At 51.0% G+C, this 286,068-nt stretch overlaps 1 protein-coding gene across 1 annotated transcript; it reads left to right on the top strand.

Moving 5' to 3' along the window:
- Window positions 1-168,026: 168,026 nt before the first annotated feature.
- RTN4R (reticulon 4 receptor) lies at window positions 168,027-284,294 on the top strand (the record flags this gene model as incomplete). The annotated part of the gene is given in 5 exon segments (XM_082007762.1): window positions 168,027-168,092; window positions 168,456-168,561; window positions 201,641-201,688; window positions 201,691-201,720; window positions 282,359-284,294. Coding segments are annotated over 5 exon segments (1,680 nt in total). The 3' UTR covers window positions 283,789-284,294.
- Window positions 284,295-286,068: the final 1,774 nt, after the last annotated feature.

The raw sequence follows: 286,068 nt of genomic DNA, 5'->3' as shown, positions 1-286,068 counted from the left end.
TTAAGGTGCTGAGAGGAAACGATGAGCCATGCATGGCAAGGGAGGGTGAAACTTGGTTGGCCAAAGGACAGGACAAGATTTTCTGTTGCAGAACATGTGAAGTGGAGGAGATTTATTCCCCAGATAACAGTATTTGTTCACTTCTTTATCAAGACAGACTTTATCTGAAGAGTGTACATCCACTACCATTTCCTCTAACGCTCAAAAATTGAACATGCAACTACAAGACCAATTGGGAAATGAGCCAAAGAGCTGAGGTGATTATTTCTCCCCTTCTCTTAACTCCTGTTCCAGCTTCAGCCTTTTTGGGGATCAGCAGCAGTCAATGATGCAATTATTCCTGATGCACAGTGTTAGCTCAGCCTCTGTTTTTCTTTATCTCTTTCTCCCATCAAATCTGACAGTGCAGACATTGGCAGGAGATCCACAGGGTTGTGGATCCCATCACTCACCTGTTCTCTGCTCTGTGGGGATCTCGTGTCTCATCTGGAAATAGAAGTGAAGGGGCACTCTCTAGGGCTTCGATCACACACTAGGTCCGTATCCTCAGCTATTAACACCATGAAAATCTTAGAGGAGTATAGATGGGGGCCTATCCCTTGTGCTGCCTCATGCTCTTGGTCTCTTTTCACCACTGATCTCCCTGGTTGACTGTGGCCATCGAGATGTAATATACTCTCTCTCATAGGGATTGAAATCATTGGGGAGTTATCTAGATGGGAGAAGAAGGAACCAGCCACAGCCCTGAAGATGCAGTGTTGGACACGTATCCACGTGGAGATGTTCAGTTCACAATTTTTGGCAAATTCACAAATTTCAAAAATGAAAGCACCCATTTTCCTCAGCAGGCAGACACATACATGGAAAAACACAGCAGCATTGTTTAGCTTAAAAAGAGACATCCCAAACCTAAGTTTTCTTTAAAGCCCATTTGAATGAAAATGCTTGAATCAGACTTGTGCCACAGTATCAGGGGTTGGAAGGTGCCAATGGGGAACCATATTTTGCCGTATTATGTTTTTACATAACCAAGTATGATGAAGACTTGCTGCTGAGCTGATCTGGAGCTGTGTTCCCACCCTACCTGCTATTTGGTTTCTCCTTGCTAGCACTGGAGAGGAACCAGATCTCCTCAGCTCTGCTGAGGAAGTGCTAATAAGGGTCTAGTCTAAGGGTGCATGTTTGGCAAATCCTGCCTGATACCTTGTTGGCCAGTGACAAGGGTCTTCCCAACGCACAGTGAACAAATCAAACTCCCAACCATGTTGTCTGCAAAGAAAACCGAAATGCCTTGATCATCAATCAGGAAGACCTGCCACATGCCAGGAGCTTGCAAGCAGAAAGCAGAGCCCCCCTGGGCAGCCTTGGGCTCCCGCCAGCAAGGGCTGAGCTCCCCAGCCATGCTCCGGGGGTGTGTGCAGCCACATGAGCCAAGCCACATGAGAGCTCCCTGCTGGGTGATAAAGCACCATCGGGGCACGTCTGGAGTGTGGGATGTCCTCTCAGTCCAGTTCAGCCCAGTGCTCTTTTCCTGTTTCCTGTGCTTTCCCAGCACTTGTATCTGGACAGCAGGGAACTGGAACTGTTGGAATTTGGGTCTCATACTGGCACATCTCACTGGGGGAAAAAAGTAAGTTCTGCATGAACCTGCAATAGTACAGGGAACTGCAGGATGTCTTTTATCGCTGCAACCACATTCTTGCAGTCACCCAGCCGTGAGCTTTCTCACAATCATATGTGCTCAAAAGAGGCGACTCCTGCCTAGCAGCTCCCTACTACACTGTAATCTATTTGGGATCCCACCTCTCCTCATGTGATCAACTACACTTTGAGGTTGCAAGAAGGAAAGAAGCTGGGCTTCTTTTGCTTCTTTTGCTGCAGTGTGTCTAGCTATGGTTGTAACACAAGTAGTTCTCAGATGGCCCCCACAGCCTTGTGTGCACAGAGCCTGCACAGCCACCCACCTTGACATGCCAATAACCACATGTGCAGCCAAGCACAACCATAGGTGTATGGGAAATTGTGCACATAGAATCATAAAATCTTTGGATTAGAAGGGATCTTTTAAGGTCATCTAGTCCAACGCCCCTGCAATGAACAGGGATATCTTCAGCCAGATTAGGGTATTTAGAGCCCTGGCCAGCCTGACCTGGAATGTTTCCAGGGTTGGGGCATCTACCACCTCTCTGGGCAACCTGTGCCAGGGTTTCACCACCCTCACACATGTTTACACAGCCATAAAGAAATCATCAGTCCCTGCCCCTACCAGCCCTTAAAATGGACAGCCTGCACTCAACATGCAGTCCATGATTGAGGGGGACTATGGCCTAATTCATCAGATTGGTAAAGTATTGCCTGTGCCTGGAGGACCAACATCTTCTCTTCAGTTAAGTGAAGCTGTTCCCACCTGCTCTGTCCAGGCTAAACAGCCCAAGCCTCTGCAGCCAAATCGTGTAATGTTGCATGAGTACAATGAATATCTTGGAAAAGAGCACTGAATATATCATACATGGAGATGTCTCAGGAACCATATTCATTGTCTCTCAAGCTGTGATTTGCTTAGCTGGTGATCACAGAATCACAGAATCATTAAGATGGAAAAGACCTTTAAGATCATCAAGTCCAACCATCAACCCAACACCACCATGCCCACTAAACCATATTCTGAAGTGCCTCAGTCTTTACTTGGCCGTGGAACCTGAGCTGTACTGATTCTGCACAACACCATTACCAGCATGCTGATGTCTTCACTGTGTGTCTCCAAGGAGCTTGCAGTCCATTTTCCTTTGGACACTGGTGTTGCTCTGCAGAACAGCAGCTGGACTGGATTAGTACCTTTGTCAGAGCCACTACTTATGGTCTGCACTTTACTAGGATCTGTCTGAATGTTACTAGAATGGTCTGTTCTGACATGCAAATGCTGTCATACCTGAATCACATGTGTTGCCTTGGTCACATTTCCATGTGTTTTTTTCACTGCTGTACAAAGCCATCTTGGATGCATACAGAAGCAGCAGCTTGTGGAAGCCATCTGTTTTCAATCTGTGGAAATAGAAGAAGTCCTTGGCATGTGCCTGACTTCTGCAGGCGTGTGGTGATCCCACCATCCAGCTAAGCAGGCTGAGATGGTCTGCCTGACACTCTCAGTCACCTCAGAAAGTGGTGCTCACTAATTATAATCATGGAATCACAGAATAACTCAGTTTGGAAGGGACCTCAGGAGGTTTGTGCTGCAGCTACCTTCCAAAATCAGTAATGAGATGAGACCAGGCTGCTCAGGACTTTCTCTAGTCAGGTCTTGAAAACCTCCAAGAACAGAGACGCTACAGCCTCTCTGGGCAGCCTGTTTCTTTGCTTGACTGTCCTTAATTGGGAGAAAACTTTCCCTATTATCCATTCTGAACCTCTCCTGTTTCAATTTATGTCCACTGTGTCTTGTTTTTCCACCATGTACTACTGTGAAATGCCTGGCTCCATCTCCCTGATGACCTTCTCAAAGGCACTGACAAACTGCTAGGACACGGCCCCAAAGCCTTCCCTTCTCCAGGCTGAACAAACCCCATTCCATTGGCCCTCTCCTCACCGGGGTAAGTGCTTGAGCCCTGTGACCATCCTGGTGACCCTCTACTGAACTCCCTCCAGTTCATCAATATCCATTACTGGGAGGCCCTAAAACTGCACACAGTATTCTAGATGTGGTCTAATAAGTACCAAGTACAAGGCAATAACCACTTCCCATCATTTGCTGGCCATGCTCCTGTTATTACAGCCCAGGATGCCATTGGTCTTCACTCCTGGGATGCACTGGTGGGATGTCAGTCTGAGGAAGGAACATGGAGAACAAATGCAAGGGCTTACGCAGGACCCACTGCAAATTTTAACATATCAGAGAATCTATCAGTGACTTTTCTGTGGCGTGGACTGGACCCATCATGCAAGATGGTGACAGCCAGTCTATAAATGTTACCAACAGGTAGGGAGATGGAATAGGTCACATTGTACTTTTCTGCAGGAAATTGTATTTTTCAGCCTGAGCCATGTTACTTTGTTCTTACCAACACATAAATCTGCAAGTGCACAGCTTATTGAGGCTCTCTGACAGCCAGGAGATGGGGAATTGTTACTATGACAGATGGACTGACAAGTATACTCCTATAGAAGAAACTTTGTTCAGCTTAGAGTTAAGGCTGTAAATACATAAACCTTACATAAAAGGAATGTGATTAGAACAGTGCAGATTGAGAGGATGAGGCATCCCATGGCAGGCAGTGCTGGGAGGAGGAGCACGACGGGTGCTGGATGGAGGCAGGGCTTGAAATTGGGTTGTTTTCTCCCCCTCTGGTTCCTATATGTCACGTAGAGAGTATTGTCAGATTAGAAAAGGTGCTTAATCATCCCACAATCTTCCAGACCTGACTGTGCAAGAACAGCAGCTTGGCTTTGCTTTCATTTGGCTAAATCACGAAGGCTTGTGGAAAGCAGTCCTCATGCTCCGAGTGGTAGCTCCACCTTGGCCACCTGCAAATGAAAGTGTGCAGGGGCCAGATTGAAAGGTAAAAAGGCAGGGAAGTGCCTCCAGAAGACTAGATGGGTGATGCCCTCCACTTCAGCAAGATCAAGGATTAATTCACCATTTCATTAGTTTTCAGACTTGTTTCATTACCAGCAAGGGGAAGTCAGCACAACTGAGCTCTGCTGAGTGCTGAACGCAGCCTGGACTAAGCTGCAGGGTACGAGCCTGAAGAGCTGGCAGAAAGTAGGCAAAGCAAGATGTCCATGGGGGTGTGCTGGGGTACAGAGCAAACCACCTGAGGAGAGATGCCAGCTGTGGTTCCAGGTCAGTCTCCAACGGCATGGCTACGCTCACCCCAGCCGTGGTGGTGTTGCCACTCTCAGAAAGGAGAGGATCCACCTCAAAAAAGAGCTGTCATCTTGGTGCTCAGGCCAGGCAGAAATCTGTCAAAACATCATTTCAACAGAAAATAAAGCTGGTGACTCTATACACTGTCTGTGGAGGCATCTGTTGGGCTTGGAAACTTTGGACTTTCTGTGAGAGATAAAAATGTAGGCATTTTCAGCCAAAGCATAATAGGAATGTCATGTCCTCAGAGGGACAGCTCTGCAGGGAAGATATCCAGGTTTGTGCAAGGAGTAAGGCAATGATGTGAGCTGTCGGAGATCTCTTGACCTTCTCTAGTTCTTTTCTGCCTGGGGGTGTGTGGTGGCTGTGCCTCCTGGGTGATCCATCATTGCCCTGGCAGCTGCTTATCCAGGTCTGCTGAAACAGTCCTGGTCCTAGCACGTCTTCAGAGATGCCTCACCTCTGTGCCCTGGAAGATCATGGAGCAGATCCTCCCAGAAGCTATGCCAAGGCATAGTGGCCTTCTGTGATGGAGACCACATCAGTGGACCAGGGAAGAGCTACCAATGTCGTCTATCTGGACTTCTGTAAGGCCTTTGACACAATCCCCCACAACATCCTTCTCTCTACATTGGAGGGAGATGGTTTCATGGGTGCATTGCCAGGTGGATGAGGAATTGGTTGGATGGTAGCATCCAGAGGGTAGTGGTCAATGGCTCAATGTCCAGATGGAAATCGGTGACGAATGGTGTCCCTCAGGGGTCTGCATCAGGACAAGGACTCTTTACTATCTTCATCAACGACATAGACAGTGGGATCAAGTGCACCCTCAGCAAGTTTGCAAAGGACACCAAGCTGAGTGGTGCGGTTGATACACCTGAGGGAAGGGATGCCATCCAGAGGGACCTGGACAAGCTCGAGGAATGGGCCCCTGCGAACCTCATGAGGTTCAACAAGGCCAAGTGCAGGGTCCTGCACCTGGATTGAGGCAACCCCCGGTACCAGCACAGGCTGGGGGGTGAAGGGATGGAGAGCAGCCCCATGGAGAAGGACTTGAGGGTCCTGGTGGGTGAAAAGCTGGACATGAGCCAGCAATGTGCGCTCGCAGCCCAGAAGAGCAACCGTGTCCTGGGCTGCCCCCAAAGCAGCGTGGCCAGCAGGGCAAGGGAGGGGATTCTGCCCCCTCTGCCCCGCTCTGGGGAGACCCCCCTGCAGTGCTGCGTCCAGCTCTGGAGCCCTCGGCACAGGACAGACATGGACCTATTGGAGCGGGGCCAGAGGAGGCCCCAGCAATGCTCCGAGGGCCGGAACAGCTCTGCTGGGAGGACAGGCTGGGAGAGCTGGGGAGGTTCAGCCTGGAGCAGAGAAGGCTCCGGGGAGACCTTCCTGCAGCTGTCGGGACTGAAAGGGGCTGATAGGAAAGACGGGGACAGACTTTTTATGATAGTTTGTAGTGATAGGACAGGGGATAATGGTTTTAAACTAAAAGAGGGTAGATTCAGACTAGATATAAGGAAGAAATTTTTCATAATGAGGGTGGTGAGACACTGGCTCAGGTTGCCCAGAGAGGTGGTCGATGCCCCATCCCTGGAAACATCCCAGGTCAGGTTGGAGGGGCTCTGAGCAACCTGCTCTGATTGAAGATGTCCCTGCTTATTGCAGGAGGGTTGGACTAGACAACCTTCCAAAAGATCCCTTCCAACCCAAAGATTTTATGATTCTATGATTCTGTGTAGCTTATTCCAAGGCGCTACCAGCTGCCACTGCAATAGGATTCAAACTAAAACACTGGGAGCAAAAAGCAGTGGCTTGGTGAGATGGATGACCATATGGACCACGTGGCTGTGCCTGGATCTTCCAGGGCATCTTGTCACCCGCTCGGCTCTTCAGGGACAACTGTGTCCACCCTTCTCCATTTGAAGAAAGCCCTTTCCCTGCAGACCCAGGTGGTGGTGGCTGTTGGGCATTACACAGGGGGGCAGTGAGCCAGATCGAGCACCACACGGAGACGGGGTCCTCCAGCACTTGTCCTGCCACCTCACACAACGTGGTAACTCTCTGCAGTTCAGTGAGGCTGGTCTCTTGCTAAACATCTTTGACATTTGATTTGAGGAATAAAGGTCAGGTCTCCTCAGAGAATGATAATGTGGGTTTAATGAACAAAAGCTGTCGGAGTCTGCATTGCTGCAGTCTTTTTGGAGGGGGGAGTCTGGGGAGCTCTGCTGCCTGCTCTGGCGGTGCTGGTCTTGGCTGCCTGCGCCCTGATCTTTGCACATCCCAGTGCAGCGGGCACTGCCATGGCTGGTGGGGACATGCCTGGGGTGTAACAGAGAGACGCGGGGCCTGACCAGCTCCTGATATCATGCTGATAGAGGCGAGCAGGCTCCCCCTGCACCTTCAGTCCCCTCTTAAGGTTTTCTGCTCTTCCCGAGTGATCCAGGAGAGCAGAGAAACCTTCTTCTCCTGGAGGTCATCCTACAGCACGCATCAGCCTGTGGACAGTGGAGCACTGAGTGCACAGGACAACCCAACCCTGGTGTTACCCAATGCGTCATGCCTTGAGCATGGCTCAGCTTCTGTGGCAGCATCACTGGCTGCTCTTGTCTCTCCTGTCAGTGGTACGTCAGTCCTACTCCAGCTATTGTATTCAAATTTCTTGTATAAAATGGGGGGTTTAGCTCTGTAACTTTTTTCTTAGCACCATATGAAGTCACAAAAATCTATATACAGACTAAAGAATAAATAAAGAGGTAAGATGTATCCAAACAAAATACTCAAGTATTTCCAAAATGAGAAACTGAATTAAATTTGGCCACTTTTTGTCAAATTCAGCACAAATTCCAGGCTTGTTCATGTCTTTCCTCTTTTCAGTATTTTTTCCTTGTTTGTTGGGAGTGTTTTGCCGGCTCTGCAGTTCCCCTTACCCCTGTGTACCCACCTCCCTCCCCCATTCCTGGGAGCTGTTCTCCCTTGTCTCCCTCGCTGATGGACATAAGCTTGCTTTTGTGTCTAATAATGTGCATCCCGCTGCAATTTCATGCTTTTACACTCTGAGTGCACATAGAGGATACAACTCTCTTCACATACAAAATTGCAAATACATAGCTAAACCATGACAAATTTCATATTTGCAATGAAATACTCTCATTTATAGATGTGCATGTTTTCTAGCCACAAAATGCTTAAACATTGAACATCTTTCGAAGTTAAACAATTTCTCTCAAACTAATTTAGGAGCCATCAGCAACTCTCAGCTTTCCATAGCTGGAAATCACTGCTGATGTATCTTCCCTCCTCTGCTTTGCTTTCTTAAATAAGGGTAGATGTTAGATACCCTGTTTATGATAGCAGAGTCAGTCAGCTCCCTATGGCTTAAGCATTAAGGTTTTCTTCCTCTTTACTTGTAGAATTACATTTAAAAGTACACTGACATTCAAAGTCAATTGCTTCAAACGTTGGAAGCACCAAAATCAAGGCTGTCCTCAACTCCAGTCTCTTGAGCAGGATCATTACAATGCAGTCGTTATTTACATGATCATATACTAGTTTTTCCACAGAAACCCTGACTCATTCCATGCCTGGGTAGTCATTCAATAGCTCTCAATCCTCCCCATTCAATGTGTGCCGTAGGCTTTATTTGCTGCACACCATCCAAACCCTCTGTTGACTACACAATCGTTCATTTTCTCTTGGGTGTTTCTTTGGTACTTTCATCAGGGTCTATGAATGCTTCTCAAGTGCTAATGAACTTATTTCCACAAAACACCTATGTAATGACCTTGCACTTTCTCCCTTGATAACTGAGACAGAAAGATGAGCACCACTATGAGAGACAGTCTGAGTTTGGATGCTTTCATGCCATCCCACGCAGGAGGCCCTGGGTGCTTGTTTTTCTGTGGACTTAGCATTTCTTTACATTTCATCTATTCAAAGCATAGCTCCTGTTGGCTTCCATTTCAAGTACTCAGCACTTCTGCAAAACTGACCCTGAGGATCTCCCACTGGGAGCCCTGGAAATGAGAAAGGCATAATTAAGCTCAGCTCTAAATTCTGGAGGAAATGCAAGGGTAGGAAGGAACCCCCATGAGAGTGCACTTTCTTCTCCTGCAATCCCTCACTTCATTCAGCAAAGCTTTGCCGGTCTTCCCAGGGAATGAAGGATACTGCTTTGTTGCACAGTCCCCAGAGCAAGCCCAACCCATGAATTGCATAGAGCCTGAATGAGAACATAACATGCCTGTGTAATTAAAACCAGCAAAAAAAGCCATAGCCCTTCTCGACCTATCCCCCACTGTTTCCCTCCCATCCCTGCTCTGCCTTTACATACTTTCTAATACCCCTTGAGAATGACTTTGTCCGTGTGTGGGTGTTCTTATGCACCTCTTCCACCAGACCTCTCAATTCAAAGCAGTCCCCTCTCCCTTCCTCACCCCCAGGAGCACTCCTCTGGCCTGAAGAATCTCCTCCAGCCATGGCCCTTAGGCTGGAGCAGGGTTCTGGCACGATGGACAATTTTCATCTTTACTCATGGAGACAAGGAAAACCATCCTAAGCTGGAGATGTGGGAAGTGGTTTCTCATTGCTCCTCTTCTGCCCTTCCTCTGGGACCAGGGGGTCCAACCTGAGATCAGAGGTTCCATGTCACACCAGAAACCCACAGGACAGCAGCAGCGTCTGTCCCCAAACAGCGTATACCTTGAACGCCCCAGTCACTTGTTGCTGACCAAGCAGAGCTGAGCTGATGCAGAGGCAGGGGGGTCTCTGGGGCCATGGTGCTGCAGAGCGCAGACAGATCAGAAATGAGCTCAAGACCACAAGGCAAGGGCAGAAAGATGTTGCCAGGGTCTGTGGGACAGTGTGCAGGAGCACAGTCCTGGCTGTCCTTGTGACACCTGTGATCCAAAATTTGCCATTACGGAGGCAACTTGCTCCCATCCTCATGTTGTGGGTAAACCCTCCCATCTCTGCCCTGGCTCCTGCTTTTTCCAGGATCATTTACTGTGCTTTTTCTCCACTTAGGGGTATCCAGCCTTGACCATATGTGGGTGTAAGTGCTGGCGGCTCATGCAGGAGCTGGGTTAGCAACCTGGACGTCCAGCACCCGGCCTCCAGCTATGAGTAAGAGTTAAAGCAATGGCTTAAAATACTACAGTTTAACCCAAGTTGCTCCACTTCCATCACATGCTAGAGCTTGGCATGGTGCATTTCCCATTTTTATTTCCCAGACACTAACAGCACTTGGCATCTGTGGCAGTTTGCAATGCCAGGACTCAGGGTTTTAGGAAGAAATCAGAAGGGTATTTGAGAGCAGGTTACCCTTCTGTGCTGACAATCTGCTCTGTGCCCACAGATGGGTGCCCTACAGGGCTGGAGACGCGCTCCGGGAGCCCGACACTGATCCCAGCAGTAGCCTTCCCATCCTGTGCTTTGCACAGACCCTGCTCTTCCCAGTTGATGGGATCTCCAGAGACGGGCAAGCAGCCGTCTGTAGCTTTCCTTGTTGTCCACGCAGCCTGCAACTCTGCTTCTGTTTGTTTAGAAAAGGTTTCATGTTCACCTTCCCAAACTCCCAGACAACTGCTCTGACATATTTTCCCTGTCAATGCAAAGACAACACAGTCTGGTAAAACAGCTGCCTAAGCCTCCCAGGTTACTACGTTCTTGTATTAAAAAGCCATTTTCTGAGGGACTGGCAGGGCAGTCGCGTGTCCCACGCAGTCCAGGCCAGCACTCCAGCTTGCCCCTGCAGAGGCACATGTGCCCGCTTCCAGACTTCCTTTTCTTGAGATGCCTTTCTCCAGACAACATGGGTCAGCAGCAAATACAGCACCGACCCATCTGCTTTTTGACGTGGCTAACCATGCTACATTGCTCTGCTGGCTTTTTTGGACACACCACCAAGTTAATGAAGTGGATCAACTTTGGGTACCAAGATGGCCCACAGCAGGGTCAGCAGGAACTCAGGGCCATGTGCAACGGGGGGCTTTGCAGCAGTTCACAGAGGAAAATGCAGCTCCTGCAGCAACAGTCTGTGGTTGTACTGCGAGAGGGAAGTGTGCTGCCCTGCTGCTGTGCCTGCCCTGTCCATACTTCCAGTATCTGGTCAGGAGTCTTTTAACTGAAGCCTTATGGTGGAAATCATGTCCAGAGACTTCCAGTAAGAGCCACCTTCTCCCTCTCCATATCCAGAGACTTCCAATAAGAGCCAGGCTTCTCTTCAGAGTCCGTGCATCTCAGTAAAGCTCTTCCAGGCCCCCTGAAGCAGAACCTTTGTGTCCTCAGATCTGGCACGATCCTGCATTTCAGCTCATGCTGTTCAGCAAACTCATCTCGCCGGGAGAGCCAGAGTGGTCTGCACTGCTCAGCACACCCTGCTGCTTGTGATGGCTCTGCTGCCCACCTTCACTGCTCCTTCCAGACCTCTGGGAACAGGATGGCCAAACACAGACCCCAGGGAGCCCTATTCATCCACCCTGGATGATGGTAGCTCCGTATTGAATGCTGCCGCATTGCAGGGTGGAGCATGTTTGCTGGCAATAGGGCCAGCTGGACCCTCTGCAGGTCCACAGGTACCCTGTGAAAGACGGGGGGCTCGCAGAGGGTGGAAATGGAGAGCAGCAGCCCTGGAGGCTGCGCAGTGGTGTTGAAGGCAGGCAGCTGGACCAGTCCAAAAAGGCTGAAGAGGAGATACACTGTGGCCTGCTGGCCTGAAATATCGAATTCGTTGAGGCTTTTCTTATGAGGAGCCCTAGGACTCGTGGAGTAGAGTGCCCAAGGGCCTCAAGGTGCATGTCAAGCTCTTTATCTGTAGTGAGCTCAGCCAGGCTGAAAATGGTCCTGTCTGCACATCCTGCATGGCTTCTGGGCTTTCACAGATTTGGCAGGTGCTGGTTGCTATTCACTTCCCCAAAGCCACGCGGACCGTGTCTGTACGGTGCCATTTCTGTGGCCAGACCTCAGCCCAGGCATGCTCGTGTCTGGCTCTGCTCTGTGAGAGCGGTACTCCAAGGGGCTTGGTGCTGGCCGGGGGGCTGGCTGCCCTTGAGAAACGTGCCCCAAACTGCTCAGGCTCTGACTCTTCCCACTTGCACCTCCACAGGCAAAGGGGGGGTGTGTGTGCATGCTAAATCCAGCGATCCAGTTAGGATTGAAAGGATTAAAGTGCCTGGAGAAAACAAACTTCGCTCAATCAGAGGGAACTGGGATGCTTGTACTGAGACACACTGCATTACAGAAAGCTAAAACTGTAACTGAAAAGAAACACGGTATTTTACAGAGTGTCATAGGGGAATAAAGTCTGAAGCTCACTGTGCGGTGTTGTAGCTTGTACCGAAGCTTCAAAAGAAACCATTTGCCAAAATGCAAAGAATCCCTTTTCCTGTGAAGGACTGCAATGCACTTCAGCGTCAAAGACGCCTTGAGCTGAAAAGAAACTGTTGAATTAGAAAATCACTATCATTTTAGAGAGAGTTTAAATGATTCATTAAGGGATTTGTTATTGCAGGTTATGCAGAGCAAGACAAAACGAGAGTTGTTGACTGAGTTGGGCTGACTTCGGAGCATGGACATGAAATTGCTGTATCCGTGACATGCCGCTACAGATGCTGGAGAGCTAAAACCACATTATGTGGTCTGTGCAGCAAATTAAACAAACGGTCAAGCAAAAAGGCACAGCATGGGAAACACTCAAAACTCTGTGCTTCATATATGCAACAGCCCCATGCTGCAAATGATTCTCAGTTCAGGAACAGATCCTACAGCTAGGGCAACAAATTGGAGCAAATGTAGAGCTAATGTGCTCATCAGAGTGAAAGCAAAATATCTTCACAACTGCAGATAAAAAGATGAAGCTCACTGAGAATGCGGTAGCACTTATGAAACTATTTAATTAGGTTAAGGGAAACAAAGGGTGAGTTTTGTGTTTCTTCACAAGGAGTAAGTGAAAGATTTCGTACATTGCCTGCAGGGTCTCTCATTTCACAGCAGGATTACCAGAAGCTACTCACAGATCTTAAAGACTAGCAAGTCTTGACTGTAAAATAAACATGTACGAAAGACATCCTTGCTCCCCTGTGCTTTAAAGTGACAGTAACACAGGTGCTCTGTCGAGGAATCCCTGATCTGTTGACACTCAGAGAGAGAGTCTGTGTTTTTTGCAGAGGATGGATGAGACACCGTTTGCATTTTAGCAAATGGAGGACTCTGGCCCTGCAATGGGTCAGGCTTTTGAGGTGGGATGTGGTTCCCAAATGAAACCCTAAATGTAGGTGTCTCCTTGTCAGAGTCTTCATGTCCACTGGCTGCCCAAGGCCCCATCACATCCCCTGGAGATCTGAGTCTCCATTTGGTGCCAGCTGTAATCTGGGCATCTGCATGGCAGCTGCACATGCAGTCTGCAGATCCTTCTGGGGACACAGCTGGCAGCCCGGTGGGACCCCCAGCGCACTTGATATGATGCTGGACACCTGTCTGTGAACACCAGCCCTCCAGTGATGGTAATGGAAGTTCAAGTAGCCAGCATGCGTGGAGGCAACAAGGTCTTGGTGCTTGAATCTCAAGTGAGTCTTGCCTGGATGTCTTTCAGGAAGGTACCAGAGCCTTCAACACATAAATGAAGCATTGGGTGGGATTAGTTGTTCAAATGTAGCTCTGTCCATCTAGACATCTCCACCTGAGCAGGCTGACCAGGCGCCCTGGAAGCCGTGGGAGAGAGGTGGGCCTGCTGCAGCACACTCCACTTGTTCTGGAAGCACCCATTTCCACGGGAGCCTGAGGGGCTGGCTTAACTTCAAACTTCGACAAACAGGTGTGTGAAGCAAAGTGAGAACAATCTTATCATCTGTGCTTGAAAGGGGAATGGTCCCTTCATTTTGCACAGTTTATGGAGGATGTCCTGTATTGCATGGCAGAGGCAGGGCTGGGATCTTGAAGGACTGCAGCTATATTCAGGGCCAGCTACAAGGTACAGGGAGAAGAAACACAGATTTCCAAATCTGTAATGATTTCCAGGGTAGAATTAAGCAATAATAACAGATAATTGCCCAGGCGGCTTGCCTGGAAGAGAAGATGTATTGACCTTGCTAGCTGAAAGAATCCCTTTGTAAAGCTGGAATTAGTTAAATGTTGCTAATAGATGGGGAATGGAGGCAGACGCAGAAGTGGCTTCAGAATTAGTACACCACGCTCACTCCAGTATCGCAGGCTGGTGTTTGAAAGAGCATCCTCCTGAGACACCAGCCATGGGGCATGGGACATGGGCCAGGTATTGTATCACGGCTGTGGGTGTTCTGGGGAGTCAAAGATGGACACTGACCAAGGCTGCATCTGCCCTTGAGCTGGGATGGCAGCACTGCGACCACACAAAGCAGCTCTCAATGCACTCGGCAAAATGATGTTCAGCATTGCTAGTGCCTCTGCATCACTCACTGTCTAGGGTGTTAGTGGAGAATTACTCCCCAAAGCCCTGGTTACCCTGAAATGCTTTAAATCAACCTGATAGCAACTAAATGTAATGCTCTGTTTCTGAAGATACAAATCTGGGAACCATATGGAGATCATTGATATGTGTATGGTGCTGGACATCAGTGCAGAATAGCAGTGCTCCTTTAATAATCTGGCATGAGAATGCATTGATGCTGCTTGGACTGCTGGACTGGTATTCACAGCCAAGTCCTTCTTCCCTAAGTTGGACAGTCAAGGTGAAGGGATGGGATCTATAGCCAGGCAGCAGTGAGAAGCTGAACATAATGCATGTGGGGAGCCTGGACAACTGTGCTGGTGATGTGAGGGGAAGGAGAAACCTGCTTCACCCTATGCTCAGAGCAACTCTTTCCACTGCCACAGGCATTGTGGAGACACATCTGAGAGCAACTGTACTGAAAACTTGGGAAATACTTTTCAAAAGTTATTGTCTTGCTTGTGAATTGGGAGGGAGATGTGCATAACCTTCGCCTGCCCGTAGTTTTCATTAGGGGGTTGAATGGTGCCTCACATTTGTGTAGGTGAACAGCATCTCTAAGTAGGCTCCGTGTCCCACCCCTGCTGGTGCCCTTCACGTATGCGAGGTGTCAGGTTGAGACAAAGGGTGGCTGGGAAGGGGAGAGCCTGCAGCCCCTGTTCTGGTGAGGGGGACCCCAAAGCCTAGAGCTAAACACTGAACCTTACCTCAGGATGAGAAATTGGAGCAAAAATTGGCTTTTTAAGCTTTCCATCTTTCCCCCCAAATTGCCAGGATCCTGTTTTGGAAATGGCCAGCTGCAGTTGTCAGATGTCTACTGCAGGCAGGGAGTGCTAAATGAAGCATGGAAACCATCTCCACAAGTGTGGGAAGCTATTCAGATTTAACTATTTGCTGCAGAGTGCCCCCAGTACCTGTGAGGACATCACTCGACCATGAGCCATTCGCATGCGGAGTGAATCTTGCCCAGGTAGCTTCCTAGGAAGAGGTCATGAGCTTCTCCTCCACAGATGTCCCCATGCATACCGTGGTACAGACTTACACTTTCTTGTGGGTTGGTTAAGTGTTCCCGTGGTACCTCGTACTTCATTAGAGTGATGAACTGCTGCTGCAAGTGGGCTTGCAGTTTCAGTGGCAAGGTGTTCGAAGCTTGTGCACCCTGGTGTGGTGTGGAGAAGTTGTTCCCTGCTTTAGTGGAACTGCAATCTCTGGCTACATTCAACGGTTACTGAATTTGTGAATAATGGTGTTCGGCGGTTACATCACCTTGGTTTTATGTTCTGTGTTTTTTTTGTTTCTCTTTTTAAACTTTGTGTAACTGAAGGGCTGATGATTCCAAGAGCAGTGCTGGTGGGTGAAAGAGGCATCAGGAATTTAGCAAGGCAATGAGGTGGCATCCGCAGGTGAAATTCACCCACTGCAGAGCCTCCTTGGTGCTGCACGCTCCCACCGAAAGCACAGTGACAAGGTGACACATGTGCCCACTATCACGGCCCACTTGCCATCCCGGCTGTGTTCGTCTGAGCACCACTGACGTACCCATTCCTGCCACCGGAGGTAGACCCTGCCTGAGGACACTCACCAGTGCACTCAGATGGGATTGCCCCGAAATAATCAGCTTTCAAAGATCTCATAAAGATGGCAACAGAATGAAATGCACAGTTGGGAGGCCCTTGTATAGTGATCTTTCAGCTGCAGTGTCAGCCCCCTGCCCACCTCCACACTTCTCACGGGGGGAATGAAATCAAAGCCAGACCGTGAAGAGCAGAAGAGGAAGGCTTGCTGAATCAGTGCGGCTCCGTGGGTGTTTGCTTTGGCCGCCGTGCATATGGCAGCAGGTTTGAGTCCCACCCCATATCGTGGGCCCATGTCCAACACAGAGGCTGAGTTGAGGTGGCTCTCCCATATGTTGGATTTTAATCTAGGGTCTTGCAGTTCATCCCTGAGAGGTGTCTAAGCTGTGGCTACGTGCTGCTCTGTAGCGTTGAGACCACTGAGCGCCAGGGATGCTGCAGGCTTCTCTCAAGGACTTTGCTGTTGGTCCAGGCCACCGACAGGGAGCACTGCGAGGCCAGACTTGGCTCAGAGACCCCGGGCATGTGTGCATTGCCGACAATGACTTTGAGAGCACTTAGAGGTGTGAGTGGGATTTAGGAATAAATCAATTACTGGATTAAAATAATCAAGGAAACCGTTTGAAATGAGCTTTAGAAAACTGAAGTGTTGGCAAATTCCCTGCAGAGAGCTGTGGGGCGGCGATGCATCCTTCCCTGCTTCGCCTCTACCTGCAAAGTAGAGGATGGGCAGAGACTTTGCTGTCCATGCTGCTTTGCTGTCCTGCTGGCCACCTAGCTACTGCAGGGCTTGAAGTGTTCACCTCCTCTCTTGCCATGGTGGACAGGCTGAGTCTGCAGTAAACCAGAAGAACATGAGCTTAAAATGGTCTTAAAAAGCACCTGGATCTCCGACAGCCCTAACAGACCGGGTTTTAGTTACACTGAGCAAAGTGGTACAGAGTGAAATCAACTGCAGAGCCAAAGTCCTGCAGCATTTGGTATCTCCTCAAAGCTTCCCTGAGTCCCAGCTGCATCCCAGGCTGCCTGGGGTGCACTTTGCAGATTGTCCTGCTTTGGGTTGCAAAGAACAACCAGCACAGCCATCCACAGAGACCTGTGGCCATGAGCCAGCTGCTGTCATAAGGCACCAGCCCATATACCCCAAGCTGCCTCTCAGAGAGCTGTGAGTCCACGGGCTCCAGGGAAAGTGGGGGATCCAGCTGGTGCAGGTATGTCCCTGAACAGCCACGTCCCAGGTGAGACCTTTTGGGAGTTGGACTTGTCCCCAGGTACCAAGCCCCAGCAGAGCTTATTTAGATGGGAAGACAAGATCTGAGGGGGATCTCAGGGGACGTCAGGGTTTGTACAGGGGTTGTCGGGTCCCAGGAGGCAGGGCTGCTCCCTGGGACCTTCATTCCACACCCTGGGGACATCCCTGTCACTGAGGGGACTCATCAGCAGGACAGTGCCAATGAGGCACTGGATGTGAGAAATGGCCCTGGGCAAATAGTTGAAATGGCTGGAAAGAGGGCAAAGCAGAAGGTCCCAGTGATGAGCCTTGAGAAGACCATGAGGAGCTGCCAGCAGCACAGAGGAAAGATCAGTGGGGAGAGAAGGGGAGGGAGGGGAAGAAGAGCTGGGTCACTGCAGTAGCTGGTGAGGGACAGGGAGCGAGTCAGGAGGAGACCACACGTGATGCCAGAGTGGTAGGGATGAGAAGGGGGTGGTGGGGAGATGAGTCAAAAGACGTGGGAGGCGGTGGGGCTGAGACAAGTCAGTTTGTGACCCATCTGGCTGGTAGAAAGGGGCACAGATTGATTTCTAGAGGTTCTCACTGAAAGCTTAAATAGCACTGACTGAAGCCCCCACTCGGAAAGCCAGGAAATAAATCTTCCTATCTGAGCTCTTGAGAGTGAGCAAACCCTCCTGTGATGGATGGTGTCTCTTTTGCCTACCTGTTTGCACTTTTCTACACCTGTATGTCTTATTCCTTTCAGAAGCGGTGGCTGGGGTACCAACAAGAAGGGACCTTTTGCTCATGCCAGCTGCTGCACGCAGGCAAGGGTGGAACCTCCAGGGAGCAGAGTCTGGGAGACATGGGGCAGAGACAAAGCAGAGAAAAGGGAGCAAGAGCAGAGAGCTTGTAGCTCCACAAAGCTAGGGAAGCTGCTGGGAAGAGCAACGAGAAGAAAAGGGGGACTGTGTGGCGTTGGCTGCCCTGCAGAGGAGCAACACACTGGGCTGAGAACAGCTTGGTGGCGGGTGGAGGGTCCATCTGCAAGGCACAGGGAGGTCTCACTTCTACATACTCATGCTGAGTTTTCTTGGTTTGCAAATATTTCCTATGATTTCCTGACGCAGGTTAGTGGTGCAGGAATTCCTGCCATCAGCACGGGCAGGCGGGCACTGCTGTGGATCACCAACTCTTTAATCCTCCTGAGGGTCAGTCTGCATTTGGGAGGACAGGCAGGTCTTACCTGGTGGAACCAGACGCGCAGGGAGCGTGCTGCGAAGACAGGACTGTTGGGTGTCCGCCAGTGCAGCAGCATGCGTGACGGGGTGCCCAGGGACCCACGGGGAGCAGACTGCGGGACGTAGCGGGCCATCCTGCGGGAGTCGTGACAATTGTTAAGTGTCCCCGTGAATGCTCACATTCATTTTAATGGCTTTCTTAGCGGCCGGGAATCCCAAGGTGCACAAGCCAGTCAAGAACTTCCTGCCAAAACCAGCTTTCATTAGAAAAATGCTGGCTTGTAACCAACATGTGTCCACAATGGTTTTAACAAATTAATGATAACGATTAAAAAAACCCATAATCATGATGTACCTTGGGTCCAGAGTAGAACTCATCACACAGGCTTACTAGGACAGCTATGTTGGAAAGACACAATTTAACATACGTGAGCTTCTTAGATCTGAATCTCTCCGTTGCTTCAGAGGCAGCTTTTTGAAGAATACCCTCTGGGGTTCCTATTTGTTACCTGACTGTTTTTCAGTTCTATGTTTTTCCATTTTTTTGACTTAAAAAGTTTCCATTAATTCCCTCAGCTTTTTGGAGTGATTTCCAAACTGCAACTTTGAGGTTTGCAGTTTCTCCTGGCCAGCCCTTTTCATGGGGCACCCCTGCGTGCCGTGTGGGTCGTGGGTGGGGCTGTCCAAGGGACCCGGCCCAGCTGTGCTGGTGGGCTGGCACACCCCACGGCATGGACATGCTGGAAATGCAGGCATGTGGAGCAGCTGGGGGACCCCACCGGTGTGAAGGTGTGGAGGGCAGAGCTGAGAAAGTGTACATTTTAAGGTATAGTATGGTTTCCGGAGGGGTGTCAGTCCTTGCAACTTCCTTCAGGAGGACAAGCTTGAGGAATGGGCCCCTGCGAACCTCATGAGGTTCAAGAAGGCCAAGTGCAGGGTCCTGCACCTGGGTCAAGGCAACCCCCAGTACCAGCACAGGCTGGGGGATGAAGGGATGGAGAGCAGCCCCATGGAGAAGGACTTGGGGGTCCTGGTGGGTGAAAAGCTGGACATGAGCCGGCAACGTGCGCTCGCAGCCCAGAAGCCACCCATGTCCTGGGTTGCCCCCAAAGCCGTGTGGCCAGCAGGGCAAGGGAGGGGATTCTGCCCCTCTGCCCCGCTCTGGGGAGACCCCCCTGCAGTGCTGTGTCCAGCTCTGGAGCCCTCGGCACAGGAGAGACATGGACCTGCTGGAGCGGGGCCAGAGGAGGCCCCAGCAATGCTCCGAGGGCCGGAACAGCTCTGCTGGGAGGACAGGCTGGGAGAGCTGGGGGTGTTCAGCCTGGAGCAGAGAAGGCTCCGGGGAGACCTTCCTGCAGCTGCCAGGGCTAAGAGGGGCTGATAGGAAAAATGAGGACAGACTTTTTATGATAGTTTGTAGTGATAGTGCAAGGGGAAATGGCTTTAAACTGGAGGAGGGTAGATGTAGATTGGACATAAGGAAGAAATATTTTACTATGAGGGAGATGAGACACTGGCACAGGTTGCCCAGAGAGGTGGTAGATGCCCCATCCCTGGAAACATCCCAGGTCAGGTTGGACAAGGCTCTGAGCGACCTGATCTGGTTGAAAATGTCCCTGCTCACTGCAGTGGGTTTGGACTAGGTGATCTCTAAATGTTCCTTCCAACCCAACCGGTTCTATGACTCTGTGATATGATTCAGCTTCTGCTCCACTCAGATGGCAGACTGAACTGTGGGTGACAATGATGTCTGTGCTTATGTTATCATCTTGGCCTGGATAAGAACAGAGGGTGCATCATCATTTCCATTTCTTGTGCTGTGTGGAAGGGTCAGTGAGCACTGTGGATGCTGGACTTTGCGACATAGAAAGCAAGCATCGGTATTTGAAAGGGGAAGACTGCTGGGGTGGGATCATGTTTCCACCATGGATCAACTCGGCTTTTGCCTTCAGTCTGTCCACCACCCTGCCTTCTGGGCTGGTCAAAGGGTATGAGAGTTCTTTGTATTTTGCCTCTCTGCTGAACTGTAGCAGGAGATATCCCCCATTTGGGACCCTTGGAGTCAGAGAAGAGAAGGGCCGATTTTGCAAGACCTTTCCCACCTTTCCCTGATGAATGCAGCCTGGGGCTGGGCAGGACGTGCCCCGGGTCACACTAGCATGCCTTTCTGACTACTTCTGCTCATGGGCAAGCCCAGAGAGTGCAGCGGGCTGTCCACTGCTCCATCCTGCAGGTGTCTGCGCCTGCTCTGGATGCCTGCGAATCCTACTGGTCCGTGTTGCAAATGATATCCTCCTGGATGGACACCAACGCCAACTTCTCTGTCCACTGTTAGTCACAGGAACTTGCTGCCAGGGCAGGCAGCACACCTCCCAGTCCCTGCTGGGCACATCTCTGCTGCAAGTTGATAGGGGGTTGATCACCGTGAAGGGTCAGCATTGGCTTCTCATGGGTGCCTTGGGATTCAGCACAAGCCTACGCCTGAGCATAGGTTTACTTGGACAAACTGCACACTTGGGCTAACCTGCAGGTCAGCTTCATCTTTCCATTCCAGTGCCAAGGCCCAATGAACTGGGTAGACACCTCTTTGAGAGGTCCCAACAACCTGCTCAGGCTGCTTTCATAGGGCACAAGTTCAGATATTGATCCATCTACAGTCCTGCAAACGTGCTCAGCCTGCATCACACCGAGATACGGCTGATCAGAAATCTTTGAACAGTTGGAGGGCTGGCATTGTATGTTAGCAGGACACATCTGTTCCTGAGGTTACAGAAGTGCACAAGGGCACAAGTTTAGTTAAACTTGCACTCCTGTGGGGTAGAGCTTCAGCAGTAAATTCTGCTTTGAGCTCTCAGTTCTTCCCTGTACAGTTCAGTCTCTGGAAACTCAATCTCTGCAGAGCATTGCTCCTGCAAGGGTTCAAATTCCTGGGTACTTACCTTTATCCTCCTGCTCTCCTCTTGGGTGCCTGTTTTGCTGTTTTGCTGCTGAGATTTACAGCCCATCTCTCCATCCCAATAATCAGTGTAGGCTTGCAGCTCCTCTCTGCCTGGCTGCTTCACCCCCACGGCTCCTGTGTGCAACTCACGTCCCTCGTTTAAATCTCCCTTTAAGCACACACCTGTTTTCTATTGCTGTTGCGGCATGATTTTAACTGTGTATGTATTACTTGTCTTTAAAATTTATGCAATGCATTTTTTTATGTGCGGAGCTTTGCGATAAGCTATGAAAGGTATGCCATAAAAATGTGTAATTGCACTGTATTTTTTTTTTTCTCGACACATGGCAGAAATGTATTTTTTCAAGGGAAATATGCACTGGGGGAAGGGAGGAAGAAGAGGGGAGAAGCAGCAGCAATCGATTTGGCAGAGACGGAGTGCAGAGCTGTCCTGTTACGCATCCCCCCGGGTGTTGCAGGAGAAGGGTTGGCAGACAGCCGGGTGCAGGACTGCTTGCTCCGCAGAGCGTCTCGGCGGCCGCAAGCCGCGGGCTGACACTTCAGCGACTGACCCTCTGCTTCGCCTCTCGCTCGTGCCCCTGCTCGCTCCCCGGTACCTCGCCCAGCCGCAGGCCGCCTGGGCCCACAGGCGGAGAGAGGAGCTTAGCGCAGGGCCTGATGGGGCTGCCCGGCGGCAGCCTGGCAGGGGCGGTTTCTCTGCCTGGCGGGTGGGTGGTTGGGCAGCGCTGAGCCGGGCCGGGGCTGCGCAACGGCCGGGGCGGCCGGCTGGGCCTTGGGCCGACACGCCGCAAGCCGGCGGGCAGAACCGGAGCGGCTGGCGGAGGAGGGGGAGTTGCTGTGGTCTGCAGGCGCAATGGGAAACTCCCTGTTCGTCTCTCCTGGCCCGTCTATGACGCGCTCACCTCCAGAAACGGGAGCCCGTGGCACGGTGCTGCTGTAAAGGGCCTTCAGACCCGCTCCTGGTGAGGACCCTGTCGCAGGAATCGGCAGGGTCAGCCTGGCCGGCCGCCGTCCCCGGGCTCCGCTGGGCCCGGGGGTCCCCGCGCGGGCGGGCAGCACTCGGCACAGCAGGCGCGGCGGCAGGTCACAGTGATCACACCCTTCTGCCCGCCTCGTGACCGCGCCACCAGGAGCCTCCGTAAACGGGACCGGCACGATGCCTGGAGGTTTAAATTTCCCAGGTGAAGTGCAGGTCCAAGGAGGGCTGAGGTAACCGGCACCTCTTCCTTTCCCGCTTGCCCCAAAGCTGCGGCGTCCCAAGCAGAGGGTTGTCTCCAGGCTGTCAGGTACATGGGTATCTTCCAGCCCGGGGAGGGGGAGGAGAAGATCAATCATTAGCAACGCATTTTGCTGACTGCTACCAGCAGATGGTACCGGCAATTTTCACTTCTCTGCCTGCTTTAACATATTGAATTACAAACCAAACAAAACAAAACATAACCCCCTCTAAACAAACAAACACCAACAGCCAAACAACCTCTGAAGAATAGGTGAAATGTCTCTGCAACGGGCATCTGCCATGGCTTGTCACAGTGAGAAGCAGTGACTTCCCCACTTGCACTCACTCTCCACACAACCACGGGCATGTGCTGTCTGGTCCAGTTTGGGCTCTCACCTCACTGAAAACTCAGCAGATTTCCAGGCAGTAACAGCTTTGGGGAGGGGGACCGTGACTCACAAATGTTGCTATCATGGTAGCTCCTAGAAACTGGGGAGCAAGCCTGTAGATGGCTGAGAAACCTGTTGACCCTCCGTCTTCTCTGCTTCTGCTTCTGCTCTGCTATATGCAGCCGGGGAGCATCCTCGCTGTGAGCTCATCCACCCCACACGGTTCCTACCCATTGCTCCTTCTGTTTAAACTGGGAAAAGACAAGAATCACGGAAGACAAAGAACTGCAGAGCATCCACTCCCCACAACTACCACCTCCCAGGACCTGCCCAGAGGATGCTTCTCTTGTCATCCCTGCCCACCTCCTCACTCCAGAGCCAGGCTGCATTGCTTCCCCGCTGTCACCTGGTGTGCCAGTTCCCAGAGGAGTATACCACGATGGGCAAAAGTGCTCCTGTCTCGGGGACAGGGCAAGCCGCTGTGGGGGGAGATGGAGCAGAGCCTGACGGCAAGGTGGTCCTGGGCACTGCCATGCCACCACGTGGTAAAACATCTTCACTCTTTTCAAGGAGTCGAAACATTTATTTAGCCTTGGAGAGAGGTGGTTGGAAAAAGGGTGAGCTCTAAAAGCCAGGCCTGTGCTGAAATACAAGGAATTAGGGGAAATATTTACAGAGCAGCCAGATGTCTCACTGGGGGAGCAAAGTGCACGCGGAATGCATACAGGAAGGCAAGATTTGGTCAGCTCAGGTTGGATGGGACCCTTGCACAGATTGCTGATGCGCAATCCCTCCTTGCTTCAGAGAGGTTACCTGGGCTCAGCCCACCACACCAGGGTTCGGGGGATGGCAGACTGTGGACTGTGCGAATGCTCAGAGCTGGAGCAGGAACCAGGCTGTACTCTGACCACACGCCCTTGCTTGGTGGTTGTGGGCCTCACACTGCCTTACTTGTGCCTGTTCGCCAGTGCACCTCTCAGAGACCAGCTCTTGCTGCGGGTGTGATAGGGCTGTCAATGGGATGTCCAACCCTTTGGGGCTGGAAGGTGGCATACCCACAGGGAGAGGAGAGATGTTGGAATGCCCCTGACCTGCGCCCTTCATAGACAGCCTCAGGGCACCAGAAACCAGCCGCACACTGGGATAATTTTTTTCATCACTGAAAGCAGCTGCTTATGCTTTTGGTGTTGCTCTAGGAAGCCTTCAAATTTCAGCCTCAGCTTGGCTCCCATCTCCAGTCTGCCCTAGACCAGCTGTACCATCTGGGCTGTGATCTCGTAAAGGTGTGTCTGTCAAAGTTACCTTCCCAGAGCCCTGGGACAGTCTGTACTGTGGCCATACAGGGAGGAGAGGCCAGGTCTTCTGCTTCATGCAGCAGCCTCATCTCTAGTGCCATGCCTCAAACCCTGCCGTGGGCAGAGGCGAGAGCACACCATTGTCTCCTTCACTTGGAGAGGGACTGCTGGAGTGCTGGGGCAAGTGGTGCAAGCCACGCCATGAGGCCTCTTGAGGTCCGTGTGGGTGGGGAGGCAGACCTGGCTGCAGCTCTGGGTGAGTCGTGCGGGTCTGTAGAGGTTGGGAGCTGCTCAGCTTTCCTGCTCGTGCCCCAGCTGGGACAATCTCGGGACACTTCAGGGGGTGTGTGGTGAATTGCACACTGTGGCCACTCTTCGTGCTTGGCCTGAGGGCTCTGCTGGGTGGCTGTAATGAGCCAGAGGACGGGTGCACATGTCCTGTGCTATGACCACATGGCACCCAGAAGTGCAGAGGCAAGCAGACACGCAGCAGCAGGGGACCTGAAATGACTTGCTGTGTGAGAAAGTCTCCCGGGCCACTTCCCACAAAAAGCACTGTGTTTTCCCTGGCATGAAGCCTTCCCCAACACCACTCCTTGCTTGTCCTTGTGCTCTGCAAAGGGACATGGTGAGAGGAGGGAGCATTCCTGTTGCTGCAGCCAAGTGCAAGATCCAGGAAATAAAGCAGCAGGCAGTTCCTGTTCTCATTGCAGAGCTATCCCTTCTCCATGCATAACGCCACAGGCATCACCCCTCTTCTGTCCAAAACAGCTCACAAATTACCAACCCGCAGCTTCCTGCCTGCCCCACTGTTCCCCTGAGCTCTCCTCGCGTTTCACAGCCGGTGTATGGTGAGCAGAAAACCTCTTTGTTCCCTTCCAGGCAGATTTGCTTCACGATGTGCATCCCTCAAGAGAGGTTGTAAAGACTTCTGAAGGGGCAAGGCCAGCCTGGGGACAAGGATGTTTTATTTTCTCTCTGCTGCATTCCCTAGGAGGACCTCACTGCTTTTCACTCCTGCTTCACTCTGTTAGATCTTGCTGAAAACCTTCAACCAGTAAGTTGCAGCTTGATTAATTGTTCATAGGGATGGTCCCTGTATGGTTTGTATCTGCAATATATGAGCTGTGCCGTCTCTATTTGTGGAATAAATGCAACCCAACAACAACTTATAGAAGCAGGAATTTCCCCCAAGTAATAGCAGCAATATGGTGAGCAATAACGTGCATTAGAAAAAAAACTTCAAAGCTATTAGTCAATTTTAGCTGCATCAAATTTTGGTCATACAGCTCTTCACTTCTGGTAATATCTTCTTCTAAGTGCAATAGAGCTGTGATTGCCTTCTACTGTCTACATGTGTAGAAGATTGCTTCTTCAGGAAAAAATGTAATGGGCATTTTAATATCTATTGTGTTGCACAGGCAAATAAGTTGTGAAGGTTTGAACTGTCCTGACAGTTACGATCAACGAGAAAAGGGAAAGCTCCACTCTGACCAAGTATGTGCACTGTTGCTTGTAACATCTTTGTCATGTTAATATTCTTTTGCTGATTTATCTTCTGATCCAGCCTGGGGCCTAGGACCTGCTGGTCACATGCCAACAGACAGCTCCCATTTGTTTCCTCACTGGAAGCTGAACCCTCTAATCCTTAAATAAAATGCAAAGAAAAATTCCTCTGGAAGCTGCCAAAGCCACCGCTGAAGCAAGTCAGCATTGGCTCTGCATGGAAGGGAGGGGTAAAACGCTGCATGGCAAATGGTTCGTGCACTGGCGGTGGGACCCTTGCTCTCTCGGGTCCGGCATGCACCGGTGCGCCTGGGCTGTACGTGCAGCTGAGAGCCCGGTGGCACCCACCTGGGCTGTCCCCGTGTCGGATGCAACGGGAACCTGAGTCGGAGCTCGTCCCTGCGACACCCTGCTGTCAATGGCGCCCGGCCTGCGCACGTTGAACTAGAACCGCCTCCTCCTATCCAGCACTTACCGGCTGGTCTCCTACAGTGTTTTGGAGGAAGCACAGCCCTTGCTCAACTCTCGTAACATGCTCGGTTGAGCCAGCCCTGGGTAATGTGCACACCCATTCCTTGGGAGTGACGTGACCGCTGCGTGACAAATCTCGGTGGAGTTTGTCCTTCTTGCCACTAGACAAGATTAAGGAAAATTATAATAGAGAGCATGCAGCAAAGTGCATGACTGGGCATTTGATTACAAAATTGGAGTGACAAAACCACCATGCACATGAATCCCAACTTGCCTTAGTTGCTAACTCATGCTTCAGGACTGACCACAAAGCAGTGTCCCCCGCTCCAAATGCTATCTCACAAAAGAACCAAGGGTTCAGCTTAGGAGCTATTTGCAACCTTTCTACGCAAAAAGAGCACAGACCCTGCTCTCTGGAATCCCTATTCTTCCTGTCTTGTCTCATTCTTTATTTTAAGAAAATACGGTAGCACTCTTGTTTTCCTCTCTGCTTGGAAGACTGAAGCATTCACTGGACACTTGTCCTCAAGAAATGCCTCATACGTTGTAACTGAGACCTTTCTGGTACAAAACACATCATATCATACGAAGTTTTGTTTATATAAGGTTACTTGAGACCTCATGACAGTGGTGCTGCACTAGTTTTGCATGGGTACCACCTGGGACACGCCATTTACGCAGATGACTGACGTCATAACACAGGGTTTAGGCAACAAACACTCTCCTCCTGCCACGTAAACGGTGCTCATTTGGGAAATGTCACCTCTGCTATTTAAAGCATTTTTTTTGATCACTGCATTATTCTTAAGCCTGTCACCATACTTTATAAATCACATAAGAGGAATTTATTGTACAAACATCTCTGTTTTTTTAACTTTACAGTTTCCAGATCATCCCTGGCGTTATGTACAAATTAGACACGACACATCTCCAGGGATGAGACAGATATGAGAACGGGGGCAGGCGCTCCCTGCAGCCACCCCTTCTCCCCAAGCACACTGTCACTCGGGGTTCCCCGCACAGTGTGTTGCTGAGAAAACTGCCTCCTCTTCGCCCCCGGAGATGCTGAGTCAGGCCCTCTTCGCCCCGCTTGGCCACGCCAGATGGCAGGGCAGCGCAGCCTGAGGAGAGCTGTGCTCAGAGGTGCCGGGGTTGTGCCCTTGACCGGTCCCACGCTGACGTGTGTCCCCACGCTGACGCATCCGCGTCACCATCTGCCCCTGCTCGGGGCCAGTCGTGCTCGCTCGTGGGGGAGAGCTGCGTGAGGGCTCGCGGAGCCCACCCAGGTCCGTGCTCCTGCCTCGGTGCGCGGGTCTGCCTCTTGTTGGAAGGGAGCATTAATGTTTCCTCCCAGGGAGCACAGGCTTCTGCCCAGTCCCCCAGTCCTCACCCACGCCTCGGGGTCTGCCGGCGCAGGCTCTCACGCCCATTTTGCCAGCGCACGGCTGCTGCTGCTGCGGGTGGACACTCGCAGGAGGTGAAGGTGAGAAACCTTGCACTTATAGTTGCTCTCCATCAGCCTTGCACAAAGAGACAATTGCGATCCCCTTAAAGCCAAGTCTGGTCCTCTGATTTTAAGGCAGAGCTTTTCATAGCTGAAAAAATTGCACTGGAAGCTTTTGGGTGATGAGAAATGATCAGTGTAGGATTACTGATTGGTGTAGTGTTAGGTGCCAGTTACACTAGACTAGTCTACACTGTAGACTAGTCGTGTAGACTAGTACTACACTAGTCTACACTGTAGACTGCCGGTGGCAGCCAGTATCCACTGCAGTAGCGCACTGATGCCGACTTTGCATGTTGTCATGGATCTCAGTTCCTGTGCTCCAACAACCTACTGAAAGACTGGTGGGTTCCTCTTCTTGTGTGCGTTACAGAAGAAAAGCAGAGTTATAAATGAACGTTCACAAGTCTTACAGCTGGAAGTTGATAAGAATTATTTTGAACCTTCTGTCTCCGAGGACGACAAACTCAATCCCAGTTGAACTAAATCTGCATATCATGCTGTGCTCCTTGCCATTAAGCAAGGTAAAAAACCACAAAAGCTTATATGGAAATGCAGAACTGGTGAATTAGTATAAAATTTCAGGATTGTGACGAAAATAACACATTTCTAGAAAAGCTAGTTAAGTTTTACATACTTTCCACTGAAATCAGTCTGGCTTATAAATAAAAATTTTAATTAAAACATTGTTTTTACTAAAAGATGAAAAAAAGACATTCTTTGCCATCCCTAAATCGTGCCTTGCTCTCCAAAGAGAGACAGTCATTCTGAAGTGCTCCAAATAGAGATGTGGAGACATCATATCACAGACTCCTTGGACTATGTGGGGCTCTGTAGGGTGTGTTGGCTTTGTTGACCTGAATGGATATGTCCATTCATTTGCAAAGCTTGTGACATAATGCTCTATGCCCTATTCCATCTTAGTCCAAAAGGCACAGTCTCAGGATGAGTCCACTACAAATTCTCCTCTAATTCACCACTAACTCTCAAATGCATTCTTTCTTCATAGAATATAGAGTTGGAAAGAATGCTAAATACTTGTCCACCTCTTGTCACCCGGCAAGATCAGCTCCACTTGGGTCATTCCTAACAGAGGTTTTCCTATTGTGATCTTAACATCCACTAGTGATATGTATTCTCTGACCTTTCTAGACACTCTGTCTCCATGCCTTACCATCCAGACAGCTGGATTTTCCTAACATCTGATCTGAAAAGGTATCACTTAACCCCATGACTTCTTGTCTCATCTGCTGTAGGGAATAAATCTTGCTTTTCCTTTTCCTTCCTTCACAAAGATTTCTATATCTCCTCCTAGTCTTGTCTTCTATCTTGCCTAACCCTTCCAGTCTTGCCTGTTGGGACAGGTTCTCTCTGGCTGATGAGGATTCCTGTTACTCCTTCTTGAACATCCTCTAACTGACCCTTTTCTTTCTCAAAACAGAGAGAAAATTATTCCAGCTGGTACTTTAGCAGTGAAGAACAGGAGGAAGAGTGTATTTTTTTAAAAGTGATACCCCTGTGCATGTGCCCCAGAATGAAACGTGCCTTTTTGTTGTCACTGCTTTGACCTGCTTTGACTCATTTTCTCCCTGGAACACCTCCAAGTCCCTTCGTGCTAGCAGCTGGACCCCCACCCTTCTCCTTGTAGAACTGTGTCCTCCGTTTTTTGTGCCTGTTTCCCTAATTCATGGAGACATTTGGAATTTGAGTCCTGTCCTTCTGCATACACAAGATCTGTCAAAACTTGGTATTGTCTAAGGAATTAAATAAGCCTGCTATTTCTTCCACCACCTGGGTCATTAATGAAAGTACCAAATAGTGCTGGAGTCAAGAGAGACCCCTAAGGAACTTTACCCAGCCCTGAGATTAATGAAAATTTTAATTAGAAATGGTGGGCAAGGTGGTAAGCATCCAACTTTCTGGTGTTTTGAGCACGGTGCCAGAAACAGAAGGTCCATTTTTAGGCTGTTTTTAAATCCAAGGAGTTCACCCTGCAGCACACATCTCCCAGGAGTGCCTGACTTATGGGTTGAGGGTGAGGAGGGAGGACCGGATGTGTTTTCCACAAACGAGGCCCAGGTCAATTAAACAACAAGGGAGCATTATCCCACAAGAGGCCTGGGCCCTGTCTGCTTTTTGGGCACTACTTGCAGATTGTGTATTAAATTGCCATTCTTGAATTCTGGGTATAGGATGTGTCTCCAGAATAGGGTTTTTCTTTAATATCGTATTGTGTAGGCACCCATCTTTTTTTCCTGAATGTATCTGTGGTTTGGACTCGTTCATGTGCTCATGATAAGTGCTGCCTGCTGCTTTTGATGTCAGTTAACAACAGTTTGAAAGTAACCTTATGCGTGAGCCCTGACTGCCAATTTAGTGTCCATTTTATCCTATCCGGTGTCTCAGACTTCCCATGCAAAGTTGCCCTACTGCCTCTCCAACAGCTTCTTCATCTTCCTGTGCGGAGGACATTGCCTTTTGCTCAGGATTTGGAAAGCATCTTCATGCAGCAACTAAGCCCCATGCAGCCACTCGCTCACTCCTCCCTGGTGGGACGGGGGAGAGAATAAAAGAGAGAAAAAAGTGAGAGGAAGAATAAAAATGAGGAAACTCACGGGTTGAGAGACAGACAGTTTAATAGGGAAAGCAAAAGCCACGCACGCAAGCAAAGCAAAACAAGGAATTCATTCACCACTCCCCATGGGCAGGTGGGGATTCAGCCACCCCCAGGACAGCAGGGCTCCATCACGCGTGACAGTGACTTGGGAAGACAAACACCATCACTCCGAACATCTCTCCATCCCTTCCTTCTTCTTCGTCCCAACTTTATATAACAAGCATGACGTCATATGATATGGAATATCTCTTTGGCCAGCCTGGGTCAGCTGTCCTGGCTGTGTCCCCCGCCAGCTTCCCATGCACCCCAGCCTGCTCGCTGGCCGGCCAGCACGAGAAGCTGGACTGTCCTTGACTACTTAGCAACAACTGAAAACATCAGCACGTTGTCAACATTACTTTCATCCCAAACCCAAAACATAGACTCATACCAGCTTCTGTGAAGAAAATTAACTCTATCCCAGCTGAGACCAGGACAGGAGCCAATGGGGCAACAGAGTGGTGCATCAATGCAGACATCACCCCTGCATCCTCCTTCAGGTGTTGTGGGATGTATCCATGGATTAGGGACTTTGCTAATCACGCCGTTGGCTCAGGCCGGGGGCAGAGGATGAAGATGTGCCCCGTGACCGCCCTCACCACCAGGCTCTGGCTGCATGCATGCTGCGTGCATGCTGGAGCCTGCTGGAACGCTTTCCCTGGCAGCTCCAGGAGATTGCTTGCTTGATTTTGTCCCCTCTCTCCAGCATAGACAAGGGCAACAGAGAGCCCGTTTGGCTTGAGCTTGTGTCTCCTAGTAACAAGCTAATTTTCCTCCAATCTTCCTAGGATAAGGCTGCAGGGTTCATTGTAATTAGGTGATTGTGCTCAGCACTAACTCCTGCAGGAGGATGGCACTGTGCAGGGCAAGATACGCTGCGCCTGGACAGACAGAGTGCGGCTGCCGTCTGATGGGAGGAGGTCCGGGTGACGCTGCTGATGAGGCAGCACGTGCAGGACGTGGCTTTCTTGGGCCCTGTCAAGTTCTAATTGTACAAGTGAATTATTGCACGAAGCCTTACTTGAGGTCTTACATATAACCTAACATGAACGACAGACAATTAAGAGTTGTGGGGCTGCGTGCTAGGTCACAGCTATGACATCCTCTCGCGGATGTTTCTGCAAGTGCACAATAATTTGTCAATGCAACGTTACAACAGGCAACGAAATTTCTGAGTCACAAATGTCAGCAGCAGGCACATACTAACAGGCTTATCCATGGAAATAATGCTGTTAGTGTCGGGCAAGTGCCCAGGTCTCCTTAGCAAAACAATTTAAAGGGTCAAAACATTGAATTTTCAGTTAATCTAGCCTGGGTACGTATTCCCAGCAACTAGTTCTTAATAACACTGTGCATAGATGACCTCTGAGACTCCTCAGTTAGTTGGGCACTTTCAAATGTTTTAGCACCCAGTGAACAGCAGACGTGGGATGCCACCATGCAGGGCTTGTCCCTTGGCCCATTACTAGTCCAAGGCTTGCTCTGGAGGATGAAGGTGGTTATGGTTGCCAGCTTTAAAGAACTGAGCAGTGCTCACAAATTTCAGAGCTCCTGAGGAGGAAAAGGTGGCATCAGAGCCACCACATTTGACAGAAGAGCAGCGTGTGTAGGACATTCACCTGGGAGGTAGAAGACCTGAGTTCAGCCTCACCTGAGCCTCTGGCAGCTGAAATCCACACCTCCTGCTCCCAAATCCTGCCTGATGGAATGTGCCAGCTCCAGCCTCCCTTCTCTCCCAGGATGAGAAAGGCATTGAACATGATTTCAGTCCTTTTTGTGTGAAGTCTCAAAATATCAGAAATGATTTTTTAAAATGATACTCGTACCTGGAAGGCACTGATGATGGAAAAGGCCATGACCATGTGTTGGGAAGGTCCAGTCTAGTCAGTATAGACATGCACCCTGGGACAGATCAGCCCTGTCAAGCTGGCAGCTTTCAGTGACGTCTGCCTGAAGCCACCTGAGATACTACAGCATCCAGCCAACCCCAAATGAAGGGAGAAGCAAAGGGAAAGGAGCTGGACTTGGGAGAGGACAACAGACTGCTGCCCAGCTCCTGTACAAATACAAAGGCATTTGTGCCCTGCAACAGGGCCAGGATTTATCAGGCAAGCCCAGACATCTGCACTGGTCCTCCACTCACTCCTGCCTGTTGAAGCAGCTTCCCTCCTCGTCTCTGTCAGAAGGAGCATCCTTCCCCCAGCGCCTGCCCACAGAGAGCCTGTCCCGTCTCCTGGGGGAGCCGTCAGACACCCCAGCGGGACCCACGGGCTGCCCTGGCGAGAGCCGACAGCTCTCGCTGCTCTCCTTGGACCTCGGCCATCAGTGGAGCCTGGGCTGATTTAGGGGGATGGACGCCCACTTCAAGCAGCCTTGCGGCAAACATCGGCTCCGCTTTCATGCAGCGGCGAAAACAAAGGGAGGAAAGGAAGGGTCTCGCCCATCCCTTGTCGCAGCGAGGCTCTTCCCCAGCGCACACAATGTCACACTGGGCATGATCCGTAACCCTCTCCAGGCACCAGCCCGTCTTTGGAGCATCGCTGCCAGTCGCTCTGTTACTCCTCTGCTACCTCTATTAATTGGCTTTTCCCAGCCCTCCTGAACCCCTTTCTTCCTGGTGATCGGCAGGGAACAGAAAGGCAAAGCTGACTGAAGCTGACAAGATTTCTCCTTAAAAAAAAAAAGAGAGAGAAAGCTTGCATTGGCTCCATCAAAGACTTTTATTAAAGCCACATGGGGAAAGAGCTGCCCTGTCAGACAGCTTTCTGTATTGAGAAAACATGAAAGAAGCCAACAGCTATAATCAGCTCAAGAAATTTATTGCATTTTTGACCCTGATGTGGTCGTGTGCTGCTCGAGATTTCTTTGAAGGTGTTGCAGGTTTATTGATTGTGAAAAATGTCAATGTGTCACATGCCCAATTAACTTGGCACTTCTTGCAATCAATACCCTAATTGCCTTCTCTTTAGAGAGGCCTTTAATTTAATTAACCCCCTCCCCCCTCCTTGTTTTCTCAGCTAACATGTTTTAATAAATAAATCTGGGGCCTGTGTTCTGTTTGTAATGGAGGAGATGAAGGAGAGTAACTTTTTCATAGAGATGCAACATCCATTTCCAAGGGCCTCTAAAACTGTCTATCAGCTTACTGGGAACAACAGATGAGCAGGTGCTGAAAGTGCCTTTTTTTCTTGTTCATTGCCTGCCTTGTCCCTATGTCTTCTTGGGCACCAGGAGGCAAATCCTCTTTAGCAGGAAAAAAAAATGTGAGAGGGAGACCTGGCCTCTCTGAGGCTGTGAATGGAGCTGACACCAACACGTTGCCCTGTGAAGGTCATATTGGAAGTGAAATAGTTGGTGCTGCTTTTGTTTTTCTAGCCAAGGAAATGAAGTTTCATAGAGCTGTTGGTGCATTGAGGTTGTCAAGAGTTAATCTGGGCGCTCTTGCTGTGGCTTTGTTTTTATTAGTACTTAACAAATGGACATGGCATGATTAGCCTGGGTTTAAAAACTGGCTAACCGCTAGATCTCAGGATATAATTGTTGGTGCTACACCAGCCTTCAGCACAGTCATTTCTAATTGGGTCCCACAGGTATCTCCCCTGGACTTGGTGTTATTCTGTATCTTTAGCAATGATCTAGAAGAAAACAGAAAATCATTGCTGATAAAGTTTGGAGATGACTCTGAGAGACTGCTGAAGCAGTAAATAATGACAAGAGTGGGGTAATCAGGTGGTGTTGTTTATATCACTTAGTAAATTGGAGGTGATAAAACAGCCCCTGGTTTAATGCAGCTAAATGCCAGGTCATAAATGTGGGGAACCAGAAATATAGGTTATGCTTGCAAGGTAGGGGAGAGGATGTGGTCAGAGCAATGTCTCGGGAAAGATCGGGAGTTTGTGGTGGAAATCCATCAGGATTATGAGCTTCTCATTTGCTGCCTTGATTAAGACTTGGAGGTGCAATATGCAGTGGTAGACCAGCTTGAAGTTTCATTTTAAATAATAATATAAAAAAGAAATATTGAAAAATAACCTGAAGGTAATTGTTCTTGAGGATTTATTCCCCTCCTTTACTCCCCACTTATTTTTGATTAGCCAAGAAAATGGTCAATCTCCCAAAATCTGATACTTTGATAGTATTAGTTGGGAGGAGGGAGAGACTGGAAATCAAATCTTAGCTGGGAAACGTTCCCTTTTCCTTTATGGCCAGCTGTATTTAAATACAAGATCAAAGATATTACGTGGAAGGCAGCAGAGCCGTTTAAGCAGGGGCTGCTGTCCTCAGGGAGCAGAGGCGTAGGCAGAGGCATTCACACTTACCCCTTGATCTCAATCTGCAGAGGGGAAACCCTTAGAAAGGGGATTAAGAGGGAGCAAACAACCCACTACCCTTTCTGTCAGCCATGGACTCCTTGAGAGAGAAACTACAGGGAAACCAGCATCTTCTCTCTGGCCCAACACACAACTACTTAACCAAGTGAATCCAAGCCAGCAGGAGCTGCTGGATTTCAGTTGCTGCTGGAGACCCTCAATCAGTTTCACCCCTTTGCAACCTTTCTGGCTCAGGCCAGAGGTGGGCTCTGCTGTGTCCTTGTCCCAGCTCAGGCTCTCACCTTCCAGGCAACGCCTTGTTTGTGACTCGACCTGCCCAAGGGCTGGACACCAATCTCTCCCTTCCCCTCGCACATCAGTGCTGGGAGCTTTCTGGGCTGCCTGCTTTTTCTGCAGCTTGCGGGTTGCAGACCCACCATTGGAGACATCTGCTATCATGGGCCAGGAGGACCTTGGTGAGGCTGGTCCCGGGAGTGCATTGCTCTGGCTTTGGCCGTCTCCCTCCTGCCGAAGTGCCCGGAGAGCCCAGGGATGCTCTGCGAGCACCAGAACTGACGGTCACCCGCGAACCTGCCTCAGCCCTGGGGACAGGGAACACTTTTCTGCCTTGGGCACTCAAGGACACTTGTGCTTGGGAGCCTGGAACCCCTTCATCCGCCCTCGGAGGGACTCAGCTTGGGAAGCATTTTCTCAGCAAGCGCCCACGTATGCTACAGACACCCACAACACAGCTGCTGGCAGTGGAGGTGCTGCCTGGCTTTCTGCAGGCACCAAGTGATCAGTGTGTGTCCCAGGAACCGGTGAGGCTTCGTGAAGTGCCGTTTGCAGCTCACCAGGACTCACACACCCACCTTGAACAAGACCAGCTTTGCTGCTGGGCTGTGGCTGCTGCAGGGTAGGATGTTCTCCGCACCCTCGGAGCAGTGACACCTCGGCATGCCCCAGGGACAGCATCTCCTCCGTGCTGGGTGACGTGCTCTCACCACCCACTGCCATGTAGAGCGCCACAAGGTTTCTCACAGTGCTTTGCTCTGCACGGCCATGCTATGGAATAGGTACTTTGCTCAGGGCTCGGCCAAGTGTCCGGGCAGGGGCTACACTGGGTGCTGCTGTGCTTGGATGTCACCGTGGGGTTGCACAGTCCTGCTTTGCACTCATGGCTTGCTCTGGACCAGAGCAAAGACAATCTCTTTAATAAAGTGCCCAAGGGCAGCCCTACTATAAACCACTCCCCAGCTGGCACTATCTGCCCAAACAGTGGCTCATCCTCACTGGGTTTGTCACTGTGATGGCAGGACAATCTCATGGCACAGCTAAGCACTGCCAAACACGAAGGAGTGGGCAGTACTGTGACAAGAGCCAAGGCTTCGGGGGTGTTCATGGATTTATCTCCTGGCTGAGGTAGTGCTCATGAGCTGGCTCTCACAGGCACTTCAGTCCAGGGGAGGGGGAGTGGGAGAGGGTGGTGTAGCATCGTCTGGGTAAGGCATAGGTCCAGTGTGGACAAAACTATGGAGATGGCCATGGGAGAAGCAGCTGAAGGAGGCTTCTGAAGCATGTGGCTGAGGATGGCCTCAGTAGCAGATGGAGAGGATGAACACGGATGAAAGACATGAGCAGAGCAGTTGACAAGCGATAAATATTAATGTGTCATTCCTTAGGCTTCCCCTAAACTAATAGAACAAGTGGCACCTGGACTACACCTTTTGTAAGCAACCCACTGCCTGTAGGGACTGTCCCAAAGCACCTCCAAACGACTGCTACCTGCCTGCTCTGTCTCTAACAGAAGCAGTGATTTTGCTGGACCCTTGAGTGGTCTCTTAGGACAGATTTCGCTGGACTGGCAAAGGCCAAACCGTAAAGACTTTACTGCTAGTCCCTGCATTTCAGAGCTGCATCTGCCTGTTAATAAGAAATTTACAGTACATCTAAAGTAGCCTGGTGCTGTCTGGGCTTCTCCTGTTCTGAAAGTCCGTGCTCTGCTATGTGTACAGAGCTCAAAGCCTTGTTTGAGTTCAGGCAGCTTCTAGGGTCCCAGCATGGCTCCTTTCCTAGGGAGGGGTGGTCTCATGGTGCATTCCCTGCACCTGAGAGCCATGACCCATGATGTGCAGTAACCTCCGCTGAGCAGTGCCAAGCAAAGGAGCAAAGCAGGAAAGACACTGGAAGGAGACCTTCAATCATGCTCCCAAACAAATTCTGCGACCCTCTCTACTCCTCCACATTGGTGGTGGCTGTACAAACCCAAAATCCAGGCAAGCTCCAGCTGTGCCTGTAATGCAGACTGAGGCAATGCAAGGAAGAGCTCCTGAGTTTAGTCCAGTGCCAGCAGACCATGGAACCCTGTGTATTGTGCTGCTGGGGGGTCAGAGGGACCAAAGCCATGGAGTGGGGGGATGAGACTGAGAGATGGGAAGCAGTCAGAGGAGACTTTCTATATCCAGTCAGGAGGAAAAGGCCTTTCCAGCGTGCAGGGACCTGATGTGGCTTCTCGGCATGGAGGAGAGCTTCCTGAATATCCAGAGCACGCAAACAAGCGGGGTCGGGGAGGGTTGTAGTGAAGGCGGATGTGACCTTTCTGATCCAGAGAGAATTAATGAGCTGTAGAAATCTCTGCCCTGTGGCGCTTCGTGCAGATTTGGGGATGCCACGTCAGAGCGGCAGTGGGAAATCCTTACTGTTTCTTCTCCAACAAGGAGCTTTGCTCCCCAGGCCTCTCCTTCCCTACTTCCCTCAAGAGCTGGGTTTTCTCAGAAGACACTAGCGCTCTCATTTCTAAGGATGAAAACTCCCCAAGGCTGCTGGAGAGCTAGCATGCATCACATGTTCTTTGCATGGCTGCTCCCAGCAGTGATTCATCACCCCCTGCCCACCTGGGGCTGCTGGAAAAGCTTCGCAGAAAGGTCGTGGGCTGCCTTTCAGGAGCCAAAGTTAGCTCTGCATGTGTGTGTGCATGTGGATAAGCGTTCCTCTGCCCATATGGTGGGATATATCTGCTGAATGGACATACCCACCACATTTGTCTAAGCTTCCTGATAGCAGAGAAAGCGGGTGGTTTCAGGGCTAAATGAGATTGCCAGCCAGCCTGAGGGGCCCCATGGCTTCCTCCAGAAAACAAAAAGATGGAGTGTCTGCTTCATGGATGCCATGTTATCTTCCTTCTCCTGACAGGGGGAAGGTGTTATGCCTATTCATTTCAAGGTGTTGCTGTGACTGCGGTGGCGAAGGGGCTCTGTGCAGAGGGTGCATGGGAGAGCAGGGCTGGCAGAGTGCCTGACTCTTGGAGCATCCAAAACAGTTTCTTCTGCCTGTGTGTTAGGTTGAAAGAAACAGAATATATTCCTGGTGGGACACCCTGGGCCTCCAGGAGGGAGGACGACTGTGTGCCCGCAGCCTGAGCTGCCTTTGCTTTCGGCGTAGCGATGTGCCTGTTGCTGCCCATCCTCTGACGCAGCCTGTTCCTATTCAAACACATCAGAATATCTCCCACCGGGCAGGGATTAAGCATGACTATTTGAAACGGGCCCTGGGTATGAAGAGAGCACTTCAACCTTCTGAATGGGCCCTGAGTACCCACAGAGAAGAGTCGGATGTAAGACGCACTCCAGGTTAACCAGCCAGTGCGGAGGTGGACACCCCCGTTTCGGCAGGTTGCAGCCTGCCTCCGAGTGCAAAGTCACCATTCATAGATGAGCTCTCTAGTCTTATTTCCAGAAAAAAACACAGCCGATCGTTATCCTCGAACAGATTCTTGCTTCAAGCCAGTATCTCTTAGGCTTTAATTTAAAATTTGTAGTGTTGGTGAATCCCCCACAATCCTTGGTAAATTAGTTCCAAATCTCCATGTTAAGACTTCCGTGCCCTCTTGCTAGTTGTCGTGTGGCATCGCTTTGTATCTTGTTAGATCTTTGCTGGTTTGAAGAGCGCTCTGCTATCGGATTTCTGCTCCCTGAGCAGGCAACTGCAGATAATGATCAAGTCACTCTTGACCTTCTCCCTGATAAATGAAGCAGAGTGAGAGTCCGTGACCCGTCCTCCTGATTCCCTCCTCCACCTTCTCCAGTTTATCAGTGCACTTCTGGTGTGGGACTTGTTATTCCAGCAGTGCTAAACTCAGAAGCACAGACCCTGTCCTCATCCTTGATAATTCAGAGTAGTCATTTGCCTCTTTGGCTTGACATATGGAAATCACTCTGAACTAATTGCCTGCCAGCTAGTTACTCTCAGCTTTGTCCTGACATGTGGCTCCCCCAGAATAACAACCCCCCACATACCCAGTCTGAATTATTAAGTCCTAGGTGGATGCTTTCACATTTGTCTATTTTCTGTGTCTCATTAGCAAATTTTCCAGAGTGCTTTAGGGGTTAGCCTATCCTCCGCTGTGTTTGACCAGCCCTTCTGGTCTACATGCTGGCTGTGTACCTTTGTCCTGGTTTCAGCCAGAGTAGATTTAATTTTCTTCACAGAAGCTGGCGTGAGGCTGTGTTTTGGATTTGGGATGAGAAAATGTTGACAACGTGCTGATGTTTTGAGTTGTTGCTAAGTAGTCAAGGACAGTCCAGCTTCTCATGCTGGCCGGCCAGCGAGCAGGCTGGGGTGCACGGGGAGCTGGAGGGGACACAGCCAGGACAGCTGACCCAGGCTGGCCAAAGAGATATTCCCTACCATATGGCATCATGCTTAATATATAAAGCTGGGACGAAGAAGAAGGAAGGGGTGGAGGGACGTTTGGAGTGATGGCGTCTGTCTTCCCAAGTCACCCTTACGCGTGATGGAGCCCTGCTGTCCTGGGGATGGCTGAACCCCTGCCTGCCCATGGGGAGTGGTGAATGGATTCCCTGTTTTGCTTTGCTTGCATGCGCGGCTTTTGCTTTCCCTATTAAACCGTCTTTATCTCAAACCATGAGTTTCCTCACTTTTACCCTTCCGATTCTCTCCCCTGTCCCACCATGGGGGAGTGAGCGAGCAGCTGCCTGGGGCTTAGTTGCCGGCTGGGGCTAAACCACCACAACCTTGGAAAGGATGATGTTACTCTCTTTTCCAGGTCGTTGTTAAAAACATTAATTGTATGACCCAAGAGCCAGTCTCCTTTACAGCCCTCAAAAACCATTCCTGCTGTGTGATGCTTTTTGTGTACGTTTTGAGGCCTTGCTCAGGAGGCAGGCTTATCCGTTCAGAATACGCTATGTTCATTCTCTGTTCCTTTCAGAAATGTGGGGCAATTGTGGCTCCAAGGCATCTTCTGATAGTGCTTTGGGATGTGATAGAATGGCCTGAGCCCCATCCTGCTCTGGCAAGCCTCTTCTGCTCTGTGCCCAAACTGTTGTCCCATGTGTCCTCCAAGGGGAAAATGTCATTTGGGAGCACGAAGCGATGGGAAGCAGGGGCGTTTGATCATCCAGTCACCAGTCTCTGTCTGAACATGTGGTTCTGCCTCCAGACAAACAAGTGGGAGAAAATCTCTTAATGAAAGATTCAAATACCTTCTGGGCTGAGAGTGGGGAGGGCTCCTGCTCCAGTTCTCTGCTCCTCTCAGGAGCTTGCCATCAAAAGCAGAGCAGGCTTATACATCATCAGGCAACGATGAAGGTCACCAGTGCAATCTCTCCTTCTCTGAGTGATGAATGCTGCTGGTTTTGTTTCGATTCAAAGGATGCCATTGGGAATCTGTGGGGTTTGCCTTTGGCTTCAAGCCTACTAGCCAATTTTACAAGAAGATTAAGGAATTGTAATAGAAACGATCCAAACACCCCTGCTGCTCCCAGAGGCAGCCTCCCTTCTGAAAACAGCAGGAAATCCCTGCTCTTTCTTGCTAGCACTAACCCAGCCATTTCTGCTGGGTGCATGTGCAAGGTGAATGCCATCATGGTTGACTCACTCTTGGCCTTGATCACAGTCTGGATTGCCAGTCACACTGCTTGCAAGTTGTCAAATCTGATGTACAAAGTTTCTTGGAGCCTGACACTCCTCTTACACCCACTAGTGCAAGCTGGAGAGACATGTACCGAGGCCAGGAGAACAACAGCACCTGCAACAAGGAGCTGCTAGGAGCTCCATGCTTAGCCAATCTGGGCAGTCATGTATGTCATGGAGTCATGTATGACCCTGGAGAGTCATGTTTGGCACATTGCACATCCCTGGACCATGATATCGCAGTGGAGACAGTGCTGAACTGAGTAGTCCACAGAGAGGCATTCTAGGACATGGACACACCTCAGGGCCCAGCCAGCTCCTCTCTCACGGAAAGAACTGGTTTTCTGCAAAAAGCAGGGCAGCTAGCTGAGGTTGCAGTACTTCCCCCCAAAACGGTTTTCTTGTGAACGTCTTCCTACAGGTGATCTGCATGAAGCCAGCCAGGATGCCAAAGATTTTTCGAGGATGGACTGTCAGGCCTGTGTGCAAGTGATGAGATTGCAAGGATCCACCTCCTTTGCCATCACCTGGCATTGCCTTGATTTGATCTGGTTTGAGGACATGTCCTGTTCTTTGATGCGAAATGTGAGTTATCTTGCAACCGAGATGCAAGCTGCTGCTTCTGCAACTCTTCCCGGGGTGCCTGTTAACCTGGCTGGTGCCTGTGGCTCGCTACAGAGCTGTTACAGGGTAATTGCCTCACATTTTTTCTTCATTTTGACCATTCCCGAGTCTGAATTGCACGTGGTTCCCTGCATCATGTTTTGATCCTGAGGCTGTTTGGACTTCTCTTTCTTCGGGAAATGCAGGAAGACGGGGTCCCTGATGACCAGGACTCAGAGCTCTGACCCTGAAGCCCCCAAAACATGTGCATATTTGCCCAAAAGAGTTGGAGAGAACTCTGTCAGAGAGGCACTGAAGTGAACTTCCTTGGCCAGCCTGGAGACTGGCAGAACTTTCTCAGCAAATATCAGAGATCAGCCATTTTCCAGTGACTGAGTTTGACAGTGAAGGTCAGCCTGGATTTGAGGGAAAACCCAACCCTGACCAGGTCTGACCACTTGTGCAGGTGTGTGGAGTAGGAGGAGATGGTGTTGTATGAGATCAGCCTTCAACTCAGGAAGTTCCTGAGAAGTTTGAAGCTTTTTGAGGGAGGAGGAGGGTTTCAGGAAAGTGTCAAGAGAACATGAGATCATATCATTGCGTTTATTTATATACCAAACCCAGCATCTGCTGCGCCCAAGCTCGCTGCAGTCCTCAGCATTAAACATTTCATTAGCCCACAGCCCCTCTGGCAGTGCTCACACCCGCACACAGGCTGTTTAGCAGCCAATCCATCCATTTAATTTCTCATTAAACTTTAGATGTAATGAATTTTTTAGTGGTCAGATGAATAAAGCAGTTAAAATAAAAAATGGCTGGATAACAAAGGTTTGGCCTTCACTATTTTCAGCCTTTAATGATGTTGTGGTGAAGCCAAGAAGTGCTTGTGCTCGTTTGCTGGGTGAGCAGGTCTCTCCTGGGGGAGGTTCTTTGGAAATACCATTCTTCCAGCATGCGCTGGAGGCTTTGATCTGAGGAGGGGAAGCCAGGGAATAGTCAGTCCCATCAACAAACATTCTGTAGGAGAAAACGTTTGGAACCTTTAAAGGGCCATCTTTCCTTTTTTTCAGGTGAGTGTTTGCAGGTTTTTTAAGACAATTACGTTGAAAATAAATAGCCACCACCTACCTTTAGTAGAGCTGACAGATCTTCAGACGGTTAATGGCTGATACCATTTTAATTAGCTGAAAAACAGTGTTTAGGAGAGTCCTAGACAGAAGAGTGGTTTACGTCTGTGCCCAAAAACTAGCGGGTGCCCGCTGGCGTTCATGGTGTTGCTCTGTACACCTGGGGTCATCGTGCATTGGGACAGAGGCCTCAGCATCACGAGTGGGCTGCATCACTGCTGGCTTTCCGCTCACAAAGGCCACAGCACGGATGAGGGACTTTGCTGCGTGACCTCTGTCACAGCCGTGCCTTTGCTTTCGGCAGAGAACCCTCTACGGGAGTCAAGTCTCACGTGCTCTCCAAGCAATCTGTGGGTCTGGAGTTGAGCCTGGTAGTGGCTCTGCCCTTCTTAGAGCCGGACACCAGAGGTGGTGGCTTTGCATACCGCACTGCTCCACTGCGGCGATGAGCCGTCATCCTCCTGTGATGCACGGTGTGCCCCAGTCTTGAAGCTCTGCCAGGAAAGTGGCAGTGAGTTTGGGGTCCAGGTCCCCAACAGCTACGTGTAGGTGTCTCCATGTGGGTGGCTCCATGTGAGGTGAGGGTCTGAGTCCCACCGTGCTCAGTGGGGTCTGGAGGGCAACTCAGAGCACGTTGTTCTGCTCTCACTGAATCCAGCTCTCCAGTGCCTGGAATTCCTTCTCCAGGCCCTTCCTACCAGCCCTGTGGTACTAATTGCTGACCTGACTCTCATCCCTGCCTAGCACTGGAGGTCACAATCTACAGCTGAGCTTGGGAGGGCATCATAAGATCAAGCATATCCCAAAGCAGCCAAAAGCAAAGAAGCAGCAGAAGGAATGAGAGACCTGGAGACTTGGCCAGGAGAAGGTATGGACACATGGGAGCAGAGGCAGTGGATCAAAGCGCATAAAGGTGTGCCAGGAGCCTGGGCAGGTGCTAGAGGAGAGAAACACCACAGAGAGGACGTCAGTGGACTGTTAGAGCCTGGAAGGGCTGAAGAGGAAGATGAAGTGGCAGCAGGAAGAGTGGAAAACACACCTCCCTTGGGAAAGACCCAGACACTTGTATATTGAGGGGTGCAGCCTCACAGAGAAGGCAAACAAACGTTGAGGGTGGGCCGGGAAGGCCGAGAGATGGGGACGATGAGAATGCTGGTGCACACGGGGAGGCGGGAGGTGGACTCTGCGGCAGGAGTCAGGGTGAAGCAGGAATATCCCTGCAAAAGTGAGGCGGGAGCGTGAGTGTTTACGAGCGCAGATGAGGTACAGAGAAGACCTCTGAGTGTCTCTCCCTTTTGTTGTACTCTGTCAGCTTCTCTTTATATGTGCCTTTGATGAGGCTTTTTTTTATGAATAAGAACAGGGCCTGAAGTTGTACTACTAAGGAAGACAAAAAATAAGTGTATTAACAGTTCTCCAGCTTCAGGGCACAAGCTCATGCCTAGTCAGCTGGGACAGGAAGAAATCAGGCTGTTCCGATGATCTAGATTTGCAGAGTGCAATGTATGTTGGTCTTCAGGTCTTCCTGTGTAATAACTGATATGACTCACTTCTAGGAGCTGGACCATTGGTTTCTTAGAAATCCCTGACTTACGGTATTTATTATAATTTCTCACATGGTTTGCCTTCAGGAGCCAGGCTATATACGGGCATAAGCAGCAACATTCACCTCCCAGCAGGCGACTTGGTACCTGGGTGCGTGCGATGCCTCGAAGGCAAGTCTCCGAGCATCTCTGCAGGTGGCTGCGTGCCCGGATCGTGGCTGCTTTCCAGCATTGCCAGTCTGATAATTTACAGAAGCACAGATCTTCATTCCTTTGAGTGAAGAGTCTAATAAATAAATCAATAGAGATGTGCGAGGAATGAATTATCCAGCAGCTCCAGACACGCCGTGGTTGCTGGAGTGGAGGATCTCACCTGCCCAGGCTCCGCCAGCCCAGGGCTGCCTCCACGGGAGTCCTTCGCAGCGGGATGCACAAAGGGACTCTCCCGCATCAATCGCTGAGCTCAAGCCCAGGAAGCCCTGGTGTGTAGAAGAGAGAAAACATCAAAAGGACACTTTGACGCATACTTAACATTTTGTATATTTTGTGTAAAATAGCAAAAAGGAGGATTTTAAAATATTCATCTCCTGGGAAGGCAACCGGGTGGATAAAATGCTCCCAATCTGCAGGGAAAGGGGGAGGAGGTGGGGGCTGATGTATGTCGCCTTTGAGCGGTGGAGGAGACAGCAGGCAATTCCTGAGAGCACCTGGGGTGTCCGGCAGGTGCTGAGGGTGAGGGGAGCTGGGAAAGATCCCCCAGGCTCTCCCTACCAAAGCCAGGCATATCTGGTAACCAGCCAGCACTGCCTAAGAGGCGGCAATGCCACCTCCCAGGATTAAATCACAAGTCTTATCGTGGGTGATATTCTTGTGAAGGTGCCAGCACCTGGAGTCCTGCTATGAAGTGTAGTTCTCAGGTTTTATTTTGCAGTGGAATGTTTTAAGCCTTTGGCCACAGAGAGGTTTGAAATCACTATCACAGCACAACTCAAAGGTTTGGAAAGCAGGGGATAAACCACTGGGTTTTTTTTTTTTGGGGGGGTTTTTTGTTTGTTTGTTTGATTGTTTGTTTTTAGTATTCTGTTGCTAAACCAGGCCCAAGACTGAAGGCAGGGGGAAGGATTGAATGTCTGAGTTTCAGACAAAAATATTTGGGCCAGTGATGCAGATACCCAGATGTTGGAGGGACTGCACGGTAGCTCCTCACAGAAAGAGCAGAATCAGTAGCGGGTGCATGCATGCCTGCTCATCCTCCACTCAAGAGCCTAGATATCACTATTTGTTCTCCTCCCCTTCAGTAACACCAGGCATACAGGAAAGCAGGACAAAACCCATTCAGAAACCCCAAATTCATCCTTTGATACCACCCTTCAGCATCACCCTTCAACACCACAGGTGAGCCAGCCCCTTGCTGGGTTACTTCAGCAGAGCTCACTGTACTCCCTGCTCCAGAGCAGGCTGGAGGGTTTTACTGCTACTTCCCCCTCTTGAAGGGCTGAAAAGCACCCTGGGCTGTGAGAGGTGTCAAGCTGTGAAAGTCCAGATTAGTTTTTTCTTCTCCCTGTTCTTCCAGTAAACCAGACATTTAGTCGTAGGTGGGTCCATGAGTAGTAAAGACCCCTCTTGCTCTGGGCACAGTGATGCAGGACGGGCAGGGGTTAACGGAAGTGTGACCCCACTCCTGTCCACAGAGACACGGTGTCCACGGGGTGACAGGTCTCCCCCCTCCTTTGCTGACTGGGGCCCCCCAAACTCCCTTGCTGGCTCAGCTGACAACCCCCTTTTTCCACTCCCCTTGCCCTGTCATGATGAGACGCTGCCTCACTGCCCAGCTCCATCTGCCGCGCGTGGTGCCACGAGCTGCTGGCTGTCCCAGCACGCTGGTGCCAGACCTTCCCCTGCCAGCACTGCTGCAGGACGGCCGACTCCCTCCGCACGGGGAGACCTACCTGGGAGGTGCGGTCACATCCACCAGCGGTGCAGACCTGCAGCTGGCGTCTGGTATGGGGTATTCACCCCCCAGGCACTGCCGGGTGAAGGGCGCGACCTCAGGGTCGGGCTGTGGGTTGCAGGGTGCTCTCGCTCTAGGAGGAATGCTTTCAGGATTTAACTTAATCCACTTCCTCAATTAAGCTACTGCAAACTGAAGTCAGTCGACTTTGCGAGTGCCCGTTCAAAGCACAGCGTGCATCGCCGAATCCCTTCCCTTCAAGGCTATTCTTAATTTTCCCTTTATTTTCTGGGGTATGTCTGCGTGAGCCTGCTGTAAGGGAGGGGTCTGTGCGAAGCACACCCCTCCCCACGCCCAGCCTGCAATGGTGTGGTGAAGAGACACTAGGTCTCTGCGTGGAGGGGGAGCGGAGCCGGGGGCTTCACATCCCACAGTGCTCTCCCACCTCTCCGTGCCAAGTCAGCTGCCAGCAGCTTCTTGTGGAGGTAGGCTAGCCTTAGCCAGGAGACGGACGAGCCTCCGGCTCCTTTCACAGGAAAAATGTCCTTTTGGGCAAAAATGGCAGTGAAAATGGGGGAAAAAAAGAAGGGGGAAAAAAGAAGGAGGAAAAAAAGAGAGAAAAAAAAGTTTTTATTTGAAGATTTCACAGAATCACAGAATCACAGAATCACAGAATCACTAGGTTGGAAAGGACCTTTAAGATCATCAAGTCCAACCATTAATCCAGAACCACCATGTCCCCTAAACCATGTCCTGAAGCGCCACATCCACACGTTTTTTGAACACTTCCAGGGATGGCGACTCCACCACCTCCCTGGGCAGCCTGTTCCAATGCCTGACCACCCTCTCAGTGAAGAAATTTTTCCTAATATCCAATCTAAACCTCCCCTGGCGCAACTTGAGGCCATTTCCTCTTGTCCTATCACTAGTTACTTGGGAGAAGAGACCAACACCCTCGTCGCCACAACCCCCTTTCAGGTAGTTGTAGAGAGCGATAAGGTCTCCCCTCAGCCTCCTCTTCTCCAGACTAAACAACCCCAGTTCCCTCAGCCGCTCCTCATAAGACTTGTGCTCCAGACCCCTCACCAGCTTCGTTGCCCTTCTCTGGACACGCTCCAGCACCTCAACATCCTTCTTGTAGTGAGGGGCCCAAAACTGAACACAGGATTCAAGGTGCGGCCTCACCAGTGCCGAGTACAGGGGCACAATCACTTCCCTACTCCTGCTGGCCACACTATTCCTGATACAGGCCAGGACGCTGTTGGCCTTCTTGGCCACCTGGGCACACTGCCGGCTCATATTCAGCCGGCTGTCAACCAGCACCCCCAGGTCCCTTTCCGCCGGGCTGCTCTCCAGCCACTCCTCCCCAAGCCTGTAGCATTGCATGGGGTTGTTGTGGCCAAAGTGCAGGACCCTGCACTTGGCCTTATTAAACCTCATACAGTTGGCCTCTGCCCATCGATCCAGCCTGTCCAGATCCCTCTGCAGAGCCCTCCTACTCTCCAGCAGAACAACACTCCCACTCAGCTTGGTGTCATCTGCAAACTTACTGAGGGAGCACTCAATTCCCTCATCCAGATCATCAATAAAGATGTTGAACAAGACTGGTCCCAGAACCGAGCCCTGGGGAACACCACTCGTGACCGGGCGCCAGCCGGATTTAACGCCATTCACCACGACTCTCTGGGCTCGGCCATCCAGCCAGTTCCTCACCCAGCGAAGAGTAAACCCGTCTAAGCCACGAGCCGCCAGTTTCTCCAGGAGAATGCTGTGGGAGACGCTGTCAAAGGCTTTACTAAAGTCCAGGTAGACAACGTCCACTGCCTTTCCCTCATCCACTAGGCGGGTCACCTGGTCATAGAAGGAGATCAGGTTGGTTAAGCAGGACCTGCCTTTCATGAACCCATGCTGGCTGGGCCTGATCCTTTGGCTGTTCTGCAGATGCCCTGTGAGCACTCTCAAAACCAACCGCTCCATAATCTTCCCTGGAACAGAGGTCAGGCTGACAGGCCTGTAGTTCCCAGGATCCTCCTTCCGGCCTTTCTTGTAGACGGGTGTCACATTGGCAAGCCTCCAGTCTTCTGGGACCTCCTCTGTTAACCAGGACTGCTGATAAACGATGGAGAGTGGCTTGGCAAGCTCCTCCGCCAGCTCTCTCAGTAGTCTTGGGTGGATCCCATCAGGCCCCATAGACTTGTGGGTGTCCAGGTGGCTTAGCATGTCCTTGACTGCTTCCTCCTGGATTATGAGGAGTACATTGTGCTCTCCATCCCCGTCTTCCAGCTCAGGGGGCTGAATATCCTGTGGATACCTGGAGTGGCTATTAAAGACTGAGGCGAAGAAGGCATTAAGTACCTCAGCCTTGTCCTCGTCCTTGGAGACAATGTTCCCCGCCATATCCAGTAGGGGATGGAGATTCTCCTTGCCTCTCTCTTTGTTGTTAATATATTTGTAAAAACATTTTTTATTATCCTTTACGACTGTGGCCAGACTGAGCTCTAGCTGGGCTTTTGCCTTTCTAATTTTGTCCCTGCTTGACCTAACGAGATCCTTGTACTCTTCATGAGTTGCCTTCCCCTTCTTCCAGAGGTGATAAACTCTCCTCTTTTCCCTGAGTCCCAGCAAAATCTCCCTGTTCAGCCAGGCCGGTCGCCTTCCCCGCCAGCTCTTCTTACGGCACATGGGGACCGCCTGCTCCTGTGCCTTTAAGATTTCCTTCTTGAAGACTGTCCAGCCTTCCTGGACCCCTTTGTCCTTCAGGACTGTCTCCCAAGGGACTCTCTCAACCAGTGACCTGAACAGGCCAAAGTCTGCCCTCCGGAAGTCCATGGTAGCAGTTTTGCTGAGTCCTCTCCTTACTTCACTCACAACTGAGAATTCTATCATGTCGTGGTCGCTAAGCCCAAGACAGCCTCCGACCACCACATCTCTCACCAGTCCTTCTCTGTTTGTAAACAGCAGGTCCAGCAAGGCACCTCCCCTGGTGGGCTCACTCACCAGCTGCATCAGGAAGTTATCCTCCACACACTCCAGGAACCTCCTAGACTGTTTCCTCTCTGCCGTGTTATACTTCCAGCAGATGTCCGGTAAGTTGAAGTCCCCCACAAGAACAAGGGCCAGCGAATGCGAGACCTCCGCCAGTCGCTTATAGAATGTCTCATCCGTCTCTTCATCCTGGTTGGGTGGCCTGTAACAGACTCCCAGCAGGATGTCTGCCTCATTGGCCTTCCCCCTCATCCTTACCCACAAGCACTCTACTTGGTCTTCACAATCTTCGATTTCTATGCAATCAAAACACTCCCTAACATTTCCTTGCCTGGGTTAAGTTTTGCCCTAAACTTTGCAAAGCTACACTCCCCTCGCAAACCATAACAACCCCTTCCCTGCCAAACAAAACAAAGATGAACCCTCAGCCAGGGGATAGGTGCGATCTGGTGCTCAGGGCAGTTGTGCTTCACCACACAGTCTGTGCTTGCCATTCGTCTCCCCCAGACTCTGTGCTCCCCCAGACGCACAATGAGAGCCCATACACATAACAAAGCAACTTTCCTCTGCAATATCCAACCGGGCATATGCACAAAGCACACGCATCCCTCTCTGCACTTCTCTGCACCTTCTTGTCCCTTCACAAAAGCAGCTGCTATGTTCTTCTGCAAAAAGGCTGGGGAAACCAGCACTCTTCTGCTAGGGAGACCTCAATGAAGAGCAAACCCAAAGGCCTCTCTGGGCAGAGAGGAGGTGCTCCTACAAGGCTGTGCTGAAAGCACATCCAACGCTTTCTAGCTTAAAGGCGGCCCATGGAGGGGCACCATGTGCAGCACACTTCTGCAGCAGCTGCCCTTTTCCGGGCAAAGCACCGGACTGAAGAGACCGCATGGACTGCAGCAGCAGATAATTTGGCCCACACTCACAGTCGGCGCAGCAAGTCATGGTCTCTCCTGCAAGGCTTATGCTCTCCTGCATAAGGGGCTTGTCCAGAGAAGCAGGACTCAAGATGCCAACAGAGCACCAGCTTGCACCAGCCAGGGAAGCAGTGGCGTTGGCAGCACGTGGTGGCTGGGCTTGTCCGAGAGGAGGGCGGCTCTGGAGGCAGGGGTATGTGCTGGGAGCCCCGGGTGAGGAGAAAGTGAGCAGAAGGTCCCAGAGAAGGGCACTCTGGCCACCTCCTGGCTTCCTCCAGCTGCTATCAGATCTTTTTACACCCCCACTGGCCTTATCCATGCCCCATCATAGCTTCTACCGTTTTCCCTGGACCCTAGTGGCAGCTCCTCTGCCTTCTCTGACTATCCTGGCTGGAGAGCTTCACTCTCAGCTTGGAGGCCTCCTCCTGCTTCTCTGCTATAGCAGATCCCTGACTGGTCCAGACACAGTGGGAGAGCAGTGAGGATGCCTGGCAGCAAGAGATGAGGAGTGCTGGGAGCGGGATTTCGCAGGGGTGTGCTCTGCGCACGCACGAGGGCGGGAGCGTGGACACTTCCCTAGGGTGGATGTCTGAATGTTGGAGTCTCTCTGGTGAAGATTGTGTGGTGGGGCTGCTCACTGGAGGTGGAGGACCAGGCATTGAGAAGTGGGGTGGGGGGGATGGGCGCAGCAGCTGGGCAGGGTGGGTGCCAGGCACTAGGACAGCTAAAACAGCACCTCTGTTTAGTCAGAAGAATATCATCTCATTTTCCAAAACATTTCCCATTCTCTATTTTGTTTTCAGTGAAAAATGTGAAAACTCTAATACAAAATTTCCCATGGAGGTTTTCTGTTTTGACAAAAAATCAATTTCCATTGAGCAGATATTTTAAACAAATATTTTTCCCTGGTGTATGAGGAATGAAGAGCATCAGTCACACTTAGGGGAGGGAGGAGTGCATCATGGTAAGCAGTGACTCTCAGAGATGCTTGGGCTTGTGACAGAAAACATTTGCTTTGAGCTCCCTGGGCAGCATGGTGGCTAAGAGAGCTGGTGTGGTGTGGGATGTGTCACCCCACTTCTGTGTCCGGTCCTTTTCCTAAATGGTGGAGAAGGTTGAGGGTGGTTGATTCACCCAAGAGAAGTTCCCTGAACAGGGCAGATGTGCTGGGACACCTGTGTCTCCTCTGATGTCTGGGCGAGCCAGAGCCACCTCACGAGGTTTCAGTGTCTAGTGTCAGGATAGTGAAAGTCAAATAAGATGAATCCCTCCCCATGGCGCCTGCATGTATAAGTGGTATTATAGAGTGGCAAGAGGGCTGTGGCATTCCGTCTTTGAGCAACAGCGTTTGCTTGGCTGGTTTGTTCCTTATATGTTTTGCTTCTCTGGAAGAAGAAGGAAACGGTCAAGCAGACCCCCTAGGAGAGAGGAAATTGCTCCCGTCCTGAAAGCAGCCCAGCCTGCCCGGGGAGTGACGTTTCTGAGCTGCAAGGCAGGAGGAAGAGCATATAGATGCTGCAGCAGGGAGCTGGGCTGTTGAGATAAACAGCTGGGCCTCCAGAGAGACAGAGAGAAAACTGCCTAGGGATAAAACTTCCAGGGACGAAACTTCTCAGGACTGTGCAGAGTCTGCACAACTGCAACTCAGAAAGCCGCTGAATTGACTGAAAGCAAGCCTGGAAGCAGAGACCCGCTCGCAAGGGCTCTGTAGGCGGGGGAGAGCTGTTAATGAGCCTTTTCATGTCTATTCTATCTGATCTAATTCTATTCTGTCACTTTGATTTTTCTTTCTGTGTAAAAGTTAATGCACGTTATAAATAATACCTGTCTCTCGAACTGATGGATCTTCTTTCGGGAGCTCATTTTGGGGAAAAAGGCTAGGCAGAGACACCTCAAAGCTGTGTCTAAATTGGAGTCCCATCACAACTGCACACATGGCATCGTGCACGAACCAGTGCTCGTTTTCAGTCTGCAAAGAAGAAAGGGTTGAGAAGAGATTTATAAAGGTGTGGGAAACCTTCATAGGATGGGAGGTTAAAGGCCATTTTGCCTGCTTTGTCTTTTAGAGAGGAGCCTGGTGTGCAGCTTAGGCTGTTCTCAGACCCTGTATTGGAGAAGCTGTCTGACACTGTAGAGCTCTTCCAGTCTTTTGGACATAGAATCACAGAATCATTAAGGTTGGAAAAGACGTTTAAGATCATCAAGTCCAACCATCAACCGAACACCACCATGCCCATTAAACCATATCCTGAAGTGCCATGTCTACACATTTTTTGAACACTTCCAGTGATGGTGACTCCACCACGTCCCTGGGCAGCCTGTTCCAATGCTTGACATACATCAGCGTTTTGCTGATGCTGCAAAGTCAGGGAAGGAGAGCGCTGCTCTGCGTATTTGGCTTGACATCAGCAGTGCTGATGTTGAAAAGGAGGCATGCGGTGCGTGCTCACAGAAGTCTCCTTCCACAGGAGTTGGTGCGCACATGGATGGAGCTGTGCATGCATCAGCCGTTGGGGATGGGGTTAGTGGCAATGTAAACTGTTAATCAGTTCTTGGAGGAATAGCTGTTCCCTTTGACTAAAGCAGGCTGCTGGGACCTGGCTCTTGAGGGAAGAGCAGACCTGCAGGGGGTTAGCTGTTCATTTAGACAGGACTATACCCAGTGCTTGTTCAAGGTCTTAATCAGCTGACAAAAAAATAGAACTACAGCTGAGGATGTTCTCACTGAAAGGCTAAAAATTCACTGAGAAGAACATCAGCTACACCCCAAAGGTGTCGCCTGAGCTTCTCAGATCTGAGCTAAATCTGGGGGTGTGAGGAGGAGCCTTCACAGTAAGGTGGCCCCTTGGTGCAGTTGGGTAAAGCAGAGCAGAGGAGCCAGGTGGGGGATCAAATCTGCCTGAGGCCTCTTGGAAAGAAGCAGTGGAGTGTGTGAGCTTTTGGCAGGCTTTAGGCGCATGACTGGATGAGGGTGACATCTTGGCAGCTCTTCCCATTTCAACGGGTCTCTTGTGCTGGTGAGCTGCCTCTGAACAAGCTTCTGGGTTAGACCTGTACTTCAAAAATCTTGAATTGGGAGTCCCAACAAGCTTACCTCTGCCCTCCCAACACTGTTGCTTTCTTGGAGGAGAAGCAACAAGCCACAAGGACCTCTAAGTCTTGGGAAAATCCATTTAATGCCCTCAGTGCTCTGGACCAGCTCTAAGCAGATGAAGGAGCACTGCTGCCTTTGCCGCCTTCTTGCTGTGGTACTGCAAATGGTCCCCGTGTACTTGGTCAGCTGTGTTGCCGCCCTGTCCCTCCACTGTAACTACCAGGAGTTCAGGTGCCTATACCCTGGCAGCACCACACAAGTACCGTCTCTCATCTCCCATTGACTTGGCACTCCTGAGCTTTGGCTTAGGACTCAGGCTCTTTTCCTGCAGTCAGATCAGGCTGTGAAAGTTTAATTTGCTGCCCTGCAGTTCTTGCAGCCTCTCAGCTTCCCTGCTTGGCTGCCTTTCCCCTCTGTTGATTGTCTGCTGGTTTGGATGATTTTTCCCAAACTGTCCTTGCCTTTATTTGTTGGGGCAATTTGCATTTTATTATTTTCTGCACATACTTCAGAGGTTTTGCAAGCATTTCTCTTTCCTCTCTAGGGCTCCTCACTTCCTTCTGTTTAGCATTATCTGCCGGGCTCTATCATGTACAACCCCATTTGAGCTTATTTCCAAGCAGTTTGTTGCCTCTCTTGCCTGTGTAAAAGCTGCTTCCCACGTCTGAAGTTCAGCCCACCTGGAGGCTCTTTAAGCAGGTGACCTGATTTACTACCTCAGATTATTTCGCTATTTAAATCACCTCCACAGACATCAGCTGCTTCTGTTCTTAGCTCTAACTTGAACTCCTTCTCCCATTCCTGCCCCAAGTGTTCGTGTGTTTTTGGGGGGAGGAGGATGGGGGATGACACCCCCCCTTTGTTTGCTTGGTGTTTTTTATTTTTTAAAATTTATTATTTTTATTTTTCCTTGTGAGTGGAAGAGGAACAGATGTTTCCTATTGGGTTTGCATTCTAGCTATTAAAGGCATCCCATACAGCGAGAGGAGTACCTCAACATTTCTAGCTTTTTGGAGTTAAAACTCTTGACAGCATCTCCTTTCCACTTTTTCCTTCAATCTGTGGAGCAAAAGGCTCTGGTCTGCTGCACCCTGAGCATGTGGAAAGCTTATCTTCCTTAGCTCCTCTCTGTCAAAATTCCTGTTTTGTTCCCTGACCCTTCACTGAAGGGCAGCTCCTGGCTTCCCAGCTGGCTCTTCAGACTGTCAAGAAAAAAAAAAAAAAGAATAAGCTATCCGGATGCCAAAATTGTCTGCTGGGATCAGCAAATGTTTGGGATACCACTGAAACTCCTGATATTCTGTGCCGCTGCTCGTTTGCTAATGGTGGATTTATAATGCAGAAACCAGCTTTTAAAGCAAATCTCCCATCATCTGTATTTACCTTGCTTGGAGTGACACCGTGCAGTGCTCCAGGAACATATGAACTCAATTCCTTCTGGACAGCATTAAAATGTCAGAAGTGTTTTGGGAGCACATCTGAAGTGGTCCAACTGGCAGTGGAGATTCAACACAAATGACTGGGGTAAAGCTGCACTAAAGTTAACCCCACGTGGTTCGTGTCGATGCTGTGTCTCCAGCACCATTGGCTTCACTCATTGCAGGTGAGGGAACAGAGCTCAGACTCTTCCAGATCTTCTCTAGAGCTGAGATATGTAGTAGTAATAATAATTCAATAATATTAATTCAATTATAATTATTCAATAATAAGGGATAAGTATATTGGTGACTTCCTAGTATCCCACTGAGATCAAAGTGACCCAGGTCCAGACTGGTCTATATTCTGTAATTCAGACAGAAAGGTCACATTTTTATGTCTGTAAACTCTCCCTATTAGAAAAATAACTTTTCTCAGCACCATACTTTTCCCACTCCCCCCAATATACTGCTTTTTATTATATCAGCTACTGTTTCAGCAGTGGTTTTAAATCTGAAATTTTGGTATAGATTCAAGCATGTATTTTTAATCCTTTTATATTCTTTGTTTGATTCCGTTTCTTTTAAAACACAAGTATTACATTTTTAAACTTGTGGGTTTTATTTTTCTTTCCCCCACCCTCCATTTCCAGCCTGTTTCCTAATGACATGATATTTATTTGAGCAGACTTTTCCCAGCCTGTTCATCTGCCTATTTTTCTGCATGTCTGCGTATCACTCCCTCCCACTTTGACACCCCCCTCTTAAAACCTTTTTAACTGTTTTACTGATTTCAAATGAATTTGGTAGACAGGACAGCACCTGAAAGACAGTTAAGTTCTTGCTTAAATGTCTGCAGCATGCGCTCAGCTATTGCTTCTCTCCGTGCCCTCTACCACAATTAGGTCGCGTTGCTGTGCGTGCGTGGGTCTGGGGACGGTTACGGCCGCAGCGGGATTCGGAGGCACGGTCAGAGCAGAAATGTGCGGGGGGACATGAGGAAGATGCAGTGATATGAGCTAAAGAGGCATTAGAAACTATCTATTAAAAAATGAGTTGTAGTTTTGACGTTTACTGAACAACTTTTTACTTCATACCCTTTTATTTGTGCTGAAAAGGGAAGCGAGAGGGAGCTCTTTGTGAAATATTGGTAAACTTTTTTTCCTTTCCTACATGAAAAGACATGGAAATCAGTCCTGAGCAAAATGATGTGGAGAAAATTTTATTCTTACATTTTCAACTGGTCAGTGAAAGACTTTTCATTTGATTACTTTGTCATCTTTAAATTTGTTCACACTGCTAATCCAAATATATGCTGTTTTTAAAACTGATACAATGCAGAACATAAAAAAAGCACAGATCTAACACTTGCCCTAAATTCAATCCAAGTTTTAAACCAATCTATACAGTAGTATTAAAATTACAGATATTAGCAATACATTGATTCATTCACACCATAAACAGCGCTTGTATTATGCATTTTCTCCTTATGCCTTCCATTTTCCATGCAAATAAGTAACTAACCCTCATAACAAAATATTACTATTGCATAACATATACTCCATTTTTCAGTACGGAGGTAAAAGGCTTCTGAGCCAAAACTGGTAACTTTTTAAATGGCAAAAGAAATGAAGGCAGAGACAAAATTTCAAGCTGATTTCCACAGCACAAATGTTTTTATCTCTTGGTCCTAGAAGCCTCTCTTTGAAAGAAGACAAAACAGAGCTGTAGAGACTTGATTTAATCTGTCACTATTCCCAATTCTCATATACTTCTTGGATCCAGGAGGATTTTAAATAAAGATTCACCCATGGACACCTACTGATTTTTTTAAATTCCATCCTATCCAGTCGTTTGTAAATATTTTTGCTTCAATCATGCTTAGAGGGTTTTTTTCCCCCAACTGGAAATTTTGGCCAGCCCAGTTTTTAAAAACACCAAAGTATATAGTAAATTGAGCCAGAAGGAGTTTGAAAACTAAAGCTCCTGCTCCAGACACCTGCTTGGGAGCTGGTGTGTGTGTTCTGTGTTTGTAAGCTGAGGGCACGAGCTCTTCAGTGCAGGGGCATTACTGGTGAGAAAGAGAGCATTCACCCCCTCCTAGTGAAGGCAGGTGAGACAAAATTAACGAGGTGGAACATTTTCCCCTGTAACTGTTATACAAGAAAAAGCATCTGGGCATAGACTTTAATCCTTGTTCCTCTCTGGGTGCAATGAATTGTCCCTGCGTGCATCCAACCCTGCGCTGTTCAGCCTGCCTCTCTGCCCTGCACCCCGTGTTGGGAGCATCAGTGGGCTGAAGGAAAAGGGTCTGGGTGGAAGCTTGGATCCACCCTGGAGCTCAGGAGAGGCTGAAGCAGGGTCAACTCCTTCCTTCCCTCTACACTCCCACAGTCTGGGTCTGCGTTGACCAGCCTCTCGGTTGCTCTGAGCAGGCCAAGGTTGGGTTGTCCCTGCCTTTCCCACAAAGAAGACGCTAAGAGCATCGATTCCTCTTCCTCAGCTGCAGGTTTTCATGACACCTCCTGCCTCTGAGACCCCTCTCCTCTTCCCAACGTGACTGGAGTTCACTTTTCCAAAGGGTCTGGCAGACAGTTGGGCAGACTAGACAGTGTGATCCCGTGAGTCTTTGTTCTTCAAGAAACCAGGCTAAAAATGAGTTTTTCTCAGTGCAAGCAAGTTCACATTCTTTCTAAGAGCTCTTTGATGATCAAACGTTTTCTTATTTTATGATGTTTTATACTCCCTTCCCAAAATAACAAACTTCCTAATGGAATCAGTTAGGCTATTATTTCTAACAGCCTCTGCCATAATCCAACAGTGTTTCTCCTGAGTCGGGCTTCTCAAATTCCACCAGACTTTTTCTTGCACAAGGCAGAAGGCGCTCAGGATACTTAGTAGCCGAATCTATCACAGATCCAGGAAGCCCAAAGGAATCACAGAATCTTTTAGGTTGAAGGCACATCTGGAGGTCATCTGGTCCAAGCTCCTGCTCAAGTAGGGCCACCTGAGCAGGTTGCCCAGGACCGTGTCCAGTCAGGTTTTGAATATCTACAAACTGGGAGACTCTGCAACCTTTCTGGGCAACCTGTGCTTGGCCTCCTTCACAGTAAAAAGGTGTTTCCTTGTGTTCAGATGGAATTTCACATGTTTCAGTTTGTGCCTGTTGCCTCTTGTGCTGTCACTGGGCAGCACTGAGAAAAGTCTGGCTCCCTCTTCTCTGCACCCTCCTATCAGGTATTTATACTTATTGGTAAGATTCCTCCTGAGCCTTCTCTTCTCCAGGCTGAAGAGTCCTGGCTCTTGGAGCCTTCTACACTGTGAGGGTGCATTGCCAGCTCATGGTCAACTGGAGGTCCACCAGAACCCCATGGTCCTCCTCTGCAGACCTGCTTTCCAGTTGCTTGGACCCCAGGGTGTACTGGTGCCTGGGGTCATTCCTTCGCAGATGCAGGATTTTGCATTTTTCCCTTGAGATTCCTTCATGAGATTCTTCTCTGCTCAATTCTCCAGTCTGTTGAGGTCCCTCTGAATGGTGCCACAACCATATGGTGTATCAGCCACTCCTCCCCGTTTGGATCACCTGCAGACTTGCAGAGGGTGTATTTTGTCCCAGGTTGTTAATGAAAATGCTAAACAGTATTGGCCCCAGAATCGACCACTGGGGTACACTCAGTGACTTGCCTCCAACTGGACTTTGTGCTGCTTGATGGCAACCCTCCGTGCCCCTCCTCTCAAGCTGATGAGGCACCAGTACACATTTGTTGTTCGTTCCGAATCATTTAGGAGGTGTTATTTCATCCACTTTCCGATCACGTTTCAAACTGAGGAATTCGTCCATTAGTCTATTTTTCACATTTCAAATGGAGGATTTCCAAGCCATTAGTCTATTTTACCTCCAAAACCATGGAAAACAAAGAAAACTGCACAGTGAGTTTCCTCATCATTATTTGCTTTCAGAAACCACCATCAGTATAAGACAACGAAACCTGCAATACAAGTTGCAGTACTGCTCTTTTGGGCATGCATCACTGATGGAGATCACCACTGGGCTCTGCCTTTCAGCAGCTCCTGCCAAGAGCTATCAAAGTTGGCAGCTCTTTTACACCCTGAGCATTTCCTACCTTGTGCCTGGATGACTGCTGAGAAAACTAAGGCAGCATCCCTTTGAAGAATTTATGGTAATTTGCTGAGTGCAGGATGTAGCCTGGCATTAAATCCTCCCAGAAGAACAAGCTTAGCTAACAATTACTTCTTCATGAGCAAGTCAATGAAAGATTCGTGTTCTGTCCAGAGAGACAAATCATAAAATGAAAACCAAGGGGGCAAACAAGCATTCAGGGTGGATAGAAAGGATTTGTTTGGGAAAAATAACCCACAGTGCCTCAACACATGGGTTTCTTAATGTTGGCTTGATAATTCTGACATTTAATTTGTTGGACACCGAGAGGGACACCTTTCCTGTGGGTCTGACCTTCTTCTTGCTCTTATTTTAAGAGGTTTCAAATACTGGAAGTTAATGTTTCTTGGAGGAACATGGTATCTAATCAAAATCCAGAGATTTGTAGCCACTTGATTCTGTGGGACATGGAAGTGTATAAGTAGTTAGTCATGTGCCTTTTTAATCTGTTGAAAGACTTCATTGTAAAAATCTCTGCTTGAGTTTCTCAGTCCTGCTTCCCCGAGGCTTACAGTATTTCACCTTTTGAATTGGCTAGTACTGCACCAAGCAATAAGGCTTAAATTTGGGTCATTTGATTTCACTAGATAATAATAGGTGGAAGCTGACAATATTTAACTGGATAGCCTTGTTTATTTTATTGTAATGAGAGGCAGATATTTTTCCTCACTGATTGACTGTTCCTAGGTTTTCTCCTTTTAACATTTAACTTACAGATTGGTCTCCAGTGTGTTACATGAAAGCAGGATGGTGAACCTGCAAAGCCTGAGGAGTGCTCCTCTGAGAGGCATGGATGCATTCATGCACAAGGAGGCATTCAAAAGGCTAAGGCGGGGCAAAGAAGTGACTTTTTTTGGCAACAAGTCCTGCCGATTTCATGTAATAAGGCCTTACAGAGAGTAGGAGCTGCGGCTGTGCCTTTTGCCGTGTGCTGGCACCCTCCTGGGACCCCCCAGAAGAGTTACCTGAGAGGGATAGTTCAACCCTAGCAGGAGGCCTTGGGCTGCTTTCCCATGACGGGAAAGGAGGGAGATGACCCACAGCTGACTTGAGCCAATGAAGTGGTTGGCTGTTCTCACCTTGTGCCATGACTTTCTCATCCTCAGATTATACCTTAAGTGACAAAATTGTTTCTTCCCATGTCTGATGCCTAAGGGCCACATCCTGCCCTCACCTGTGTATGTGAGATGGGGTGAAAGTCACATGGATGTGGCTGGGTTTGTGGTGTGCCTAAGAACAGGAGCAGAGCCCGCTTACTTTTCAGCTTAACCATGCAGGTTCTTTGTTTTTTTGTTTTGCTCATAGGTACACAGCCATCTGCCCCTCTACTACAGTGCTGTCTGCCATCTGTCCTAGGAAAATAAAATAACTGTAAACTCCAAATGCTCACAGGCTGCAGAGTTAACAGCTGAGATGTTACTGAGCATGCTGAACAGGAGCCAGCAGATTATTAATTTGCTCTAGGAGTCCTCACCGAGTGGCTAGTGTCTAACCTGAGTTATCTGGGCACATTTGACCAAGAGAAAGTTTAAATAATGGAACAAGCAGAGATGCTACTTAGGGCTGTGCTTCATATGGCATGGCAATTGCCTGCCTGCCTGAAGAGATGTCTGTTGCCTACAGGGATCTGGCATGGGGGCTTCAATGAATGGGACCTCCTCTGGGTGGTGCTCAGACAGCCAAGGTGCTCCGAGGGTAGCATCCTACGGTGCTGCCCTGGCCAGCATCCCGCTAGGCATGTGGTGAGGGCAGCCGTGGTCATCCACCATCTGCAAAGTGTCTCCCTCTGGAGGGGTTGAAGGCCTGGGCAAGGAACTGAACTGCCCTTCCTCCTGGGGTCCTCCTCCTCCTGGGGTACTCTTCCTGCCACGGCCATCTTCCTCCCAGGGTCCTCACTCGCCCAGGACGCACCACACGTCTCAGCCCGGCAGAGGCGATGCCACTGCTGCGCGGCCTACAGGCTCCATGGGTCTGCGCTCTGCTGCGGCCGCTCACAGCAGTTGGGGACTGGGTGCGTGGCGGCTCCGCGGGCGTGAGCTGAAGGGAGGATGGGAAGGAAGCAGAGAGCAGCCCCCAGCAATCCCGAGGTCCGTGCACCAGGGGAGGTAACCCGGACGTGACCCAGCTGTCCTGCTGGGCGGCGGCCCGCGGTCCTGCCGGGTGACGCGGACGCGAGTGCCGCACGAGGACGCAGGGGCAGCTGCAGCGGCCTGCGCGCTGCTGCTGAGGACGGCTCTGGCCTTGCTGAGACGGGTGAACACAAACCACGACGCCGCAAGGACAACTGCCTTTGCTCAGAAGGCAATGTAGCTCCTGCTGTCACGTTTCCTCTCCAACCCCCCCCCTTTTTGTGCTACCTTCAACGCAGCTCAAGGGAACGCCCTGAAAATGTGTGTGCCTTCATCCTACGTGAGACAAGAAGTGATACGAGGCTGCTGCTCCCCCACTTTGGGGCTGGAGAGCCCCAGGACAGCAAGACCGGCCGCATGCCTCTATTCAAGGCAAAACCTGGCCAAACGGGGCAAAGACAGCAGCCCCCGAGGAGCTTTCCCGTGCAGGGACTTCTCAGTGTCTCAAAACGCTGAACCAAAGCACATTAACTAATCCTGGCATTTTTATCAGAGGTAAAATAAGATGAACTCGTACTTCTCAGACATTCACTCCCTGCAAGTCACCAGCCAACACACAGGCAGGGAGTCCGGTACGATCATTCGCATGGTACTTGGCTTTTTTCCAGTCTTTCCTTTCCTGTTCGTGGACAAGGAGGCAGACAGGAGCAGAGGTGTCCTGTCCTGTTCCCCCATGCCACTTCGAGGTGGCCGGGGGTCTGTGTGCACCACAGCATTTTCAGAGAAATGAGAAACTCTCCCTAAAAGCCCTTGATTGCCTGCTGGGAATGCAGCAGAAGGCAGATTTGGAATACAGATGATTTTTGGGCCTCAAATGCTCAGGGCGAAACTCCTTCTTGACAATTTTTACTCCACCACAGGCTCTTTTTCACCTCGTTTCACTCCCGAGGCTTTTAATATCTCCGGCCTTGATCTCTTCACCAGCACATGAATGACAGCTGCAGAAGAACTATAACATTTTAATTGACGTTTGTGTTTAGAAGCTCAACTATAATTAGAGGCAAGTGAATCATCTGTAAGAAATAATTAATTCAGGGCGTGCTGCCTTTCTTCCTCTTCGTGAGTTTTCTATGAACAGGTTGCTACGTTCACAAGCCCATTCTTCATTCAGACGTAGTCACGCATTTTCTCGGGCAGATTTCCCTCGGTCTGCTGCCAGCGTGCCAGCAGCCGGCGGCAGGGTTGGGATTTCCCACCGCACCGATCAGTGACATGAGCCACGTGCCCAGCCCTTGACTGTACGGCGTGGAGAAGCAGCTGTGTTGGCATGGATGTGAATTTTATAGCCGAGTACAGGAGCACGTGGTTTAGAATGGATGTGCTGTGCCAGAGAGATGTGATGGGCTGGCTGCTGTGACAGCCCCGAGCCAGGAGGGGTGGACCATCCTCTCTGGGCTGCTTGGGTTTGGACCTGCTTACACCAGACCAGACCCCTCTGCAGGCAAGGACCTGGTGACTATACCACGTGCTTCGGTCCTGCAGACAGGAGAAACGTGTGGTTCACAAGCATCTCCCCAACTGCTGTTTCCAGCCCTGTGCCACCGGGCCTCCTTGCGGACCTCGAGTCACTGTTTATGATGCTGGTGTGGACCTTGCCCATTGCTGGAGCGCCTGTGATGGACCAACTGTCTTCCTGAAACACGTGAAGCACAGCGCGGTGCAAGCACCATCCCTTGAGGCAGCTCTGGGGCAAACCCACGTCTCCGTCCGCGGCAGTGCTGCAGCCCAAGCTGCTGCTGGTGTCCCACAGCCACAGCCGGGGCAAGCAGCCTGGAGGGGTGGGAGCTGGTTATCGAGCACTGCCACTGCACAGGACTGCCCCACACACCCCACCACAGTGTGAGGGCGCAGAGCCATGCTTGTCATTGGGTAAATTCCACAAAGAATTTATCTTTCTTGTATAGACTTCAGCACTTTATACGTACATTTCTTGGGTTTCTAACATTTCTGTTTTAAGTCCTTGTTCTAACATTTGCTGTTTTGCATTTAAGCTGATTCCTTCATAAAAGCTTGATGTAAAGCCCAATGAAGCCAAATTTGCCCTGAGTAATTGTTATGTCTTTAACAATCTTCATATGGCTTCTTAAACAAGTCATGTGTTTTGCATCTGGGATTATCAATAAGCAAGTGCCGACAATTTTTTCACTTTTTATTAACTTGCTATTACTGGCCTAGACAAAGAACTTGCAGTTTGTATATAGCTGTGAAGTCTAATCTAATCTAGTCTATCTATCTATCTGATACACTTGCCTGGGCAATCAGCCACAGCTTGATAACTGGGAGGGTAATAAAGTTCATCTGCCAAATAGCTGAAATGACAAAAAGGACAGAAGCTGAAAAGCAATTATTAATTGATGTGTTTTTGATTGAAGGTAGCTGCTATGTATCATCTCACTGCTTAAATGAACGAGGCTCATAATGTAATCTTTACACTGAACATTGATACACCACACACCATGCACCTTCCTCATTGATCCGATGGACATAGGCAAAGTTATTTAGCATCCCATTACATGAAAATCAATGATGAGATCATATTGCACAATCTGAGGTCCGACTGTGGCACTTCTATTAAGATATGTAGCACACTGTCATCACAACAGAGGAATTCATTTGGGGGACTCTCAGTCGCCATCAATCTGTGGGATGCCTATGCATATGTGTGTGTATAAAATTAAAAGAAGTAACTGCTACTTTGAAATCATGCTGTATCAGCCAATAAGCAGTTTTATAAGATATTTTATATTAAAATCTGTTGAAATATTTCTCTAAATTCTTCTACATCTTCTCGGAGAAGTTGCTGTAATTCATTCTATGGAGATTTTTATACTGCACCATATGCTTTCAAACCATAGCTGTTTTACATAGTTAGCATAACCATGTGATAAAATTAGAGCAAGGTCTTGATACGCTGTCCCGTCGTGGCACTTCGCCAGCTCACATCCAAGCCTGGAATCGGCTGTGGGTGGACTGGTGCACGCACCACCCAGTCTCGTAGCAGGGCCTCTGACGAGCAGGAGGGACCGCTCTGCATGAGCACCTTGGGGTGGCACCAGCCAGGAGCTGCAGGCACTTACAGAATCAAGCTCCCGACCCAGCAACAATGGGGAACAACATCGCTGGAGATGGAGACCATGATGAATATATTGCCTGGCCACTGCCACAGGCCAATATGCTGATCTCACACATTTTTAAGCCACTCTTAGGAATACAGCCTTCACTGCCCAAGTGCCTCTGGGTTTTCTGTCTGCCCCGTCATCTAGCATGTCCTTTAGAAACAGTGTAGGAGCGACTCTTCATCTTTCTACTTTCTACCTCCCTCCCCATCCTCCCAAAATCTTCTTAGTCCCAGCTCAGAAGTTTGTTTTCTGTGAGTCTGCTTGGAAAGGGTCATCCCTGCACTGTAGCATCTTCCATCTAAACATCTTGTTTATGTGGACTTTTTTGAAAGGTTTGTAAAACATTCCAATTATTTCCTAGGTATTTTCTCAAATTCTGACAAAGTATCTCCACTCCACGTGTTGCAGATTCATATATGTCACCGACTGATAATCAACTTCAGGACTGCAGGAGATGCGTGTTGGTTTTATGCAGTTATCTTTGATCTGCTGAGCAACTTGCTGCTCCTCTCACAGAAGCCCGTTTCTTTACATTGGCAATAGCCAGAAAGTTGTCCGACAATTTCTTGGTTGGGATGAGGTCACTTCTTGTGCTGAGTTGCAAGCAGAGCACTTTGGGGTCTGCAGTGGAAGTTTTAATTTAAATGAAACAGGAAAGCTGTGTTTGTATCTTTTGCAAATGCCTCATTTCTCTAAGAGCAGCTTACTTCAGAACAGCATTGTCTGTAATTTTCTCTCATTTGTGATTAGTCCGCTTACTAATGAAACTGCTGAATACAATTCTGTACATTTCCTCTGTAAATACGATCATTTCTAAGAAAGCCAGCTGTTATATTGGGTATCTGTCTGCCTATCCATCCATCCATCCATTCATCAATCCATTCATCCGTCCACCTATCCATCTCCCATTTTTAGGGGCAACTAAACGCTTCCTAGGTAAATAAAATCTGCATTCGTATGGAGACTCATTCATTCACAGCTGAGCCCACTAAAAGAAGATTCTTGCCATAAAAGTCATTTGATGTTGTGGGTGAATTACCAGTCCCTGTAAACACTGTGCTTCTATATGTAATTTATCCTAATTTAGCTCTTGTTATTGTCTTGTGTATTGTCTCTGAATAAGGCAATCTTGAAAATGCGGTCTCAGATACAGTAATGCATACCGAATGCCTGTGGTAGATTTACCTTAAGTGTTTGCAGCATCTCTTCTCTACCTGATGATACTATTTAAGAAGGAGTGTTTTGAGCTGACCCATTTTTAGAAGATATGTTTTTTAATGGCTTTTGTCCAAAAATGGTATTTTGGCAGGGAAAAATTAACAGCATTGCATAATTGTCTAGCATTGGACAGCTATTATTTTGGGGGCAATTTTTAGTAAAAACATTTAGATTGTTCTGAGACTGACTCGCCACATCCCGTCAGCTCCTTGACGTTGTGCCGCTCCTCCCTGCGCAGAGGCCTGGGACTCCGAGAACCAGCATCGGTCTCTGCCATGAAGTATCTGCCACAGCGGATGCTGCTATTCCACGTATTAGCATCTTGGTACCCCTAGTCGATTAATTAGCGTAGGGGTTCTGGTTCTTTCTCCCAGAAAGTGACATGCACGTATAAATGCCTCATTAGCCATCGGTCATCCCTGTCATGTACACACCTTTCAAATCAGAGCTTCCCACAGCATGGCCTTAGGTGCTGTAGCTTAGCCTGAATGAGCTGACTCTGTCCAGAGCTGATGCTGAAAAAAGGCAAGTCCTAAGAGAGCGCCTAAGATAGGTGAAAATAGTCCTAAGACAAATGAAAAACTACTCGGGAATGTCAGCCAGCGATGGACCTGCAGCTGGAAGCCAGCAGCTGGATGAGCCAGAGCTCCAGTCTCTCCCTGTTGCTGCTAGATGGGAAAGAGGAGGCTGGAGCACTGCTGGTCTGAAATGGTCACCTTTCCTCACTGGGACACAGCAGCTGGGGCAGGGCAAGGGGTAGTGGCAGAATCAGACTCCTCCATCTGTCGGATGGCTTCTGTGGCTCATCTGGGTCCTCCCGGGGTTCCCAGGAGGGACCCCAGCGAGCTGGGCAGTGCTAGGTGCAGCTCCCTGCTAGGACGTGGGGCTGACACTAGGTTAGTGGTTGGACTTGATGATTTTAAAGGTCTTTTCCAACCTGAACGATTCTATGATGATTCTGTGACACCGAGTCCCTGTGTCTGTCCGGTTGGATTAGCTGCTCTGGTTGGGAAACAACCCTGGGCATGGGGCCCCCAGTGCAACCTGTGCCACCACAGCTGGGCACCGGGTGGGGTACTATCCTTGCAAGGCACTATGTGGGAGACCACAGGAGACCACCCTCCCCGGCTTAAGGCCCATCACTCTAGACCCAGCTTTTCCTCCTCCTGACATGCTGTCGGCCGCGCCAGTCCCAGACAAGCAGAGGGAAGGAGGGACCGAACTATGCTGAAGTTTGGGATGTTATGCATGAGGTTACCCCGTTATTCCAGGAGCTGTACCTCTGCTGAGGCACCAAATGGTAGTGCACAGGCGGGCAGTGCCCCGCAGCCCTGCACGTGCAGGACAGCCGGGTGGGCCGTGCCCTGCTCCTGGTGCATCTGCTGTCCTGGCTCTCTCCTGTAGCTTGCAGCAGTTTCAGGGGATGATCCTCAGCTTTTCCAGGGTGCCTCTGAGCAGCTGTGAGGTGAGGGTAGCCCTGCAGGGGGTTGTTGGCACATTGGGAATGGCCTTCTCAGGTAGATAAGCCCTCCAAGTCTCTTTTGTACCCACCACCTTCCTCACTCCGCGGTACCTCACCGGAGTGACACGGCGTGTTCAGCTCTTTCCACTGGGAGCCTGTTGAGCTCCCCGGGGTTTTCCCTTTGCTGTGGCTCCTGCCTGGTAACCTGCAGGTTTTAACTCTGCCTCAGTTGACCCCACTAAGTGCCACTTAACAGCAAATTACAGCCAGCAACTTGGAGCTTCTGCTGCTGGTTATCTACACGTGTTTATTCCTGGGTATCACCTTGCTGCTCCGGCCTCCGAAGCTGGTAAAAAGGCAGCAATTAGCAAAGAAAAAATGTAGATGCAATCTACTCCTGGTGTAACAGCCCACGGCCATGTGGGGCTGGGCATGGCTCCAGCTGGGAAGGGCTGTGCTCCCTCCTCCCCTTCACCGGCCTGGGCAGGGGTCTGTGGCAGGGTCAGATCCGTCGGGCATCGCTGCCTCAACCTGTGGCTGTGGCTGCACTGAAGGGATCCAGCGTGTCCCTGCACTTCCACCCCACTCCTGTTGCCAAGGCAACTCCTCCTTTTGGCTGCCGGAGCTCTGATCCGCAGCTGGCGGGGTAGTGGGAGCAACGAGAAAGCCAGCGCTGTCCTGCGAGGCCGTGGGCGTAGCGGTGAACAAAGGCGAGCGGGACCCGGGCAGGGTTCACCGTCTGCCTGGACACTGCTCTGTGCTTGTGTGCCCGAGTGCAGCGAGGCCACCGGCAGCGCTGGGGCAGGGCTGGGGGGCATCTGGAATCTGCGTGTGGGTGCAAAGGGCCAGTGCTTTGTGGGTGCACGGGGGTAGCACCGCGTTGGTGTGACGAGGGGACAGACCGTGAGCAGTGCTCGGTCCTGCCCGGGGGGGCCCTATTTGCTTGGTCTGGCTATGGTGGGAATGATCGCCCCGTGACTTCTCCCTGTGGAAAGCTGTCCATGAATGGTGTCCCCCGGCCAGCATCTCGTGGGAGACGCCTCTGTACCAAGGACCGTTTCGCTGGGTGCCCTGGGCTGGCATGCCAGAGAGAATGGCCAGTAAAAGAGCACAGCTCAGCTGTGCTGTTGGGTTTTAGTGGACTGCTCCAGCGGTCGCGGAGCTGTGGGGCATGACTCCAAGGCCGTGGGGTCTCTCTTTTGTCCACGGACCAAGGCATCTGCGGGCTGTATGGGCTGTTTGGGAAGGCTGTTCTGCACTTACCCCACTGGGGCTCTGACGTGGCGGTCCTGCCTGCTGGAGAGCAGGGCTGTGACAGTGTCTCGTCATCACATCCCCACCAAAAGAGGTCTGCAGCTTCCTGCGCTTCTGCAAGTGGGCAAAGCCCTTCAGCACTTGCTTCGTGGAAAAACAGCTCATCTATTAGGTAGGAAATAACCATCTGTGCCTGTCAGGGCAGTGGGGAGTGCATTTGCACGTACCCAGGCTCACACATACTGCGCTTTCTCATCTGTGTGACAGCGACAGCGCTGCAGCAGTGTGATTAAATGATCTGCCTTGATCCCTCAGCCATTGAAGGACACCGGCCCCTCTCCCTCCCCAAAGTTTAGCTCAGCCATTTCAGCTAGACTAAAGTAGTTCTCGGGAGAACAAAATGCAGCATGCCACCGGGCTATTTCCAGGTGAACCCAAAATGGTAACCCTGCATCAACAGGGACATTCACACTAGCAGTGTAAGAAATCTCCCAAGCCTGTCTCGTCACCATATAGAGCAGCTTTCAGGCAGGAGGAGGTCACAGCCCACCCTGGGCTGTCCTGGGCTGCTCCCTGTGTGCCCTTGCCCAAGAGCAGTTCAGCTGAGGGTTCTTCTGGATGGCACCTTTTCGGTCTTCCTGGCTGCCCTGTTGTTAGGAGACAACTCAATGTCCTCTTCCTAGGAAAGACCTTCTCCAAACCTTGGCGCTCTCCGCCTGTCAGCAGAATTCCTCATTGCTTTGGCTTTGGCAGTACTGGACTCCTGCAACAGCATTGTGCTGGGGAAAGTGTGTTGGCATAACCCTGTCCTGGAGGGAATTGTGTTTTTGCTTGGCTTTTGCCTTCAGCTTTGGGTTCCGTGCCAGGAGCTCTGGGCTTGCCCTGGTTTGGATGGAGCAAACAAGGCTCCTCTTCAGTTGTTGGTGCCATCTCTAGAGAAGCTTTTAAACCTGCAGTAACTCTCTACACCAAATACATTGCTACTTTTACCAGACATTTTTCTGATCTGCTGCTAGCAAGGAATCCTACACATATCATTTCATAGCTCTAGTTGCTCTAATGTGCTCAAAAAAGAAAACAGAAGGCATTAAAGCAGTTCTGATACTTTACAAACCAGCTTAATTTTTTTATTTACATATGGCTGAAGCTTTTGGCTGACATTTTTCACAATAAAATACGATAGAAAATATTCATTTTGTCACCATGTTCCATTTTTAAAAGGAGGTTCTAAAGAAAGTATTTAATTTCAGCTCAGAAATTTGCAGTAATGACACACACCGACTTCATAAATGGGAACAGAGACTCCAAAGGAGAACACAGCTTTTTTATAACCTTTCTCATTCCTGCTAAGCTGGAAAACTTGTGACAACCTTACTTAGGCTTGTTCTACCACCTGGCTTGAGCAATGGTCCCCTCTGAGCTTTGAGTTTGTGCATGTATGAAAACAGCTCACAATGATTAATTTTTGTTGTATTACTCAATGCTTCTTGTTGTAGTTTCATTCAGAAGCTTATGCTCGATCCTGCAAATGGATTCATTATTCATACGGATGCTGTACGCGCAGGTAAATAATTTTAATTCTCCAGTGTTACCAAAGCCTGTTTATTGTGACAATTGACTGCTAATTACTATTTACTGCATGTGCTGGGTCAGTTGGGACAATTTCTACCCCTTTATTGGGTTACTGAGTCTCTTTACCAGGAGAGTAACAATTAAAGGTGAGTGAAAAAGAGTCACGACTGCCTTCAGCATCCAAAAATAGTGATCCACACGCTGGGAAAGTACTGGGAAAGAATCGACTAACACAGCAAAACCAGCCAAAAATAATTAACAGTTATCCATCGTGCGTGTGTGTTGATGTGCGCTTGAGGTTTTATTCAATATTTCATGCTTTTTTAGCAAACAGGAAGGTTAGGAATTTACTTTTGATATTCTGATGCTAACTACATGAATTCAGCAGCTGGGGCTTAAAGAAAAACATGAGGTATCATAAGACTTGTAAGGAAAGTCATGAGACTTACAGACAGCAGGCATTCCCAAGCAAGCATGCAAACATGCCAGCTGTTAAAATCTGTGACACTTCCAGAAAGCAGCCTCCTTTCCACAAATGCTGGGGATGGAGAACAAAGCAGCCTCGCCAAGCCCTCCAGTCTCAGGGTGTATTTCACTGGTACCCGGTGGCTTTGTGAGAGATACTCCTGCCTGGCAAAGTGAAGGCAGAGCGGGTCCCATGTTTCACACAAAGCAAGGTTCATTTGTATAGAAATGAGCCACTGTACAAGAGATAATGGTTTATTATTGCACTTTGTGGATCTCCATTCATTCACAGCCCATGTGACTCTGGCTACAGCCAAGTCAGTTTGAATTAATTTTTCAAGTATGTCTTCATGAGACAATGCATCAGATGTTTTAATAAAATTCAGACAGGCTGCAGTTATCGCAGCCTTTTCATGCACTAATTAGGGGTTTCTATTAAAAAAAAAAAAGAGCAATCAATTTTTCTGTTAATGTCTTTTTGCGATTCTGATACTCACAGTTCCATTTTCCTGGATGTTTATAAATTCCTGCCTTTAATATTTAACATGTAGTACATTGGTTTACCAAGGATTAGGCAGATATTACAGCCAGTCCAGTGCCAAAAGCACTCTGTTCTGCTTTGTTCAAGATGGCTCTCACATCTGCTTTGTTTCACCCACTCTTGCCTTTCCTTTGCACTCTAACTAAACAGAAGGAAATGTCATTATTTCTGTTCTTTCCTTAAATAAACCCTGTGCCCTTCTGCCTGCGTCTTAGCTAGATCCCATGGTTCGCTGGTGCTCTGCTTTTCCCTTACACGCACGTTCATTAATTTCTTAAAAGCCTTAGTATTTCCCCAACACATAAGAAGGGCGAACCAATCGGCTGGGGACTTACTGGCCAGTTTAAGTGAGGGTTAAAGCAGCCCAGGCACTTTCGCTCACTTTATTTTCAGCTGCGATTCTGCGAGCCACTTGACCTGGTTGAAAACCTCATGGACACAAGGCTCTCAGTGATCCACGGTAATGGGCCGTCAGTGTTTAATCAGGCTTGGGGCAATGGATGAGGCTTCAATATGTCTTCGCCTGTGGACTAGATATAAGGTAGAAACTTTTCACAACGAGGGTGGTGAAATGCTGGCACAAGTTGCCCAGAGAGGTGGTAGATGCCCCATCCCTGGAAACATTCCAGGTCAGGTTGGGCGGGGCTCAGAGCGACCTGATGTGGTTGAAGATGTCCCGGCTCATTGCAGTGGGGTTGGACTAGATGACCTCTAAAGGTCCCTTCCAACCCAAACTATCTATGATTCTGTGATTCTATGGTTCTATGACAAATCATCACGATCCTGAGCATGCTGGCATCCCAGAGCTCACTCCCAAGGCACTGCTGAGCAGCCAGCAGGGGATTTGGGCTCAGAGCAGTGCTGAACTCCACTTGAATTGGCTTGCCGTGATGGAGACTGTATGCACAGTTCTGCCACGATCCACCCAAGACCCAACAACAGGTCCTGGACTTGCTCTTGTTCCGACGAGACAGGCTCATCACCTGAGCAGGTGCAGGATGATGCCCTCTGCCATTTGGGGCAAATATTGCAGCAAGGATTGAAGCAGAGTCTGGGATTGAAAAGGGCACAGAGACAGAAATGGATGCTCTGAGTCCAGCAGGGTACCTTATCTATACTGTGACGGTCTTAATCTCAGCCTAGCTCAGGATGTGGACCTAACCTCTGAAAACAGCAGCAGTGCTGTGAGAGAGCCCCAGCCTGGGGTCCAGCACAGGCTGGGTTAGACAACAGCCATGTGCAAGGTGACGTTTGTGGTGTGTACCCGTGCCTGGACAGGCTGATGGTCAGGAATGGCTGTAACACAGAAGAATCTGGGCCCATGTGACTTCCCAGATGGACCAACTTGCTCTGGAGCTGTTGGGAAAGCCTGATTTGCACAGTCAGAGAGGCTGGGTCCATCCCGCTTGCAGATGGGTCCAGCACCTTTTCATGGGCTTGACCAAGGGCCTGGCATGCTCACTGGGCTGCCCACCAATTTTCTGCACATACGTCTTAAAAAGCAAAAAATTTACTAGAAATTCTTGGCAAAGATGGGTGGGTCTGTTCCAACTTGGCTGCAAGCTCGAGGTTTGATGGGTATTCATCGGCTGCTGTTTTACAGGGGTGACAAGCTTTGGTGGGTATCGAGAAGGACAGACAACACTCGCCTGATCCCAGCATGCCTCAGGTTCTCAGGCACATCGGTCTGGATGCAGACCGCACCAACGTACTGCAAGCAATGACTCGTCCCATAGCTGTGCTGCCTTTTGGCAGACGGCACCACAGAAGTTAGTTCATAGCTGGCTTCACTGCTCTTAAAAGAGCATTTACAACCCTTCACACACACACAGAGCTCTGAGAGGGACAGCCTTTGCTCCACAATGTCTTGCAGGCAGAGAAGAGTGTGCCTGGCGGGTTCAAATAAAAGCAAAGGATTCTGCACTCAGGGATGGAGCAGCGGTTTCTGTGTTGCTTGCAAGTTTCAGTCTTTGAAAGATTCAGTCAAGACTATCTTTGGTATAACTCCTGCCCTTCCAGATTGTGCCCACTACATTTTGGAACAAAATGTGTCAGCTTAAACGGTCTATTCCAGCTGCCTTGCTAGCTGTGCACGGAGCTGTGCTCTTTGCTCTGCGCTGGCACGCAAACGCTGTCTCCCACTGCCCCGAGTTTTGGGTCTGGGTTACAACAGGCTCCACATCCATTGCTGGAGCCATGCACTCACTTTTATATTTATGCAGGGAAGCAAGTGATTGCAAGATCCACACAGCCCAGCTCTCAGCTGTCTCCAGCATCCCCGTGCTGTGTGATGGCCGTGACAGCGTGGGCTGCTCACCCACTCCTGGCACGGTGCTGTCTCACGCATCGCTGCAGATGATGCTCAAAGGATCTGGTTTCTCCGTGCCAGCGGCGTGGGTCCAAAGCAGCGGTTGCTGCACCGTGCAAGGCAGACCTGGGGGCTCTCTGCAGTCCCACTGGGTCCCTGCCTGTAGAGATGAGCAGAAGTCACCAGGACTGCTATGGTGACACGGTGGCAGGAGGGACACCTGGGCATCTGAGACCTCCTGCGGCAGCGGCTGTGAGTGCACAGGCACACAGCTGCTCCCAGCACACATAACTCAGCTGATGATTTGGGGAAGTTAAAGCCTAAGCAAATTAATTACTCAGCATTATTTTCAGTTAGCAACTGAATAGCTCAGTCTCTAATAGAAACAACTCAATAAATCAATTAACAAATGCAACCCCGAGCAGCTCACTTGCAGGTATTTAATATGAACTACTCCATGGAACTGCTAACTCTTTAGAGAAGAGGCAATTATCTTTACTGCACCTCGGTAACTACTAACTGTAGTACACACTACAATATTTAAGTTAGAGGACAGTACTGCCAAACCAACTGGCAATAAATGTGGGCAGCAGAACCCGCGAAAGCAGATCGGCACTGAGAACAAAAACACCCAGCATAAAATGGGTTGCACTGTCCATATGCCTGGGACGTGGCAATCTCTTCTTGGATGTATTTTGACCTACAGGAGTCAGGAACACATCCCCTAACACAGGATTTTGCCGGCAAATGCACCTTCTGCACATTTCAAAATTCCCATACTAGATTCTTCTGTTAAATTTTTTTCCCATTGGGAAAGGAAAATGAAATACCTGGTGATGGTGGTGTCTACCACCCAGATCAAAGCTTTCCAGTGTGTTCACATGGGGATGCTCGTTTCTGGGAAGCTTGATGACAAACATTTGTCTGCGAGCAGAGGTGCAAGCATGGAGCTTTGCCCAGGAGCTAAGTGGGTGCTTGCTGCTCAGCCCATCGGTCGTGGAAGACACTGCCTGAGCTGGGCAGGGGAGCAACCTGGGGCTGAATGTAAATGCTGGAGAGCTCCAGTGCTACTAAACTATCCAGGATTTCACCTCTTCATCCCTGTGTGGAATGGATAGCCAAAAGCTGGGGTTACTGTGGAAAGGAGGTGTTACATCCCCCTGCAGTCTGAGAACAGCATCGCCCTGCTCATGTCTGACCCCAGCACTACCTTAGCCCTCCTACACGGGCAGTTTGTGTAGGGCACGTTGTGCTCATGGATGGATGTTAGCACTACAACAAACATGTTATTTACAGAAAGTCTGCAGCCACTTTCCTTGGAAGCATTCTTTACAGACAGGCAGTTGTCCTGCTCCCGGCCCTGGTCTGGAGGTCACGGGCTGGTCATCGATGATGTTTTGTGGTTCATCCTGCAAGAGGTATCCTTATTCCACACAGTGGGAAATACACCACTTGAAGCACAGCTCCTGTTCCAGATGATTTATGGCTGTCCATCTTCTGAAGGGTCTCTTTAGAAGTTGGTCTTTCAGTTCCTCCTTGCTTCTATGTCTTCATGAGCACCCCTGGGGAGTGGGACCTTCTTCTTCCAACACCAGGCCAGTGTGATCCAGCTCTGCATTTGCAGGGGAGCTATGACACTGTACATGAGAAGAAGTCCTGGAAGAACCAGCTTGACTCAGCCTGGGCTGCTGCAATGGCCCCTGAGATCTTTTTCCCTCGGACCAGTGTCACCTGAGGCTCTGAGACCAGTGGCTATGGCAGATCTGTGAACCAGCCAAAAGCTGAGCAGGCTTCCAGAAGGTGCTTTGGTAAGGCTAACTTTCCTAAAAGCACGTGGGTCCTGATGCTGCTGCAAAGACCCCTGGGGAGTCATATCCCCTGCCAGGGGCCTGGTGTCTCTGTCAGCTTGGTCCTGCCTCCATCCATCCTCCTTGGACAGTACCCCCAATACTGCTAGAGAAGGGGTATGGCCGCAGGGCAGGTAAAACAGCAGGGGACCCTGTTTGCGCCGTGTTCCGCATATGCCAGAATCATTCTCAGAGCTAAGGAGAGATCTGCTCAGGCTTGACCTTGCTGTTCTAGCCCTGGGCTGATTGGTATGCTGTAAGCTGAGCAGATAAATGAGTGGCTTAAATGCGGCACCACGCGAGGAATATATTAGAGTCACCATGGAACAATCTCCCCATAACTGGGCACAACGGAATATGCAGACCTCACCCCTGCCTGCTGCACAGAGTCCTGAAAACCCTCACAAATTTGAGGAGAGTGTTTGCTCAACAGTGCCACTGAATTGCAAAGGGTAAGCCCGTGAGACTGCTCTCCCAGACACAGGTGCCCTTTATACCACACCTGGAGCATCAGGATCATGTCAGATGTTGGCTCCAGGACTTTGGAAAGCCATGACTTGTTGTGTGAGCAGGTCTCTCCACAAACCACACACAGGAACGGTCTCTCTGGATGGGTGTTGTGTTGCAATGAGCTGGGCAATCTCTCATACATCACTCCCACCGAGGAGCCACAGGGTGTCAGAGTTGGCCATGCCTGTCCTTCATGCACGCAAGCCAGTGCAATCCCCAGTCCTGGGAGTGGAAAGAGTTCAGCCTGGCCTTTCGACGTGGGAACAGGAGATGGGCCACTCATTATGAAAGTTCATGCTCTGTCTAGTGTCCAGATGAGTGGAGCCTGCTGAACATGGAGGAGCCGTCTATAGTCCCACCAGGCAGACCATCCACTGCCAAGACAGCATCGAGTGCTGCCTACGCGGAGGACTGAGGAGCTGGGCGTGCTGGTGGAGGAGGAGCAGCAGGTGCCGGGGAGGCAGAGGAGAGAGCTGCTTGCAAGGAGAGTTGTGTGTGCTGCTGAGTGCAGCTGACAGGGCTTTGTGCACGAGAGCATCGAGGGCTAAGGGATGAGGTACAGGGACCTTGCAAGTACCTGGGACCTGGCTTGTGGGGACATGCAGTTTTGGGTCAAGGAGCAGCCCAGAGCTGTGGCAGGGGTGCATAGGTATGTGCATTTCAGCTCCTGCAGGAGGAAACCGCAGGGGTTGTGTGTGAGAGGGACTCTGGAGCAGAGACAGGCAGGGAGTCATGGGGTGCGGAAGGGGCCCACGCTGGAGCTGCAGCCAAGGGAGCTTTATTTTGAGGGACTGTAGGCTGGGCTGAGTGACCACCCAGGTACCCAGCTCTGCTCACGGCAGGGAGGCATGACAAAATGATGCACGCTCTCTTCCAAAGGGTGTTGAACAGCACAAGGCTGCCGGTACGTGCCGCTGGGTGAGCCAAGGCTCAAGCCAAGGCCTCTTGGAGAAGCGGGGCTGCAATGTGAGGGCAAGGCACACGCTGTGCGTCAGTGCGCAGGGTGCACGGGACCTGGTTTCCACATGTGGTTTGCTGTGCTCCAGTTGTTTTTATTAAGGAATCAGTCATCCTCTTCCTTTATGCATTCCCCATTTGCAGTCTAAACAGACTTCATCCAGCTCAGCCACCTGTGATGCCCTATGGATCAAAAGTGTCGCTCAGAGGAACTGGGAAGTGCTGCTGGGATCTTGAGCCACAGGTCCTGCGGGTCCCAGGAGTGCAAGTCCCAGCTGTGTGGTGCTCACCACGGGGAGGTGGGCTGTAGAGCCGTGGTCCAAGTGGTGACTCCTGCCATGCAGAGGGGCAGGGCTCAGGTGGTCTGTTGGCCAACCCTGCAGGTGTCCTTGGAGGAAGATGCAAAGTTGAGTTGGCTGAGGTCCTGCAGAAGAAATGTGCCAGTTTTCTGACTCACAGCAGCTGCTCCAGTCCAGCTCTGCTTCACATGTCCCAGGTTCCCTGAAGCTGAGGAAAGTCCTCACAGGGGCCACTGCCTCTCATGCCCTACAGACTCAGGGCACGTTGTGGTGGTGTGAGCCCTTGCCCTCCTCTCATTAACCTCTTCCTATTCCTGTTTCTTATCAGCTGGCCTGTCTTCTCACCCAGAAATTGTGCTGAGTAGGTTTGTGTTCCCTTTTGCCGTGGAGAAGATTTGCCTAATTGATTGGTGTGACAAGGCGCTACCAACTTACAGCGGTAGGTTACCCTGCTGCGGTGCAAGTGGCTGTAATGAGATAAAATAATGAGCTGTTGTAAGGCCACCCCAGCCTGAACTGCGGCAGGGTGACAGATTACTGCTCAGATCTGCCTTGCACATGCGTGGCAGCGCGTCCTGCGGGCGCGGCGATGGTGCACCGCACGCGTTAGTGAAGCGGCGCCGTGGCGGAGGAATCGACCCTCTGAACACAGTGCTGAGAGGAAACACGGGGGCTTGTGCTGTGAAGCTGAGGGGCACGCACTGTGGCGGGGGTCTGACCCCGCCGCCCCTCCTCGGGGGTCGCCTGCCTTCACTGGCCGCTTGCAGAGACGCTGCTCGAGGTGCGGTCACTCCAGCCCCTGCTAGGGTGGGGGAGCAATTAAAATAAAAATACTGCACTTTACCAAGCACAAGAGAGGGAGAGGAGGTAAAACACAGCTGACGCCAGCAGCACAGGTAGTTTCTAGTTAGCAAGGTGCTGGCTCCAGCTTGTGATTTCTTCTGGGGAAAATGAACACTCCCGCCGCATCTCTGCTCAGTTACTGGAACAGACCAGAAGATGTAGCTCTCTGGCACCTTTTCTGACTTCAGACGTCTCTGAAGCCCTCCCTCGTATTGCTGCAGTGCTCCATGATCAGAGCGGAGGCATCGCAGCCTAAGAGACAAAAATAGGCTGGGATCATGAACCTGGCAAAAGTTTCCAGGCGAGTTTTACTCTAGCTTGAGAGGAGATCTGGGGCTGAGCAGTAAGCGCTTTCTCTTCCTCTCAGAGGGGATTTAAACTGATTGCATCAAGTTCTCCCATTAGCCACCAATGTGATTAATGTCTCCTGTATTGTTATAAAGTGATTCTGTGTTGTAGATCTTTCTGAATGCCTCCTGAATTTATTATTTCCTTGTCCCAGTTGCTATTGGTGATGGCCTTGGTAAAATCCCTAGCAACATATAGAATGCAACATACATGGAAATTAGTTGAATACTTATCAGTATTATAGTCATAAAAGGACCTATTTATTAAATATATAGCTAAAGTGACACCTTAACAGCCAGGGGTACTAAATGACATGGGTAACATTCATTTGTATGTTGGTACATTGGTATGATAGTGCTCCAGCTACAGTGAACTTTATTACCAACATCAAATTAAGATATATTGTGGGTAACATCATTAGGGCTGGTTGGACTGAACTGAATTTAAATAATGTCTTTAAGATGCAGATTTTTCTGTGGCTTCAAAATGCTCCCTAGCTAATCTCCCATGGCCCAGAAGTGCTAGCCAGTGAGCACAAGACTTCACTTAGAGAAGTGCCCTGATTTAATGATGTCCTTCTGCTAAGATGAGCTGCAGTTCCTGAGCAAGACCTGGAAGACGACTCTGCACTGAAAAAAGATTCCTGGGATGCAAGATCGGTATCTTTGCTGAGATGAATGGAGATCTCAGTATTTAACTCATCACAGGGAAGGCAACAACATCACAGGAAGAACATTTCTGATTTGGGGAGCTCTTTAATGTGACAGCCAGAGAGAAAACATTCAGACTGGAATTAGGGAAGACACTTCCAGCAGGCAGAGGAGAGAACTGCTGAAACCATGGAAGGTTTTTCACTACCTGGGGACTCACGTAGCAATCAGGTGGCTTTTTCTACAAGAACCACTGTGGCTCGGTCATGGAGTTATGGAGTTTGAGGCAGAAGTCACAGGGTGACATTCTCTAGCTGACCGTATGGGCGGTCAGACAAAATCCTCTTAAGTTTAAACCTCTAGATAGCTTATAGCAGGGAAGGTCAGGAGATCAGGACAGATGTCCTGCAACCCTGTGAGATGCGTGCCTGGAGCCTGATCTCCTCTGCCCCTGTGGAGGAAGAAATCAGCGTCTTCTTAGAGGGTCTGGGGAAAGAACAGGAATATCTTCAGGAATGTCTTACATCCCTGAAGCTGCTCCAGAAAGGTCTGGATCCACCCACCATGCAGCATACTAGAAGGGGCCTGTCTGGGTGCCATCACATGGAAAACAGGTTTTAGGGGAGCCATGCAGGCATTTCTGTCCACATAATGTACACAAAAATGGCTGGAGGCTCAAGAAGGTCTGTCAAGTCCCACAGTTGCTACAGTTGATGGGAAGCAGCAAAATAAATTGTATGGTTTGCAGGCAATGGCTTAGAAGCGTTGTGCTTCAGAACGAACGGGACACATCATCTCCCAGTGAAAACACCGCGTGGTGGAACTTGTCACCACGGGAAGGCAGCCAGGTGCTTGGCAAGAATCAGAGTGTGGCCTTTTCTGCTCCAGCAGGAAGCCTGGGAGGAAGGATGTGCAGATAGTACTGAGGAGGGATGAACACTTCTGCTCCAGAGCTTGTGCTGGTCTCTGATCATTAGACACTAGGAAAAGACACAGTTTGGGAAGCAGATTGTTTTCACTTCTTCCTGCAGATCCGTACAAGTTGGAAGTCTCCAATGCTGCCACAGCCATTGCCAGATGGATCCAGCATCACCATTTGGTCCCCATGCCAGGGCATGGACCAAATCTCAAAGTGCTGAGAAATTGACAACAAAACCATTCTTTCAACAGAGAAGTGTTGAAAGTGTTCAACACAGAAGTCAACAAAATGACTGTTTTCAAATGTTTCCCTAAATCAGGGCCATGAAAAGAGGCTGTGACCCCTGCACCCGCCAGGCAACACACTGCAGCACCTTGTTTCCCAGCCTGAAGGCACTGGTGCTGTGCTAGCACTGCTCTTCCAGGTGAAGCCCAGGACAAGATTGCAGTTCGCATTTCCACAGTTGTATGCTTCCCCATACAAGCCACCCACTGATGAACGTGGCTCTGCACACTCTTAAACACTCACTATGCACACACTGGAACAGCTCACTTCTTTAAGATTGGCAGTACGAAGGATAAAAGGGGGAGGAAAATGCCATCAGTTTGGGCCTTAATCAGCTCAGACATCACAGCATCCTGCACTGGGGCCACAGGTAGATGTGCAGTGGCATTACGGTTGCTCCACATGGGTGGATTTCTGCTGGCACTGTGCAATGGCATGGAAACAGGTGAAGGTCAACAAACCGCACTGCCTCCACTTGCTGGGATACGTCTACATCCCAAACCTTAAAAACTCTTGATAAAGCTGAATTGTCATTCTCTTATCATTCACTTCTCCCAACCACTTTTCGCTGCTGGTCTTGGCCAGGCCTCCTGAAACCTTGCAGAAATACCTCACAGATCTGGAGGCTGAGGATGGGCTCAAGCGCAGCCTATCCTGGCAACTTTATACAGAACCAGACATCAAAAAATTAAAACAGAGACCAGGCAGTCAAGAATTTTATTTTCTCTTTTGGAAAAGCTACCTTTGACCTGGGTTTATACATAACCCTTCTCCGTCCACAGCCTGGGTCACGGCATGGCACTGGCTGTGTATCTATACGTGATCAAGCCAATGCTTTTAGATCACTGAAATAGCAGCATTCACTTTAGCCCTCTCCAGAGGAAAGGAGCAGGGTCAGAGCTTTCCTCTGGTTTGACAGTTTGTAAAAGCAGTAAGGTCAGTTTGAAGCTACGTGCAGTTGCATACGGGTAGTACCAGTGGGTATTTCTTGCAGCCACAACCAGGGCTGTCAGCTCACCTGCATCTGCCTTGGGCAGCAGCAGGAGCTGTGACACCTCCCAGCTTCCAGACGCATCTGCAGCGAGGTCAGATGTGCTTGCAAGAGCCTCTTTAGCTTTGGGAAATAGCCCACAGCCCATGCGTGCTAGTCCCAGCTCTTCCTCCGTCTTCTAACCAGTACGTGCGATGAATGAGAAGGGGCTGGAGGGGGTGACAGCTGCTCCTCACCTGCTTCATAGCTACAATATTAGACACTGCTGAGACGAGTGCTGTGGATCCTGCCACCTGCTTCTGCGGCACAGACTTTTTACTGCTTTGCCCAAGATTGCAAATTCATTGGAGCAGAGATGCTGCATGTTTGGGCATCGCTGTACTGAGAGGTTTTTCAGCTGGAACAAGCTCGCCTTATACCCTTTCAATGTGGGAGACCTGGCAGTGAGGTTGTGTTACCCACACAAGTAGAGAAGAATTCAAAAAGAGAGAAAGACAAATACTTTTAATCCTTTTAAAAACAACCCTCGCCCTTTGGTGGTGGTTTCTGGATTTTTGAAGGTCCCACACCTCTTTCAAGGTAGGTGATCTTGCATTCCGGAGCCTGATGTCTGATAGCATCTCCTGGGCTTTCTGTCAAACTCCTGCTCCCAGTCATTTTCTGCAGCCACAAGGATCAACCCCTCCAGCTCTGTGCCTCGTTGCCAGCAGCAGCTCTGTGAACCGAGCGCGGGATTGCTGACAGCACTCCTGAGCGCCTTCTAGAGCAACGCATCGGCCCGTGCAGTCAGAGGTTTGCCGGGAAATTGTTTTGAAAGGACTTGCCACTTGCTATCCGTGCCTGACCGTAAAGCAGCAAGGCCTGGGCAGGGTCCCTGTCCGGCCCCGCTTGCGGGCATGGCGCATGGGTAGAGATTGCTCATTCCGCTCCAGGGTGATTATTTGCGTTCCTTATGCCATCCCTCATTGCATCTGCAGGCTGATCTCCTTCTATTTATTAGGTGGCTATTTGCACTTTCTGCTAATGCGCATTTACGATGCGAAAAGCCTCCCTGCCCAAATTGCAGGCTTCCGCTATCGCATTCGTCAACTGGTGTGTGGCAGGGAAAAGGTACCTGCAGAATATGTGCATTGGCTGGTTTGCCTATCAGCTTGCGCTGAAATGCAAAGGCCCCGGAGCACACCTGGCCGCACTGGGAGAAATCCTGGCAGGTCTTGTCCAGCAGTAGTAGGAGAGCAAAAGGATGCAAACATCTGGTGTGGATACAGCACGGAGCAAATCAGAAAGCCTGGTGGGTCTTGCCGTAAGTGGATGATAGAAACCCAGACTGCTGTGCTACAGGAGTGCTAAGTGAGGGCTTTTAGAAGAGATTACAACTTGCAGCCCCTGTTCTAATGGGCTGCCTTTTCTCTCTCCCTCTTCCAAAATACGCATCTCCCAACCCAAGCCTATGCATTGCCTGCTTCCCCCCAGTTTTTCCCATATCTGTATTTCAGTTCTCAGGACTTTTGCATTAATTAAACAAGCTTGATTATCTCACAGAAGGACACACATTGTTGACTTTGACTCATTTTAGTCTTGTAAAGGTGGTGAGATCTTTGTCCAACAATACACGGGCAGAGTGCTCACCCACAGCAATCTTTCACAACAGCAACAGGTCTGGTGAGAGGAATAATGGAATTGGGGTAATGATGTGATACGCAGCTCTGGGAAGAACAGGTACTGTTATGCCCACCTACAGACACAACCGAGGTCATCCTACCCCATGCATGATGAGGGGAATGAGAACTGGAGCTACCTGAGGCCACAGGCAGGAATAATTGTCTACACTGGGCACAGGGAAGTCTGGAATTGGGCCGTTGCTGTTCCAGAGCCTTGTAACCATTCAGACACAAACCTCTTGATGGCTTTCTGATTATACGAATATAAACGACATCCACAAACTCACGCTCATTAATGAACAAGATCTTAGAGAGGGGCCATTCAATGCACAGAGCAATTAACACAGCAGTTGATTAAGGCAGTCTGAGGATAAGCCCTATGAAGAATTCAATATCGCTGCATTGCTTCACATGCAGGTGCTTGGCGGAAGCACGAAATCACGACAAATGTGATCCGTTAGCAGTGGGCATGCAGGGTCCCCAGGGAGGCAAGGGCTGCTCCATCCCTGTGACTCCCCCAGCCCCAGTGGCACTCAGTTCTTGCTGTGCGGAAGGGCCCAACTTAAGGGTGGTCCCATGCTGGCGGTGGGTGCCTGCAGATTCACAGCACCTTATACCTTGTCCCCCCGGCCCACGCATGCCAGGTGCTTGTGGGGTGCCATGTGTAGGGAGGCAATTTCTGTTAGGCATGGGGTAGCCCATGGGAGTGGAGACAGATCTGTCTTGTGCTCCCAGCCAGAAACCTGTGTAAACACTGCTGAGGGGCCAAGCCATGGTATGTGACGGCTGAGATGATACGCAGACGTCTACAGACCAGAAGGAAGCCTCTGCACTCACACCGTGTACTGGGGAAAGGGGTTCAGCCGAGGCAAGGGAGAGGTGAAATGACTGACCTCTGTGAGGCCAAAGGAAGAGGCACGTACAACTGCAAGACTTCACCACTCTGACGTACTGGTTTCACCCTCTACTAAAGCAGCCCAGCTGCTAGGAAAAGGAGGGCATCACCACCGCCCGGAGGTCAGGGCGGTACAAGAGGGGAGGAGGCTGCACCCGGGAAGATCCCCAATGCAAACAGCTACAGACATCGCGAAGGGAACCCGCATCTGGGGGACTTTGGGGCCAGGAAGTTCCTCCTGACCCTGTCTGCTGGAGTCGAGCTGCTGCGGTCCCCTGTCCCTCGCCCAGCAGCTTGTTTGCAAGCAATCATCTCCCTCCACTCTTTTCCCACACTTGTTCCTCCCAGATCTACATAGTTCCCTCCTTTTTTCCCACCTTTGTCCTTTTCTCTAAACAACCCATAATAAGTTTTGCACATGCGCACAAGCGCTTTAAACTGTTTGATAATACTCGCTTTCTGATGAGACCCATGGTAATCTTGTTTCCCTTTCCTTATGTTCTGGTTTCAGCCAGGAAAGAGTTAATTTTCTTCACAGAAGCTGGCGTGAGGCTGTGTTTTGGATTTGGGATGAGAAAATGTTGACAATGTGCTGATGTTTTCAGTTGTTGCTAAGTAGTCAAGGACAGTCCAGCTTCTCGTGGTGGCCGGCCAGCGAGCAGGCTGGGGGTGAACGGGGAGCTGGGAGGGGACACAGCTGGGACAGCTGACCCAGGCTGGCCAAAGGGATATTCCATATCATATGACGTCATGCCCAGTATATAAAGCTGGGACACAGAAGGAAGTGATGGAGGGACGTTTGGAGTGATGGCGTCTGTCTTCCCAAGTCACCGTCACGCGTGACGGAGCCCTGCTGTCCTGGAGATGGCCGAGCCCTTGCCTGCCCACGGGGAGTGGTGAATGGATTCCTTGTTTTGCTTTGCTTGCGTGCATGGCTTTTGCTTTCCCTATTAAACTGTCTTTATCTCAAACCATGAGTTTCCTCACTTTTACCCTTCTGATTCTCTCCCCCGTCCCACCGGGGGCGAGTGAGCGAGTGGCTGCGTGGGGCTTAGTTGCCGGCTGGGGCTAAACCGCGACACCTTAACAGTTACAAAGATCTAGCTGAACATGGGTAAGGTGCTGTTTGAGTGGTTCCCTGAAAGGCCCATCAGCGCATGACTCCAGATTTCTGATCTTTGATGTTGCAGTTACCTACTCAGTGTTAGGGCTTGTGACTGCTTAATTTATTACTCTTCCCATCTCTCTTCTTTGCATCATCTGTGCTGATTTGGACCTTGCATCAGAGCCCAGCTGTGTCTCCATGAGTGCCGTAGGGTACCGAGTCAACCTTCTGCCCCACACACTATCTCAGCACTATCTCACATCTTTGGTACCGTGACAAGGACAAGGATGCCCTGGTCAGCATGTGTGGCATGAGCCTGCTCCAGTGACTACAGCCATGGGACAGTGCTGGCCCTTGCTGGGCAAGGCAGACACAGCAGGTCCATGGCCTCAGTTTCCCCTTCCACAGGATGAAGGAGGCATTCAGCCCCTGCCCTTTGTTGAATGCTTTGGGTCGCACAGCGGTGACACGCTCTCACAAACCCTAAGCTTCACTCTTACGATGATTGTTAGGAAGTGGGAGAGGTGAGTCATTCTCCTAGGAAAATACTGCTTTCATTCAGAGTCTGGAGCCTTTCCCAAAAGTAATTAACTAGGAGAAACTGCTAATTAAAAGATCTGGTGCCTACAGAAGTGTTTGGCAGAGATGGGTGTCACTTTGCCAATGCTGAGGTGCTGAGATACAACACTTGAGCCCTCAAACCTGGCCGGTGCTGCCGTTTGGTCTGCCCCAGCAAGGTCTGGGCTGCAGGGGCACGGGCCGAGCCCCGCGTGCCGGCGGTGACCAAGGACCACTGCAGGGTTTTGCTGTCCCCCTGAACTGTCTGTGAAGAGGCTGGTGTCTGTGTGTTGAGTCCAGTGCACCCATGCACGCTGCAGGATTTGTCTCAGCGCAGGTTTGCCACCCGACTTGAGACTCTCTGAGGTCACACCATGATAGCTCATGTTCCTGGTGGGCTGACCAGCCATCCCTCATCCCCAGGCTGTACCAAGGGTTTGTTTCCAAATTTCCATGCAGAACCAGGAAGAACGTAGTCATGAAGAAAAACGTCTTCCTTGAAACAGTCCAGGTCTGCCTGAACAGCAGCTGCAATCAGTGCAGGCAGAGAGGAAAGGTGCACCCTCAACTTGTGCCCTGGCCAAGGGGTGTGCGTCAGTCCAAGCAGTGCTACAGTCATTCTAAACCAGGCTGTCTGCAGGATGTGGCATGACAGTGGGGGCCAGCTGTGAAACTACACCATTTAGTAGAGAGAGCTGCTGCATGCACAGTGGTTGCCTGCTACGTCCTAGGTTTTCGGACCCGCTTCTAGTTTTACTGCAACTTTTTTCAAAAGGGGTTTAGTATCCTGAAAAGTCATGGAAGCCTTGTGAAGTCCCTGGAGACTGGAGAAAGGGAAACATTGCACCCATTTTTAAAAATGGTAGAAAGGAGGACCTTGGGAACTCCCGACCTGTCAGCCTCACCTCTGTGCCTGGGAAGATCATGGAGCAGATCCTCCTAGAAGCTCTGCTAAGGCACATGGAGTTCAGGGAGGGGATTTGAGACAGCCAGCATGGCTTCACCAAGGGCAAGTCCTGCCTGACCAACGTAGTGGCCTTCTAGGATGGAGTGACCACATCAGTGGACCAGGGAAGAGCTACTGATGTCATCTATCTGGACTTCTGTAAGGCCTTTGACATGGTCCCCCACAACAACCTTCTCTCTCAATTTGAGAGAGGTAGATTTGGTGGGTGGACTGTTGGGGGGATGAGGAATTGGCTGGATGGTCGCATCCAGAGGGTAGCAGTCAACAGCTCAATGTCCAGATGGAGATTGGTGATGAATGGTGTCCCTCAAGGGTCTGTATTGGGACCAGAACTCTTTAATATCTTCATCAATGACCTAGACAGTGGGATCGAGGGCACCCTCAGCAAGTTTGCAGATGACACCAAGCTGAGTGGTGCGGTTGACACGCCTGAGGGAAGGGATGCCATCCAGAGGGACCTGGACAAGCTTGAGGAATGGGTCCATGTGAACGTCATGAACGTCACTTCAACAAGGCCAAGTGCAGGGTCCTGCCCCTGGATCGGGGCAACCCCCGGTACCAGCACAGGCTGGGGGGTAAAGGGATGGAGAGCAGCCCCATGGAGAAGGACTTGGGGGTCCTGGTGGGTGAAAAGCTGGACATGAGCCAGCAATGTGCGCTCACAGCCCAGAAGCCAACCGTGTCCTGGGCTGCCCCCAAAGCCGCGTGGCCAGCAGAGTGAGGGAGGGGATTCTGCCCCTCTGCCCCGCTCTGGGGAGACCTCCCTGCAGTGCTGTGTCCAGCTCTGGAGCCCTCGGCACAGGAGAGACATGGACCTGCTGGAGTGGGGCCAGAGGAGGCCCCAGCAATGCTCCGAGGGCTGGAACAGCTCTGCTGGGAGGACAGGCTGGGAGAGCTGGGGGGGCTCAGCCTGGAGCAGAGAAGGCTCCGGGGAGACCTTCCTGCAGCTGCCAGGGCTGAGAGGGGCTGATAGGAGAGATGGGGACAGACTGTTTAGCAGGGCCTGTAGTCATAGGACAAGGAGTGATGGTTTTAAACTAAAAGAGGGTAGATTCAGACTAGATATAAGAAGAAATGTTTCAAAATGAGGGTAGTGAACCCCTGTCCCAGGTTGCCCAGAGAGGTGGTAGATGCCCCATCCCTGGAAACATTCCAGGTCAGGTTGGACGGGGCTCTGAGCCACCTGATCTGGTTGAAGATGTCCCTGCTCATGAGCAGCTCCCTGCTCATCCAACCCCCTCCCCGCCCTGTGGAGAGGGCAGGGTGGACTAGATGACCTTTAAACGTCCCTTCCAACCCAAATTATTCTGTGATTCTATGATCTTACATCTCCCTGAATGGGAGAGCCATATGTCACTTCTGCAGTATGAAGAGACAAGTTTTTCATATTTATGGTTATAGCAGGCCCTTTCTTCTGCCCTGTGTGGATTTGGCATTATGGACTCAGCAGCCCACCTGCTAGCTTCAAGCATAGCTTGTCTTTACACCACAGTGTTTTCTCCAGGAGCAAGTTTTTTGCCTCCAGCCCAACAAACCTGAAGGAATGGGTGTTTTCTCTCTGAAACAGCATTGCAACCTCAGGTAGTCTCCAGGAAAGCAGAGATGATATGTGGCAACAGCCCTGTGGACACAAGAGAGGTTTTACAAGAATCTCGTCCATGCAGTTCCTGCTCTGCTGGTCACGGATTATACAGCCACGGGAGAGTGAGGGAGGACCCAAACCCAAGGCATGGGAATCCTTGGGATCACAAAACATTACATCATCTTGCTTTGTTGTGAGAGGCAGGAGTTGCTTTTAGCAGCTGATAAAGTGTTAATTTGCATTGTCTTTAGGTTGAGTACAGGTGGGCTAATTTTCACCGGCCTGCTAACAATCAATAACTAAAGCCCGCAAACAACTGGGGGAGGCAGTTGATTTTCTTTTGTTTGGTTGTTTGTTTTTACACCAAGTAATTTTACAGCTTGTGAAGTGAGAACGCAAGGCTAGTGAGGTGGAGAAATGCTGGTGTTGGAAGGGTGGGCATGGATGGCAGTGGAGGGGATCTGCAAATATCCTGAAGCAGCTGGTAATGACCGTAAGCACAGAGGTACTGTAAATATATTTGTGTTACATTTGCTATATCCTAGCCCACCGCGGGGAGGTGATTTTCGTCCAGTGTGTGATGCCACCAGCACTTTGTGTGCATTACCTGTCCGTGCCTGGAATCAGTTTTGGGATCGTGGCAGGAGGGGATGTCTCTGGGGAGCCGGAGGGTGGGTGTTCTGGCTGGCAGCTGCAGCAGGTGGGTGTGGAGCTGTGGTCCACACACGCATCGGTCATAGTTTAGGTAGAGTGGAACAATTTGCCATATGCTGCCAGTTCTGATCCAAAGGTATGCCCCAAATATGAGTGGCCTGGGAAACGGCTGCTCTAGAAGAAGCAGGGCCGCCAAGCCTCAGTGAGCGATGCTGAAATGTGTGATTGAAGTTTAAAAAAATCTCTGCCAGCAGTCAATCCTGAGTGTCGGATTCAAGCTGCATGTAGCCCAAGTGCTTGACTTCTGTGGGACTGGAGGATGGCTGCAGGGAGACATGTGTGCAGCAGCCCTTCCAGGGCTGGGAGGTCTTCGCAGCCCCCGTGGTCGATGATGTCCCCCGGCAGTTCTCACAGAGCAGCTATGGGACTGCTTTGCGTTAGACATTGAATGCAGCTGGACTCATTCCAATAATTCTCCTGAGAGGGAGTTTAGCTTGCTTCTCATGGGGTCAGTTTGGTGTCAAGAGCTTTGTGATGAGCTGTGTACCTCCTGGCAGAGAGAGTGAGCCTGAAGGACAGGAACCACATCAGGAGTTCGTATGTCCACAGGATGTACCTGTAGAGACAGCTCCTGGAGAGCCTCAAAGGTCTCTGCTTCAGGTCTCCTGTGGTCTCTATGCCCAGACAGCAATGCAGGGAGAACGTAGTTGACTAAGGGTCTGCCTGTGTCGGTCTCACTCCCCTTGTTGTGGCTCTCTTCCCACACTCATGTTTTTCCCTGGCTGTGTGTGGCTAACTGTCGGATATGATGAGAACCTCTGTACTAGGTTCAGAAGCACTGTGTTACATTAGTGACCGCCTAGTGTGAACACCTTGAGGATGCAGCAAGATCAGGTAGAGGAGGGGGCTGCTGTCATGTCTGAAGGGAGCTGCACCCTGCTCGCCTTTACTGTGCTGCAGCTGCAACAAGCCCCTGTGCTCCGCGGCCTCCGGAGGGTGTTTTATGCAATGTTACTTGAAATCTCTGTCATTGAGAGCTTGCGTTCTCCCTCGGCTCTTTCCCAAGGCTGGGCCAGGGCATGCTACCTGTCCTGCACCCTCAGGGAGGAGAACTCAGTGGGGCCCGAGCATGGGATGGTCAGCAAAAAGAGGACTGAGGCACTTTGGGGGCCACCTGCCTTCCTGGAGACGTTCTCCAGCAGCCGGTCCCGGGGCCAGCCAGCGCTGCTCTCTGCTCCATGTTCCTCTGCTTGTTGTCTGACTCGGGCTCTCTCTTTTCTTTCCCAGAGGGCATTTCCACCTCACACGGGATGCTACAAGGAGGTGCCTGTGGAAAGCTCTGCCTGAGCATTAAGCACGTTTGTTCCCCAGACTGCAAATGCTGCTGTCTCAGCACTCCCGGAGCAGACACCGGGAGGAGGAAGCAGCGTGGCCGCAGCCAGGGAGCGGAGCTGGCTGCTCTGGCAGAGGACGGACGTCCCAGCCTCTGTGTGTGTGTCACACTGGGTGAGGCAGTTTTGCAGAGCTGCGTTTGTGCCCCCTCCAGAGCACAAAGCAAAGCTCTGCCACGATCCAGGCCAAACCCTGACACCATACAGGACTTCACTATCTCTGTCCCTGCTCTCCCTGACTACGCTGGCAGAGCTTGCCGCCTTCTGACTGGGCTGGATCAGATGGGAGGCTTCTGCAGTTCACTGCAGCTCAGGGATAAGCTATCCCCGCAAAAGGAAAAGCCATCAGCCCTGGTTTGGATGGATTGCACTGGTGGAATCTCAGCACCATGTTCTGCGACTCCTGTCTGGCAGCTTTGGCAAAATGGGATGGAGAGAGTGTAGAAGGCAGGGAGGAAGAAGGAGAAAGAGGAGAGAGGGATGCTCTGAAGACGAGGGATCTCCCCAAGGCATTAGGGTGGAGGGGACCAGCTTGAGAGTGGAAAGAAGAAAATTTCTCGCAGAAGAAACGGCAGTGGGAAATGGCAAGGGCATGATTCCTAGCAAGGGGGTTGTGTGTCTGGACTGAACCCAGGGGAGCACACATAGGACTCGGCAGTGGTCATTCCCTTTGCAGACTTTTGGAATGGCTCATAACTGAAGTCCCAGGTAAGTCTTGCTCCATTGGTATTTCCTTTGTTTAGTGTTTTGCCTGCCCAGAGTTGAGGGATGCTGCATGCCTGCGCAGGCAGTGAATCCCAACAGGGAACCCGTACCACACAATGGGATCTGGGGTTCCCCGGCAGGGCAGTGTTCCCTGCCCAGCTGAGAAACCCTCATGGAGGTGCTCTCAGCAAGGGCTGAGCTGCAGAAAGAGGCTCCCTCTGGGAGACAACAGCCTGGTTGTCTTCTCTGTGGACCAAAGAGGTGTGAGGAGGGAAGGCTTTTTTCTGGGACATGGCAGTGTCTCAAAATGGGACACTTTGGGTGTTAAGGGAGAAGCCACTGCCAGGAGCGTTCACACACCCGTCAAGGGGTCGCACACACACCACCAGAGACTTGAACTGCTGGGACCGGCGTCCCTTCACAGCGGGCGACTCCAGTGAGCCGACGGATGCCCCTTTTGGCTCCACACACACACACACACACACACACACACACTCGCTGTCGGGCGCTTCCTCTTCCCGCAGGCTCGACCCCAGGTTCCCTGAAGCAGAATCTCTGACATGACGTACGCCAGACGAATTTATTAGGTGGTACAGCGGTGAAGAACAGCTCAAGCTGGGTGCCTCCGGAGAGGGACCCCGAACAAAAGAACCTCTGGGCAATTATACCCTTACAATCTAAGTTCCCGTCCCCTCGCGAGATGTTCGGTCCAGTGGTAGTATTTGGGTCTGGGGTCTCCTTGTTCCTCATTGGATCCTTTCACTGCCTCCAGTGGGACGTTACTTTTGTTTTCTCAAGGAAGCAACTTCTGGTGATGGATGTCTCTATCTTATCTTTCTAATTTACACCGGTTTCGGGATCTTCCCTCCTGTAAACTAAGAGTTCTGTGTAAGTTCATCAGTATCTAGGCGGAAGTTCACAGCTCGCAGCTTAGGGCTTTTTACTAATGCTGTACAACGGGTTCTGCTTGTGACTCCTGTAACACCGGGTAGCATCCTCAGGGATCCTACTCCCTAAAACATTCCAGAAATATAACCATGATAGTTTGAATTCGACCTTGATACCCAGACTACTCCAAGCTGGGGCTTGTACACTAGCATAGCTAACGCACCGCTCCACACCAGCTGTATGCATACACCTCTCTCCTGTTCCTTCTCTCTCCCCTGTCCTCCCTCTCTCTTGCACACACCTTCTGAAGCGCTGCTCAATTCTTAGGAAGATCCTGGGGACCGAGCCTGAGCTTCACATGTCATGGATAGAGGGGGTCAGCTCACTACCCCTGTAAGACTGCAATGAATTTCTGTCTCCAGGAGCAGAAATCAGACTCGTCCCCATCGCTTGGTTCTTTCTTTCCTGAAGGAGGAGAGTGATACATTGGCTCCTCATCTGGAGAAGGAGCAGGAACGCTTTGTGTCTGGTCGGCTGCCCAGAGGGACAGCATGGGTCCACGTGGTGAGGGATAGGATCTTCCTCAGCAGCAAGCGAGAGGTCATCCTCTCCAGGGCATCTCCCTGCTCGGGTGGTGGCAGGGCTGTGTTCCAGACACACCGGCACCAAGAGAAAGGGATTAGTTACTTCTTTTGTGCTGTTATAGCTTGGCATTAATGACTTGCAAATGTGCTCGGGTCATTAAGGTAATAACTCTTGTCGCTGTGGAAGCCAGAGTGTGTCAATGTCAGAGCAGCTTTTTAAGGCTCAGCAGCTGCTGTAGCAGCATGCTGTTCCAGCTGCTTTATCTCACACTTTGCATGACTTAGACCCTGAGTACCTTCAGGCAGGGCATAGGCACTTTTGCAGCATGTTCCTCCAGACCATGGGACCTATGGGTGTGACCATGCATAATGGCCAATAGCACCAGGTGTGCAACGCAAGCCCTCCTTTTCCCTCCCTGCAAGAATCTGAAGGAGGGAGAAAGCAGTGGCAGTAGGCAAGAAGAGGGGAGAGGACAGCGTGGATGGAGGACGCTGAACACTTATGTTGTGCTGGAAGCTGTCTGCGGCTGCTGTCGGCTGGCTCTGTCATCTGTTGGCAAAGCCAGATGCTTTAAAGCCAGGTGAGAGCCACAGGAGTGCCAGCGTTAGTAGCCATGTCCCGGTGGTGCGAGTCCCCGTCTCAGCACTGCCCAGGTGAGTCCGTTCGTACCTTGGAAAGTGTGAGATGCAGTGGCAGGACTGCTGGGTAGCCTGGGCTGTGCTTCGGGATGTCGCCGTGCACCTTTAAATGAAGACCTAGGTAATCAGACTTCAGTAGAGATTATTTGGTCCCAAATCTCCTCTTATTCTCTCTGTATCACTGCAGATTGCACTGAAGTGACTCCAATTTACACCCCATCAGGGATGGAAGAGTTAGCTCTTGCATTTTTAGCTGGAGTAAATTATTTTTAGAAACCGCAGCATTCATCATGAAAGCCTCTCTGTCTCCTCTTGCAAGGAAGGGCTGAATAATGAATGAATACAGTTGGACTCATACCTACTGCTCAGCCACCCATGTGAGTAGACCGAGCAGACTGTACGCGTGCTGCTAGTGGGCAAGCTTGCGTGAGTCCGCGTCCTGGGAGCACCAGTGTGTCCAGCAGCCCTGTCTGCTCCTTCCAGCCCCGCACAACTACAGCCTTTAAGTGCTCCCATCCACCTCCTTTGGGGCTCGGATCATGAGATGCGTTTAAGCTCAAATGTGAGTTTTTGGCCTCTGCTTGAGCTCTGTTGCAGGTGTGCTTTCCCTGGCCTTGTACCTAGCTGACTTGACCTGCCTCATCACCATGGACTTGTCGGGCGATCTGGACTGTGGGCCCTGTGCTCCCACATGTGCTCCTCTCGCTTGGGTGCTGTGGGACTGTTCTCCTGCTGGTGACAATCCTGCCCCATTGTCACCCTTGTCTCCTGGCTTGCCTGCCGCTGAAAAGCAGCCTCACTTGAGCTGCTCCCTGACTGCTCAGGATTTCTGTAGATTTTTCTCATCTCCTTGATGAGATGAGAGCCCTGGCCCTGGCCCTGAACCTGTGCATGGCCCTTCCCACAGAGCTCCCCATGGCCCAAGGCTGACCTCCAAATCCTGCAAGACTCCGGGGCCGGTCACAGCCCTGCAACACTCTGTGACATCCCCGGCAACCATAATGTCCCCTGAACACTTCAGTGGTGTTTGAGAAAGGCTACAGAAGTTTATTTATCAGATGTGGCTAATCTTTGCTACCTGGGAGGGCTACATTTCAAATATTAGTTGCTCAATAAAAATAATGGATGGATGCCCTGACGAGGCTGCTTAGGGCAAATAGACCCTCTTGATGTGCTTGGAGCCTTAGCAATCTGCCTTTTTTAAGGACTGGAAGCACTCACTTTGGGAAGGAAACTTGGACAAGCACTTCCCCATGTGCCGACTCCGTGTTGCAGCTGAGCTCCAGGTGCTTGGTAAACAGACCTTGCAGAAGTGCTGCCTTGGCCATGCCTGGTGTTTAGTAACTGGTGACACAAGCCCTGTGTCTTATCCTTGCAGATGTTGCCCTTCAGCCATGCTGAATTGTTTAATTCTTCAGGCCCATAACTATTTCAGGTCATGTACTAATGGGCTTGAAATCAGTTATTGTGCAGAGAATGATAAATGACTGTACACTGTGGCTAATGACGGGGATAGATTATTGGGTTATAAATCAATTAAGTGGTTCTGAGGAAGTTGCAAACCACAAGAAGAAACCACGAAGGGAGAGAACAACATCCGATGTCTGGGGTAGAGTGGGAGCCATCAGGTGACATCAGCCATTATGTTATCCCTTGAGGGAAACAGGGAAACACTGCCGTGCCACGACCCTCTTCGGTCTGACGGTGGTTGCTGAGGAGGGAACCCGGCATGCTCTGTGGTTATCAGGGTGTTACTGGCAGCAGGCGGCCTCTTCCAGGAAATAAATCCTGCCTTGCCCGTGCAATATCTAAGTGGCAATGTGTCCTCCTCTTCCTCAAGTGGTCTGGATTTGTTTTGGAGTGTGGCCAGAACTGACTGTGGTGACTGTCCACAGGGACTGCTGCTCCAGACACACATCTGCCAGATGTATCCAGAAAGGGCTGCATCTACCACAATTCATATTCCCAGCGGATCAACAAGCAGCTGTTGACTCTGCTGCATCAGGGTTTTTTCTTGTTTGGGAGACTGCTCTCCTTTGGGAGAATATTAAAAGGGTCAGTGGGCACCCTATAAGCTCTTGGCACTCTGCCCTGTACATCAGCGTCCAGTGATGGTGTGCTTGTACCAGCTCAGAGGGTAGGGATGGTTTGGGCACTTGTGACCAAGTCCCCTCTGAATCCCTGTGTCAGAAGGATAGACCTTACCCGAAGGACACCCATCACGTACAACAGCGCTAGCTGGGAGCATGTGTCCTGAGTGTGTGGGATGAGGTTCATTACTGTCCCACCATACAGTGGTCTCAGCATGGCCAGGCCAGGAGAATCCTCAGAGACCTAACCCGTGTTAGTCCTATCTGCCCACCCCTCCAACAAACGGCCTGACAAACCCTCAGTTTCTGGGAGTTTTACTGTTCTGTGGGACTGTGTCCAAACGCAGTACTATCCTTTACTGGAGAAGGGCAACCCCACGTATGAAAGTTTTATTCCTGTTTTCTTTGCAATAGGCTGGAACTGCCTCCTGTGCACAGCATAGCACGGGGAGCATGGTAGGAACAGAGGAAAACGTGCAGAAACACAGTTCTCTGTAAGTATGGGCAGAGTGATGGGCCTCAGCCTTGCACCTGGCTGTGGTGACTGTGGGGACCAAAAGTAACCACGACATGTACATTACTCGGGCTCCCTCTGCACAGCAGCTGCAGGATTATTACACCCAGAGCCTGGCCATTTGCATGACTGCACGGGCAGGTTGAATAATCCACATCCCCGGACAGGGCTGGTACATGCAGCTTCTTTCTGTCATAGGAAAGATTCTCCCTACAGCACCTGAAGAGTCCAAGACTCCCAAGCAGACATGCTGAACATGAAGTCTGCAACCCATACTCTTCTTTCTGAGATGTTTTTTAAGCCAATGTTCTTCAGAACATGGCTGGAAAAGTTCCCAGATTGGGAAGAGCGAATGATGACAAAAAGCTACTGTTATCTGGGGAGCCACATGGCTTCCATGCTTCTCATTGTCTTCTAACTTCTTGTTCTGTTCCATATGAGCAAACCTTTAGAAAATCAGCAATGCAGCATTTTCTAAATTCTAATGAACTGTTTTCTAATAGTTATCTAATGAGGCAAACAGCAAAGAAGCCTGTGTCTGATTTAATCTCTAACTACAGCCTATCCTAGAGGCAAAGCAACTCAAAGGAGAAGTGGACTGAAGGCTGAACAGATACCCCAGAGAGTGGGGCTTGTCCTCTATGCCATTGGTGATGTCTCTGTTACAGGCCTGGGAGATGCCAGCACATGCATTAAACCATGTGTGAGCCTGAGCTCTTTTTCAGCAGGAACCAACTTGCAAAGCCCTGCATCCTATTCACAGAGGAGACCATGTCTTGATCAAGGTTTGGCTGTTCTTGAACAGCTGAATTGTGCTGAAAACAGAACATCTGCAGGGAACAGAGGTTAACTGAAAAGCAGGGACCCAGACTTCTGTGACAGAGGTACTCATCTAGGCTGGATGCTTGGAGCTGTCTCTGCAACGATCCTGACACAGACCATCACACCCAGATACCTTTAGCCCTCAAGGTCTTGGCCAAACTTAGAGCTGTTCATGGCTTTCCAGTCCACATCTCCAGGGCAGACCTAGGACAAAGGTCTTCACAGGAAGACATGTAACTATGATATAGGCAGTCAAGCCTCTGGCCAGATCCCAGCAGGGTAAGGACTTTCCCAAAGTAGCTTCTGTGCCTGCCTTTGCACCTGAATGGCAGCTGGTGAAGCTTTCATTGTGCTGTCTGAGGACCTCCCTTCATGTATAGCTACTAGGTTCCAGGTAGAGCTTTGGGCTGCAAAACCCAGCATGCGTCTTTTGGCTTCAGAGCAGCCTGAAAGGCCTATCTAGCAGGAGAGGGTGGTAATCATGAGAGTGAGCATCTGAATGCGTTTTGTCATGTTGGGCAGAGGGTTATTATAGGATCAAGCTCTTTAAAACACTGGAATATTAAAGAAGCCTCCAGAAGGGATGAGCTGACCCTCTATTTGCCGATGTTTACCTGCTATATTAACAGTAAGAACTCCACCTAATCAGTCTACGATTCCTCCAGGAGGCAATTTTTCTTTTCATGATGAGGATACATCCAGTAAGGCTGCAAGAAATAAGGTACTCACCTTCCCTACATTTGTACTGAGGCCCAGAAAAGGAGGTTCCACCTGCAAAATCCTGTGGGGAAGCCTTTAAGAAATGCCTGCATCTTCAGTATTCAGGTGCTGAACTTCCCACCAGGGTGAGTGCTCAGGTGATAACTCTCTGCTTTTGATCTATTGGATTTTGCAGTGACTTTGGTATGGTGATGAGACTGCAATATCCCATAATATATGGCTGTTTCTAGCAAGAGCTCTGCTATAATTGTATTTATGAGCAGAATACTTATAGAGGCCTTCAGGGAGCTTCAAGTGTAAAAACATTCCTATAACAACATATAGACAGCCAACAGCCAAGCAATTAATTTCTTGACTACAAGCGTTGTTTGGGGCTCTGTCCTGGTATACAACATCCATTAATGCTGCAGATACTCTGCTGAAGGGAACGAGGGAGCTGCTGGCTGGACACTTGGTCTTTCCTCTGTGCTTTGTGTACTTAAAATTGTTTTTAAATGAAGTTCACTGACGCTACAGGAGACCACTAAAGTTCTGGTGTATTCTGGCGGAAAACACAGCTTTTTGTGTCTGGTAGTTTACACGGTATCCACCCTCCTCCCTGACTTATCCTCCCAAAAGAAGGGGCAGGTACAGGCCCCTGAGGTCCAGGCACCAAAATGGAAAGTGAGAGATGAGTTTTCTAAACCTGCTTGTGATCATGACTTGCTGAGTGTACTCACCTCTGTGTCAGTCTCTGCACGGTTATAAATGTCCCAGTGCAACCAGCCCCAAGCTCAGCCGGCCCAGATGATGCCATCGCTAATGAGGTCTGGTCATGCTTCCACACCTGACGAAGCCAAGCAAAAATTAGTTCCCTTGACAGGGATCTCAGTGCCTGTGTTTGTCGCTGCTTTGCCTGAAATTAACTTGGTAATGGGGTATCTCACACAGCTGAAACCTCCCATAGAGTGGGAGCCTTGTTCTACAGGGGAAGAAATTATGTTGCAGTTAAAGATCACTTATTTACAGCTTCTGATTAGCAGGGTGAAAGGAGAGGAGATTGTTTTCACCATTTTGTGAAACAAAACAGGATATTCAAAGGATATTCAAAACAGGATATTCATTAGAAAGTTTCAAATTAAAGATTGTTGAGAAAATTTTCCGCTCAATGGACAAACTCTGCAACAGAAAATTGCTGAAGCCAAGGACTTGGCAAGTGTGAGACGGCTTCAATATGTACGTAGTTAGTAGGATTATGAATAATTTCAGTGGTTATAATATGGACAGTTCCAGTATTATAAAGAAAAAAATGTATTAAGAATTGAGTTGTATCCTTCAAACACCTTGTAAGGTGTTCAAGCTCCAGTTTGTGTACTCTAAAGCTGCGAAGCCCTTCCCAGAGCAGTTGTGTAAAGACAGCTGAACCTGTATTGCTCCGTTTAGGTATTAAACACAGGCGTCAGGATTTCGTTGTGCCCTTCTGGTTTCTCATATACCTCTGGCTGTGTCAAAGCAGGAACGTCAACAGCTGGTGAAGGCAGGCAGAGAAGTAAAAAGTGCCATCTTAGGGCTTGGGACTGGGCTGCTCATCCATAGACACTGAGAATTAAATGTATCTGGCTCCCAGGTAAAAGCTCGTGCTATACACACGGCTTGGCTCAGAAGCAGCAACTCTACTTTGAGAAAATGTTTCTTTAGTAATCACAGGTTTCTGGACTGCAGCTGGCCACCTGCTGCAGTCAGGAAGAATTTTCCCCCAGAAACCATATTTCCTCATTTAGGATGAGGGTGTTTTTCCTAATCTCCTCTAATACAGAAGGGTGACTGCAGCTGGAGATGCAAATGCTTAGTGGAGTGATTCTGTTAAGTAAAGCAGCGCTACCTTGAAGCTCTTAAAGCCCTGCTAGAGAGGTATGTGTACATTTGTGTTTATAACTGAGTCTGGCTTGAAGTGCTCTGCTAGAAAAGTTGTTATATTTACACAGAATATAATTTGCAAACCCATATTGTGTTTTTGTTGTGTAATAAGAAGACATTAAACATCTTCAGGGACGCTGGGGTAATTAGCAAACAAAACTTGAAGAGAGAACAGTGACTGCTGGTGCGTGCTTCCTTTGGACTTCTGGTTCCTCTTTTGCAGGGTGGGATGAACCCAAGCTCCTCTTCAGCAGATGACATCCTAATGATGCACTAGCTCCCATCTGTATCCACAGACCCCTGGGACCTGCGAGTGCTGACTAGACACAGCAACACTGGCTGCATAACTAAGTTGGAAGGCACGGGTGTAGAAGGCTGAAAGCCAAAAAGGTTGAAAGCTGCTCAGTCCAGGAACCTCTGCTCTCTAAACCAGCCGGCCATGCCCCCTCCTCGGGGGAGCCAGGGCACTGTAAGGGGAGGCTGGTGGCTGGGAGGAGCGCCCGCGTGGAGCGCTGCGCAGGAGGGTTCGTTCTGCTGGCAGATGGCAGAAGGAAGAAGCAGTGCATGGAAGGGGCCAGTGGGCAGTCCTGAAATGTCAGCTGGCCTTTGACATTTCACGGAGTTCCGTGACATTTTGAGAGTGGGGGTGGCAGTATGGCATGGAGTGGGGAGATGTTAACAATAGCAGTGATGTCTAAAGGCCAAGGCTGGCTAAGGATGCTGGTGGATAGGAGGGCACAGGGGTGACTTCCCTAACCTAGGAGAATAGAATCCAGGCCTGCAAAGTAAATGCTATAAATTGGTTTTTTTTTTTTTTTTAATAATAGGGCATCTTGAAAAGTTTGACTGAGCCCACAACAAACATGGTGTGCTGGATTTGGCTGGGACAGAGGTACTTTTCTTCATAGTAGCTAGTATGGGGCTATGTTTTGGACTTGTGCTGGAAACAGTGTTGATAATATAGAGATGTTTTTGTTATTGCTGGGCAGAGCTTACACAGAGTCAAGGACTTTTCTGTTTCTCACCCCACCAGGGAGCAGGCTGGGGATGCACAAGAAGTTGGAGGGGATGTTTCATACCATATGGACGTCCTGCTCAGTATATAAAGCTGGGGGAAGAAGAAGGAAGGGGGGGACACCTTCGCACTGATGGTGTTTGCCTTCCCAAGTGACGTGCGATGAAGCCCTGCTTTCCTGGTGATGGCTGAATACCTGCCTGCCCAAGGGGAGTGATGAATGAATTCCTTGTTTTGCTTTGCTGGTGTGTGTGGCTTTTGTTTTACCTATTAAACTGTCTTCATCTCAAACCATGAGTTTTCTCACTTCTACTCTTCAGATTCTCTCCCACATCCAGCTGTGGGGGGAGTGAGCGAGTGGCTGTGTGGGACTGACTTAGTTGCTGGCTGGGGTCAAACTATGACACATGGGCAGCAGGTATTTGTGCCAAGAGACCAGCAGTACTTGAGTTGAGCTCAGGTGGTTGCTAGGTCAGTGGAGGAGGACTGGTCAGATAAAATCTGATCAGCTGCAGGTCAGGTGGGGCTTCTGCAGTCAAAACCAATGGATGAGGTGTTACTAATGGTAAAAGGAAGTTTCACTGAATGGCGAACTCGTGGCTGAACTCCAGTGCTGAAAAGATGCGCAAGTGGAGAAGGTGACATAGGATGAATAGAAAAAAAAATCACCCTGCCATAAAGGAATGGTGTTAGGAAGGCCAAAGCTGAATTGGAAAATGATATCAAGGGAAATAAAAAAAGCCTCTACCAGTGTTTTAGCAGCAAAAATAATTAAGAAAGAAACTGTGGGTCTGCTCTAAATGAGAAGGGTGTGATTCAGTGACAATGGGTACAAAGAAGGTGGAGGAACATAATGTCTTCTCCACTGATAATGTCTCCTAGACCTTTGGGCTTAAAGAAGAGGTTTAAGGAGGACAACAGCTACCAGTAGTGGAGAAGGACTGACTCAAGGATATCTTGGGAAATCTCAGCCCTTATGAGTCCATGGGACAAAAGAGGATGCATCTGAGGTGGTGTCTTCCAGGACAAGAAGGATGTTGGTCATGGGGTTGGTGCACATGTGATACCCGATCACAAGCTGAGGAAACTCACTTGTTTAGCCTGGGGAAGGGAAGAATGAACCTAAATGGCAACCTTCCAGTACTTATAAGTAGCCATTAAGAAGACAGAAACAGGCTCTTCACTGAGGTGTTTGGTGGGAAAATAAGAAACAGTGGTTTAAGTCTGAAATAAGGGAGGAACAGGGATCCAAGCAGATCATGGGGTCTTCTCCTTCAGAGGTTTTCAAGACCCAGCTGGACAAAGACCTGAGCAGCCTGGTCTAATACAGGAACCGAGTCTGGAGATGAACTAGAGGATCCCTGATGTCCCTTCCCGGCTTCTCTGTGCCCCTCGTTTGAAGCAGCTGGCACTGGCCTGTGTTGGAGATGCCTGCTGCTCTGCCCTGGCATCCCCATGCTGGGGGGGTGAAGTCCTGCACAAGGCTCTTACCCTGGTTTGCTTTTGCTGTTGTGTGCTGATACAGCTGAAGAAAGTGCAGGTTGTAGAGGTCTCTGGATCTGCAGTTTCACCTTCTTCCCTCGCCAGAGCAACCTTCCCAGCAGTAGCAGAGCATTATAAATACTTTGGAAAAGCTTTGCCTACTGGTGATTTTCTGAGATGGCCCCTTGAAAATGGTGCACACATCCTCATTGTCCTTCTCTTCTCTTGGGTGCTGGCTCAGCAGTTGACTTGAAGTATGACTTTGTCCAGAGTAAAATGACCACCATTCACTCTCAAAGCTGGTGATCATTGGCCCACCTCTGTCAGTGCTATTGTGCCAGGTTGTCTGCAGATACAAAAAAATGCCCACACCTAGCTGGGTAATCCATAGAGGATTTCTACCTAACCAGCCGACTGTGGTTGGTTTGTGCGTGCTGGAAGTTTGTAGTAGAGCCCAGGTGATGTGAAGTTGACTACAGCAAGGCCTCCTCTTGGGATGCTGGCTCAGGGGAGTCTGGGCGGACGCCGCTTCACCAGAATACCAGTGGTACCTCCCTGTATGTTTGCCACTAAGACTTGTTCTTCTCCTGTCCTCAGCCTCCCAGCTGCCCCGTGGGGAAGGCGTTACACACGTAAGCACTCATGCACATCTACAGGGTGCTGCAGAGACTGTTACCTCACCAGAGAGACCCTGCAGGGACTTGCTAGTCCAGGGGCCTTAATGAAGGGGCTCATTCAGCTGCTCCTACGTTGTCCTTGAGAGGATGCTGGGAAGGTGCAGAGCTGCCTGCCTCTGGAAACTGCCACTAATTGGACCTTATTAAAAATTTACTTCTGTTTTACAATAAATCTGGAGCATTTATCTTCCCCCAGCAAAGCCATTAATTAACAACACAAATGGGCTACGCTGCCAGGAGAACAGCAAAGCTCTGACTGTCAATGGGGTGACCTCACTGCAGCCCTTCCCACCAGCTCTGCGGGGAAAAGCAGCCGCCCACGCAGCCCTCTACAAGTCTACATGCAGATTAATAGCTTCTGCTGGTTGTCTGTCACAGGGTGCAAGCTTTAGGATCTCCTATTTCCTCCAGGAAGGAGCTAGGATGCAAGGATATATCCTGGAAAATAATCCCTTTTTAAAAAATGAGACCTAAACACCTGATGGAAGCAAGCTGCCCAAGAATTTGAGATCATTTAAGGGCTAACAAAAAGCCCCAGATATCCCTAAAGGACACATGGGGGACATCCATGTGTCTAGTTTGTCTCAATGGGCTGTACTGCAGCAGTACCATCATTGGATGCTGAGGACCTGCTGCTGGTATTTTTGCAGAGGTCATTGTCTGCTGGGTAAAGCCACGTAACACCAATATCCTAGCTTGGGAGACCTGTGGGGTTTTGAAGACAGCCACAGGACCAGGAAAAACAGGTCTTCCCTTTGGCTGAAGGTTCCTGCCCAGTTGTCCATTGCATTATGATGAAGCAAAATGTCTAAGTGTGAGTGTGGCGGTTGGCTGGGCATTTAGTGACCATCTGGTTTTGCCGGGTGGGATTTAGTACTCTCAATTCCTGTACCCTGAAAAGCACACCAGTTCTGTCTCCATGCAAGAATCTGAGCTGAATCTGCAGAAGATGCTGGGGGCTAAACCTCTGTCTACTTGTGCAGCCTGGTCTGGGTGGGTAGGTGTGCCTGCAGGAGCAGGGTTAGGGAGAATAGTTTTTCCTTTGCTGTGGTAAGCTGTTGGATCCCGAATTCTCCATTAGTCTGGTAGGTGGTTCAGCGGCTGGAAGTGGCACAATTTCCCTCATCGATTTGATGGCCCTTCCCCAAGGAACTGCATGCCCCTGCACCAGCAAACAGCAAAGCTGTTGCTTGCCTTCCCAGAGGAGCCCTAGAGATCTTTAGCACACCGGCAGAGCAAAGGCATGAGGGAAAGCGGTGAGTACAGCCTCCCCCTTGAACTCCCCAGGCCAGGCTAAGCAGCATGGCTTCTGGGCAGGGGGCTTGTGGCACGGGCTGGTCTCCATACTTTGTCCTATTTGCAAGCTTGAATTTCTCTTAAAGAGCTGCCTCCTGTTCTGCAGCTGAGTGTGAAACGATCCGGTGCTCTGCTGCAGCTGCCTTCACCAACTGCAGCCCCCATGGCTCTGGCTTTGGCCTGGGTGGTAAAGGGGGTAAAATTCCTGCAGTTACACTCATGCAGAAGCAGTTGTGGGAGGGATGCTGTGAACCACGATTCCAATTAGGTGCAGTGCCATGGCACCCGTCTGGATGTGACATGATAATGCACCTGCTAAACATTATAAGAAGCTTCAGAGATTCGATGTGACACATGTGAAGCAATAGCTGGAGTTTAGTCAACACTCCATCAGTTAAAAGTCTATATTTCCAATTATCTGCGGACAGTTTGCCTTCAAGGATAATTGGCTTCCCGCAGCTCTCTAGAACAGATGTCAGGGAGCTCCTTCTCTTCTGCAGAGGAAAACCTGGGATGGTTTATAGCATGCATACTGTGGAGGTGTCAATGTCAGAGGCAGAGCAGGATTTGGGGAACAATTAGGTGCTGTCCTGGTGGAGAACTTCACAGAGGCACCAGCCTGTGTGGAGCATTAGTTACTCCATGTTGCTCATGAACTGTTGGGCTTGGAAGCCTACACAGTGAAGAAGACCTGTGGCAATGTCCATGTCTGCTGAGGAGACTGCCAGGAGATAGGCAAAGGAGGGTTTGGTCTTGGGGGGGCTGCAGTTGACCCCTTGGCACAAGGTGGACTGAAGTGACATCACAGGAGGATGACTACCCTGTCTTCCTTCTTGATGCCACACGTGGAAAGCAGGAAGAAGAAGAGGATATTTCATTTGAAAACGGGTATTTGAGGAACTGCACGTAACAGGCCTCCTGTGCACATGCCTGGGGCTGTCTTCAAGCCACCAGGCAGACAAACATGGCCTGACAGACTCTGCCGACTGCTCACCGGCCCCAGGATGCTCATGCTCACATCCAGCAGGCTGTCAAATCTGCACGGACAGGCTGCACAAGTCCATGCGGAACAACTGATCAAGAAAGCAGGAAATGACAGGTGAGGGAGAGCTGCAGAAAATGCCCAAACTCCAGTAAGAAACAGAAGCTTCACAACTTGCCTCGCAAAATTTAAATATCTGAGCAGAAAATTGAACTTTTTTTATTACAAAATACTGCTGCTGTGCTTTATGAGAATTGTAATCTCACCGCTCCATGCTCTTGCTCTCCTCTATTGACAAGGATTATTGACTCATCTGCAGCTTCTAGGAGCCACTGAACCTCTCCTCCAAACTGCGTCAAGTCAACCCATGTCAGAAACGTCAGTGGTCTCTGAGTGAATGAGAGATGTAAACCTGCTGCAAAGTGAGTGCCCAAATGAGCCCAAAGGAGAGAGGAGGCTGGAGGCACCCCAGGAAGACTCCTGTACAGCACTGTTTATGAATTAAAAAGTTTGGGATTCACCTTCTGGACTTTGTTTTATAGATGAAAAGTCTGCAGCTTCCAAGGGAAAACAACACTTCCCTGGTGGAAAAAATTATAGCCCAACCCTTTCTTTTTCCCCTTTGGAAATAAGTTGTAGTTGTTTTGTTTTTTCTAACCTACATACAGCCATTTTCACAGTGATATCTGAGACTGTTCCCCCAGCACAGATGGAGAAAGGCCGTTTATGGATGTGAGGGCTTTCCCAGGTGATCTTGAGAAGGCTGTTGTGCCACTGGGATGGGGGATGCTGCAGCAGATGCTGCAGTGCTGTGCAATTTTGGGTGGCAGTGCAGGCTCCTGAGATGGGATGGAGGGATCTGGCTGCTGTGGCCATGGGGAAGGGTGACAAGAAGTGCAAGGGGTACAAGAAGGAGCCACAGGCTGTGCGTATCTACAGGGTGCTGGAGCAGCTCTGCCCAAACACGGGCCTCTCTTCCAAGGCATTACAAACTCATTTGTGAACCATTTCTTTGTACATCCTTCCCCTGGGACATCAGGTTTTGTCACAGTAAGACTGTATACTTGACTGTCATCTCTGAGGAGCTCCAGGCTGCTGGTCATCTGCAGTTAGATTGAGAACCAGGGGAGCACGTGGTTCTTCAGGGCGTGAAGGCAACCACTAAGTACACCAGCTCTTAGTAATGCTTCCCATAAGAGGGATGTGAGAGAATTGCCTAAGCCACAGTGAGCAGCATCACACCCAAGCAAGCACAGGAGCGGCAATGATATGTGTGAAGACCCCTGGCCAAGCTGGCCCCCAGCTGGCTCCCGACCTCCTGTCCGAGCCTTGGCACCTGGTATTGGGAGACGCTGGTCTGTGTAGCAGCTCCGTGGTCTCCCTTTGCCATCTGAGCAAGATCGCTGCTGTCTGTCCCCCAGCTCTGCCAGTACTGTCCCTTCTTCTGACTGCTGTTGGACTGCTAATGAGCAATGAATGGGCTCAGTGCCAGCAGGACAGATAACCAGGGACCATGGGCTGCACGTTCCTAAGAGGAGGAGCAGTGGGAGGGCAGCACTCTGTTCTCTGGCCGTGGCCCACAGCAAACCAGGAACTGTGATTATTCGCTATATGTGACTTCCTTCGACAGTCCAAACTGCAAGGCTTCGTCCCTGTTCCCCACGCAGGTGAATGGGAACAGCCCTTTGCTGGCAACAGCCCTTTGCTGGCAACAGCCCCGGGGCTTCACCCAAACAGCGGCAGGGCTCCCCAGCTCTTCTGGGCAGTGGCATCTTTGCCCGCAATGTTATCCTCTTTGGATGCTTCTGCTTTCTGTGAAGACAGCAACTGGATGGTGCTAGTGATCTGACTGCAAAGGGCAGGCAGCCCGTCAAGGAGGATCTGTTTGCAGGTTATTCACAACTGATTTTTTGTTTCTGTCTGCCTGACTCTACCATCTGGGATGATCTTCATTCCTGCAGGATAGCAGTGAGATCCCTGGGCCTGGATCTCACTCCCATTCATTAACAGCAGCATTACATAGCAGCTCACTTAGGCATTTTGGCTTACCAGCATGGTGATACCACACGTTATTACCCTATAAACCTTCCTGTGTAGACAGATGTGTGACAGCTGGATTAAGTGTCCCCAGCCTGCCTCCCGTGGGCTCTGCCCGTGGCAATCCCATCCTGTCCTTTCTGTGGCAATTCAAGGATTTTCTCTGCTGTGTTAGAACAGTGGTGTTGAATTTAATGACTTTTCTCTCTCAACAAAGGGGCTCATGCAAAAACAGATTTTCTGTTCCCATCCTTTGCCTATTTTTGCACCAGGAGAGTAACATTCAGCAAAGCAATGTGCCCTTAGTTGAGTAACCAAGCTGCCTTTTGTATGTGGTCATATGTTTAGATAAACCCAGGTGTTCCCATGTAAAATATTCTTGACGTGTAACACAGTGTAGCAGAGCTTGAGAAATGAAAAACCCACCACTATAAAGCAGGGGGAAACACTTTGTGGCTGGATTTTCCTGTCTGGGGCATGAGAGACTGAGCTGCGATTTTTCTATCAAATATAGGAAATCTTTATTTCTGACGCCAGGCAAAGCTGAGGAGGCTCAGCTTGCCTGTGAATTAAAAGTTTTCTGTGGGCAGGAGTTAAGGACATAACTGATAATTACCAGAACCATGGCTCCTAATCAAGGACACCAGGAGCTGTGGTGGGATAAAGCACTTCAGTTCAATATGTGACCACTTTTTTAACCATTTCTTTGCTGTTCCTGTTCCCCTGGTGCTGCCCCATCAGCTCTGAGTGGGAAGAGCAGGCAGTACCACCCCATGGGCCAAGGGCCATGCACGAGAGTCCCCCATGGGAACAGCAGATGTTTTGCAGAGGGCTTCAGGGTTTAGAAACTGGGCTCTCTCGAACTGCAGCTACCACAGGACCACTTTGAAACTCCTCACACAGCTGTGTCTGCGTGGGATTCCTCTCCCCAGGCTCTTTGGTGCGGGCATGTCTAGGTGAGGTGATCACTGGCATGTAGCAGTCACTGCCCAGGGACAGCTTCTGTCAACAACCTTCCCTAGGATGAGAAGACATTTTGGCTCCAGTGCAGATGTGTATGTGGTAGAGAGCTGGTGCAGCAGCACCTGTCTTCAGTGCCAGTAAGCTCAGTGGTGCTCAGCCCAGAGACAGAGAGGTTCTGGGAGGAGGACTTTGGCCTCACAGCCCAGACCTGGGGTAGGTTATGGCTCTGCCCCAGCCTGGCTGCTTCTCCCCAGGTGTCACCCCCTCCTGCATAAACAATCTTCCTTTGGGTCACTTTTCCACAGGCACTTGAGGTCATCATGACCTCTAGGTAGTCCACCGTCCTTATGGAGAAAGACACTAGTGATTGGGAGATGAGCGATTTCAGCATGACTTCTCCGCATGAGCTGGGCCTACCCTGGTGAAGGACAGGGCTCGCTGTGAGTGCCCATGAGTCCACAAGGAGGGAGAGACCCCACAGAGGCAGAAGATCAATACCTTGTTGAACACTTGGTGGGGAGGTGCTCTGGAAGGGAGTGATTGTCTTCCCTTCTCCAGAGGGATGCACCTGTAACATGCGCTCTCATGCTAGTCCTTCTACCACCACTTACAGCACATTCAGAATTCAAACTGGATAACAGAAATGAAGCAAGGGAGTGTTTTCAACCGTACTGAAGAGATTTTGATCAAACCAGCTCCTACCCCTGGATTCTCATGCTACCAAGAAGTTATGGTGGCGGGCAGGCAAAGGTTCTGTTTGTTCCAGGCTACAGGGAGAGGAGGGAGAGATGGTGGGCATCATGTCCCCCACCATCCTTTCTTGGGCTCCTGGCCTTTGGAGGTGGTTCACACCTGGGTGTGAGCCACCAGTGTCCTCTGCCATAGCAAGCCTTGCTCTGCGAAGCTGTGATTGACACTGAGAGCATCTCTGTTTAGCCAAAGATCGAAGTTGCAGTTGCTCCCAGGAAAACACTGCAGCACTCCAGGGGAGAAATGCATGACCCCTGAGGACAACACCACCAAGCTGCGTCCAGCTTTATGCAAATTTATTTAGGCTTCATCAGTGTTACTTCTAATTCCTAAAGTCCTTGCAGCCTGGACTTCATGGGATCATGCTAATGTCACCAGAAGATTGTTTCTGGAGTATGTAGCTGTTTAGGGCTACAAAGACTTTTTTCCGAAGCGAAAAGAAAAGACTCAGCCAAATTGCTAATATTTGTACTGACCTACAGATATAAGCAACACCATTCCCTAAGTCTGATTATGCTTGGAAAGGGCCAGGTTTTATTCATTTTTCACAAATCTGATGGATATTGACCTAAATGTTTCTACTGGCAGGGTATAAAATAAAAACAACTCTGATGCTAATTGCAATTTAGTCAATCAAAATGCTGTGATTTTAGAAAATAAGATTCAGAAATTAACTCAGAGTGCTTCATAGTATTTTGGAGTGCTAAAGAGAGCCTCTGGACAATGTGGAGAAGAATAGTCTCAAAGCTCAGTGTAGGGTGGACTTGGAAATACCACTGCAATACAGAGCCCTGACAATGCCCTCTTTCTTCACTGGGCTGGCAGTGGAAGGAGAAGTGGCTCATTAGACATTTACAGATTAACTGCAGTCATCACCATTGCTAGAATACAGTGTCACCCCTGGGGACTATTAGGGTTCCTTTGGAAAAGACATATTTATTTTTTTCCAGTTTAGTAAGAAGAGCAGCTAACCTCAGGTTACCTTTGGTTCCTTGTATTGATATCTCCAATACCCAAACAAACATGAGCTGCTGAAGTCCAATAAAAATACTCTTCAGGGCAAGGATCCATTCACAGTGTGTTCCTGTCCATATCTGGGCAAACAATTATGATTTTGCATTTCTTGGACCAATATGATTTTGGGTTGAAGGGACTATTTTACTATAATATGCCAAGGAATGTTTAATTTGTGTGGTGTTGGCGTAGTTTTTTAACAATTTCTTTTTAAATAACTTAAAACTGAAAGGATGGAGCTGCAGGAATAAAACTGCCATGCAGAAAAACTGTAGAATTTCAGATCTTCTGGGCATTTTTAAAACTTCATCTTTTGACTGAAGCAATTTGACAGCTTTGCAAACTGTTTACATCAACTGTTTACATATATATTTTCTGGGGGAAAAAATTGTCTTCAGCCAAAATATCTAACTGCTCTGTAGCTACGTGACAGATGGATCTGGTACTGCTAATGCTGTATGATTCTCCTATTTTCAGTGGTGTGTGCTTTTGTCACACTTCGATAGATTGGGCTGATGTTTCCTATGCCAACCATCTTCCTCTAAATGAGTGTTTATACGTTTGTTTTCAAAGTTTCATTAAAAACACAATTCAGTTCTTCTTGAAAATGGAGCCAGGGCAAGAAAAATTCCTTTGCATGCTACACTTTTTAAGAAAGTCCAGCGGTACCTGGGTGTTAGGGATAATGCAACTTTTGCCGACCCTGTGGAAACTCAGTTTGCTTTAGTCTAGTTGGAAATCGAAAAACCTCATTCTAAACAAAGTGAGCAGGAGTTTGTTGGTGTTCACAAAGCTGAACACCCTGAAAATCCCATTTGCACAAAGCACGGTCTGTTCCTTCACACTTTCTTCAGGTGATGCTGTGGGGTCAGTGTGTGTCCCCAACTTGTCCCTTGTCAGCACCAACATTGTGGCTCCTGCAGGGCTCCGCACGGCGGAGGCTGACAAGCCTCCTCCTGGCTCTGCCCCAAGTCAGCGGTGCAGCTGCCTGACCTGGCCTGGCCCTGGATGATGTCTCAGCTGCATGTCTGTAATGCTAGAGCCAAAATCTTGCTGGAGGTGAACTGATGCCGAGCCTCTTTTCTCTTGTCCCTTGTTGTAATTGCAGTTGACCCTTCCAGGTGCATCTCGCTGCCCTCTGTTGCAATTCCTGGGCTATTCTTGAGCAACTGAGGCTCAGCATGAGCTAGCTGGCAGGCTTGGCAGACCTGCCCAGTATGTGGTTTTTAACCCTCCTCAGGCATGGCTCATCAGGGAACGTTCTAGGACAACCATATGGTTGTGCTGAGTTGGAGCCTACAGGGCTGATGGATGCCGGGAGAGTCCTCATCTCTGCACTGCAGTCTGCAGAGGGTCCTGGAGCAGGTGACTCCTCCTGGTTTCTCTTGTGATATTCCAGCACCATGGGTGAGATGGTGTGACTGACCATCAGGTGGGTTTGGTTCCTGGCCAGCTGGCATTCCTGGCCACACTTTCATAAGTATGCAGCTGCTGGTCTTCCCTGGGCCCCACCTGTTCCTGGCATCAGCACTCATGGGGCACTGCTTTGGAGAGACTGTTTTATACCTGCAGAGCATAAAAGCAAAGAGGGAAGGCAGCACCATGGATACTGCTCAAGGTCTGATGTCGAATCTCAAATGGGATTTGTGCCCCTGCTCGTTCCAACTGCAGCCTGGCTGTGGATGTCAAGAGCTGACAGATTGCTCCCCTGTGGTGCTGGCTGCAGAAATGGAGGTATCTTCATGCCCTGGAGTGGGCTCCTGGGCTCTGGAGGAGCTTTGGTCCTGGCAGTGAAGTGATGCAAGAGGCTGGTCCCGCTGCACCCTCCTGGGCAGGCACTGCTCTCTGCTCCCCTGGTCCCAGTGAGAGCAAAGCCAGCAGCCATCACATCTGTCCTCACTCCAGAGTGACGGCAGCCACCCTCATGCAAGACCAGCAGTGGGCAGAGAGCCTCTGGCCTCAACCGGGGCAAGATGCAAGCACAGAGCTGCCAAAGCTGCTGGACTGCAGCATCCCTTTAGAGAGCGAGCAGGCTTCCTAAGCCTCAGCCAGATACAAGTCATCAGACTCTGACACAAAGAAAACCTTGGGAGGGGGACAAAATCCACGAGTATCAATTCTAAAGAGTGAAACTGCAAATATTGCCAAAGAACCAACCAACCACCACCCTGCCATCCAAAGTACTGTCATGTGCTGCTGCATCTGGAAAGGCTGGTTTGAGGTGCAAGATTGCTTATCCTATTGCATGTTCCTTGGTAGGTTTCACTTGCACAAATTTCCCTTTCAGAGGGACATCTGGAGAATCTGTGCGAATTCAAGAGAACAAAATGTCCTGAAACATAGTGCTACCTTTTTTTAAATACTCGTCTTAAAGTTAATACAGCAATTAATTAAGCATTAGAGTTGTATATTCCTTGAAAACAGTTTCTTGGAAGCCTCCTTCCCATGTAATGAACAGTTTGAATCTTTGATTTAGCCAAAAAACTCAACCCTGGCCTTTAGCTGTGCAAGTGCAGTGGACATCTATAATATAATTTTCTGTATGTTTGTAAACATTCAGTATATAAATCTATTAAAAAATAGGCAATATGTGAAACCCCTTTCCCTGGGACTATGGAGTGTTTGAGCCCTGTGTAAACAAAAAAGATGTGGTCAATTTGTTTACCCTAGACAACAACAGAACTTGTGCAACTTGAAGTCCTTGTCATTTGAGGAGCTCCAACAGGGTTTCTCTATCATCTGCCCTAAGCCATGTCCTTTCCCAAGCTCTGGAGTGATTACAAGGAGCACATGCAGATTTGTCCCTTGCCAGGAACATACCATGAAAAAGTTTATTTAACACAGAGAAGATGAAACTTTGCCTTATCCATCACTGCTGTTCAGAGCAAAGTAAAGGTGCCAATTGATTTTGTGTTAGAAGGTAATTAATTGTTGTGCAAAGCCTGGTTTAGAGTTTAAAGGCCACATTACTATAGCTAGGACCTCTGGCTGTGTCAGCAGCATCTGGCAGCTGAGAAATGTGAAGAAAGGAGCAGAGTTTGCCCTGAGCAGCTAGTCTGTGTGCTCCAAAAATAGGCAGAATTCACAACAAGATGGTGAAGGATCGAGTGAGAACTGAGGAGGCATTAGAGCATGTAGCAATAAGACCTGTAGGACTAATTCTTTGCCATGCCAGTGCTTCATGCCAGGTTGCTCCTGATTTACACCAGCAAACTGAGAGGAGAATCATAAGCAGTGATCCCAGCAGGTCCATGAGCCAGCCTCTCCATGGGCAACATTTGCTGGTCTTTGGTGACCCCAGGACTATGATGCTGCCTTACGCCCATGGTTTGCATGGTGCAAGAACCGCAGACCGGTCTTGACCGCTCTCTTCCTGGGAGTTGCCTGGATGCTTTGGCAGAGCGCTGCCTCGATTCGTGCCCCCTAAGAAAGACTTGCAGGCCTGAGCAATGTGTTCCTCCTCAGGCTCAGCAGAGCTGGGTAAGGAGGAGGCAGGCATGAGGCAATGTGTTTTTGAGATGCACATTTCCCTTCCCTAGGATGCTTGCTTTTATTCAGCAGACTGCTCAGAGCCGTAACTCGGCCAAGAGCAGGCTTCTACTGCCCAGAAGATGGAAAGGGAAAGCGACAGGCCAAGCAGGAAGGTAAGAGAATTAGTGAGCTGCTGCCTGATGTTTAAAGGGACACGAGGAAGCTGGGGCTCAGTTTGTGATGAAACAACAGATACCCCATGTTGTGGACTTCTTGTGAAAAACAGCTTGTAGTTGAATGTAAAAACCTTCATAGGCAATTAAAATGTTGATTGTTTGACTTGTAAGGACAGGCTGAAATTTATGGCATTTCTAAATACTGCAATTATTCTGTTCAAGTTTGACATAACCTGAAAGAGCAAACAAGAGACAAGATGATCTTTAGATGAAATCTCCTTCCTCCTCCTCTAGTAGTATTAGTGTCTTTTAAGTTAGCCCATCTTTTGGCCTCAAACTATAAACAAGACTTTTCTGAGCTCTCTCTTTTCTATCTCTACCTCATATCTCATTACCATCCCATCCATCCAAAGTTTGTCATGTGCTGCTGCTGCATCTGGAAAGGTTGGTTTTACATGCAAGACTGCTTATCCTCTTGCATGTTCATTGATAGGTTTCACTTGCACAATTAATCCAGTTGGAGTGTTGACTTCAACGCACTTTTTCAAAAAAAGATACTAAAAAATCATGTTCTGTAGTTTTGTGTTTTGACGAGGAGCTTCTCATGACCATGTGTTGGCTGGAGGTGGTTTCTAGTGAGTTACTTCATGAGCTGCAGCACTGCTGGAGAGACCTGTCACATTACAGGCGAGATATAAAACTGACCACCTGTGAAGCTTTGCTCTAAATCCCAGAGTCCGTCATAAAACATTCGGCCTGATTAAAGCCACCAGGATGTTCAGCTGGAGGAACTCTCCCCGACCTTTTCCTCATATTATAAGGCACTTGAAGTCAAATAGCACCATATTCCACCCCAGAGCACCTGCATCTTGATGGTGCGTGGGCTCAGATACTTAAGAGAACTCAAGTACTTTAGCAACCCTTTACAGTCAAAGTTATAGAGTTTAAGTGTGTGCTTCAGCACAAGCAGCATGTTTGTCTGAATTGGGGCAGTTCCACTGGACAACAGGCATAACTGTCAGTAACATCGTTGACTCATAGGTCTGTTCATTTAGTAAATTAATTCAGATGTTGGCTGGCTCTGAACTGGGAATTCGGACTTTAAGGGCAGAACCAAGGAGAAGAGCAAAGTGAGAAGGGCAGAGATCTGCAGGTTCTCCAAGCAAGAGGCATAATAAAGTGCATTCTCTTTCTGTGAAGACAGTGTGTTTTGGGCTGGGAATGTTCAAAGCAACAACATGTCATGGGCAATTTACCCTACGTGTGCCCTGGGGTCTGGTTTGGAAAGCTATCTCAGCAAATTTCCCCTGTTGTGGTAATGGCCCTACTACTGGTAACAATGTAATGTCCTATCGATTATTTATCCATCGTTAATAGACTTATGTATTCCCAGATGAACACTCTGGCATGCCTGCAAGCGAGCGCGTTTGATGTTTGACTGAATGCAAGGGTTTCTGCAGACATTGGACCCAGAGCCTAAAGGGAGATAAAGACCTTTTCCCAGCAGATTTGTAAACAGGGAAAAATTCATTTAACCAGGATCAGACTTGGAAGGAAGGGGGGGATCCTAAAAAAGGCTGTAGTCTTTTCACTGACACCAACAAGGGTTCATAGGCTCTGGGATCCTGTTATGCCAACTTCCTGGCATGGTCTTCTGCTGCCAGACACGTTCACAGTCTTTGTGCTGTGAACACACACAGGAGGTGGATTTACACAGGCAATGCCATCTGGGAAAGGGACTATCTGTGGGGACAGAGAGGCTGTTCAGCTGGTGTCGTGGTTTAACCCCAGCCGGCAACTAAGCCCCAGGCAGCGGCTCGCTCACTCCCCCCTGGTGGGACGGGGGAGAGAATCGGAAGAGTTAAAGTGAGAAAACTTGTGGGTTCAGATAAAGACAGTTTAATAGGTAAAGCAAAAGCTGCACACACCAGTAAAGGAAAACAAGGAAATCATTCAGCACTCCCCATCAGCAGGCAGGGTTTCAGCCATCTCCAAGACAGCAGGACTCCGTCATGTGTGACGGTCACTTGGGAAGACAGACACCATCACTCTGAATATGTCCCACTTCCTTCTACTTTCCCCTCCCCGTTTATATACCGAGCATGATGTCGTATGGTATGGAATGCAATATCCCTTTGGCCAGTTTGGGTCAGCTGTCCTGGATGTGCCCCCTCCCGGCACACCCAGCCTTCTTGCTGGCAGGCCAGCTTGAGAAGCTGGACAGTGCTTGACTGCTTAGCAACAGCTAAAAACATCAGCATGTTATCAATATTTTTTCATCCCAAATCCAAAACACAGCACTGTACCAACTGTCAGGAAGAAAATGAACTCTATCCCAGCCAAAACCAGGACAGCTGGGTACTTGTAATTTGCAGGCCATCTCCTTCAGCATTTCACCAGACTCATGAATCTTGGGTCCAGTGAGCCTCTAAAAATCACCATACATGCTGAAAATCCAGATATTTACAAAATAAAACCAATTTTTTTTTATTGCTTCCTCTCTGACCTTCATGTTCCGTACCCCAAACTCACCTTTTCCAGCCTTTCTTTGCAACTCTGGGGTTGGAAAATGAGCTTTGATCCTGCATGATGGCATCCTTTAATAGCCAGTTTGCCTCTGAGCACATTCGGAAGAGCACAGAAGGCAATACAAGTCCCCTCTCACAGGCACGAATCTGTCAGGGAGGGCAAAGCAACGAGCAGTCTGTAGCATGAAGGGAGCCTCTGTGAGCAGGGTGGGTCCACGTCGAGCCCAGAGGCTTGTCTGCATCCCTCCGGCTGCTGGATATACCTTCTGTCCCTCCAGCCACGTGTGCCGGCCGGGCCTCTCAGCACAGGAATAGTTCCCACCGATCTCTTTGATGATCCAGTTGCCTGCCCTGTTCTGTACAAACCCAAGCGCTATTTCAACCAATTATTTTGGCAAAATGTAATGAGAACTATAAATCATGTCAGCAGTAGCTGGGCTGGAAACCCCACCCTGCACCCAGCCCAGGCAGCCCTATGGAAGAGGGATGGGTTGGCTGAGAAGCTCCTAGTGAGGACTGGATAGAGATGAGGGTCTGGACAGGGGCACAGGTGCTTTTCCAGGATGGGAGAGCCCTGGGTATATCTGCCAGTGACCCAAGCTCAGCCATAACGCACTCCCTGCTGTCCAGAAGCAACCGTTCCTGGGCAGCTCTTGCTGAAGTATCTGCATTTGTCTGAAGAGCCCATCAAAATGCAGCAGGTAGGCTTTGCTGTGAGAGTACATTGCCTGGCCAACTAGGATACATGGAAAGGTTGTACTGGGCTGTAAACACAAAACTACATTTGTTCAAGGGCAACAGAGTCTGTATGTCATCACTCTCTGTCACTGCAGCTCTGCAGAAGGTTTATTGCAGAATGGATGGATCACCATGGGAGTGAGATATTCCCTCTTTGAGGAATGGTCTGTGTGTATAGAAGTCCCATTCCCAGGGTTGAGGAGGGTTACTGCTGGTGGTAGTGCAAGGCATTCTCCAAGGAGAAGATGGCAGGGAGAAGGAGCATAGCCTTGCTAGGTTCCACTTCGGTTTCGTCACCAACACAAGTGCTGCAAGTGCTGCTCAATCTGGTGAGTGTTGCTTGTCCAACACCACCAGTGTTGGGATGTCCCCTCCATCCTTAGGCTGTTTTGGTGGACAGAAAAACTCTGGGTGCTGGCAGGGCATCCCTTGGGCTGGAGTCTCAGAGTTATAAATGCCCACTTGCCCTGCCCCCATGCTCTGCCATCCACCCTCCCCTGTTGTGTGCTGCTCCCTTAAGACTCACTGGCAATTCTCTCGACTCTTCCTGGAGACTGAAGGAGCTCCATGCTGGGGTGGGTCTGAGGCATCTGCAGTTTTTGGGTCTTTTCTGCTGCGCGCTGGTGACTCTGTGTGGGCTACCTGCTTTGCAGGCACCTACAGAGCAAAGGGAGTTGTGCTACAGCAGTCGCAGGCACCAGAGAGTGTTTAAGGGCAGCTGTACCTCTGAATGCCGCTGCTCTCATGAGACAAAACAGGACATGACCTGATTGCTCTCCTGAGCCCCAAGGACAGCTATGGGCTGTCCCAGCTCAGGAGCAGAGTCTGATTCCCCACAAATTACATCCGTTTGGGTGAGTTAGGGCTGATGTCCTAAAATGGGTGCCAAGATCAGAAAAGTCTTGAAGAGAAACAAGCTCTTGAAAGGCCACCACTTGACTACACTCAGCAGGGGGGATTATCTAGTGGGGTCAGTAAAGTTCTACCTTTTGAAACTGGGGCTGAACAGAGCCAACTGCCTGCAGGATAAAAGCCTAGAGGAAAGATAAGTCAGCATTTTGGGAATGGCCTTTGGTTTCAGGAGCACTCAGGCTGGTACATCCTGCCATGTGTCTCAGCAGCGCAGGAAGGAAGGATGCAAAATCCTCAGAAAACCTGGACGTCGGCTGCACTGGGTCTGTAGGTCACTGCTCTAGCTAAAAAGGGAGTGTGGCTACCAAACAGTTGTGAAATACCAGGCTTAGGGTGATTTATGTGCTAATAATCCCAGCTCCCTTATCTATATGTATTGTTCTCTACTCTTAAATGTCACAGCCACAGACCATTTGTCCCACAAACTTCTACCTCAGTGTGGTGGGTTGACCTTGGCTGAAGGCCTGGTGCTCTATCACTCAAAGCTGCTCTATCACTCCCGTCCTCAGCTGCACAGGGCAGAGAAAATATAACAAAAACTTTGTGGGTTGAGGTAAGGACGGGGAGAGATCAGTCAGCGATTACCATCATGGGCAAAACAGACTTAACTTGGGGAAATCAGTTGAATTTATTGCCAATCAAAATCAGAGCAAGATAATGAGAAATAAAACCAAGTCTTAAAACCCCTTCCCCCCACCCCTCCCTTCTTCCCCGGCTCCACTTCACCCCCCATTTCTCTCCCTCCTCCCCCCGAGCGGTGCAGGGGGATGGGGAATGGGGCTGTGGTCAGTTCATCACACCTGGTCTCTGCCGCTCCTTCCTCCTCAGGGGGAGGACTCCTCACCCTCTGCCCTGCTCCAGCCTGGGGTCTCTCCCACGGGAGACAGTCCTCCATGGACTTCTCCAGTGCGAGTCCTTCCCACGGGCTGCAGTTTTACACGAGCTGCTCCAGCCTGGGTCCCTGCCATGGGTGCCGTCCTTCAGGAACAGGCTGCTCCAGCCTGGGTCCCCCACGGGTGCCATCCTTCAGGAACAGGCTGCTCCAGCCTGGCCCCCGCAGGGTCCCAGGTCCTGCCAGCAAACCTGCTCCAGCCGGGGCTCCTCTCTCTCCCCACGGGGCCACAGGCCCTGCCAGGAGCCGGCCCCAGCGCGGGCTGCCCACGGGGTCATGGCCTCCTTCGGGCATCCCCCTGCTCCAGCGTGGGGCCCTCCCCGGGTGCAGATCTGCTCCCCCGTGGAGCTCCATGGCCGCAGGGGCACAGACGGCCTCCCCGTGGGCTTCCCCGGGGGCTGCCGGGGACCCTCTGCTCCGGCGCCTGGAGCCCTCCTGCCCCTCCTGCCCCGCGCTGGGGGCTGCAGGGCTGCTCCTCTCACACGGGCTCACTCCTCTCTCCGGCTGCAAATGCCACGTGCCGGTTTTGCCCTTCTTCACTCCGTCCCCCAGAGGTGCTGCCGCCGTCGCCGATGGGCTCGGCCTTGGCCAGCGGCGGGTCCGTCTCGGAGCCGGCTGGCGTTGGCTCTGTCGGACATGGGGGAAGCTTCTGGCAGCTTCTCACAGCAGCCCCCCCACAGCCCCCCGCCACCAAACCTTGCCACGCAAACACAGTACACTCAGTCAGTGTGTTGCTTGGACGGTGCTAAAGGAGCAGCTCTGTAATACTTGACCTCATTTGGTTGCCTCAGGCCCTTCTCTGCTGTATGTACTAGTCCTGCCCGGCCCAAATTGTCCGCACAGGGTTCTCTGCAATGCCAAGTGCAGAGCTGAAGGTTTTATCCCGTTCCGCCAGCGGGGCAGCATCACCGTCCCATGGGCACAGTGGCACTCCCCAGGCACACAGGACACAGCCTCCCCTTGTTTTTTTGATGAGGGACATGAAGGATCTAATTCTTCGTAAGTAGATCTTTCAAATCATTTTACTCGTTTAGTGCGAGTGGCTCTGACACTGGTGCAGATGCGAGTACTTGGCTGTTCTGCAAACCAGGCTATGAAGCTGGTCATCCAGAAAATGAAGGGTATGTGATTTGTGGCCACTTGATAGCATCTTACTTTAAGTCACTTGCCAAGAAACAGATGTGATCCTGTGGGAGAAGCAGGGACAGGCTGTCTTTTTCCGAACCTGTGTTCAACATCACAGTCACAAGAATTTACAGATTCCTTTATGACACAGTCCAGACTGATTCCCAGGCAAGTCCAGCCTGCTTACTGAATAGGAAAAGTGTTTTGTGTAAAAAGCAATGAATAATCATATGATTAAACTCAACCTCCTAAGAAGTATTCACAAGAGGCCTTACTGGTGATTATGCAGGCAATCTCGCTTTTAACTACTGATTGGCTTTGCAATCTTGTATTGAGTGCGGGGTTGTGCGTGCGCCTGTGTGTGCGTGCGCGCGCGCGTGGATGAGCGAGCGCATCCACGTGTGTCCGCGTGCGTATGTGTCTGCCTCCACGTACACGTGTGAAAGCTTCCAGAGTTTTTTAAAGACTAGAGGAAAATCCCAGACACCTCTCAGCACTGGCAGGGTGCAGCACTGGGCAGGGTTTGAGCGTCACCTTGGTCCACTCTCACCCTCTCTGCTGGCCCGCAGCGGGGAGAGAAGAGGACAGCTCCTTCAGGGTAGGAGAGGAGGAGAGTCCCGGGTTGTCAGGACTGTGGTGGCTCCTCTCACGTCTTGCAAAGCTGGAGGGCACCCCTCAGCTGTGGTCTGGATGTGGCTCTGCTTGCTTTCCAGCACCACAGGATAGAACAAGGGTGTTTCTCAAGGAGGTGAAGTCTCTGTGAAAGAGAGGAGAGAGAATGAAAGGAAAATGCACCTATACATCTCTTTAAAGGATGAAGTAGAGTTGTAGACTCTTATCTTGCCTGCCTCTTGATGTCACATTAAGACTCAGCTCTGCTGCGAGAAATAGCTGAGGCTTTTGAGTCTTTCTCAAACAGTTGAAAGAACTGAAAACACATGTTTGAGTTGCTAATTAGAGCCTGAGCCAAGGTCTGTTGTAGAAATCCTGATCACTCTCCTGTCACTAGCAACAGAAACCAAAGCAATCCCTTCCTGTACATGCCACATTTTCCCTGAAGAGTGGCTCTGGGATCCTTTGCTGATCTCTGGAGTGGTGTTTGTTCAGCTGTGACTAGAGAAATGTTTCCCCTCTGTTGTAGTAGATGGGAATTCAAAATACAATTAACTGGCAGCCCAGGCAAGGAGCCAGATGTTGGTGTCCCAGGCAGTGCCTGTCCCCCACGGCCAGCCAGCCAAGAGCAGACTTCTTTCAGAAGCCCCTGTATCTCAGTAGAGACCATGAAAACCTGGGTTCTTTTGTGAACCAGAGAATGTGAGCTGCACACATCAAGGGCTGCCTTCAAGTGCCTTCAGGACATCATCTCAAGCCCTGTCCCTCTTATCTCCATGGTTATGTAGGTCTCTGGTAGAGTAGCTTATTTGCTGTGAGGGACCCTCTTCTCTTCCCCCATCCACCAAGGAAACATCAGGGCTCACACTCTTCCACACCTGCAATGCTGCGTCCAGCTCTGGAGCCCTCAGCACAGGAGAGACATGGACCTGCTGGAGTGGGGCCAGAGGAGGCCCCAGCAATGCTCCGAAGGCTGGAACAGCTCTGCTGGGAGGACAGGCTGGGAAAGCTGAGGGGGTTCAGCCTGGAGCAGAGAAGGCTCCGGGGAGACGTTATTGCAGCTGGCCAGGGCTGAAAAGGGGGCTGATAAGAAAGATGGGGACAGACTGTTTAGTAGGGCCTGTAGTGATAGAACAAGGGGTGATGGTTTTAAACTAAAAGAGGGTAGATTCAGATTAGATATAAGGAAGAAAGTTTTCATAATGAGGGTGGTGAAGCACTGGCCCAGGTTGCCCAGAGAGGTGGTAGATACCCCATCCTTGGAAACATTCCAGGTCAGGTTGCACAGGGCTCTGAGCAATCTGATCTGGTTGAAGATGCTCATTGTGGGGGGATTGGAATAGATGGCCTTTATATGTCCCTTCCAACCCAAACTATTCTATCATTCTATGGTTCTATGATTCTATGATTCTCCATGTTACCTGCCATGAGAGCTCCAACTGCTCCCCTGTTCCTGCCGCTGATACTAGTGTGAGCTGGAGCACACCATGGCCTTTCCACGCTGCAGGAGATATCTGCCTGTGCAAAAGACCCAACTGCACTCAAAGGAGCATGCCATGCATGCTTGAGAAGGGAACAAAGGTGGCAGGTCCTTGGTTAAAGGAAGGGGTCATCATTGCTACTGTACTGGGCACCAGGCCCCAGCAAGTGCTTACAGACAAAGATGTACCACATGTTTTAAAAGCAAGGAGGCTGTGTGTTGTGTGTAGTCCCCCCAGTGTACGAGTCATTCATGTGATGTTTGATGGTGGAAAATTAACCTTTCTACTATGCATATTTTGGGGCTTACTTGGACCTGGATGCCAGCAAGAAATATGTTCTTACGGTATTCCTGACTGAAGAGGAAGGCAAGAGTGTCCAAGAGTTAATCCAGCCCAACTTGGCAGCAGTCCTATGGGTGTGCTTGAAACCAGGGCTAAGATCCACTGGGACATCCTCAAATCTGTTCAGTCCCTGCACACCCCATTCTCACGTGCTGCACCTAGATGCTTGCCAGACAGGATCAGTAGTGCAAGGTGCTGCCCAGTCTCTTCTCCAGATTGCCCTGGTCACCTATGCAGGAGCAGGAGTAGAAGGTGACTTCATGGACTGGCCAAGAGGCAGTTTAGTTGCACAGATGAAATAATACAAGAATATTTATTGGTCAGCTGGATAAATAGTAGAGGCAATATTGGAGCTAAATTTGCTAAGGGACACCCCTTCTACTGTGCCCTAGAAGCATTTACTGAGTAATGTAACATGAGTGTCTTTTCAGGTCGAATTTTCCATAGGGCACGATATATCAAGTCAGGACACTTGAAAATCCTACAAAATTGGCAAATTCACTCCATCAAGAAGCAAAGTATACAATCAACAGTGCATTGATTATATGTAGATACATCCAATTCTGTCTGTCTGAATTGATTCAGTTTTGAGGGCAAACCAGAAAACAAGGCAAATCCATGAGCTTTCTGTTTGCCTTCACATTTAATTGCCGTTTCTAAGTTCTTTAGTAGCTGATATATTTTTCACTTTTGCAGTAGATCGCCAAGGAGTAAGCATGCATGTATGATGACAGATTTGGGAGTGTGGACCCTGCTGTTAGAACAGTTGAATTGAAAAGGATTCATTAAATATATCAAGAACAATTGATCAGGGTCCTTTGGATGGAAGTTTTCTTGGGCTGATACAGAAGAAGTAGATACAAAAAGAGAATCACCAGCTGAAATCCGTATCAGATCTTACCAGGAAATGCCCAGGTACAAAAAGACCCTTCAAAGATTAAAAGGACAGCAAGCACAATATACATCTGTGTTTGTGCTGTCACCTTGGGATGAGGGGGAACGTCCTATCAGGCAGCTGGCATGAAATTTTTGGGCTTTGCTCTAAGGAGAGACAGCAAAGTGTTCTTGGCCCTGAATCCCCCTAGAAACCAAGAGGTTGTCCACACTTGGCAGGGTCCCGTATTGCCATGAGTTCATGGAAACCCTTTTGGAGGTGTTTGCCCAGGTATCTGTGTTGCACACTAGCAATACTAGTGCTGCTTGAAGCTCCTGTGGGACCCCCAACTTGTAGAGGCATCAACTAACAAAATACCTCTCATGCTTGTTAGTCAGAGGGTTTTGATAGCTTATTCTTTCTATTGATTTGCATCGCTCTTTACTTGTCCTGGCCATTAACTGCAGGTCTTCATTTTCAGCAGTGTCTGAAGACAGGTCGTGATTGGATGCCTGCACCTTTCAACGTTGTTTTCTCCTTTATGCCATGCAACTTATGCCATTTCAAGAGTGCAAATACAATTTGGAAAACAAACCAAAACCAATTAAAACAGGTCTTTATAATTCCTGTAAATGTAATGACCACAGTTACACAGGTTTGTATTATGTATTTTGGAACCACTAGGGCTTACAATAGAGGCAGAGGCATTATTCGCTAAGGGCTTATCTCATTCACAAGGCAGAGAAATGTTTGACTTTTGATTTCAGGTGAAGGACACACTGCAGAACCAGATTAGGCTATCTCTATATCTTTGATTCATGAGCCAAAGAAATATATATATTTCTTCATTCGGGCTCGTTGGGACGTTTGAGGAGAATCACAGAAATTTGGTTCAAATAACATAGCAAGCACGTCCTAATTATTTTTACTGCAGAAGTATTGCCTCTTATCCCTCGGTCTCGATTCACTCCCACTGTTAAATGCAGTACCTTTTCCAGGAAAATGGACATTACTCTCCCTACCCAGGTCAGAAGTGGAAGAGAATTCGTAGGTATAACACAGCACAACACAGTCCGTGTCTGGTCTGCAGCATGTCGTAGCCGGGGGAGCTGGAAGAGATTTACCCCCCAGGAGGGGCAGGAGGCTGCTACTTTCCGGAGGCGGCCACACGCGCAATCCAGCGCCAGCGTCTGCGCCGCAGCAGAGATCTGTGCTCTGGCGAGTGGTGAAGGCTGTACGTGCTGCTGATAGCTGCCTCCTGGGACCTGCAAGGCTGTCAGAGGAAGCCCCTCTTTCCTGAAACAGGGTCTCAGACCTTTAAACTGCAGTATGGGACAGCACGTTTCAGGCAAATGAGCTGCAAAGCGACTTCCAAAAAAACCCCAGGTGTACTTATTGCCGGGGAGCTGCTGCTGCTGCTGCCTGCTCCTGAAAATCCGCGGCTCCAACACGTGAAGGCAGCCTGCCAGGGAGGCTCAGGATTCACGCATGAGTGGGTAGGGAAGGGCTTTATTCTGTCCACATTTTACAGCCTGGAAATGCCAAAGGCTTCAGCTCTCCTCTCAGCGACTTCTATTGCAGGAAATTGCAAAAGGGGAAACTTGTGCTGGAACAGATGGGGTAGGGTTCCCCCTCCGCAGGGATGTTCTCAAGTGCCAGTGAGATTTTGCAGCTAAAAAGGTGTTTAAAAATGACCACACCCAAAGCCCGGAGGGTTTTCCGCAATGGAGGGTCTGGCTAGGAGTCCTTTGCTCCTTATGATATTTGCTTTGTCACACATTCAAGATGCTGTGAACTCAGAGAGGACAATTTACAGTTCTGCCATTGCAAAACACTTCATCAAGAGTGTCTGGAGGTGATGAAGTCAGGCTTTGCACAGCTTGTTTTCTATGTGGCTCTATCCCCGAACTCAGATAATAATGCTAATAGATTAGGGAGAGATTGAGCTGGATCAGATAAATATATTAACACATCATCTGCATACAGCATTAATGCAAAGCTCTTTGAGCTCTTATAATGGTGGCAATATTTTCATTTTTGGCATGTATTAGATGCCAAACATCCAGTTGCAAAATCAAATGACAAGAGAGCGAGATGTTCTTTTATCACTTTTCTGTCCAGGGAAGTGACAGGGTATGAGGCTTTTTGCTGCTACTTGGGAACCACTTAAAATAAAGCCAGTTCCAGACCAGGGATCTACCTGGTAACTGTGAAGTCAGGACGTCAATGGCATCAAATTTGCCTGTTTTGTTTTCCTTAAGATTTTCTGGGCTGAGTTTCTGTCTCCAGAGCAAGTGAAGAGAACCAGAGGTCTGCTGTCTGGCATGCCTTGCGGAAATTTCCCGCAGACTTGCAAGCTAATTAGTGAATGTGGCAGATGCTCCAGCAAAGCTCTGAGGGTCTGGACTGTTGCGGGTGCCCAACTTGGAGGATGGCACTGTGTGGAAAGGGCTTGGCGTGCGCATTTCTAATGCAAGCTCTTCTCGTCACTGCAGGGCCGTGGGGTCTCTCTGCCCCCTGTGCCGACTGCACTGGACACCTTCCTACAGGTACCAGTCATGGCTTCTCACCATGGCACCCTGGGGATTCTCTGTGTCTGGGGACTAGGGATAAAACCTCCAGCATGGGAAACAGAGAGATTCAGTAGTTCCTTTGGTCCTAAGAGCCAAGACATGGTCTGTACAGGTGGCGGATACCTATTGCCCATGTTCATTGCATGAATACCTAGAGCTTCATCTGGCCTTTCTGGCCCAGCCCATTGGGCCATTCCCTCACTGGGATGCTTCTGGGCAATTTCCTTCAGGGATAAGCGACACTTAACCAAGGGATGATGAAAGGGGTGGCTTTGCCTGTGGAGTGCTAAATGTTGGGTGGATAATCACTCAGCTGATGAGAGGTACTGGTATCTAGTGTCCAAAGAAGGCTTAGCACGTCAAAATTGCCCTTGCTGGGGAGCTTAAGTCTGTGACTTCTTGGGAGAAGTTTGTAATTGCAGCTCTGGAGTGAGGACTCAGAAAAGACTAGCTTTCCTCAGCAGGAAGGAGACTTCTGGTACACTGTGGACCATCAAGGGGCCTGGCAGGATGGAGATACAGGTGGTGGTGGCTTAATAGAGCTCTTTTCCACCCTATTAGTCTTAATGGCACTGGTGTAAAACTTTGAGCTGGATAGGTAAAATAATACATATAATTACTCAAATGCCTCTTTTTCATTTACAGTATTGGATGTCGTCATTGCCACAACTGGATAGAAAGGCCACACAGCTGGATGCATCTCTAGAAGGATGCGGGTGGGCCTCCCTTCACATATGCCAGAACCACTTCGGCACGCTCTGAAAGCAGATGAGAGATGTGCAGTGGTGACTTAGGACTTTTTCATTAAAAAACTGAAAAGAAAAAATGTAAAGTTTGGGGTTTATCAACACCCCCTTTTCCATGCTCTCAATAAACATTCACACTTCCTTAGAGATGCTTGCTGAGACAAAAAGAAAAATAATTCTGCTACTGAGGTGGTAGGTGAGAAGCGTGGATGGAGCTGGTGGCAGTGGAGAGGTGATGAGCCCCACTGATGTACTGACCCACCATGCATGAGGGTGGTGGCACTGGGTCTGCCTGGGAGCAAGCGCTCTGCCCTGGGGACTACCAGCACCTGCACAAGGTGACCCTACTGCAAGTGCATCCGCACAAACATCCATGGGCATTTCACTGTCTCACCTAGACCGGGGTTTTGCCTTCAGTCAGGGAAGCAAGTAGAAGTACCAAACATTAAGAAAACTCCACTGTATTCCAAGAGACCTAAAAGCAGGGCAGCTGGATGAATGAGCCCAGGTATAATACATGAAATATTACACGTTGGGAAGCCAGCTGGGAATGCAGAGTCCGAGACCTGCAAACATGATGTGGTCCAGGTGCACTGATAGAGGGTGGGCACGCTGAGTCTCAGCCCCACTTACTGCCATCTCGCTGCTCCTGACAAGGCAGAAAATGGTGCGATCTAAGTGCTGGAGGCACTTGTAGGTTTAAACTGGTCAGATTTGCTCTGGGCAGAGGCAGAAGACTCAATAGTCTTTTAGCAAGTGGGAGTTAATGATTTCTTCTCCTTTGCTTGGATTAACTGGCCTTCTCTGGCTGGAGGTGCAAATGAAGCTGTCTTTCTAAACCAGGCTAATTTGTGTTGAAGTCAGTTGTCACAAGTCAATTATCTTCCACGCTGTGGAAATTGGGTCCGGCTTGTTTGCGATGAAGGACGGAGGGAATCAGCGTGTCAGCAGTGCCAGGCAGCAGCTCTGTGCCCCGAGGAGGGGGCTGCCCTCGGGCGAGGAGGGGCGTTCCTGGGAGAGCGCTGCCTTGCTCCCCGCTGCAGCGTGCATCCTTCCCGGGGGTCCTCTGGGCGCCGTGCCTGCCAGCGTCCCCCCAGGCCTGCCCAGCCCTCCGGGCACTGCAGAGCTGGCAGCACCTCCTGCCTGGGGAACGGCCAAGGTCCCCGAGGACCGGAAAAGGGGATGTATGAACCTGCGGGGAGGCGCCTGCCCTGCCCTCGCAGGCTTCCCGGGAGCCAGCTGCCAGCAGGCAGGGAGACATGCTGTGACAGGCAGCGCTTACTGATGCTCAGCTTTGTAGCTCTGCTACGTCTCTGTAAGGAGAAGGGGTGGGGATGTCCTTCCCGGGGAGCTATCGAGGCTGCTCCCACTGGAGAAGGCTCCCCGGGTTGCAGCAGGTGAGTGAGAAGAGGGTTGGACTTTCGAGCAGCACACACAGCAAGGTAAAAACCTGCCTAAAGGTCTACAACCACCAAGAGACAGTTTATGATAAGCCTTTTTCAACTCTCCTTTGCCTTTCCTAATGGATTTGAGGTTATTATTTTAAATAAGTTAATTATTCTTTGTTTATTCTGACAAAACCAGGCAATATTTGTTTATATTTTTAGCTTGAAAGACTTCTAGTCTTTTTTTTGAGACCTCACTAGAGGAGATGGCCACAGCAGATGCCCTGCAAAGCTCCGGTTAATGTGTTGTCCCATTGTATGTGCAAGTTACAGACAGTGTTAGGGCCATGTTTCAGCTACAGTTTTTGAGAAGTTAAGTCCATGGTTTAGGCATGGTGCTGAGGAGGAGTCTACTCTGTTCGCAAACAGTGGCTTAAGAGACCTGTGCATCCCTTCAACAAACAAACACATGGGCCACTTGGGTGTTGCTGTCCTCAGCCCGCTTTCTGCAGACTGGACCCTGACTCCGCTGGACCTGCTCTGGGGTGCGATGAGTGGGGAAAATCTGGTGAAGGCCAATGAAGGTGCCACACAAACTGTTCATTTTAACTTCTGTGGGACCATTCAGCAGTCCCCATTGTGCTTCCTGTAATTGCCTTCTGCCACGGTAATGCCATGTCCGAGTCAAAGTTGGCTATGAAATCTGCTGCTTGCTGTTTGCTCATGTTTTGCCACTGACCTGGAAAACAGCAGACGCACAACCTGCGTGGTACAACTCCTGCTACCACACATGTTGTCTCTTCTGAGGCTGAAGATGCCATTTGAGATGTTTGATGTAACAATTTTCTTGCCATTGACCTGGCACTGGTGAGATGTGGAGAGTTGCTGCAAAGCAAACATGAAGGTTGTCTATGTGATCAACGTAACACTCGGCTTCACCCAAAATTGGACAGTTGTTCAGTGGTACAGTGGCCTTTTTTTACCTGCTCTGCTGCTCAAACCTCAAAGCCAGACACATCCTCCTGTCCCCCTCCTCTTCCACACGCCAATCACATCTGTTCTGGTCTCCCTCCAGCATTAGCTCTCTGGCATTCCTTTTTATTGCTACTTTAACAAGGAAATCTCTCTGAGGGCTGTGGCAGCTGGAAAAGCATCTGCAAGAGTGATTTGCAGGGCTTCTGTCGGTAGCTTGGAGGCTGGACAGAGATTTTTTGCTGGCTCATCCCCTGAGTTGGTAGGGTTTTCAGGCTACAGCAGGCATGCCGCTTCCACAAAGCTTGAATCTCTGAGGAGCTGCTGTGTCGGGCGAGAGTGCAGCAGGAGCGCCCGAGCTGCGAACGCAGCGCTCACCTCACCAGTGCTGGGTGCTCCGTGCACGCAGACGTCCCCTCCAGAGACAAGCAACGCGCCTTCTCAGGTTATGGTCGCCGAAAGAGGGGACGTAAGGGGGTGAGGAAGCCAGAGCCTCACTGGGGTACGGCTGCCTTCCCTGGGATGGTTTCTTGAGTGAGCAACAGTTCTTGAAGGACTCCCGACCTCGTGAAACTGGTTAGCAGAGAGTGCTAACCCAAGTGATGACCCACGTGCCGGAGCTGGGTCTGCTCACAGGAAAACGCCTGCACGGCTCAGCGGGGCCGTCGGTTCCGGGGACAGACGCACCTCCATTTGCAGATCAGCTCTCTGTAAGCTCTTTGTGCGTTTGCTCTTCAGGGAAGGCTGGAAGCCGAAGCTATGTGCCTTAACCAGGCAATGAATTCTTCTTCTCTGCTCCCTGGCTGCGGCTGGGGGCAGGGGACACTTGTGAAAACGGAGTGAGGGCTGGTGAAATGATTTGCCTGAGCTTCTTTGCAGAGCTGCATTTGCTCAGTGCTGCCAGTGCTGGCTGTGCCCGGGGGAGCAGCACGACCAGCCTCTTCTCTGCATCAGGATGCAGAGTGCTCCAAGCAGTGCCTTGGGCAGAGGTTTGCTCGCTCTGCAGGGCAGAATGGCTGTTTGGGGGAACAGATGAAGCACTGGTGTAACTGAGCAATTTCTAAAATTAACCGAGTGGTTCTTGGCAAAAATTTCCTTGGTTTTGCCTGGAATATGGAAACCTTGCAGAAAGACAGGCCTGTTTGGCCACACCCTGACGCCTACAGCCATGGCCCACCCTCCAAGCCACAGTCTTTGCCAGTCTCCACCCAGAGACAGTCCTTAACAGGTCCTGACACCATGGGATGGGCTCAGTCTGGAGGAATTTTCCATGCCCTTGCAGATCACAGAATCAGAGAATCGTTAAGGTTGGAAAAGACCTTTAAGATCATCAAGTCCAACCATCAACCCAACACCAATATGCCCCTAAACCATGTCTCGAAGTGCCACATCCACATGTTTTTTGAATATTTCCAGTGATGGTGACTCCACGACCTCCCTGGGCAGCCTGTTCCAATGCTTGACCACTCTCTCAGTAAAGAAATTTTTTCTAATATCCCATCTAAACCTCCCCTGGCACAACTTGAGGCCATTTCCTCTTGTCCTTTTGCTAGCTACTTGGGAGAAGAGACCAACACCCACTTCACTACAACCTCCTTTCAGGTAGTTGTAGAGAGCGATGAGGTCTCCCCTCAGCCTCCTCTTCAGACTGATTAACCCCATTTCCCTCAGCCGCTCCTTGTAAGACTTGTTCTCCAGACCCTTCACCAGCTTCGTTGCCCTTCTCTGGACACAGTCTAGCACCTCAATGTCCTTCTTGTAGTGAGGGGCCCAAAACTGAACACAGGATTCGAGGTGCAGCCTCACCAGTGCCAAGTACGGGGGCACAATCCCTTCCCTACTCCTGCTGGCCACACTATTTCTGATACAGGCCAGGAGGCTGTTGACCTTCTTGGCCACCTGGGCACACTGCCGGCTCATGTTCAGCCATCTGTCAACCAGCACCCCCAGGTCCTTTTCCGCTGGGCAGCTCTCCAGCCACTCCTCCCCAAGCCTGGAGCGTTGCATGGGGTTGTTGTGACCTAAGTGCAGGACCCGGCACTTGGCCTTGTTAAACCTCATACAGTTGACCTCAGCCCATCGATCCAGCCTGTCCAGATCCCTCTGCAGAGCCCTCCTGCCCTCCAGCAGATCAACGCTCCCACCCTACTTGGCGTCATCTGCAAACTTGCTGAGGGAGCACTCAATCCCCTCATCCAGATCATCGATAAAGATATTGAACAAGACCAGCCCCAGAACCGAGCCCTGGGGAACACCGCTTGTGACCGGCCACCAACTGGATTGAACTCCATTCACTACAACTCTCTGGGCTCGGCCATCCAGCCAGCTCTTTACCCAGCGAAGAGTAAACCTGTCTAAGCGTGAGCCACCAGTTTCTCCAGGAGAATGCTGTGGGAGATGCTGTCAAAGGCTTTACTAAAGTCCAGGTAGACAACATCCACAGCCTTTCCCTCATCCACTAGGCGGGTCACCTGGTCATAGGACGAAATCAGGTTGGTCAAGCAGGACCTGCCCTTCATGAACCTGTGCTGGCTGGGCCTGACCCCTTGGTTGTCCAGCACATGCCCTGTGAGCGCCCTCAAGATGAACCTCTCCATAATCTTCCCCAGCACCAAGGTCAGGCTGACAGGCCTGTAGTTCCCGGAATCCTCCTTCTGGCCCTTCTTGTAGATGGGCGTCACATTGGCAAACAAGATGGAGCAGAACACATACATGATGAAGAGAAAGGAGCATGGGTGACTGGATCCTCTGTCTTAGGGGACCTCTGAGGACAGACTAGATGATACTAGTCATCAGGAATGGCTTTGAAGCATTGAAGTTGCTGAACAGGAGGAGGGCAGGTGGGAAATGCTCTCCTGGATCGATCCAGACTGATCTCTGGTTGTCTCATAGTCCCACAGTAGGCATCTGACTGGAAGAGGTACAGCAGTGCAGCATGCACATGGGCTCTGGGCTGCCTTAAAAAGAGGATGAACCACCTACCCTTCTCCCACCTTGTCCCCCCACAGGCAGGTACTCCTATTCAGCTGCAATTTCTTGGTGGTAGTAAAGGTAACTATATTTCTCTTTGAATTGTTTAAAAACTTCGCTTTTCAGTAAAAACTTTAATGGAGAGGGATGCTTAGTGTTTCTCCTAGTCCAATTTCCAACACCTGTTAGGGGGGTTTGCTCTGGCTTTTCCATCCCCCATATCACACTCCCCCTCTCTCTCCCGTGCCCTCTTGCTCCGAGTCCTCCTGCTGCGAGAAGACACTGGCAGCCGCACAGCACCTCCTCTGCACCGTCCCAGGTCACAAGACAATCTTTCCCTTGAAAACAGTAAAAGCAAGCTGGGGGACAGCACTGAAGAGCAGGTTTTGAGGAGGGCTTTGGCATGCCTGACCCTGCTCCTCTAAGGGCAGGCTGCTATCAGCTTTTCTGTGAAGCAGATCTGCAGCGTCACACTGCAGAGTGCTTGGTCATGCTTGGAGTGATTAGGCAATGGCAGCCGTTGGCAGGTTGCACAGAGAGCAGAGGAATACTCCAGAGAATACGTTCATATAGGTTGGGAGCTCATGGTTAGGATGCTTTGAGAGGAGGTCATGAGGAAAACAGCTATCTCATGCCTACATGAGCCATTAGAGCAAGGGCTGCACTAACTTCACAGAACACTGTAGTTACTGCTAATCAAATCGAGCTGCATCGGCTCTCGCTGGAATAATTGCCCACGGGAATTCAGAGCATGTCTGAGCACTCAGCTCATTAAGTGTGCAGGCTGCAGGCTGGCACTCCTCTGCTCAAGCACCAGCCAGGCGTTCTCAGCATCTGGTCTTGCAGAGACTCCCCCATGCACAGACAGCCTTTGGGATGTCATCGGCACTCTCCGGCTGCTGGGACCCTGGGGTCTGCCCCAGAAGTCTCATTTCAATCGAAATACAAAAGGTTGCTTTTAATGTGGATTTTGGTGGGACCACAGACATGCGTGGAGGGAGGCACGTGGTTGCGTGTTCCTGGATTCAGGCCACCGCGTGACGGTGAGGTCGCGCTTGTCACAGATGTGGCACTGGTCGGGGTAAGCCATGAGCATGTCGGTGGGTGAGAAACCTGATGAACCTGACGCAGAGAAGGGCAGTTAAGCAGCTAACTACGCAGATTCGTCTGTGAAATGGAGCAATCAGGATGCTGACGCTAGTAAGGCTAATTGGCTGGATTGGTTGGGAGTGGGCAATAGGAAGGCTAAGAGATTTGTACCACTCCACCACGCAGTTTCCAGCCCTTGTTAGAATAGCTGTGTGAGTGACAGAGTATGTTTAGTGCATGTTAAGTGTGTGAGCGTAGTGTGGAGCCAACTTGTAAATACATGGTGCAATGCAGTGGGAAGGAAGCTGTATGCAACAAGTCAGATCTAGTAGCCTTTGGCTTCCTAACCACAGGTCAGCCGGGCTCTCCAGGTTGCACCCTGACCAGCAGCACAATACCTCGGCAGCAGTTCTGTAGCTGGGCTGAATTTGTAGGTAATGAGATGAAAGCTCATGGGAAATGCAGAGCCTGGAGGACCAAAAAACCTGTCCACAGTATTTCAGGAGCGGAAATCAATACCGCTTTTCTTCTTCCTCTGTCAGGATCCAGATGATTATCTGTGGTATGTTCTGCACAGTCTTTTTTTTCAGTAAGGATTGTGGCCTCTAAAAGAGGCCCCAGAGTAAAAATCTGTCCCTGGAGAGCAGCCCGGCCTCCTGATCCAGGTCTGTGCCTTGCCAAGTGAATCCCCATTTGCTCCAGCCCAGCTGCCAGGCTCCTGCAGCTATTCGCTCCTGGGGGGCAGCTCCATGGGGCTCTGAAGCAGCTCATGCACTGACTGCTGATAGCCCCATTACGTGTGTTGGTTTTGACTTTGCTGGCAACTGTTAAATACACAGGTCTCAATCTGTGGTTGGGTTCACACCCTTCTGTAAACATGAGTCCAAAACTACATTTGCATCAAGGATATTAATCGAGTCTAAATGAGAATACACTTACTAACGAGAGGTGAACCATTGCTGCTGGAAGGCACCTTTTCTCCAGATGGGAATTGCCTTTCAGCAAGTGGTGGTTTTCTGGGCTGTATTATCTGCTTGGAAATAACCACTAGCTAACGGATGGAGCTACCCATGATGACGACACTAGCCCGAAAACAGGAGGCCTAGTTTTGCCACTGAGGGACTTTTTTAGGGCCCCATAAAATCCTACAGTTCTCTACATCAACCCATCACTGCTGGCTGTGTGCTCCCTGGGAGTGAGTCTCTCTCCTCAAGTCTGTATTTATAATTCCGCACAGAAGACGACACAGTGCTGGTCTGCATGGGGTGAGAGTGCCCATAGGGTGTCCGCCTGTGGAAGTGCGTATGCTCTCCCAGACAACTTTACGGGGAGACAGACAACTCTCTGATCCCCCATCCCAGGTCCCCAGCAGGGACTTGTCCTGGTTGCCTGCGTAGGACAGAGCCACCCTTTGGTGGGTGATCTCCCATGCCATGGTCAGAGAGGGGAAATGGGAAGATGCCTGGAAGTCTCCAGAAGTCCTCTGGCATCCACAGTCTGGTGTCAAGCCAGGCTGGAGACCTTGGCTATAGGTGACTGCTGCCATAGCCCTTTCTGCAAGAAGTGATGGGCTGCTGGAAGCACGTGGCATGCATGGTGACTCACCTGCAGAAAAAAACCTCAGAGAAGGTGACTGGACACTCTCCTAGGGGACTTATTTTAGTCAGAGGCAAGCCTTTGGGCTTGAGGCAGGGTGTCTTGATGGGATTATCTACTTTGGGCCACACAGGAAATCAGATGAGATGATTGAATGGTTCCTTCTGCCTTTACCATCTATGAATGAATGAAAGACACAATTGAAGTATTTTTGCAGAGGATGTATGACACTAGTTCTGTGGCAAGAGAAGAGCTCAAAGCAACTTCCAAAACATGCTTTGTATTATCAAAAGCAAGAAAGTTTTGAATTAAAAGATGACTCAAGCCCTGGGAATTGTGTCAGTGCAGATGGCTCACCATCCTCATCCATTTCCAGCAAGCACTGTGGTGCAGCTTATGTGTGAAAGGCGGTTTCTCAGGAGCACTGTATCAGGCTCCTTTATCTTGCTCATGCAACTTGCTAGTCAGTCCCTGAATCACACAATGGCTCGGAGCTTCATCCGGTGGCTGGCCATGACTCACAGGCCTTAGAAGGCACTAACATCTGCTGCTACCTGCTAGAGTCATGACATCAGCTGCACGATCCCAACTAGTCCCTACGCTTGATCCTCCAGGTTATTATTGTAATTAGTCCTACTGAAATAGTCCCAGCAGAGCTGCTGGTGCAACACAAGTATAACTGCAAATGGTCAGAAGTCTTTGCTTCCCATGTGCTTTCCTAGCAAGGTCCTGAGAAAAAAACACTTGTACAAAGCTTGAAAAATACTTGCCTGTGGACTTCCTCATTTCTTATGGGCTTTAGTTCCCACAGATGGCAGGGTTAGACGTGCTGGTGAGCACACACACATCCCTGGGCTTTGCGAAAATGCAAATTTAAAACAAACCTTGCTTGCTTTTAGTGGGAAACCCTGAAAAACCACTCGCACAGATTTATTGCTGCATTGCCAAGTCATGTTGCACCTGATGCTCCCAGTGCCTCCTGCACAGCTTTTGCATGAATCAACATCCGGGCCACAATTCAAGTGAGATGTAACTAAAATATACCCAGGATACATATCCTAGGGAATGAAGCTTTTCTCCAAGCGTGCGTCTCTGAAGGAACCGCCTGTCACGACAGCCCTGGCTTCCTGCGCTGGGGACCTCAGCACGAGCCCGGAGGTCCCCACAGCAGGTAGGAATGCTGCGTTGGGGGGTCTGCAGTGACGATATCTTCTCCTCACCCTCTGTCTCCAAAATGCCACATCCAACCTCTCAGGGTCCCGACTGCACCCCGGTGGGCTCCAAAGCAATGCTAGCACCAGAAATGCGTTCCTTCAGACGGCTTTGCTTTTCTGCTTACCGTTTCTCTGCTCTCCGAGCAGTGTTCCCTGAGGATATATAACTGAGTTTTATAATGAAGCACCTCTCACCCAGCACATATTAAATAAATTCCAGTTGCCCTTTATTACACAATAATGATAGTAAGATTTAATTACCTCTGTGCCCAACGGGGACATGAATTTTAACCAATATGACTAAATCTTCCCAGTAGTGTAATTGGTGTTGTCTGCAGCTGAGGGTCATTTCCAGTGCATCAGCGGGTGATGACGGCAAAAATCCTTCCCGAGGTGCATGGATCCCAAACTGAGACCATGGGAGGACCAGGAGACTGAAGCAGGTAGGAAGCAGCTAATTTGAGGAACTGAATTAAACAATCATGCTTAGTGGAGTTTCAGATCTGTGTCAGGGGCTAAAGATGCAGGAAGATGTGTGAAAACCCAGGAACTCATAGAGATCAACCAAGCCAGAGTCTCTGCAGGCTCTGCCCTAGGACTGTGCTGCTGTCTTCACATCTAGCATAATTTTCCACAGTTTCAATATTTTTTTTCTTTCAGGGTAAAGAAAACAGAGAAAATGCATTTTTTGAGTGACTTTCCTTCCAGGGCTCTCTGACACGTCTGTTTTGATTGGTGCTGAAAACTGTGTCACCCAGATACATCCCAGGCACCGACAGTTCACGCTGTGCTTTTTACAGCATGAAGAGAAATGAGTTCTCCAAGAGCAGAGGAAATGGGGAGAGCTGGGAACGGCAGAGCCGGGATGAGTAACCCTCATCCAAGCCCTTCTCCAGCAGCCACGGTCCGGCCCCGGCCATGGCCTCTGGCTTTTACTGCAGCTGAAAGGAGCAGCGTTTGGGATGCTGCACTGGAGAGCAGAAGGTCCCAGATCACCCCATGCCTTTTGCAGGGGATCAATTTAAGCATTTTCTGCCCAGAGCACCCCCCCTCTTTTGGAGGTACTGGTGTAACAGAGAACCAGTGGAAGATTTGTTCCAAATTTTTCACACACTGTTGTTTTTTTGTCCTGCTCACCAAAACATGATGCAAACAGGTTCAGTTCAGCTGTCCTCACACCCAGCCCTTGTGGTTGCCCTGTTTTGGGGTCCTCCTTCCACCACCCTACTCCTCCATCCTGCCTCGCTGCAGCCTTGATCTCCTTCGTCCACATTTCTCCTGATAAATTGTTTCCAGGGGCTCCTGCCCCTTTCTTTTGCCTCCAGTTTTGCCAAGTGCCGTGGAATGACACAGGGCTGTGAGCTGGCCGGTTCCCTGCAGGGCTCCTGGGGACCTGAAGCTCTGCAGCACCCTCGGGGCACCTGTCCCAGCCTTCATCCTCTGATGTGTTTGTGTGTCAGCGCTCGCAGGTCATGCTTGGCTGCTGTTCTTCACCAGACTCCCACTCCGGATCCTCAAAGGATGTCCCAGAAAGTTAAAATCATCTCATTGTATCAGTAAATGAAAGGACAAGGCTGAGAGGAGAGGGTTGGCAGGCTTGTGTCACATTTTTTCTTGCACGATCCGTGTGATGGGAGTGCTGGGCTGCAGGCAGGGTCCCTCCCAGGCTTGTGGGTCTCCTGCCTGGAAAAAAGCCTGGCCCTTGGCTTTTTCTGCTCATGCAATTTTTCATCTGAGCTGGTCCTGAAAGGAGCCGGTGAGGCTATTTCAAAGCCTACACTGAGGTTTGCAACTTGTGATTCAGGCCTTTCCATTTCATGCCAAATATCATGTCTTCATTTTCCAGTCACTGTTCCTGGAAAAAGTGAATGATCTCTTCTTGTTTTCTCCCCCAGGTCTTTTGCTCACTTTTCAAAACTGAATGACAAAGAATTAGACAATCTGGCAATTGGGGCTATGAAGTGCTGGCAAAGAGACCATGTGAATCACGTGCTGCCATTTATTTTATCTTTCTGTATTTTGGGATGCAGAACATACTCTGGGTGCCGAACTGTGGCCATAAGGTCCTTCCAGTAGGGCACTGGCACCCGTCATCCCTCTGTAACATCCCTGGGTGACCTTTGTGGTGGGAACCACGGGGACAGAGTTCATCCTTGTCCATTCAGGAGGCATTGATTTCTGCTGGGGTTCAAGCAGGGCAGCATCAGGAGGTGTGTGGAATATCTGCAGAAGGATCTACTGATTCAGTGCATGGCTTTTGAGAGCTATTCTTTTTGGGAAGCAGTAGGAAATACCCATGTGTCACAGGCAGAGCTGAGCTGCAAAGCCCAGTTGCCACGTGAGATATTCCCAGTGCGTGTTCAGCCCAGATCTGCTCCTGGGGTTCAGCACAGCCCAGATACACTGACCACAAACCAGCTATGGCTTCTGTTCCTGAATGCATCCGCTGCTGCTTCTCCAGTGACTACATCTCTCTCCGTGTGTTTTAATTCCTGCAGTCCTCACTGCTTGGCCCTCCTGCCACCTCCACCACTCCACAGCACACGCGTGGTCAAAAATCCTTATATATTAAAACATGGCAATGCCCCATGATTTCCTCTCCCCACAACTGCTAGGTAATTACACCTGAACTTCTGAAGCAATTCCAAAATTAACAAGATAACAGCCACCCCACAGATTATAACAACAGCCCTTCAGGTTGAGAAGAGCTTATTCCTGGCCAAATACTGTAAGACTGATTAGGTGCACATTTGTGGTAGTCTGGCTAATTGTAGCCAGGTCAGCTCTGCTGCAGGATGACCTGTCACCAGGCAGCATTTCTTCACCTGCTCCCCATGGTCTACTTGTTCTCTCTCTGTCCCACTCTGCTCAACTCCTGTGAGCAAGGGCAAGTAGAAATCTGGCGATGGCAGTACGTCTAACAGCACCCACAGGCTCCTGGGGTCCAAACTATTTTCAAAGCAAGGATGGCACAGTCACTGAAGCCCCCAGTCACTGTAATGCAGAAAGCCCCATGGAGAGGACTCCCCTGTGGCAGCAGGACCTGGGGCACAGGGGACACACCCACTCCCCTGCGGTGGTGACACTTGTGGCTGTGGGTCTGCAGTGTCACAGGGATTCAGTTTTCCAGATATTCTTGGCATGTGTTTCTGACCCATGAAGGGGTCCCTACCACTGTAAGATAAGATCAGGTTCTAGACCACCTGAAGAACCTGAACATGCACAAGTCTATGGGACCTGACGAGATGCATCCCAGAGTCCTGAGGGAATTGGCTGATGTAGATTCCAAGACACTCTCCATGATATTTGAAAAGTCATGGCAGCCAGGTGAAGTCCCTGTAGACTGGAAAAAGGGAAACATTGCACCCATTTTTAATAAAGGTATCAAGGAGGACCCTGGGAACTACCGACCCATCAGCCTCACCTCTGTGCCTGGGAAGATCCTGGAACAGATCCTCCTAGTAGCTCTGCTAAGGCACATGGAGGACAGGGAGGGGATTTGAGACAGCCAGCATGGCTTCACCAAGGGCAAGGCCAGCCTGACCAACCCTGTGGCTTTCTGTGAGGGAGTGGCCACATCAGTGGACAAGGGAAGAGCTACCGATGTCATCTAGCTGGAATTCTGTAAGGCCTTTGACACAGTCCCCCACAACATCTTTCTCTCCAAATTGGAGAGAGATAGATTTGGTGGGTGGACTGTTGGGGGAATGAGGAATTGGCTGGATGGTTGCATCCAGAGGGTAGCAGTCAACAGCTCAATGTCCAGATGGAAATAGGTGATGAGCAGTGTCCTTCAGGGGTCTGTACTGGGACCAGGACTCTTTAATATCTTCATCAATGACCTAGACAGTGGGATCAAGGGCACCCTCAGCAAGTTTGCAGATGACACCAAGCTGAGTGGTCCAGTTGACATGGCTGAGGGACGGGATGCCATCCAGAGGGGCCTGGACAAGCTCAAGGAATGGGCCTGTGTGAACCTTGTGCGAACCTGTGGTACCAGCACAGGCTGGGGGATGAAGGGATGGAGAGCAGCCTGATGGAGAAGGACTTGGGGGTCCTGGTGGGTGAAAAGCTGGACATGAGCCGGCAATGTGCACTCACAGCCCAAAAGGCCAACCCGGTCCTGGGCTGCCCCCAAAGCCGCGTGGCCAGCAGGGTGAGGGAGGGCATTCTGCCCCTCTGCCCCGCTCTGGGGAGACCCCCCTGCAGTGCTGCGTCCAGCTCTGGAGCCCTCGGCACAGCAGAGACATGGACCTGCTGGAGCGGGACCAGAGGAGGCCCCAGCAATGCTCCGAGGGCTGGAACAGCTCTGCTGGGAGGACAGGCTGGGAGAGCTGGGGGGGCTCAGCCTGGAGCAGAGAAGGGTCCGGGGAGACCTTCCTGCAGCTGCCAGGGCTGAGAGGGGCTGATAAGAAAGATGGGGACAGACTTTTTAGTAGGGCCTGTAGTGATAGGACAAGGAGTGATGGTTTTGAACAAAAAAGGGTAGATTCAAATTAGATATAATGAAGAAATGTTTCACAATGAGGGTGCTGAAGCACTGTCCCCGGTTGCCCAGAGAGGTGGTAGATGCCCCATCCCTGGAAACATTCCAGGTCAGGTTGGACGGGGCTGTGAGCAACCTGACATAGTTGAAGATGTCCCTGCTCATGGCAGGGGAGTTGGACAGGATGACCTTTAAACGTCCCTTCCAACCCAAACTATTCTATGATTCTATGATTCTAATTACACCCTCATCACTAAAGCTGCACAACTGCAGAGGTTCAGCTGGTCCTTTATCTCACCGTGTGATGCAGGCATGGGACAAGGACGTTCTGGGAGAAACACAAAGTGTTAACGCAAACAAAGTTTGTGTTAAAACGAACAACAAACACAAAGTTAACTCGGGGAGGTTAAAAAGGAAGGAAAAAACATAGATGAACGGCAGATAGAAACCTCTGAGCTGAGCAGGGTGCAGTCGGCTGTGGAAGAACCCCTTGGAGAACAAGCCTGCTAGCCAGGGAAATGCTTATTTTAAGGATGCAGCATCACTGGGGAAATGCCTGCGTTTCCCCCAGCGGCAGAAGGAGCTACTCCTTCCAGGCTACTTTGCAAAGGTCCTGACTCTCCTTTAAAGAGCCAAGATCCCCATAAAGCAACAGGAAGATCAGACCAGGCGAGTCAGGGGGAGCTTAGGAGCCTGCTGCCACTGCCTTCAGTGCCAGTGCCAGCAAAAGACAAGAAAGAAAGAATTTTGGGGCTTTAAAAGCTCTTTAGAGATCTAGTAAGTATTTCATAGTTTTTTAATGTTCGAATCTTTCCTCAGTGAAATAACTTCTAGCTGAAAATAACATTCACTGGTCTGGCAGCTCCATCTCCTCAAGCACTCGCGTAGCTACAAAGGCAAGATGAGCAACGTGAGTGGGTTCAGGGTGCTGTAGCAGGAGGAGATGCACAGCTTCGTGCCCTGCTCTGGTATTTCCTCCAGCCGCTGCTGTTCGAAGGCAGCAGTGCTGGCTGTGATTCCTGGTCTCTGTGGCTTGGCGTGGAAACAGGCATTTTGATGTTTGGCTGCAGTAGGAGAATACAGACCATTTTATTTACCTGTAGGAAATTTCTCTTTTATTTATCTTGTAGGAAATGACAGTCCTGACTCACACAGAGCTGATGGAGGATCTGTGTTCACCCTGGCTCTGCGAGGGCCGTCTAGATAAATTGCTTGTTCATTGTGCCCAGAGTCACACTGTGAAATGATGGTATCAGGGCTCGGTTCATTTGTAATATTAGCTTAGACTGGAACTTCTTCAGGACAAGACTTTTTTCACTGAGCCAAAGAGAACTGAAGACAGACAGAAGAAGGAAGTCAAGCAAAAATTAACCCCCAGAGACTCCTTGGTTAGAGGCTTCTTAGTCTGAAACCCTAAAGCTAGTATAGATACTGCAGGAGGTAAAAGAATAAGGAAATAAGGAGCCAAGAAGTGTCATCTCCTCCTGGTGGAGATTTCTGGATTTGCCAGTGCCATAAGTCCACGCTTGTGGGGGTCACTTGTTGTCCAAGGACTCCTGTCCTGCTCCGAAGTCCCAGCGTGGCCCTAAGGCTCACCACTGAAATTTTAAAGCTCACTCTTGGGCTTGGCCTAGCTGACCTGTCAAGCATATTTATATAAGGGAATGTAAAGTCCTGACTTTACAGTGCTGTCCTACTTCCATGTTGTTGGCACACTCTTATAACGAGGTCACTGGGTTTCCTCTGAGCTTCCCCCTTTTGACCCTGTTCATGTGAAGGCATTTTGAGACTGGCTTGCTCCTTTTCCAGGTGGGTTTCTTGCAGCTCAGTGGCACATTTGGCCAATATTTGCTTATGATGAGGAGGAGAGCTGTGAAACTGTAATTTGTGGGAAACTGGGGTGTGCTAGATCTGAACAGAGCTGCAACTGATGGACACTGTCTTCAGGGTCTCACCTCACTGGAACCAGCCCACTTCTCCAATAAGGGTATTGAACTGGCCCCAGCCATTTGAAACCCATCTGTGCATGACTTTCTCCTTTTACCCACCCACGAGGATGTATTGAGGGCTGGTGATGGTCTCCAAGGTCCCCGAGGTCCCCACTCTGGCCAGTGGTTCTCAGAGAGGATTTAATGCCCAATGAGAGTCTGCTCATCTCACTGAAGCCCTAGAAACTACCCAATGCACCTACTAGCCTTGAGTGCTTACAGGAACTCAGACAAGGAACTTTCACAGAATCACAGAATCATTAAAGTGGGAAAGGACCTTCAAGATCATCAAGTCCTACCGTTAACCCAACACCACCATGCCCCCTAAACTATGTCCCAAAGCGCCACATCCACATGTTCTTTGAATATTTCCAGTGATGGTGACTCCACGACCTCCCTGGGCAGCCTGTTCCAATGCTTGAACACTCGGTGAAGAAATTTCTCCTAATATCCAATCTAAACCTCCCCTGTCACAACTTGAGGCCATTTCCTCTTGTCTTTTTGCTAGCTACTTGGGAGAAGAGACCAACACCCACCTCACCACAACCCCCTTTCAGGTAGCTGTAGAGAGCAATGAGGTTTCCCCTCAGCCTCCTCTTCTCCAGACTGAACACCCCCAGTTCCCTCAGCTGCTCCTCATAAGGCTTGTGCTCCAGAACCCTCACCAGCTTCGTTGCCCTTCTTTGGACACGCTCAAGCACCTCAACGTCCTTCTTGTAGTGAGGGGCCCAAAACTGAACACAGGATTCAAGGTGCAGCCTCACCAGTGCTGAGTACGGGGGCACAATCCCTTCCCTACTCCTGCTGGCCACACTATTTCTGATTCAGGCCATGATGCCGTTGGCCTTCTTGGCCACCTCGGCACACCGCCGGCTCATGTTCAGCCATCTGTCAACCAGCACCCCCAGGTCCTTTTCCGCTGGGCAGCTCTCCAGCCACTCCTCCCCAAGCCTGGAGCATTGCATGGGGTTGTTGTGACCCAAGTGCAGGACCCGGCACTTGGCCTTGTTAACTTCATACAGTTGACCTCAGCCCATCAATCCAGCCTGTCCAGATCCCTCTGCAGAGCCCTCCTGCCCTCCAGCAGATCAACGCTCCCACCCTACTTGGCGTCATCTGCAAACTTGCTGAGGGAGCACTCGATCCCCTCATCCAGATCATCGACAAAGATATTGAACAAGACCAGCCCCAGAACCGAGCCCTGGGGAACACCGCTTGTGACCAGCCACCAACTGGATTGAACTCCATTCATCACGACTCTCTGGGCTCGGCCGTCCAGCCAGCTCTTTACCCAGCGAAGAGTACACCTGTCTAAGCCACGAGCCGCCAGTTTCTCCAGGAGAATGCTGTGGGAGATGCTGTCAAAGGCTTTACTAAAGTCCAGGTAGACAACATCCACAGTCTTTCCCTCATCCACTAGGCGGGTCACCTGGTCATAGGACGAAATCAGGTTGGTCAAGCAGGACCTGCCCTTCATGAACCTGTGCTGGCTGGGCCTGACCCCTTGGTTGTCCAGCACATGCCCTGTGAGCGCCCTCAAGATGAACCTCTCCATAATCTTCCCCGGTACCGAGGTGAGGCTGACAGGCCTGTAGTTCCCAGAATCCTCCTTCTGGCCCTTCTTGTAGATGGGCATCACATTGGCAAGCCTCCGGTCATCTGGGACCTCCCCTGTTAAGCAGGACTGCTGATAAATGATGGAGAGTGGCTTGGCAAGCTCCTGTGCCAGCTCCCTCAGTACTCTTGGGTGGGTCCCATCAGGCCCCATAGACTTGTGGGTGTCCAGGTGGCTTAGCAGGTCCTTAACTGTTTCCTGCTGGATTATGAGGAGTACATGGAGTGCTCTCCATCCCCATCTTCCAGCTCAGGGGGCTGAATACCCTGCGGATACCTGGACTGGCTATTAAAGACTGAGGCAAAGAAGGCATTAAGTACCTCAGCCTTGTCCTCGTCCTTGGAGACAATGTTCCCCACCATATCCAGTAAGGGATGGAGATTCTCCTTGCCTCTCTTTTTGTTGTTAATATATTTGTGGAAGCATTTTTTGTTGTCCTTTACGACTGTGGCCAGATTGAGCTCTAGCTGGGCTTTTGCCTTTCTAATTTTGTCCTTGCTTGACCTAACGAGATCCTTGTACTCTTCCTGAGTTGCCTGCTCCTTCTTCCAGAGGTGATAAACTCTCCTCTTTTCTCCTGAGTCCCAGCAAAATCTCCCTGTTCAGCCAGGCCAGTCTTCTTTCCCGCCAGCTCTTCTCATGGCACATGGGGACCGCCTGCTCCTGTGCCTTTAAGATTTCCTTCTTGAAGGCTGTCCAGCCTTCCTGGACCCTTTTGTCCTTCAGGATGGTCTCCCAAGGAACTCTCTCAACCAGTGACCTGAACAGGCCAAAGTCTGCCCTCCGGAAGTCCATGGTAGCAGTTTTGCTGACCCCTCTCCTTACTTCACTCACAATTGAGAATTCTATCATGTCGTGGTCGCTAAGCCCAAGACGGCCTCCGACCACCACATCTCTCACCAGTCCTTCTCTGTTTGTAAACAGCAGGTCCAGCAAGGCACCTCCCCTGGTGGGCTCACTCACCAGCTGTGTCAGGAAGTTATCCTCCACACACTCCAGGAACCTCGCAGATTGTTTCCTCTCTGCCGTGTTACGCTCCCAGCAGATGTCCGGTAGGTTGAAGTCCCCCACAAGAACAAGGGCCAGCGAATGCGAGACTTCTGCCAGTCGCTTGTAGAATGTCTCATCTGTCTCCTCATCCTGGTTGGGTGGTCTGTAACAGACTCCCAGCAGGATACCTGCCTCGTTGGCCTTCCCCCTCATCCTTACCCGTAAGCACTCGAGTGGGTCTTCACAATCGTTGATTTCTATACAATCAAAACTTTACTGAATTGTAAACCATTTATGGTTTCACGTTCAGTAGAATTGAACAAACTTTGCGAATGTCACTATTTTCAGTTAGAAAATGGCCATTCAGCAGTAGCCCATCAAAAAGGTGCTCCTGCTTTAAATTGTTTGCCATTGTGTTTGTGACTGTTCTTACGGAATTGCAGATCAGAGTTGTTTCTGAGTGAGCAGCAAATATTCTGAAAATTTATGGTAAACCACAGTAAAACAAATAAATAGCATCAGCTGTCTTTGTGGACCAGTGGAGTTTAAAAACCTACAGCAAAGTTAGTATTCCAGTTTCTTATAGATTAACGTTCTCCATATTTGTTAGTCGGTGCCAGAGATGAAAGTCAAAGATCAGGCAGTGGCAGGAAGCCGATCTTGCGCAACTGTCTTATTATTGTCCCTTGTTCAGAAGTTCATGCTGGAAGGACACGCACCAGAAGTGGGTCAGGGTCCCGAGCGCCCCGACAGGCTGTCGCCGCCCTGACCATCTCTGCAGTCCCTTCTGCGTCTCTCCCCTCTGCCCCAGGGGTTCAGCTGCCACTCCATCACCACGCGCCTCTCTGCGTACGTCAGACATGCAAAGTCCCCCAGGAGCCCTTTGTACAGGAACCCCCAGACGCCTGCAGACAACCTCAGCCGGTGGCAGCTGAGGGCACCTCCTGAAACCGCAGCGTGAGATAGCTCTGCCACGCTTGTGTAGTGTGCTCTGCGTTACCCTGTCCGGGCATGTCTGCAGCTTGGAGCTGTTTTCTTTTTCTTCTGAGGAGGAGAGTTTAAAAGAGTCTAAGAACAGCAGCAGCTTCCCAGAGTATCACTGGGCATGCTTCAGTGCTGGTAGTGGCTCCTGACCTCCAGAAATCGTGCTGAAGGTTTGTTTGCAACGCACAGGACACTAAAGCAGCTGAAATCACACCCCTCTGTGGGACGGCATTGGCAGAACCCAAATTACAGAAGGTCGCGGTAGAGCAGGAAGACCCCTGGGGTCAGGTATTTCTGGATGCAAATACTTTCAGTGGAAACTTTGTTCTGTTAGTTTGGTGGAAGCACCCACCTTGAGTGGAAAAGAAGCCCTGGGAATATGTTGGTGTCCGTCTGTGTGTCTGCTTCCCCATCATCCTCAGGCAATGCTCTCTGAGCTAGCTGCGTGAGGGACTCCAGCTGTGCACAGAGAGAGAAAGCCCCTTCTGGTGGGTCTACAAAGGGCGCATCCCAGAGGGAAAATAACTGCAGCAGAGAGCCTGAACTTTACTGTTTCTGTGGAGTGCAGCAGCACCTTTCTGCAATAGCTGATCAAGGTTTTGCACCCAAAAAAGCAAAAAATTCTCCCTTAGCGTTTCCATTGTCATGGAGAATGAGTGAAGAGAGAAAAAGGTGACCGCCCTGCGTGGATTTTTGCCCATGAAGGCCTGTCCTCTGCTTTGGGGAAGGAGCTACTCTGGAGTTGGGTCGCCTGGTGCGTTGGGTCCCAGGGCTGTTCTGGCCCCTCTCTGGCTCACCTGTGGAGGTTACGCTGCTCTAACACATCCCATCCGCTCATGTCCCCGCAAGGCTGTGATGCTCTGTCCTGTGTGCCCCCCTCACTGTGGTGCAGTCCCACCTGTGGGATCAGCTTTTTCAACCTGGAGAGGTTTAATGCAATTTCCTGCCACTCTCACCGTCATTGCAAAGTCCGATGTCACTGGTGGGCAGAGGTGCCAATTTCCTTGGTTTCTGCTCTGTGCCTCGAGCATTATGAGTACAAAGTCTGTGTGTGACCATTTATTCCCAGTGATCCATAGCCTCTCTCAGCAGGAGACTAACTGCCAGCTGCTAATTAAACATCAAACCTGAGATGCAGAGTGTGCACAGTGCTAAGCTCTGCATCTTATTCATTTGGGTGGCATTGTACTTGTGGAGTGTTTCATTCAGACACAAAATTAAGCCCTGTGGAATCAAGGCTTCCTTTAATAGCTTCCTGAAGGGCTGGTGGTGTTGACACTTTGTCCTTGCATCCATCCAACATGCTTTTCAGTGGGAGAGGGAGAATTTCCATCTCTCTGTGGATTCTGGTGCAATTGGTGTGGTCTGTCTGTCTCGTGTGAATGGGAGGAAAACCAGGTAGAAAGTGCATTCAGACCCTGCTGCAGAGCAGCAAATTCCCCTGGGAGTGCAAGGAAAGTGGTTTGTACCTGACCATCCCGCTGGAGACTCAGCAATCAAACCCACAAGGGTCCTTAGTCCTTGGGACCCACAAGGCTCCTGGTGAGTCAGGAAAGAGCTTTTCCCTGGGCTGCTTTGGGCAGCAGCGTTCAACGCACCGAGCGCTCAGTCCTCTCAGTCCAAGAGGTTTGCAATTGAAGGGCTGCAGCGAGAGGCTCCCCCACTCTGCTGGACACTCACTTGTGTTCCTTGAGCTCCCCGAAAAGGACAAGCAAAACCTTGCTCTTGACCCGGACAGCATGAACAAACTCATTCCTGGCCTTGTTCTGGTCTGAACACAGCAGCCCCGCTGTGTGTGTCCTCTGGGCAATGGTTCCACAGCAGCCCTGCAGCTCTGGGGGTAGACCCAGCACCTGGTAAGCAGTGAGATTGCGTCAGAGCTCTGTAAACATTACAAATAGCTGTGTCTTTTTAGGTCAGGAATGAAGTCTGCATGCACGTGTATCCACCAGTCTGCAAACACAGGGCGTTCAGCTCCCATTCCAGTCTTGCTCAATTGGTTCTGGTTGTCCTGCTTATAACGGAGTTTTTCCAATTTCCCAGCCCAAATCATGAGCTCCTGCTACCTACACACAGTGTTGCTGCTCCAGTCATCATTACAGGAGCAGTGCTTGCAGCCCGCTGTGCCTGCACCGACATCGCCTGCTCTTTGCAGAGCGTGTGCATGGTCCCATCCCACTTAGCCTTCTCCTGGGGATTAGCTGCCGCTGCTGCTTCTCCATTCACCGGAGCCCTCTGGACTTTCCCTGGTACAATGGGGAGCAGTGTTTTGCCTGAGGTCTTATTTTCACTGCATCAGCTCAATAAAAGGCAGAACCCACTTCTTTTATGTGCAGGGCTGAAAACTGACTGATCCTTTACTGCCTGACTCTCGGGGTAAGGCTGTGTGATTTTCTGCCTTTTCATTATGTTATCTCTCTAGATTTTATTTCTCATTCTAGCAAGAATCTTTAAATTATTCTCTTTGGACAATAAATGCCAGCAGAAACATGTCCTCTGTTCACATATTTTCGTGTTCCTCCTAATCCTAGATGGAGCTCATTTTGGAGCACTTTTTCGGGGGATTTTGTCCCTGTTAAGTTCCTTATTTTTCCTGCCATTTTTGGGGTGATCCCTCCAAAGCAAACATGTGGCATTATTTCAAAAGCTTAATCCAAATCCTTGGCAAGGACATTTTCACCATTTTCTTTGCTCTCACAGCTCCACAGTTACCATTTCACTCCACCATCAGCAACACCCTTGCCTTCCCCAGGACTCACGGCAGAGGGTCCAGAGATGGTGTCTTTCCAGGTAGCTCCAGTTCCCTTGCACTCACTAAAGAGCAGCGAGATCTTCCTCTCATTTCCAAACCGACAGCTGAAACTGGTTGGAGACAGTGTGCCTGCAAAAGGAATGGAGGCAGCTTGCTCGGACAGCAGCCAGGCAATGCAAAGTGAGCCTGACCACTGACTCATGAGCCCAGCTTGCAGAAGCCAACAAGAAAACCCTAACACAGAAATGCAGGCAGTGCAGCAGTCCTCAGACAATGGACCGGATGGGATATGGGTAGGAGATGGGGTGTTCCTCCTTTTTTAATCATAGTTTACCAAAAGACAGTAGAAACCTTAGAGGTGTCTGTGCAGGTGAGATCTCTTTTGAAGCATCTGGATGAAACCCCACAGCACATAGGATGTCTGATCTCCTCCATGAAGTTGGCAGCATTTTGCTCTGGCAGTTACATTTACATTTAAAAGCACTCCCTGAATCCAGTCTTCTCAAGACGAAGACTTCTTTTTGGAGCTTTTTTCTACCCCCACCACCACACAAGGTGCAGCAAAGCCAGGCCTTTCTCGAGCTGCCAGCACCTCCCTGAGATCCTGCTCCAGTCTCTCTGCAAAACAGTGGCTGTGCGGGATGATCCAGTTGCCCTGGGTTTATTCTCACAGCCCTGAAGGAGACAGGATGGGTCATGCTTTGTTGTGCCCTGCATAGTAACTGGCATCCTTGCAAAGGAGGAGCTCACCTGGGTATCCCAGGAATACTGACCTGGATAAGGTCCCAGAATGACTAACTGGGATCCAGGAGGTGACACGAGACACCTTAAATCATCCCCTTCTTCAAGGCTCACAAAGCTTTTGGCAGGAGGTAGGTTTCCTGCCCTCTTTGTTACTCTACACCTTTAGTCTGTGGCTGCTCCACATCCTCGGTTGCCACTCCAAGTGCTGCCATGTCCAGGTGGTGCCAGAGGGCACCTGGACCCCAGGAGCCCAAGGATGAACCCTCCTAATTGCCCCCTGCAGACCCTGGAGGAGTTTAAGCCCGTGGAAAGTGATGAGACAGTCCAGCTTCAGCAGGCATCTCCCACAGCATCACGCTCGGCACGTTAGGTCTCCATCCTGCGGAGCAGCAATGTTGGCTTACACACGTGTGTAAGGAGCAGAGGAGGAGCGATGAGGCTGTACTCTCCCACAGTGGAAAGCTGTGTCCTGCTTGACTGTGGCTGCAATTTCAGGACAGCTCTTGCTCTTTCCCCTCTGGAAGAAAACCTTTGATTTGTGTGCTAGACCTTGACTTTAATCAGAAGCTGTGGGTGTGGGTCCTGAACGATGCACCTATGCTCTATCATGCCGCCATCCTGCACAGCAGAGAGCCACTCTGTCCTGTGGGAGCACATGCTGAGCCACGGAGTTATTAGCCTGCTCCCTCCATCCAGACAGAGAAAGCCAGAAGTAACCTGCGATTTTGGTCATTCATTTAGAGAGCTTCATTTTGCAGCAGCTATCCCCGTATCCCCTTCCCCAGCGCTCAGGTGTCCTGGGGTGGATGGAGGCCCCGTGCTCCCTTCTGAGTGCAAACCACATCTTCCCCAGGGGTGCCTGATCCATGCATTACTCATTTCCACCAGTTTCTCCCGTGGGAAATAGAGCCTCCACAGGGAAGTGCCCCCATTCTCCCTGGGGTGACACCAGGGAGGGGCTGGGCAAGAAAAGCACAGGACCCAGACAGCATCACATCTGACCAGCCTGGGCTGGGGAGGGTTGTTAACGAAAGGCACACAACTTCCCTACTTTTTTTTCTTTTTTTTCCTTTTTATTTTTTTTTCTTTTTTTTTTTTTCTTTTTTCCCTTTTTTCTTTTTTTCTTTAAGAGTGGAGACTCACAATCCCCAGGGAACTCCTATAGCCATCACTGTTTTTTCTCTGGAAACATCGCTAGTCACTGTGTAGAAGGGCAGGGTCATATTCCCACTGGAAGGGAAGGACGAGATATTTTTCAGGCGGATCCATTCCCAGCTCAGGTTGCTGTCCCGGCCAAGTGAAGCCGTGTGCTAGAGGGAAGGAGAAGGTAGGCTCAGCCCCACATGGGAGGATGGCAGATCCCATTCACTTAGTGGCAGCGTGTGCTTGTAAAGTGCAGGTGGGTCCAGGCCCAGGAAGCCGTGGCTGCCCTGCGCAAGCAGAGGTGGGTCAGGTCTGCCCAGCCTTGAACTGCTGAGCAGCAGCATGGTTGTGGTGGACCCTCCATAAGCGTCACCAGCTTCTGGTCTTTCTTGGAAGTCCCAAAGCCATGACGTTTAGTGACATGATAACGAATGTCTGAGACTTGAAAAGCTTTAGGAGGGGGGCAGGATCGTGTGCAGCCCAGCAGGACACACGTCAAGAGAGGCAACACACCTTGGCGTGCCTGAAGGACCTTCTGCACTGCTCATTACTGAGGATGCAGTCTTTGGTCGGGACCCAGCCCGTCCTCTTGCCAAACACAGGCCAGCGAAGTGCACCCAGCGATGCTGCACCCAGCTCTCATGAAGGCTGAGGAGCAAGCGCAGACTTTCCTGAGATGTACAGCCTTGACTTACAAATACCTATTAATGCAAAATTTACTGTGCCTGTTGACAAATAGTCCCAGTGATCAACTCCCTCCACCGTTATAAATTTGGTCCTCGTGTTCAGCTTGTTCCTTCAAGCTCCATGTTACAGCCATTGGATTTTGTTCTGACTCTTCCTCCTGATTTAAAGCACCCTGCTCTTGGAAACCTCTTCCTCAGGAACGTACATGTGATAATCTCTCTTTTTTACCCTCCCTCAGAGTGGCTCAGTTGAAAGACTGAACTGGATGAGTCAGTGGTTTTTCCTGAGCCCAGCACGCTTTGAAAAATGTGCTTACAGAATTGGTGGCCGGGTATGCAACAGCATTGCCCTCCCCATCCAGCCTGGTGGTCCGGGTCATGAACCACTTGCCATGCTTGCTGGGTTCCCAGTGCAGCTCTGCTTTCTGCCGCTCAGCCTCTGGCACAGGGCCGGGCTCGGCACGGCTCAGGCTCGACTGCCACGACACGCTGGTGGTGCGTGGCAGTTCATTTCCTGCTCCGTGGATTTTACCATGTAATTTTTTTTTAAAATTAATTTTACCAATACCTTTTTTATTATTATTGTTCTCTTGCAGATCAATAAGAGATAACAGGCAGCACTGTGCTGAGAAAAGATCCCCAGGAGAAATTCCCCCTTTGAGTGGAGAGAGTACAATAAATACACCAAAGGTTAAATCCACAAAGCGACTTAACAGCCACCTGGGGCACCTGAATTTACTAGTTATTTTCCCCGGGGATCTCAGAGCTTTCCTTGTCCAACACTTGCATTTTGTTCCATGGATGGCAAGTTCTGCAGAGCCTCGGCAGGACGCAGATGTTGCTGAAAGGCGTAATTTGCAGGTGTGGTTGCCAGGACTGTCAAACTCGGGATTCCCAGCCCATCCGCCCTGCAGGTCTGGATCCATCTGACATGGCCGAGGCACAGCTCACACCAGAGCCTGGGAGGCTGGCTCTGTGGCTGTGCCCACATTAGGTCCTGCGGCAGTGAAGACTGCTCAGGCAGGACGGGGAGTACAGGCTGCCTCTTCCCAAGGGAAGTGCAGAAAGCCCCCGTGGGACGCAGCACCACACACTCGGGGATCTCCGACTCGGGGACTGACTGACACTCAGGGACTCCTTCTCGTCAAATGCTCGTGAGAAGAAGGAACAAACCAAGCTGAGGTGCCTCGGGGCAACAGCAGGAGAAACCCAGGTGGAAAATTATGCCCAAACACAGGGCAGAGATGATCCACTTCTCTCTTCACTTGATGCTGGCAGAGGGACGTGACTTCCCATCTCTCGTGGGACAGTTGCACAAGGCTTCACCAGACACCTATCTATGTCCCTCGCTCCAACCAGGACAGGAACTCTGGTGGGAATTCCTCCTAACCCCAGAGAGTTCAATACTGCAGCACCCAAAAGCTCTGCAGCCGGGAGATGAGCAGCACCGCTGTGCCTGGCATCTCTGAGCCTGGCCGTGGCAACCCGCCAGCGATCTGCCCCTGCGAAATTAAGCTGCCTTGCCTGAGGACAAGCGGCACGGGGACGTACGCGCTGGTGTCCCCCCGGCTTCCCCACCTTTGGAAACGAGTGATGACGCTCCCGTCTATAGCTGATCAGCACCCGCGCCTCGGCGCGAGGCCAGCCCCGCTCTGCGGGCCGCACCTTCTCGCCGAGCAGAGCTCGACGCTCTGGTGCTCAGGGAGGCTTGGGTGCCGCTCTCGTTCTCCGTGCAAGGAGCGTTGCAGGGGCTCGACCATTTAAGTGTTTGCTTCTGTGTTTCCTCGTGGGTGTTCAGACCCAAATTTGCATTTTCAAGCACCTAAGTCCTACACTTCTGCCTCGTAAGTGGTAAGTGCATGCCCGAGGCTGGAAGCATGGGGGATAACAAGTGTACGCACATCATGCTGGGAGAAAAGCAGCTTGTTCATCATCTTAAGTGCCGCTTAGTGTTTGTAAGATGCTCTGACATGCCAAGAGTCAGAAGCCACTGCTTGGGGAGGATGTGGATAAATCGCCGTGGCCTATGCACTGTGTCTGGGCAACAGGTTATGTTACCCAGCCGTTCCAGCGAACACTAGGAGCAAGTCAGGGGCAGGGTCTCCTGGTAAGTTCCTCGGTGTATTCCCACAAAATCAGTTTTGTTCTTCCTTTGAGGGAAAGGCCAAGAAGACACACACCCCGCTGTAGGCTGTAATTTATATCAGCGCCAGAGCAGCCATGGTGGCTCTTGTCCTTTCTGAGTGACTTCCCTGATCCTGCACAGTGAGACCTTCCATGCGGTGGGATGGTGTTTTCCCAGCTGGGACTAGTGTTTTGGTGAGGTGACAGAGAGGAAAAGATGTGCCAGGGACCACAAGGGACTTAGGAAGTGTTTGTTGCAACTCAGAAAGCCACTGAGATGATAGATAAAATCAAGCCACCAGTCCATGGGGACACAGTGGGAAGGGAAGGAGTTGTTTGTAAGCTTTTTTATTTCTAGTCCGTCTGGCCTAGTCACTCGGAGTTCCTCCTCTTTCAGAAATGTAGCTGTTCACATTTATATTCTAATAAAACCTGGTTTTGGAGTTTAAAATCCCTTTAAAAAAAGTTTGAAACTTTTTTTAAAAACAGTTTATTTTAAAAGCCCTTTAAAAGTCTTTGGAGAGAGTTCACTGCAAGGAAAAGGTGTGGTCAGACCGATCTCTCTGCGCTGGCTGGCTCAGGGTCCCTCTTTCGGGAGCCCATGTGCCCTGCAGAAGCCGCCGAGCACAACGCCCTGCCCCGGCAGAGCCGGGTACGGGGTTTCGGCAAGGCTTGGTGCCGGGGGAGGGCTGGAGGGCTGGGGCAGGGGTGCAGATGGAGCGGCCTGGCACAGGCCGAGGAGGAGAGGGAGGGTGAGGGAGCAGCTGCGGGGAGCACGGTGCTCTGGGTTATGAGGGGTCTGTGAGGCTGCTCTGGCTCAGATTAGCTTCTTGATTACTGCACTGTGTTCTCATCAGAAGAGAAGAGGGTTTGATCAAAGGAAGATTACCTCCAAAGGGGAAGAGGAGGTTTCATTAGAGAGGCTTAGATGATGTGAAGAACTTAACTCGTCTTCTGAACAGCTCAGCTTAAGTCTTCAGCAAGGGTTGCTCCCCACTCCTGCCTGTTCCGGCAGGCAGCTCTCAGCGCGGGCAGGTCGCTTCCCTGGAGGAGGCCCTGAAACTCGGAGGTGCTCCAGGACTGACACTTGGCCCCTGATGTCTGGCCTCAGCTTGCAACACAGACACAGATGCTGTCGCTCCCTGCAGTGACTAACCCGGGCGAGGAGCCTCTTCCAAACCCACCTCCGAAGGTTAGAAGCGGAACGGGAAACACGCAGCGACCCCGTGCTCTTGCCAGCCCAAAACCCAGTCAAAGACTCTGTGTGCAGTGCCCAGCTGACGGCTGCTGCTGATCAGGGCTGGCCGGTGCAGCGAGGCACTTCTCTGCTCAGGACATATTATTCTGCCGCTCCATGTCCCCTCGGTACCTAACCCTGAGGTGTGCCTGCATGAACTGTTAGGTTTGAAGCCATCATCTTCAAGGAGATCCAATAACTCCCACTGTTCACCTTACCTGGATTTACCTCCGGAGCCTGGCTTGTTTAAAAGTGCAAATAACTGGTTGGGTTTCATCTGTCCAAACATAGCTCTCTGCAAGGTAGATGCATCCCATCTCCTCCTGCTCCCCAGAGCTTGTTGTCTTAGTTGCCTTTACAGCTGGTGGAGAGAAATTGGAACTTCTAAGGGACAGGGAACCTCCTGCCATGAGAGATGTCTGAAGTAACGCAGCTGAGCTGCTCCCAGAAACATCACCACTCCCGGCTGGCAATGGGAGTCCAGACACGCTGCTCTGAGGAGGCAGAAAAGAGGGAAGCCTGGTGTTTACCCTGGGCATCAGGTCAAGTTGGTAACTGCAAAATGTGGAATGAAGTTATGAAACAACAGGAAAGTGTAAAACAATCCTAGAGCAGACCTGACAGCAAACCCCCTCTGCCTCCTCTGGGACCCCTCACCCAGGGTCCCTGAGACCTGTATGAGCCCCGAGAGCCGGGCAGCCACCCGCATGGCAGCCACTCCTCTGCGCTGGGCCTGCAGCAAGCCAGGAGGGCAGGGACCCTCCACCTTCCCTCCCTCCATTCAGAGCAGACCCTGTCTCCTCCTCCCTGCTTGCTTTTATTTACAAACCTGGTTCAAGCTGCTGCACAGACGGAAACGTAGCGATTGCTTCTCTTCTGGGAGCGATACCTTTGCTGTTCAGAGGTCTCTCAGCCAGTTTCCTTACACTGCAAACCATAAAAGTGTCTGCTGTGCACATGTTTTGTCAATTAAACAGGCTTTATTTTGACTATAGAGAGTGTCCTTCAAAGTACGGTCAGCGCGGGGGCAGATTTGGAAAGAGGAAGCCTTGTCCAGGCCACCTCTGGCTTTAGGAGTGCTGGACCTTACACCTTCTGCCTTGGAAGAGATCTCAGGGCTACCTAAGTCCCCACGCAAATATTTACAGATGATGTGAGGAAAGGGCTCAGGATATGTTGAATTATGATATTCCTTAATATCTGAGGGCTTCACTCTGCAGTGTGAGTAACACCCTCCGCAAGGTGTCCTATGTGGAGCATGCCTTGTCTCCACATAGGTTTGGCCTATCAGTCCCTTTCTGCAGACTCACAGTAACCACTCAGGGCAAGAATTGGATTTTCTAGAGAAACAGAGGCTGTGTGAAGATCTGAGCTGTCAAAAGTCTAACAGAGCTGTCCTCGGAGATCACAGAGGGCAAACCAAGAAAGCCAGACTGGAAACACACAGACAGACCTTGGCATGCCATGGGCAGGGCTGAATTGTTGGAGAAAATCCGAATATCTGCTGGTTGGTTTTAGGGTCCTTTTAAAAGGCTTGTAAAGAAACGATCCATCAAGATAATGATGGACTATAAGATATAATCTCTGCCATTTTGGCATCCCACTGCTGGGATGAAGGAATCCATCATTCCATCATCCAGCTCCTGAGAAACTTTGCCAGAAATGATGAGTTCAATACCCACCCTGTGTACCTGAACCAAGCCTTGAAAATGCTGGGAGCACAGCCTTGTATGGCTTTTCTCCTTTCTTTGTGCTTTTGTTCCCCTGCCCTAATTCCTCTCCCTCTTATTTCCCTCTGTGTAGCAAGAAGCTGGCTTACCTGGGCGTAATTACATCATTTGCGGTATTGCTGAAGCAGTCAGTGGTTGAGGCAACTGAAAGGGTTAAGCAACTTCATGGGCAACGTAAGTTTGCCAGGTCTCAGAAGAATGGATCATTGTATGTACTGAAGCTGTGTTCCTGCAACAACGACTTGCAATTTGGTCTCTCACCAGAGACATATTTTGTTTTGCTGTTCTTTTTGTCCATGTTAATGTATTTTGAGCCTTGTTTTTCCTTATAGAATCAAATTCCAGCAATGACAGCACCTTAGCCTAGTATCATTCAACTGATTTATTCCCCCACCCCGGAAAGCACAGTTATTACTTTCCTTAATAACATCAAAGAGGCTCTCAGACAAGGCACCTTTCTCTATTAAGGTTTTCTATTGCTAAAGAAAAGTGAGTAAGAGTTGCTGTTACAAGGGAAGACTTGCTTAATACATTGCAAATACCTTAACCACTTTTCCTTATTTTCCCCCTGAACTCCTCATTAAAGCTCTTGATGGTGCTCATTGCCCTGAGAACAAGCATGCCAAGACTTTTTGTGCTGACAGCCCCACAAAAAGTCCCACTTTCTACTGTGGCATGGTCGCCTTTGTACTCAGTGGTGCTCAAATCCCAGTTACTCTGTCAGGAGAAATATGTGAGAAGCAAAGACCCTGGAGAGCGTGTGGGAGAGATTTCAGTAGTCAAGGGCATTCAGTGAGTGTGGCAGGACTGAGGCAGAGAGGCAGGACAGAAAAGAGGAGGTGGGACAGAACCAGGAGCCATAGGAAATGCTGTAATGCATGGCCACCAGATAAAGATAACAGGGACTGGGGGGTCCTGGGACTTCCCACCCCTGAGCTCTCAGATAGCTGCATTCAGTGACCTTCTGCTGAAGGTCTCCATTTTCTCAGAATTCTCCATTTCTCAAAAAATGGAGAATGAATGAATCACAGAATGGTAGGGGTTGGAAGGGACCTCTGAAGATCATCTAGTCCGAGCCCCCTGCCAAGGCAGGATCACCTAGGGCAGGAACATGTCCAGTTGGGTTTTGAAGGTCTCCAGAGAAGGAGACTCCACAACCTCTCCGGGCAGCCTGTTCCAGTGCTCTGTCATTCAGTGACCTTCTGCTGAAGGTCTCCATTTTCTCGCAGAACAGCCCTTGAACGGACAGAAAGCTCACCCCATGACCCCCAGCTTCTTGTTACTGTCTTCTTCACCCTAGCTTGGGCTAGCAGGACTGGTTGATTGCTCTCATGCCTGCTGCTTAGCCAGCCCTGCAAACATATCCTCTGGAAATCATAACGTATGAGCATCCCTGCCAGAGACCAGTCACTGTGTTCTTGTTAGTAATCTCACAGGCTGAGCGCGGTCTTTTGTGTGCGAATCTCCGCAGAAGATGAAAAACCAGAGGATGGGGATTTATTAAATGAGCAACAGATAAGGGTTTCAGATTGATCTGTCACAGGCAGGAGTGAAAATGATAGAACTGGCCACGCTGCACCGGAGAGCAGGTTGTGGTGCCTCTGCTGCATCTCCTTGTCCTGCCACAGCTCCCTGACTCAGACACCCTGTGTCCCAGGTCTCCCTGCCTATCCCTTGGACACAGATCATACAGCGATGCTAGGATCAGTCCCCATGTTTGGTGGGGACTATGGGTGTGTTTAGTGGGTCGACCTGCACTTTCCCAGGGGGAAATTCTCCTTTGCTTATCCACCTGCCACATTGTGCCTCTGCTGAGTCTCCTCCCTAAAATGGTCTCACTTTGAATTAAATGAGTAGCCATGCCAGGGAGGAAGCAAGGCAGTGGGACTCTCAGTACAAAGTTTTGGGATACCTGGGGTGAAGCGGCAGCCTGAGCTCCTGACCCTGCTCTAAGGAATAATTGCAAAACATTTTTTTCTGCGGTGTCGCCAGAGCTTACTTCAAGGGAAGCAAGACATCCAAAGAGAGGGCAAAGCCTTCAGGTGGACACCTTGGCTTTCCCCTCACCAATATGTAACTATGATGTCAATGGCACATGCTTTTTGACCTGGGACAAACATGTAGATCACAAACCATATAAGAGCAGCCTGTTATTGCAATGTAACCATGCACTGAGACTGCAAGTCCCTGGAGGATGGGAGGAAAGAAGAGCAATGGAGACAATGCCACTATAGGGACCAGACCTTAATTTCCTCCAAGGACAACACACAGATCTCAGCAGGTTGCCTAATGATCAGATGACCAGATACGTGGCAGAAGAGACCAGCAGCTGCTTTCCTGTCTGAGGAGCTGACGATTTTTCCCCAGCAATTGATGCTGACACTGATTTCTCAAGTTGGATTGGTGCCTGGCATTGAAGTCTCTGGTGTTGCTCAGCTAGTCACTCTGCCAGCAGCTCTACTACCTCTTTCCTCAGCAATTCCACCATCAGGCATGCTCCAGACTGGGTATCATCTCTATCCTGGCCGTCAGTGGCAGGAAAATACAAACCAGAGTCTTAGAAAATCCAGGCAGGACGCTGAGAAGATGCAGGCAGGTCTGGGATCCCACCTTGGCATACCTTGCATGCTAAAGGTACACGAGACCCCTCTGAAGTCCCCTGGGGACCATGCCTGGGAAAGGTCTTTGCCTTCTCCCCTTCTTTCTCCTTAATGTCCCCCACAGTGGGGATTGGTTGGGATTTCCTACAGGTCTTTCAGGCAGCTGAGACAGGAGGATGAGCAGCTACATCCCCACCGCTCCTTGAGGCACAGAAAGAGAAATCACAGCCCTGTGCGTGCGTACGCCACAGACCTGGTGCAGCCAGGAGTCAAACATCGTTAGCATTATTGCACATTAGAGACAGTAATTTTCTAACAGAAAAGGTATTGCACCCAACATGAGGTAATTTATTTTGGATCTCGTTATGATGGATAAAGATGAATTAATCACCCTGCTGAAAGTTAGTGGTTGCCTAGGGACCCATGATCATGACCTGATTATATTTAATATAGGCAAAGAGAGGACAGTCCCAACCAATTCTATATATCTATAGACACACACACTCACATGGTGCTTTAAAAAGACTCATCTCCCAAAGCTGGGGAAAATTATGAGTGCAATTAATTTGGAGGGAAATTTTAATAAAAAAAAAAGTGAATGAAGATGGGAAGTTCTTTAATGAGAGCTTATTAGGTCATAATTTCACCTCAAAGAAAGAAGACAATTTTGCCTAAAAGTCCACACTGATTTAGTGGCAAAATGAAGGAAGCTGTTAGAAATAAAAATGCAGCACGGAAAGAATGGACAAAGGGAAAGAAGCCATGGTTACTGGTATGAATTGCAGCAAGGAAAGCCAGGAAATTTATAAGGAAAACTGAAGAAAAAAACCATAATCCATGGCTGGCAAGTCAGTGAACAGTAAGGAGTTTCTGAAGTGGTTTGGGAATGTGGGAAACCACAAGTAGACTTTTTCCCAAAAGGAGCCTTTTCAACCTGTAACTGGTAACGTGGCAAAGCAGAGCTCAGTCAATAGGGTACTTCTCCCCAGAAGTCCCACACTAGCTGTCTTGTGAAGGCAGTGGTGGTAACTCTTCATTGGCTCTAGCAAATGAGACCGTCCTGCAGATGTGGTGAATGCTGGACAGGTAGGAGAGCAAAGCAAAGCGACAAAGGGGACTCCAGGCCAGCAACTTCACTTCCAGTGGAAATAACGGAGACGGCCACATGGCATCTGAGGGCTCAGGGAATGAAGATGCAACAATACCCATAACTTGTTCTTGGTGAAGCTCATTTGCTAAGTAGGGCTTCACTTAGGGGTGGCATAAGCCATCATTGCTGCTAAAAGCGGCTGTCTTGCCTACCCCATGCCAGCCTGCATGTTCCAGTCTTGAGGCATCCTTTCCCTCAAGGCAAACTGGGACAGTGAGCTCATACCATGTGAAGCTGACCTGCGAGCTACAGCTGAATGGTTTGTTTTAAGCCAATTCAATTCCCCAGCCTGGGAAACTGCGCTTTTTTTCTTTTTTTCTTTCCAGGAGCAGCACTTACTTACAGAAGCTTAATTTGTTTCTCAAACTGAGAAGCTTTAACATTTTCTTGGGTGTTTGATTTACTGTCACATATTATTCTGTTTAAAAAATAGCTCCACAGGCAGCAGAAATGATCATGCTTGGTTCCCTGTGGCTGCCTCCTGTGTGCTTCCTCATGTGTCTAGCAATTTGGTTGATCTCAGAAGGAAGCCTTTCTCAGCAGAGCACTAATTTGGGTCTGTTTGCTCTAGCTTGGTTACATACATTCATGGTTTTTGTAAGAACACAGTATCTCTGAGAGCCCTGCCTCTCAGCTGAACTTGATGGAAGGTGGCAACAGCAGGATTGACAGGCAGTAATATCACATAATTCCTGCTTCCTTAGGAAACCTGGCTGAAATTAACACCAAATTGCATCAGTCAAGTACTTGATAAATGGACTAAGAACTGGCTAACAAATCTCACAAAAAGAGTTCCTGGAGAATAAGTCTTTCTGCAGATCAGGATATGGATCAGTCCTTATTCAACACTTTCCCTTAAGGTCTGGGGGAAAATAGAAACTACTTCCAGGTAGGTGGATGGCACAGACCCTCCAAGCAATAGGCCATATTAGGACCAGTACAGGGTGATGGGAACCCCTTATTGTTTGTGCCTTAAAAAGCAAAAATGTGTTTTACTATGGCCAAGTTCCCAGTAGCCAGGAGTTCAGATCAGCTCACTGCACCTTGGAAGGGTGGTGGGGTTATGATGAAGGTGTCATGCCAGAAGAGCTCACGTGTTCATGGCCAAGCAATGGAGGATGCTCAGGAAGAGCAGGGAGGAGGTATCCTCTCTGCCTATGTGACTGGGGACATTGGCACTGAAATACCCCTCTTCTGGTGCCCTGTTCTGACAGCCACGTGCCCTTTGGTGGGTAGCAGGGCACACAAACCTGCCCTGAGGCCTCAAGGAGTTATAGCTTCATGAACACTTCTCATTCCCGACTGCTGTGTTTGGTTGGCTATCATCTTGGTTGGCCATCAACGTTGGACACCATCTACATTTCCATGTCTGCCAGACTGACAGCACCATTTGTGCTGGGACAGTTTCTAGCTGGCGTACCACAGTAGTTTCAGGCTGCAGCCCTGTAAAACAAGGAGCCTCACCCAGCACTTCTGCCAATTCCTCTTTCTTATCCCCTGCCCATGGTCCCATACAACCAACTGACCCATCACAAAGTCTCTTATCCATTTTATGAATATTTCCTCTGTGCAGAAGGCAAACTTTTCCTGCTTCCATTCTGCCAATCTGCAAGTTTCTAACCACTCAGTACCTGTGAGACCACATGTCCTTTTTTGCGTGCCCTCCTGAAATGGCTCCGCTCTCTCCTACAGTCAAACCACCACGAGCCATGGGACATGACAGAGGCCTGCCTCTTGAACTGTTTGTATTGTATAAATAATCCCCAACCCTTATGTGCTGGTGTCTACAACATGGTTTATCATGCTCCTGACAGGTCCAACCATTGCCCTTCCCTCCAGGAGCCTGTGAGCTGGTGCCATGTGGCTGTCAGATTGCTGCCAGCTCTGGCAGCAGCCATGGGGAGCCCATGACAGCCAGGTCTGAATCCTCACTGCTGGACCACTGCTAGTGACGAGAGACCAGGAGCAGGGCAGGTGAGTGCTGGCAGGACACTGAGTGAGTGTGTGGCAGAGCAGCAGTGTTGGAGAATGGTGAGACAAGGTCCAAATTCACTGCCAGCATGTGCATGCTTCCAGTTAACTGAGTGTGTGTGCTGTGGACATGGGGGTATGTGCAAGCAGAGGTGTGAGTCATCAAGGCTTGGTGCCCTGGGTACCAGAAGTGAAGGTGGTTTGGTAGCTGGGGAAGGGCATGGGATGCGAAGGTCATTACTCACTACAGTGGGGCTCAAGAATGATGCTTTTTCCTGGTCAGGTTTATTCCTGTGTCACTCTGCTGGTAGAAGGTGAAGGTCAGATACCCAGAAGGACCACGGCATGACTTAAGCCTCTGGGCAAGCCTCCCACTTTCCCACTAAACCCAGCTTGGCCCCAGGGGAGGGGGACAATCTCAGGTGGGGGGATTTCCTGGGAGCTGCAGCAGACAGCCTTCTTCTCTGCCAAATGCCTCTCCTGGGTTTTAGATGTCCTGAACATCTCTGTGCATCCCTCCACCAGAGTCCACAGTCCTGGTCCCACAGCGGGGATGCTCTGCCTCCTTCCCTTTCCAGTGCTGGGGAGGAGAAGCTGTGCTGGTAGCACTGCCCAGTTCTGGGAAGGGAAATTAGGGAGGCATGGGGTGAAAGTAAAGGCACAGGGAGAAAGGCGTGAACCAGTGGAAGCAAGATGGGAAGGAGTAGCAAATACTCGCAGCCTGGTTTTGCACAGCATACACCAAATCATAGTCCTGTCACAGTCTCAGCGCGTTGGTCAACCACCCTAACGGTGTGCATCGTGTGCATCCTTCCCCAAAGGACCATTCTGGGAAGTGGAATGCGGGACAGTGATACTCAAAGAGGAGATGCTGTGATCTCCCCCAGCTTTTTAGTGGAGCCATGATTCTTGCTGAAGCGTTTCCAGGCACTTGCTGCAGGAAACCCTGTGAGTTCATGCACACAACCAACTCTGGGCCGCCCTGCAAACACTGGTGCTTCCGTGCTCCATAAGCAGCAGCTATGGGATGCTTCAAGGAAAACAGTGTCTCATTCATGACCTTGTTGGCTTGAGCCAACAACTTTCCCCCTCCACCAGCTGCAGTATGGGCTCTGCTGCCAGCCCTGGGCACAGGACCCAGGTCAGTCATTCAGAGCCAATTTATTCTAGAAATTGCAGAAAGGCACAGGGAGGAGTTAGGCTGGCACATGGAGACCTGCAAAATGCTTGAGTTGACCCTCTTCCCAGCTCATGCTGTGGGTTGAATGGGAAAGGGGCAAGGGCTGTGCCGAGGGAGGAGTTTTCCCAAGCACATTGGCAAATTGTGCTGAGTAGAGGTGGTGGAAACCTAGTCCTTGCAGCCAAAGCTGCAACCTGTTATGATGTCCACGGTGAGGCATGGGAGTTCCAGGGAGAGATGAAAGCCCTGGGTGCAGCCTGTACATTTACTGGGCCAACCAGTCATGCTCATCTTGGCTGATGCATTCAAACACACAGCTGGATGCTCATGGACTCAACACAAAGGGCTCTCCTGTCCAGTCTAGACCAGTTCACTTCTAAGTGTAGGAGTCCGGAATGATTCAGAGAATCTAAATCCCCAAACTGGTTGAGACTAATCCTGATGACACTGAAACCATCTGCAAACTCCCAGGCTCATTCAGCTGATGGTGATCATAGCCACTGCCTAAGCAGGAGCAGTAGAGCTGGTCAGGTTGGGGTTGTTCCTGGCAGTTCTGCAATATTGTCTTAGTCAATAGCTGACAAGATGCTGCGGGCTGTGAATTGCCAATACAACATTAATGAATATGTCAAAAAATACGGGGCTGAATTATTCAAAGTGTGTAGCTGGAGAGACAGCGCCCAGGACACGCAGACACCCATCTGCACCACCACAGCTTGGGAGATGTTAGGACTGAGTCCTGGCAGCTGGAGAACAGACCTCAGGGGACAAACCCCATAATTCCCCTAAAGCTTAGGGTCTGCCCGCCTCCTCCAGGCTACTCTTACACGCAACATCTCGTTATGGGCAAAAGGGAAGGCACCATACCTATGGAGCTAAGTCCGGTTACTGTTTTGGCCATCTCGTCTAATGTCCAAGTCCAAGTCATCTAATTCATACAGAAAATACTATTTAGTAATGTAATCAAAATTGTTATACAAAAAACTTCCCAATGTCTGTCTTTTCCTCTGGTGCTGTGCTCACCCTTTCAACGTCCCTCTGGGCCTAAGTGTACTTAGACCTGGCCCAGAGTGCCAGGCTTCCTCAGGCAGAGAGGTGGTGGGGAGCCACAGAGAGCTACCAGCATCCTCAGTCCTTTTCTGGGAGAAGTCTAATGTTCATGGTGGGGTTTCTTCTTCCTTGATTTAGGAGACCCCAGTGTTATTCTTTTATATTCCCTTCTCATCAACTCCCAGCTAAAGTATGAAATCTGCACAGTAGCCTCCCACAGCCCCACTTAACATAAAGGGCTCTATTTCATGGATTTGTTATGCCATTAATGTACATGGTGTGCACAAAGTTTAGCTAAAACAGTAATAGTTCCTTAAGTGCAAGGCAGTTGTTAAAACAAGCTAAAAGCTGCTCAACCCAAGGCAAGACCAGACCAGTCCTGGGGTTCCACACTGTCAGGTCAATAAAGCACCTTTGGCTTTCTACTAGGAATGACAAAAATTATATTTACTGGACCGTGCTGCTGTCATGATCAGAGAAACACAGAGACACAAACGCATGTTACCATGACCTGGCTGCCGAATTTCACGCCACAAATGGAGTAATGCTTTTCAGCCTAGGGTTATAGAGAGTGCCTATTTCACTGGCGTTATAGGCCCCTTGATGCCGTGGGCTCCCTGCATTTCCCAGCAGGCACAAGACTTTGCACAGGGTGAGGCCAGGATGAGGGTGATCAGCACCAGATCGGGACAGGATGCTGCTGAGCCCATTTTCCTGACCAGTACAGGAGTGGTGGGCAGGGGTCTGCGCTCTCTGGTCGCACCAGGCGGTGGCAGATTGCTGGGCGCAAAGGTACAGGTGTGAAATGTGCACCTTCCTCTGCCTTCCCTTCTCCACACCTTCCTTGCAGAAATTCCTTATAAATGTGTTCTGGATCCCCACCCAAACAGTTAATGCTCAGTTCAAACCCTTTCGTTGAATTGTACAGTGCTCCACATCTCTTGTGTTATAGTCTTCCGTTCATTTTCACCCCCCGCTGAAGACCATTCACCCCTCCCTTTGACACGCTGGAAAGACTGTCTGATAAAAGCATGTAAGGTGTATCCTGAATAGTCCTCTCCAGCACGACACCCCGGCCCACCTGTGAAGGCAGGAGAGCTCAGCCTGCGCCTGCCTTGTGGGCAGCTCCTGCTGAAAAGGCCCCTCTCGCTCATACCAGGGCATGAGCTTCAGAGCGGAGAACGTGGTTGCAGAGTGAGCTCACGCCACGTCAGCACGGCAGTCTCTGCGCCATCCCACTCGTTGCTGCCACCCGAGGACATTCACCCGGGCGCTCGAGGTCTCCCAGGGATGCTCTGGGGGAGGTGAGCGCAGGGGCGCGCGCCCGCTCCTCCATGCTGCCTCTGAACAGGCTGCACGGCCTCGCCTGCGCAGCTGCTGCTCCAGCTGCTCGAGGTCTGCTTCAGACGCTGGTGGTCTTTGCCCGGCACGCAGAGCTGGCAGGCCCCGGCGGGGCAGAGGAGCGGGGCAGCAGAAGGAAGCCCACTGCGTGTACTTGTCAGCACGTGGCAGTGCGTCGGCTCGCCGCGGTGCTGCCCTGCCTCCGCCTTGCTGCTCACACCGCGGCCGTGCCAGGCTGGGGTCTGCCCCAGCTCTGCCAGGGCCTGTCCTGACCCACTGCCCCACGAGGCTCAGGCCAGGCGAAGGGGGAGAGGGCGGACCGCACGGCCGGCCACCAAGTGAGCCAGGCTAAGAGCCACCAAATTCACCTTTCCAAGACTTAATTCCAGCTTCTGGGGATGCCGAGGTGAGTGTGTGGATGCGCCATGCTTCTGGATTCAACTCCTTCTACAATCTCTTCTTGGAGATCAAACACACTATCACACTAAAAAAATAATATGCACCGGCAACATACCAGAAACGCTGTCAGGGAACAGACGCTGTGGATGGTGGCTTTGAGACAAGCCTGTCTATAGCTCATTATCTGATTGCAATGAATGTGGGCAGCAGAGCACTGAGACACTCCACAGCTCCCACACTAACTCCCAGCGTTCAAAACACTTGACTCAGGTCTCAGAAAACATTATGCTGTCCAAAAATAATGAGATTTTAAAAATTAATAAACTCCAGCTCTGTTTATTTGCCTTCTATTTTTTGGAGCTGTTAGGAATCATGTTTCCAGCTTTTCTCTGCAGTCACAAGTTTGGCTGATATGATTTTCATTCAAAACCGAGTGTCTCGTGTAATCCCCTGACTCTTGCAGCTGGGGCTGTAAGAAAAATAACAGATCTCTGGGACTGAGTCATCAGAGCTGCCAACCCTGGTCAACTTTTTCAGCTTGGTGAAGTATGAATGGGAATGGGGATGTTCTTAAGAACACTGTTGACTTTGACTTGGAACCTAGTGAATTACTTTACCCATAAATGTGGGTAAACCTGTGGGATTCATCATCCTTCCTGTGACACAAAGGTCTTTTTCTGCTCCCCAGAAAAATCCCAGGGCATACCTTTCCATGATGGAATTGTTCAGACCATGAGCACCGTACCAACTTGCTGAGCAGCATTTAAAACTCTCACAGGGATGTCAGGAGGACCTGACTGGCCCTACCTACCTGCTGGTGCCATAGCTGTCCTTGCAGAGAGAGAACTGGCTTCTTTGGAATTGGCTGATGTAGCTGCCAAGCCACTCTCCATGTTATCTGAAAAGTCATGGCAGTCAGGGGAAGACCCTGGAGACTGGAAAAAGGGAAACATTGCACCCATTTTTAATAAAGGTATCAAGGAGGACCCTGGGAACTACCGACCCATCAGCCTCACCTCTGTGCCTGGGAAGATCATGGAACAGATCCTCCTAGTAGCTCTGCTAAGGCCCATGGAGGACAGGGAGGGGATTTGAGACAGCCAGCATGGCTTCACCAAGGGCAAGGCCTGCCTGACCAACTCTGTGGCTTTCTGTGAGGGAGTGGCCACATCAGTGGACAAGGGAAGAGCTACCGATGTCATCTAGCTGGACTTCTGTAAGGCCTTTGACACGGTCCCCCAAACTGGAGAGGTATGGATTTGATGGGTAGACTGGAGGGATGAGGAATTGCATGGTCGCATCCAGAGGGTAGTGGTCAATGGCTCAATGTCCAGATGGAGATCGGTGATGGGCAGTGTCCTTCAGGGGTCTGTATTGGGACCAGGACTCTTTAATATCTTCATCAGTGACCTAGACAGTGGGATCACAGGCACCCTCAGCAAGTTTGCAGATGACAGCAAGCTGAGTGGTGCGGCTGATATGCCTTGAGGGAAGGGATGCCATCCGGAGGGTCCAGGACAAGCTCAAGGAATGGGCCCATGTGAACCTCATGAGGTTCAAGAAGGCCAAGTGCAGGGTCCTGCACCTGGATTGGGGTAACCCCTGGTACCAGCACAGGCTGGGGGATGAAGGGGTGGAGAGCAGCCTGATGGAGAAGGACTTGGGGGTCCTGGTGGGTGAAAAGCTGGACATGAGCCGGCAATGTGCACTCACAGCCCAAAAGGCCAACCCGGTCCTGGGCTGCCCCCAAAGCCACGTGGCCAGCAGGGTGAGGGAGGGCATTCTGCCCCTCTGCTCCGCTCTGGGGAGCCCCCCCTGCAGTGCTGCGTCCAGCTCTGGAGCCCTCGGCACAGCAGAGACATGGACCTGCTGGAGTGGGGCCAGCGGAGGCCCCAGCAATGCTCCGAGGGCTGGAACAGCTCTGCTGGGAGGACAGGCTAGGAGAGCTGGGGAGGCTCAGCCTGGAGCAGAGAAGGGTCCAGGGAGACCTTCCTGCAGCTGCCAGGGCTGAGAGGGGCTGATAAGAAAGATGGGGACAGACTTTTTAGTAGGGCCTGTAGTGATAGGACAAGGAGTGGTGGTTTTGAACAAAAAAGGGTAGATTCAAATTAGATATAATGAAGAAATGTTTCACAATGAGGGTGCTGAAGCACTGTCCCCGGTTGCCCAGAGACGTGGTAGATGCCCCATCCCTGGAAACATTCCAGGTCAGGTTGGACGGGGCTGTGAGCAACCTGACGTAGTTGAAGATGTCCCTGCTCATTGCAGGAGGGTTGGACTAGATGAGCTTTAAAGGTCCCTTCCAACCCAAACTATTCTATGATTCTATGATTCTTTGCCTGTGATGGCAAAGCATGGCAATCTGTGCTGGCTTCTTTGCTGTGATGTAGAGTTTGGGCTGGGTAGGTTCTTGGGAACAGCCAAAACCATCACAGATACCCAAAGTTTGATGAATTTCAGCAAGTTCAAATATTTGCCCAGTCAATAACATCAAATTCACACTCATCGTTTGTTCTTTCCTCTTTTCCCACTGACAGTTCATTTTCTCACCATGCCAATAATGCTGCTGTGAAAACTCTGTATTTCCCCAAAGCAGCAGGGCAGAACTGACTCCATAACTGACCTTCTGCATGCCCTTATGTCATGTGTTGTGTCCAGGTCCAATGTCTGACAGAGTGCGCACCAACCCAAATCACGTAATTTAGTCCACGTGGTTCTCCTTCAGCCCCACATAAGACAGATTTGCTAAAAAGTTCAACAAGAGACCTGATTTTTTTTTTTTCTGAAGACTTAGGAAAATGAGATAAAGGGCTTGATATTCTTCAGCAATAAATTTGTGCATGCTGACTCTCCCCAGTCTCCAGTTCTCTTTGTACTCAAGAAAGAGACAGACTTGGGGAGAGATGAGAGGCTGCTGCCATCGTTAGAGAGCCCTGCTTTCCCAAGGTATTAATAAGGCTGTCCAGCAAGGTTTCAGGGCTCCTGTCCAGTGAGACGACTGCTGCGGACATGTGCATTCCCTGGGAGCAGGTCTGACTCATCCTGGTCTGGATCAACTGTACGATCTCTCCGCAGTCACTAGAGGAGAGACTGTAAAAAAAGGGATCTTCAGTAAACGTGAAAGTTTGTGCACATATTTGTTTCCTGTTTTCTATCTCTGGCAAACAACGCAATCAAGGTTTGATCTGTGTTCTGATGGATTAAAGTCACTTTTATTCATCTTTTACTTTGCCCCACGGTGAGAATAATTTCCAGGTAATGCGGATACTCACACGTGTGCCTCTGGGAGAAGAAAACCCCAACGTCAGGTAGACCAGCTGACTCCCAAGGTGCCTGCCAACTCACTGCAAGGCAGGCAGCCCTCCAGAGCTGAAGTGCTCAGCCTGGGGTCTCCCGACGAGCAGCACTGGAAAACCCAGAGTTTATAAACTCCCTAACTCTTGCTGCTTTACACGGAGGCCAGCTGTGGTGGATGAGCCATGGTCATCCTCCACCACCTGGCAGACACCCTGCAGAAGGGTGCATTCGCATAGGAAATGCCCATTAAAAAGCAGCTGAACAGTCAGTGGCTGCACCTCCGGGCACCAGCGGGGCGCGGGACAGGCTTCACGCGGACGGCCGCTCTGCCGTACGCTGCAGCGTGCAGTGCAAGAATGGGTAAATGTTTGTCAGATCAATGCTGCACCCAAAAAACATTGTCATTTATATCACAGCTCAAATGACAGCCTTTAGGGCCACATAGGTAGATATGTATACAGTGCATCAATACATACATATATACGTGAATTATATATAAGTATATATAATAACTCTGTTTCAGATATCTGTTATTTCAATGAAGGTAGAAAAAAATTTCCCTTCACCTTCTTATTTTGCAGCTGGTCAAGAAAACGAGGAGGGACCCTGTCCAGCACAACCCATGTCACTCCATAACGAGCATAGTGTGCGGGGCAAGACCAGGCTAGCGCGGCGCGCAGCGGTGCCGCGTAGGTCTCCACTGGCAGCGCAGGGTATAGAACAGCAGGATTCAGCGTGCTGGAGTTTGACCTGCTGGGACTGATTTGACTCTCTGTCCCAGCATGTCCCACTGCACACCACAGACCTGTGCAAGCCTGCCCTGCTCCTGTCGCTAATATTCAGCATCCTCTGCAATGCCGGCTGTTCTTTCCGTGAAGAAACTGAGGGTACATAAGAGCGACGTGCTGACACTGGGCAAGGTGAAACAACTATTGTTTAATCATTTAGATTCCTTTTGAGACCACTCAGGGGGAGAGCAGCAGCTTTTCTTAGTCTGTTTTTTTGTTCCCCCCAGCATTTTTTTGTGGCATATTTTTCTTTTTTTTTTAATTCATTTAGGTAAGGTGGTTTTGGTGATTTTCTGTTTCTTCTTTCTTCTCCCTCATGCAGTTGTTCTATGAGCATGTTGGTTGATAGATTTATCTGTCTGTCCATCTACCTCTCTTTTTCTCTCTATTTTTCTATATGTTTTGTTTTTCTTAAATGCAGTTTGTTGCTTCTGTTTTCTTCCAGTATTGTCTAAAGGTTTCTCCAGCTAACTGCTTCTGTTGGCTGTTTCCCAGTTGGTGGGTCCCTCATTAAAAGGGCTTGCACCAGTGGTCTGTAACTACAGGGAGAAGCTGGTGCGTCTCCTGGGGCTGAGGCTGATGGTGGGCTCCCGGGTGGGAGGTGAGTGCCAGCTGAGATGTTGATTTGGCAGATGAAGGAGCTGTGGAGGCAAGGAACAGACTGCACTTGCAGGCAGGATGAACACAAGAGTGGCAGGGTCTTTGCAGAGACCTTAAAGAGACCAAAAAAACTGATGCAAAGGAGGAGGGACAGCAAGAGATGGGGCTAGGAGGACTTCTGGATAGAGACTTCCATGATGGGGGAGACTGGACACTTGTGACTTTGGGCAGCATGGGAAATGACCTTCTTCTGCCTGCTGATCTGTGTTAGCACATTGGCATAGACCCTTCATAGCCAAGGAAGGGGACTCAACCCTGTGAAAGGAGGTTTCAGCCAGACCTGAACAAAGCATTGGGAGCAGGAGGAAGCGGCTGGTGCTGGTCATCACAGGTCCCCTCCTGTGCAGGGTGGAGGGACATACCTGCTGACCTGGCTATGACACAGGAGATTTGTAGGTTGCCAGTGACCTGGATATTGGATGTTCTGGAGATGCTGCTGAGGCTTTTTTGGCCTTCAGACTGTTATGCCTTGTTGCAAATCGGTATGGACACAATGCTGCTGCCAAGGGTACCTATAAGAAAGCAAGAATGACTGTAGGACTGCAAGGGTGAGACAAAAAGATTTAGAAGCCCAGATATTGTTATCGTCAGTCCTGCAAGGGAAACCAGAAAGACTTGGGTAGGAAAGGACTCACCCCATGAGTTAACACTTAGTTGGTGTCACAGGCAATGCTCATATGACATGTGTCCCTCTGTGATGAGCAAGGACAGCTGGGCAAGGAGGGGTTCCACCTGACAAAGTGGGGGCAAGAGCATTTTTACCAACAGACTTACCAAGCTGGGTTTAAAGGAGGAGGGGTTTAAACTGGGTATGTTGTAGGATGGTGACAACAGCTGGTAGTTGAGTAAAAGAATGGAAGTTCAAGTGGTAAATACCTGTGACAGGGGGCTGGGTATGAGAAAGCCCTTGAAGCACCTGGGAAATATAATGTAGGGCCAAAGGGGACCCATATCATGCAAACACATCAGAAGCAAAAAGCCAGATCTCCATGTGTGGACATCAAACTGTGATATTAGTGGAATAAGTGATGTGCAGTGGGAAGGCTTGCTGTAGTGGGCAGATATGGGCAGTTAAGGAAAGAGAGGCAGCGAAGAGGAGGGGAATGTGCTTTGTTTGAGGAGGTGTATAGAACTTCTACGTAAGGGGTGACAGGCTGGGTGAGACCCTGCTTGTCAGGCTCAGAGGAGAGGCCACTAAGGGTGACATTGTGGTGGGGGTGTGCCACAGGCCACTGTATATAGACAACATCTCCTTCAAACAACTCGAGAAGGTCTCCAGATTGCAGATCCTCACTCTTTTCAGTGACTTTAGTCTTTCTCATATCTGCTGGAAGGGCAATGGAGCAGAAGATGAATCAAGTGGTGTCTGGAGGGTGTCTGGGACAACTTCTTAATACAACTTCTTGGATGCACAAATGAGAGAGAATGCCCTCCTATATGTGCTACTCAAACAAGGAAGAGCTGACTGGAGATGTAATGATCATATCAGTGTTGTTTGCAGTGACCACAAGACAGGAGAGGTCTGGGAAGGAGAGCAGACTTCATTTTTTTTCAGGAAACTGGTAGGTGGGATCCCATGGGTGGGAGCTCTAAAGGGTAAAGTTGGTCAGGAAAACTGGCAGGTGTTTAAGGACAACTTCCCCCAAGCATGAGAACAATTCTTTCCAACATTCAAGAAAGTCAGATTAGTTTGGCTGAAGAGAGAACTCCTGACTAAGCTCCAACATAAGACACATAGAGGATGTGGAAGGGGTGGGAAAGGCTACACAGGAGGAATACAGGAGCATTGTTTGAGCATGCAGGTATCTTGTTAGGAAAGCCAAAGCTCATCTTGAATTGAAAGCGCCGAGGGATGTCAAGCATTACCATTAAAAGGGAAAGAATAAACAAGGGGTGCGTGAGTACACTGTTGAATGGGATGGGTAATTTAGTGACAGGGGATGCATATGAGGCTGAGGATATCAATGTCTCCTTTGCATCTGTTTCCATTGACAAGATCACCCGGGTCTTTGTGCTTAAGGAAGGGTTTCCAGGAGAACAACTGTCAGTAGCAGATGGGGATCAAGTCTGACCTGAATCTCTTGAGAAATCTCAACCTCAGTCTGTGGGACAAAGCAGGACGTATCTAGGGTGCTCAGAGAGCTGGCTAATGGCAATGCCAGACCACTCTCTACCTTCTTTAAAAGATGAAAAAGATCAAAAGAGGTCCCCAACAACTGTAGAAAGCCTACTGTCACAGTCAGTTTCAGAAAAGAGGACAAATAAGAACCTGGGAACTGCAGGCTGCATCAGACTCACTTTGGTCCCTGGGATGAGTGAAGCAGGGCATGTAGAAGGTGGCAGGGGCTGGTGAAGCTTGCACCAGCTGCTTTAACCTCTGAGCCGAGCTATATCTTCAAGAACTCACATCAGGGACATGGGGGAGGACTGAAGAAGGGCAGCGTGGAGACAGAGGTAAGAGGGGGTAAATGGCGTCACTGGCTCAGCCTGGCTTTGATATCAGAAAGAATAAAGAACAAAGTACAAAGCCTTCAGTTTATAAGTACATATGATATCTCTAGGTGGTGAAAAAGAACCATCTGGGATTTGTCAGAAACAAATCATTTCCAATCAGACCAATTTTTTTGACAGTAACTGGCCCAGTGGATAAAGAGAAGCAATAGATGTGAAATATATTGACTTTAAGGGTTTTAACACAGTGCAACAGGATGTTCTCTGAGAAACTAGGGAAATATAGTCTAGATTTCTCAAGAGGATGGGGGTGCAAGTAGGTGAAGGGCTGTTCTCAGAGAGTTCCGACAAGCTCTCTGTCAAACTAGGAGGGCTGTTCAGATAGGTCTGTCCCAGGACTGATCCTCTTTTGAGTTTTGATTCCCAATTTACAGGACAGAATTGAGAGGATGCTTCCAACCCTGTGAATAATGAATTCATCCCAGCTGGAATGAATGGCAGAATCAAAACTGGAGTGGCCATGATAAAATGCAGAAATGGTCTGAAAACAGTTACCTAAAGGGGGGCTATGGAGAGGATGGAGCCAAACTCTTTCCAGAGGTGCACAATGAGGATTAAGATACAATGGGGTTGCAATTGGGAAAATTCCCGTTGAATATAAGGAAAATATTCTTCGCTTTCAGGACCAGGGAGGTGGGGAGGATCTCCATCCCCGGAGACTGTCAAAACACATCTGGGTGAGGCACTGAGAAACCTGGTCCACGTTTTGAGTTAGCCCTGCTTGGAGCAGAACAGTTGACACCTCCAGAAGTCCTTTGCAACCTAAATCTTTCTACCAGTCTATGACGATGGTTTAGCTGGTTGTTTGCCAATATCAGCCATTCCAAGCCAAAGTACTGACTGAAGTTCTGAGAAGCTCAAGGGAGAAAGAGAAGATGGGATGTGCAAGAGACAAAGAAAGTTCAGAGAAGCTGAGAGGAAACACCAGTGCGTCTGAAAAGGGACAATCCTTCAGTCCAAGCAGGCTGGCTGCAGGTTTAAATTTCCCTCCCAGCGGCTGTGATCCTGGTCACTGCTCTTTAACCAGCCTTATAGAACATGTCTAAATAGCACCCCTCATTTGGAATGGCTGACTGTAAATGAATTTGTTAACCCATTAGGAGACATTTTCTAGGCCGTTGTTCCTGGTTTTCACACCTGTGACTCTTTTAAGCTCTTTGGCCTATTTGTATGACAAATATAATGAAGTTTTTTGAAGATGCCCAGCTGTAGCCCTAGATTCCTCTCCTCTCAGGCTGTATGTGGCTGGATAGGAAAAATTCTCTTCCCAGTCCTGCTTCTCCCTGGAATTAAGCAACGAAATGATCAGCAATGGACAGGTATCTTTCAGGTATCGTCTTCTTTTTTTCACAGTGCCCAGGATTCTTTACCTGGACAACATAAGAGGAGAGAGGGTTCCTCAATGGGCAGGACCACAGGCTGCAGGTGGGGTTGGGAAGGCTTCCTGGGGAGCTCCTTTGGACACAGGACTTTGTGAGGTGACATCGCTTGTGAGGTGGCCTCTCCGCAAGGTGACCTCAGCAGGTAGGTTGGAGAAACGCAGATTCAACCAAAGACAGCACTTGGCTTTGGGCTATGGAGCATGAGAGGAGCCCTGGAGATGGGATGAGTGGGCTGAGGGGGAGGTAGGATGTGGTGGGTGAGCCCTGTGCTCATTGCATCACACATGGCAAATTGTGTGGGCAGCCAGACCTGCTCCTTCCAGTGGAAATTCCTGGTCAGATCTCAAAGGGCTCCCTAGGTCACAGGGACACCCTGCACTGCAGGACGTCCCACCTTTTAGTAGCAAGATTGGACAGCAATGCCCAAGTCTATGGGATCTGTGATGTCACTGAGATGATGTCAGAGTCAGGCTGCCTGTGATCTCATTGACCTCCCATGTGGAGGGCCGATGCAAAGGAGCAAACACTCTGATATGTCCTCCCAAGAGGCAAATAGCCTTGGTCCCTCCAGGAACCCATCCCTCCCTCCCATCCCGCACATAAGCCTCCAGGTAGCCATCGTAAACTGCCTGCCCACCAATTAACAAATCCCTATTGAATGTCTTTGCTCTTCTCTCCTGCATTTGGCTAAAAGGACAACAGGTAGTGAATTCTCCAAGGTCTCAAGTCAAGTCCTGGCTGATGGCTTATCTCCATTTCCCTCCCCAACTTAACAGCGGTGAGGTAAACCCTTGACTCATACAGCCTCTCCCACATCCTCGGGGAGCAGCGGAGATGCAGCACCACTCCACCGCCAGCCTGGCCCAAGGACAGCTTGTGCGACATGCCCCTCGCCGGGGCTCCCAAAGACAGCTCAGCCGGGCCGGCATACAGCGGCGCTCGTTTCCGAACTGCAGATTACAAAAGGCTCTTAGGAAGGTTTTGCTACGGGAGTTTTTCTAAAGCTTTTGTATTCTGCTGGAATAGTGCTTTTCTCAGAGTCCCCCCTTGCCCCCCCAAAAAAGAAAGGAAAGGTCAGGCCAAGCCTCTGCATGGATGAAATCCCTGAAAGAGCCCGTTTCATTGTGCAGCTCAAATGCTGCATTTGCCTGACTAAGACACGGCCGCTCCTGCCGGCCTTTTGCACCGGTCCCAGGAGCTTACAGTGGATGGCCACCAACGGCAGGTGCTGTAAGCGAGCCCGAGGTCCTCGAAGGGAGCATTTCACTAGGGCTGCGGATCAGCGGACACCTCCTTTGACTTAATTGCTTAATTAATACTCTGCGCAGGCATCCGGCAGCATGAAAGCAAGCAGGTGTGAGGTTGTGAGCCGCCCTGCGGAGCTACTTCCCATTAACATTCACTTGGCTTTCTGCAGCGGGAAGCAAAAGAGCAGGGCAGATAAAGCGTAATTAAAGGGCCATTCATTCAAATGCTACATTTCCATCTCCTCCAGTGCTATCATCAGGAAGGCGCTGGCCTGGTGCGGGGTGCCAGCGATTTGATTAAATTTTCAGCCGTGCCCGCTCGGATGCGCTGGCAGGGACCGGGTCTGGGAACGATCCTGACCTGGGCGGCTGGGGCTCGAGGTGTCCCAGTCAGTGCCGGGACTGGGACAGCGTGGGAGCAGCCTCCTCCAAAGCAGCCACAGAGGAGGAATCAGGGAGCTTGGAAAGGCAGTGTGAGTTCAGAGGGGGAAGCCCAAGACGATTTTGTTCATTGGTGGACAAAAGCTGTAGCTGGGCTTCATCCCTAGTGAGATTAGTGCTGGCGAGAGGAGTCACGACAGCAGCCCGGCTGCGCACGGGCTCTTCTCCCGAGCCGCGACGGGCGGCAGGAGCTGCCCAGCTCTCCCGCGGCCGCCTGCTCAGCGCAGGGTCCTGTGTGGGGATGGGGAGGGGCACCCCGTCTCTGCACAGAGCTTCGCAGGGATGCCCGGGGGGCTGATAAACTAAGGGAGCGCACACGGGGTTTGTCTCCGTTGCTGACTTACACTATATTATACGCACCCCGCCAGCCTGGCAGAGGGAGGGGGGCACAACCCCCCCATCCTCCACGGGGCACAGAAGGGGCTGGCTGCTGGCCCACGCTGTCATGCCCCTGAAGCCAGTTCACGCTGGCTGCTGGCCCGTTTTCACCTCTCGCGAGCAAGCTCCAGAAATGGCTGCTGGTTGCTGTTGCTGAAGTAACTGTGGCCACCACAGTGTCCTGGTGGCATCAGGCCCTGGGTTGCTGGAAAGCAAGTCTGAATTTCTCTGGAGCTGATCTCCCGGGGCATGTTCACGCTGACTGTGTGCCATGCCTTTTTTCAGGTGTGATGGCTTTTGCTCAGGGTCACAGCCTAGCAGACATCTTTGCTGACACAGCTGGCAACTGCCCGTGAATCTCGCCAGCTATCAAATCAGAAAGAGGTCCAAAAGCAAGCAAGCACCTGCCTGACTCTGTCAGGAGGGAGCAGAGCTGCAGTTGTTGATGTTTTCTGCTGAATAAAAGACACCGTGGGAGTTTTTCTACCTACAGAACATATTTTCCCACCTACAGGCTACATTGCAGAGATGCAGGCAATGACACATTGCTCCCTGGAGTCCCTGCTGCTCCAGGAGAAGGAGCCCCATGCAGAGCTGGGTGAGCAGGAAGTGCCCTGCTGGCTTCTACCCTGCTGTCATCCCCAAGAGAGACAATTTCTGCTTGGAGGTGGCAGCGAGGCACTGGGTCTCTTCCCTGGAGATGTCTGCCATGGGAAAATGCTGGCTGTCCTTTCCCTTCCCCACCTCCTGGGGACCAGAGTGTCCCAGAACTGCCAGGGGACCATCTGCACGTGCAGGCTTCCAGAAGGAGATGGGCAGCTTTCTTCTCCCTACTCATGGAGGTAGCTCTTGTGAGCCAGAACCCCAACTAAAACTGACGGGACTGGGGGTCCCCTGCCAGCAGCAAGAAAAATCAACCTCTTTCTTGGTAGAGGCCAAGACACTGTACTGCTTGCCCTAACGCTCTCAAAAGGGGCTCAGAATGGGGCAGAATTTGAGGAGCACAGGAAAAAACCCAAAACACTCCTTCTTAAATAACCATCTGGTAGTGCAATGTAGAGTAGAGGAAAAAGGATGTGTGTGCCTGTGGGCAGGCAACCTCCAAAAGTTGCCTGTGTATTTTGTGCCGAAAATACTACCTTCTGCATCGGTGGCCCTACTGTATGTCCCTGTCAGCTGCAGAAAGGCTGACTTCCAGCATGGCCTCAACAGGCTGCCTAGAAGCAGCCAGGAGCCCTTTCCCTGGGTGGGACAGCATGAGACTCCATACAACCGTCTGCAGGACAGGGGCAGGGAGTGGTTCTCACAGGTCCAAAAGGAAAAGCAGAGAGAGCATGGAAATACTGAGTCAGAAAGCCAGGGAGAATAAGCTGACTATAAGAAATACAGTGGAATTAGAAGAAAATCGGGAAATGTTTGAATAAAAAATACAAAGAAAATAATACCTTCCAAAATATTTCATTTTATCAGAATCGTATGGACTTTTTTTCCCCGAACGTATTTTCCACTGATTCTTTGCCTCATGAAACCTTGTTTAGTCGTGCCTGTCCAGCGTGGGAGTGCTGGATGGACGGCGGAGATTTTCTGGGAGCTACAAAGGTGTTGTGGCCCGCAGCAGCATGGGCTGTCCCGCTCTCTGCTCCACAGATCACCCTCAAAGGGAGGCATAAAACAAACGGGCGCTGTCTGAGGCCCCGGCTGCCCGCCTGCAGCGGCGGGGGGTTTCCACGGGTGTTTGCAGATCCGCAAGTTACGTCTTTTCACACGCACGCACAAATGCACACAGACATCAAACACTCCCAAAGACCCGTCAGGCAGCTTTGCAGGCGCTTTCATCACCGTCTAGGACTGGGAAAGCCAGTTGCTGTAAAATGAGAAGAAAACAAATCAAAACCTTTGAAGGAAGAGGGGAGGAGGCAGCAAGACGGAGGGCGGCAGCCCACGCAAGTGGCATCTCAGGGCTCCCATCACCTCTTGCCTGCAGAAGTGGCCTCTTGCAGCAAAGCAGGAGGTTGTGCCTTGCTTTCGGAGGCGCTGAGGGAATAGGTATCCTGGGGCTAGACAGGGGGAACTGGCTCATCCCTCACTTGTGGTCACACATTCGTTGATGACGTCATTTTGGTGGTGATCAGCAAGGTGCTTGGATGGCTCCCGCACCGTGCCAGTTGCAGCACCCATTGCAGGGAAACACTTCTCGTGTCCCCTCCCATGTCCCTCAGTCCAAGTGAGGGAAGATCTCGGAACCTGACTGCAGAGGACGGTGTCCTGTGAAGCCAGCGAGCAGCTACATGTGCAGGGGCACTTTACGCTTTGCAAAGGCTAGCCAGCTTCCAGGAAAGGCTTGGGCTCATTTATCTGAAAGTCATGCCAAGGGGTATTCGCCCTTACCAGTCCTCGTTGTGGTAGGTGTTGTTCAAGAACATTGCCAGGATCAGCTGGCGCCTCAAAGCACTTCTGAGAGAGAAAAGAAGAAAGGTGCAGAGAGGAATGGGGCCATTTTCAAAAGCATCTCACTCCCATTGCTCTAGGTGAAAAGCTTTATTGATGGTCTCACATCTAGCAGGCCAGTGCCCTGCAGAGCCCTTGGAGCATAGACAAAATATGTGGTGTGGGGTCGAGATGGTGGAGAGTCTGGCTGTCATCTCCAGAGCTAGCTGAACTTCTGCCAGACATCACTAGTTCTCTTGTGTCCAGCTCACACTCAAAGCAGCTGGCTTCTCTCCAGGTCTCTTCTCTGCTAAATTCTTCAGTCTTGGAAGTGTAATGTTGACAAACATCCCCTGGTGCTGGTATAGAAGGAAGTTGATGAAGCCTCATTGGGTAGTTGTGAGCTCAGAGCTGCATGAAATCCCCAGGCCTGTGACCCAGCTGCACAGTGCTCGTGGCCATGTTTGCTCCTCACTGGATGGGCAAACAGCACACACACATTTCTGCTCCCTCCTTTGTTGCCTCTGGCTCTGAGGCAGCAGGTGAGCACAATCAAAACCCTCTCTTGTGCTTGGGAGCGGGTGGGGATCAACTCTCAGGTGTATATCCAGATGGTGACCTCCACCAGTGCCTCCTGATTCACAGACCTGAATGCTAGGCAAGTTGGTAACAGGTAGCAGAGAGAAAATGTCCTTCCTCTCCCTCCTCAGCTCTTCCAGCTCCCCAGCCCTGCCCTTGAATATCACAAGAGCCTCCTTTTGTCCCCACCGCCTTCTCCACCAACTCTGCTTTGCCTCCTCCATTGCCCCCATGCAAACCCAGCAGAACAGTATAGACACTGCATAGACCTGGGACCTGCCATGCCAGTCCTGCAACCCACCTTGGGGCAAGGGAAATTTTCTGCTTGGATTCCTCGAGGAGTCGACATCTCCATAAGCAAGCCAGGGGCAAAGATGGACTTGGTGGCTTGAAGCATGGAGATCAGTTTGGTGAATGGCAGAGGATACCAGGAATTTACCAACGACCTAGTACAAAGTGACAGACAGGAGAGAAACTGCTAGCCCAGCTCTGGAAGCTGCATGGCCATGGCAGCAGGGCAGGCTCCCCCACTGAAGAGCAGGTATGTGAGATGGGAGAGCATTGGTCTGGCTTTACTTTACAGCTTCCAGGCCCCCAGCCAGCTCTGGAGCCCAGGCGAGACCTGCATTGAGTCCTAACCCCGCTATCCCTGCACACCCAACTGCCCTCCTGCCTGCTTGGCATGTACTCAAAGCTGGGAGAGGCCTCACTACCCCAGTGATGGCCATGCACCGTTCCTTCCTCTGCCAGTAATATTTGGAGCAAACAAGTACCACATCTTTACAAATGCCCTGTCTTCAGGAAGGAGAGAACTGGGTACATGGGATGCTCTTTCCTCCTGTTTCTAAGTCCAGCTGCATCGTATTGATTGAAGCCATGACCCTCCCGCCCCGAACACCACTTATAATAAATGCACAAGTGCTTCAAGTGTAAACATATTCCCTCAAAGACCAAAGCTCTCAACTTCCTCAAGTGATCCCCAAATAAAAAGCAGAGCAATAATGGGATGGATGAGTTTGCATCAGGCACAGTCAGCTTCGTAATGAACACCTAGGGAAGCATGAGCATGTTAAACAGGGCTTGCTTACGCTATATGGGGTCACTATTACATGCCCTTCATTATCAGAAACTTGTAACAGGCAGATGCCTCTGCCTAGTGTGAATTAAGAAAAAAAAGACATGACATTTATGCTTCTCACGGCACTATCATTTGCTACCTAAAGAAGCATTCTTTCAGCAAGAACTTATAAAAATAATGAGCAGGTGACTCTCCTTGCAATTTCTTGACATTTATTCTGCATGTCCTTAACTGCCTCATTTCCAAGAGCACTGATAGTAGCACTCAGATGCTCCGAGCAGGTATATTGCCGAAGCTTTTCTTCCCAGGATCAGACATCCCATGGAAACACTCCAAGAATTAATCTGAATGGGCCAAAGATTTCTGTATTGTCTGCAGACCACTAGAAACCTGCGGTGGCTCTGAGCCACTCTGCAGAGCCACTGGTATGTACCACATGTAAATAAGCTCAGCCCCAAACTCTGGGAGGTGCCTGGATTTCCTCAAACTCAGCGTTCCAAAATGTCTGTGAGCACCAAACGTACTGAGTCTAGCCAGGAGGGAAAGGCTAATGCCAGAGCCATTTGAGGGATTTAGTTGTGAAAAAGTGACTTGATTTTAAAGCCTGGGTTTTTGGCAACATTTAGGTATGGTTTGGCAGAGCATTGTATTGTAGATGGCCAAGCCAGAGAACCTCCAGCTCCATCATTCTCTTTCTAGACCCACTACCAACACTCAACACAGTTTGGCAACTGCGTGGCTTCCAGGTCCTGTCTTTGCTCTTGTGGCCATCACTGACACAAGACCTTAACCACTGGCAATGCGCTATTGCTTTGCCCACAGTGTCCCTAGGGCCTTCCTCTTGTCTTTAATTGGAGTCAGAAGTCACCCAACTCGTTCAACTGACCTCAAGGGGAACTCTTGGTCTAGACTGTCCTCTTCAGACACCCTACTGCCCTGCTCACCGGCGCTTCATTCCATCTCCCTCCCCACAAGCACTTGCCCTGGACTACTTGTTGGATTACACATCAGGTGATGTCTCCAAATTCACTGGCAATTGCTCCCTAGGCACTGACTTGTGTTCCTGGTGCCAAATTTGTTTTAATAGGATTCTTCCTGGTGGTGGAATCAGCTGAGATCCCTGTTGAGGTCAATGAATCTCTACTGCTGTTATACACAGAGAAGTCACCCTAAAATATAGCCACCCAAGCCCCAGAAGGTGCAAACTCTAAAGTACTTTCCAGCCTGCAGGACTGCCAAGGCTCTTTGCCAGGTGGATGCATTAAACTCTCCAGCCCAAGAATTCACCCCAAGACATTGTCCAGCAAGGGCTGACTCACCATCAGATACCCTACAACACCTTCCCATGAAAGCCTGGGCCACCCTCATCCCTGCTTCAAGCTCACTAAAACCCACTCCACCATGATGGCTTATCCTAAATCTTACTGCTCCCTGAACTCAGTCTCTGAAGCTTTCCCATCCTGCTCCCCCAGGAGAGCTCAGATCCAAATCCTCTGTGGTCAGCCTACTGCTGTCCACCCTCTGCTAGCTTCAAACTCATGTTCCGTACTGTTGTCCCTGAGTGCTCGCGCTCAGTTTTGTCCCAAAACACATCTGCTAGATAATCATAACCTACTTGCTGAATTCTGTCTTTAAACTGCAGCCTTTAAACTGCCCTCGAGTGCTCGTGCCAGGCTGTTCCTCACAGACTGCTTTTTCATTTTTATAAAAAAATAAAAAGCCCTCCCCACTCCAACAAGTTTATTTCCATTCCTCTGAGTGAGAAGAGCTACAGCAGCCTCGGCGCAGACCTGGCCTAAGGGGGAGAGAAAGCTGGAGGAGGAAATGGAACATGGTAAGAAATAGGAGGAAAGGAGGAGATAGACTTGTCAGCCTGAAAGCTGAATCAGCGACAAAACAGCAGAGGAACTGGAAATAGGGAAATACATATTAAAAGGAGGGAAAACACGAAGGAAAGCAAAGGGGGAACAAAGTAATCTAAGTAATCTGTGAAATATTTGTAAAAAAGATCAACTGATCATGATGGAAATTTAGAAAATAATACAAGAAATTAAGAAATAAAAATAACAAAACACGAAGCAGTCCTTTGCAGTTGACAATCATAAGGTATCTTGACTTCGTTTTTTTCTGAAATTTGTTTTCTAGAGGCCAGGGTTTATCCTTTCAAGCACATTTGTTCCTGCTTCTGGAGTGGCTTCAGTGCTCAAAGCTTTCTATTTCTACAGTAAACACTGACAATATCACATCCTCCTCCTTCTACCCTTCCTATACTGTGTGGGCATAAGAGGAAAAAATGGTGCAGCTTCAGGGGATTTTTGCTGTAATATACTAGATGATGAGGAAAAACAGCAATGAAAATGTTCCGTGTTGATCCTCTCTTGGGCCTCCACAGATGCGGCAGGTGTTTGGTTTTAGAAATTATGGATTTCCCTTTCTCTCCTCATCCCTCGGACAAATAGTACAGGGTGGTCGGTGTACTCATGTGTGCACACCCCTGGAGTGAGGTGGATCTGCCAGTCCTTCCAAGCTCTGGCAGGGTGCTGGTCACTCCTCCAGTTTGCATCAGAATTTCCAAACTTACTATATGCTTGTAGAAATGAAATGGCCCTCCAGTGCTTACAGAACTGTTTTTTGCCAAGTTCAACATTATCCTGAATATTTAATTAGTATTTAGGACAGTAGGATTAGTAGGATCACTTTGCTGTGGCATCTACTTCTAGGGCTTGCACAGAGATGGAAGATGCAAAGATTTTGATGGGTAAATACCATTTTTCTTTGCTACTTACCCAGAATTCCAAAGGGTTTTCTATTTCCCCTGTGAAAGCTCAGGCAACCTGAGAGCTCAATAATTATGAAAAAGAAAAATTCCTAAAAAATTAGGAAACTGACTTAAAATTTTTTAGATTTTTTTTTCAGAGACTGTTCCAAATATTCTTGAGTTTTACAGATTTTTTTTTTTCTTCTGTCCTCTTTTCCTCCTTCTTTTCCTGCGACTGAGCCCTGCTGCCGCGATAAAACATAAAGCAACTCCCCAGTAGCCACAAACATTTGTAAATTTAACTCCAAGCTGTTTGGACTATTTGTAGGGCTTGTGTTGACCCTCCTGATGGCAGCAACCACAGCCCCTGAAGCAGAAAATGAGCAGTGTGTCTGCACCACGCACCAGCTGGGGACTGGTTTCTGCGTAAGCCCGCGGAGGTCCTGAGTCCATCTGGGATGACGAGGCCAGAACGTAAAAGCTTCCTATTTGGAGACCATCCTGGATACTGCTCAGCTCCCCTCTCGCCTGACTGATGGTTGCTTCTTGCTACATCTAAGAAGTCACCTAAGTGCAGGAGCTGGGGCCTAGGCCTATATTTACATATTAATTTAAATTAATATTGGTTCAATTAGCTTCAAACATAAAGGGTTGGGTTTTTCTCCCTGTCGTTTCATGAATTTTCAATTATGTTTCCAAGTGGCACAATTTGCCCACAACTCAGTTAACTGCTGGAAGGCACCTGGGACAAGGTAGTTGGTGCTTCTTTCTCCTGAACTGCACAGCAAAGAGCCCGTTACGGCCACAGCTCAGACTCGCGCAAGAGGAAACCCTTCCCGCGCCTGCCGTGCCAGCCTTGGGTGGTGACGCCAGCAAGGGTGCCAGCCGCCGAGCGCGGCTCTTCCCGAGGAGCCTGAGGGCCACCCCGCAGAGCAGGACAGCCCGGCGGAGGGGACGTGTCACCGCGGCGCCTCATGCTGTCCCCTGCCGACCCACTGCTCTGCTCTCGCTGTCGTCTCAGCCCAGCGAGGTGCCCCCCTCCCCTGCGCCTGTGGTCTTCGTGGCTGGATGGGCACGAGCTCTCCATGTCCGACAAACGATGGCAGCGGTAGCGCCAGCTTTTCTTGGCTTTGACTCTTCCGGCAGGTCTCTGCTCCCAGCACCAAGCCGTCAGGTGCCAGCTGTCCAGAGGGCCTCAAAATCCTGTGGTCGGCTGGAGGCAATGCTTGCTTTCGCGCGTTTGAGGCTCTGCCTTTGCCTCCTGCCACCAGGACATTTGACGGTGGGGTCTTCAGGGTTTTAATCCTTGCTCTGCAGACCAAACCCCCAGAAGTTTTAGAAGAGGGGTGGGATACAGCTGGCATCCCTTGACTCCAGTCTCTGGAACGGCCCCAAACCCACCGCTGTTCCTGCTATGTGCTCTGTATGCTGCTGGAGATGCTGGGTGACCTCAGCTGCTTTCAGGTTGGCCGGGTTGTTCATCCTCAGAGCAAGCCTGGTCCCTGCTTCTCCCCTGCTCAGGATGTCGCATCTGGTCAGACTTGCGGTGCAGAATCCATTTCCAGTGCAGGGCTGGTGCCTGGCGAAGCCGAGGAGCCAAGCAGGGAAAAGCAGGCTACTTTCCCAGCTGGGAATCCCGTTTCACAAGGCATCCCTGAGATGCAAAGGGGAAAATGCAGGTATCCGATCCATCGCCAGTAGAAATGATAGCACAGGATAAGCCTTTAGACAGTGGAGTGTGCAGAGACATTGTCCTGCTGGGCACCATGGGGAGAGACAAGCCTCTGGTGGGAGAAGGTTCAAAATCACATACCTGCACATACCTGGTGAGCCCAGAGCAGTTTCCACTCTCCCTCCACTGCACCGGAGTGACCATGCTGTACTGGGAGCTGCTCTTCCATGGAAAGGTGATCAGCTGTTGTAGATAAATTAAGTCCATTAATCCCTGAGATGTCTCCAGTCTTTATCTCAAGATGGCATGTTGTAAATGCGTACAAACTGCATCCTCACTGAACTTCTCTTTGGTAGTACCAGGGGCGATGCTGCCAGTGGGGCGCAGATGCCCGGTGTGACAATGGCCCGGTTGCTGTGACCCAGAGAGGACACGCTGTGAGGCACTATGAGCCAGCATGTGAACGGCACATGGCACAGTAACACGCTTTGCATCGCTGCATGTGACGTGCGATTGTGGTTCAGTGTAGAGAGTTGGTAGCTACAGATTAGAATAAGATTATTGGTGATGACTTTTTTTTTACATATGGTTTTCTTTATGCTGGAGGGCTGTGGGGAAAGGCCTCGCTAAGTCTGACTTATCCTCTGCACAGCTGTTTGCACCGATGTGCTGCTTCTGCCACTTGGTGTCTCCATGGCAGTTCGTTCTGCCCAGAGCATCCTCCTTCCCACACTGCAGCTTCAACTGAAGTGAGTAGAGCCTCCCGTTGAGCCTTCACTGTTTTCATGCCCTTACTACACTCCCATGGGCTTCAGCTCCAGCTGTACTCTGGGTGCACTGGGTCTTGGGTGTATTCTGCAACCTGACTCTGAAAGGAATTGGCAGGAGATACCCCGTGCTGGGTTGCGGATGCTCACGCTGAGTTGGATAACCTCTTGTCTCTTGCTTTGGTGACTGGCAGTCTCTTCAACTAAGTTTGCCGTGATTTCTCAGTGATGCTTTACTAGGTTATGAATGGCTACTTCAAATAACACAATTACTGAATGCTTTGGATTAGACCAGTCAGCTTTTGGGGGGTGGTGGTGAGTTATGTTCTGGTTTAAAAATCAGGTGAAAGCAGCAAAGAGTAATTATGACAGAGAAAAGGTAAGTAAGACTGCTTTTCCTAGCCAAATTCCTATACTCGTTTCTCTTTCCTGAAGCAGCCGAGAGCTCTCTAGAGGAATCACAATTCCTTGTTAAAACAAACATGTTGACTTTGGCTATTCCTTGCCCAGCCATGGGGAGTGTCCTGAGCCTGCAGTCCCTCCTAGGCACCACAGCCTTGCAGGAAAGTTGTTTTCTGCCCTAAGGATTCTCAGCATGGGCTGTCTCTGGGGATCAAAAGAGCAGTAGAAACATGGGTGATGGTGCTATGCTGAGAATGGGTTGCCACCAGGAGCCCTGGGGTGCTACCAGCTCCAGTGCCCTTCCCAAAGGCAGGGAGGGCTTTTGGCAGCCTGCAGCAGTACAATCTCCTCGGCTTCTCTCTCCCGGCTTGCTTGCTTCCTCTCTGGACTGCTGCACGGGAAAGGTACCTGTGCAAAGCTAAGAAGTCCCGTTGACTCTCTGCTCAAAACTTCAATGAAAGAGGCTTCATCTTTCCACTGTACCGTCTTTGACAAATCAATACTGCCTGGGCATTGGAGATCCCCGGTAAATGAAGCGTTAATTATTAATTTAATAGGCAGAATAAAAATCTCTCAGGTCATAAAAAAATAAGGTCACTTCCCCTCAAAGGTGAATACAGCAGTAAGCAGAAAGATGGATAGATTGATAGAGCTAATATGTCATCAAAGAGCTATAGCATCTGAACGGAGTTTTCTGAAACTGCTGAAGGCACCTCTCAGCCCTTCCTGTGCTTTGGGTACTGTCTGCATTTGGTTTCTTAGATCCAGCAGCTTTGCCGTGAAGCAAAAATTTACTGTGGGGGAGAATGCTATTAGCAAAAGGTCAAGTGATATGCTCAAAATCTGTTTCCTCTCTTCTTGGAAATCCCATGCAAAAAAATACATACAGATGTAGAAATAAAGCTAAGAAATATGTAACTTGGAGCCAGAAAATTAAAGCTAAAAGCTGTGGTTGCTCTGCATCTTACTCCAGATGCCCTGACTAATGTTTCCTTTTCCATTAGTGCATTATTTAGCAGCTAAAATGTAATAGAGGATGTAAACTGCAATGCCTAACACAGCCTCAGAGAGGCCCATTCTGGTAGCAGTTACATGCATGATCTGCCACCCAGAGAGCTTACTCCAGATTTAAGGAACCACCAAGAAATTAGGGCATACCTGAACATAAGGTTAGAGATTTTGAACATCTGAATGGAGTGAGAAGGGAGAGCCCAGACCTCCACAGGGCATGAAATCCTCGGTGGAAACCCAACAGCACTGTCTGTCTGTCCTTCCTGCACCTGCAACTCCTCCTGTAGAAGAAACTCCTTCTGCTGACACCTGAGGTCCTTCCCTCCATGCTGCACTTCCCTTGGGAGCTGAGGTCTTCTGGAAAATTATCCCAGAGCAAAGCACCACCTGCCAAGCGGGAGAACAAGTGACAGTGCTCCGACGTGTCCGATCCGTGCTCACGTGGGAGCACCGCAAACGGCCTTCACCCCTGCGCGCTCCGGGTAGCACCCTAGCCGCGACTGTGCAGCCATGGCTGCGGAGGAAGACTAGAGACCCTGCGCTGGTTTGTCAGCGCCTGGCATCTTCCCAGCCAGCCCAAGAGCACCAGTGCTACTGCAGCATCTAGATGTGCTGGAAAACTGAGCCACCGGTGCCGGAGCAAGAGTGTCGGCACACCAGCTCTCCGGAGGGGGGGACATTACTGGGCTGTGCATCCGGGCAGCTGAAAGGCACCGAAGAGCTCTTCCTTTGCAGCTTGATCTCCTGAAACCTCTGCTGCCCATCCTCTGGGCTTCAGGGTGGCCTGGGCTCTCCAGCACTGCCAGGCAACTGGAACAGCAGTGGCTGCAGTTGTGGATATTGATGTGTGCCTATATTCATAGCTCCATAAAGCTATTTTATGGTGATACGATAACCCTAAATATGGGACGTATTGGCAACAGAGAGTTAGCAATTCTAAGTGGTATATCCATAGTGAAATAAATGCCTCCCAGTTATCAATAGAGGAGCGTGATGGAGTCAAGTAAACAGCCGCTTTTCAATATCTCTCTCTGCTGCAGATTCACAAGGTATCAATATATCTATTGGAGTCCTTTGTGAGCAAGACATAAATCTGGGCGTTTGTTTCCTGGGAACAAATGCTTTATTATTAGCAAATTGTAAAGCAGGGTCTAGGCACTTTGCTAACAAGTGCACAATCTGCAATTCTAATGGCAGTTCATCTCCCATCTCACACGCACTCACACACATACGCTCCTCCAGTAAACACCTCTGTGGGAGTGATTAGTATCTCCTGATGACTGATAGCCAAGCTTTCTCCTCCCGCTTATGCTGCCAGTTCAGCTGCTGAAAACAGGATCTGCAATTGCTCCAGGCCTGGCAAAGGAGCACGCGGAAGAGCTGGGCAACATTCTCCAGGCACAGAGTGGCAGTGGAGCATTCGGACATCTTGCCACGTTTCATGAAAAAGGAAGGGAAAACAACCTGTCCTCATCCACCCTTTTCACTCGTTGTTATTAGAATTGAATGGGGAGCTGTGTTTGTCAGGAGCCGTGAGCCCGACATGCTGCTCGCCACCCGTGTGGTGCAGAGAACCGACAAAGCCTGGCCGTGGGATGGCTGAGAATGTCCCTCAGGGCTCTCCACATGCCCAGGTTATCAAAGCCCACCTACATTACCTGCCTGCGGTCTGGGCACCCAGAATGACCTGGGAAACCCCACTGCGTGATGCTTCACGTCTGGGTGGTAGCCACTGTGAGTAGTCAGCAGGTTTGGGAACTTCCCCCAGCCCCACTCCGCTCTCACACATGCTCTCAGCTCCATTTGAGCCCTGTTTCAAAAGGGATGGGCCGGAGGCAGCAGGGAAACCCACTCGGTCCTTCTTACCTCCCTATATGACTGGATGCTGAGGGAGGTGCAGTCTCCTGGTTTTCTATTTTTCCCAAGGCATCACCACCGCTGGTCTGGGGGAAACCCAGCTGTGAGCTCTGCAGCAGCTCATCAGATACTCTGTGCAACTTAAAGGGGAAAAAACGCTCCTGTGGCCATGAGTTGAAAGGCTGGTGGGATGCTATTCCGTCTGACTTAAAAAAACTTTCCTATCCTCCTGGAGCTCAACTTCCCTCTCCAGTGACGTGCAGGCTGCAGGGCTGTCATTTCAGGGATGCTTCAAAAGTGTGGTTTGCAAAGCTCTGATATTCACAGCAGCTCCTTGGGAGCACTGCAGAACGGCACCTACCACCCACTCCTCTCAGAGAACAGCAAACACATCCAGATATTTGCAAGCTACATTTGTAATGCTTTGAAAGAGTTTTTCAAGTAAATTTTGGTAAACCTATCAATGATCTTCCTCACTCTGAAACCATTTTCTATATTTCAGGGCACATTATCATACACACACAGAGGAAGGTGCCCTTCAGCGATGGCACCTCTGTTGCTTTAGCGTGATGTCAAGTTGTCTGTGTGATTCACAGATCCTCTGGAGCCTGAGGAATAGAGCAGTCCCAAGGCCTGTGCAGATGATGAAGGTCCTTCCACACCCAAGCGGTGGTGCAGGAACTTCTCAGCCTGCAGGTTTCCAGTGCGCATTGACTGACAGCCCGTCTCCACAAGGCTTCTGTTAGACCAGGACAGAGGTGTTTGCCATGAAAACAGCTGTGAAAGACAGAGGTGAGGCCTTCCCCTGCTGCTTTGGTGGGAACTCAGCCAGGGTTAGCGTGGGCAAGACAACCAACAAGACACACCAGACCAACTGCTGGGGGACCTGCTTAGTCCTGTGGACCTGCCTTCCTCCAGTTTCGATGTGATTAATTGCACAAGAGGAGCTAAAGCTGGGTGGGATGCATCCTCATGGATGCTCCTTCATGGATGCAGTTGCTGTCCTTGGCTGCGTGCAGGGGCGGTGAATGTGGGACCAAGTGTCACAAAAGGAAGAGGCAGGACTGTGAAGTGTGGGAAAGGCATTAAGGTGGGTGCATAAGCCAAAGGGGCCAGGTAGGCTCTGGGCCTGACAAGGAGGAACGAGGAGTCAGCACTGAGCCCTTGCCCACTCCCGGGGCGCTGGGGAGTAGCAGGGGCAGACCTCCACGGCCATGGTCCCCCGTGTATCCAGTACGAGGGCTTGTGCCCCCAGGGCAGCTCCTCTTGCCAGATGCAATGCGCCAGGTTGGAGGTCGGTCTTCTTCCCACCTCTCAGGGAAGGAGCTTCCTTCTGTGCCAAAATGCTGAGGCTTTTCACAGATCCCTCCCACCCCTCACTGCTCTCCTTTGCATGCCAGCATCCGCAGGGATGGCCAGGAGCTGGTCTCCTCCATGCCTACCTTGTTCCTGCACTGCTCTCCTGCTCGCTGTCAGAGACGCCACGGTTCCTCCGCTCTGCGCCGCTTCACAGGAAAGGCCCCTTCAGCCGTGCCCATCATCCCCGGGATGCCCAGGACAGCAGCATATTTTTAACACTGCCTTCTGCCTTCAGCCCATCTACCGCTGCTTCAGCTGGTGCCCAAGCCAAAGCTGCAGCACTGAGGAAACAGCCAAGAGTGGTTATTTCCAGCAGACTGTGGGCAAAGTCCCCTGCCCTGCAGGTGCCACTCACGGAGAAAAGAAGCCAAAGCCGCAGCTCCCGCAGCACAGGAATGCTCGGGGCTGTCTTGTCTGGCACCCGCAGCTGCCTCTCAGCCTTGTGCCCTGAGGTTGCTGGCTTTACCTGATGTCTCCACCATCACATGGGTCAACACACACACACACGGCCCGTGCCAGGCACCTGGCAGCACCATGCCAAGCTACCGAAAATGCTGCGCTTGGAAGGAACAGATGCAAACAGCAGAGCGGAAAGCAACGTCCTCCCCGCATCCCGCCACCCCTTCTGCGCCGGGAAGACCCAATGCAATTCCTGCTCCCACCGCACAGACGGCCTGAGGCTGTGCTCTGCAGTTCGCTGTGCGCCAGCGTGCGTAGCAGCACACCCATGTGTGCATGGGTTTGCAAGGCCAGATATATACACACGCATATATTTGAAAATGTTATGTTTTGATAGTCATCAGCTACTTGAATGATTTCTCTCTGTTTCATGCTCAGCTCTGTTGTGCTTAAGATCCACTTCACCGCGGCCGCCCAGGATCATCTTCTCCTGCTTCACGTCTCTCCTTCATAGTCTCTAATAAGGGGACCATCATTTGTACCTCTGCACCCTTCTTGAGGTAAGTGCAGTGGTGTATCTCGCCTTTCTGCCTGCATTGATGCTCTCGTGCTTCGCCCGGGGCAGCGTGGTCAGATCACCAACACCCTGCCAGGCTCGGTTTTCTCTGCCAGCTCCCCTCAGGTCTGGCCCGCTGTTTCCTTGAAACTTGTCCTGTACTTTACTTTGAATGCAGCAGGGAGTCAAAATTACGCCCACTGTTCCCTTCTATTCTTGGCCCTCCGCTTCCCTCACCTCCCAACCAAAATCTGTTCGCCTTCTGAAAATGGCTTATATTCTCTGACTGCGAGAAAGCGTCTCTCCCACAGGGGTTGTGGTGCTGTTAGCTGTCACACTTCAGAGCCGAGCGGCCTGGGGCAGGAGTCTGTCCCCTTCCCCTCCCTGACCCCTCTCTCCAGCCATGCTCAAGTGGCACGTGGCTGATCTGCCTTGTGGCAGCAGGTTTTGTGGCTCCTCCAATCACTGTTTGTTGCATGTATTGCTTGCTTTACGGCAGCATTGCTAAATTTACTGGAGTTGTCGCTGGGAATTATTGGTGTGTCCGTATTTCTCTCCTTCAATGCCTGTGATTGCTGGGTGAGGCGGAACAAACAACGTCTCTGTCGAATCAACAAGAACAGATTATTCATCTGCTGCGGGAGGCTAATTGCAAACAATCGTAAAACAAAATATTATTTCACTGCAAAGTAATGGACAGCACTGTCTCTGCACCATATGGCACCCTAGTTCGAACACAGCCTGGTCTGGCCACCTGAACACAGCCCTTGTGCAAGCACTCTTCCACTTGCTTAAGGCATTTTCATCCAATGGGACTTTTTCCTCAGCAAGGCAGCAGCAGCGTGCCGTGATTCACAGTCCAAGGAGAGCACCTGCAATGCCAGAGCAGAGTGACTTGCGTCTGAGGAAAAGCGAGAAGCCCCGAGCTCACATTAAGGCACAGCTGTAACACCCGCACCAGCTGCCTAGAGCTTCTGAACCTCTGCTTGCAGCATGAGAACTTGTGAGGTGCTCGCTAGTGCTTTGAGATCTCTGGAACAAAAAAAGCCCCAACAACATCCTTGAGTTGCCCATTTTAGGATTCTTACCCAAGGGGTGGCACAAACATCAGCACCCAGGAGTCAGGGCAAGGAGGAATGTTGTGGAGACCCTTCAGCTCAGAAACGTTGTGGCAGGCTTTTGCTGGAGATGAGTTTTGCGTGCCTCATCCTCACAGCATCCTCCAGTGTTCGTGGTTGGACCTCACCTCTTATGATGCACTGTGATATTTACCCTTGATGTGTGGCTAGCATGGCGTGATTGTCCCTGAGTGTCTTCACCTGGTCAGGAACTGGTCAGCACGGCCTCGAGGAGTTCTGGTTTTATAGGAGATGGGAACAAGAGACATCGGGCTCAAAATTCCTACTGCCACTGCTAGGTCTCTAAATCAAGCAGCTGGTTTTCAGATAGCCAAATTTTCAATGAAAAGAACTGATTTCCATGGGACGCTGAGTCTTCCCACAGAGAAGCATTATGCTTACCTCCAGCCTTCTGTCTTTTCCTGAAAACGACTTTCTTTAGGAAACTACGTGGGCACTTCTTTTTTCCTGGGGATACACTATGCAAGAACAGGCTTTTAGTCATTTCTTCAGACTCTTAACTGAAATATGAAAGGATGGATGACTGAGTGGCCACCAGATCAGTGGGGTTCATGAGGTGGCCTAACCACAGGAGGTCTTCTAGGCTCAGGCCACTGCCAAGACCACCACCTCCCTCTCACTGTACGTGGAGGTATTTTTTGCCAAAATGCTCAATTCCATGCGTTCCTCTTGCCACTTCCCAGTTTACCCCAGTGAATCAGGTGCCCAAATGTTCACCTGCCTTTTCTCAACAGAGCAAAGCCATTGCCTTGACAGCAAAATTTGTAAAGTCCTCGTTAAGAGCTGGTTGCTAGCATTTTCTCTAGGTTATTTCTTAAAGCCAAAATGGTCTTGTGAAGCCTCAATAATTTCAGCACACATCTTCCTGAAAAATCATTGTGGTCCAACGCAGTGGTAATCCTGTGGTTTGGTGATTAGTGTTAGCTGGGCTGTAAGACAGGCAGCTCCAAAAGGCCAAACACTGGCATTTGGGAGATCATGGTAGTTTGGGACAATAATTGCCAAAATGGATCAAGGACAAATCCACCAGATTTGAGCTCACGATTCAAGTATTACTGTACTCCCCTGAATATAAAGCAAATTTTAGGACAGAAAATGAGGTTTGAAAAAGTCCAACTTGCCACCGATTCTCTCCAGGTGATGTCTGGGGTCATGTTTAATCTAAAACCTCCTTATGTTGTGAGCAATACATTGTTCCCCAAGTCTTCTGCACAGTTTGGCATGATCAGGGATGGAAAATTCTGCTCTGAACTTTGCACTTCCATATGTCAGCTCAATGTACCTCACACTATGCTTTCAGGAAAACATGCACAAGAATTTTGTTTAGCTGTTTAATTTGAATAAAAGAAGACAATAGTGCCTCACACCTTTCTGTGAAACACCTTAATGCACTCCAGCCCAGTCTGCTGTTTTACACATTGAGTTTTGAAGACTTGTGACTGCGCTACAGTTTTCAGAAAACAAAAGAGCCAGACTGTGGCATCTGGATACCCATGGGGCACCAACAGAAAAAATGACAAAGCTACATAAGCCTGGTTTGTCCCAGCTGAAGGTCCTGCACAGAAGGACCCATAAACAGCTCAAGCCACTTCAGAGGGAGCAATCTTTGCAGATGACTGAACAAATAATCATTGCCATATCCCAGCTTCCTATCTTGCACCTTCCTCCAGCTCCATATGTTTCTCTTTACCATGTACAGTTTTTCTGCTCTTTAGACAGTTTCTCATGCATCAAGCCATGCCAAGTCCTAAACTCATCAGGAAGAGTTACATGGGCATGGGACACTGAATCCCTCACATCATTCAAACACAGCCCGCTCATAGTCCCCATCGCCTGGACAGTCTGCCTCAGGTCAGTGGTCTTTGTCCGGTCAGATGTGCCCTCAGGAAGCCTCAAGCTACTCTTGGGGAACTCATTCTTCTTAAGGGCCAATTTCTTCTCCTAAGGTTGTTTGGAAGATTTCCAAAGGATGGCTGGGTGCAGTTCCTTGTTCACCACACAGGTGGGCTCCAGCATCCAGCACAGATGCCCTTATTCAGGAATGCCATGTCATGATGGGGCACATCTGTATGTCCCACAAGGTTTGGTCCAGCTTGCAGTTATAATTTGACTCCAGCCTGCCCTGATCCTCTATCCCATAGCTGTGTGCCCTCTTTCCCCCCCATTCCCATCCCGCCTCTGTTTTGGTTCCTGCTCCAGGGTGGTTCTCTTTCTTCCATCTCTCGCTGATGAAGGCAGCAGGGAGAGAGGAAGAGTCCAATTTTTGGCCTAGAATAGCCTTACCGTCACTGTCTCTGAACAACCCATGGAGCTGGTTCATGTTTGGTAGCAAATCCATTTCAGTTGCGAGGGGTAAGTGCTGGCCAAGTGGTGTCAGGACACCCTTGTCTGCCTTACCGTCATTGTGCCTGCCCCCAACACAGCACTGCTTAAGGTATAGGAGCATCCCTGGAAATCTCTGCAGGCCCTGGAGGGTTTCAAGTTAAGACATGAGCTAGGAGAGTAATCTGAAATGAATAATTTATTTTGGTGAATTTTTCTTCCCTCTGTTTACAGATTGTCTAGGAGCAGATTGCAGCTTTCGCACCTCAATTCATTATTGGAAACTATTTGCAGATAGTTCCCGGTCTGCAACTCATTTGCTAACTCTGTTGGGAGTACTGCAGATCTGAAATCAGAGCTGTTTTGATTGGTCATGTGGTGCTGTCATGCTCTCATTCCTCCATGAAATATATGTGACGTTTAGAATCAGGCTGTAAGGGCAGATGCTCCTAGTCACAAATGAGATGTTCATTTTTTTTCCAGTGCTCTCCGGTAGCCCTTCTGCATGTCCCTACAACTGCCCCTGCCACGACATCCATCGACATTAAGAGAAAAGGAGTCAGCCTTAAAAAAAAAAAGAGCAACCCTTTCTCATCTTAAACTGGAAAACAAACAAACAAACAAACAAATAGGAGAAACCATGTCTCAGTAACCCAAGGCAGAGAAACAATATGCAGCAATGTCCATCTAGGATTGGCACCATCACAGTGGAGATACTGTCAGCTTGGAGGAAAAGAAAAAGTTGACCCCTATAAAGAACATATGAGCCCACACCATCAGTGTTCTGCACCTGGTAGCAGCAGAGCTCCTGAACACAGAACTGTGAGCAGTTACAGGACCTGGAAGGTGACACCAATTGAATCATACTGGTGTGACTGTGATGGAGCAGCCTTTCTTTAATTGCTACTATCAGGACTCTTCCCACACCCTGGGCACCGTGTCCAACACACATCCTTGTGGTTCAGGGATAACCACAGAGTAAGTGCAGGACCTGGTCACCAGGTCTTACTTGAAGTGGCACTTGGGAGGGCTTCCCACCCCAAATACCTGCTTGTTATGTATGCTTTGTTCTTCTGGAGGTTTGGCAGCTGTGGATGAGAGCTGCCAGAGAGCAGCAGTGCAGGAGAGGCCATGACTCTGTTGGGCTCCTCTGGACCAGGTCACTGGGTGGGCCTTTGAGATGCACAACTATGCCAGTTCAACCCAGCCCTCATTCACTCTGTGGTCAACACACACGGAGTACACAGGTGTCCCCTGGTTCAGCTCCAAGGAGGAGCAGGTTTTGCCCTTGGTCCATGTTTGGACTTTGGTTGCACTTCTCCCCACTTCCCTTGGCTCCCTCTGCACATTCTGATGAGCATCTCCTACCCTCATAGGTCCATGCAGTCATGAATCCTATCCAGTCTACCATTTGGAAGGAAAAAAACCCATTCTGCCCAGAAATCCAGGGGATCAATCTACCCCTGAGCCGCTAATAAGGCCAGACACTCAGGATGCAGAGCCTTTCTCAGCAGAGCCTACAAGTACCCAGATCCACCATGGAGGACCCTCCTCTGAATCAAGAATCTGGCCAGGAAGTTACTGAAGAAACCTCCTAAGGCTTTGTGTTTCCCCTTCTTCAAAGTCCATTGGGCATCTTTGACTGTTCCCAGTTGCTTCACAGTCAGTGCAGAGCGAGCTCAGGGCAGCTCCAAGCCACGTGCTAAGTCCTCCTAAGGCTTGAAACTGAGCAGCTTTCTGCAAGAGATGCCTGAATAAATCTGTGGCCCTTTCTGCATGGCCCTATGATGCTCTGAGGGATTCTTGGCGCATCCCAGTCTCAGCAGCACTGCCAGGTGGGAAAATTTTACTGTGTGATGAGAGGGGATTGATGTGTCAGGCTGAAGCGGGTGCTGAGATGATTTACAGGAACGACTCGTCCAAGCCGACCCTATTGCTCAGACAGAAGAGGCCTGAAATCTGAGAGAAATCACGAAGCAGAAGCTATGAGGCTCATAATTCACCTTCCTGGGAGAGGTAGCGTCTGTGGGGAATCGCTGGCTGGTGGATGCACTGGTAGAGGGAAAGCTTTTCTCACTCTGCCTTGCCCGTCCAGGCTCTGCAAGGCTCCGGCACAGTTTTTCATGGCAACAGGAGCAAAACAGCACATAAGAACACGGATATTCAGTGTCTTTTCCTGAACAAATGCAATATGGTAATGAGCTGAGGCAGCTGACAAGAGATGGAGTGTCGTGCCCACCATACTGGATGCAGATGAGTCAAGCCAGGCAAAGCTCACAGCAGGGCCCAGGACCCGATCAGCATGTCTCCGGCATGACATGTCTCACTCCAAAGGAGTCTAGGAGTGGCCAGCCATGCTTCAGTCTTCTGGTTGCTGGGCTCTCCCTGCAGCGTGCTGTTTGCTCGTACAGCCGTCTGAGGCATTCTGGTACCCAGCACACATTGCTCAGTATCCTACTGCAGGAAAGAAATCAGATGTGACGTGTAAGGTGGGACTTCATATATACGTATGTGTGCACATACATATTTTTGGTGTGCAGGTAGGATGCATTCACGGTAGTCTGGTCTGCTGGAAGGGTCGCTCTGTCAGCATACAACTTACCTGCCCACCAGTGTGCGTCAGTTCAAGTCTTGAAAATGGAGCAGAAACTACGCTGGGTGGCTGGCTAAATCATGTCATAGAATCATAGAATCATCGAATGGTTTGGGTTGGAAGGGACTTTAAAGATCATCTAGTTCCAAGCCCCCTTCTATAGGCAGGGACACCTTCCACTAGACCAGGTTGCTCAAAGCCCCATCCAACCTGGCCTTGAACACTTCCAGGGGTGGGGCATTCACAGCTTCTCTGGGCAACCTGTTTTAGTGCCTCACCACCCTCATAGTGGTCATATCCTCATATCTATCTTCCTTATCTCTAATCTAAATTTACCCTCTTTCAGTTTAAAGCCATTACCCCTTGTCCTATCACTACATGCCCTTGTAAAAAGTCCCTCCCTAGCTTTCTTCTCAGACCTGTTCAGGTACTGGTAGGCTGCAATAAGGTCTCCCTGGAACCTTCTCTGCTCCAGGCTGAACAACGTGTTTCAGCCTGGCTGCTCAGAGACTGAACAACCTCTCTCAGCCTGTTTTCATAGGAGAGGTGCTCCAGCCCTCTGATATTTTTGTGGCCCTCTCTGGCCCCGCTCCAACAGGTCCATGTCTCTCCTGTGCCGAGGGCTCCAGAACTGGATGCAGCACTGCAGGGGGGTCTCCCCAGAGCGGGGCAGAGGGGCAGAATCCCCTCCCTCGCCCTGCTGGCCACGCGGCTTTGGGGGCAGCCCAGGACACGGTTGGCTTCTGGGCTGCGAGCGCCCACCAGGACCCCCAAGTCCTTCTCCATGGGGCTGCTCTCCATCCCTTCACCCCCCAGCCTGTGCTGGTACCGGGGGTTGCCCCGACCCAGGTACAGGACCCTGCACTTGGCCTTGTTGAACCTCATGAGGTTCGCACGGGCCCATCTCTCAAGCCTGTCCAGGTCCCTCTGGATGGCATCCCGTCCCTCAGGCGTGTAACCTGCACCACTCAGCTTGGTGTCATCAGCAAACTTGCTGAGGGTGCCCTCGATCCCACTGTCTATGTCTACAACAAAGATGTTAAATAGCGCCGGTCCCAACATCGACCCCTGAGGAAGGCCACTCAGCACAGTTCATCCTCATGTGTGCAAACCTGGACAAGGAACCCTGTTGATGTAGAGCTTCCCTGTGCCTCCATGCTTGGCCAATCTGCAGCGTTTGTGTTTCAGCTGCTGAAAATGTCCAAGAGAGAGCCATAATCTATGTGGCCTTCATATAAGACAACATGTAGATGGTATAATACATAACAATAGTCCCAATGTTGGTGGGTCTGGGGAGCCCTTTCAAATTTGTATTTGAGAGTCTGACCCATTGTCAGCCTATGCCTGTCCTCAGAGCAGGTGAAAACTACTTCAAGACAAGCTCTTCTTGGATGTCCAGAAGGACGACGTGTCCAGGGGTCCAGAGGGATCCATATCTAGTGGAGAATGTAATATACCCTGACCTGCTGATTGCCCATGCTTGCGTTATGCACTGCGTGCTCATGTCTGCTCCTGTCTCCTGCAAGCACAGGCAGTTCCAGAACTTGGCCTAGGCACAACAGAAAAGTGGTCTTTTAGTGCCCTTTTTCTGCCTCCTTGTTCCTCCAAGAGTTGTTTTCAGATGCTCACACCCACATCAGACACAAGACAGGTGCAGACACAGGGCAGTGGAGAATAAAAGTAAAAAGCCTTTTCCAGATCAGCACAAGGGTAAAAACTACACTTTATTTAATATTGGGATTCAGGAATCAACTCCATTAGGTCCCATTCCAAAAAAGAGGTGGGTATGAGCATGGCAAAGGGCAACAGCTTCCCATTTTATGTGCCCTCCCTCTTTCTACACATCCACCTCTCTCCTCATCCACCTTAGACCCAGGAACGTGCCCCAAACCCATGTTAGAGCCACTCTGTTCACAAACATAGGTTAAAGAGAGCAAGTGAATGGTTGACATTTTGCAAACAAGACTCACAATCCAAAGGAAAAGAATTGATCTAAGTGTGATTAAGCATTAGGTAGAGACGAACATGTAATTATCCAGTCAAAGCAAGGTGTCTTTTGATCTCAGTGAATGTTGGCTCCTTTCCAAGCTGCAAAAGAGCTGCACAGAATTACTCATGCTGTAAGTGCAAGCCACCTCAGTTTGCCCAGGAGATCTCCTACTTGGGAGACTCCTTCTCCTTCACCCAGTCCTTGCTAGACAACGCTTACACATGTTGGGAAATGCAAAGCGCAAATGTCCAACATGCAGGCACAGAGGGAGACCCAGTCTCCTGTACCTTGTAACATGAGCTTGGAAAACAAGCTGGCACTAGGACACCCGTCATACTGTGGAGAACCACTTTGCATGCCCAGGTCACAGCCACCACTTCATGGTGACCTGTGTGTAACAAACTGTTGGATCTCAAACCAGCCCAAAATGGTGCAGGGATCTGCAAGAAAAGTCAGTCCCAGCCCTCTACAGATGTGCTCTCTCCATTTCAAGATTAACCTTTCAGAAATGTCAGCCAAACAGCCACACGTAGCCGGCTGCCTTCCTGGTAGAACCTGTAATTTTTGGCCTTGTGACTATAGCTTCAGTTAACTCCTTCAGTGCTTGTGTTCACCTTCCAGCACTCTCCCAGACAATTTCAGCTCCAAGGTCCTTTTATCTGCAGTGATTTTGATGTTCTGCACATAGGTGACCTCTCTCTCCTGATGCACCACTTGGGATGGCAAAGTCAGAGGGCACTATTGAAACACGAGTGCTTGAAGGTGTGTTTAAAAGCGAGGAGCAGCATATTCCTATCCAGTGGTAGCTGGACTGTCACTGCAGAAATAGCAGGGCAGGGCAGGATCATCCTCCCTCCCCAGAAGATGTCCACAAATCAACAACTGCAGATTGCACGGGAATGCTCCTTCTCTCTTCCCAGACATCACCTTTCTTTTACCCCCGACACTCTCAGACATCCCGTCTGTTCCTTCAGAGCAGAGCTGCTGCAGATTGGCTCAAGCACCCAAAGGAGGCAGCTGTGTTGAAATCCACAGTTCCATCCGAAGGTCCCAGCCTTTGACCTTGTGGGCATGGTGCTCCCCCGGCAGCTTGTTCATTAGGTGCTATCGGGCTGTGTGTACAGGACTCACAGAGAAGAGAGGAGCTATACGGTGCCAAGCTGTAGTATGTGCTGGGTAGGGCAGGGATGCAGCACGCACTGGTTAGGGGCCAGGCACGGACACAGGATGGGCAGGGATACAGCTGGAGATCGCCCCTATGCAGAGCAGGCAGAGGCAACGGGGCATGCAAGGCAAAAGGAGTAGAGAAGGTAAGCGTATGCCTAAGCTGGGATGCAGTTAGGCACGCGGGCTGGAGGGGAACCATCCCGGCACCCTTGCATTCTGGAGGGGCAGAAAGACAGTGCTCAGAGGGTCGGGCAAGCCCCTGCTCTCCCCAGGTGTCATCTCCCATCTCCAGAGGAAGGGAGGAGAGAGGCTCAAGGCATTAGGCTATAACTTTACATTTGGACTGTGTTAGAGGATGTCTGGGTGGCTACAGTTCTCCTGGGTCATTTTTAGGTGGAATCTCAAAGGTGGGCAGCTGCGAGTGAAAACTCTCGCAGGGGAAGGGGGAGCTGGAACAGTCAGCGGCTGAGTCGTCTGATGCAGGGGAAGGTGTACTGCCTGACCAGGAGTAAAAGGTTTATAGGGTTTGTAAGGCAAGGTAACCAGGTGAAGCATAGTTGGACAGGCTTATTTGCACCCTTCTTTGTCATCTGAACACACAAAGCTTATCTGAGTAGAAGATGGTACCGCACAGCCCTCATAACTCCTCGTTGATGCTCCTGGTGCCACGCTGCCCTGCTGCTGAGCCAGGCTCTAGAGGGAGATGCCCCAGACTTCCCGCATGCCTAGTCCTGGCACCAGTGCTTGTGCAAAGATGTAGTGAGGGCATTCCTCAAAGCACATCCTGCTTACAGGGGCAGGATGGGAGCAAATCCTCAAAATATAGGCCTCCAAAGATGGGTGTTACTGCACAAGAATGTGGCTGCATTTACATTTATCAGGCTTTTCCCTGTCCTGAGAAAAGTCAGATTCACCTCTCTCCTGCTGGTGGCACTGAAGGTCCTGAAAGATCTGCAGGTGAGGCAAGTCCTGCTCTGACCCCCCGATCCCAGCTTGGGGCCTATTCCAGAGCTCTGCCAGCTGCAGCCCTCCTGCTCTGGTCCTGCAAGCTCTCAGGCCTGCTCCAGCACGCTGCTTCTGCTGACCTGCCCACGTATCCTAACGGCAGCCTTTCCCCTGCTCTGCTCTTACACTTTAGTTGCGGATGACTAATAAAAAGTCAAAAAAAGATATCTAGAAGGCATCTGGAAGCCGTACCTCCCTGATACCCTTGGAGAGCTGAGGCTGTTTGCATAATTAAAGCCCACACTTAGTAAACGATCTCCATCTGGCTCAAATGTCCAGCGAGGCCTTCCTTTGGTTGCACTTCTTTTTTCCATAGATGACTGTGGTGTCAGCATGAAGTACCCCACAAATCTTTGGGTGAGATGAGATGGGTTATCGTACACAGGAGAAGCCGTTTCCTGGCTCATCTTGGAGCAATGCCTACACAGAAAGATGCAAACTGGGTAGGCCTTCAAGAGATGTTATGACACAAACCTCGAGCGCAAGCTGCTCTAGAGACAGTCAATATTAGCGAGATAAACCATAAGAGAGGAATGAATATTCAATAGCACACATATACCTATGTGTACATAGGTATATGTACATATCCAGCATCAGTTTGAAACCTCTCGCTAGCAGTGACAGAGCCATCATGTCTTCATGTTCAAGATGTTCGCCTTCCTCTGGCACAAGCCTTCCCTCCTCCTTTTCCCACGGAGCACATGAGTTCACTTAATAAAAATCTGCCTTTGCTTCGCAGGACCGCTGCAGATGGCAGCCGCCCATGCAGCCAGCACTTGTCCGCTCCAGGACAGGGAAGAAGGGAAGCCTGCGGGAGGGCCGAGGGGGACAGGAGAGCCAGCGTCACTTTGCCGCACTTGCGACCGCTGCAAACCTCGTGCTTTCGGGTCAACTGAGGTAAGCTGTTGTCCTTCCTCTAGAGGGGAGAGCGACCCCGAAAGAGCAGGGGTGGGATGTGGTGAGAGGGCTCAGACACGCCGGGGCGAGAGCCCTCTCCTTCGGCCTCCACCCAAGGGCCTGTTTTCCCTGGGCTTCCTCCGGGGGATGCAGCGGCTCCGCACCAGCAGAAGCGAATCGCGGCGACGGGGCCTGGCCGGGCAGAGGCTCTGCCCTCCCGGCTGCCTCTCGCCGCCCCCCCGGGGGAGCAGCCCGGCTCCAGGGGCCGCAGCGGGGGAAACGCCACCGGCCGAGGCCTGCGGCGCCCCGCTGCCCCCCGCGGCGCGGCCACCGCCGGACCTCCCGAGCCGTCGCCCCGGGGGACCCTGGGGGGGTCCCGGGCCGGGCCTTGCGGGCGCGGCGGCCGCGGGAGGTGGAGGGGAGCGGGCGGGGCCGATGGCCGCAGTCGCCCGGGCGTCCCTATCCGCGGCTTCCTTTAGGTGGCACCTCTCCTCCAGGAATGAGCCGCCAGGCCCCTCACCGCCCTGCCCGGGCCGCGGCCGCGCACCGCGGGGGCTCCGCCGCGGAGCCGCCGCCGTCGGAGCGGCCTCTGCGCGCTCCGTCTGCCCCCGGAGCCGCCCCTCCCTCCCGCTCTCCATCCCGTGCCCGTCTCCCCCGTCCTCCCTCTCACTCCTCCAGCCAGTAAATCCGATCTAGGCTGATTCCTCTCACGTCAAACCACATGATCCCATAAAACATTCATCGCCTCTCCAGCCCTGCGCCCCGCTCGCTCGCTCCCGGGATACAGTGCAGCAGGCTCCGCGCTCCCCGCCGCCGCGGGATCCGCCGCAGCCCCGGCCCCGTGCGTGCGGCGGGCGGGAGGGAGGACGGAAGGACGGAGGGAGGAGGCAGGCAGGCAGGCGGGCAGGCAGGCAGGCAGGCGGGCAGGGAGGGGGAGCCTCGCCTGGATGCTGACTCCAGCTCGGGGGCTGCTCACTCCCCCGATGAGCGAGGGCGCCGGCACAGGGAGAGCCCCCTCCCCGAGCGCCGCCGCTCCGCGCTCGGGCTGAAGTTTTGCGCGGGGATCTGCCCCGCTTTCGCAAGGATTGTACCGCTGCCGCTCGACTTTGCGCCTCCAGACGTGCCTTCCCCGACCCCTAAGATGAAGAGGGCGATAGCTGAAGGTAGGTGCGTCCCCGTCGTCGTCCCCACCCCCCCGCCGGGACTCCACCGCTCCCCGGGGGGCGGCAGGGCAGGGCGCGGCGGCCGCGTCCCCAACTTCGCACCGTACCGGGAACTTCCCTCGCTGCAACTTTTTTTTTTTTTTCCCCCGCGGAGCCGGCGGGAGCGGCCAGGTCCCGCCGCGGGGGAGAGGGGCCGGACCCCGGGGGCTGGGCTGGGCGAGGGCGGCCGGCGGGGCACGGCGGGAGCCGGGCGCTCGGCCCGGGAGAGGCGGCGGGGAGGGCGCGGGGGGAAAGGGAGCGCCGTGGCCGCGGGAGAGGCCGGAGGGGAGCGAGCAGCGGGCTGCACGGCACGGCACGGCTCGGCTCGGCTCCAGCCGCGGAGCCAGACAACGGGGTGGAAGGAGAGCAGCGGGCTGAGCCCCTTCCAGCCCCAGCCCCGCGGGGCGCCGGTCGGCCTCCCCCTGCCTCGGCTCGGCCTTGGGGTGTCCGGGCTGCCCCCGAAGCTGGAGTAGGCGAGGCGCCGCCGGGGGAAGCGGCATCCCGCGATCTCAAGCCCGCATCCCGCGGGAGCGCGGAGCTGCTGCCCCGGCGGAGGGGGGCGGAACGGGCAGGCCGGCTTTGCCCCCGCTCCCAGCCCGGCCGGCGGGGGAGCGCCGGCTCCGCTCCGGGCCTGGCCGCCTGCCGGTGCCTCCGGTCGGGGAAGTTTGCGGAGGCTCGTGGAGCCCGGAGGGACGGCGATTACCGGAGGGCGGCGGGTGCGCCCCGCAGCGCCCCTCCCTCGGGGTCTCCCCTGCTTCGCCTCAGCCCGGTTGTCCTTTAGTCAGAGGCTGGGAAAGAGCTGGGAGTGCGGAGGGGGGACCCCCACGGCGGCTCGCCCCACTGGGGAAGAGGCACCCAGCATGCGGCGGGGCCGGCCGGGCAGAGCCTCCTCAGGCTGAAACCAGCCATTTTTCATCTGTTCCGGCAGCCCCGGCGGTGGTCTCTGTTTGCCGGCTCCCAGTGTGCAGGGCTGGGGCTGCGGCCGCGGTTAGAGCTGCCCCGCCGCACAGCCTTGGCCGTTTGCAGTCGCTCCGGGTGAAACCCGAATTAAAGACCTGCGTTTGGAGGAACACACGCTCTCACGCTGCAGGTTCAGACCACTTGGAGAAGCATGTGCCACCCAGGTGTGCTTGCTGGAAACCCAGCCCACGGGTTGCAATTTTTGACTCCAGTGATCAACCCATTGTAGGAGCTCCACCGCTGTCCAGGCTTCTGGACAGGGGACCGTTTGGCATGCAGAGAGCCTCTTGGTGCACGGGGTCTCTTCCCGTGTGTGCCATCGCCAGCTTGCTTCCTGTTCCCATCAGGGACACAAATATAATTGGGTTTTTTTTTTTTTTTGGAGGGCACTCTGTCTGATTTATTTCTGATGATCAAAGGACATACCCAAGCTCTGGTCCAAATGGCACACCACCTCCTTAAGAGAGTTTGCACCATTTTTAATTCCGAAACGGCCAATTTATTCCTGTGTGGGAAACACCTTGGGAGCAGGTTGCAGCGACGGCTTCTCCTGCGGGCCCTTAGGGGATACTGATACTTCAGCATCCATTTGCTACGTGCTGCACCGTAGCCTGGTGCATGGGTTACCCATTGATCTGAACCCAGTGGCTGCGTGCTTGTGCACAGACTCACGGTGCCGAGCTGGCGGCGCGGGCTGTTTGCCTGGCGTGGTGCTGTCGGGCGGCTGTCAGCTGCGCAGAGCGGTGCCCAGCCATGGGTGTGGTGCAGGCGCCCAGGATAGCCTCTCCCGCGCCGTTCGCCATCCTGCTGCAGCACAGCACTTTCTCTACACTGTGACATTCCCGGCTGCTACCAGCATAATGTGAAACAACACAGAAGATAATGAAATATAAAAACTGTGTTACAACGGCTTTATTTATAGAACAAAGCTTTGAGGGGTTTGGGTTTGAATTATTTTTTTTTTTCCTGCTGTTTATGAATTGCTCCTGTGAGAGGCTGGGTAGCCTGGATTGCTGGTAGGTGTGACTGTAAAGTCCTTATGAACCTTGGGACATTATGTTTAGATGAGTGACCATCCTACTGTATCTGGACTACATTTCCCACCATGAGCTGCCAGAATACTTCAAGTGCCTTGTCAGCCAGAAATAGCCACCAGGGGCAGTTCCACAGGCAGAGCTTTTGCCTGGTATTCTCAGCACTTACTGCCTTATTAACACAATTTATTTATATTGAAAGAAGTCTTTCCATGCTTATCCCTTTATAAAATTTATTATTAAAAAAAAACCCAAACACAAAACCCTGTAATATGAGAACTTACACCACCTCAGAGACTACTTATTCACTGATGTGAGAGCAGCTCTTCCTTTTTCTTAAGAGAAAACATCTTTCATCAGTGTATTATTTTGTATTTCCTTTCTGTATAATGTTCATTTTGTATCAAGGGGCCGCAGCATTTCCTGGGCTTGGTCCCCTCTTCCCCACCAGGCGGCATATACCTCAGTCCTATATTCCGTGGGACCATCAAGGGCTGTGTTTGGAGAGGGTTTCTAAAGAGGAATATCAGGGCAGAAAGCTGGAGGTGCCGTTGCGCTGCTCTGTGCCTGGGCGTTGTAAGCAGTGCAGATGTTGTTGCATCCCTGCTGATTCTGTGGTGTTTTCCCCACTAAGAGCGATAGAGAAAGCTGGTCCAGAAAATAAGTTAATTAGAAGCAGCGAGAAAGCTGCCGCTGCTCTCTCTGCTGCTGTGGCTTATGGGCAGCATGTGCCTGTGCTGCTCACCGCCAACACAGGGGAGCACGGCTGTCCTGTTCTTGCAAGCCCAGTCTTTCATTAATTACCTCGATCTGGTGTTCAGATGCTCTGGGCTTTGCTTGAGTAAAAACCTCCTGGGAGCCTGTGCTGCTTGTAAGTGTGAAGGAGTTGTTGGTGGGAAGGAGCAAGGGGAGGAAGGGGACAGTTTGCTACCCAGCTGAGATACCTCCATCTGCTTTTGTGTGCTACCTGCCCTGCTCGGGGGCTTGGAAGGAGCGGGCAGGGGAATGGTTGTCTGTCTCTACACTCGGCCCAGTGGCTCAGTGTGGAGTTGGAAGCTGGCAGAGGATGTGGGGGTCCACAGCTCACATCCTCACAGATGTCTTGATAATTCCGTGACAATCATTATGCTAGTAATGAAGACCTGTGCCTGTGTAATCCTCTTCTGACACCAACGATGACTTTGGCCATTAAGCCTTCCAAAGGAATAAGCAAAATGTGAAAATCCAGAAGCACCTCTGAGAATTTTCCACCCTCTTTGGCTTGGAAGCAGCGAGGGAGACTGTGAAATGGGGGCAGGGAAGGGGAAGGATGCTCCGGAGTCCAGCTCTCAGGCACACTGCTACACACCCTGTGTGCACAGTGGTACCAGCTGTGGGGAGCTGCTGCCTACCCCGGGAAGTGCAACATCTTCCTTCCCTTCCCATCCTCCTAAGCCGTGAGGGAGAGGAGGAGGGAGAGGGAAAATCAGTCGAGCCAGAGCCTCAGCAGAAAGCAGGACAAGGAAGATTGCAAAGAGCTGAGCTCTAATCTCTGCTCTGAGCCTGCACATGGCTGCTGTGCCGTTGCTCACGCAGCTCGGCCCCGCCGTGCCGCAGGGTGCCATCCCGGTGGGGCGGCTGGAGCCACAGTCCCGGCGCAGGATTCACCCTGCACGTCCAGCCGGAGGCGGAACCGAGTGGAGAAGAAAGGAGTCGGTCTAATTAGGTGTGTATTCTCTTCCCCTTGGATTTGCAATACTTTCTGCTGCTGTCACCTTCATTAAGACATATCGCTGAGTGCCAAGCTCCTCTTTTGATGTTCCTAAAGAGTTTGGATTTTTTATGCAGGAGGCACGCACACAGTGGAATAGGAGTATCCTGTACTGCTGCAAAGAGGGGCTGTAAGAGGCAGTGTCACAGTATGGTCCCTGCAAGGGCTGGGAATTGCCCTAGCGCTTCTCCCTCCTGTCCACGTAGCAGGCTTTGTGCCGCGTCCTGGAGCCAGATGGATCTGTCTGGGGTTCGTGACTAACAGGGTTTCAGGGCTTCTCCATTACAGACACACACCGAGGTGTGGGAGGGAGGAGGGAGGCTTGTGATCGACAAAGCCCAGCCTCTCCTCCTCTTCCATGCTTGTGGTTGCAACTCCTGGAGGTTTCCAGAGACTGAGGGAAAAGGGAGACAATTGTACTGAAAAGTCATAATCAGTGAAAAGAAGCAATCCTTCCATGTTTGCACAGAGATGCCAAAGCAATTCATACAGACCTTGCTAAAATGTGCAAACTGCCTCCAGCCTGTGCTGGTGTCTTACTATGGCTATTGGGACACACAGCAGCGTGAGTTTTGGGTGGATGATTATCCGTTACGGTGGTGTTCAGTGATGATATGTAGACTCGGAGCAGAGTGGTGTCAAAGTGACACAGATATTTCCTACGGTGTGTGTGCAGCACGCATGGAAAGGCGCTGCCTGGATGGAAGGCAACATCTGCATGTGGTGTTGCACCTGCTCTGTCCATATTTACTTTGTGTTTGGAGAGCTCCTGGAAGCCAGAGCTTCTGGAGTCTGGCCCTGGCCCTGCTTCTGACTTCTTTGTATCCTTGACCAGGTCAATGAGCCTTTCTGTGGTTTAGTTTCAGCTTTTCCAGCTCTAACGCTGGGATAGTGATGCTGAGTTATTTCTCAAGGGACCCAGACTATGCTTAAAGGTCAGAGTCCAGAGCTGGAATGTTGAGGTTGCAATTGCCAATGGCTTCTTTAGCAGTGACACGATGTCAAGCGACAAGACTGATGATCCTCTCCTTAGGGGTGTTGCTGCAACAACAGCAGGTTTGTCTCAGTGGTCTGGCCTGCCTTCCTCACCACTTTTGCATTGTCGCTTGGACCTGATCAATAGCACCGGCAGATTTTACAGTATTTATCGTCTCGCTCAAGTTTCTGCTCCGGGAATCAGAGGCTTAGAAAAGTACCTGAATTTTATTTTGTAGCCTTCCTAGTTGTCAAGAAAAGCAGAAGCATTACACAAGCATCTGCAAGACGTTGAGGAAGTTGGAAGCAAGAAAGTACCCCAATGCTGTGATTTTTAGTACAGTTTCTTGGTAGCTCGGCTGCATGAGGCATCAGCCTGGCGACTGGCAAGTGGCAGGCTGCGACCCTTCTCCCCCAGGCAGCCAGCAGCGTTAGGGTCCTCTCTGCATGGGTCAGGCAGGGCAGGGGTTTACAGAAGATTTGCTTTCATGAAATCACAGAATAGTCTGGAAGAGACATCTGGAGGTATCTAATCGACCTCCTGCTCAAAGGAAGTTTGAAATTTGCTAATTTCAAAGCTAGATCAGGTTGCTCAGGGGCTTCTGCCAAGGATGGATGTCATCTCCAAGGATGGAGATATCCGCTCCTCCTCCATTGCTCAGACTTGGCCTGTCTGGCCAAGGCTGCTCAAGCCCTTTGTCACCTGGCCTTTGGCATGGTCAGGGGACCTCTTGTCTTGTAACTAGGCATGGCAGTGGTGGAGCAAGAGTGCCGGTGCACATAGTGCCTGGGTCTGTGCCTGATGGGAGTTAGTTCTCGTTTCTGCGAGGGCAGGAGCAGGCAGTGAGGGAGATACGAAGGAGGACCTGAGAGTGGGGGTCACAGTCAGGGTCCCTGGCAGGGGCACTGGGGAAGGCAGCAGAAACTTCGAGACATTTCTGTCTTGTGCCTGTGTGTTTGCTATTCTGTTTGTGTTTGGGGGTGAAGCCCTTGGATGTATTTTCTGTATACTTGTTGCAGCTCTCCCAGCATGGTGTCCCACATCTATGTTTGTTAAAGCAGAGTTTCTCAGAAACTCTTTAGTCCTCAAACGCACCCTGTGCTCGAAGCCTTTCCTGGGCACTGTGCAGTGGCAGAGACTTCTCTGAGGACATGGTTTGGCATGGCCAAATCCCAGAATCCTGGAGATGGTGGGGAACGCTGGTGGGAAGTGTCCTCTGGAGGGTCCAGACTCCCACCCTGAGCAGGGCTATTGCTGACGTCAGGTCAGGTCTGCTGTGACTTTCTCTAGCTGAGCCTTGGAAACCTCCAATGATGGAGACTTGCTGGAGACTTGCTGGCCTTTCCCATAATTGGAGCAGATTAAAAACATTTTCCTAGTGTCCGAACTGAACCTCTCAAACTGCAGTTCTTGGCCATGGCTCCTTGCTGTGTCATCTGGCCTCACAAAGCTGTGTTTGGTTCCATCATCCTTACAGCTGCCTGCGAGTAGCTGCAGGCTGCAATTAGATTGCCCCTTCACCTCCTCTTCGCCAGATCCAACCATCCTAACTCCCTCTATCTGACAAATGTCCTACAAGGGACATTTGCTGTAGGTTTCTGACCACCTAGCTCACCCGTCACTGAACTTTTTTGGTTTCCCCACATTAATTTTGGGCTCAGGGGACCACAACTGGACACAGTGTTCAAGGTGCCGTCCTGGGTGGAGAGAGGCAGTAACTTCGGTCACTCTGATTCTCCAGATCACCCTGCTGAATGGTTGGCTCCCCATGCTGCTGCCCAAGTTCCAGTCCATACAGCTAAGGAGATGCTAAGCCCTTGACATGGGTTGCCACCTTCTTTCCACCATCGACACCTGTAGGTGATCAAAATCCTTTTGTGAACTGATGCTTGTTTTGCTGCTTACTTCCTGGAGGCGACTCAGAAAAACTGTCTTGTCCTGCATTTCTGTACTTCCTCCAAGGAGGTCTCCATGAAGGTCTTGAGAGTCTTTATTGTCAGCTATGTTTTGATCCCCATCTGCAGCTGCAGTTCCACGCAGAGATGAAAAAAGGCACAGAGAAAGCAAAGGCATCCCACCAGTAGAGTGAGGTTCACTGCCCAGATGGGAGTTTCCAGCCTGTCACAGCTTTGCTCCATCTTGTGGGAGTTCGACACATTCCCTCGGATGGCTTTTTGAATCTTTTGCCCTTTTAACAGTTGTGCTTTCTTTTATTTCCCTGTGTTGCACCTTCCGCTGGAAACAAAGGAATGTTTGCATTCAAGTTTGATGCTTTCTTTTCTTCCCTGAGTGCACAGGATAATTATAGTGCCTTGCATGGACTTGTACTAATTGATCAGTTATTAGTGATAATTATAATTTATGTGATGGTTTAGGAAGAAGGGGCACTTCTACGGTAAGAGTGATGCTCCGAGATAACAGTTCAGTATTGCTTGCTGATGTGTCAGATCATGTGAGCTGCTCACTGGGGAAACGGGTTAACTTTTTTTTTGGTGTTGTTAAGAACAAATCTTTTGCAAGAACCATCTGGCTGCTAAATTCTCCTCCTGAAGCTGTGCAGTTTGCTGGGAGTTCATTGTGTCTTTAGCTACTAAAGAGAAAGTAAAAGTGACTGATTAGTCTAAGACTGGGACCATTCACATCAAAGTGACAGATTTTGTGAGCTGGATTTGGGAAAGTGTTTAAAACTGGTGTGTTTTCATTAAATTTTGAAGACTGTGGGCAGAACTACGCTCTCAGCACTCCAGCACAGCTCTCAGCTCTGCACCCTGCGTCGTTATGTCAGAGTGAATTGTGTGGCTGTTAAAATTTGTGTGTGCTTGTTTGATGACTTTAAATATTGATTTTAATTGTGCGTCTTTCTCCAGACGGTGAGTGATGATCAGAGTCGCGTACAATACGCCATGTGCATAACACAGCACCGTGCACAGGGAGGAGATGTGGATCCGGTCTCTTAGGCGGAAGGGAGGAGGGAGAGGAAAGCACAAATCTTTGGAGGCCCCAAATTCAGCTTTCCCTGCTTCCACGTAATGCAGGGGCCTTTCTCAGCGACACGCCATCAGCTGCTGGGCAGGTCAGGATTTCAGAAGCCTTTTGCGAGTGCTGGCATCAGGCTGTGAAGGCTACATGCCCTCCTCTGACAAAAGGCGTCTTCTGAAATCCTAAGAGCAAATACCGAGTTTGTTAACGTTGTCTTTGTCTCTGCAGAGAAGAACAATCACCTGGAAGCCACTGGGACCTTTAGCACTTGCACATCTCCACGTTTTGAGGGGCGGTGGGAAGCTGCAGCGTGAGCAGCGGGGGAGCAAACCCCTCTCCCTGGGCACGGGTCCCTTCCCAAGTGTGCGCGGCCAGCATGGATCTGGCTGTGATTAATGCTTCCCATGCCTGTGCAAACATGGTTAGCGTTGGCTTTACACTAGAGGGCTGTCTGTCCCTTTCCCTTCAGAGAAAAGGCGTGAGCCTGTGTGCTGCGAACGCTCTTGTCGTTCACAGCATCCACGGAATTTGACAGCGGCTCATTTTGTCAGGTGGGTAATGCGGTGCGGGCTTGTATTTACTGCTCACCTCCTCTCCTCGTGCTGCATGAGAACATCTGTGTCCTGGTCTGGAGGGCACTTTGAAGCTGTTTGTCTCGGGTGACATGAAGCCTCTCTGGTTTTATTGCCTGGCACTGTCCTCCTGCACAGGTCAGCAGCCTTTTTGCAAGAACCAGCATGCTTCAAACCAGCGGTAGTCTTCCCCTCCTGCTTCTTCAGGCCACTTTTGCTGTCAGGAGTAATAGCACCAAGTGTTAGTGCTTGCTCTGGGTTTCCAGGGGTGTGGCATCTCCTGCTGCTGCCCTGTGCTTGTGAGGAGCTGCAGCCCTGCGCGTTGGCAGATCCAGTTCTGCAAGCTGTGGAGTGCACCCAGGTGGGAGATGCTTTGGAAACAGCTACTCTGGGCAGGAGGAGGGTCTTCCGTGTCCTGGGGATGAAAGAGATTTGGCAGCTTTTGTTCCATAAGCTCAGGGGGGATGGCTTCCTCTGGCTTTTCTACTAAAAAGCAGGGCTGGGACTTCTGTAGGGACCTTGGCTACCATGAGGGCAAATTGCTCCAGGTCCACGCAGGCACTCGTGTCACAGGTTTGTTTAATTCTGTCCCCACTCACCTTCATCTAGACTGACTTTAACTGGGGTGAAGATGAAACCAGCTGAGGTTTGCCTTCGCTCAAGAAACTTGGTTTGAATCCAGACCTTTCCATAGAGCGGTGTGGCTGCCTGGAGAGATGCAACTGCAAACACAAGCCCCTCAGTGACGTCCAAGCGCAGTGTGCCAGCTGCGTTCCGGGAATTTGTTTCCATTCCTGGATGCCTATGCAGTCAATGTTTGGCTTGGTTTGGGCAGCAGTGGCGTTAATGGAGAGCAGCCAAGTCCCTTGGCCTTTGCTAACAAGAGTCTGCTTGAGCGAGCAGGGCTGGAGATGGGGAGGGTGCGGTGAAGTGGCCAGGAGCCAGGGGAGGGAGGCACTGGTGGGACGGAGTGCCGTGCTGGGCACGCTCTGGGGACGAGTCCTGCACAGACTGAAGTGAACACCGACAGGTTCTCTGTCAGCAGCTAATTTATCAAGTCCAGAGACTCCTCTCCCTCCCTCTTTTCTCAATTTGCAGTTAATACACCCTGAAGGGAGGGGGGAATTAATAATGGTAATTACAGCAGCTCACAGTCCTGAGCAGTAGCATTAACCACATGAGCTGTGATGGATGGTGGGAGGCTGCTCTGCCACGAGAAAGCTGGACGTGGAGATGGCCTGTTGGACCTGCTCTCTGTCCACCACCGCCCACGGGGTGGGACGGCAGCTGCTGCCAGATGTGAGGCAGGAGGGAGATCGGCGGTGGACTGAGATCTGCCGTCATCTGAACTCGGGACAGGGATGTCCCCGGGCTGAGCATCAGGGGTGAGCCCAGTTGCTGCCCAGGGATCCCCTGCTGCAGGCAGGCATCGCCTTGCTGCCTGCTCCTGGCCTGGGACCTGCTGCAGGAGCTGGGAGCATTGCCGGACTCCTGACATTGCACATCTGCCTTGCCTTTTTGCAGCGGTCCTGCTCCTCTTCCAAACACCTGCAGACCTTGCCCTGGGGTGTCCGTGGAGCAGAGCAGCCCAGCTCTTTCCAGAGACGAGCAGCAGCGCGTGACCAGCGTGGGATTTCGGCGTGAGAAGGCAGCGTGCTAGTGCTGCCTTTCCCTGCCCACGGTGTGGGACGTTCCCTGCCTGTGCACCCGGCCGGGCTGGTGTGCCGGGCAGTTGGGGAAGTCCCTGGGAAGCTGCCCAGGCTGGGCTGGTGGGCTGCACGGCTGCACCCCAGACCCTGCTTGCCCCCACATTTGCACTCCTCTGTGGACACCAACAGCGGCCGAATCCCTCGCTTGGCTGGTTCAATTTCAATCTGCAAAATGAATTTTAGACTCTCTGGGTGAGGCAGTGTTAGCAGAGAGCAAAGGGATTCTGCCAGCCAAGCTTGTCTGGGCATTACGGGGGTGTCAGCTCTTGCAGGCTTTGGCATGTCATCCTTAAGCCTTCATTTCTGACATTGTGCGGTGAAGTGAGACTTCAGCTGGGGCTTGGAGGCAGAGCCTGGCCAAAGGGCCTGTGGCTTGAACCTGACACTGGAAGAGGTAACGTCTTTGGGTTTGATGTTACCCACAAGAGAGATGAACCATCTCTCCTGGTCTTTTTAGCAAGAGCTGTTTCTATCACGACACAATTTTTGCTGCTGGGGCACTGGCTGTGCTCCGAGGGAAATGCAGTGTCTAGAAATCAGGCAGTGGTTTTTTAAACGGCGTCCCAAGTCAGCGAGTACTGTTCCAGTTTTCCTGAGGCTGCATCCTCTCCTGTGTGCAGCGGAGGGTGGTCCTGAGCCCCCCGAAGAGGCTCTGTGTGGGGCTGGGGTTCTGCTGGTGCTCGAGCAATGCGCCTGCCCGGGCTTCGCTTTCCTGCTCGACGCGTGGCATTGTGTCCGAAAAATGGGCCCGTTTTCTCCCAGGTTGGATGGAAGCACCAAGGGAGCCGCGCAGCAAAGAGAGACGTTTGTACGAGTGGCAGAATAAATGAATCTGAGCTGCCTCCTGGGAACCAGCGCAGAAGAGGCTGACTTTCCTTGGCCATGGCTTTCCAGTGGGAAATGCTCTTCTTTCACTGTATTTATTTTTGGCTTTCCTAGTATTTTGCTAGGCTTACAATTAATCCTAAGCTTCTGGGTGGCCAGCTGGGCTGTGGGGACGAAGTCTTCTTCAAAGCAGTTTGCTTGGTCATTTCCTGAGGACCCTGAATTTACTAGGAGCTTGGGAGAGCTTGACCTGGGTTCGCCTGGGGCATGTGCACATGCTGCTTTTGATGGAGAAGAGGTACCTGTGGTTGCAGCCTGCGTGGGGAAGGGGTGGAGAAGCCACTTGGCACTCTCCCATCATATGGACAGGGAATTTGCTCTGCCCTGGGACAGCTGGTATGTTGCTGCTGGGGAAGGGACCAACTGTGTGTCGCTGCATGCATGAGTTGGTGGCATGTTGGCACGGTGCGTGTCGCGTGTGTGTTAGAGCTGGGCTTACTCCTCACCCAGGTACACTTGGCATGTTTTTGCTGTCGTGAGGATCCACCAGAATAGACTTTGCCTGCTCCAGCCTTGCCACCCGTGTAGCATTATGTGAAATACCTTGGGGTTGCGTTGTGGTGGATGGGCTGCAGAACGGGCAGGCGTTGAGAGGAGCTGTGCTGGGCTCCCCAGGACTCCCTGCAGTGTGTGGTCTCTGCCTTCGGTGCTGGAGGGGGATCCCCACCCTCTGATGTATTCGGTGCCTGCCTTTTGAGCTTGTTTTATTGGCAAACACCCAGTGGGTGCCAGCCAAGGCAGTTCTCCGTGTGCTGTTGCCTCCTTTCCCTGCCTGCACCCTCTCCCCTCCTCTTGCTGCAGCTGAGATGGACCCTGTGGAAGTGTTTGAGCTGTTTTGGTTTTGGCTGGGTTTCTGCCTTCCTAGCTTGCTCCTCTCTTCCTAAAATGCAGGCTTCACTGCCGCTCAGCTGAGCATGACTCCCTTGCCATGCACATTTGTGCCCTGTTTCCTGCTCATAAAGCCTCCCTGTAAGGCATGGGCTCAGCGAGGGAAAACTGCTGATGTCAAAACGCCCAAAGAACCCAGAGACGAGCTTGGGGTTTGCTCCACTCGCTGCGTGCTGGTGGGAGGCAGGTGCTGAGCTCCGGCACCCGCTGCTGCCTGCTGCGATGCAGACGGCGTACGGGCCCGCGAGCGGGGCGCGGGGTCGCCCGGCCGGGGCGCGAGGCCCAGCTCCACCGGTGACCCGCAGTCAGGGTCAGGCGAGTGATTTAGCATGTGACAGAGAGAGGCCCCGGGCCGGCGGCTCCCACCGCCCCTGTGTGTGACTGAGTCACGCAGCCCCTCCTGGTAAATCCTTGTCAGCGTGTCATCGTCCTTCTGTCCAGAGAGGAGGGTGACAGTCGTTATGTCTGCCTCCCCCCTGCCTGTCCGCACGCCCCCTGTGTTCAGAAGAGACCGAGTGCAGGCCGAGCATCCCCGGGGGGGAGATCAGGCCAAGCGAGGGCCTGCCGTGCCGCAGGCACCGGCCCAGTTGCTCTGAGCCTGGGGAACGCAGCGCCGGACTGCTAAAAAAGACACGGGAGCACTCCCAGCGTGCAGGGCTGGGGCAGAGCAGGCGTTCGCTGCGCTCTCTAAAACTGTGAATTAAAGGAATGAGCCTAATGCTTGGCTCCAGGGGACATGGGAAGTGATAATGGGAGACAGGGCTGTAATGGCACAGGAATCTCTCAGTATGGTGGGAGCCAAACGGCGCGGCAAGGAAAATTGCACCTCGTCGTGAGTGCCAAAATCGACAGAGAGGAAAAGGAGATGAACAGCGTTTGCGAGTGCACCCCAACAGCTCCTGTAAAAGAGCCTTGACCCACCTTTGGCGGAGGCTGGAGCCAGCCTGCCAGAGCGGCTCGCGTGATCCCCAGCTCCCCCCGCCTGCTTCCTCCCAACCCCTCGTGCTTGGGAAGGGCGAGGGGTGGACGAGATCAGTCGCTCAGGCCACGTGCACGCCCGTGCAGCCTTGCAGGGGCCCTCCGGGCCTTTCTGGATTGTGAGGCTGCGCGCACGGTTGCGAGACCAAAATGCCCGTCGCAGGGTGTGGATGTGCCTGGACGCATGGAGCCGCGGGCGCGCCTGTGGGGCTACATGAGCAGAGGCCACACGTGTGTTTGGACCAGCCAGCGGGGCACGGCGAGTGCTGCACGAGGCGCTGCCTTTGTTTCTGTCATGGGACAGGGATGAGAAATGATCATGGGATGAGCAAACGGCTTGTGAAGGGGAAGGGGCTGCAGCTTGTTTGTCACCCAAAAGAGGTGGGAAGATCAGAGATGTGAAACCAAAATGGTTAAAGAAATGGCTATGCTGAGTACAGGCTAACGACAGGCTTCGCCACGCACCCGGGCAGCGGCCAGCGCTGCTGCCTGCTGCAGGGGCTGAGCCCTGCGTGAGCTGACAGGTTTGGAGCTGGTGAGGCAAGAGGCTCAGCGCCGAGAAAAGTGCGGCGGTGCGCCCTGTCCTCACCTGTGCGCGGGGCTCCCGGGGACTGGGCGTCTGGCGCATGGCCCGGTGCGGGGCACTGGCCACCAGAATGGGAGCGTGTGTGGAGGGGGATAAAAACTGGATGAGGAGAAAATGGAAAATCTGTACGTAAATCAGTGGTGCCTCCTCCCTCGGAGAATCACGGTTCCTTTCACCCCCTTCTCTCCAAAAAGACCTAAATTACCGAGAACACAAAGAAAGTTTGACAAAGAGAGTTTGACATGAAGAGAGCTCAAAGGGTCTGGAGCTACTTGATGTCAAAGGGGGATGGAAACCATGGGCCAGTATATAGGAGAAAGCACGGTGACAAATGGCACAGGGACGATAGCTTGGCTGTTGCTTCTGATGAAACAGCCAGATGGCAACACGCTGAAAAGCGTAGGAGGAGAGTGTTCCACTAGCAGGAGCATCCTCCAGAGCTGCCTCCCACAACGTCCTGCTGAAAGTCCACAGAAGGTGCAGCAAGGGCCACATATTTATATCTTCAGGAAAACATCCAGCAGTGCCAACGTGCAGGCGCTGCTGGAAGGGATGGAGGAGAGCTGAGGCTACAAGACAGCCCTGTTGCCTGCAGGAACGCGAAGAGGGGTCATCACCAGGGCCTGCCACAGCAGCCCTTTCTGGGAAACCAGCAGCTGATGCCGCTGGCCTTGGCACTGCTCCTCTTTGGACCCTGTTTCCTCCTCACCCAACAGTTCTGGGTGCAGGTGCATCCTCGCAACCTGCTCCCTCCCAAGTGTTGCCACCTTGGTTTTTTCCTTCAGAGGAGCTTGCTAAGGAGATGAGACAGTGGGTTATTCTTCAAAGCATAACACAAACATCTGGAGGATCAGAAACAAGGCTTGGGAAACAAAAGGTGGTGGGTAAAGATGAAAATTGAGCAGACATTTAGCAATGTAGGCTATGCATTGCTCAGTGTTACCCAAGGACTGATGCCGAGCTGTGTGGCATTGCTGAGCTGGGAAACTGGTTCTGGAGGATGGTTCTGTGCTCGCTGTTTCTCCCACCTTGTGTGCTGATGAAGAGTTTCTCCCTGTGTTTTAGTGGCTTGTGGCTGAGCCTGGCCCCCTCCCACTGAGAGCCCTCACCGACCGCTGCTTTGCTTCTGCTTAGCTGGAGCCAACCCGTCCCCGTCGGGTGATTCACTCGCGGCTTGTTCATTTGAATTTGTAACAGTCCTTCTGCACACACCGTAAGGAGTACTTAATGTGCAGCATTCTGCTGAGCCCGTAGCCTTTGGAGCTTTTTGTGGAGACTCTTTGTGGCCTCCCTGGACACATCATTGGAGAGATAGAGTCCCAGGCATGCTGCTGAAAGCAGATGTCATGCCAGTTAACACAGAAGTGCCTCCGTTGCTTCTTCCCAGGGTGCTGTTCCTCAGATGGGGTAATGGAGGTAAGCCTGTCTTCCTCCTCGGTGTCCTGGGCCGCTCTACACATGCATGGCCAGATCTTCATCCCCTCCACTGCTTCTGGCCCTTTGGTTTGCTCCCTGTCAGAACTAAAGGCCACTGTGAAGAAGTTGCATGGTGCTACCCAAAAAGGGTCCCTCTGCCCTGGTAGGCACAGCGTGTTTGTGCTCCCTGTGCAGCAGGTTGGCAGCAGTTCGTCCTGAGCGGCTGTCTGGCTCTTCAGAGCAGCACCGGGAAATATGCAAATTTAACCTTTGAATTTACTGTGCTGTTCTTTTCCTGGGAAATGTCACCCAGGGCATCCAGCCAGGATTGCCTTGGGAGGGGAGTGAGCATCAGTGGCATATGCTCTGCCTCTGGGGGTGCATCCGGCCGGCCCACAACATGGGGAGCTGGGGTCCTCCAGGGGGTCTTTAGGGGCTCCCTGCGAGCAGGAGCTCCTGTGCTCTGGAAGCGCTGGGAGCTCCCGTGCTCTGCCTTGCTGTCAGCAGAAGCCGCCCTGAACCGCTGTGATGGCTGGAACATGTTTCGGTGACTTGAGCTGGCTCCTGAGTGACGGAAGGAAGATCATGTCCCCGTCGCTGGGTGTTGGCGGGGGAGCTGTCAGTGGTGACATATCTCACTGCGGCGAGAGCGGCTCGTGGGAGCCAGCGCCAGGGCCGGAGAGGGCTCCTCTGCCGTGAGGGAGGGGAGAGCCCGCGGGGTCGGATCCAGGCAATGCTGTGGCGGCAGGAGGGAGCTCCCCATTCAATTGAATGTGCGGCAGACAAAGAGCTGAAGGGAGTCCCAGCTGTCAAAGCCAGCAGTGGCTGATAAGACTGTCCTAGCTCAGACCAGAGACTAAGATGAAGGGCTGAGTTTACACCCGGAGGTACCTATGGAACAAAAAAAAGAGGTGTGATTGCAGCATGGGCAGGAGTGACTGTGCAAAGAAGATGGATCTCAGCACAGGTGAATAACCAAAGACTATCAACATCCCTGGAGGGCCTTGCCCTGGTTGCTGGACCATCCGTGCCAAAGCCTTTCCTGCCACGTCAGCTCTGTTGGTTTTATAGGAGCTGCTGCCAGCGTGGATATGCCTCTCTCTGCAGCATTTCCACCATGCCTATGTGGGCTGTGCCAGCTTCTGGTGTGGCGCTGGGGAGGCAGAATACACCTGAAGAGTGGTGTGAATGGCTCTGGTTGTCTGGCCCTGGTGCTATGTGTTCCCTGCAGCTTTTTGCAGAGTTATTACGGTTGCCAGTACAGATCTGTCTTTGTTTAGGACAAATGCTTCAGGGCCGACAGAGCAGGAGCTCTCAAAGAACAAGCCAAGGTGTGCAGCTGGGCTCTCCTCCAGGACCCTCCGATAACAGCCAGCGTGGGCAGCTCCAGGCTAGCGAGACCCTGAAATAACAGAGCAGAATGCAACCTGCCTTCACAAGCATCCCTAAAAATAGCAAGGCAGGATGTCCATGTGATGGGTTTCAATAGGAAAATAGATTCATTTCCCAGCTCCCAGAGGGGTTTTTGGAAACAGAAGAGAGTAAATAAGGGTTTTGAAAGTGATGACAAATACCTTGGAGGTGCCCTTCCAAGCAGCCTTGACTGTTTGAAATTACACTCACATCTCCAGTGGCTCTGAGAAGGGGAGCGTGAGGCCCTGAAGATCTCCAGATCTAGTGTGCTCTCATTTGCTTAGGTGCTAATTAAGAGAATGTGGAAGCTCTGCTATGTATTTTGCAACTCTGTAAATTCAGATAAGAGCCATTACCAATCCATCACAAGGTGTATTAAAATCTCCTTAATTAATAAACAATAAACACAGCAGTCTCTGGGAGAAGCACTGGAGGGGAATGCAGGACAGGGATGGACACCGAGTCACCAGGAGATGAGGTGGAGAGGATGCTGCCCCCTCAGTCGTCATCCCCAGGAGCAAGGCAGTGCAGCAGAGGGACTCGTGGCAGGCTCTGTGCAGGAAAGCTGCTGGTCTCACAGCTGATCGCTGAGGGCTGAAGCTGCTGCCAGAGCCCTTGGTTTTGCCAGACGTTTCCCTGTGGCTGCTTGGGCACCGGGAAAGCATCACGTCTTTTTCTCGGCCATGTGGGTGGAAAGATGAGCGCAGTGCAGGGGTGGGTTCCTCTGTCCTGTGCAACTTGGGAGCATATGGCCAATGGCAGGTGTCACCCAGGGGACGCTGGCTCAAGCCCCTGCGGCAAGAAGAGGGCCCTGTACCAGACGTAGCCCGAAGAGACCGCCCGCCGCAAGGCTACGCGGGTTTTCTGGGCTGAAAAATGCTGGATTATTTACACAAAGAAGAATGGCTCCAAACGGAGGTGGGGGTTGGAGTGCTGTCACTTCACAGCCATGGCTTGCACGGAGCATGCCTCTGACCCCACCGGCTAACTGGCCCAAAGCCAACTGCCCCAGCCTTGACCACTGGGGCAACTTTGGGCTTTGCATGCTCCTTGAACACCTTCCTGGTCCAGAGACGCCCCTTCCCAATCAAGTTTTCTTGAAACTAGCACTAATATATGGAGCTTCCACCATATTCACATTTTCTAATGAAAAATTGCCTCTCAGAAGGGGAGTCCTCACTTGCCTAAAGAGAAAGGGTGCTGGTGTTTGCGCTGCAGGTGTGGTTAATACACAGACGCAAGAAGGAGGTGGGTTCCTGGGTGGGGAACTCAAGTCCCAGGTTGTGGTCGGTTTATGTCCCTGGAAAGCTAGGCAGAGAATTGCCCTGTGGCAGACGGAACAGTTCAAGAAAACCCCATGGGTTGTTCTTTCATGGAACTTAGGTCCTGAGAACCGGGGCTTTATCGTCCGCTTTTCCTCTGGGAGCTGGCAAGGAAGGTCCACAGGCTCTTCTGAGTGACATGGAGCAGTTTACTCTCCTTTGTCCCCAGACCTTTTAGCAACAGCTCACTGAGGAATACTTCCATTTCAGGAAGCGTTTCCTCTCCCAGATCTGGATGCTGTGCTGGTGTCACCCACTTCTGTGATATGCTGTCTCTGGGGATCCAGCATTTCAATTCACATTAATGTGCCCGTGGCTTGGGGAGAAGCGGGGACAGACCTACTCCTCTGCCCCTCTTCTCCATGTTGCTCTTCTACTGAATGGGCTGGGCTTTCCTGGTCTCCACTGTCTTTAGGACATCAAGGGCAACAGCTAAGAGGGACGTGGCATTACTACTGGGTGGGAGTGAAGCCAGTAAAAGGAGGTAGCCTGCTTTAACTAGAGCTATCTCAATTAATGTGTTGGCACTGATGGTGCAGTTTCTTCAGGAGCAAGAAGGCAGTTTTGTCCCTTGCTTGGTGAGTTCAGAGCTCTGAATGTCCCTGAAAAGGTTCATTACTTGACTGATCCTGACAACGTGACGCTTCAGCCCACTGCAAAGCCTGCCTTGTCCAAACTGCCTTTTACTCCCTGCGGTGCTCCCGATTTGTGCCAGCTGAGGGCTGATGAGGTGATGTGTGTGACAAGCGTCTGGGTGCTGCGCTCAGAAATCAGCAGGGCTGGAGGAGAACTCGGTAGGCAAAGATGCAAAATCTGAATAATCTGCAGATAGCATCTTAAAGCCCTGACAGGCTCCAGACAGGTGGTTTCTATAACAGACTCTATTCTCCACCTGCCCTGGGGCAGAAATATTGATCTGTCTTCTGCTGGCTGTGCCAGCAGACTGTTCATAAACCCCTCGTGTTCTTCAAGGTCCATTCCTGGACCTGCACCCTCTCCTGACCATCCCCTGCCCTGGGTGAGCACGTGCTGGGCTGCCAGGTCTCCCAGCCCCGCGGAGCCTTGCAGGGCAGCTCCGACAGCCGTGAGTTTGTCCCTTGGGGACAGAGGTTGGGACCCTGGAGTCTGTCCTGCACATGGTACAATTTATACAATTGCTGCGTCTCTGTAAAAAGAGTCTGTCCGGCTCCAAGTTTCACTGTCTAGACGGGGAGCGGGTGGGTTGTGCGGTGATGGCACCCGCACGCACCGTGCCAGCTGTGCTGAGTCAGCTGTCTCCAGCTGTTCCTGAGACAGCTGTGCAACACACTAAGTGGCCATGGCCCTTGTCCCCAGCAAGGGGACCCTGGGGGGTCACCCCAGCCCTTCTCCTCAGGTACCTATGCTAAAGGTTTCCTGCCACCACTGTCTACTGTAACAGGGAGGGTGACAGGTCCGGTTTCAGTGAAAGCTGTGCTGTGGCCTCAGTGCACCTGCGAGGGCTGGGTGGGGGGTGGCAGAGGGCTTTGCATATGGGCTGCATGTGCTGATGGGTCTTTCACAGATTACTGGCCAGGTTAAAGCACTCCGGCAAGTCTGCCCCAGCGCCGTGTAATGCTCCCACGCTGTCTGCCCTGCTGAGAAATGGCACATGGGAACCGCTCTTGCTCCAGCTGCAACCCGGGGGCTCTTTGAGGAGTGCTGGGGCAGCAGACCTGCACCGTCAAACTGGGGGGAGAGGAGGCTGCACGGGATGGAGTGTGGGGCTCTTCCTGGAGAGCTTTGCCTCCTGGATGTGCCTCTGGCTGGCAGGAGGGGCTGCGTGTCCTCCAGAGCAAGGTGAGGGCCAGAGGCTCTCCGTCCCATGTGCTTTTCTCCCCAGGCTGGCTAAAAAGTCTGCATAGAAGTTGGGTGGCCCTCCACACACCTTCAGAGGTTGGCCCTGCCACCAGGCTGAGATGGTTTCTTGGACATGCATCCAGCATCAGAAGCTGTGGGCTGCAGGGATGAAGGGGTGTCTGACCCCATTCCTGTCTTCCTCATGCTGCTTCGCTTGGCTCTGGAGATACTCTGCTTCTCCAGGTCTGCCATGTGATATCTGATCTCTGTGTAATGCCTACAGGTCCCCTGCTGTCTGAGGAGAGGTGGGGCTGCTTAGTTAAAACCACAAATGCTCATTACTTATCCTTGTGGCACTGCTGAGATCATGTTCGTTGAATTGCCACAGACCTCTCTTGCATCTCCAAAGACAGGGGACCTCAGTGGTGGCTAAGCTACACATGAGACAGTCCAGTCCCGGGGGAGAGCGGGGTGACCCATGTGCGGCCGAGAGGATGGTGGCTGGAGCTGGGTTTGGACCGTGAGTCTGGGGTGTCCCTGCAAGCACCCTGCCCCTGGGGCTGGGTCGTGCCTGGGAGCAGAGCGGTGTGCTGTGTCTGCTGTTGCCACCGTCAGCTGGCAGTGTTTGACCAGCAGTGAAGGAATACAACGAGAGGAAATGGCCTCAAGTTGCGCCAAGGGAGGTTTAGATTGGATATTAGGAAAAACTTCTTTATGGAGAGAGTGGTCAAACATTGGAACAGGCTGCCCAGGGAGGTGGTGGGGTCACCATCACTGGAAGTGTTCAAAAAACGTGTGGACACGGCATTTCAGGACATGGTCTAGTGGGCTTGGTGGTGTTGGGTTGATGGTTGGACTTGATCTTAAAGGCCTTTTCCAACCTTAATGATTCTGTGATTCTGTGATTCTGTGATTCTTTTCCAACTTTAATGATTCTGTGATTCTGTGAAAGGCATCATGGTTGGGCTAATTCTTCTGGCATTCACCTGAGGAAGAAGAAATGAGAGGGGAGCCAACTCCTGGCTCGTCTATGCAGAGGCACCTTTGCAGGGAGCTTGCCTGCAAAGTCCTCGCAAGCGTAGCGTCCTGCGGTGCGGGTGTGGGCACACCTGCATCTTCCCTGCCGCAGCCCATGTGTGCACAGCAGGACTGACGGGTCTCCCGTATCTGACAACATATGGCGGTTGCACACATCCAGAGCTGGAAGACATTTTGGGTGAGGGCTGGAACTATAGCAGAGTGCCTGTGCTCCGGGGTTTAGGCATTTCTTCCAAAATTCATTCAGGAGCAAATGTGTGAGCTGCTTGTGCACATGTATAACTGCAGCTGTAAAGGAAAGCAACAGAGGTTTCAAATGGCGCTGCCTGTTTTACCATTTCGGGAAGAAGTGTGTCTTATTATAATTGCCTTGCTTATTTGGAAGAAAAAACCCACTGTAGTTACTAGAAATTCAATATAGAAATTACTAGTTACTACCCTCTGTAGACTAATTTTGAGGGTAGAAGAAGAATGAGGAATTTAATGCACACTATAATGAATGTCAATCTTCTCTCTTAATGAATAGGAATCACAGTTTGCTGCACATTGTAGGGAAATGAAAAGCATCCAAAGTTCAATTCACTTTTTTCTTTTTTTCCTTTCTTTTTTTTTTCTTTTTGAGAGAGATAATACGGTGCACAGCAGATGGGTACATTCATTTGTGAACACTAAGGATTTTTATCTCTCACTATACAAGTCAAGGTTTTCCTTCAGCTGAGCTTTGTAAAATTTCCTATACAAGCTGAGGCATAATGCCATTTACAGAGCTGGATCCTTGAGAGCAAAGTGGGGGTTTTTTTCCCTCCTGTAGCAAACCATCCAGACAATTAAAAGCAAAGATGACCCAGCTTGTGCTTGATATATGCTTGCTATTTTCAGCCATGGCTTTTGCTTGCTGGATTCGTGGAGGAATGTGTGTGTGTGTGTGTGACTGGTGCAATCAGGTCCCTCCGAGGGGACACAAAACCCCGTCCTATCGCTGCACATGAAAGCGGTACTGCTGCTTGCTTTCTTGGCTGCTTCCCTTGCCGGCAGGGACCCCCAATGTGAGGCAAAGGACCAGTCTGCAGCAAGAGCTTTAAATTTGAAAAAGCTGACATGGGACAGCCTCGTTCCTAGCTGCGAAGGCTGTGCAAGAATTTCTGCTTAATAGGAAGGAGAAGGAGGACTTTTCAGCATGGTCCAGCCCCATGGTCCACAGGACCTTGATCTGCAAGAGCTTGCTTTTCTTGGGTGATGCAGGGTCTCTGGAGGAGCAGAGCATCTCGATCACATGGGGGGAAGGATGTCTGTGGAGCTGCAGAGCCTGTTTCAAAAGCCCTTCCTGGTCCCTGTCTCACTGGTGCTGTTCCTTGGCAGCTTTGTCACTGTGGGAAAACCACCTTCCGTATGCTTCAAGGGACCTACTGGAAGTCGCTGAGCTCCTGTCAGTGGTCTCAGTTAAGCCAGGCTGGACTTTTCTATGCCTTTCTCTATGGCTCTATTAATATAGTAGCTAGCTTGGAGACAGTTTTAGGAGACCTTGCTGCAGCCCATGGCTAGAGGCCAGCATCTGAGTGTATTCCCTGAGCCTGAGCTGCCTTTAGGATGAGACCTTGACTGGCTTTTCAGACTTCTTCTTGCATCTCTCAGGCTGTTGAAGTCACAGCGCTTGTCTGCATGGGAGAACCACAGTCACCCGTGGTCCGAGCCAAGCCCCAGCCTGGCTTGGAGGGACACCTCTGGACTAAGAGCTGCAGAAAGAACCCGTGCCTGCTGTAAGTGGCTCCATGTTGATGCACTCTGTATTTTCTTTTAGTTCCTTGAGCTGAACTGCCTTCATGCTCCCAGAAAGGAGCTTTATGAGGCACAGCACCCTCAAATGACCTGCTGTCAGCCTTGCAGGTGGGGCAGAGTGTGCTGAGCCTCTCTGAGGGTTGTGGTCTGGCAGGTGGGACCATGTTCCTGCCCGTTCCCCTGTCCCAAGCCTTGCAGTGCTGCCTGTAGTGGGCCAGGCTGGGCCAGTGCAGCCCACCTGCTAAGCCAGTACTAACTCTGCACTCTCAGACCTTTCTGTGGGAAAATCCAGACCTTGTGGAGCAGTGTCTGTGGGAGGGTCCTGGACAGAGGCTCATCAGAAGGACACTCTGAAGACTATGGTTTAGGTCCCCTGCTCAACCTGGTCTCCACTGGACAAGCGAGCAGATCTTCCTAGAGCCTGTGTATCTGACCTGTCTCCCTCCGCTCTGCATGGACAGCAGTTCACGTGTGTATGGCTCTCTGTGCTCTGCTTCTTGCACGTGGTGAATTCATGCTGATGAAGGTGGTTTCAAAGCACGCACTATGCGTTGCGGTCAGAAGCTGGAAGGTCTGAGAAGGTCTGGAAGGTCTGAAGCTGAGATGGTCCTTAACTCCATGAAGGTCCGTTCCACAAAATCCCTCAGTGTCTCTGTCTCCTGCTCATTTTGTGACCTCCCTCAGGCTTGAGCAAAACAGAGCTAAATCGTTTCTTCTGGAGCTAATTCTGCCTGTCTTCTGCTCAAGGCCTGTGATTTCCTTGGTGTGCACATGCAGCTGCTCTGTGGCCTGAATCTGCCGGACTCAGTGGCGAGGGGAAGGAGGTTTTGGGGTGTATGTGAGGGTTGGGGGGTACAGGGGTACTACACAGAGGGGCCTCCCCCTGCAGGTACCTGAGCCCAGGGCTCAGGCGTGAAAGGGGGTGGGATGTATGAGTGCAATGGGGGGGAAGGGGAATTCTGAAGGGCACCTGGGGGACAGAGATGAGGGCTTGGTCCCGTCAACCCGGGGGTGAATCCCAGGAAACAGCCCTGGGAAGGGACGTGCCAGCAGAGCCTGGTTTACCCCCTGTGCCGGCCTGGTGTCCGGGCGCAGACCCCAGAGGAGGAGCTGGCTTGCAGGGGCCGTGGGGTGAGGGGGAGGAGGGAGAAGGCAGCTATCCCCCAGGCAGAGGTGCTCTGGGTCTGGAGAGGTTCCTTGCTGATGTGGTCCTGGGGATCTGGAAGGCGTTTTTCCCTCTGTTCTCTCTTAGGTGCAAATGCAAACTCCAGCCAAGCAGATGCCGGCTCCATGCCAGAGGAGTTTAGAGTTCCACTGTTTTAAAATATTTATTAATGTGAAGATGTAGTTAGCACTTAAGCTGAGGCAATACAGTAGAAGTCTTTTTGTTGCAATGGAAGTTAGCGATGCTGAAAAGCCATTAAGCTGTAAATATAAACTATATTAAGTGCTCAGTAGCAACCTTAAATATCCCTGTGTCGGTTGCTTTGCTTCTGTGAGGCCGAGTGTCCGCTGAGGGCATTACCTGCCGCCATCGCTCCGCGGCGTGTCCCGCTCTGCCCGACAGCTTTAAGAGGGGCGCGAATGGCTGTGCAGGCCAGGCTTCCTGCGCCGCCCCGCTCAGCGCTTGCCCTTCAGCGGCTGGTTATTCCGCAGCCCATCGGACGCGCGCCGGGACGGTGTGTGGGGTGAGGTGGCAGCGCGGCTCTGCTCCACCTTGGAGAGGCTGTGCCGGGATCCCGCGGCCGCCCGTGGAGGCTGGGCTCACAAACCACGGGCTGGTCACAGAATCACAGAATCACTAGGTTGGAAAGGACCTTTAAGATCATCAAGTCCAACCATTAATCCAGCACCACCATGTCCCCTAAACCATGTCCTGAAGCGCCACATCCACACGTTTTTTGAACACTTCCAGGGATGGCGACTCCACCACCTCCCTGGGCAGCCTGTTCCAATGCCTGACGACCCTCTCAGTGAAGAAATTTTTCCTAATATCCAATCTAAACCTCCCCTGGCGCAACTTGAGGCCATTTCCTCTTGTCCTATCACTAGTTACTTGGGAGAAGAGACCAACACCCTCGTCGCCACAACCCCCTTTCAGGTAGTTGTAGAGAGCGATAAGGTCTCCTCTCAGCCTTCTCTTCTCCAGACTAAACAACCCCAGTTCCCTCAGCCGCTCCTCATAAGACTTGTGCTCCAACCCCTCACCAGCTTCATTGCCCTTCTCTGGACACGCTCCAGCACCTCAACATCCTTCTTGTAGTGAGGGGCCCAAAACTGAACACAGGATTCAAGGTGCGGCCTCACCAGTGCTGAGTACAGGGGCACAATCACTTCCCTACTCCTGCTGGCCACACTATTCCTGATACAGGCCAGGACGCTGTTGGCCTTCTTGGCCACCTGGGCACACTGCCGGCTCATATTCAGCCGGCTGTCAACCAGCACCCCCAGGTCCCTTTCTGCCGGGCTGCTCTCCAGCCACTCCTCCCCAAGCCTGTAGCATTGCATGGGGTTGTTGTGGCCCAAGTGCAGGACCCTGCACTTGGCCTTATTAAACCTCATACAGTTGGCATCTGCCCATCGATCCAACCTGTCCAGATCCCTCTGCAGAGCCCTCCTACCCTCCAGCAGATCAACACTCCCACTCAACTTGGTGTCATCTGCAAACTTACTGAGGGAGCACTCAATTCCCTCATCCAGATCATCAATAAAGATACTGAATAAGACCGGCCCCAGAACCGAGCCCTGGGGAACACCGCTTGTGACTGGCCGCCAGCCGGATTTAACGCCGTTCACCACAACTCTCTGGGCTCGGCCATCCAGCCAGTTCCTCACCCAGTGAAGAGTAAACCCGTCTAAGCCACGAGCCGCCAGTTTCTCCAGGAGGATGCTGTGGGAGACGCTGTCAAAGGCTTTACTAAAGTCCAGGTAGACAACGTCCACAGCCTTTCCCTCATCCACTAGGCGGGTCACCTGGTCATAGAAGGAGATCAGGTTGGTCAAGCAGGACCTGCCTTTCATGAACCCATGCTGGCTGGGCCTGATCCTTTGGTTGTCCTGCAGATGCCCTGTGAGCACTCTCAAGACCAACCGCTCCATAATCTTCCCTGGAACAGAGGTCAGGCTGACAGGCCTGTAGTTCCCAGGATCCTCCTTCCGGCCTTTCTTGTAGACGGGCGTCACATTGGCAAGCCTCCAGTCTTCTGGGACCTCTCCTGTTAACCAGGACTGCTGATAGATGATGGAGAGTGGCTTGGCAAGCTCCTCCGCCAGCTCTCTCAGTACTCTTGGGTGGATCCCATCAGGCCCCATAGACTTGTGGGTGTCCAGGTGGCTTAGCATGTCCTTGACTGCTTCCTCCTGGATTATGAGGAGTACATGGAGTGCTCTCCATCCCCGTCTTCCAGCTCAGGGGGCTGAATATCCTGTGGATACCTGGACTGGCTATTAAAGACTGAGGCGAAGAAGGCATTAAGTACCTCAGCCTTGTCCTCGTCCTTGGAGACAAGGTCCTTCTTTGCCCTCTCCTTGGTTGCTGGTACGTTGCTCACTTGCCCTCAGGTCTGGTGGGTGCTGGGCTGCCTTCCCAGCTCGCCACGGCGGCACCAGCACCGGGGCAGAATGAACCCAAGGCTGAAGGGAGGCTCTAAGCCAGGTGCCGCACTGCCTGGATGGGCGCTGCCGGTGGACATGACTCACAGGCTTCCGCATTCAGCCCCTGCTGGGGAGCTGCTTCCCACCCAGACGGGCTCTTTGCCGAGAACGGGCTCAGCCTTGATCCCCCCGTCCGTGCGGGTGGGTCGGAAGAGATGGGCTTTTCTCAGAAAGTGCTGCCGGGGCTCAAAGCGGTTGTCAGCGAGTCTCTCGTGATCACACTGCCTCTGAGCCTTCCTGCTCTGGGTGCCCCCGCGCAGGCCGCTCGCGGGGAGGGTGGTGAGGGGAGGTGTGGGGCGGTGCTGGCCATCCTCGGGGATCTGTGGGTCGTGGCTGCGCTCCACGCAAGAGCAAAGCGTTGCCGCAGAAGTCCTCGCGGTGCTGTGTTAGGAACACTGCTGCTTGCCCGGCGCCCTGCTGCGGTGCCCGCCGGGCTCCGCTGCCTGGGGTTTAACAAGGCGTGCCATTCCTGGCTGGGGCAGGGCTTGGCCCTTCCTTGGTCCTGTGTGCCTGGACATGCTGAACCCCGCTAGCTGATTTTGGGTGGATTAGCCCAACCAAACGGGCTGCCTGGGCAGCCTGCCCTGCACCCCTCACAGCCCTCGCACGGGCGCTCCGGCAGCGTGAAGCGGAGGGAGGCAGCCTGGCCGCGCAGACCTGTGTCCAGACCCGGTGTCCTTCTGTGCTCCAGCCCAGCAGTGGCACTTGATTTAGCAAACCCCCTTTACCCAGGAGAGCTCCTATTTCAGTCTTTAAAACCAACCTGAACAGAGATTGCAAAAATAAGAAACCCCCGCTCTGGCTTGCTGAGAGCATGAAGCTGTATGGATTTCTTAGGCAATTAAATTTTACATAATAGAGTAACTACACTGTACAAATCTGAAGAGCACCTGGAACATGCAGGCATATTCTGAAAATTCTAATCTCATATTTCAGCCCTCGACTGTTAATCTGTCACATTTCCTGCCTCTCTTTCTTTTCTATCCACACTGCTTCAAAGTTGGGATGTCTCTCGTAAATGCAGCCCTTCCACATTCGCCTCTAGCTCCTGTTCTGTCGGATGCTCCTCCCCTGCGCCATGGGCACGAGCACCTTCTGCTCTTCAGATCCTGTGCTCAGTATCGTGGTTTTTTGGAGGAGAATGGAGCAGAGCTTCTCAGCATAGCTCGTCACTTTGCCACTACCTTGCTAGGAAGCAGTTCTGGGGCAGATGCTTGGGGATGGGAGCACCATCCGCAGAGACAGCACAGCCCTTCCTGGAGAGAGGGGCTGCAGCCCCAGGCGTGGAGCTGGTGTGCTGGGGGGGCCATGAGCTGGGTGGGCAGCAGGAGGGATAAGCAGGTGGAGGTGAGCAGGTCACCGAAGAATGCACATCGCAGAAACCTCTGGCAAAATTTATTTGCTCACGTCCTGCCACCTGCTGCCCTGCTGCTCGGTGGCTGAACGTCATCGCTGTGTGCGCGACAGTGGCTCCAGGCTGCGCACCCTCCCGTGCTCTCCGGAGCTCCTTGAACGCCCTGCGGAGTGCCGGGCATCGTAAGCAACGGTGGTCGCGTCCCCTGGCATTGCGACCGCCCAGCTGGGCTGTGCTCCGTGCGTGGCGTGCTTCCTCCCCTTTGCGCCGAGGCAAAGGATGCCCCGGCCAACAGCATCCAAGCTGGGATGATGATGCAGAGCCCCATCATCCCCAGCCTCCTGCGTGGCCAGCCCAGCCCTGGCTTTCTTCTTCCCATCCCCAGCTAGCTCTTGCCTGCCAGCCCTGGCTGCTGGCTTGCCCCCAGGACGTGCTGGAGCATGTAATCCCCTTTTTGTTAGGCAGCTAATTCTGGTGTGCTGGCCCCTTCCACGCTGCTGTCATCTCTGTGCTTACCCCTAAGCTGCTTTCCCGGGTCAGGTGGCCAGCGGTGACATTTCTGCTCGCTATTCCTGAGCGGGAAGGTGCCCTGCGCCTGTGCGCAGGTCTGTGAGCCTGAGCTGACTTCAGGAGCCAGAACTGTTGGTTATTCTTCATTATTTAAAGCCTGAGATGCTGCCAGTGGGACCTGGCCCCTGAGCCAGGGAGGATCGGGCGGAACACCTGGATGTTTTCTGCTCTCCCCAGCGTGGTGGTAGTGGCTGTGGCTCTCGCCTTCACGGGGGCCCTATCCTGCCATCAATTACAAATTTCTTGCTGGCAAGCGGTTGTAAAACTGCCCAGCTGTATGAATCCTGCTGCTCTGAAGGCTCCACAGGCTGCATGTCTAGTGAGGAGACTGGGTCCTCAGGCTGATACCCCTTGGGACAGCTTGCATTCGTTCGTGCTGTTGCAGGTTTTCTCCCCACTGCTTGCCTTTTGGGTCAGGAAGCTAAAGGGAATATTTTTCCCTCTACTCATCACAAGAGCACACCCCCCAGCTCTCCAAATGGACCCTTGTGGTCTCACTTGGGGTTGCAGGTGCCCACACCTGTTGGAAACGGTGGCTGGTGTAGTTTTATGCTTTGCTTGCAGGAAATCGGCAGGCTCCCTGTTCGGCATTAGGCTTTATTCTAGCAAAGCAAGGGCTGACGTCGTGGTTTTAACAATGGAGACTGTTCGCCAGAAGGTGGTAAAACAAACATGAATTACAGGTCATATTTATTGCTAATCCACATCCCTTGTTTCTCCTGTGCCTTTGATAGCCGGAGAAGTCGGAAATCTCACGCCTTTGCCACCAAGCTGGGGCAGCTGCCCCGGGAGGTCTTGCCGTCGCAGCAGTGCGGTGCAGCTCCTGCCAGCTGCGGGGGCTGCCTCCCTGCCCGTCCCTGGGTCAATCCAGCTCTTTTTGGTAGGCATGGTGTCTGTAGGAGCACTGGACATGATAGGGGCCTGACTCTGGCCCGGGACTCTGGCTGCTCGTAAAAGGCTGATGGTATTTAAACAAGGAGCCCCCGTCAATGACTAAGGGAGATGAACCCCTGCTCAGCTGCATCTGAAACAGGCCACAGGTCGCAGTGGTCATGCAGTGTCCCTGCCAGGCATTTCTGGGAAAAGCCTTGTGCGGTAGCTCTGGATTAAGGGGTCTTCAAAACGCTTGGTCTCGGTTTTGCTTCTCTGCTGGGGAAGGAGAGAAGTGGCAGCTGGAGGTTTGGCTGCAGCCGTGTCCCCGAGGCTCTGGGGGAACAAGGACATCTGGGGATGGCAGGTCCAGGAGCTCGTGCCACACATCCCACCCCCCAGAGGCCTCGCGGGCTCTGGGTCTTTCTCGCCTTCAGCTTCGCTCAGCCTCGGCTGAAACTGCCTCCGCCCTTGGGAGCTCACTTGAAATCCAGGGGGGGGAAAAAGATAAAAAATTGACCTGTTTTTGTTTGCCTGTGCACACAACCCAGGCTCCTTGGCTGCTTTAAGCTCCTGGCCTAGATTAGTAAAAGATAGATTGTTTTCACAGGGAATTGTTTGGGAATAAAAACAGGTCTGGGATGTTAATTTGCTCTTTGTTGTTGCTGAAAGAACCAAGGAGTTTTGGAGCTGGGTTGATCTGTGAGCAAGGCAGGTAGGTTTGTGTTGTTTTGTTTTCAAAACAAATTTGGAGGGATCTACTTTGCAGAGCAAAATGAGCAAGAGTGGAAGAAAAGATGTGAATGCTATCTCTGGAGAGGTTTAAAAGTCTAAGCACCTCTGAGATGCTTTAGAAATTCAGAGCTGACCCTGCTCACTTTGTTTAAAAAAATAAGAAATAAATAAAATACCCCTGCCCCCCCGTCTGTGCCACTCTTTACGAGGACTTCTGAAAGATTCTGAAATGCGCTGGCTGCTAAATAAATCATAAACACGTTTCCTCTGGTGGAGCGCTTGTTTCAGGCTGCACATCCAAAAGCAAATTAAGTACTCGTCGGTGTAATTTCACATGGAGCTGTTTGCTTCGTTTTGAAGATCGTGCGTTCAAATTATTTATCTTTTTCTCGGACTGCTCAGGAGAAGCTACCTCTGGCTGAGAGCCTGGGCGCGGAGCGGGCTGGAGGGAGGTGCGGGTGCTGCTGCGGCTCCGCGCCGGCTGCGTCGCCCAGCGCTGGCCGGCAGCTCTCGCCCCTGCCTCAGGCTGCCCGTGTTTGGAGAGGGCTCGGGAGGCGAATGTTGAAATTGTGCTGCTTTTTAAAGCGAGGAGAGCCCAGGTCCCGTGCCTGGGCTGCGGGAGGGCTCCCCTCCGCTTCCCCCACCAGGCAGGTGGTGCTGGGGGGTCTCCTCGGAGCAGGGGTTTTGCTGTAGGGAGCCAGGCCTGTTAGACAAGCTCTTCTCGGCGGCCGTGCTTTGAGGGCAACCTGGAGATGGCTCAGCGAAGAACTGGGCAGGCCTTGCCAGAGCAAGGAACCTCACCGGAGGGACGTCTCGCAGCCCAGCACCCTATCTGTGACAAAAGGTCCCCGGGACGCTACGCTTGGAAACCGGGGTGACACTGTCCCCCGTGCCTGCTGAGGGTCCCCGGCCTCCCAGAGCCGTGCGGGGAGGTGACGCTCCAGCTCGACGGGTTTGCTCAGCACCGAGCAGCGGTGCCGTACACCGGCAGAGCTGCGGCACCAGCACCGCTGCGCTGCGTGAGGACTGCTGGGAGCCCAGGAGTGTGAAATGCCTCGGGGAAAGTGGGTCCGGGGCTGCTCTAACTGCTCTAATTCTCCACAGGTGACGGGAGAGGCGATAGCCGAACATTTGTACGTTAAGTTACGTGAGGATATAATAGCACTTTATGTTGTAGAGCAACCCAAACTGCACTTCATCCCCCCTTCTGCTGGCTCCTTGCCTGCAAACTGGACTCATGAGGTGTCGGTTCCAGCCTGCGTCTGTCCCCAGAGTGAGTTATCAGCTTGATTTCAGAAAAGGCTTTAAGTATATTTGAGACATAAAGGGGAACAGAATCCGCCTGTATCTTCTCCGTGAGCGGGGTCCAGTCAGAAATATTACAGATTGATCAGTATTTTATCTGGGAAGGAGGATGGCTTCTTAACATCATTAAATGGTGACCTTTAAAACTCATATTCTCCTGCCAGCCAGGTCGGGCAATGGATGGAGCAGAGACAGATGGCGGCGGTGGGGAATAAAATCAATTGTTTGCTGAGATCAGTGCTTGTGTGTTTTCAGTGGTGTTGGAGGTCCCTGGGCCACTGTTCAGCATCTCTTTCTACACATTTCTTTTTTACAGCAAAATAAATTCTGTTTGGTGCCCAAGATGAATTTTCACAGTCATATGTCATGTTTTACAAGGGGCTGACAGCGCAAATTGGGGGAGAATAATGGTGCCCAGCCCTAACTCACCTCAATGACTTTATTAGATTTCTCATCCAGAAGCAGATGAGCAGGCTGGGTTCTTGGGGGTGTTGTCTGTTGGGAAGCTGATCTGCCTAGTTTCAACTTCAGATTTTGGTGTGTCTTAATGCTCTGCCCAGATCAGGCTGTGAGATGCGCTGGACGGCAGCACCCGAGCCAGGGGCGAGGCTGCTCCTGCCGTGGCTTTACACCAGGATGCTCCAGTTCTGGACCCGCGTCCTGTCCTCTTTGCCCCTGTGCCGCCTGTCCGTGGCTTGGGAAAGGGAAGGTGGCAATGCCACGCAGATCTAGGCAGGCTTGCCTTGGACCCTCGGAGTTCATGGCAGCCCATGGCAGCATGGCAACGGAAATCTTGCTCTGTCACGCCCTGCATGTGGTCTTGTGTGTTTTAAGCTCACGGGTACAAGGCAGAAAGCTGGATCCTGGCTGGCAAGTGTTGCCCCGTGTGGTGTAGGCCCTTGGCAGCATCTTCACGCTCTTGGCTGTCATCTTCCAACTCCCGCATCCTGCATGGCTACCAGGTGACGGCAGGACCAGCTGCCGTGCGTGGCAGTGCAGTCCTGCCGGACCCAGGACAGCCGTGTGCCACAGCCGCCCCCCAGTCCTGCAGGTATTTGTCACCTGTGCATTCGCTCCCCCCCAGCCTGGTGAGTCCAACCTCCCAAGCTGGGTAAATCAGCCTTATGTGCCGTGTGCCCGGAGGACTCAGCTCGCTGTGTTCCCGCAGACTTGGGCGCACGTAGGCTAAGGTGGGCTCTCGGAAGTGGTGGGCGCTCACGCTGCTGCCCGCAGCTTGACTCGATGCCTGGCAGGCGGGAGAGATGCCCCGGGGGAAGCAAAGAACGAGGCGAGAAGGAAGTAGGTGAAAGTCTTGTGTGGATGGGGTGAGACTCCGCGAGGGGTTTCTGCTGCAGAAACTGGTGGGTGCAGTTCCTTGGGGCTGCGGTCCGCGGCGTTACTCCTGCCAGCAGCCTGGAGCTGGATCCAGGGAGCTGAATCCCAGGTTGATCCCTCTGTTTCCGTTTCTGTTGCCTGCAGCCCTGGGGCTCCCAGCGCAGCCTGGAGCATCCGTGTGGGCAGCGGGGATGCCCTTTGGGATGAGGGGGTGGAGGGGAGGATGAGACAGGGCAGAGCGAGCTCGAGAAGCCTCGGTGGAGTGAGGGTCAGCTCTGGGGCTGGGTCCTGAGCATGGACACATGCCATAAGGCCACAGTGACGCACTTATCTCTGGTGGAGGAGCGGAGGAGTGGGGGAGCAGGCTCTGTGCTAGCCCACAGCTGCCTCCGCTCCTGCCAAGACACAGTGCCGAGTCATTACAGGGTAACGTGCTTTCAAAGATGAGCAGGGAAGTGCTGCATCTTTCTTACAGCCCTCTTCTTTGACCTCTGAGAGGCAGTGGTGACGACTTGGTGCTCCTTCCCACGCATTCAGCGCAGCCGCAGTTTGCTGTGCAGCAGCGAGAGCTGCTCACCCGGACGAGCGGCACAGGGACAGTGGCGGAGAGGAGCTGGTGGCAGGTCCTAGGGGCAGCGGGAGAGGCGCAGAGACCAGCTTTGGTCTCCCCTCCCCTCTGAGGACAGAAATTGGGCTTTTCCCCAAGCCCTGGGCAAGCACAGCAGCTGGCACAGCTGCTCTGTGCCCCTAGGCTGGGGTGCGTTTGCTCCTTGTCCCAGGGCCATGGTTCCCCAGGGAAGTGAGGACAGAGTACTTGTGTCTTCGGTGAGGATCTGCCTGACTTCGGGATGTCTTTGCAGAGCTCAGACAGCCCTTAAAGCAGAAGGTTACCCAATTTATAGTCCCTGGATTTATGGGAGGTATATATTGAGGGAGAGTGTAATAGCTTTCGTGTGGCCCATCAGCAGAGGGGGGACCATCCTGAATTCGCTGGGAGCAGGGGCAGCTGTGGGATCATTCACCGGTGTAGCTGCTTTAACTCTTTCACTTCAGGAGCGGGGAAGAGACGATCCTGCCACTGCCTCAGTGGTGTTGCAGCTTGCTCCATGCACGGCTTGCAAGCAGATGCTGAGTCTGTGCTGGGAAGAAGCTGGCGGTGGTATCCAAAGCCCCTTGCCTGCTGGCAGTAGATGGGAAACTTAAGGAGCGGAAATTTCCCAAAGCTCATCCAAATGCAGCATGTGGGGCCAGAGAGCTCGCCGATTCCCACCAGGCTCGCTGCCCTGTCTGGGGGGACCTCTCTGCAGATGCCCTGTCCCACGCATGCCCTTTCTCCCTGCTCATGCCCCCCACCATGGGCGTGTTTGGCCTTCCTGTCCCTCCCTGTATCGAGGTCCAGAGCTGGTACTGCCGTTGCTGGGCTCTCTCTGCCCCGTGGCCCAGCACTGGGGACCTGCCCCAAGGTCTCCCTTCAGCTAGCATCATTTCTTGATGCTGTGGAAATGGTTTCACTGTCCCTTGGTTTGCCTGACAAGCAGAAAGCTGAAAGGGCAGATTAGCTCCCGTTTCGCTCCCCGTAGCTCTCCCAAGCAGCCAGCGAGCCCTTCGGAGGGTGGGGATAGAGCTGTCTGATCCCTGCTGCACAAGCCCTTTCCTCCACTCGGTCCCTGGTGCCGTGTCCTGTTGCCCCCACCCAGAGCTGCCCCAGGTGATGCCCTGGCTGCGGAGGTGCCCCAGGCAGGAGAGAGCTGAGCTGGGGGTGGCTGGAATCTCTCCGGCTCTGTTTGCTTTCCCAAGCTGGAACACAGGGTCCCGGCTGTCAGCCCCACGCGCTTCGTAGCTGGAAGTTTGTCTGGGAGCTGGGCATCCCAACGGCTGCCGACTGCCACAGCGGCACCGCAGCAGGAGCTGCTGGGCGAGCCCCAAGCAGCACAGGGGTGAGAAAAGGCTCCTCTGGGTTCGGTGCCCGGCAGTGCTGGGGCCGGGAGAGCTGTGCGCACTGAGCCGGGCTGGAGCAGACTGTGTTCCCCACAGGGGCACCAGCTGAATAACTCCCTTTCTGACTCGCTCCTGAGGCTGCAGGCAGCACCTGAAGCAGCTGATGGGTGCTGAGGCACTGGCAGGAGTGGGGAAAGGGAAGGGTGAGAGCATGGGTGGGTATAAGCAGGGTCCCAGATGCTGGGTGCTGCATCCTTCAGCACCACCAGCCCTGGCGCAAGATGGAGAACCTTCCTCACACGTCCCAGAAAGCATAAATGGCTGGAGCATCTCAGCTCCCTGAACCTTTGCTCTCACTGTGCAGGCTCTTGAAATCAGGAGGAATCACTTGGGTTTTCTTCATGGACACAGCAGGGCAGTTCAGCTGATCCCACCAACTGGAGCTGCACTTTTAGAGCTGCTTTGCTGTGGGCGTAGGAGGATGATGGTTGCAAAGCTGCTGCTCCTGGGGCCCAGGCTCTTGCGTCCTTCCTCCTCCTCTGCAGTCCCTGTGTGGAAATGGCTGTTGCCCACTACAGAAGCTGGCATTGCTGCTAGAAGATGTTCTGCTTCTTTAGCAGTTCAAGAGCTTCAGCAGTTACAAAAACTTCTCTTTAAAAATTCATGCTGTTCTGTATCATGTTAAATATTTATTCTTAAGGAACAATGCGTTTCCCCCTCCCCCATTCCGCTATGATACCTATTTTGCATATGAGCTGATTAATAATTAAGCATCTACATTTTATTTTGACTAACAGAAGATGTTCTCTAGCCAATTGGGTACTGTTGTGTTCTGCTGAGCTGTGAATTCACCTTCCCTCTCCAGATGGAAGGATCCTCTCTGGTCGTCTCTTGGAGCAATCCCGCACTGGGAATCCACGCTGGCCGTGGCCAGTCCTGGACCACCCTCATACCAGTAATGCTGCAGGGCCCATGCTCACCTGGCCACCGAGAAGACTGTGTGATCACCTCTTCCCTTTACACCCAGCAGGGAGCCAGAGTGGTTTCTTCAGCCCCAGCCATGTTTTTTCCCTGCCTAGTAACTTTGCTGTCTTCAGGTAAAGACGATGCACTTTTTTCTGATGGAGAGGTCTCTCCTAGGCTGGGACAAGAAAAAGTTGGTGCTTCATCACTGGAAGTGTTCAAAAAACGTGTAGACATGGCACTTCAAGACATGGCACTTCAAGACATGGTTTAGTGGCCATGGTGCTGTTGGGTTGACAGTCGGACTTGATGATCTTAAAGGTCTTTTCCAACCTTAATGATTCTGTGATTCGGTGATCTGGCTGGGCAGCCAGGATGGCCCATGGCAGCAGTGAATGCTTGGGTGCCAACTTTCACCAGTGCTAAAGCAGGAAACAGGAGAAGAAATTGGGTGTCCTGGACCAAAGTCAACCACCTCCCAGTTGGTTCTGAGCGCCGAGCTGCCGCTGAGCTGCTGAAGGGCTCCATGACAAACGACGGGTGGTGGCACAGGGTCCCAGAGGACAGTTTCCTCCAATGCAGCTCCTGTGGACCCCTCTGGGGAAGCCACTGCTGAAGCTGAAACCCCGACTCCATAAATGATTCCCTGGTGTGGGAGACCTCTGTCCTTGAAACAGGGAGCTGGCCTGGTGGTACAAACAGGGCTGCTTAGTCCCGTAGCCCCACTGGATGCACGCTCCTTTGGAAGCAGTCGGGAGGTTTGTGCAAGGGGGAAGCATGGCTTGTGCAGCTTAGTGGGACCGGGCACAGAGCAGCTGGACCCCAGCAGAACCGTGCAGGAGCTGAGCGTGCCCTTCGCCTGTAAGGCCAGCTCCGGTAGATGAGGGGCAACTGGAGAAAAAGACCTCTCGGCAGCCTGGGCCCCAGTCCTGCTGCAGGGGCAGCTCATGGAAATGCTGCTCTGACACTGCTAAGCTCGGGGACGAGGGCTGAGGAGAGAGCTGACACTAGGGCAAACTGTACCCTGGGATCATAAGGAAATAATCCTTCTAAGAAAACTGGATTACTATTCAGGGGAGATGCTGAAAAACCAGCATTTATATTCTGTGGGAGATTTCAATGTTAGCCCCCCTATTCTCCCCGCCCTGGATTTCCCAAGGAAGAACAAAAATAACTCCTAAGTTTTCCCATGGAAATACAATCCTGGCTGCTTTGCAAACAGGGGACCATCTTGTTTTCTGTAATTCCCAAGCAGAGTAATATATATTCTCTTCACCAATAAAAATAAAGCTACAGGATCCATTTTGGAGTAGATGTTTGAGCGTTCAGGAAACAAGGAAATTAAAGCAAATTGTGTTGAGGCGTTTGTTCGGGGAGCTCTGTCAAAATAGACATGATTCCTCATTGTGGTCCCTTTCAGGAGCGCAGCATTTTCTAAATGCTCTGTGAAAAGCATCTCAGCTGGCTTTACCCTTTAGACTGCAATTACAAAACGAAGAGACTGTGCAAGACTGAGATTTACTAAAGCATCTGGTGCAGACCCACATGAAATCTTTGTCTCAGGCTGCGTTTTAACAGCCTGGGTCGTAAGCGCGGTGGTAAAGAGCTCCGGTTGCCCGGGGGGCTGTAGGCAGAGGGTGGCGGTGGGTAAGGGCAGCGCGCAGAGCGGGGTGCTGAGGCTGCGCCTGGGGTGCAGGGGACACGCGCGGCACTTGCTGTGCTTTGATGTCACAGCTTCACGAGCGAGCTGGAGGCAGGCGCACGCAGCACGGTACCGGGAGGCGTCGCGAGCAGCGGCTCCGCGTGCGACGCAGCGCGCCTGGGAGAGGCTGGGCAGCGGGAGCGACAGGGAGACGCTCGGCTCCCGAGCACGTGGCCCCGCACGGAGGTGGCCGAGGGCAAAGCTGGCGACGAAGCGGCAACGAAGACCAAGGCAAGAGCATGCTCAGGAGGTCGGGTGCATCTGTGTTACTTTGTCTTGCCGGCCACACACAGTTTCAGAATTTCAGCAAAATCCTGGAAACCGGGGAGCAGAGAGGGCAGCAAGAGTGAGCAGGGCCTGGGCAGAAGTAGCCGTGTGCTGTCTGCGTGGCTGGGGCTTGCTGCCTGCCCCCGCTCAAGCATGCACGTTTTAATCTGCTTTTAGGAGGGAAGGGACCATGAAGTCCCACCCTGAAAGGCCCAGTTTTGGTGGTGTCAGGCACTGGCTGTAACACATACAGGGCTGTAGGATCGTCTTGAGGACCCAGACCTGCCACCTCTGATGAAAGAGCTGCAAGTGTTAAGTACAGCCGGGGCCTGCCGTGCTGGAGGGACCGGCTGCCACATCCCTCACGTCCATCGGTTGAGGCTTTTTCCTGTGGGGCTTTGTTGAAAGAGAGACGGGGCATGGGGCACAGTGGCGTGCCCCAGACGTGCCATGGCGGAACAGGAAACACTTGCAAGGGCAGATCCAGAGCCTGGCCTGCCTCTGTGCCAAGGCAGCGTGCATCAGCAAACGCCCTCTAAGCGGGCCAGGTCTTGTGTTTCCCACCGGTAAGGCTCAGGAGCAGCGACGTGAAAGGTGCACTGCAGGCCGGTGCAGCTCTTTGGCCCTGCTACACCCGCGAGACTGGGTGTGGGAGTGCAGCTTGTGTTTTGGGCGGTCTGGGTTTTGAAGGCACCCAGTAGATGGAGGAGCTGCTGTTGCCCTCCACTGTTCGTGGCTGTGGTTCATCACTGAGACTCATCTTGTTTCTGGTTTGAATTCGCTGGCTGTAACCTTAAGCCACTGGCTCCTGCTTTGCCATCCTCCGCGAGGTTAAAGAGCCTCTGAGTACCCTGTAGTTTTTCCTCCCTGGAAGTGCTTGGGTTAGCAGGTCACCTCTTTCAACTTCCCTTTGGAGGAGAGGCAGCTCGTGTGTCTTCAGCCTCACACCATTTTTCCTGGCTGTTGGCATCGTTTTAGGCTCTTCTTTACAACTGGTCCCCTTCTTCAGGCTTGCACCTTTCTGTAAACTCACTTGGGATGGTTTTGCACCGGAGCGACACTGTGATCCCGCCTTCCTCTTGTTGCGGTGTGGGCCAGTTCCCTTCGGACTTGCAGGAGGCCACCAACGCGTGATCACGTTTGTCGCTGGTGTTCAATCCCAGCGCTGTGACTTGAGCTGTGACGCCGGCTGGACGCTGCATTTTTGACGTGCGGTTATTGTTTTCAGTCACGCCCAGGCGGATTCATAGACCGGGGGAGCAGGAGGAGTCAGATCTGGTGCCTGTGGACACGGACAATGAAGTTTTGTTTTGCTTTATTCCTCTCTGCGTGAGGCTGGGTGGCCTTGTGCCAGCAGCTCTCCCTTCCTCTGCTTGGGCAGCAGCAGCCACTCTCCCTCCTTCCCCTGCATTTATCCACCGTCCCGTGCCAGCGCTTGGTGCAGGGCATGCAGGGGACTTTTGACTGCCTTTTCTCCCAGCCTGGGCGGAGATGATGCCTGCGGCCTCTCCACTCTCTCACTGCAGAGTTCAAGCCGTAGCTAATGCCTGGGCCCGGGCGTTAAATGGAGGTGGTTAAAATGGTCAAAACAGAGGTGAGCTGGCTTTATTCCTGCAAGCCCTTTCCCTTCCAGCACAGTTGCACAACTGCCCCGAGGCTGCAGGAACGCGCAGTCTTGGCTGAAGGCTCGTTCAAGGACGCTGCAGGGTGGCAGAGGCAGGGCTCAGTCTCAGGTCCCTCCACCAAGGACTGCCTCCTCTGCGGTGCAAAGGCCGTGAACTTGCTGTGCCTCCCGAAGACAAGCCGGTACCTTGACTGTTCATGGGAGCTGCAGGGAGCTGCGTCCGGATGCATCCTGGGCGCAGGGAGGGAAATGTCATCCTCCTGGATGAGTCAGAAATCCAGGCTCAGCTGGGGAAAGAAGACGTGCCAGGGCCCTGGACCGCCCAAGAGAGCTGGAGACTGTGGCCAAACCAGGGAACCTACTTGCGCAGCCCAAGCCGTAGGGCAATGACCCTGCACGCTGGCACTGTGCACCCCGACAGTCCTGCTGGGCTGCGTCTGCTCTCGCCAGCCCAGCATCCCAGCCCGTTCCTCCTGCTGGCAGAGCAAAGGCAGCTGAGGCTAGCTGAGAGTAACGTGCCAACGCCACGGGAGAGCGGCACCGAGGCTTGGGCCAGAACTGACCTGGGACCTGTCTCCAACTTGCGGGGACCAGGGACTGCCCTGGTGCGTGCTCAGCCACCTCTGCCCCCTCCCAAGCCAGTCTTCACTCCTTCGCTTTACTCTCAGAGCATGGCTGCCCTTTCCTCGGCCATGCGGATTGCAGCCAGGATTGGATAGCAGGTCCCCCTATTTTTTTCCATCACTGGGAGCTGTGGTAGGTCCCAGAGAAATTCCCAGGAGCCTGCTGGTCATGGTTATCCTGGAATGCTGAGCTAGAACCATGGGAGTCCTTCGGTGAGCCTGCCTTCAGGGCAGTGACAGTTTCAATTGCCTGTTTTAAGTTTGAGGGAAAAATAGATGGTGCCTAAACTGCAGGGACGTAGTAGGAACTGCAGGTGTGTGTGTGCACGTGGCGTGTAGCAAAAGCAGGTGTACACGGACGCAGATGCTTCTCCCTCTTCTTTCCTTGCCCTGCAAATCTGTCTCGTGGAGACCCCTCTGGTTCTGCTGACTCCTCCTTCGTTCACACTGACCTCTTTGAGTTTTGCAGAAATACTCCCTTTCACTGTGAAAACACAAGCGAAGTGTAAAATCAGCATTTTCATAGCACTCGAGGGAGGGGGAGAACATATGAGCAGGGCTGGGGGTGGACCAGGAGCCTTGCTAATAGAGGTCAGCACCTCTTCTTTGGCTCAGGACCCTTTCCTAGAATTGCAGCCACTGCCCGCGGCAGACTCCAGCGGGTGGACAGCTTTCCTTTGGGCTTCCAGGACGGGCAGGACCCCCGCCTGTGACCTAGCCCAGGACCTGGCCCGTGGTCCTCGCCGGCCCCCCGCAGACAGGCCGGGACGCAGTTCCCTGTCGGCAGGGAGCGAGCAGAGCCATGAAGTTGCAGAGGTCTTTGCAGGTGTCTGAACGGAGACCGAACTTGGGCAGTTGGGCAGCGGTGTTTGATTTTAGACTCCCGGGAGGGACGGCACTCACCCATGGGCCACCCACAGGAGCCTGGTCCTGCTGTCCTCCTGTGCTGAGCTTCTCGGTGTCTGTCTGCTCCCGAAGGCGTATGGTGACTCTCAGCTTCACTTGCCCTGTTGTCCATGTCCCTGCGTGGATGTCCCATGCTGAGCTCTCCTCCCTGTCCCTGGCAGCAAGGAGAGCAGCAGTGAGTAGAGGCACCAGCAATGCCATGGCTGGTGCAGGAAGCAGGCGCGAGCCCGCGCTCAGCTGGAGGGAGCTCAGGTCTGTATCTCCCTTAGCCAGGAGCTCGATCCTTCTCCAGCTGGCAGACAGGGAGTGACCCTTGGCTCTGCACAATACCTCCAGGCAGGCACTGCTGCCCAGGCTTGTTCTCCTTCCGTGCTTGACCACGCTTTCTGCAGGAGTTTCCCCCTTCACAGGTTCTGCCACACCTATTTCAGGCATTTCTATGGGTTTCAGGCAAAGCCGGGCCAGGGCTCTGCCAGCAGCAAAGCTCTCCTAGACAACGTATAGGAAACCTAGTAACTCCTTCCTCTCCTATTCTCTGTGCCAGGCTTGTGCCCTGGGAAAGTCCCCTCTTTAAACTGCAGCCTGAGTGTTTTTAGGTTGCAGAGTGGTTTTGCAAAGAATTGCATCAGGGACTCTTAGTGCTCGACCTTTCCTGTCTTGCTGCAGTTTCTGAGCGTGCGGCTCAGGCTGTGAAGTGGCTGCAAACGCCACTGGCCGCCGCAGCCTGTTCTCCTCGGCAGAGACCGGAGCCGCAGCCGCAGGGACCTGCCCCAGCATCTGCAACCGGTGCTTGCGGCAGGGCCCACGGAGGCCGGGGCCACCCTTTGCACGGACGGTGTTGGTGAAACCAGCCGTGCCTCCCGAGAGAGGCACACGTCAGGCTCGACGTGGTTCCTGCTGCACGAGTCGTGCCTGCGCGGCTCCTGCTCCGGGAAGGCACAGTGTGATTGCGCTCGCGGAGCTGTGCTGCTCTTTCAAGTACTGGGTCTGTAATTTCCTCCGGCTGGAGTCGGCGGAGGCGAGTGGCACCAGAAGCGCAGGCAGCACGAGCTGCGGGAGGCAGAAAGCACCGCGGGTCTGTGCAAGAGCAGACCTGAGAGCCTCCCAACTGGAGGGGAAGGTCCCAGCACCGTGCAGGAGGCAGGACCAGCAGGGTCCTGTGCCTGCAGAGGTTCTAGCACAGAGCTGCGGGTCCCGTGCCCACTGCGGCTGCAGGAAACCCAGCTGAGATACCTGCCTTTGCGCTGGCCACCGCTGGAGCAGCTCACGGCTGCTAAGGCCCTCGCAGGAGGGGACACCTGAGTGAAAAGGGCTCTTCGGGTGGTGGGCAAAGGTTAGATAAGGGTTGGTGTCAGGCGCTGGAGCTAAAGCACGTGTTGTTTAACAGGAGCAGGAGGTAGCCGCTGTGCTGAGGGGGGTGGTGGGTCTGGTGTCACCGGCAGGTTCAGTGGACAGATTTTGCGTTTCCCTCTCGATCAGCTGTGGGCTTGGAGCAGGATTAAATCCAGGTAGTCATTGCAGGAGATCAAGGGAACACGATTGTCTCCCAGGGCTTTCCAGCCAATGGCTGTGGACTGGGCAGGGATGCTGCCCTAGGGGCAGGTTTATTCTCCCTTCAGCGCCCTGACTTGAAGGGACCAGACCCCCCTCCTGTGGGGCCAGACCTTCCTGCTGACCCCATGGCACAGTCGGTGACCAGGTTGTGGGCTCCATCCCTTGCCCTGCAGAGGGTTGCAGGGCACTGCGTGGATTCAGAGGAGGCAGGTCCTCAGAGAAGGCACACACGTTGCCCCAGACACTGTTCCTGACCTGGCTGGGAAAGGACCTGGTGGTCAGAATGAGCCCAGATCTGCTTCAAACCCAGCTTTGCAGAGGACTGCCAGTGTGTGTGTGAAATGGCGCCGGCTGAGCTGCAGCCAGGGGCTGTTACGTGCAGAGAAATCAGGGTAAGCACAAAGCAATTGAGGGGAAAAAAAAGATTTTTTAAAAATTTAAATTAGTTTTTATTTCTTTTCATGTTGCGGGTCTGCATTTTCTTTTCGTCTTACAGGCTTGTGCTGCTAAAGTGGTTGTTCTGCGCCTGTTTCTTTAATTAGTTTCTTAGCAGTTTCTCAGCTTTTCCATAGAGACTTTTTCTTCTGAAGAAGTTTATTTCTTAAGGTTAGTTCTTATAATGCTCATCCACACTGAAAAGCAATGCCAAAGCCCAAGGAAGAACTTTGCTATAGGAATGATACAGACACATTTGCCGAGCAACTTTCTGATGCACTGAGGGCTTTGATTTGACCATATCCCATCATCAGAGTTTGCAGGTTGAATTTATTGGGACTTTGGCTCCTCAAGCAGCTAAATGCTTTAGAAAAGCCTTCCTAATTCCTCGTGGCTGGGAGCATGAGGCTAATTTTATACCGCTTCATTTGGAAATGTCAGCTTGTGTGTGTAAGAATTTTACTTTGTTCATGCATTGAAAACTGAGATCCCTTTTTAATGTTAACAAGGAATCAATTTGTTTTGAATGTGCAAAGATTTTATGCCACTAAGAGGGAAGATTTTTTAATATATATATAATAAGCCCACGGTATTGTCCGTGTTTTGAATAATCCATGTCTTTTGTGTTGCCCTGCCTCAGAAAAGATGCTGTAGTAAAGGAAGAGCCTCTGAGAAGGGCAGCCAGGATGATCAGAGGTACAAAATAGGTCTCGGATGGGGAAGGACCCATGTAGAGGTTTTTACACTTTTGTAAAAAGTAACGAGCGGGGCAGGGCAGATGAGCAGAGAGTAATTAGTCGCTATTTTTAATGCTGGTGGCAATCCGTAAAATGGGGAGGACGGAGTCTCACAGCACATCCATCACTTCTGGGAATCTTTGCTCCAGGATGCTGTGGGAGTCAAAAGAGAGAGTGAGTCTGAAGAGAAGAAAGGCAAACTGGCTTTCTGGGATCCGTTGGTGGCCTTAAAGTGGGTGGTTCGTGTGCAATCCTGGTTCTGGAAGTCTCCAAACCACTGACTGTTACTTCTGACAGTGTGTCAGGGGAAGGGCTATAATATTCCTGCCCTGTTTCTCCTACTCTTACCTAAGTGGAGGCCGCTGGCTGTGTCAGAGACAGAATGAAAGCTCTGATGATCTTTGTTCTGGTTCAATATGCCAGTTCTTGTACGAAAAAGAATTTTTTAAAGGGTTCACAGGAGACCCAGATTCAGAGCTGCTTCAGTGTTGCAGAAGCAGGGATTTAACTTTTAGAAGCTTGAGATTTCTTTCTACCTCCTGACTACCTTTTTCTAAAATGGTTTTCTAAAATTACAATAAAGAATCCCATGGATTTTTTTTCTGGTTGGTTTATTCTGTGTGTGTGTGTGCGCGTGTGCATGGGCGTGAAAAATCCACGGTACATTGGTGCTAACTGCTTAGTTTTCACAGACAGACCGACCGTGCAGCTGCTTGGTAAAACATACATAAATCACACAGCGGACGTAAGTAGCGTAAAACATTGCAGATGTTCTGAAACAGCATGGATTATTTTTAAACGAAAGCTCCCAAATAACAGTTGTATTGGATTTCCTAGTTTGTTGTGCTATGATCTATCAGATAGAAGGTTTGCTGTGAGTGTGATGGGAATGGTAACTTGCGTTCCTCAAGCTGTCTCCGAGCTGGAGGGGCCTGGCTGTCTCCTCCCAAGGATGTTTCTCCTTGCAGTCAGGACATCCGACGTTACCAGTTCACAAATGCCGCTTGCAGGATGGTGACGAGGGTCTTTCCCAGCTTTCCAGACTCTCATTGTGTGTGCTGGGGCAGGAGCCGCTCTGGCTGGACCACCACCCGGTGCCTTTAGCAAGATGCTGTCACCATGGGACTGCTGTCCTGTCTGTACCAGCTTGGCCAGGAGATCACACCTACCTCTTGGCGGGGTTAAAAAAATAAAAGTAAGTTTAGCTGATTTCACCAAAGTCATAGAATCATAGAATTGTTGAGGTTTGAAAAGACCTTTAAGATCATCGAGTCCAACCGTCAGCCCAACACCATTGTGCCCACTAAACCATGTCCCAAAAGTCAAAGGGATCCTCCTAATGACAGCCTTCATAAACCTATTACAAAAAGTTAACAGAACATAACATGTAGGTAAAGCCAACCAGCAAACTCAGCTCCACTCCCGGCCCTCAATCTGGATGAATCCCTCTGGCCTCTGCGCTGCCAAAACCACCCGTCCGAGCATCTCCTCCTGGACAAAGTGAGAGTGGAGACACCGGGTGCCTGCCTGGGCTGGCTGGCCGCTCGGATGTGCCCTTGGTGGGGGGAGCCACAGGGCTTAAACGCAGGATCCAAAGATGTCCTGGACTCTGGAGTCATTTCCATCCACGTCACAGACACCATCTCAAGGATCTTTTTATTTTACTACTGTTGGAGCTTCCTTATATTGGGGTCTTGCTGCTAGCCTTTGAGCATCTGCTGGCCTGCTAACGAAATGCTCTTAAGCTGATTTGAGAAGAAATCTCTTTGATGAACAAAAAGAGTCCCTCAAGTGCTGATTTTCAACCCCTTTACCTCTTCTTGCAAGAGGTAATTGAACTGCAGTCATAGGAACATACTGTAACCGTTTGCAGATTACACACTATAGGAGGTCCTTGGTGTCCTCTCACAGCGAGCTCAGTTTTCCCTCTCCTTACCAGCACATCTTACACCATGAACCTTTTCAGTACTTCACAAAGAGCTTGCAGTGGGAGTATTTCAGAAATCATCATTTATTTAATATTTATGGCAACCCTGGAATTCAAATTAAGTTGCAACAAACTAGCACACAGGTGGTTACAGTGTTATTAGACAATTTCTAAATTACCTTCCTGGAACCCTTGTTTTTCATGGTTTCGAAGTCCCAGTGTTGCAATGCGCTGATGTTGCCTCACAGCGCTGTACTTCAGCACTCACCCTGAATTCACTTCCACCCGTTTCCGTAGTCTCTCCAACAGGGACTTGTTGTCCCCCGACCTTGACTTGCCCCAGCCTGAGCAGGAAGGTGGCATGCTGACCTCTCCCAGGTTTCTGACCCAGGTCAGCAAATCGCTTGACATCTCCAACATCTTGGAGGGTGTTAACCTCTTAACCTTGGTGCCCCAGGGTTAAGTGGTCTGCAACAGCCAGAGAAATCTGTTGTTTGGATCCAAAGTGTCATGAGCTTTAGGATATATGTACAGCCATCTGTGTAAGTAATCTCAGCGAGTTTTTGGTCTAGGCATCACCTTCTTAACTGCCAGGCCCAGCAAAGCCTGGTATGGATGTTCTGCCTTTGTCTTCCCTTCCTGATCTCTTGTAAGCATCTACCCCCTCACTACGAGACCTGCAGGGTTCTCTTTCTGTTCTCCTTCTTGTCACACCAGGTTGGGCATGAGCCCTTCCTTCAGGGCTTCCTGAGTTGTCACTTACCGACGGAGATGGCACCTTCTGATGCCAGTGTTTGCATTCCCCAAACCAGCTCTCACAACATGGTGCTCATGACTCATACTGGGCTGAGCGGTGTGTTAAGAGGTGCTCACCTACTCTGTCCTCCCTGCAGTGACCTACATGTGCCAGTCCCTTGCAGAGGTCCAGCCTATCATTCTCCAAAGCAAAGAGTAGAAGAGCAGCTGTTGTGTTTAGCACAAAAGGAGAACAAGTAAAAACTGAGTTTGTAGCACCACAACTTTGCTGCCTTCTTCTAGGTTTCTCTTCTCTGGCAGCTGGCATAGCACACAGACCTAATCAAGTTTTAATTCAGTGTGTGGCTTGGGCATGATGTCTGTAGTTTCTCCTGCAGACCTTCCCCTTCCTCAGGAGCCAGTGGCACATTTACCACAAGCCATCTGCAACCCCTGTGTGCATCTCAGCATGAGCCAAATTCCAGTTAGCTGGCTGTGGTGGAGTTGCTCTCCAGGCAGGAGCCACATCTTGGCTATTTTTTATTGCTTTAACATGCATTTGTTGTATCACGTGGTATGGAGAAGGAGCAGCTGTAACGTACCCCTGTCCTGAGTCCACTGTGTACCCTGCCAACCCTGGGAGGGAGCCAACTCTTCCCCATGCTTCTGTGGATGATGGGTGCACGGCCTCTCCTGGGTTTGCAGCGTGGGTGGAGATGTCCCAACCAAGCGCTCTGAACACCTCCCTCTGCCCCTGCTCAAGCTGGGATAATGTTTTTGCGCTCCCCCATGCTTGCACTTAAATAATGTACAGCAGATTACCGACACCTGTATACGTGCCATGTCACCTCCCAAACTCTGCTCTCTGCCTTGCCGGAGCAGGGCAAAGCGTGCACGTCGGCACGGAGGCTGGGCTTGCCACCCTGGGCTGCTCTCAGGGACTCTGCGGCATCACAGGTTTATCCCTTCCCCTTCGCCCTTGAGCATTGCCTTGGGATGCCTGAAGGCTCACCCGCCAGGCAGCTTCACGTCCCACCTCAGAGTCCCTCCCCTGCAGCGTCAGCAGCCGGCGTGTGAGGATGCGGACCCCCGGGGTGGTGGGGCAGCCCCCGGCCGTGGGGAGGTGGAGCTCCCTGGAAGGCAGCAGGAGCCAAGGGGATGCGTTCCCCTCTCTGCCGGCGTACCTCGCTGCGGAGAAGGCGCTCTCTCCGCATGCAAGCTGCAGGAGCCATCTTCCTGGCGCTGAACCTTGTCCTTGGGTGCGACCGGCTCAGCGCAGCGCGCGGGCATCGCGGCACCCAGCGCGCCGTGTTGACACAGGCTCCTGGGAGAATGGCATCAGCACTAGGTGAATATTAATACTAACAGGAGGAGACAGAACCATTGTTTACTCTGCTTTTGTTAATCAGTTTGTTTCCATTCGTGATCCCAAAATGAAATTAAAAGGCTCTGTTTACATTGCTGAATTATCATCTGCTCCAGCAGGTAAAGCACTTTGGCAGAGAATTAATGGAGCCACGGACAGATTTGTGTCAAAAATATGTGCATATTTTCCCACCGAAGGATTTGTTTGAAATGAGCTGGAATCTCATGCCTTTGTGTTTAAATAAAACATCATCCACCAACCACCCACACATGCTGCCGGGATGCTGTGGCCCTGAAACAAGTTCACCTTTAAAACAGCTGAGTTGAAGGCTTTTCCCATGCTAGATTTAGAAGTGATTTTCCAGAACCAAAGATGGCCTTGGAGGGTAGCTTAAGGATTCAGAATATGCTTGAAGGAAAAATTCAATCCTGATGCCAAAGAAAGACGGGAGAGTGTGCACAGGGCTTCAGTTTGTCCTCAAGAGCTTGTTCTAAATTGTGCTGGGAGAGGAGGATGGGTATTTCTGTCTCAACAGCAAGAGCCAAATTATCTCTTCTGGTGCCGCAGTGCAACCCAGCACAGAATGGGGCCCTTGCACCTGCCTCAGAAGGCTGAAAAATCCAATTCTGATCGTTTTTGCTCCAGCAGCACTAAATTTATAACCCAGCACAAGGAAGACAAGATCTAAAAACCAATTTAGCAAAAAATAGCCTTTGCAACTAAAAATTAATGCTTCGAACGGCCTAAATGAAGCTTGAAAATAGCTTTTTTTCTGCTCCAGCCGATGATTCACGTGCCTATTTGCAAACAATTCAAATGCAGTAAATTGAGAGGAAATATAAATCAGGTTCCTAAGTGAAGCTGCATAAATCCAATAAATGATTGATGAGAGAATCCTGTTTTAAGACGCTGCTGTCTGTCTCCAGTGCCGAGGAAAAAAATAGTGGGGCCTTCGCCTCTTTGGGCCGTGCCGAATGAAGCAAGTTTGCTCTGACCTCGGATCCCCACTCAAGGGCAGATGCAGCTTTTTCCCTCTACCTGGCCAAGCCGCCCAGAAAGAAAACTGCAAAATAAGGCTGTGCTCACCCAGGGACCTGGCAGAGACCCTGACGGTCTCTTCCCCAGGAGGAGGAGGGGAGAACGGACTCCCCGGCTGTGCTGCGGAAGGGCCAGAGCTTGCAGTGCAATCCTGCAAAGGTTTTGTGGTCACAAAGAAGAAGAGCTACCAGCACGGACCCCTCCAGCCATCCAGGAGCCGTGCGTGGGCACCTGCTTTCAGGGCAAAGGAGCTGGTGTGTCCGACACATGCTGGCTCCGCAGTGGGACCAACCCATGCTCCTCTGCCCTGGTGGTAGGTCTGGGGCTGAACATACCGCGGTGAGATGCTCTTGGCCCCTTTGTGCTCTTTGCTGCTCTCTGCACGTGGGGACCTGTGTCCTGCTGGCACAGCTCTGATCTTGGAGCACAACTGCAACAGCAAGGGCAGCTGGAGGCATGGCTGAAGTTGATGTGTTCCCGGGGCTGATGACTGTGGCAGATGAATGGGAACGCAGGGACGTGAAGACATTACCCAAAAATCTACCCAAGAATTACCCAAATCCAGCCAAGGTTCCTGAGTGCTGCCAGCGATCCTGGGGCTGCCGGCACAGTGCGGCATCCAAACCTCTGCTCGGAGCTGCAGGGGATAACCCACTGGGATATCCCAGTATATGGGAGCTGTTCGCCAGAAAGGAGGTTGTGGCCAGAACGCGTTTCTCACATGTGTTCCTTGTTCTTCACATGAGCAGCAGGTCCAGTGACTGTGCGCGGGGTGCTGGGAGGTGCGTGCTCTTGCCCGGCTCTGTTCCTGGCATGGAGCCACCTGCGCCATGTGCTGGGCAGACCCCTGGCAGACCCCGCACCTCCGAGACACCAGCGTCTGACCTGGTGAGCACTGAGCCTGCAGTGAGTGATGAGTCTTTAACACACCAGCAGCTCTCTTAGCAAACCCCTGAGGGGGACTGTCTGAGAAACAGAGGGGATCTGGGTACCCCGTCCGGCTGGTGCCAGAATATCCTGAGTCCCCTGAAGGGCTGGTTGCTCGTCCTGCTTGGATTGAACATCTCCGCAGGCATTTGCAGACCGGGATGTGCCACATGCTGCTGATGCAACCCTGGGGGCTTTTTCCACCCACGGAGTGATGGGTGCGTTGGGAAACGGACAAACCTCATACGAGTTGCTCTGCAGCCCTAGAGTGGAGCGCAGTACTTCTGGGGTGCCACCTTCCCCATCATCTTCCCATGGTGCCCACCGTTTCCCAGTCAGATCCTGGTGGTGCTAGGCTGTGCCCCACTATTCCTGGTCTGAGCTGTGTCAGCTTGGGTTGTAGCAGAGCAGATCACCCCTGAACAAACCTTGCATTTCACCTCAACCATTGGCCTCATCCTGCCCAACCATCAGGCTGCCAAAAATGCGAGGGGAGAGGATGGTTTGCTTAGGGAGGCAGCAGGGCAGCCAGCAACGTGATGCTCTGGCCACCGAGGTGCTGGGAAGAACCTGAGCGAAAACCAGAGCCACGTGGTGCTGTGCTTTGTGTTGGGATTGGGAGGTTCAACCACTTTTTTCTGCACCTGGCAGGTCAAGACAGCTGCCACCAGCTCCTGCTTGCAGGCAGCCTGGCGTAAATCAGCATCAGTGGAATGAGGTGGCTTGTCCCCGCTGCAGGTTGTCCCTGTTTGGATTTGGCTCTGACACAGTTTTCATGAAAAATTTATTTTGTGAGAAAATGGATTTTCAATCAAACCAGGCATTTCTGCATAAAATATTGTTTGCGTTGACATTTTTCCTTTTTTTTTCAATGATACAGTTCCCTTCCTTTCTTCTCCCACCCTCTTCCAAAGAGACAAGCACAAAAATAATTCAGAAGCAGTGTTAATTTTTCAGTGAAAGTGTCTGGGTTTGGGTAACAGAGGACTGCATATTTTTAGAGAAAATCAAATATTTTTCACTAAAACAGCAGAAAAGTCAGGTTTCAGAAATGAAACCAACAACTGTTAATGTAGTGGGGAAATGATGATTGTCTGGAGAATAGTTTGCAGGGAGAACTTGGAGTCTGTAACTGGCCAGCCCGCAGCACAGGAGGAGGGTGCTGGGTCCCACCCAGCCCCCAGGCTCTGCAGCCTTGACCATGTTGGGGACAACACAATCAGTCGCCTTGGGTCCCTCCTCTTGCTTGTGGCCAAAAGCCCAAGATGACCTTCTCCCAGACGGATTCACTGCAACCATCCTCCTGCTCTCAGCAGGCTGTGCCCAGTCCTGCTCTCGATCCTAACGAGGCTGCATCGGGCACCAAATTAATCTACTCTGGTGACAAACAGCATGTTCTGCACGGGAACGAGGAGGCAGTGTCTGGGGTCCCGGGGGACGCCCGCTCTGTAATGGAGCTGATTGCTGCTGCTGGGGAGATTGCCAGCCCCTGGTGTCCTAGATTTGGCTTCCTTCTGCCTGATTTCTGCCTGGCCCATTGGCAGGCCAAGGAAGGCTCGGCTTTCCAAAAGCTGTGTGACAAAAGTCTCTTGCAAAGGCAAAGGCTTTGCTTCACAAAGCCGTGATGGACGGCCCCTGTATCCACCCGGGCACAAGCGAGCATCCCTGAACAGGTGGGTCCCCCATCCTCCGGGCGCGTGGCTCCGCCGATGCAGGGCTTGGGCCAGCACGGGAGAGCCCAGCGCCCTGGCTGCGGCCACGGGACAGCAGCAGAGGACCACGCAGCGATTTCTGAGACATGCAGAGGAAAGCGTCCCTCATTCCCACCCATGTGTTTTGGGAGGGGGCAGAGACTGCATCTCCCCACACAACCCTTGGCCTTTATCACAGCTGAGCTGATCAGTGGGAAAGGTCTTCGGGGGGGTCCCCCGCTGTCCTTGCTGAAGTTATCTGGTGTTAACTCATGGTCTGTGGTCCACAACAGCCTTGAGCTGGCGATTCATTCCCACTCCCTGAACTGGCTCATCCTGAGAGCAAAGAGTGCTGGTGCAAGTGAGGGGCTGGGGCTGAGGCCGTGGCTACGTAGAGCAGTTGAAGCCGTCGAGGCACCATAGTCTGTCTGCTGCATGGGGGATCCTGCTGGCTGCCCTTCAGAGGAGCAGAGCTAGCTCCAGAGGGGCCTCTGCGAGATTCACCCTGCCAGCTGTGGCTGGCAGCTGGCTAGCACGCAGCCTTGGGAAATTCTTGCCATTTTCCAGCTCTTGCTCTTTTGCAGGACCAGCAGAATTTCTCAGTGTAGAGACATTTGTCAATTTGCATAATTAAAGCACTGCAAACTCATCCAGATTCACAGATCCCTGTGCTGGCTCCCCTGAGACTCGCCACTTCTCTCCCATGAATTATTTATGGCCAGCGCTGTTTCAAACGGGCCCCTTTGTCTGCTGCGTTTGCTCCAGATTCCGTCTCTCCAAGGCGGAGAGGATGCTGTGGTCCTCCGAGGCAGAGTGTGAGGAAAGGAACAACTCCATTTGCCACAGCCCTTCATTTTACTCTGCCCATCAGGTGAAAACAAGGGAACTCCCGTGAAACTGTGGGGCTGCCTGTCGAGAGCGAGCTGAAGGAAATGAGCGTGCAGGCAGCCAAGCTTCCCGTGGAGCTGCCTGCAGCGGGGCAGCCGCAGCCTACGGCCGGGCTGCGGGCTCTGCACTGCCTCACGCCTCCGGCCGCTGCATCAGCAGGGGCTCGGGGTGCCTGGCACCCGCGTGGGCCGTCAGGGCTGTGCGTGGGACGGGCTGCAATACCTCTGCAGCCCCGCGTGCTGCGGGGACGCAGAGGGGCAGGCTGTGAGCAGCTACGCTGCAGCTGGGCACCCCGAGCTCTCCCGTGTGCCCCCCTTCTCCCGGGATGCTTTGCCTCTAGTGAGAGCATCCATTAACTTTAACCACGTTTCCATGGTTCGGGCACACAAAAAATAACAGATAACACGAGAGAAAGCCAGAGAGACAGAGGAAGGCAGGAGCAAGCGGTAAGTACATAGAGACCGCGCTCATACTTGCAGGCTCTCCCTGCTGGAGCCCGTGCTTGTAAACCCCACATCGGAGCAATACAAATACTTGTGCTGCAGAAACACTTCCGATGAAGTCCTGGAGCTCCCCTTCTCAATTCCTTTTAGCCTTTCAGAGGCCTGTTTGCTTCCCGGTCTGCGGGAGCCCTGCAGACAGCGTGGCTCTGAACGCCCGAACGCTGCAGCTCCTTCCTCATCCCGCGGCAGTGCTGGCTCCCCGCCGGCCACGGCCGCAGCACCAGCATCTCAGTGCCAGCCGGCAAAGCCCCCGCCGCTTTCCCTGCAGCTCTCGGCACTGTCTGCGTCGGGCCAAAGCCAGAGTGAAACAGAGACAGAGCGATCCCAGTGGTAAGGCCAAGCGTCAGCCGCTGCGTACAGCTTCGCTAAACAGCGGCGCAAAACGATCTGAGGACGGAGCAGGCGAGCACGGGACGGTGCTGGGGCAAGGAGAGGCCCGCAGAGACCAGGGCTGCGCTCCCCAGCCCGACATGCCAGCCTGGCGTTGCACCCTGGACCTGGACCTCGCGGGGCAGTTTGCAGTTGCAAATCCAGCCCTGAAAAGTTGCGATCTGCCAAAATTATAGACGCCTGTGCAGCTCTCATCCCCTCCCCACCCATGCATATGTATGGCTGTTAATACCACCAGCCACACGATCTCCCGGAGCTGTGCCAGCCCCGAGGCTGCCACGGGAGGGGATGGCAGCGGTGGGCGCCGAACCAGCAGCGCCGGGCTTGGCACCGGGCAGGAGATCCGTGGTGCTTTGCTGTCGTGGGGCCTTTCGCCGCCCACCGAGCGCGATGAGGGGGTTTCCTGGCGGTGCTGGAAGTGGGCTCCGCTGGTTGAACAGCTGAAGGCTTCGTGCTGGGAGGCTGGAGCGTCTATTCCAGAGAGCCCTGGCTCTCGCTGCACTCATCAAAAGGTGTGATCACGCCTGCAGCGACGAGGCCCGCGTCTGTAATTTTCAGCTCCTATCCCCTTCGTTAAATCAGACGAGGTGAGAAATGGTACAATGCAGTTGGGGGCTATTGTGAAAAACCTCTGCAAAGGATTTTCACAGTGTGATGGAAGCTAGAATATTCATCTGGGCTTCTTAGTTTTTCTTTTTATTTATTTATTTTTTTTTTTTCCTGGAGACTGCTGTTGCTGATGTATTATTTATACAGCAGGAAATTAGACTCTGAGGATTCAAGTATTCTTCAAATAAGCTTCCTAATTCTGTCAATTAAGAATGCACAGGCTGCTGGGTCTCTGGCTTGGGAAGAGCCACAGAGGACTGAAAGCTGCCCCTGGTCATTGCTTGATGTGCTGCATCGACGGCACGCTACAGACGTTTCAGCTGGAGGAAAAAGATCTTGGTCCCAAAATCAAATACGAGATGCTAGGAGCGTTACATACAGCAGCTGTTGCTGATTTCAGTGGGACAAAGAACTTTCCTATGCTGTGGCAGGGGAATACTGAAGCCCTGTGGTCTGTTGTTGTTATATTCTGTAATGAAATCTGGTGCTTTTCATTGCTCTGAACAAATGGCTGCCAAAGCTGGGAGACCACTGTTAGGGGTCATTTACTCTCCAGTTAATGCAGTAATTCTTCATGTGCTCCCAGTGTAGTTCTAAGGCAAATGAGTCGACATGTAATTAATATATAAAAGAGCCCCTTCCCCCCTTTATTGCCTTTCCTTAACCAACGGGCGCCTGTGAACAGGTTTGGAAGTCTCCTCCTGCATCAGGGCATGGGGATCTGTTCCCGGCCGTGGAAGAGGGCTTGGGCACGAGGCTGCAGGATGGGCTGTTCTTGGCTCCCACAGGAGAGGCAACGTCACGGGGCAGAGGAAAGGAGGAAGCAGACCGTCCCCGAAATGCAGCTGGGCATGGGGCCACACCACGCGCTGCCGGCACCAAGCTGGGAAACAGAGTGTTCCCTTCTACCTGCAAAATACTCAGCCCTGATCTGTGACTGAAGACGTTCATTTTGTAGCCAGGAAAAAGCAGCGGGGAGGGAGGGGGTGTTGAGGTGATGCTTGCCAGTACATTTACAAATGCTTTAGTGTGTTTTCTGCACAAGGATATCAGGCGCAGGAAGAGCTAAATGCTTATTCTCCCCTTAGAGCTGTTGTGAGAAGGGCCAGAGGACAAGCGCCTTGTCCTCTCCTGTCTCTTACAGGCTGGACAATGTCCCTTCTACCCCCCCACGAGCACTCTGCGCTCTCCCGCTAAGGGAAGGAGGTTTATGGCTGCAGCACGGTTTTTCTTTTTTTTTTTTTTTCCTTGCTATGAATTTAATGTCCACTGCACATGCAGATCTCCCCATTTGGAGAGGAATAAACTCCTGCACTGTCTGCTCTGCATAGACGTGATAACTCATTCTGCAGGACGGGGACACATCACTCTCTGCAGCGCTTGCACGAGTCCTGCAGAAGGGCTCTGGGGACCGGCGCTGTGGGTGAACACCCTCACTGCCCGGGGTCAGGGCTGGGCAGGCGAGTGCTTTTCCCCTGGGCTGCTCCTCAGTACCGCGTGCCGAGGACTAGTCCAGAAAAGGGTCGATACCTCTGTGCCCCTGGGAGCATGGCTCGGGCCCCTGTGCAGGCAAAGCTGCCCCCACCACCCTCCAGCTCTTCCCAGTTCCCAAAGCCTTGCTTTGATGACACCACAGATGACACCACAGTGACTGACTTGCACGCAGCCTGTGTGAAGCGAGCTGTGGATCCCTAGTCACAGAGGAGAGAAATAATTTCTCTTGCTTTCTGTAACCCTTTATGTCCTTGGCACTGTATGTCTCTTTCTCTCTTCTTTGTCAGCTAAACAAGTTTTCCCTCCCAGCCTTCTGTAACACCATCCTTTTGTCGAAAACCCTAGCTTCTGGGAGCATGGGTTTAATTTTTAAAGTGGTTTGTAGTCATGGTGGCCGTGGAAAACGATGAAATAATTCCCCCATTTGGATTCACACAGCCGAACCACAAATCAACAGATCCACAACACTGTAAGAAGTGCCATATGCTGTTTCAGTGCCTGTGTATCGCATGGGCTTGTGCGTGAGGAGCTGGACGTGGAAAGTGTCCTCTCCACAATTTTCCGTGCAGCTGTGCAGCCAGAGCCCAAAACGTGGTCATGTCCCTGTGCAAGCAGCTTCGCACGAGCAGCAGAGACGCTGGAGGGTGAGCGTGGCCCCTGTGCTGCTTTCATGGCTGCTGTAGGATGGTAGAGCATTGATGGTCCAGTCTCAGCTCACCTGGGAGCATGGAGCGTGACCGCCGTCAGGGACTATGGTACGGAGCAGAGCCGAGCAAAGCTCTGATGATGAGGGTGCCCCACCCTTCTTAATCCATGGGATCTCATCTTTTTTGGCCTCAGCAATGCCCAAGCCCTCACCAGGTGCTTTCCAGAATCTGGCTCTTAATCCCATGTGTCTTAACCCCATCCCTGGCCCTTGCTTTCTGTGTGCCTGCCTGCCGCTGGATGCAGCACTCTCGGTCATCTCCATCTCATGTTCTCTGGCTGCCCTGCTATCTCGTCCTCCTGTGCCTGCTGTTGAGATTGCGGTGCCTTCAGTTCAATTCTTCCTGTGTGCTGGTTTCTATCTCTGCTTCTCAGCAAAGCACGTGGGCCAAGAGCAGCACATCCTCCCTCTGCGCACAGCGTGGCCCGTCGCTGACCCTCGGATACTGCGTGAAACCAGCAAACCGATAAATAGGGAGCAAGACTCAGCTCTGAATTGCAAAGGCTTCAACTCCTGTATTGAGCAGGCTATTTCTGCTTTGATGAAGCTCATGAAATATAAACCACACATGGCATTAGGCTTCTCCCTGTCCTTCATGCTTATGGGGGAAAAAATGCTTTTCTTTTCAGCTCTAGTGAATGCGGAGCTGAACCTCTCCATGTGAAAACGCCGGGTTTGCTATGGAAACCAGTCCCTGTTATGACAGCTCTCCAGTCCTCATCCAGGGAGGAATCAGAGACGAGGCTCCCAACTTGGAAACAGTGAACACGAGAGAGGCACCGATCCTCTGCTGCACCTCGCTGGGGCGAGCGCGGAGTCTGTCCCTGCTTGGCTGGCCTGGCTCTCAATTCGGGAGGGCAGTAACAGCGAGGGAGGCTCAATGCAGGGAGGAAGCACAGTAGAAAGCTCCCCATTCTGCTAATTTCTGAACTGATCCTTTTCTTCCTTGCTATTCCTATTCTCTCTTCTTCTCCTTTTTCAGTCCTTCCAGGTAGGAACATCTAGAAATATAAGCCACAGTGTTTTAAATAGGCAGCACACTTACAAAACAAGGATATATGTGGTTAAAAGTTTGCGCCCTGGTAGATTATTCCTGCTTTTCTACCTCTGGTCAGGAGATGGAGCTTTGCAGGGACCTGCCAGCAGCTCCGGTGAGTGAGCGTGCTCTGCAGGGTGCTGGGGGTGAGAAAGAAGAGCAGGGAGGGCACTTACCTCTCATTCTCATCTCTGTCACAGGCGTGATGCTCAGCAGAGATGCCGTGCCATGATCAGGGATGGAGGAAGCCAGCAGGGATTTTCCTACACATGTTACTGAGCCCCTGCCTCTGCTTCCAAGGCTGTCCATAGCCCAGCAGCTACCTGCAGAGCCAGGAGACATCAGAGGAGCCCCTGAAAAGCAGCAAGGCATCTAGCGGGGCAAAACCTACTACACCCAGGGTCCACACAAGTTCTCACTGAAGGCACTTGCAGGAGGTGTCACTTCAGAAGAAAGACGGAGCAGCCCAATATGGATATGTACATCTGATCTGGTTGTCCAGTGACATTTATTTGACCAAACCTGAATGTCTACATCTAAGCAAGTCATCCTGGCACTCTTTACAATCAGTGGAGTCCAGAGCATGATGTTTCTCTTCCTGAACAACTGCACTTTCTCAGCTGTGTTGTGTCCCGGAGTCTGTAGCCCAGGCTGATCGGACCCCCTCCCCTAAATTAGAATAGCGAAACGCAACTGCAAACATCATCTAATTTCTGGGATCTGTGGTACACAGCAAATCCTTGCTTGTATCAGAGATGGCCCTTAAAGAGGGGGACAGAGGATTTCATAAGATCTCTGGCTGCCATGGATCATCTCCAGGACCCTTTTTGGGGGGTCCCTGGCCCTCGCCTTCTCCACAGTCACCCTGCAGGCAATTCCCCAGCGTCGCTGCTGCAGGCAGGAGAGCCTCTGCTGCTGACACCAGGTCCGTAAATCACCGTACCCCCTCCTGCCTGCTTGCCCTCCTTGGGAGTACTTAAATCAAGTCTAAATGAGCTCTTTTAAGGAAATGTAGGCAATCAGTGGTGAATTATTGCAAGGCACAAGGGCTTTCTTAAAAGCGACAAGCACTTATTGGTCATCTGGACTCCAGAAGGCACAGCCCTTTAAATCAAAACCCACAGGTTGGACTAAGCTTCCTTGAGCAGAGTCTGTGCCGGCAGATTGTCAGCATCTTCCTCCCTCCCCGCTGCCCTTTCAAACCATCCTCTTCAATACCATCCCTGTGTGTTCTGCTCCCTCTTTTCAAACTTGCTTTTGCTAACTGTTTTTCAGTGGGTACTCGGGCTTCGGCTCATTTTGAGACCTTCTCAAGCTCTTTCCACACCACTCTGCTTGGAGCCACGGGAAGGCTGGCGAAAATCAGAAGACCATGGAAAATGGTACCCTGTTGCTCAGGAAAGGGGTGTCACTCTCTTCAGGGGGATGCTGTGATTTGTGAGCCTGTCATTGAGCCTTTCCTCACCCACCGTATTTGCAAACAGCAACTACAAACCTCAGCTTTGAATAGGGAAATAAATTCTCAGAGAACACACAGTTTGGGGACATTACATTCACCTCCTTTCTGAGGTTTGGGGAGATAGATGAGTTAGCATTTTCATCTTCTTTGCCAGGAAAAAAAAAAAAAAAGCATTAGAAAGAAAGCTGTGATGAACTGAATCGCGAAGCTGGGACTTCAAAAAATTTACTGTGTATCTTAAGATCAGTGATAAAATCCTGAAAGTTAGCAAAGACCTGCAGCATGTGGGTGACCACACATGTCCGTGCCTTTGATGGCCGGGCTGAGGCTCAGGTGGGACTCCTGCCCCCTGCCCCCCCTCCCCTTGCCTTTCTTAAGCTGCACAAGTGAGGGGGGCAATGGCATCAAAGCAGGCTACATTTAACGTGAAGACAAGACGTTCATCATCGGCTTGATCTGCTAATTTCCGTGTTGTGCGGTGGCAGTGAGTGACAACTCTATAATCTCACTCGGGGAAGTCATCATCTGAGTCATATTCTGTCAAGGAAACCACAGATAATGTTTTTACTTCCTTCTTTGAATTCTCCTAGTTTAAAAGCATTTCAGACTTCCCTCTTGTTTTGTCTGTAATGTTAGTGTCAAAAGACTTGCAATAAAATGTCGTCCCTCCCCCAAAATATTTTACCCGCAGATGCAAGCTGTTTTGGTTTCTGAGTGAGGCTGGGGCATTTTTGGGTGCAGAAAGTGGAGCAAGGACTGCAGTTCGGCACGAGGGAGAGGCTGCAGTAGCAGTCGTAGCGCACAGTTGTGTTTGGAAATTGATGTCTTAGGAGTTTTCTCCTAAGGATGGCAAACCCTTGATGACCTCCTTCTCCGTGGGGCCTGACATCTTTTCACTCAAGTATTTATTAGTTATTTCTCAACACGAAGCCTGCCATATTTGGTGCCTAACCCTGAAGATACTTCTCTGGCCCTGGTCACTCTACCAACATCAACTCCCCTGCCTGCAGTGTGCTGAGCCATATGACCGCCCTGTATAATAGGGCAGAGCAGCTATCTCTGCTGTTTAGGGAATGTGGCATCCGCATGCTGCAGTCTTAGAGCTTCTTAGGTATTCAGTGAACATGAAGCGTCCCGAAGTTAGTGATTCTCATCACTTTCTTCAGTCTTGGGTGAGAGACGGTATGTTCCCGCGGCACAGTGGCACGCAGGGCTGCAGCACCCAGGCTGCTGTCGGGTGTTTGAGATGTTCTCAGGCAGGATGCTCCTCTCCCCTACAGCCCTGACTGCAAGTGCAGACATAAGCGAGCTTCATCACCTCTGATGGCACCCACCTGCAGCTGTGGGGTTGGGATACCGCTGAAAATCAGGCCAGCAAGGACCGAACTCCAAATAATTCATGGTAGCTTGAGGGTGAAGCCTGCCCACCTGCTTCTACCATCAGGGTGAAAGAGAGATTTAGGAGCCAAGACTGAGTCAGAAAGCCCTGTGGCCCACGCTGCCTGGCCTCCTGGCTTTCAACAGCCACCCCGAAGTGAGGTGCTGTTGTTGGCGGGGGCAGTGGTGCTCTGCAGCTTCTGCTTCTGAGCCCGGACGCAGCCAGCAGTGCAAGGATCCCGAGGGAGCAAGCAGAGCTTACTGCCTGAGAGCACAGCAGGGGAGGGAGGCCTTTTTCCTCATCCTTCCTCAGTGGAACATTTCTGATTTTTAATTCCTAGATGTGTCATGCCAAATACAAAAGCAGTCCTCTGAGCAGGGACTGAAATAGACCTTCTTCCCATCTGCTCCCTGTCCTGGTCTGAGGTTCATCTCCTGCCTCATTCTTTGCAAGTTTTTGTTTTACTTGTCATGGCAGACCGCATGTGGTTCAGCACATTTCATTTTTCAGTCCTACTTGCTAAGGTTACTCATGCAGCCCTTCAGTGTGCTTATCGGTTCCTCTTGAATCCACTGGGATGTGGTTGTGATCTGGAGGGTTCAGATGCCTGAAGTTTCCTCCCTTTCTCTGGAGTCTCCCACCAACCATTGAGATGCTGCGTAGTGATGCGCAAGGATAGCTTTAAGCTTATGAATTTGCCAGTGAGGTGCAGGTAGACACATCCAAGTTACATGGACACCAGGTCTATGAAGAAGCCTCTCCTTGTGCTGTGATGCTCCTACATCGTCATCATCATGCCACTGGTGTCTTTTGCTAGAAGCTGATGATTTTTAGCCTGCACGTGGGATCTGACAGCTCTGCCTTCGGCCAGCCCTGAGTAGTTGCTGAGGAACGGCTCTTCTCTCTGGGCAGATGTGTGGGGCCACCACTTTGCTGTGGGAGCTCACCAGTTTTCAGAGCCTGGGCAGTCTGGACAGTCTGCGTGAAAAGCATCGTCTTGTGACACTGTAATGACAGCTTCATCTGATCGTCTTAAGAGGGATGTTTTTGGTTGTTAAAAGATCACTATTCATACACAGGGGCTTTGCTTTCCACCCTTTTAAATAGTTTTTCTGTTTTCCCAAGATCTCATGCTCTGTCCACTAACTCACTATTGTTAAAGGTGTCTAAAAATATATAGTACTCTATATGCAAGAAAATCTCAATTTACTTCTTCATTTTTGCTTAGGTAGGCACTCCATCAACATCTGCTTTTGCTTGGATGGTGTTGTGTTTGGCCACCCTCTCTAACTCATTTCTTCCAGAGTCCAGACTGGCTTACCAGTGCTGTGAATGTGACGGGGATGACACTGGACCTCGTTGTTTCCAGTCAGCCTGGATTTCTGGAGCTGATGTAAACTCTTCTTGTAGTCTAAAGTTGTTTTCTCTTTCTAATGTCAGAGTCACCGGAGAGGCCATGCTCTAAAATGTCAGACTATTTGTACTTTCTTTTGGGGATAACGGGTCAGTGACTTCATCTGAAGTTCAGCTCAGACCATTCCTCTTAAAGGTTGGTCCTTCTCAATGTCACGTCAGTGTATTCATTAGTTTAAATTTCATGTAAATATGATTTGAAATGTTCTTAATGATCCTAGACAAAGCTATGACACCTTTCCTCGTCTTTGCATGTTACTTCAGATAGTCGACAGAGACAGGGTGATTGATGGCAAATTTACACTGAGGTCCAGCTGACCTATTGCAAGAAGGGCGGGTGATGCAGAAGAGCAAATGCAGAAGAGGCAGAGGTGGTGATGTGCCCCTTTACAGGATATGTCTCTGGTGTGGAAGGCCAGATGGATTCTTCCACTCCATCAAAGCCAATTCAGTATGTTCTTTAGAGGACCACACATTCTCAGTACTTTCCGTATCCACCAACACAGAACTAAATTGAAGCCTTTTGGTCTAGCCCTATTATCCTGAGGGTTTCTTCTCTCAGATTATGTAGTTTGTAACTAGCTTATAAGTTAAAAATGCTGATTTCATGCCTCTTGCATTTCATTTGTCTCCTCTGCTGAATTGGTTGTGTCTGGATGTGATCTGATCAGTGGTTACACAATCTGTATTCAATAAATGGCTTGTAGCTGACAACCATTTATTTTTATATATATTTATTTTTTTAAATCAGTACCCTACATCACCCATTTATTAATTTCTGCAAGGCCGTGCAAGTTTCAGATGCACCAAAGCTTACAAGCATCTTAGCAGAAACTTTATGTGTCCCTTGTTGCAAGTGCTTTTCAATTCTCTCTTTCTCTTTCTCATTTAGATTTTCTTCTCAGTCTCTTGTAAATGTCTTTCAGCCGCGGGTTTCCCTCATATTGTTGTGATTATCAGGAATGGCTGAACTCCCCTCCAGGCGTGAGGGCTCCTGTGGTTCAGGAAGCTGTGGGTCTGCTCCTCCCGACATGCAGAAATTATTTTGCCAGCATTAGAAAAATTGCTTTGGTTTTGTGCATTAATGCTACTATCAAGCCTTAATATTTTTTTTTTCAGAGATTGCCATGTTGACTTGTCTCTGTTCTTCAGTAGCTTTTTTAAGTAGTCAGACTTCCACATTTGCCTTGAATATCTTCTCTCTCTTTTTTGAAGTTACTCCCTTTAGAAATGGTTTAAAGTACACTTAGTCTCCTTCTTTAAAGAGTTTTGTCTCACATTTGCTTCCCCTCTGGAGAGAAATTTCTTGTGTGTCACAGGACCTGACTTTCATTGCTGTTATTTCACAGACCACTCGACTGCAGCTGGTTTAGGTTGGCAGATTTCAGTGAAGTTCTCACTCATGTGTGGAGCAGAGCTGAGGGGGACTTCTATTACCATCTGTCATGGCTTGGGAGTATTTATACCTCTATAAGGTGATATTTTGATGTCCCTTTTTCTCCAAACATTTTCTCCTGAAAAATTTCTTTTTGTGGAGCAGCAAATGTCCTTCCCTTCCCTTGCGTAACAATGACAAAAAGGAGGCAAAATAACCTTGACCTGTGGTGCTGTGCTGGCCTGAGTGATAGTTTTACATCCAGATGCTCTGTTCCAATCTAATGCATAAATTGAGCTGGAACTATTTGTCAAAAACTTTCTGGTTTTGTTTTTTTCCAGCTCTTTGCAAACCTGCCTAGGGTTGACCTGTCGTGTGTTTGGTTCACTGGCTCTCTGCAGCTCTGTCTCCATGTGGGTACCAACCTGACCACCTGGGGTAACCTGCCATTGCACAGCTCATTTCTGAGGTTCAAATTTGAAATAGAGAGGACAGACAACATGTTTTCCCCTGCGGTCTTTCCATATCTCCTTGTCTATCAGCCTTGCCGTAGTGCCTGGTAGGGCCGTTGCTCCTCCTTCAGCTCAGTTAATTTACTGTGTGACTCTGCTTCCGCCTGTATTTTTCCAGGAGTCTGCAGCCCTTAGGACACACAATTAAGACATTTCAACCTGTGCACAGAGCTGGTCCTCCAAGTTCACCTGTGGATAATGCTCTTTCTCTCACCACTTCCATAAGTTTCTCGGTGTTTTGTTTAAGCAAGAACATCAGACCCTAAGAGCTGTTGTAACGGCGATCAATAATAACAATTGTATTCTTTCTGATAGTCTCTAGGAGCCCCAGGCAAGAACTAACATTTGGCAATGCAAGCACAGAGCAAAAATTCACTCCCAAGTAAACCACCTTCCCTTCACTCATTATCAGCCATCATCTTGCAGCTCTCTGGCAGCTCCTCAGATATGGCTCTTTTATCTATAGTCTTTCCCCTTCACACTGATTAGTTGGAATGCTGATCATTCTCCCCAGAAGTAACTGCATTTTTCAAGCCTATATCAATCTGCCATTTTTTTTCCACAACACTCCCTGTCATTTATCTGTCCCCAGTAATGCTGAAAGCTTCTCCAGCTCAGCAGGGGCAAATTTAATTAACCTTCTATTTTCTCCGATTCTCATATAGATCATTAATGAGAGTGCCTAATGAGTCTGGGTCTAAATGTGGTCCCAATGGCCTATCACAGCACACATCCTCCTCTTGATATATCAACCCGCTAACATTTAGCTTCAGTTGGGAACATTCAGCCAGTAGTAGTCATTCCTGCAATCCAGTACGAATTGCTGTTTCATGTAGTGTGTCAGGAGTGAGTTGGTTGATGCTGTAGTGTGTGTCATCCCTCTGCCTGCCTTGCCCAGCCAACTGGAGGTGAAGGTGCAGGTCTCTGCCTCAAGTCAGGTGTCAGAGGGGTACGACAACCAGGTCTCTCACCACACTGGGCTTATGGGTGAAACGGTTATACACCAGTGGGCACCTCTGCAAGTCTCTCCATACTCAGCTGGCCAAGCAAACCCCAGCATGCTGCGGTCCATCAACACCTGGAGACGGAAGCGTGCACCCTCATGCTGGTAGGTGGCAAGAAAATGTATGTGCCATCAGCTTCGCTGGCAGCTGAGATGAGTTTGAGAACTGCTGTGGCCGTTGCATTTTGGGTGCTGACAGCTCCTGGGGAGGTTTGCCACGGCCAGAGCTACCCTTGCCCCAGCGACCAGCCGCTGTTGCTGTTTCACTCCCCTTGCTGCTCTCCAGCCAGCCGGCGATGAGGAGATGCTGTGCTTTGGGAACTGGCCAGAGTCCCAGGGAAGAGGAACAGGAGGACATTGAACTTGTTTGATTTCAATTCAGGCAGCGATTTTGAGCAAACCCAGCCATCAGACGCCACCACGCCCTACCTCGTCAGAGAAAACCCCAGAGGGACCTTCCAAATCTAGGATTAGCCCGTTCCCTGATAATAGCCTCTGGGCACCAGCAACTAACACAAGGGCTAAGAGGCATGCGTCACCTTCAGCAGGATTTAAACACGTAAGAGGAGAGGAGAAAGAAATAGCTGCTGGATTTTAACACTAGCAGCTGTCAAACCACACATTTGGGAATGAAAAAAACATAAGGTGACCTCTAGACTGCCGGGAAAAGAGCTGGAATATTTTGACAATAAAGGGGATTTTAGAGGTTCAGAAAGCATTATCTTAAGGATGAGGGACACATGGTGGCTTTGTCAAAGGATACTATCACCTGGGAAAAATAAAGATCCAGAAGGTATTTTATCAATGGAAGACCTACGTGAAGCCACCAGCTGAACCCAGCAGCACACATGGCTGGAGGCACAGGGAGCGTGGACGGCTCTAGGGCAGGACACAGACCTCCCTGGCACCCAGACCCTGCAGAAGTCCAAAACGGTGAGCGAAGGGAAGCTCAAGGCTTTCTGCAGGGCAGAGGAAGACCTAGGTTTGTGGCAGTGTGAAGAAGAAAGACTGCTCTGTAGTGATGACTAGGAGAGGGATGCAGGCAGGAGACGCTGCATATACACATCAGCAGAGACCAGGGTAAGAGTGGTGCAAAGCTGAGAAGAGATTGCCCTCCTTTGGAAACAGCACAGGCTTGGTGCTCAAAGCACTGAGAAGACACCCTTCCCTGAGGTGACATTTTATCAGTCACTGCAGAATTTGTCCACAATTTCCTTTGTTGTCAACCTGATTTGCTCTGTGTGCTTTCCCCGGTTGCTTGGCATGTCAGGCTGCTGCTGCTTGTTACCTGATGCCACTGCATGGTGCTGGTCTGACCAAGCTGTCCAGAGAGGGAAGCTCTTTTGGATGGTTTTCTCAGCAAAAGGTGGAAGTGAAGGGGATGTCACCCCAAATAACATCTTAGAAGGAAAATATCAAGGCAGAGGCCAACGGTGGTGAAGCAGAAATGGCAGCATGTAAATCCTGGGTGGAAGTAGGTTTTCGTGAGGATGTAAGTAGCGATGAAGGAGCCAGAAAGGCTCTCTGTGATCATGGTGAGGTTGTCCAAATTTGCTTAATGCTACTTCTCTGAAAAAATACCTAGGGGAGGGAAGGCAGAGACAGAGGTGCCAGAAGAAAAGGACAATCCAAAATTCCTAGCTTTACTGTGAAGTATTTGTGGTCTGATTTTTTTCTGATCTCTTTACTCTGAGAGATCCCTGGCCTGAGGCCCCACCCAAGGCTGGATGGGGGTTGCTGGGCTGAGATGGTTTGCCGGGCAGTTTTTGTGGAGTTTTGGTTTTGGGAGGTGAGAGTACGGAAAAGGTTTGTATGCCAAGGCTGGCACAAAGCCCACTTTTTTGAAACGTTTTGTCTGCATAGTGCCCACTGGAACCGGCAGGGTTTGCTTTCCTTGTCCTTGCTCCTGTCAGAGGTTGCACAAGCTATTTCCCCAGAGAAAGAAGAGTTTGCTTCCATTTTGGCAGGGAAAGCAAGGTCTCATTTTTTTCTGTCTTCAAATCCACAAGATTTACTCTTCTCTTTCCATGGCTTGCATCAAGTGTGAGAAATCCCAAAGAAAGTAACAGTGAATATGCCGGGATGAGTTTTTTCCAGGCTGTAAGAGATGGGATATTCTACTTGTAAATGTATTTAGTTCCTATCAGGTGCTGTTTTGGTGCCTGATGTTATTGCTCTTAACCTCAGGGGTATTCTGCAGGATTGAGCTGCCCAGGTGCATTTTTGTGATTCTGATGTAATTTCTGTTCATAATTTTACCAATTTCTTCCTTTTTTTCACTTCCGTTAATTCCTTTGATGACATGATTCATATTTCCCCCAAATCAGCAGTTGGTCCTTGGTCTCCCTCCCAGTGCTGAAGGAGGTGAATTAAACAAATAAAGATGGCAAATGAAATGGGAAAAAAGTTCACTTAGAATCATGAAATATTAATAGCCACTTAGTATTAGGGGAAATTAGTCCAGCTGCATGAAAACTGCTCTGCATGGAGTGACTGAACTGCAGGGTGTGAAGTCTGTGTCCCCGTGGAGATATGCAGGTCCTTGGCTATAGGATGAAGATTGCCTTCAATAAGCTTCATGGTTTGGTTCTTTTAATTAAGTAATGTGCTTCAGGGGCTAAGGCAAAACGTGTTGCTACATCCCCTTCTCAGATGAGGCCAGCAGTGGGATGGGAACACCTACCTTGCCTGCTGTGGAAGAGCAAGGAAACATTATTGGTTTGACAGGGTGGTGGTAGAGTGACATGAATACCCGGTCCTGGCAACAACAGGTCTTATGGAGTTAGTGGTAAGGAAATCTTTTATTTTCTCTGAAATGATCGTGAGTGCTTAAGCAACTTGCCTGTGGAGGCTGTGAAGTAGCATCTGTGGAGAGGGATGCCCAGCTGAGGTCAGACACCATCCATCAGGAGTAGTTTATGAAGAGTGACAGTAATCCAGCCTTGGATGGATGTGCAAGCCTCTTCCTAAGGAGTGTGCACGGGAGTGCTGTCAAAATTAGCTGACAAGGTTCCAGTTCTAATTCTTTATAAATACCAGAAAGCCAGGGAGTCCCAGAGGCAGGAAAAGCCAGTGCTCACCATTCCATTAAAGCAGCAAGTGGGAAAACCCGGGAGGTAAGGAGAGGCTGGTCGGTTCGATCTCAGTGCTGTGGGAGAAAGACAAAATGTTAACAGAGCTAAAGATCAAAGGCATAGAAATACCATTAATTTCAACTGGTAGATTTCCCAGAAAATACTCCTAAACCCAGTAGAGTTCTCATTTTTTTCTGATATTGTTTTTAAAGATATGTCTGTCACTATTATTTATTAATCATATTGCCACAATGCCAACAAGCCCCAGGCATGGACTAATGTCCTGATGTATTAGATGTAGGCAAAAAAAAAAAAAACCAGTCTCTGATCATGTATCTGGATTTTCATAATATATTTAGACTTATGTCAGGCACTTGATTTACTTGGTCAAAAATATACTCTCTATTGAGTCAATGGGCAGTTATTAAATGGATTAAGAAACAGGCAGCTAAAAGCTCTCAAAATGCGATTGTTGTCGGAGGATCATTGCCAAACAAGCTGCTTGCACCGTAGCTTTGCAGGATTCAGCTTTCAACCTGGTGTGTTTCACTATTTTCATGAATGATCCAGAAAATATATATAAATTAGTTGCCCGTAAAGTTTGCAGCTGACTCAAATTTTGCCATGATAAATAATGATGAAGGCAAGTCTCTAATGCAGAGCAATTGCAATTGCTTGGTAGACTGGCAACAGTGAAACAACATGAATTTTAATACAGCTAAATGCTCGGTCATCCGTCTCCGAGCGCAGAATGTAGGCCACTCCGTCAGGCTGGGAGACTGCCTGCTCGAGGGCAGCGACTCTAAAATTGATTTAAGGGCCATATTGCATAACAGGTGATTATGAACATTTAATGCCCTGTACTGGTGAAATGGATGAACATGATCTCTGGATAAAGAGGGGAAGCCGAAATCTGAATAGGGAGTTTTTACCCACCTTGATTAAAAAGCAGGAAGGTGCTGTAATCTACTGTAGCTGTAATGAGACCCAAAGGCTGGAAGTTGAACCAAGGGGTTTTGGCATGGAAATCTGGTGCGAATTCCTGGTGGTATACTATGGGGTCTCTGAGCTCGGGGTGGATACCTGTTGTCAGAGGTATGGGTAGCTCAGCCAGGCACTGGGGGCTCAAGCCTTGCCTCGCTGCAGCTGGGATCCTTTTCCCATTGCTGGTTTCCCGATTCCCACGCGAACAGGAAGGCGTATCATTAGTGTCCTATTGTATTCCTGTGTCGCTTGGCTTCACAGGGTCTGCACATCTCCGAGAAATACGTTTATAGAGTTGTGGGTGTCGTGTTTTTTATCTGGCAAGAGTGGATGAGAGAGCTGCAGAAGGGCAGGCAAGCATGTCTAACGCTGAAACTGCAAAGGAGACAAAGCCAACACCCAATAACGACAGCAGCAGTTGAATTTGCACGCTTATTAAAAACAAGTCCCCTTTTTTATCCAGGAATGAAAGAATGAGCCATGTGAACGTAGCGGGGTTACGTGCTGGGGAGCTGGGAGGGATGCCAAGAGAGATGGGGGAAAGGAGGCAAGAGGGGGAATCATGGCCAGACTGGGCTTCTCTCCCACGGCGTGGATGGAGGGGCCAGGTGTCCAGGGGAGTGCTGAGAAATGTCCTGTGTCTGCACCGCAGAGCTGGCCGTAAGGCAGCTTCACGGCAGAGTTCTTACCTTCCATTGCATATGGCTCTGCTACTCCACTCTTCAAGGTGACAACTCATGGGGTGGTGTGGAGAGCTCTGGTGATCGAGGCTCAGAAAGGAGCGCATCGAGTTTTGCGCAGCGTAGAGATATATGACCTTCAGTCACCCGTGTCTGCTCTCATGTTTTCATTTGCGTCTGTTTGAAAAAGTGGTTGCCTCTAAAGTTGAAATTAAAATGCTCTCCCTCTCCCCGTCCTACTTGTGTTGCCTTGGAGCATTATGTCCCAAGCCGTTTCTTCAAGCTGCAAGGGTTGTCTGCGTCCATGCAGACAAACTGCGGCCATGGGAAGTTTTTGGAGCGGCTTTTCCTTCCGGGCTCTTTCCTAGACTTCATTCCTCCACTCCACATTATCTGCAGATGCTGAGTCTGTAAGCAACAGCTGAGATAAGTGTCATTTTAGAGGCAAACTGAGAAAAATGATGCCGAGTGCAATGGGGCTCTTCCAGTGCAGAAGATGTGGGGGTGGATTTGCAGCTGCCAGGTGGGGTGCAGCCCCAGATGGCTGGGGGGTAGCAGGTGTAAATGCCATCTGGAGCTTTCCCTCTCCTTTCTGAGTCACTCGCACACAGTGCTCTCACCAGCGCCTGGTCTGAATATGCAGGAAACCTTGCTTCTCTAGCAATGATGTATCTCAGCATTGCTGAGATATTTTGGGCTCCACGGGAGATCTAAGTCATCTCAGGAACCAGAGTTTACTTCCTTTGGACACCTGTTTGTCCCTGATTTTTTTACAAATATAGCACAGATAATACTAACTTCTGTAGGAGCTAGTTGTGATTCACAATGCATATTTTCTCACTTCATTCTTCACAGTATGAGGGTTGAATGGTGGCAAGATCACAGATGATCCTGTTCATGCAATGTGTTGATGCGTCCCCTCTGGATAAGATGGAAATGAGGATCGTGACCACTTATGATGGCCTCGTCCACTGTGCTGGGGACTGGTCACAGCTTCCTTCAGTCTGCTTTTTTAGGCAACCTGGGATCTGCTGGGACCTACTGGGACGGGTACGGATTTTAGTCATATGAAACGTTGCAAAATGCAGTGAGGCAGGGATAGCTATGATAATACCATGGCCATTGGTGGCCATGACTTGGGAAAATGCAGATGTGACATTTCTCCCAGGCTGTGAGGAAGGAGCCCACTTCCTCTTCGGCTCACAGTGCGCAGTCTGGCCAAGCTCAGCTTTGCAGCGAGCGCACCATTGCAGCTCTGTGCGGTGGATTAGGATCACAACAGTTATTCAGAGTGGTCATCCAAGATGAATTCATGACAGGTGGATTAGGACAGTTCGGCTTGTACCTGCAGGTTTTCATGGGTGCGTGCCTACCCTTGTTCTGCCGGCTCCCCTGCAGCAAGCCTTCAGCCTTCCTGCCCATCCTCTTCCTTTTCCCTCCATTCTGCTCATTTTCCCCAGGGGTGCCACAGGTGCTTCTTCCATGCCATGTGCTTTCACCTTCCCTTTGTGCACTGGGCATTTTCTGTTGAGTTGAGTTGCCTCTCACCGACTTCCACATCAGATCTTTGCCTTGGACTTCTGCCTTTGTCACAGACTGTCCCCTGCATTGGATATCTGCAGGAGATTTTTGCCTGTCCTCCAGCTATTGCCGTCATATGTGGTAACTGGCACGGCATCATGTCAAACTCACCCGCTCAGAGCCAGATCCCTACAAATCCCGTGTGCTGTACTGAGTACGGAGGCTGGTGCTGAGATTGGCCTGGGGGAAGCTGTGGTGCAGGGACCTTGGCAGTGTCACATTGGTGGCGGAGACGCTGGAAAGGGCCAGGAGCAAGGCAACGACCAAGCTTTGCATTGCGTCTTTAGGAGAGCTGAATGTGGCCATGGTTATTCCAGTGTTAAGCAACCATACATGATCACATCCTGAAAGCAGACACACTTCTGCGTACAGTGGGGAAACCAGCTCACCTCTGAGGAAGAAAAAGGGAATACTGGCAGAGTTTAGATGGGCCAGCAGCATCTGGGCCCTACCTGATCTACGTGGAAAGGACCAGGGCTGAACAGTACCAGGACTGAATGGGATAAACCCACGTTAAGAAGCCTTTTCTACAGGAAGTCTCCATATTTTTACTTTAAGGTCATAACCTTTTCCCTTTTAAAGGTCATAAGCTTTTCCCTTCCAGATATACGATAGGTAGTTGGAAACAGGACAGATGGAAAACACGCAGAACAGCTGAAAATTCTGCCTCTGCTGATAGAATTGGCAGAGACTTAGTCCCACCAGGTGAGGTGGCAGAGCACAGAGCTGGCAAGAGCAATCATTGAAGCATGGCCTAGGATATCCATAGGATTTTCCTATGCCTATCCATAGGAAACAGTGATAACCAGATCAGCTTTTTAATGCCTGAGAGAAAAACCTCCTATCAAAGATGCGAGCAAAGTTTATTCCTCTTTTTATGTAGACCATTTTAAGGAGCATCTTTAACATGTGTTGATAGGTAGGGATTACCAAGTCCTTATTTCTAAGAACGACCGCTGCAGCTTGGCTGCTGGATCAGGAAGATGTCACTGCTTAGAATCCGCTTACATTTTAAGATTTGGGCACAACTGTGAACTGTGATAATATTTCTGCTTGAAGGAAAGTGGATATTTGGGCACATGATTTGTTGCAGCAAGGGGTTTCACGGTAAAATTCATAACCACAGACTAGATGGCAGATGCAGTTCAGCATTTATAAATACAAAGTAATGTACACTGGCAAACAGCCCAGACCCTTACCTAAACAAACAGAATGATGGGCTCTAAATGAGCTATTGCCACTCAGCAAAGTCATCTTGGGGACTTTGTGGAGGGCTCTCTGAAAAGCTCAGCTCGATGCTGAATGACGGCAGGCAGAGTGCAGGAGCTGTGAGGGACAGAGCAGGACATCTAAACCTCTACATAAGTCCATGCTGCAGTTGCATCCCAAGTATTGTCCTCCCAGCCCTGCCGTGAAGAGGACATGGAAAAGATGCAGAGGAGTACAGCAAAAATGTCTGGAGCAGCATTCATACAATGATCTGGGGCTTGGAGAAAGCCTGAGAGAGTGGAAAGAAGGTTTCATAGTCCGTTAGGAGACAGGGAAATTCTGCCTCAGGCAGGCCCTGGGCCACTGTTTGCCCGGGGCTTGGAGAAGATGCCAAGGCAATGCTCACACCGTTTGGTATTGCCTTTCCATCTGCATCTGCTGCTGACCACTGTGTCTCAGGAGCCCAAATGGGCCCTCGTCTGACTCCGTGCAGCTCTTCTCACATTCTTGTATAACAATGAGGGCTTTTCTTTCTCATTTCCTGGCCTCACAGGGCATTACTAGGCTATAATAATTGATATTAGTGTTATTGTTATACAGGGACCTAATGACTCCTGTGTTTAAATCCCTTGATATTTTCCCCTATAAAGGTTTCTCCTGACCTTTTCTTTGAGACTCTTTCACACGTCCGTAGCTTGCAGCAAGCCTTTGAAATTCAGCGGGAGGAAAACCCTCTGGCTAGAGAAGAGACATTTATATTTTTTTTTGCTCCTCATCAAATTCGTATTCAAATTGGCTGAAATATAAACTGTTAACTATCACTTTTTCCTTTCTCCTTTCTCTCCCTGCTGCTGCTGAGGGAAATGCTGGCAAACTGCCAAAAGTATAACCCTGCCCAAATGTTGTTAGGATAAACCTGCCAAAATGCTGGGAGCGCTGGAGAGCCCCTGGCAGGGATGGGGAGCACTGCCGGGCAGGAACTGCTTCGGCACATGCCCGTGAACGGATGGAACTGCCCTGGTTAAGGTTTGTGCTGCACTCAGCTCACGTAATGAGTCATGTAGCTCGGCCCTAAGCGGTGCTGAAGAATCAGCATTCAAACCCCTCTGGAGATTTGTGAAGATGGATTCTACGAATTGTGCATGATATAAATCGCTTTTACCTTCTTCCCTTAAAAATATCCCTGCAATATTAAGTCCAAAAATCACATTAAGGGAGTATGATTTAGGTGGAAAAGATGAACACCTAGAAGTTAGGAAGTGGCACGTCTTATGCCTCCATCCCCTGCCTGGATGCATTACGGAAATGACCTTTCATTTCTGACCACGTGTGATATTTTTTCTGCTGAAATCCTGTCCCGTTCAGGGTAGAGGCTGGATACACCAAAGAGCAGGAATGAGGCTGTACTGCCAAGGAGAAGGAAGAGCACCACAGTCTCAAGCGTTGGTGGATCTGGATGCAGTCCCAGAGCATGTGGGATCAGAGACTGTACCCGTAGAAGTTAGGGGTGGAGTTCAGGTGTCTAATCATTGCTGCCTGCTGCCGTTTATATCACACCCAGCTCCAGCTGCTGGAAGAGGACAGGTCTCCTATAGAGGAGCTGTGTCAAATCTGTCGAGTTCATGTTGGCCTGTGCGGTGGGCTGACTCTGGCTGGAGGCCCCGTGCCCACCAGAGCCGCTCTGTCGCTCCCCTCCTCAGCTCCACAGGGAAGAGAAAATGCAATGAAACGCTCATGGGTGGAGATAAGGACGGGGAGAGATCAGTCAGCGATTACTGTCATGGGCAAAACAGACTCAACCTGGGGAAATTAGTTTAATTTATTACCAATCAAATCGGAGCAGGGTAATGAGAAATAAAACCAAATCTTAAAACCCCTTCCCCCACCCCTCCCTTCTTCCCGGGCTCCACTTCACTCCCCATTTCTCTCCCTCCTCCCCCTGAGCGGCGCAGGGGGACGGGGAATGGGGGTTGTGGTCGGTTCATCACACCTGGTCTCTGCCGCTCCTTCCTCCTCAGGGGGAGGACTTCTCACCCTCTGCCCTGCTCCGGCCTGGGGTCCCTGCCACGCGAGACAGTCCTCCATGGGCCTCTCCAACGTGAGTCCTTCCCATGGGCTGCAGTTCTTCACCAGCTGCTCCAGCCTGGGTCCCCCATGGGTGCCGTCCTTCAGGAACAGGCTGCTCCAGCCTGGGCCCCCCACGGGTGCCATCCTTCAGGAACAGGCTGCTCCAGCCTGGGCCCCCACGGGTGCCATCCTTCAGGAACAGGCTGCTCCAGCCTGGGCCCCCCACGGGTGCCATCCTTCAGGAACAGGTTGCTCCAGCCTGGGTCCCCCACAGGTGCCGTCCTTCAGGAACAGGCTGCTCCGGCCCGGGTCCCCCACGGGTGCCGTCCTTCAGGTCCTTCCAGCCTGGCCCCCGCGGGGTCCCAGGTCCTGCCAGCAAACCTGCTCCAGCCGGGGCTCCTCTCTCTCCCCACGGGGCCACAGGCCCTGCCAGGAGCTGACCCCGGTGTGAGCTGCCCACGGGGTCACGGCCTCCTTCGGGCATCCCCCTGCCCCGGCGTGGGGCCCTCCCCGGGTGCGGGTGCAGATCTGCTCCCCCGTGGAGCTCCATGGCCGCAGGGGCACAGCCGGCCTCCCCGGGGGCTTCCCCGGGGGCTGCCGGGGACCCTTTGCTCTGGCGCCCGGAGCCCTCCTGCCCCTCCTGCCCCGCGCTGGGGGCTGCAGGGCTGCTCCTCTCACACGGGCTCACTCCTCTCTCCGGCTGCAAATGCCACGTGCCGGTTTTGCCCTTCTTCACTCTGTCCCCCAGAGGCGCTGCCGCCGTCGCCGATGGGCTCGGCCTTGGCTGGCGGCGGGTCCGTCTCGGAGCCGGCTGGCGTTGGCTCTGTCGGACATGGGGGAAGCTTCTGGCAGCTTCTCACAGCAGCCCCCCCACAGCCCCCCGCCACCAAACCTTGCCACGCAAACACAATACAGGGTCTCAGACCCTCAAGGGTGTCTAAAAGGGAATTATCTGCCTATTTTTAGGCAGCTGGGATGTGGCGCTGGAACAAGACATGTTTTGGTGTGAGCTGGGACTCTGAGCTCCAGCAACAGCCGTGCAGATGGAGCGGACCCAGCCAGCCAAGCCTGGAGAGCAAGTCAGCGCCCCAGAGCAGACACGGAGCTGCGACCAGCTCACTCGCTCGCTCCAGTGACCCCAGGGGCTGTTTGCCTCGAGAGGGGTGCCGGACACCCCGACATCCCCACAGAGCTGCAGATATGCCACAGGACCTGCAGCAGCCCTGAAATCTGCTGCTGCAGCTGGCTGCCAGGCGGCTGCCTGAGGAGGGGTACAGGGCAGCGGGCACCCCTGCGCCGAGACCTGCTCCGTGCGTTCCCGCGCTGCGTCCTCAGTTTCCCAGGGCTGTAACACCGGTTGCTTCTCCCAGGTGCTTGCGTGGTGGCAGAGCATCACTCCTCTCCTTCTCATCCTGAAGCCACTCCAGCTGCACCGTCACGAACCAGCCTTCCTCTCCGCAGCGGAGGGAGGGAGGAGGCAGCAGAAGGGAGGGAAGCTCCAGCCTGGGGTGAGGCTAGTCCAAACTGATTCTCCCTCCTCATTCACCTCTCAATTCGCCTTCAACTTGAAATGGACAGAAGTGCTGCCCTCCTCCTTTTGGCACACACACATTCACACACGCAGACCTACCTTTGGCCACAGGACAAAGCAGGAGACACTGAAGCTGCTTTGCGGAGCGTCTTTCAAAGCCATGTGCTGAATTTCAAACAATATCTGTTCAGAACAGGGAATTAAGCAGCTATAGTGTCTCCGTACTATAAACAAAGGCAAAATGCTCTATGCATCAGCAAAAGGCTTTGTATTGTAAAGTACTCCCTTTATGTCCAACCAGGAGAGAATTCAAATTATTATTGACCCTCCACTGTAGGAAAGCTGCATTATAATATCTCCGAATCAATAGAGACAAGTGCAGAGTGGCAGAGAAAGGCCACGGCTCTGCAAACTGCAGAAAATTGCATTTTGCTTTGGCCTCTTAAAAAGTTTGCAAAGCATCTATTAGAGGCCCCCGGAGCATTTTCTTTCTAATTGCCATGTTTGACAATGTGATCGCACAGGGGACTGGCGGAAAGACAGATAATGGACCCACTTTAATTACTTCCCAGTTCCATGAGTCATAACACTTCTGAGATGGCAAAGGGGAAGTGCGGCAGTTTGACTGAAGGAGGTTTCTGGCTTTTAAGAAAGCTCTGGAGGAACAAATGCTAAACTCAAAGCCGAAGTCTTGGGGGGACTGAAGGTTTGAGGTACTGGATTTTCTTTCATCTTTTGCTTTTGAGTGGAACTACTGAGTTAAGTTTTAATCATGTTCTGGAAGGGGTAGAAATGGTTTCTCGTCTGAGAGATGAGGATGTCACGCCAAGACCATTTTTCTCAGGGATGGGCACTAAGGTTGAGTCCTGCAAGTGGAAGAGTGGAGGGTCGGGCATCAGTCAGTCAGCAGTGATGGGGGGAACACACTGCATACACAGGGCTCCGGATGGATTTATCTGGCAGGTCGAGGGAGGATGCTCTAGTTCCCCACTGGAGGAGCTGGGCTCGGCACATGTTTCTGGGAACAGGCAGGCAGTGGACCTTCTGACCTCCCTCCTCCCTGTGACACCGGTCAATATCTCCTGTAGTTCTGGCCTAAGGGCAGGGTGTTTTCCTTCCTGGAGAAGGAAGGAGCCCACAGCCAGAGCTGAACCAAGCACTCCAAGAAATCAAACGATGGCGTTTGCCTGTGCCAGCCAGGCTGCAGGGTAGCTGGGTTCTTTCTGCCCAGGTCCTCTGGATTCTTGTCACCTGCCCTCAACCGGGGCTTTGGCTTTTCCGCTCAGGGCAGCACCCACTGGGACCCCTCAGCTTGATGCCTCCCAAGAAGAGCAGAAGCCCATGATATTATGATATGGGCATATATGATGCCTACTATTCCTGGCAAGTTTTAAGCTGTGGCTGTGTGATCTTTGCCTGGCCACCCTTTTCATCATTCCCCTCTGCTTTGTGCCAAGGGAAACAAGCTGCTGCATGGTCTACAGGACAGTGTACAGGCTCTGGGCACTGCCAGGATGTGTCCCATCCTCTCTGGAGATGGACTGATGTTTCTGCTGCCTTCGCCTCAGGTGGACAAGCCCTGGGACATGGTGGTTGTGAAGGAGGGGAGGAGGATGGAGAGGAGGAGGTCATCAGAAAGGGGAAGGAACAAGGGGAGGTGGAGAGGAGAACAGAAGGTGGAGCACCTGGTTTTGTGCCAGGGTGCCCAGCTGATGGGCATTGGGGTGCCCTGTTTCTGCACACACCTCTGCAAAATAGTGCTGGATTGGTGCTCCAGCTGCTTCCTCTGCGTTATTGGCCCCAGCTCTGCGCTAGAGCATGAGGCTCAGTGAGGTGATGCTCCACACCATGAGAACCATGTGGTGCTCAGCTCAGCATGAAGGGGCTTGGGTCTGTGCTTTGCGTAATGACATTGGGTGTAATGACAGGTGTCTGTTTCCAACTGATGGGTTCCAGCCCCAGGGGCACAGGGCAGTCTCGGTCTTGCAGGGCTTGGTCTAGAGTAAGACATTACCTGAAAATATGGGGGTATATTCCAGGCAGAGAAGGAACAAGCTCTGCTGTGCTTCGAACCATCCTAAAACTGTGTGGCTGTGTCAAGGTGGCTTGATATCAGGTCTTAGCAACCTTCCTGTCTCAGGACCTTGCATTGCGCTCACCTCTGTCCTAAAGTGGTCTCTCAGCACCTGATCAGAAAAAGCAAGGTAATATTTGGCTGGAATTGGGCAGATGAAACTATCTTGGTGCAAGGTCTGCATGGCTCATGGCACTTGGTGGCCACTGTGCTCTGGGACACCCTGGGCACAAGGCATAGCTACTGTTGAACACCAGTGATGGAGAAGCTCCTTGGAGGAGCAGGGGAAGGCCAAGGTGTGGTCCCTCTGGTCTCTGCCAGAGCACACCCCAGTCTGACTTGGGAAGAAAGGGTCACCTTGACTTCCCAAGGCTCTCTGCGGACTCCTGCACTTGCTTCAGGCCCTGCACTTGCGGGGGACTCTCTGACGACAGCTGGGTGCTGAGCTTTGTCAGGGATCAGTCAGGACGTGGTTGAGATGCACGGCGGGAAACTGGAAAAAAGCTTTGGGGATGACTGACAGTAACTGTCTCTGGTGGAAGGAGCTAATTCGAGCAGCTCATGAACACCAGGTCCCTAATTAAAGCACACAGGCTAGCCCTGCCTGTAATTAATTTCCCTGTGCTGCTCCGCTGGCAGCCAGCTATCAGTGCCACTGACTCACAGCTCCCGGCAGCCTCACAGGCATCAGCAGCGGGAGAAGAAAAGCCGTGGTTCAGAGTGGAGCAGGGTTTGCCCCTTCCCTTCTGCTGCTCTGTGCTGGGCTGAAGCCGCAGCGTGTCTCCAGCTCTGCACACACCCAGGAGCTGGGACAGGACCCTGCTGCCCGTAGGAAAGGGCTGGCAGTGCAGCTCAGGGCACAAGTGGTCAAGTGATCCAGAGGGTGCAGGATCATGGCTGTCGGGACGGGGTCGCACAGGGCAGGCTGGTATTCGTATGCATGGATTGTTCTCTGCCGGCTGCTTCGTGTTCTCTCTTTCTCTCCCCGTGTATACATATATTTATTATGTACTTGCCTCCCATGGCTGGAGCTGGAACAAGAGTGTTGTCATTGTGATTCCTCTCCCACAGGAATGGTTCTTTGCATTCACTCTGCTGTGAGCATGTCACATATTTATAAGGCATGTGGGATGCAGCTGGGCTGTGGCTGGCTTTTCCCCGAGTAGGCTGTCGGCCCTGCGGTATTGCCACGGCAGGCAGGAGCAGCCGGGAAGGGACGTGGGGTCTGCAGTGGTGTCTGCAGTCCGAGCGCTGTTTTGCTGGAGCGGGTGGTGTTGCACAGCCCGGTGAACCCCATTGCTCCGGTGCCACCCCAGCCCCCATCACCTGAACCTCGGAACTGGAGAAGGAGGCTCCGGAAAGTCCTATTTCTCTGGCTACAGGTTTTCATTATCAGCTGCAGAGGAATTGTGCTGGTCAGAGGGTTGCCAGCATCGTTTTAATTTCCCAGGAGGCTCCTTTTGGTGCGACATGTCTCCAGCAGGGAATTTCAGTTGTCTCGTGTTACTTTGCTCCATGCAATGGGACGTGATGTGTCAAAACATGACAAGCCAGCCAGAATGTGTCATAATACTGTGCTCAACACACTGCCTTCCAGGGATGCTCAGCAGCTAATAATATCAGGCTCAAATTATCTCTGCATGCTGAGCTGTTATTTTTTTCTCTCATGTGGCCTGTGATACATAGGAGCCTCCCACCTATATTGGACTGCTGGATCACCACAGATTTATCAGCTGCACACCGTGAATTATTTTGACTAGACTGAAGATCCCAGCCTGTTACCGCAGAAAAACAACTTTCCCACCTTGGCTTCTCCGATACCTTTGTTATTGCTTCAAGTAAACAGTTTGGTGAGATTTCCATATGATTAATCTTTTATCGTTGGGGTTTGAAGTTGCTACTTCGACGCAGAGATGATGTGATTTCATTAGCAACGCGATCGCCTTTCAGGCTTTTCTCCGAGAGGCAACCGCCGTCTCCAGGATTTGGCCCCGCTGGAGCCAGCGTGCTGCACCACGCATGTGTGGCTGGATGCAGCTGGGCTCTCTCCAGTCTCCCCAGTTTATACCATTCTGTATCGTTGTCCTTTTCCGCCTGGCTTTTTGAGCTCCGCTATTTCACCTTAAGGTGTAAATGAGGCATCAACATGCCTGAACAATATTTTCAGTCCTTCAAGGAAGAAAAAACCTCCCATAACAGCGAAGAGTGAAAGCTGCTGTTTGTCCCTGGGCTGGAGATCCCCAGCAGTGGGGAGGAATGTGTCTTTTTGGCAGAGGTGCTGTGATGAGCTGGGAAGGAGACACGTGTGTTCCTGTTGGCACGTGGTACCTCACAAACGGAGCCCCCCACTGCTACAGTTGCTGCCCATTCATTTTAGCTCCCGTGTGCAGTTTAGGGGAAACAATCTAATTACTTGCTGCTAATTGCTGGTAAAGCACTGCTGAAACTGCCTCTCTTTCCCCTCCCTCTAGGAAACAGCAGGTCTCTCTGCAGGTATCCCAGCTGGAGGTTCACGCTGACCCTCCCTCCCAGGTCCTGTCCTGGTTTCAGCCAGGGTAGAGTTAATTTTCTTCACAGAAGCTGGCGTGAGGCTGTGTTTTGGGTTTGGGATGAGAAAATGTTGACAACGTGCTGATGTTTTGGGTTGTTGCTAAGCAGTCAAGGACAGTCCAGCTTCTCGTGCTGGCCTGCAGCAAGCAGGCTGGGGTGCACGGGGAGCTGGGGGGGACACAGCCAGGACAGCTGACCCAGGCTGGCCAAAGAGATATTCCATATCATATGACGTCATGCTTAGTATATAAAGTTGGGACGAAGAAGAAGGAAGGCATGGAGGGATGTTCGGAGTGATGATGTTTGTCTTCCCAAGTCACCCTTACACGTGACGGAGCCCTGCTGTCCTGGGGGTGGCTGAACCCCCACCTGCCCACGGGGAGTGGTGAATGGATTCCTTGTTTTGCTTTGCTTGCGTGCGCGGCTTTTACTTTCCCTATTAAACTGTCTTCATCTCAACCCGTGAGTTTCCTCATTTTTACTCTTCCGATTCTCTCCCCTGTCCCACCATGGGGGAGTGAGCGAGCAGCTGCCTGGGGCTTAGTTGCCGGCTGGGGCTAAACCACAACAGGTCCCCTTTCAGAAGATGATGCTGGCTGCACAGCCGCCTCTGCACATCTCCACCCATCCTCCAGGCCCTTTCCCAGCATCCCAGCTGGGGCTGGTGAATTTGGTGAATCAAAATGCTTCCCTGTGATTTCTGTGTAGCCCAGCTCCTGGGGAAGCAGGTGGTCATCACTGTGAAAAAATGTTCCTCTCAGGGGCTATTCAACCCCAGTGGACTGCCTGCACGCTTGGGACACATGAAATCTACTTCTGACTTGCAAACAAATTCCTGAACCGAGCATTGCACATGATTTCCTCCAACAACAGCACCTCCCTCTGTGGAAAACTGTGCTGTTTTCCCCTCTTCCTCGGTGGCTGCACAGATTCAAAGGGAAAAAAGGAGAGAGAGGAAGGGAAGCAAGAATATGTGGCGTACGGGTTTGACCTAGAGAAGGAAAGGATGCTCTTGGCCCCAAGACCTCTACAGACGGCTCTGACCTGTAAGTTATTCTGGGAATCTCTCAGTTACTTCTTACGGGAAGACCAGATCAGTCTGAAATTGTTCATGGCAAGTCACAGAAGCCACATTTCCATCTTGCATTTTGAGTGCAATCTTGGGACATCTGCTGTTTTGGAGAGCTGTTCAATGATCTTGAAAAGCAAGGGGCTGGTGGCACGGCTGGAACGGGTCGCAGCGTTGCCTAATACAACCCCATGGCTGCAGGCATCAGCCGCAGCTGGGCAGATGCTTTCCCATAGGCTGAACCATGCTAAATGTGCCTGTGACAGAGACAAATGGCCCCCCAGAAGACAGCCCCTTTGCTCAGAGGTAAGCTCTTTGGAACGGGGCTTATGTTAGATGTGCATCCAGGACCCCATGACACAAACACATAATGATGATCACTCTCTTTCACCACCAAAGTCAGAGGCCTCCCAAGTGTGAAAGGCTGAGGAGACGCTCAGGCTTTGTCACTACAAGTGTATATTGAGTTTAGCTATCGTGTTGAGTGGTAGAGCATTTTTAATTCTGCATTTTAATTGTTTGGCTCCCCTGGCATATGTTGTTTGTGGTTAGTGGCAATGCACTCAGAAGGGTGATTTTCAGGCTCATCTATTAGTTGCAAAGAAAGCACTCTCCCATGACCCTGGCTAATTTGCATACTATTTTTGTTATCCTTTAGGAAGCAAACTGCTGATTTTGGTGCTTTGCTTGAACATCCAGTCAGAAGTGGAGTCTTGCCCTGGGGCGTGTGTATGCTACAGTGAACCGAAGATTACAATAAGTTGTCAGCAGCAAGGACTGACGGTGATCCCCACTGAGATACCCATCCAGAGCCAGCGCATCTTCTTGCACAACAACAAGATAACCCTTGTGAGGTCCACCAGCTTCACCTCCTGCCGCAACATGACGATTCTTTGGATTCACTCCAACAACATCAGCCTCATTGAACCCGGAGCCTTCTATGGGCTCAACAAACTGGAGGAGCTAGATCTCAGTGACAACACGAACCTGAAATCTATCAACCCCGTCACTTTCCGGGGTCTTGTTCACCTCCACACCTTACACCTGGATCGCTGTGGGCTCCTGGAACTCTCCACAGGGCTTTTTCGAGGGTTGTTCTCCTTGCAATATCTCTACCTTCAGGATAATAATCTTCAGAACCTGCTGGATGACACCTTCATAGATCTCGCAAACCTTACCTACCTGTTTTTGCATGGTAACAAAATCAAGAGCTTGTCAGAGAATGTCTTTCGTGGGCTAATCAACCTCGACCGGCTGCTTCTGCACCAGAACAAGGTCAGCGTGGTTCACCGCCGGTCTTTTCATGACCTTGGGAAAGTGATGACCTTGTATCTGTTTAACAACAACCTAACTGTGCTCACGGGGGAAACCATGGCTCCCCTGGTGTCCCTCCAGTACTTGCGCTTGAATGGCAACCAGTGGATCTGTGACTGCCAGGCTCGGTCTCTCTGGAATTGGTTTAAGCAGTTTAAAGGATCATCTTCGGAGCTAGAGTGCCACCTTCCCCCCCGCTTGGCAGGGAGAGACCTCAAAAGGCTGCAGAGCGCCGACTTGGAAGGATGCGTCGACTCCTTCAACCAGATACGAACAAGTGTTTTTAGCACTAAGACCAGATCTGGTAAACTGCCAACCGGCGTCCCCCCGCTCGGTTCCCATGATGGCTCCCCAAAGTGCTGCCAGGCAGAAATGGATAAGTCTTTTATTTATGAAGCAAAAGGCAAGACAGGTCCTTCTTCCCACAGCAGTCGGCCATCCTCCAACAACCCTCTCAAGGATAAGGAAAATATGTCCAAAACCAAGTACGTTGAGACGGACGTTTCAAAAAATGGAAGCAACAAGCAGATAAACGATTCCCCCTTTGGGACCTTCCCCAGCATTGTAGACCCTCCATTGACCAAGTTGAAACCAGAATTTCTAGAGCCTATTGAACCTTCCACAGTCCCAACCAAAAAGAGGCAGGGCTGCTCTAAAAAGAACAAATCAAAGGCCCAGTGCCGACTCACCCAGCAAGGAAACAGCTCCACATTACAGCTCAGCCTCAGCCTTTTGATCCCCCCATTGGTATGGAGCTTACTGTTATTCTGCTAAAATTAACTGTTTTCCTGGGGTGATGACACTTTAATACTAGACTTTTGCTGACCTCCATAAATGTTGCAAACAACAGCAAAACTACCGTCCACCCTGAGAAAGCTTTGTTACACAAAAGTTAACTGGATGCCTTTATAAAAAACAAAACAAAACAAAACACTAAAAAGACAAGCGCCAAGATGTACATAATTTATTTGTCCTGAAACCTGTGAATTATACCTTTGGTCTTTGGAACTGCACTTGCCCACAAAGCAGCTTTTGCTACAGCAGGTGGTAAAGAAATACGGTTTATTTACAGGAAAAAAAAGTGTAAGAAATGCTCCGAAAAGAATGTCTAAAATCTGTTTGTAACTTGACATCACACTGAACAATGTTGCAGGTTCCCATTTGCAGAGGTAATGAATTTGATGCTGTTTTAATCCTATGTTTATGAATATTGCAGTTTTTCCGTATTCATTCCATCACACCATGTTTACAGGCAGCATTTGTTAAAGAATGCTACCTTTTCCTTCACAAAATTGCAGTATATATAGATATGCATTTTATTTTACTTGTGTACAAGTATACAAAAAAATATAAAATAAAGATTTCTTTTTCCTAAGTTATTGTCATCTGCAAGGAGTGAAGTATGCTAACCAGCTAAAAAGCTGAAAAATTAAAAGGATGTTGAGTAATCCATGGTCTGAAGGCAGGTTGAGCATCTAACACAACAGTAATAAGTAAGACACACTCGGCATGTTTATGCAATCTCTAACTGGTGCCAACAAAGGGTTTCTTTGCATGGAACATGCTCTGCTAATGCTCCTGTTTCCCATCAAACTGCCCCATGCATTTGCCCAACATCATTCGTATTTCAGGATGCCCAGGATAGCAGGAAATATTAGCCCAGCCCCTTGGAGCTGAGGACTCCAAGTTGCAGGTAGAGGAACGTTAGTAAGCAATCCCAAGAAGTCGTGCAGGGCCATTTTTCTTCCGATATGCACAGATAACTAGACTCAGCTCTGTGATTAATGAACCAGAAAGTAGTTCCAGCATGGAGAAGCACGCTGGCTTGGATTTACGAAACAGGGTGTATCTCCCCAAACACGCAGCTCCTGGCCTGGCAGCTCAGGCTGGCAGTGCTGGAGAGCTGGTTTCCATTCCTGGCTCTGCCACCAGTGCTTCATGGAGTCACTGTGCAAGTGACTTCATCTTCTGTATGACCCCCATTTTTGACCTTGGGATGCTATGAAAATAAAACCATTGGTGTCTGGGTGCCCCCATACCACACAGTGGTCCATAAAGCACCTGCCTTGATCAAGCTCTGCACTCCTTGTACTGCAGACAGCCCACCGTGCCCTCTGCATCTACTCTGGGTTATGGCAGGGTTGTGCAGAGAGTTTGCCAGGAGGTTGCTCTTCCTTATCAAACTGTGTGTTTTCTTCTGTGCATCTCTCTACTGGATGACTGTTGAGGTTTTGAGGTCTATGCATGCAAGACCAGCCTGTCACATGCTGGTGGCATGTAGCATAGACCAGAGAAGAGCAAGAGCAGTGTCATGGGTGTAACAAGGTCCTGGGCACATGCACTAGAGGACTATGTGTGCAAGTCAGGCTGAGAGTCTCGAGGCTGTACCAGCCACTGTTGGGGTTCACAGCACGGGACTGGTGCTCAGCTTCACAGAACAACCACATGTGGAGGAGGGAGGGACCATCACAAACTGGGAGCGAAGGACATCAGGAGGGCCATGTCTTAGTGCCAGCCATGCTCTAGGCTTGATGGTTCACGAGGAGGGAACACCGACCATGGGAAGAAGCAGTGGAGGATGCTCGGATGGCTCACGTCCCAGAGAGACTGTGATGCTGCAAGCTGGGCAGCCAGTGTGGCAGTATCGGAGACCCACCTGCAACAACTTCATGGGCTTTTGCTGGGTACTTTCTACCTCTGACACAGCCAGGTTCAACCTGTGTGAATGATAGGGAGGGAAATGCCCAAACTGTTGCATTTATGATCTGTGTCCTCCAAATCCATCACTGGGGCTGCCGAAAAGATGTGGCATAGACCCATACTGGTGAACAGCTCACTCAGCACTGAGATGGGGGCTGATCTGTCAGCACCAGCTGTATTGCTGGGCAGGAGATGCTGTGCAGCATGGTCCTGGGATCCCAGCAGATCTGACTGCTGCCATCCCAGCTCCATGACCAGCATCTGCCTCTGCAGAGGAGCCAGGCATGTTTTGGTGCAAATACATTGTCCTGCCCAAAGGATGAAGCAAGAAGTCAGTGCCCTGTGGTGGGATTC

This window comes from Phaethon aethereus, assembly GCF_964289735.1.
Source record: "Phaethon aethereus genome assembly, chromosome: 17".
In the NCBI taxonomy this organism is placed as follows: domain Eukaryota; kingdom Metazoa; phylum Chordata; class Aves; order Phaethontiformes; family Phaethontidae; genus Phaethon; species Phaethon aethereus.
The sequence above is the reverse complement of the archived record's forward strand: the minus strand, read 5'-3'. Positions and strand labels throughout refer to the sequence as shown.